The sequence below is a fragment of the Acanthopagrus latus genome, chromosome 21, assembly GCF_904848185.1.
Source record: "Acanthopagrus latus isolate v.2019 chromosome 21, fAcaLat1.1, whole genome shotgun sequence".
NCBI classification, from domain to species: domain Eukaryota; kingdom Metazoa; phylum Chordata; class Actinopteri; order Spariformes; family Sparidae; genus Acanthopagrus; species Acanthopagrus latus.
The window spans coordinates 2,076,897-2,342,131 of NC_051059.1; the positions used below are offsets into that span (position 1 = coordinate 2,076,897).

The window sequence follows — 265,235 nt, forward strand, 5'->3', positions numbered from 1 at the left end:
CAGGACACCAGCAGTTGTTATTTCAAGATAATAACTCGAGATCTCGGAAAACAAAATGATATTAGCTTGTTATCACAGATGTGTTCATAAATTTTATTTCCTCTGTTTCCCAAGATAACAATATAATTAATTTGAGATCTCGAGATAATGACTGTGATACGATAGGCCTGAGATTTCCATCACAGAAAAGATATGAGACACGGTAATTGATATGCTCCTCTGACATTGCTACACTGAATGATATTTCCTGTAATGATTTAACAACACTATCGTATTGTTTTCTCAAGATCTCAAATTAATTATATTGTTATTAAAACAAAGTTTCATTATCTCGAAATCTCTAATTAATTATACCATTATCTTGGGAAAACAAAGTTTCGTTGTCTCGACATCTCGAGAAAATGATCCTGTTATCTGGGGAAAACAAAATTTTGTTACCTTGAGATCTCAAATTAATTTTATCGTTATCTCAGGAAAACACAGTTTTGTTATCTCGAGATCTCTAATTATATCATCATCTTGGGAAAACAAAGTTTCATTATATCGAGATCACTAATTAAATATATCATTATCTTGGGAAAACAAAGTTTCATAATCTCGAGATCTCTAATTTATTATATCATTATCTTGGGAAAACAAAGTTTCGTTATCTCGAAATCTCTAATTAATGATATCATTATCTTGGGAAAACAAAGTTTTGTTGTCTTGAGATCTCGAGAAAATTATCCTGTTATCTGGGGAAAACAAAATTTTGTTATCTTGAGATCTCAAATTAATTTTATCGTTATCTCAAGAAAACACAGTTTCATTATCTCGAGATCTCGAGGAAATTATCCCATTATCTTGGTAAGTTTTGTTATCTTGATATCTCTAATTATATCGTCCATCAATCCATTTTCATCCGCTTATCTGGGGCTGGGTGGCGGAGCAGGGACATCCAGACTTCCCTCTCCCTAGACACTTCCTCCAGCTCTTCAGGGAGGATCCCAAGGCGTTCCTAGGCCAGCTGGGTGACATAGTCACTCCAGCGTGTCCTGGGTCTTCCCCGGGGTCTCCTCCCGGACATGCCAGGAACACCTACCGAGGGAGGCATCCTGGGGGCATCCGAAACAGATGCCCGAGCCACCTCAGCTGGCTCCTCTCGATGTGGAGGAGAAGCGGCTCTACTCCGAGCTCCTCCCGGATGACAGAGCTCCTCACCCTATCTCTAAGGGAGCACCCCGCCACCCTGCGGAGGAAACTCATTTCAGCCGCTTGTATCTGGGATCTTATTCTTTCGGTCATGACCCAAAGTTCATGACCATAGGTGAGGGTAGGAACGTAGATTGACGGGTAAATGGAGAGCTTCGCATTTTGACTCAGCTCTCTCTTCACCACGACAGACCGATACAACGACCGCATTACTGCAGCCGCTGCACCGATCCACCTGTCAATCTCACGCTCCATCCTTCCCTCACTCGTGAACAAGACCCTAAGATACTTAAACTCCTCAACCTGAGGCAGTAGCTCTCCCCCAACCCGGAGGCGACAAGCCACCTTTTTCCGGTCAAGAACCATGGCCTTGGACTTGGAGGTGCTGATTCTCATCCCAGCCGCTTCACACTCAGCTGCAAACCACCCCAGGACATGCTGGAGGTCCTGGCTTGAAGGAGCCAACAAGACCACATCTTCCGCGAAAAGCAGAGATGAAATCCTGTGGCTCCCGAACCAGACCCCCTCCAGCCCGTGGCTGCGCCTAGAAATTCTGTCCATAAAAATAATGAACAGAACCGGTGACAAAGGGCAGCCCTGCCAGAGTCCAACATGCACCGGGAACAGGTCTGACTTACTGCTGGCAATGCGAACCAGGCTCCTGCTCCGGTCGTACAGGGACCGTACAGTCAACCTCTGAGTCCCCAGCCTCTGCTTCCTCTATGGAAGGCATGTTAGTGGGATTGAGGAGATCCTCGAAGTATTCCTTCCACCAATGTCTCCAGTCAAGGTCAACAGCTCCCCACCTCCACTGTAAACAGTGTTGGTGGAGGACTGCTTCCCCCTCCTGAGTCACCGGATGGTTTGCCAGAATTTCTTCGAGGCCGAGTCCCGAGTTTGACAGCATCCCTTACTTCCGGAGTCTACCACTGGGTTCAGGGATTGCCGCCACGACAGGCACCGGAGACCTTACGGCCACAGCTCCGGACAGCCGAATCAACAATAGAAGTGGAGAACATGGTCCATTCGGACTCAATGTCCCCAGCCTCCCTCGGGATCTGGTCCAAGCTCTCCCGGAGGTGGGAGTTAAAGACCTCCCTGACAGAGGGTTCCGCCAGATGCTCCCAGCAGACCCTCACAATACGTTTGGGTCTGCCAGGTCTGTCCAGCTTCCTCCCCTGCCAGTAGATCTGACTCACCACCAGGTGGTGATCAGTTGACAGCTCAGCCCCTCTCTTCACTCGAGTGTTCAAGACGACCAGATGACATGACCACAAAGTCGATCATTGATCGTCCTGGTCCCACATGCACATATGGACACCCTTATGCTTGAACATGGTGTTCGTTATGGACAAACTGTGACTAGCACAGAAGTCCAGTAACAAAACACCACTCTGGTTCAGAACGGGGAGGCCGTTCCTCCCAATCACACCCCTCAAGGTAACACTGTTGCTGCCCACGTGAGCGTTGGAGTGCCCCAGTAGAACGACAGAGTCCCCAGTTGGAGCACTCTCCAGTACCCCTCCAAGGGACTCCAAAAAGGCCGGGTACTCTGCACTGCTGAGCTGAGGAGCTGTAAGCAAGCCCACACCAGCTCGCCACCTCTCACCTCAACTCCAGAATAGAAGAGAGTCCAGCCTCTCTCAAGGAGTTCGGTTCCAGAGCCCAGACTGTGCGAGGAGGTGAGCCCGACTATCTCTAGCCGGTACCGCTCAACCTCCCGCACCAGCTCAGGCTCTTTCCCCCCCAGCAAGGTGACATTCCATGTCCCCATGGCTAGAGTCACCGTCTGGGGATTGGGTCGCCAGGGCCCCCATCCACGACCGCCAACCAAATCACACAGCATCTGCCCCTTCAGGTGCTCAAACCCCTCCGCCACGATAAGGTGCCGGTTCAAGGAGGATATCGTTATCTTGGGAAAACAAAGTTTCGTCATCTTGAGATCTCTAATCAATTATATCATTATCTTGGGAAAACAAAGTTTTGTTATCTCGAGAAAATTATCTCGTTATTTCGGGGACAACAAATGAAATTAACTCGTTAGGGAGCAAGATGTATGAACGCATGGCCCTTTAGGGCTTCAGTAATTAAGAGTTAACCTCTTGAACAAAGTCACAATGTTTGTATTTGTTTACAATTTATAAAACACATGACTTGCATACAGATATTACATGTTGTTGGTCATTGTTGCTTTTTTAAATACTGTATATATTTGCCTAAATATTTCAATTTCTTTTTTTTTAATTGTGTGTACACAATATTTCTGCATGTATTGTTCTGTTTTTAGCTGTATGTCTGCATGAGTATCTTCTTGTAAACTTTTCTTTTGCAAGCACACTGAAAGCAACTAGTTCAATTCTTTGTAGGTAGCCACATAATCGACCAATAGTTGATTATGTTAATTGTAATTACACTGTTAAATAAAGCTGGCCAAAATCACATTTAATCAAATTTCTTAAAATGTCAACACATTTCACTGTACATTAGATTGACTTCACTGCACTGCTTTATTTTCTCCTGTAGTCTGTTCACCCATCTACCTCTGTAAATATGCAAAAGTGTAAGCAGAAACTAAAGGAAGATGAAAGTAGACAATGAGGACATTCAAGAACCATAACTTATCCCAAATTCTAAGCTGCTCTTAGTGCTGTGTGCTGGTTATTACAGAGGATATAGAAGAGGATTAGGGCTGCTGTGTGTGCTGACGTTTTTCTGAGAAATAAAGTCACAATTCTGAACTTAAAGTCAGATTTTTTTTTCTCAGACTTTTACGGATATAGAAGAATTCTGTGGTACTGTCATCTCTGCACACAATTCAAAGTACAGTCGAGGGGAAAAAGTAAAATGAAGAAGAGAAGAGGAGAACAAAAAGCAGAGGCTGAAATGCTGTGATGCTTCAACCCCTCAGTGGTAGTCATACAACAGCCTATTTTTACAACAATAATTTTATTATTATGTTGAAGTTGACATGTGGTCAGAATGACAATACAAACAGTTAATGATAAGGGCAGAGACAGTAAAACACAGCAAGCTGCACTGAACAATTAAAAATAAATTGAGGGTCTGAAAAGGTTCATTTCTGAAGGTGCTGAAGGTGGAAACAGTGTCATTGTGATTGGCTTTATTTGAGCAGCTTTGCAGTAGCCATGGAGGTCATGGTGGTCATGGTGGTCATGGTTATGGTGGGCACAGTGATATCTTTGAAGATGGGCTGTGTCACACCAGAGTAAGAGACTTTGTTCTCACTGAGAGTCCCAATGATCATCTGGCGCATTTCCCTGCTGGCATCACCACGCACCGCCAGCAATGCCTGGATGTGCTCCTCTCTATGGACAGCAAAAAGGATAACAAACCTCAGCAAAACTTAGCCAATGTGGCATCAACATGCCATGCAACTGCCTCCTGAACACCCACATTATAACATCCATGTAGAAACTCATGCAACATTCTTTCAGGATTTGTGTAATCAATTACATTTTTTAATGCATGCATTCCATTTAGGTGTACCAGTACAGGGGTCAGGTAATGTGCATACCCGACCACCCCAACGGCTTACTGGGACAAAGGAATGAAATAAATGCTTCAAAGAAACAATGTTAATGCCAAAGAGAGGCCAAGGCAGATTCTAGACCAAGAGTCCAATACTAGAGTCAGCACATGGTACAGTCTGCTGCACGATCTGATATCAGCAACATCCTATTCATTGTTGATCTAGGACCATCACTGATACTGATCAACCCCTGTTTTGTAATGGCATAGCTTTGCAACTTGGGGTAAGAGACCAGAACAATACACACATAGGAGCAGTTATCCTTTCAATTAGGTTTTTTCACAGTCATTTAAATAAAGTCTATACATCAAATCAACCGATAGTTTCTCTTAAAGCTCCAATATACTTTGTGATTGTTTTTCTTGAAAATACAACATAACATTGTTATTTCTCTAAATGGTCTAATTATTACCAAGGTTTTTTGTTTTTTTAATACGGTTTGGACAGAAAAAAGTACATTGCATGACAATTTAAATGGTGTTCTTACATTTTGTGCTGGTGCTCCTAAGATTTTCAGAAAGAAGCACTAGTGCTACTAATGGAACAAGTTCACATTCACTACTGCAGTGGGCCTAGAGTGAGTGAGCCTCAAGTCAATGTCTTTACTGCAGAACTGAAACAGATTGTATTTTGTGAGTGTGAACAGGTGTTGATATTGTAAAGGATGACAAATTGTGATTAATAAGAGCGAACACATGGAAGATATCAGTTACTGCTGCCAGGTGAAACGGCTGTCAATGTGTGTGTACCTGATGTCAGGATATTTGGACACCAGAGTGGTGACCTCCAGAAACAGCAGTGTGGGGTCAGTCAGCTTGAACACCTCAGCAATGGCAGCAATGGCACCACAGAGCCGGTCTGTGTCTTCACCCTATACACAACAACCAACCAAATTAGCTGTGCCCATACAGCCTCAAGAGGGTTTTTCTGTAGTATAGAGATGCCATCATATGTGAACTCACAGCAGCCAGTTTCCTGAAGAGGAACTTAAACTGTTCAGCCTCGTTGATCATCCTCTCTGCTCCCTCCCTCCTCTCATCAGCGTTTTTAAAGGTGATCCTCTTCTGCATCACTGCTTTAATGTACTCCACAACCACCCTACGTAAGGCCTCGCTGGTCATCTCCTGCACACACCACAACCAACATGTTATCAGGTCATATTAACAGTCTCTGGCACCCACAGGGCTCATAGCTCTCCCCCCTAGCTATAGAACTGACAGAATGTGAAACGTGTTCCACAACTCAAGTCATAACCAACACTTCCCTTAGATTTTATACAAACTAATTAATTTTTGGTGACACCCTGCTACCATTATCATGTTCTGCTTTCATCCTACCTGATTGAAGGGCTTCTTGATCTTGTTAAAGTCATTGAAATAGTCCTCAACTGTCACACAGATGGTGTCCACAGCATGAGAGCCGGTCAGCCACTTCCTGGTCAGCAGCTCATTCAGGTGATGCTGCTCAATAAAATATAAAAGTAAAAGCAGTCATATGCATTGGCACTTCAACATAAGGTTAATATACTTCAGTCCAATTAGGGCCCTTCTTACTTCAAGGTCTAGGAAGACTTCGTCCAATAGGAACTGACATCCCTCCTTGGCCACCTCATTGAGTGTCCTCTCTATGGCTGCGTCACTGTCAGTGGGCTCTGACGACTGAGAGTACTTCCTCTTCAGACTGTTGATGGACTCTCTGAGGAATGCATTGGATGAGTCATCAATTTGAATACAGAACTCTAAAGTGTTCAATAATTAACAACTTCTGCACTATTGTATGTCTTTAGTGCTTTTCACATTGCGTGTTCATATTGCATGTTATTGTGCAAGACCTATTGTGCCTCCATATTTATAAGCCTGTGATACGGTCGATAAATCATTGTTTTTAAAATAATTGCCTGGTTTTGTAGCTATTTATTAAACTTATATCAGTGTGTAAAGGTAGGAATGGTCAAATCCGAATTAACTAAGGGTGTATCTCAGGCATCTATTCAGGGCCCTGTCAGGATCAACATTTATATCAATGACATTTCCTCATTTGAGTATGAGTAAAATGTTCCACAGATGTCTTTGCTAATAAACTGCAACACTAGTTTGTCTTTGCTAGACAAAGACCTGTACAATGAGTGATGTTGAAGCAGTTTTCTGTTGAAGCTGCTGCACTCTGAGGCCGCTACAGTCCTTTACCATTCTGCTGTTAGAGTCATCATTTTCAGAAATGTTAACTTATTGTTAATTAGATGGGGGGGAATCAGATCTTACTTGAATGTCTGGCAGTTGTTAATGATGGCTATCATGTACTGTACATAACATTGAGGAAGCTGTCTGTCTCTCAGGTGCTCTTCTTTGTAGACCACTGCCTCCTCTCTGTACCTATACACAACAACACAGTAATTATTAGAAACCAGGAAAACAAACTACTACAATATTTAATGTATAATATATTTGCATATTACCCAAATATAAAGGGGAACTCTTCTAACACATGACACCATAACTCATGGTATGATTTTACCCAGGTTTTACTGTTATTTTTCTAAGATTATTTTCATTTGACTTAAATGGAATCCTTCTTCATTGATTTGTGGTATATGAGCTGAATGATCCCACAGAGCTAAAAGGATAGGATCAAGAGACTTTTATCATATCAAAAAGAAAGTCAGAAAGTATAAAAAAGTTACCTGATAAGGAATGTGTTCATCTGTTTGAGGCAGAGCTTCAGAACTTGTTCGCGAAAATCCCCATCAATTTGTGCAGCAACTTGCAGGTTCTGCTCAAACATCTGATGAAGACCCATTAAGATAAAGAACTGAGATGAGTACTGTGGCCTCCAATACACTGTTTTCGTTCTAAGCAATAGGAAGAAATCACACAGTGGCTTTGGGGAGTATCCACACTTATTTCAATATACCATTAGTCTAAATGTATGCAAAAGTATTCAAATTAAAATACACAAATACTGTACCTTATTTACATGAGCTCAGATCATATTCTGTACCATCAAAACCAAAACGTGATCAATTTATAATTGGCATCTAAGTGATGAATTGATTCACCGTTTCAGCTCTAAAACTGACATGGCTACATGTAAGGAACATGTCTATTTACACAACCAGCACACAGAGTAACATCAGTGTTTCCCACTTATTAACTTATTTGTAGCAGTGTGCCACAGAATCATGACCGACTGCCTTTTCTTTTTTTTTTTTAAGTGCTACTTAAAAACACAGCGTATCCTTTAGGCTACATTTCCTTTCCCTGCTCTCCCTCCATTTCTCTGTCACTCTCACGCGTCTCTGAATGTGGTCAGGTGTCCTTCCTGACACCTGCGCCTCCAGCCCTCTCTTTATTCTCTTAACCTGCTTACTCATATTCAGGGTCAGGCAGAATATATTTCGTCAAATCTGTATTTCGTCTGAAGTGGCTGTGCGTTTACGTATTACCTGAAAGACGATGGCAGGCAGTGTGGTCTGGTAGTATCCGTCTTGGTCAGCTTCAGGCTCTGTTTCTTTCTGCCAGTCCTTCTTGTCAGTTTCCAGGGCCTTCCGCAGCCAGCCTGTAATATTAGACTGAACACATGGAAAAGTCAAGCAGAGAGTCCGACTCCACACTTAACAAAAGCATTGCTTCTCTGCCACAGTAACTTGGTTAACTCCTAGTCATTAAAAGTTTTGCAAATTTTTTTCTGATGGCATGTTTCTTATACTTATTTGACTTGTAACAGCCCTTTGCAGGGGAAGCTGCAATGCTGAGAGCGGTGTGACACACAGGAAGTAGCACAGTGCAATGTGTTGGTTGACATTTTAAAATTATGCATTTTTTCATATATAGACCCATTTCACACTGACCAAAAAAAACAAAAAAAAACACTTACACTTGGTAAGATTTGGCTTTTGTGTGTGTGTTTCTGAACAACTTAAACTTCTTCTGGATATATTATAATGAAGTGTATGATTTGCTGCTTTCTACTGTTGCCTGTTTTTCTGGCACACTCATGATGACAAAAAAGACACACAATGGAAAAAACAGAGAGGCAAACTCATCCACTGGCGGTGTAAGAAGAGTAAATTGCAGATTATCAGCGGGTTTACCCACATTTAAGTAACCCACATACACACTAATTTGGGTGTAAAAGTGATATAAGTGAACCAAACTCAGTCTTCTTTAAGTGGGCAAAAAAGTGGACCAACAGAAAAGAGACAAAGTTCTCAATCTGGTACATTTCAGCACTGATGGGGCCTCGGTCCTCTTTCTGTTCTCACTATAGTTCCTCTCCAGCTCCTGGAGATCTTTACTGCCATGAGCTGTGTAGTTTGATGGCTGTTGCTAAACTTATTTCAATTTAGAAGACAACAAACAAATACGCAGAGAGGATTGTTTCATATAAAATATTAAACACCAGGTTATGTTGAAAATTGAGTATTTTCAAGGGATGTATTTGAATTCAAGTATATTCCAAACCTTGAAAACGATTAAAATTAAGCATTTTTCAAAATCTTAAGACTTAGTAAGCCTACATATCCCCAATAGATAACACTATCGGCTACAGATTACTTGGCTGTTTATTTATTGCATTTACCATAAATCTCTGCCACAGCCTCAACAATTATTTTCATGCCAGTAAAAGAAGTTAAATTAGCTTATTAGCTTGGAGGAGAGAGAGGGCAAAATTTACGTGCCTAAGGCAAACCAAAATCTCAAGGCACACCAGTATTCAACATGTGTTTTCTAATCACTCTGTACATGTTTGTATCTAGCCAGTAATGCCTAATAAATATTTATGAGTATTAATATGATGAGAGAAGCTGCAATTTGGGAGCACCAAGTCCTAATCTCACCCAGGGCACCAAAAACACTTCAGCCAGCTCTGCTCTGACAGCGCTGTCAGCTGCCAGCAGGAGAAATGCTGCATGGTGCATCACTGGGATTTTATAACTTAACTATGAGCAGGATCAGTTTAACTTCCTTTGACTGTGTGGATATCTGATGTTTTCAAATGACAGATGCGGGGTGTTGAAACTTGGGTCTGAGGCTGTGGGTAAAACACACTCATACAGACTGATCGAAGTTAAATGTAGCGCTGAACTAAAAAAAAAAACTACTAAACAGGATCATTCCATCCCAGCTCACCCAAAATCTAGAACTTTCCCCAGTTCATGTGATGAATTTTCTTGAATTTCTTTTTTTTTATAAAAAATCCTGTTCAAACATCTATCAAATTCATGCCAGCATGCAAAATTCTACAGCTGTACTTCAAATAATAACTTAAGATTTTTTTATGTTTGCTCTTCTGAGCTAAATTTCAGCATTTTTGTGATAATTTGTGCGTTTAATCTGATCCTCGTCGCTTATTTTTTACTACATTGGGTTGAAATTTGTCCTGAACATCCATGCCTTTGACTTCCTGTCATTATTTTATCATGTAACAACCATGTAAATTAATACATGTTGTTCCTTCTTCACTGTCTATCTGGAGAAATGTAGTTTCCTCCTCACAGAAGGCACAGTGTACCCAGACTGCACAATTTAAGGATAATCCTAACCTTGAAAACATAATGGTTCAAATGAAACACTTCCCTAAGTTACTGTGACTGGCTTGAGCAGGATGAGCAGGTCTATTGTCAGTACAGTGGCCATAATCTGATTATGTGGGGATTCCCAGCTAAATTAAGGCAGGTGTAATGTGTATCAAGACTACAGGCTAATTAAATTGAATGGGGCATCCATTAGTGTTTCTATTAGTGTGCTCACTGTAAAGGTCTTGACATATTTGCTGAGCAGGTCGTCCACCACATCCCGAGGCAGCAGTGGTTCCAGTTGGTTGATGTCACACTCTGAAAGGAGCTCTGGATGGCCCATCATCTCCGCACTGAAAGAGAAAATAATTGACAGGTTAATCAACACTGAAAAAAACCCAAAAATGCTAGTTGCAGCCCTAATTGCATCTAAACAAGTTTTACAACAACATAAACAGCAGACTGCAACTCTACATGCAGCAGGTAAATCAAGCAAAAAAAACCTGTACACGCTAATTTTGGTGTGAAAGCGGTTTAACACACAGTTACTTTAACACGTCAACCCAGATTGATTTGTACAAGATTTGTTCTCGACTTCACAGCTCCCTGCTGACACTGCAGAACCATGTATCATAGTTTTGTCTTTGTGTGAAAATAATAATAAAAACTCAATCTTTATTTGTATAGCACCTTTTATCAAAGGGATGCATTTCAAAATACTGCAGCTGCCTCAAAGCCCAACAATGTGATTAGCAATCAGCTGATGGTAATAACATATTACCGTCCAACCCTTGTAACAAATTAATTTGGAAATGAGAATTCTTTTCCTTTAATGTATACTATTATCAGGCAAAAGGGTTTCACTTATACCCTACCGAGGTCAACGTAGAGACAGCACAAAAGCAACGACTACACAGTCTCATCATAAATGATTGACGGGGAGGTGTCATGGAAAATAAGCTTGGAATTCACTTCATTTTGGCTGCTGTAGTTGCTCCAAAACGGGCTACATACTGTACACAAAACACCCATGGTCAGAGCAACCCAAATTACCACTAACAGCTTGTGTCCATCTTCCAAATGATAAATGTCCCACAGTTAACACAACAGACAGAGCTTGTTTCTGCGTGTACCTCTTATATGTGTTGAGGACCCAGGTTAGCAAGGAGACAATCTCATTAGCCTCCAAGTCCTCAGAGGCCAGTTCTTTGACACGAGTGGACACAGCAATGTGGTAGAGACCGAAAAACCTGAAACACACACACATAGATGGAGGCAAACACTCATCTGAAGTGTTCAATTACAATGGGAATAAACACTTGTTCTGGTGGCACACTTGGATACTTTGTCATGAGAGCATGAATATGTAGCTTTCATTTCCATTTAACATTTTTCCAAAATTCACAGTACACATGCACATTCCCTCAGGGGTGCCTGAATGGGGAAGGACAATAAGTGGACCAAAAACTCAATCTTGTGTTTGACAGCCAGATTGATGTTACCTGTTGAAAGTGTTGTAGTGTGGGGGGAAGCACTGCACCATGAGGTTCTTGACAACAATGAGGTCATCCAGAACATATTTTCTGGTTATTTCTAGAAGACGAACCAGCCACATTTTATCCGCCTCTCGCGTCACTGACTGGGTGCCTTCAATTCGGGTGCTCACTGTGGCCTCCAACACCTACAACAGAGGCAGATCCAAGACTTTGAGAAAACGCTGAAGAGTTCAGGGGTTGAGTCTGTGATGTTGGCCAGACCACCTCTTACTGAGATAAGGGCAACTAAAACTTTGTCTGTTCCACAGCACATCAAATTAAATCTCATGATTAACTCTTTAATGTTTTGCGTAATGTAATTTGAGATTTCAACATTTAAGTGTTAACTGTTCCATCAGGGATGTAATCATTACAGATCTTGATGGTCTGACTATAGTCTGAGGAGAAATCACAGCTTCACAACTATAAAATACCAGCTAGAGCAGTCAGATAAATGTATTAGCAAGAAGAAGCAACATCAGTTGCTGTTAGATTTTATATATTTATGCCAAGAATGTCATTAAAAATCCTTCACTTAATTAAGACATACAAGAGGTGTTCAGGGGGCAGAACTATACAGGCACAGCAGAGGTAAAATATGCAAAAAGGACATTCTGAATCACAGTGGTATATCATTAAAGTAAAACCAAAAAAGTCTATTTCTTCATTCAAATCCTGATATATCAAGGCATCAAATGTAAAGATCCAGTCTCCCTCTAATGAGATACCCTCCATTTTCAAAAGCCTATTATTGTCATTATGATATTATAGAAATGGTGAGCCATAGGGTTATCTAAGTTGTTGCTGTCTTTGTTGATGGAATATTTATGCACCCCCACTCTGTTCCTCTTAGTATGTCCTATGTAAAAACAGAATATGGACAGGTGAGGCTGCAATTAATAAACTGTTAACTTTTATATACCTCCCTTTACTTGTAATCTACTAAGTCTTTCAGTTGTAGGAGATTCAAACAATGATTACAGGTAGTCATGCACTTAGAAGTCCTGGTGGGCTCCATTCCTAGCAGGAATATAACTTTGAGAAAGTCTATCTTTAAGGGAGGGGTCTCGTTCATGGTAGACATTACCTTAATACATCCAAGTCTGAAGCAGACCTAAGACCTTTTCTGTATTATTGATTTCATTTTCTTATCATTTGATGTACTCATGAGTTTTGTTTACTTGATGATATAACTACCACTGTGATTATGACGCCCTGAGGAAGACCCAGTAAAGTCCAAAACCGGTCAGTGTTTTTTCTCCTATGTTATTTTTACTCTTATATACCATAATTAACTACAAACAGTATGCCCTTTTTAACAGCATCCTTGAGCTCAGTGCGAAGGTCCCCAAAGTAAGACTATGTGCTTTCTCTTTCTTTCTAAGTATTTCACAGTATTACTCTAGAACTTCATCACTCCTCTTACCTCGAACATTTTGTCTTTCCACCGTTTGGGTCGCCCAGGTGGGATGAACCCGGTCTGCTTCTTACGGTCAACCATACGCCGATCTATCTTCTCTTCCCGCTCAATGATTCGAACTACAGACACCAGCATGGTGGGGTCACGACGGACCGTTACCATGGACCGCTGCAGTACCATCCACAACTGTTTAGCCAGCTCATCAGACAACCCCTGAACCTGGAAGGGAAAAAGAAGACATTAAAAACTAACTGCCTTAAAGCTATGACTTTTGTGGTTACATAAAAACTAAAACTGTCTTTAACAGAATACAACTCTATTGTCTGCCAGAGAGGTAAAAAATAAATTGCAATGAGACATACCAACAAACGGATATTGTCAAAAGGAGGAGACTGGTTTAAACAGCTTTTATTAGTACATTATGTTAGTGTCACCAATTTAGTATCCGACCAAATGTGAAATATGGTCACAATCTCCCCTTCTGTTCCTGAGTTTATTATTTTCTAATATAAAATGTCATCATTTCATCATTTGTCCTGTTAGACATGTGTGTGGAATTTGTCTCATCACTTGAATTATGGCTAAAAAAGTGTTTTGTGAGGCACAAAAGAGAAATGGTATAAAACCACAAATAAGCTGCTCATAATGTACCACAGTCACACAAATAAGAAAAATCTTATCCAGGGTGAATTCTTCATAACTACGCAATTTCATAAACCTCCTGGAACAATATCACATGCTGTGCCAGTAGAAGTGATGAGGGAATCACCTGTAAGCATAAGGTATATGTCACATTCCCCACTCTGCTGAAATCACCAACACTATTTTCATTCACTTACTAACTAATTATGTCTACTTTGTTTGGTTATCATCAAAAACACTTCTGCACATCTCTGCATGATTCTTTTCACATAAGAGGTCAGATTATCCCACCGAGAGCCACCGAAAGACTGGTTATATGAAACAATTGTTGAATTTGGATGGTAGCTTAACGGTGATTCCAAATGTGCAGCAATGGAATTGATTTGGTACAGAGTGGTTACATATGATATAACTACCTTGTTTAACTGATAAGTGCTGTGGGAATATGCACTGATTATTTATTTATTGTTTATCAAAGTGAAAATACAGAGATACATTATTATTATTATTATTATTATTATTATTATTATTATTATTATTACTGTGATTATGATTATTATCATTATTATTATTATTGTTGTTGTTGTTATTATTATTATTATTATTATTGTTATTATTATTATTATTATTATTATTATTATTATTATTATTATTATTATTATTATTATTATTATTGGGAAGAAGAGAAATGAAGAATACGGCCTGTATCTTACATAACTTTGTTCCAAATAAAGGTTTGGTTCTCTTTGCTGTTGAGGAATAGATGACACTATAAGCCGAAGACATACTTGAAATGCAAGACATTAACAGCAGTGGTTTCAGACCATCAAACTCACTGGTTTGGGTGCATGTATCAGAATCTGTATCTGGGCTAAGATAAAGGTCAGTTTGGCTCATCTCTATAGATGTTGATGTCACAACTCTTCATCAATTGAACTCACATCTTCAAAATAGATAGAGATGAGGTTCATGTCACTTGTGTTCTTGCTGTCCATGCGGTACTGCTCATACATGAGATCATCACGGGAACACTCCAGCTCCATCAGCTTCCTGTGAGCCTGCAGCAGCTCTGCCTGCTCGATCAGCTGCTGCGTGTCTGCCACAATCTCTGGTACTATAAAACACACAGAGTACCAAGAGCACGAGTAAGCAGGAAGAAACCTCATCTGAAATACAGTCAAAACAGTCAAAACTTTTCCTTCCAATAAGATAAGATTGAGTTTAACTTAATGGACAGCTTGCTGTTGAAAACCGGTCCATTGCTTTAGTGACACTACATTGTCTGTGATCTTTGAACTGATCTTACCAGAGAAAATGTTTTTAAGGTTTTCCACAGCAGAGGCCAGCTGACTATGTTGGACTACTGCATCCTTTACATCTTTCAGGTTCTCGATGGTGTTGATACTCTGCCTCCAGTCCTTACTCACATCAGCCAGTGAGCTCTGGATGTCTTTGACGTCCAGCAGGGCACTGTGTAGCTGGGTGAGTCCAGTGCGAACACCATCTAGCTGGGACTGAATGGCTGCCTGGAGGAAATCAGGCCCCATCAAGGGAAAGATATTATAAGGCAGGGATCTCTACCTAAACAATAACAAATGTTTACAAATGAAGTTAATTTGCACCAAAGGCTGACATATTGGGAGTCCAGTGATTCTAAATTACTAAATTAATCAAACACATTCCTGTAGTCTCAAGTTGAAGCCAGATCAGAAGTCTAGTCCAAAACAAAAACAAATTGTTTTGACATTTAGAAGTGTTTCCCATCAGACTAAACATACACAGATTTATGCATAGAACCTGACTATCTGATAAATTTAAAGGGGAACATGATGACAAATTGCTATTTACTAGAAACATTACTCTGCCAGAACCAGAGGAAAAGCTAATATATGAATAGTTAGACACAGGGTGTGATTTATAAAATAAAAGAATAAAGAAAGGGGGTGGGGTGGGGGCCTTTGGGGAACTGAACCACAGTGTGCCTTTAAAGACTATGACTTCCTGTTGCAGTTGTTAATGCAACATTTATAACTTAATTGTGGACTTATAATAATGATACTAATAATTAAAAGTAATTCAGAAATCAATGTAACCACTGCATTTGCAGAAGCTCTCCAATATATTTATATAAAGTGAATCATCAGATTAAATCAGTTAGTCATATCTTTTTTACTAAACCTACTTTCTTTAATGAATACAAATTTTGGTGCTTTTAGATTGTTATTAGACTGTGCTCTTAATGTGTGCAGCAAGCTGTAGAGTAAAACATGTTATGAATTTTGGAAATTGTTACATCTTTCTCTGTTTTCAATATATGCATTTATTTATATAAATGTAGTTATTGGAAATGTTTGGATGACACAGAAACCGTTAAGCCTTGATGTAACGAGGCGCTTCTGTAACCTCCATCAACCATGCTTATTACATGAATCAACCACCATTTTAATAATCATTACTGATAATTAATAAAAAAAATAAAAAAAGCTTCTGATGATTGGTGAAGAATAACTGCATTTATAAATGTTATTAAAATTATTATCTTTGGGGTTTGGACTGCTGACATTTATATGGATTTTTGTGAGACTTTACAATTTTTGCTGAATAGAACAATAAAAGAATGGTAGTGTAAACTGAAAGAGTTTCAACCCAGCTGTACTGTAATGTAATGTCACCTCACCTTCAGTCTAGCCTCTACAGAGGCCTTTTTGCGGGCCTCTCTTCTTCTGTACTGCTCCACTTTGTCCAGCTGGTCCGATCGCTGCAGCATCCCTGCCACGCGCTGCACTGCCGTGGCAACCGCCTCCCGACTCGTCTCCTCCATAATGTTGCTCTGTTGTATAAGCACCAGGTTTATCCAATGGCTTTATGCAAACACTCTTGAGCTGAAAGAAAAAATATATAGACCATCACAAGTCTCTCTCTGAGCTGAATGATTAAACACTTGTAATCCTCCTGCACATCCATCACATACTGAAATATTCTGGTGAACGTCGAGACATAACTTTTTGTCCAAATGTAACACTTTTACAGGATGACACACATGTAATTTTTGTTGCATTGATAACTGAAAGGGCATTGATTCAAAAGATGTCTTTCTCTCTCTTGAATTGGCGATGTGAAACCAATAAAGACAAAAAATAAACTGATCTGGTGCATATTTAGAGCAAATACGAAATATCAGCTTTACTTTAACAACAAGCAACGATGTGTGTTACAAGGTTACAGTTATTTCTGCTGTGACAGTTTGGCAAAAGAACCCACATCAAAAAGATGTTTAAAGGCCCATTCGATAAAAAGGGGCATCGGGGCAACTGCAACAAACGTGGAAATCTCAGTATTTAATTCATTCTGAAGATGAAGAGGATGTCTGACGTTCATTCCTGTCACACCAAATGCACATGACACTCATTTCTCCGGTTAATATGGAACCCTGTAAAACATGTGACCGGGGGCGCATAAAAGCACATCACTAAGACTCAAACTGTCTTAAATTTACATCGAGCGATTCAGCTGTCAATCATCGTTAGCTGACGCAAAATGGCCTAGCTAGTTAGCAACTGGGTTACAGTGTGATGAAGTAAAGACAGCTAACGAGCTAACGTTATGTTGGCGTAGTTGTTGGTAGTTGACAGGTAGTTAATAGCAGCCGGACAAGCTATAAACCACAACATATACGTTAACAGGTCAAATGAAACATTAGCACCCTACAACTCAAACCTCTCAGCTCATTAATTTGAGTAGCATGAGCTAAGCTATCAACGGAGGGCAAAGGGCTAACACTTAGTCAACGTTGTCGAAACAAGCTCCTATACGGACCCAGCAAACGTTCTCACCATAGGCACTTAAGGGATAAACGTGCAGAATAAATGCATTTATATAAATATAACATTTATATATCTGACGGATCTGTGTTGTTGTGGTTTTACCTTACTTCCTTCTTGGGCTCCGCCCAGCACCAGCTGCTGCTTCATCTGCCTGTGCTTCCGCTACTTGTTCTTCTTCTTCTTATTTTATGAAGTTTGGCGTCAAATGTATTGGTGCATTACCGCCATCTTGGGGAGGGCGATAAGATGGAGCCGGCGCGACTGGTCATTTCCCATCAAGTCACTTCATAGAGACTGTGTAAGTTCTGAACATCATCACATTAACGGAATAATACTGACGTGAATGATTTTGTTCCAGTTATTAGTCAGACCCCATGTGTTTCCCCCCATGTGGTCCTGACCGCATCACTGTCGTGCTCAAATTACCCTCTCGGGTAATATTGCTAAATGTTAGTGTTGCTGGAAAGTACGGAGCGAGCTAACACCTCTGATGCCAATGTTGACATTAGCATATTATGCAAATTGGTTCAACTTCGACCCAATTATTATCAAAACAGACAACAGATTAATTTCATGACTATCTAGAAAGGTGGCGCTACAAGGGAGAACCTGATTGTCCAACATAGACATAATATACATAGACGCCTCATAGACTGACGCTGCCTATTGGAGCTAACGTATCAGCACGGCCGCCATCTTGGATGGGTCTCCAATGCGACCCCCCTGCATTTATTTCTACTGAGGAAGGTGTATCCCCAACTACAATAATCATACCCAACCGATTTTTTACCGGATTTTCACACGGTTACAAAAGGCAGCGATTTAGTTATGAATCCGATGTGCTGTCACAAGGATTATTTAAAAAAAAAAACTTGCTTGTGAAAGGTAATCCCCCGCGATCTGGTAACAACACTCCGCCAACCATAAAATGCACAAAATATGGTCATAGTTGCTCGTTCTCGTTGATTCCGATTGGTGCTAGCCTACAGTGAGGTGACCCAACCAAGATGGCGGCGACGCGGGATTACGTTCCAGCAGCCATGAGGCGTCTACTTATGTCTATGATTATCCAAGGCCGAAGGCATCTCTAGATCTGTGTTTGCCATCTGAAACATCTCGATCAAAGCTGTTGAACTTTATCTGGAGGAATGAACCCCTAAGACAGACATCTTAACAGTCAAGACAGCACTGGTTTAGAATTTTAAGACTATGAGTCACTACGGCTTTAAAGTCAATTTGCGTGTTAAATTTTAGAAAAAATAAATCAGTGTATGACTGACATTCCATAAATTAAAATGTTTGGTGTATATATTGAGCAGTTGTTCTGAATATAATGTTTTTTTTTAAAATTACAAATGATAATATTCGCTTAATATTTTGAGCAAAAAGTTGGATCTTTGAAAACTGGCCATGACTTTCAGGATACTCAGTGTGTTCCCCTTTCGCTTTCATAGGAGCGGCGCTCAGCAGTTTCACTACGTTTTACACAATATGATTTTACATGATACATAAAGATTCTTCTTTTTCTCTTACAAGGACCTTAAAGGAATAGTTTGGGTGTTTTGATGTGGGGTTGTATGAGGTGCTTAGCCCTTGTCAGTGTGTAGCACCTGCAGCTGATGATGGTCAGCTCACCCACTGTAGAGAAGCAGCATGTAGCATGTAGTAAATAGTAGCAGCAGCAGGACGTATTTTAGCTGCGTCAAAGAAGGCCCACCTCAAAAAATATGCTGTTTTAAGTGTGCACTATATTTTTAACCTTTTTTTTTTTTTTTTTTTTTTTTTTTTATTTTACAGAACTAGAGCAACTAAGCTTTATCATCAAAGAAAATTTTTATATTCAGAAGTATTTTCTCCATATAATATGATCCAGTTTCACCCAATCAGTGTTTTAAGTTATTAACTTAATCTTAATGTTTAGTCTTACAGTAATCAGTATTTGTATGAGTCTGAATGGTACTATATAAAAAAAATAAAAAAAATGCCATACTAGTCACCAACGGCAGCTGGCTGCAGACCACACCTCCTTTTACCTGAGCCTTTTTAAATACTGCAGCCCGACACCACCCTGTCTGTGTGTCTCAGGTCAGATCACAGACCTATGATCTATCACATTTACAGGTTTATCTACACAGTTGTTCTAGCAGCTAGGATCCAGTAAAACATTTTTTTCTCGACATTGATTTTTATTGATATGGATTTCTTACAACTACCAGGTAAGTCACTGAGTAATTTGATGAGCCTCTTAACGACACATGAGAAAAGTTCAAATGTGATGTGATCAACATGGAATGATGCATCCTACTGCATAGTGCAGTCAAATAAGATTAGATTAGATAAACTAGATTAAGAAGCATTTAGAGTTAGTGTATAGTGCATAAGGGATCCACTGTTTGATGTATGTCCTCAACAACATACTGGAAGCTATTTACTTATCAACATGTAATTTGTAAGTTCAAATGGAATAATTCTACACTTCAGTGTGTACTTTAGTAAGTAGCATTAATGGTTGTTCATTAAAACATTATACCTCTATCCATTTGAATAATATCCAAAATACTGACGCAATCAGTTTCCTCACCACTAACACCCTTGATGTGCCCTTGAAAGAGCGACAGAGAGAGCGATGCTATAGATAGCTAGCCAACCTAATCGCCAGGTTAAATGTCTGTAATATATGTTTCTGTACATACCACAGATATATTGAACCTTTACATTTCAATAGGTTCAATTTTGAATTGTGTGTTGTGAAATTGCTTTAATTGCTTTAAATTGCTGTGCTGAGGGTCTGGCTACATTACCGCACAAACATTTGGTTAAGGATCAGGAAACATGTTATGACAACCGAGAATGGCTAAAAGTGATTTTCTAAACAACTGTCTTTTTATTTGCACAGCTGAGGAGCGGTTTAGTGCCGCTCATGTTTTTTTGCCTCTCTTGGCCAACTTATCCATTGTTGGGTTTGAATACAGCCATTATATCTGAGCAGAGTAGTCACAGACAGCTGATGCTGAGTCATGATGTCAGTCAGATAGATACAGAGCTGTATCTTTCCACAAAGTCAAATTAAAGCAAAGCTGAAGGAGCATCTAGTGTGGCATATGCAAAATTCGTTGTTTGTCTACTGTAAAATAGCGAAAGATCAGACAGCAGGCACTTTGGTTAGATCAGACATGAACGTTCCCACAGACTTAGACAAGTCATTTGGAGCTATTGGGTTTTGTACTTTCAGACAGAATCATTGAAAAATCCTCTGTGAAGGACAAACAACAGGTGGATTCAGCTGCTGTCAGAGATGGAAGACAAACACCTGGTGACTTCAGCAGCCTCTACAGCAAAGGTGAGAGCTCCGGTTGTCCAGACTCAATGCTATGTGTGCTCCTCCTCATAGTCTGGACTGGAGGCTTCTGTCATTGATGGGCAGCAACAAAGCATGATAATGTTTGGTGTGTGACAGGTATGTAATGTTCATCTTAACCGCCAGAGTTAAGTTGTAAACTGAACATTTTAAAGCCAAGTCGTGTAACTTTTTTTGACCCCTTCGCACCCACCTTTGTTGGTAATATTCGCCTATTTAGCATACCCAAATGGAAAAGCTTATAACACAACAACTACAAGTCCCAGATGGATGTGTGATACTTCACTTGAAAGCTGAGAACCTCTAGTTTGAAAATGTGCTTACCTAGCATGTACCATACACACAACCTAAATGACATCAGTTCAAACATGGCTCTAAAACATTTTCTTTTTCTTTGAAAAAAATAGGTCATCTTTGAATAACAATAACTCAGATGTGCTTTATGTAAGCCATATGGCAATATACCACATACCTTCTACATCTTGTCAACTACACCTGGATGAAACTTTAGACTTCTAGGCCTAACCTTATGGGAGTTATGGAGTTTTTAGTTTGGCCAAATTGTGCCAAATGCTTTTACTCACTTCTGTGACACTGGAAACATTACTGAAGCATTTTGGTGACTATAAAGCCTTCCTCCATGATTCAAAACATAATTTTTTCACACATTCATTTGATGGGTGGTCGGAGGGGTTTCCACACGCTTCTAGGTGGCCATACTGAGATACCGTCATGCGACAAGACACTACAGAATAGTAACCATTATACAAAAATGACATACTGAAGTGAATTTCAAACAAGGATTTTATTATCTTCCAATATACTAATACTGTATGTGCGCAGCGGGGGAGGTAGCACTGGTGGATGCAGAGGAGGATCGTTGGCACTTCTGATGACCGCCTTCAGCAGGAGAGGGGGTTGGGCGTCTGACTGCCTCACTTTCAGGCTCCCAATCCACGTCACTGTCTTCAGACTGTGACCTACAAAACACAATGCAATGCACAAATGTTACCAAATATAATGAAAAAAATATATAAATGCAATTCAATAGGGTGCTATTTACATAGGAAATAAATAAACACAGATATATGATATTACATATTACACAAAACATCAGGAAAATAACTGCACATAAACAGAATAATTGAATTGGGGGAATATTCCCAGTGTCTGGTCAGTGAAAAAGATCTAGTTCAATTTGTTTACAAGCTTGATAAAAAAAAAAAAATAATAATAATAATAATAATCTAAATAAAAGGGAATTAGAGGCTCAAAGAGAATTACATCATAGAACAGAAATACAAGGATTACATAGCTTTGGTTGAGTAGCTGAGGCTAGCTAGGCTAATTAGCCCCTGGGGCCCTAACCATTTAGCGTCACTTATGAAATGCTAATGTATACTGTACTGTTCACTGTAAGCATAAGAACCCCTTCCCACTAACTTTCATTCAAATTTCTCAGAGCCCTACTCACTGTCTTCAGTTTCATCAGATGATGCCATGATCCATTCCAGGTCTTCTTCTCGGACATATTTAGTTTGTTTTGTGGATTTCGCCATTGTAAACTGTGAAAACTGCCGTAAAAAAAATTTAAATGTCCGGTGCGAGTGCGTCTGCTGCGTAAAGTTAGCCCGCATACGTAACGGACCTGGGCACGCCTACCATCGTTGGAAAGGTAAAATAATTGGCTAGAAGCCTGAGTGATTGACATGTTGATAGCCAAAACGCTATCCCTGTACTAAGGCGGCAAAAAAACAGTAAACAAAGCCGATTGGCCCTTTAAACAAGGAGCGCTCCATGTATTTCACGGGCTGTGCTGGGGTGAAAACTGAACAGAGAAAGATGGGGACACTTTTATTTTGTAGCCAGCAAAGTGATGAAAACAAGCACACCCTGTACGCGCGGGCGGGTGGGTGCGTACAGGTTTTAAATCCTAAAATAATAGCTTAAAAATCATTTGATAGTAAATTATCTCATAATAGGGTAAATGGTGTCATTCCCCATTACTTATTTCTACACAATGTAACTTCAGTTAGAAGGTAGGACCACAGCATGAAAAACATGATTACGCAAACATACAAAATGCCATTTTCTACATGATGTTACCTTAAGCATGTGAAAGGAGCAATTTGTACTATATGGTTAGAATTGAAGAATCTGGTCAGAAGAAACTTTTCTTTTTCTTTTTTTCAAATAACGAACTAATATCAACAGAATGTCAACAAACAAATCTGTTGATCTTATGTCAAAGCAACTGTGTAACAAAGATGTCTTCTTAAGTCAGCATGCAAACCAACTAGCTCCGGCCAATTGTGTCGCATAATACCACTTCGCACCTCAAGAGCTAATATACTGATTAAGGCTGTTGTGATATCAGGATATTTACAATTTTCATCAGAGCCATGATATAAAAAAAAAGATGAAATATCGATGCTGTGTTAATAATAAACATATAATAACATGAATAATATGAATAAATGTGTGAATAATCCAGAAAAGATGTTTCACCTGTTGCTAGCATTTTTTGTGTAATTTCTATTTATATGGTGTTGCAATTTGCTAGCATGGATAACTGATAACTGTTGAAATAAAAAATCTGATATAGTCAAGGCCCCTCTCACTGATAACACAGTGATTTCAGTAGGGAAATGTAAAAGCAGCGAGTTCGCTACTTCCCCTCACTAAATGTTGAGAAAGGAAATACTTTTACTCATATTGTGATATCTAAATAACGCTCTGTGTCACAAAACTGACTAAATGCATTGGCAACAGTGTGTCAAAAGTGTGTCTAAATACACTGTCAGCTTTGTATATGTTGTGCAACAGTGTGACATTTCTGCCTGGTTGGATAACTGTCATTTTAATAAGATAGACTTCACTTGTGTGAACAGACCTTCTCCCAGCATCAAGCGGTGAGGAGATTACCAGAGGGTTCCTGCAAGAGCTGGTTAACATCCTGTTCACTTATATCTGCAAGTCAAGTCAGAGGAGCTCCAAGGTACTCAACTGTTTCCATCAACAGTACTGACAGTATACTATGGGACTGCTGAGCTTGTATCAGTACATTAGTGTTATAGTTTCTAATAATAATGTCCTTGTTCTAAGCACAATTAAAAGTGATCTATACATATTTACTGTATACTTTGGGTCAACCATTTATTGACCTTATTGATTATCAGATCAGATACTCAGCATTTCTCTGATCATTGGAATCAGTGTTTTTTCTTTTTTATCGGATTGGGATAAAACAGTTGGTTTCAGCAGCTGTCAGAGACAGTACATAATGTAATGGAGTGGAAGAATAAAGTAGCAGAAAATGGAAATATCAAGTAAAATACCTCAAAATTGTATTCAAACACAGTCCTTAAGTAGATGTACATTGTTACATTCCATTACTGTTATGTCATGATTAAATGTCCCTATGTAAATGCTTTTTATATATTCAGCTTTTATTTCTAGTCCAGAAGACACAGTGGAGGAATACTGATGAAACATTTTTTTAAAACAGACCCAATTAGTGGAAACTTTCAAGAAGTTTTATAGGGAAATGTAATTTTGAATGTTTATGAATATGCGTAAACATGAGACACTGAAAATAACATGTAAAAAAATAAATAAATAAATAAAAATACTGTGTGTTTTAGGTCCTAGACTTCCACCATCCTCACCAGCTAAAGGAAGGACTGGATGGATTCAATCTGAACCTGCCGGACCAACCGGAAACTCTGGAACAGATACTAGTGGATTGTAGAGACACACTCAAGTATGGTGTCAGTACAGGTGTGTATGTGTGTGTGTGTGGTCATGTATTACTACAGTGTGGGAACATCTGCTTAACACAGGTTCTGAGGACCTGTACTCTTTATGGGGACAAATTGCAAGAAAAATATAACTCTTAATTGATTCTGTGCTCTCCATCATTCTTGGAATTGTTTGTCCAAAGAAACCACAAGTCCTTTAGTTGTTTCCTTTGGAATGATATGTTCTGTGCATTTCTGTCCTGAGATCCAGACATGTTCAGTGCCTAAAATTTGCAGTAACTTTGCAGATCTATCATCTCACAGTTTAGTCAGATTAAATCCAAATATATTATATATGTCAAACTTTCATATATGTGTAAAACAGGTGCAGAGTTCAGTGAGAGCCTGATCTGCTGTTACATGAAAATAATCTGCTATATTGGCTTGCAATGGATTCAGGAAATACACATCTAGGACACTGGGACTTTAACCCATGGACACATTTTTTTTTCATGTGATCTTTATTGTCAATGGAGAGTCAGGACAGACAGCAAACAAACACACAAAGAAACAAACACACAAAGAAACTGGCTCAAAGAAAATTAGAGCTCTGACCACTGTTAAGTGGTACGGACAAGTTGCACAGTGTATTTAGTTTATTTTAGTATTGTGTATTTTTTTTATATTGCTATTTCTAATGTTACTATTTTCCTTTTCTACCTCTAAATCTAGGGATTTAAATCTAACATGTTTACATCATGTAATTTTATACTGCTGTCCATTATTGTGCTCTGTCTTGATGAATAAAATATCCTGCTTTGCAATGCCAGTAAAAGACATGAAGCCCTGTGCAGTTGCACCACTTGCATATCCGTTGTGATGGCAATGGCTCATTTCTCATTTCATGTCACACATTTTCTTCGAAAAATGAATGCAAGTTCTGAATTTTTGAAGGCTCAATAGGTATCACACAAAGCCAGAAAATCAACACAGTGCAATGAAATGAAAACACTGAGGTGGCCAGAGAAAAGTATAGAAATGAAAACTACTACAATGATCGTTAATGATATACTGAATAATAAAATACTAAATGATGGAGTAATATAACATCTTTACATTATTATGAACAACTAGTGCATTGCCCGAAGGAAGCATGTATTCCTATAGAAAAGTGGGAGGTTAAGTAGCTTTTTCATGGATGGCAAAATGAGGCTGTGTTTGAAGATGGGACATCAGGGATATAATTGGCTGTTTTTGACTACTGTTGCTTTTATAGAGAGATTAACAACAGTCAAAGGAAACCAAAATCATGCTGCTGTAATGTTTCTGGTGTGTGTGGTTCAATAAAGAGATGGTGGAGTTTGTTCCACATGCTTACAAGTGGAAACTTGCCGGTGACACACATACACTTCGTGTATGTAGTATATACTAAAATAAAGTGGCAACACAGGGGCAGGAGGTTAAAACAAGAGTCCATGTGTCTCTGCTGGCATCCACCTTCTGATAGTCTGGCTGTAGACTGTAGAGGAAACCTAGGGCCAGTCAAACGTCCTTTTAGTGTTACCTTCTCCCACTTGCAGCCGTGCACACGTGCACATCAGTAGCCTGCTGGAAGTCATTTTGAAGGGATCTAGCAGTGCTCCTCCTGTCGCTCCTCACACAAAGGAGCAGGTAGTGATCCTGCTGCGGGGTTGATGCCCTTCTACGGCCCTGTCTATCTCTCCTTGTGTAACGGCTGGTCTTTTGGTAGCTCCTTCATGCTCTTGAGGCTGGGAGACACAGCAAACCTTTGTGCCACTGCACATATAGATGTGCCATCCTGGAGGAGCTGGACTACCTGTGCAACCTGATTGGGCTGCAGGTACCAACTCATGACACCAGTAGTGACAAGGACACTAGAATAACACAAAACTAAAGAAGAATCAGTCAGGAAGGATAAGGAGAGAGCAACTGTCTGTGGCCAGCACATGCAAAACCTTTCCCTTTATAGAGGTTGTTGTGCTTTTGCCTCTCCATTGCACTTGTTGCCACTTTTATTTGCACCAGAGCAGGTGTGATTGATTCACAATGGCTTGGATAAATGGAGATTGATGTCCCTGAAATTTAACTGACCTGGTGTTACACTGTGATGATTTAGTGTTCCCTTGCTACAATGCAAAAAGTAGTGGAGACATTCAAAAAGTATTAGGGGCTCAACTACAGGATTTTGCAAGGTCCCATGAATTTGAAGTTTTTACACTGTTTTTTTTAGAGAATATTCATGACCTGCGTGATCTTGACCTATGCTTTTACAGGCCATCCACGTTTCTTCAACCAGCTGTCTTCAGGTCTGGATGTGATTGGTACAGCTGCCGAGTGGCTGATCTCTACAGCCAACACTAATATGTAAGCACAATTTTAATTGCTTTTGATTTGAATAAAGCATTTCAGTTTTTAGGCATACATTATACTTTAACTCCACTATATTTCAGAAGAAAATGTTGTAATTATTATTATTTGACGGCTAATTATTTAGATTTTATACGAAAAACAAAAGTTTATGAATTACAATGTATTGTAAAGATGAAACCAGAGGTTTCCAGCCTTTCAGGGCCCCCCAGCTCATGTCATGGATTTTCTTGAAAAAATTAATACAAATTCTTGTATTGAATTTAGGAGACCATACAAACTTCCAGACCTCTATTTCATATACTTTTGAGCTCTGAATTTTTGAGGGCTCAATAGGTATCACACAAGGATAGAAAACCAAATCTATTAGTGACAATACAGACACAGATATGAGAGCCATCTTTTTGTTTAATTTCATGCTAATTTTGGACTCCACACCTGACCTTTTTGGTTTGGATATACGTGTATATAATATTCATATTTCCTTTCCTTACAAATGTAACCAACTCTAGTTTTAAGCAGACAGCATTAGGTGCATTATGTTCAGCTTGATGCACAAGACCCATGAAGTGGTGACTTTCCATTATTTAGTCCACTCATTTACCCACTCCTTATCGAACCCAGTTCTAATCTTGTCACAGAGGTCATATACATCCATCCATCCATTGTTTGTAACCACTTTATCCCTTTTATGGGGTCTTGGAAGGGTTTGTGCTGAAGCCGATCCCAGCTGTCTCTAGGCAAGGGCAGGGTACACCCAGCATGAGTCACCAGCTCATTGCAGGGCCCTCACTGATGGCAGAGGCCACCATGCAAGGTGCTAACTGCACATCAGGAGCAATTTGGGGTTCAGTACCTTACTGAACCTTCCAAAGGAAAAAGAAAATATTCACAAATGTTCTTCCTGCTGCTGTTGCACATGCTTGGTTCACTCTATCATGTGTAAATGTACATGCAACTCCTTACAGTATCTTAGTATGTGCAATAGTTATTTGTTGACAAAGTAATCATATCAGTTATTGAAATAGTAATCCTCGGCTGTTGATCTCTATAGTTCAAGAAGCCAGCAAAGTGATAACATAAAGTCTTTGTTGTTACAACATAACAACACAATATATTTCTCTGTCAGGTTTACATATGAAGTGTCTCCTGTCTTTATCCTCATGGAGGAGGTTCTGCTGAGAAAGATGCAAAGCATCGTGGGATGGTCCACTGGCGAGGGAGACGGAATCTTCTGTCCAGGTAATACAATGAAGGTGCTGAAGAAATGGGTTGAGTTACATGGACTGCCTTTATCTTGCTAATAACCTGTTGACGTTGAAAAGCACATGTAATGTTAAAGTTCAGTTACGGGACATTGTTGTGCATTGTCGACCCAGAGACAATGGCTAGAGGCATTTGCACTTGTCCGTGACTGTCTATTCTGTTTGCTGAAGGAGGCACAATATCAAACCTGTACAGCATCCTTGTGGCCAGATACCATTTCTACCCAGAGGTGAAGACCAGAGGGATGGGAGTTCTGCCTCAGCTGGGCATCTTCACTTCAGAGCATGTAATCACAATTCACACACTACTCTCTGGGCAACTAGCGTTAGCCTAGTCAGCCCTGACCTGTCGCTAAAGAATTTTCCATTTTTTGTTGGGTTGGGAAGTCATTCCGAAAGCATTTTTTGATATATATTTGTGCCGTCAGTTAAACGTGTTATTAACAGCGTTAATGCAAACCCATTTTAATGGCGTCAATTTTTTTATCGCAAGATTAACATTCGTTTTGGTCTAGCAAACTGTAGTTTTTTTTACATGCTGTTGCAACCACTAGTGACAAAAAATACAACACCACACCAGATCTAGCCTGTTGCCACAAAATGAAAGGCTCGCTGTTTGGGCTTGCGAGCCAGTCAAAGAATAGTAGGCATGTTTCGCTTTGAGTGGATGGTGAGTGCGAGACGCTGTAGCGTAACGTCATGGTTTATTCTGCTGCGCCTTGCCTTGGTAACTATTATTCATAGTTACCAAGGTAACTATGATTCATAGTTGCGCCTTGCCTTGGTAACTACCAAGGTAACTATGATTCATTCTTGCAAGGTAACTATGATTCATAGTTACCAAGGCAAGGCGCAGCAGGAAAAAAAAAAAAAAATAATGGAGAGGAGAGAGTTCTGGGAGAGTCATCATAGTCTATGATAACTCTCCCGGCCCAGGGAGTGAGACATGCATCGGCTTGGCCCACAGTGCTCAGCTGCAGACACAGCAGAGAGGTGATGACTGGCCCAGTGGCTTGTCTGTCTAAAGAATATCTGGCCCATTGGCCCTATGAGAGGCTACAGAGGCCCAGGAGTCCCACCCACATGTTACCTTACTGACCCGCACCCAGCTATTTTTCTCACAAAAACATGGGCCTGTGGCAATTCTGGACAGCTGTTTGAGTAACTGGCTCAAAGCAAATAAGTAGTAGGGTCACTTTTTATTGGTAACCTGACCGTTACTGTTCATTCTTTCTGAAATAAGAGGCTGGGTTGCTGAGCCTCTGGTGAATTAACTGCTATGTTCAAAGCAAACTTGAGACCAATAAAGTATTAAGCCCTGGTTTAACTGCACTATAGGCTGAGTCCTAGTTTACCTGACATGTGCACTTTAGAATTTTATTTTGTATCATCCTGTTTGCCAATGGCTGTTTTCAAAAAAAAAAAAACCAAAACATTTGCATAAAGCAAGCCAATCCACTTTTCCATGTTGAAAAGAGCATTAAAATGTGAAAAAATAATGGGACAAAAATAAATCAAGGGGCATTTAGAATAGGTCAAAATGTGCGATTAATTGCAATTAATCGTGATTTAACTATGACATTAATGCGATTAATTGCGATTAAATATTTTAATCGTTCGACAGCACTAATATATGCGTGTGTGTCGCTCTCATGACTTTTGTTTTGTGTATTTCACATGAAACATGCTGGCACGTTGAATGCTTTTTGGTGTCTTATGACAATTCTCCCTAGTTATGCTCATTGTACATGTTATCCTCCAAAGTTGTGACAATGATCAAACAAGTCTGATCATTGTCAAAGTGAGCGTTCCCTATCCTCAGCCTCCAGCTATCACCCCGTGCCTGTTAACTGTGCATGTGCGCCCGATCAAGCATGCAGCCTGGGAACAGATGGAACAGACAGCATGATTAGCTGGTTAATAACTTTTACATAATTCTGGGGCTTAACCAGAGCTTATACACCCCCAGCCCTGGTGTAGCGCTGTCCCTGCCTTTCAGTACTTTAATTTGGCCTGTGTGCATGTGACGGCTAATGTGCTTGTACTTCTATGAAGCAGCATTTAACAGAGTTGTTTATTTATGTATTTATCGAAAAATAAAAAAGCTAAGAGGCCTTGTTGAATGTACTAGATCTATAGATCTCCCTGCCAGCCAGCGAGACCTATGTGGCTGTTTTGCAGTGCACGTTCACAAGTTTTAGGAGTGGCTGTGCAGGGAGGCCGAGGAGAGGTAGGTTGTTTTTCAGTAGGGTAGACATAACTGTACAATTTCAACATGCCCAGCTGTGGAAGGACCAGCGACCTTATTTCATGATCCATTTGGTTGTAATGCCACACATAAATTGTTACCTATATTTTATAGTGTGTGGTCTGATTTAGTTCAGTTAGCTCCTGCATGTGCCACGATGAGCAGACTTTTCAGTATCTCATATGTAATGACCTTATCCAGAGCTCTTTCAAGGTCCCCTTATTGTTCTTTTCAAAGTAGAACTCCAATCTGAGTCTGGTGTGGTATGCATAGATGCTGTCTGTATTCAGTTTCACTTGACATGCGCACCTGGAAACTTCTACCTCTTAGAACCAAACAATGCAGCTGCTTCTTTCAACTGAATTGAATGTGTGCCTGTTGTTATTGAAGTGAGACAAATGGAGATGAATGGCTGTCCTTTCATCCATTCAGAGTCACTATTCAGTGAAGAAATCTGCAGCAGTGCTGGGGCTTGGCACTGAGAATGTGGTCGTAGTGAAATGTGATGAAAGGTGGGTAAGTTAGTCACTCACTAAGTAAACATGTGATGCCTTAGCAAATTAAATGTTTGCTCACCTGTTCGTGGGTGCTTTGGGAAATGTATCCATGCATGTATGCTTGCAAAATTTATTACATGTTTTTTAGGGTTTAATGTTTCACACAAGTCACAGTTTGGTGCATACTTTGGTACAGGGGTCACAGTTCGGTACATGTTGGGTATATAGTGGGGAACAGTGGGGAGAAGTTGTAGGACTCACCTTGCTCCGGTACCTCACTTTGTTATCAGGGGAAGAAAACAAACAGGACATTTTCTCAAGAGAAATTCCTGAGGTGGACACCAAAGCTGCCATCAAAAGTACTGTGGCAACACACCACGCTGTTCTGATCCACCACTCACTCACTCAAACTTTCTCTCATCGCTGATTTGAATGAATTGCTGGGTCCTCTAGCTGTGGTGCATTAGAGTGTCTTCGTCTTTGTCTGGTTGTTTTGGTTTCTGTTCTTCTTCTGCTTTGTTGTTTAACAGTGGTTAAAGTGGTGGTTAAATGGTTAAATTAGCCTTTTGGTGCATAACTGGCAATTACTGGATTGGAGTTGAAGTCAAACTTCTTCATAAAACTAAATGCACCGAACCATGACGGTTTTGGAGGAATACACGTACTGCTGCACCCCTAATGTTACTGTTAATGATGATAATTTTGAGTAAATTCTTCCAGAGTAAAGGGACACATTTTGCAGTTAAAACAGTTATTCAGAGAATTATTAATATATATTGTGTATATACAGCAGTATGTTGATTGAAGACTTCAGGGTTGCAGATGTCGGGGTATGACAGTCAGTTACTGTTTACTGAACCTTTTTCCACATGTTCACTTCTTTAAGAGGGAAAATGATTCCTGCTGAACTCGAGTCCTCCATTGTTACAGCTCAAGAAAAGGTATGAATGAAAATGCTTCAAGGATGTACAGTTTTTTAGAAGAAACTAAAAGTGTTAATTTTTATGAGAATGCATTAGTTTTTTTTTTTGAGAAATATTTGAGGAACAGTTCACCCAATAATAAAAACTTAGTCAAGTGGTGAAGTTTGATAGTCATCAAAACAGCATTGCAGCATTCTCCTAAACAACTGAAGTAGATGGGGATGGAACAACCAAATACAAACAAAAACATAAAATGTCTTCATACACCATGACTGGTTTGATCCAAGCCTCCGGAAGTCCCAAGATACCACATTGATTAGATAACACCTCCTACACCATTGCTATAAAAATAACAGCAAACGTGGGAACCCACCTTGGTGAATTTCAGTGTCGGACGAATGTCTGGATGACTACAGCTTCAAGTGCTACCTGAGGCTGCCAGGTTCTCAGCTGACCTCTCACCTGTCCATCTGTGTTCGGTGAGAGACAGTTTCTTAATTGGTGTTTCAAAATCAATAAATAGTAACTGTGACCAGCAAGTAGACTCCTTGTTTGTCCTGTCTCTGTGTGCAGCTGAGTTTCTGCAAACAACCATGAATACTTATAATTATCCTCTCCTCCATTGTTGTTCATGTTCAATGGACATCAGTGGCATGAATACATGATGTCAGTGTGAACACCCGAGTTCAATATTTTCAACTCATGCGATTGCGCGCTTTGCCTCACTTGCCACCTGGTGTTAATGCATTTAATTGCATTTTATCAGTAAGATGATGACGTTATCTAGTCGCGTGGGTAATTCTGAACACATCCTTAAGTGTTTGGGTAGGAAGTTACAGTGAAGATTTGGTCTGGTTTTTTTTCTGCATTTTTAAAACAATTCCCCATCTGCTTTAGCTGTTTGGTAGTATGCTACAACAAGCTCCAGAATCCAGAAATGTTTTGTAGACTTCATTTTTGGGTGAACTGTTCCTTTAACTCTCTGCTTTGTCAACCATTGCTGAATTTCATTGCAATGTTTTGTCCTTGAAACAGTCATAACTCAATAGAGACATGACAAGGCTGACATCAGTTCTCTCTCCCAGGGTGTGGTTCCATTCTACGTGAATGCGACAGCAGGCACCACGGTGTACGGCGCCTTCGATCCTCTTGATGCCATCGCAGACATTTGCCATAGACACTCGCTGTGGATGCATGTTGATGTTAGGCACACACACACACACACACACACACACACACCTGTTCAAAAATGGATGATTTTTGTGTCTGACTCCCCACTTTGCTGCGGTGGCTGATCCAGCCTACGCTCCCAAATCATCAGCATAACTATCTTACCAACAGAGCTTCAATATTCATATTTTGCTGAAAAATGTAGTACTTTTTTATCATAAAGGTACAGGTTCTGAAAACAGCTATTGATGCACACATATTGAGGTGTTAAAATTGTATTATGCCTTCTTTAAGTTTAAAATCGATTGATCTTTTCAGATATATAATACAAAATAATAATAATATTTATATAGCTGGTTCTTTACATACATGCAACACCTTTAGTCACCTGTAGTTTAGCATGACTTTGGAATTCTGGAGGAGAGTTCTGTGGAATGATCTTAGGCAACAAGTTTAGATTCTAACCACTGCCATTCTTTGTTGGTAACAGGCAGCGTGGGGTGGAGGCCTGCTGATGTCAGACAGACACAGGATGAAACTACAGGGCATTGAACGGTAACCGCATCAACATAACCTGATGACTTCACACATAGTCTTTGTGTTTTCTGTGGGACACCATTACAAAGACTCTGCGAGCCTCTATGTGCATTTTTGCAAGTTCCACTTCTGATGGTTGTGGTTTGGCGTCTTTTAATAGATGAGAGACAAATGACAAACCCTCTAGTTAAAGGCTGTTGCTAGATGCTGTTTTTGCAGGGTTATCAGCAGGTCTAAGGTTGCCAGTGTCATTTAGTCAGAGTGGAATCGATACATTTGCAGTGATTGTTTTGCAGAGCCTGGTCTGTAACTTGGAATCCTCATAAGATGATGGGAGTCCCTCTTCAGTGTTCTGCCATACTGGTCAAGAAGAGAGTAAGAAATGATCCTCTGCACTTCACAAGTACATTACAAAACACACAATGACAACCTTTAAAGGTCCCATATTATGAAAAACACATTTTCTCTAGTCTCTACATATATAAGCTGGTCCTCCTTGAGCCTGTCAGCACCCAGAATAAGGAAAGCAAGTGATTCCTGCAGGGTCTCTGCAGCCCACCCACTGGTAACACGGCGCTCCTACAGGCTGTTCAGATTCAGCTCCTTTCGTAACGTTACGAAAGGAGTCATTTACGTAGGCCGACCTCCTCTGTGCGGTGATGGGAGATATCCAAGAGGGGGACGTTTATCCCTGAGGTGAAGTTCGGTGTGTCCAGCAGTAAGACAGCAGTGTTTCACAATGTCGTCCCTCAGAGTTAGACACGCAAATTGCTCTGTTGTTGGTTGTATAAATCAACATCAGTGCCTATATTCTGTCCCAGCTACAGAACAACAGAAGACACAGTGGTTGTGTTTCATTTTTAATGACAGCGTGCCGGCTGCGGTTTGTGTTAGCTTGTATGTGTGTGCTAACCACTTCACATCGGACTGCTTCAATAACTCATAGCGGACCCAGCAACTGCTCCCGAGCCACAGGTAAGCATCACTGCGGTTTGATAGTATTAACAGTTGCCTATGAGTATGGTGAAGTCAGGTGGAAATTGGCTAACTAGTTAGCTCCGCTTCGGTCCGCTATGCAATGGTGTTTGAAGTGAGTTTAATGTTAATAATATTACGATGGAACTTGGTTGTCACAGTAAAAAGTCTGGAAACATGCAGACTGGATGTGAACAGTGTCCAAGAGTTTGGAGACTGAGTTGGAGACAAACACAGCTTTCGATAGCTGTTAGCCATTAGCTACATGGTAGTAAATATAACAACACATACGAACAAATTAACATTGTAATGAAGGGGAGTTTATGGTGTATGTGTTGTTTGTATAAAAGATGTATTGAAACTGATATTTAGTAGTTTAAAATCAGACGAGAGAGCAGTTGCTAAAACCAAGAAGCAACATACTTTAACAGGAACACTGATATTTATTCACAGAATAAAATCAGGTTAAAACTACAGGTAAAAGTGCATAAAAAGTGATAAGACCTGGGGGCTGGTAAAAGGGCACTAAAAAGCTAAATTAGAGAAGCTAAAACTATGGGACGAAGAAGTCCGATAAAACAGTTCAGAGTCTTACCTGTGGGAGGAAGGCGGCAGCACACAAACAGGGAAAGGGTGCCAACTCATCCCCCGTTCGGTCTGTGGTCTCCTGGCTCCGCACCATCGTCCCCGGCCAGCACTAGCCCCAAGGTAGGAGGGCAACGTGTCGCTCCGCCCGCCTTTCCACAGGACCCCCATCAACCAGCCACCTGGCCTCTCCGTCCCGCACCATCGTCCTCGGCTAGCACTGGCCTCGAGCCATCGGAGGGCAAGACGGCAGCCACTGCATTGGATTCTCTGTCCACTGGCGGCTCTGGCGTGGGTCCCTTGGTCGGTGCTCTCCCTGTATTAAATTGCATTTAAAGGTGCAGGCACAGCAACAGTCTGCTCTCAGTAGAGCTCACCTGAGTGACTTTTAGACAGCTGAAATTCAGGACCATGGATGGGTTTGGGGCTCTGCATTTCGAATACAGTGTTGTTGGACCTCTGACAGCTGTGTGAAATTGATGAAAAACAGTATAATATGGGACCTTTAAAGGCTTTTTGATGACAGTTAGTCCTCCTGTAAACCACAAGTATAATAAATAGTTAACAGCAGCAGGTCAGGTAGCAAAAGAGAGGGTTTTTCCATCTCAGAATCTAACTGTCTTATCATTGTAGTTTGATTCATCACTCCATATACTGTATAATGTTCTAATGTTGTCTCTAAAGTTTGTACATGCAATCTCTTCCTGGATCTTGAATGACTCGGCCATGCCTCTTCCTTCTGCAGGGTCTCCTGAGGCAGTGTAATGAGTTGGGAGCGGAGTACCTCTTCCAGACGGACAAGCCCTACGATGTGAGCTATGACACGGGGGATAAGAGCATCCAGTGTGGCCGACATGTGGATGCCTTTAAACTTTGGCTCATGTGGAAGGCAAAGGTATTCATGCACAGTATCAGTGTTTCGTAGAGTTAATATTTTTGGATTATTTGGTGCTGCTTTGTTTTTCTTCATCTTTCACTAATTAGTCTCAACTCTCCACCTTAGAAATACTGTGCTGTTACATCCGTTCGCCTTTATCGCCGTCTGTCTTTGTGTCTGTTACTCTCTCAGGGCTCGCAGGGTTTTGGGGCTCAGGTTGACAAATGCCTAGAGAATGCAGAGTATCTGTATGATCAACTGCAGAGGAGGACAGGCTTTGAACTGGTCTACAAAAACAAAGTGAGAATGGTATTCACAGGAAAAAGGACATGTTTCTTAAAGTGCTTAAAGATATTTAGTCTATAAACAAGGATACATTTCATGTCAAGTACGTATAACTGTTACTTCTTCAGCATTTTATCAAAACTCACTATTAATCTTATTTTTGCCTGGTTTTATACTGCCATCTGGTAACCAAGACTGACGCAACTTGGCATTAAGCCTGTTACCATGTACAGAATATAACCCAGCACTATCGTTTGATGATTTGGTTGTTTTTATTATTCCATTTTCATTATTCACCTCTTTGTCGTTCCTCATCTATCGATATCACCAATCAATTCCTTCTGGGTATATCTGTCATCCACCTCTCACACAGCCGGAGCACAGTAATGTGTGTTTCTGGTACACCCCCCCCAGTCTGAGAGGCCTGCCACTGGGACCGGATAGAGACACAAGACTTCATCAGGTCAGTGCAGAGTTCACAGTGGCTCCTTTGGATTCAGTAATGGGGAGGCACCATTGTATTTGACCACCTCTCTGTCTTTGCAGGTGGCGCCACAGATCAAAGGCAGGATGATGGAGAAGGGCTCTGTTCTGATTGGCTATCAGCCTCTGGGAGCCAAAGTCAATTTCTTCAGGTGTGTGTTCTCCAATCCTGCCACACAACAAGAGGACATCGACTTCCTGCTGGATGAGATCATCAGGCTAGGCCATGACCTGTGACCTGTAATATGATTGTTTTACTGTGCTACAGCTATTGCCTCTGCTTTAAAGCACAGTGTGCAAGATGAGAATTTGTTAGAAATTTAAAAAAAATGAAATATCAGCTGAGTGTGAACGCACTGTGTTGACAGACGTCTGTACTGTTTTTTTTGTAAGTTTAATTGCCACTTTAACTCATCGTTAATGCACTTACACAAAAAGGCGTCAAAAAAAAGCTTTGACTTTCCACAATCATCTCCGGTTTGGTTGGATAAATCCTGAAGACTCCCATCAGCCAACAGGTCCACAGCTAACTGAGCTACTTGCTAACAGCTGCTAGTCACTAGAGCGGTGAGAATAAGTTGCAGTTAGTGAATGTTTCCCCCTAAAAGTACCTTTGAAGTCTACAAATTAAAACCTTTAACATAATACATTTACCAGTTAATTGAACAGCATTTTTTTTTTTTGGAGGTTGAACTTTTACAATCATTGTTAAAGGTCATCTCATTCAAGTAAATCTATCTGAAAATGTTTTACTGCATGTCTAGCCTTCCCTTTTGAGATGTGGACTTGGGTTGTTTGAAAAAGGTCTTCACTGCTTTACATCCTCTCCTTTCTGATCAGAAAATCAGCAGACATCAATATGTAATGCTGCTGCATTAAAATGTTCTGTGTATATACTGAAGGGCAAATGACAAACGGGGAACCACAACAAGAAAAAAAAAAGAAAAAAAAAGCCACATTAACTTCTGCCAGAAAAGATGAGTACCTGCAATGACATATTGACACGTATTGCTGACTGGACGAAAGCACGTCACTTTAAACAGATCTTTCTTCTATACAACCCTGCTTTTCTTAAATGTGTCTTTAAAAGTGCGAAAACTCATTGTTACACTATGAAAAAGGTGGGCAGCATATCAGCCATCAGCTCATATGTCCCTCATCAAAATGATCCCTGATACCTTCTTTGGTGGTAGCCATGTTTCCATCCGAGCCATGAACTACCTGGTGTTGAGTAAAGCATAAATACAGTTATATACTTCAATGAGTTCAACTTGAGTTCTCAGGAAAAATGGGCACAAAGAGAACCTTAAAAGTGTCTGCATTGAATGAAAACATTACAAAGCAGGTTTGGTTTAAGGTTAAAAAAACCCACTGAGTATTGATCATTTGTACACATTTATTGAGAAATAGGATTACATTTTTAATTTATATTAATTTTAATATTACATTGATTCTTTAAAACCAAGGTTGTCTTGTAGCATTTAGTCAGCGCTCATGCCACTGGTTCCTTCCATTTCCACCTGGAACAAGAGACAACTGGTTTGTTAAATCATTAACACATGATGCATGATATCAGGTAGAATAGTAGGAACCTTTGTACAATGAAATTAAATCTGGTAACAACTTCCTCAAGTCAGTTTGAAAAAGTGTATGAAGCCATTTGGTTACAGATTAGATCAAAGACACTTTTGCAGCAATGACAGTCAAGGTGCAGTAGACTGCTCATGAAAACTTAAATTTGTGCTTTCAAAGTTCTGATAGTTTGAACTGTGCTGTTTGCGCTGGACAAAATCTAAACTCAGCTAACCTCTACAAAAATAACTAAACGTCTGACTTGGAATGGAAAGCTATAGGCTGGATTCACACCAAATCTGGTGATGCAGTGAAAACAGGTTTTTCCCGTTCATTTTAAACAGTATTCCATTTTGGCTGCAGAGCAGCTGCACAAAGGCAGAGTGCTCAGAAAGAGGAGGCTGGGTGACGCGCCTTTTCTAGGGGCCGCCAACTACTGCCTGCTCCTCATCGGGAAGAGTTGGCACTCAGAAAATTGTGGGCTGATTAAAATTACACACACAAGGTCCGAATGTACCCTTACTTAAACAAAAAAACAACAATGTGCACCATTTGTTCACCATCACTCAACCTGAGGAAAAAAAAAAAAAAAAAAGCTTAGATTCTCACCTTTTGATTTCCCAGGTTTGCCGTGGTAACCATGGCAAGATTCTCTCTGGCCACTTGGATTATCTGTAGACAGATGATGCTGTTAAAAGTTCTTTAAAATGTTGTTTCTTAAACAGTGATGGGCAGATCAGTTATGTAATTTCACTTTTTTTTAAAAAATATGTATGCCGACTGCTTTGAAGAAGTCAGGGTTGAAATCAAACAATTTGAGAAATCAGTTGATAGATTTCCTGGCTTTGAGTTGTTATTGTTATTTGAGGAGATGTCACAAAGCAGATTACCCAGAGCCCCTTGTCGATTTTAGAAACATTGCTCTTTTTATTTCAAATGTATTGAAATTTATCAAATAAATGGTATGAAAATGTATTGACACTACAAAAGTCAAGAATTACAGATAGTTAAAAATGTCAATCTGAAATACTGTTGAGACTTCATGGTCCAATGCAAAAAAAGTCACAATAAATTATTGAAATCTAAAATTTCTGCCACTGGCAATGATGCATTACCAATTCTGATATATTGAAAAATTACAAATAAATTTGACAGCCATTCATTGTTTTACTTTGGAGTATTCTGTCCCAAAGCTGACATTTCGTTTAGATGCATTGTCAGACAAAACCTAAACATTTGCCAAAAGATTTAACATGATCATTTGGAAGCTGAATGTAAAGGTTGCAGATTTCTATATGTAGCACAAACATCTGCAATATTAAAATTCAAACTGTTTGTCATACAGGATAACATGTTTTTCTTCTGTTTCTTTGTCTGTACCCCATTAATGACATCCTTTATAAAAAACACTATTTGAATATTCAAGACACAATTAAGATTGCTTTTAATTGATCTTTTCTGCAGTGATTTCAGTACCGACTTAGAGTCCCATTTTCAGTGTAGTTCACTTTATACAATACTTTATATTTGGAAACTCAAGGTGTCATACAGACCAACAATTTTTGGGTGGGATAATGCAGATTTTTCTCCTTTAACAAATAAGCATATATTATATGGAGCTAAGAAAATAGGATAAGCCAAGTACTGCAATTAATTTTCAGACATTTTGGAGCTTAATCACATTGAACTATTTGAAAAGAAGTTGAGCTTTGTGTGTTTGTTTCATGTCAAAAACAAATGCATGAAAATGTCTTCATTTTTTTTTCCTAAATGTTCAATTTGTAAGAAATGCTGACATTCTGGGATAGTAGCTGACATCCCCAAGCATCAGTATTTGACAAAGTGGGAGTGCGACTCAACTTTCTTACAAAGTGGACCTTTAAAGTACTCTTTGATTTCAAGAGTTAATTTAAAAATAATGACTTTGAATGTCATGCAGTTTATGTCAGTTTATTGTCAATGCATGGACGTTCAGGTAATTTGGTCATAAACCAAGTTGAAAGTCTGACCTGATGATGCTGTGCTGTATCATCCACAGGCCTTACCTTGACCTCTGTTCCTATATGGCCCCTGCCTCCTTTGGTTTTTATGCCCATGTCCATTCATCCCAAATCCTTCAGCCTTACCACCATTTGCCCTCTTCGTATCTATGAGAGACGTAACAGTTACAGCACAACACAATGTTTCTCAAGAGACAAAGACGACAGCACGCATTCATCAATGTAAATTATAAATCAGATTACCTGGATTTTTAAAAGGAGGTCTCGTGTCTGGTTCCTTGTGGCACTCAGGCTGCTTACATGTCTTACAGTCCTGTAAGTTGGTGCACTGGACGCCAGATTCCACCAAATGTCCCTTTGACAGAGACACTTGGGCCATCCTTTGGTCAGTCATCGGGACACATAGTTGCTCATTTCTCAGCTGGCCGACTTCTTCATTCCCACATGTTCCATTCTCCACCTCCATGTCCACTCCATGTTGGAGCTTCAGCTGATCTGAAGGTGAAATTCTCTCTGCCACTGGGTTCAAGAGGAGTGCATGTTCCTGCTCAGGAGAGCAAGGGCTTTTCTCCTGCTGCTCAATTACAGATTCCTGGTTTGGGCTTCGATTAGCCTCAGGTTCAGAAGACCTATTTTCATCCACGACCTCTTCAGTGGGGATGGATACAATTATTTTACTCCGCAGGGCAGTTGGAGAAACTAAGGGATCCTTTTCTGAAGGAACTGCACTCAGGCATTGCTGTGGTCCCCCATCTTCTGAGACAGCAATTTGACACTGCATTTCTGGCTTCTTTGGTGAACTCAGTTTCTCAGCTGGGGTACTGTAAATGAGCCAACTGTCTGACATTGGACCAGCATCAGAAAAGGAAAACCTGTGAGACAGCCTCCTTTTACTAGAATTGACAATAAGGTTGTCACTTGGGGTCGACAGTCCACCTTTTTCAGCTTCCTCTGTCATCTCAATGATTATTTCAGGCTCAAACGTGCCTTTCTGCAGCATCCACTCCTTAGTGGGGATAAAGGGCACGAGAGACTCCACAGACCAAACGGACTCATTCAGTCTTCTCTTCATCGGATTGCTGTTTGAAGACATTTGAAAAAGATTGATCTCTGTAGTGTCTTCATCTGGATTTGCCCCCTTGTCATTTTCTTGCTCATTGTCAGGGAGCATATGGGATGTGTTTGGGGAACGCAGCATTTCATCTTTATAAGTTAGGCACTGCCTTACAGAGCCAAAAGTTCCCACAAGCTCACTTTCTCTTCTGGTTGAGGGAAGATCATGTAGAGCAAAAGGCAGTTTAACAATCCTGAAAAGTGTTTCTCTGTCCTTACAACTTAAGACATTGCAAGCATCATCACCAACTTCAGTGCCATCAGCCACAACGGGACCTTTCTTGGACTCAGTTGGACTGTGGTAAAGTGACTTTTCAGTCTCAACTTCGGTTTCATACGAAGGCAGCTGCTGGTCATCATGATGCAGTCCCTTGTCAGCAATTTTCAGCACCACTCCCTGTGGCGTGCTGCCTCCCCAACTCATCAGAATGTCAGGAACAGAGGCACGCCTCTCTTTGACAATCTCATCCTCTTGCTGTGAAGAGCTGCATACAGGGACTATACTATCTTGAGAGCTCACCGACCACATGTTGCAGTGACCCTTTCTGAAAAGGGGAACATTCTCCTGACCAACACTGTCTGTACGGCACTTCTGTGGTTCTCCCGGTGCTCTGATACATGACTGAACAGCCTTTGTTCCTTTAGGATGAGGGTTGTTCGAGTCATGTCTGACTGTGCCATTTGTGCTGGTCCCATACACCTGTTCACCTTTTGCATTACAGGTGGGTAGGCTATAGTTCTCAACCTCGACAGAGCCTTGTTTTTGGGAGCTGCAGCTTGAGGATGGAGAAAGCGAGGCGGTTGCATGACCAGAATCTGATCTGATATGTGGGTTTCCATCACTATAAACACCCACACCTCTATGTGTGGGTTCCGTTTGGACCGCAGAGTTTACGGTTTCTCGGGGGACAGCACAGGGCTGGCGAATTCGGCGTGGCTGGTTTGGGTTCTGGTAGGGTGCGCTGGGAACTTGGACCTGGGAGTGAAGCAAGCGTCTGTAGTCGACTGGTTGGATGTGTGGGTGGGGCAAAATGTAAGCTGGAGCCTCCATGTAAGGGGGAGGAGGGAGTGGGGGCATGACCATACCATAGCCTAAAAGGCAGAAATGAAGATGTTAATATTTTCACCCCCCCCCCATGCACACACACACACATAGTAAAACTACTTTTAACTTTGAGTATCCAATTACATTTCTCCAAATAAAAACAAATTGGGGGTAAAAAAAAAAAAAAAAAAAAAATCCAACACTCACCCATGCCTGGGAAGCCAGCAAAGGGATTATAGGGAAAGGGCATGGGCCATTGGTACTGGAGAAAGGGTGCTGGAGGTGGAGCAGGGACGTAAAAGATAGGCTGGGCAGGGACGTGGTGTTGGGGATGGAGGGGAGGTCCGGGGTCCTGGCCGGTGCCATTCAGTCCTGGATGTTGCTGTCCAGGATTTGGCAAGGCACTGTAAGAAGGGAGGTTTCCAACATTTGGTCCTGGATGAGCTGGTGGAGGTCTGTTAACAGAGGCGGTTGCTGCCATATTCAACCTATACGGAGTTAGAAGAACAAGGAGTGTCATTTGAGCAACCACACTGTAGTGACTGGAACAGCATGTCTTATAAAAAGGGTAACTCCTCCAATTTTACACATTCAGGTGTGTTTAGAGGTCTTGGGGTATACTATTGCCTGAAAAAAAAAAAAAAAAGTACCTTAAAGCCTTTTCCACCTCCAGAGGCTGCATGTAATATGATACATTGTCTATAGTGACATCACTAAGTGTCTTACATTGTGGGTAATGTAGCCACCACGTTTTTGGAAACAGTCCACTGATTTGATATTGCACTCATTATGGACGGATGAGATTGATTCTGAGATGAGATTGATAATTTGTTTTTAAATGTAAAATTGGTGCAGTTATCCTATAATGAAATATAGCAGTTAGAATTTTTGCATCACTAAAGTTCTTGATGTGTTGGACTTTTGATAGGAAGCTTCATCCTCCAAGGGCGTTCACAGGTTCAGCCCAGGTTCAGCAAGCTGCATGACTATAGTTGGCCCTATGTCATGGGCACCCACCACTGGACAGCAAATCACTGCTGTATGTAGGCTGACTTCATGTATCCATCACTGGGTCAGACTATGCGGGATGGGATTCAAGTCTTCCAAATATACTGACAAAAAGGTTAAATCATTTCCCAAAACGGTCGTAGAGGTTAACAGGAGAGAATATTTTTTGGTGATCTTCAGCGTCAACTAAAACCACACTTGCTTTGACTGGCTCTACTTCATGTTTTTGGCAGAAGGCTGGTGTATGTGGGATTGAGCCACTGCTACCTCCTATAACAAACCTATGCAACTTCTAAGCGCAGACATGCAGGAAATCTACAGGGGGACTAGAAACAATAGCTGCAGATGACCAGTAGAAAATGAAACTGAGTTAGATTGTCAAGTGTGACTCATTACTCAGCCATGAAAAAAAAAAAATTTTTAATTTAATTTTAATTTTTAATCTTTGCTTCCAGAAGCAGTTGGGATGCTTACACGCCAAGCATGAGTTTAGTCTTGTTGATGTACTTAGTGGTGATTAATGGTTCATCAGCATTTCTTTGTTTCCTTTACATGCCAGTGTCAAGTGCTTTGCTGTATGGAAAATTAAATAGTGATATAATTGCCGATATAAATGTGAGGAGCAGTTAATGACATTAAATCAACTTCAATACGATGAATACAATTAAAGCGAGAAACAAACTACAATACAAGCCCTGAGCTGAAACACTAAATGGAGGAATTATTTTAAACAATACACTTCATCTCAAAAATCACACATCCAAATCTTCTGTCTGCATTCATATCGTATTAAGAACAAAGTAGCGTCGTCTTACCTTGTTAAGAACTGCAATAAGTAGAAACCAGAGCAACACTCAAGGATATTCAAACTGAGGCGCAGGCACACCTGGGTTTAAGTAGCTGCTGATCAGACAAGTGTGTGCACCATCAGCTCATATGGAGTTTAGGGGCCCCCTGCAGGACTGAATGTGAGTGTGCCATCAGAACTCTAGATGGAGACAGACTCCAGAGGGACAGTGAAGCTTTCAGCTGGTTGTTCTGAAACTCCAGTCCTCTATTGGATGTTTGTTTGGATTGTCTGCACAGTTTCCTTTCTGGGCTTTGTGTTTCCATCTATTCAACAGTGTTCAGGGCCAACATCACAATACAATACTGGGATCAAGTCTAACATATTTTGCATGGAGTCACGGTGCCACTGAAGTGATTTAACACTTTTGCGTAACGTAATTGCATCAAAACTAAAACTAAACAAAAAGTTATTTAAAAACATCATATTTAAGAATTCTGGATGAAAATGTCTTAAAATAAAATGACCTTTTGTTATATATGGTTGTATATTAACATTATCCCAGATGTTTCTAACAATGTACAGACCCAGAGAAATCCACAAGTTTACTCTGGCAAACAGAAAGTTTCATTTAGTTTCCGTCGTTACTTTTTGGATGGGGAAGCTGACAGTCTAGACTAAATTTGAGGTGAATACAACTTTACATTACATGACCTCATCTGTGAGCATTTGTGCCTGAATCACATTAGATAGATTTTCATTAGCAGAGGTGGTTGATGGTGTAAACATCAACAGTGTGGCAAGTTTGGCAGCAGGATCATTTATTTATTTGCATTCAATCAGAGTTTATCTGCCCAACAGCCAATTACTTTACTGTACCCTAGCTGTAAAATAAAGTTAGTGAGCAATGGCAAACAGACAGTGGTCTCTCTGACGCTGGTACTTTTGCTTCTTTTCCCCTCTCCCCATCTCTGGTCAGCACACCAAATAAAGACCCCAAAACTGATAAATCTGCTTTTTAATCTTAAGAATTTAAAATAATCTCTGAGCTGTTCAACTGTTGGTATACAAAGTGACTCCAGCACTTTAATAAAGACCCCCTGACTGAAGAAGTTACATATTGTACATTTTACTATAATTACATTTGCATTCTATTTACCCATTCTGTAAATTCAGAATTTAATATTACAATGTAAAATAGTTCATTTCAAAAAGCCTTTAAAAAGCCATGGACTGAATCTGTAGCCCTGCAGCCTTGTGTTTTTGTGCAAATTTGGTCTGAAAGCAAGTAAAACATTTTTTTAATACTATTTTTATTTTCAAACTCTACAAAATTGCTGTTTGCAGAATGCATGGTGTTGAGGTAATGTATCTACTTGCAGCTAAGATTAGTAATTGCGCTGTGGCAATGGGAAGTACGACACTGTATCGCCAGACTAAAGCAACAGAGCAACTTTTCGTGAGACATGAAAAAATGAATTGATGTAATGTTTTTCCAGATCCCGATAAATCGGAATATACCTTACTTAGAAAACAGTATAATAATTATGCAAAAATAGCCAATATTCTATAGGTCAGATAGAGACATAAATATAATTGTGACTTTTTCATAACCTGTTCAAAACTCCTTGTAGTTCGTTGAAGATTTCACAGAGGAAAGAAAAATGTATAGTTAGTTGGTTAGTTTGTTTGTTAGTTTGTTAATTCTTTGTAGATACGTTTTTCCCCTGGTCTTTGAGAGCCTGCATATCTACTGGGTAAATCTTTTAAGAGATTTACAGTACAGTCTAGGAGTCTTGTGATGTCTGGTATGTTTGTGTTGTTATATTATCTAAGTGTCAATATTGGCACTGTAAACATATTCTGAAGGACGAGGATTGTGCCTTTAGTTTAAACTTTTGGAATGTGCCTGAGCCAAGACAGAAACCACATCCAAGAGTTCTAGCCCATGGAAGAGTGTAACACAGTAGTTTTCAGCACTTTAAACTGAGTTAATGTATTTAGACCACATCGGAATAGTTTCCACAAGTAATCAGGATAAATTCAATCCTAATGAGTGAAACAAGAATAGATTGAGGTTGGAAACAATATTTTAAAACAATTGTTTTCACCTGGTCTATTTGTGATGTTCTAAAAAACTGTGGCTTGGTGAAATAACAGTATTGTGGCTGTAGCAGGGCCTTTATTACATGTGTGGTGAGTAACACATTAGTATTTCAAGGCTAGAATCGCTTCTAGTATCATGTTATACTGCATTTCTGTGCATGGTTTGTCCAGGTAGTGTTGCTGTCCCCCATCAGAATTGCTTAACTGCTGTTGGTATAAGTCAAACCCCCTGGACGAGTGCCAGGCTTTGAAGTAAATTTTCAAAGTGGCCAAAAACAAGTCACTGGTCAAGTAATACAATTATGCAAAAAAAGATCATACATAGTGTTTTATTACACCTGACATGGTTGTGATGGGATTGCTATTGTCCTACATTTACTGTGGTCCTGTCCAATGGTGGAACAATTCTGGACTAAAATAATTTGTGTTATTGAATGTTAATATTCCTTAACGTCCCGATGTTTGTATACTTAATATGATGGAAAATATACAGGAAAAGTATATGAAAGTATAGTGACATAAAGTATATTTGCATTAATCTTTTTGTCCGTAAAGGGGACAATACTTATGAACTGGAAAATGTGTAAACCCGATTGTTATACATAACTGGCTGATGGACTTCTTGGACATATTATAGATGGATTGTGTGGTCTCAACCCTCATAAACTAGATGGGCTAGTGGGCTAGGCTGTGATTTGAGAAACTGAATAATAGGTCTCAGTTCATTCAGTCATCCATTTTCTGCTACTTATCTGGTGCCCAGTCACAGTGGCAGCACGCTAAGCGAGGTTGTACAGATGTCAGATTAGATACCTAATCTGTCCAGCCTGTTCTGGGTCTACCCCAGGGTGGAGGATCCTGATCAGATACCCAAACCACTTCAACTTTATTCAGTGCAAGGGCACAGCAGTTCTACTCTAAGCTCCATTCAGATGTATGCATTCCTTATTCTATCAATAATGGTGAACCCAGCCATCCAAAGGACGAAACTCAATGTTTCCTTTAAAGTACAGGTTTTGTTTTCAAGTTTTCTAATCTTCAGGGGAAACTTTTTTTCATTATCAAAGGTTCAAGGTTATTATAATCTTGTATTATCGTTATTATCATGATTATTATTATTATTATTATTATTGTTGTTGTTGTTGTTGTTGTTGTTGTTGTTATCATTATTATCATTATTATTAGACAGGTTGTTTTTTTTCCAAAATTCCATTGTTCTCATCTGATGCACCTTCCTCAGAACAGGTCATCCACAGTGCCAAACTGATTAAAGTTCAGCATCCTACATAGACACAACATCTTACGAAGGCCAACAGCTGCATAATAGATCAACCCATTTTACCCATTTACTGGTAGGGGTGTGACTTTCTGTTGCCAAGTAGTTGCTCTTAGGGGAAATGTTTGGTCTCTATAAAATAATTAATCAAGGAGTATGGTTTAGACCTGCTCAAACAGGAAAGTGTCATTAGATGACTTTTGTTGTGAATTTGCGCTACACACTAAGATTGATTGAAAGCAGTTATATGGTTTAAAATATATTGAATATATACAGTATATCTTCAATTCACCATTGTTGTGTTCATTAATCCCATGTGGTTTTACATCATCAAAATATGTATCTAGCTTGACAATCAACAGTAATTAGCTATTTTAATTGTGCACAGCCATTTTGGACTCACCACTGAATTCACCGAGTGGTTGGCAAACACCACCCTGGCTGCAAGCAAAGCTCCTCAACGAGTCGACAAGATGGCGGAGAGAATCATCGGCTCTGACCTCCCCTCCATGGAAACGCTGTAGACACAGTGCTGCTCAGGGAAAGCACAGAGCATCCTCAGGGACAAACACCACCCAGCCCACTCTCTGCTCAGGTGAAAGAGCTCAGGATACAGTCTGAGACACCACAGTCCAGAGAGCATCTTCAAAACACTCACAACAGCCTCTCTCCAGCCACTTTCATACGAGTAGCAAATGACATTAAGGCTGGAAGAAGATGCTACATCCCCCACCTCATTCACACTACGGCCACTTCACAACACTGACAGACCTTAAAAACTATTCTTTGTATTTACTACCTCAGCCCCCATCTACATGAACGCCTTCATCCCTGTCATACAGAATCTCTTGTGCAATATTTGATTATTGAAATAATTCTTTCCAGTGTGCAATATTTTAGGGTGTATTTAGTATTACTTGTTAGTGTGTACTTCGAAAGTGAATATTTTTGAGTGTTTTGTGTGTGTTAGGTGTGGGTAAAAAAGGTGAATTACACACTAAAAGTAATTCAGGGGACATCTCACCACCACTTAATTAAATGCATGGTTGCACAGTGCAAGTATTAATCTTTTGATGTTGACAAATCTTTTAATAGCAAACATAATGTTGATGAGTTTTGAGGACTTAATAATGTTGGTAATAACAATGACCTAATACTGTATGTGATTTAAACTTAAATTTCTGTGTTAATTGGTTTCAAACAAAATTCAAGTTGTGGTAACTCTTTCAAATTGGCACAGTAATTTAATTCTTCTCCACCTCCAGGACCAAATTTCAAGTCCCCTCCCCTAGCTATTATCCTGCCTGGGCAAATTCAGACAGTTAACATCTAACCATGCATTAGATGATTGTTCTCAGTCATCCAGGTCCTGGTAATTCTAAGGCATGAGGGCCAATGGTGAGTCGTTGACCCAACCAGCCTTCATAATGACTCTAATACTCATGGTTCACGTGTCAGAATCAGAATCAGAAATCCTTCGATGTCTCGCAAACAGGGACATTTGTTTTTACCCAGAAGCCAAAGGACAGAATATTACAAAAGTCAAAACCAATAGCAAAAATACATAATATAATTAAAAAGGTAACATACAGAATAGACATATAAACATGATATCGTACAAAATTAACAGCAGTACTTAACGACCCCGTAAGGACATACCAACATAAGGTTTAAAGCCTTCAAACTCCCCTCCAGTTAGTTAGAACACAAGAAGCTTATTTAAAGAGAAGTGAACTGATATTCCCCCTCTGGCTTTTTGTACAATTTTTTCAACTTCTTTTGGTTTTCAATGCTTTTTTAAAATAAATCTCTTAAACAGCTTCAAACTTGCCCAAAACTACCAAACAATCAACAATTTTCAGGATTCGTTAAAACCACAATTTTTTAATCTCACTGCAATTTCAGTATAAAAACATGCATTCTGTAATGCCAGAATTTCATTCTGAAGAAAATTAGTGATATTTGACATTTTTACTGTATTCCACCAGATTCAACCATTTTCCCATTGTAGGCCGATTCATGAAATTCTTCTTAAATTATGGAGCCTTGTGACCACCAGGGGGGCTCCAAGAATGATTTCTGTTCAAATGAAAACATTTGAAGTGCCTAAGAATCATAATCCAAAATTATTTAATCTCTTAAAAACTGACTTAGCCGTGAGATGCCCAGATGGCCTTTGCTTACCCAGAATTCATACATGTCTACAATTTACCACATAGACGATGCTTGTCTGGATTGTGCGTTTGTGTGAGTGTGGACTGGGCCTTGCTGCCTATTTCGGAGATACTGGGAATTACTAGCAGATGAAGATGGGAGGGTTGTCTGCTTATACCTGCCATCCAGGCTGGGCCTGCAGGAAAGCCTGCAGGCCTGACCGTCATGCAGGTTCCTTGGTCCAGTTCCAGTACCCCCCTTACCCCTTCAACTAAGTCCTGTTTGTGTGTTCACATGTGACCCCCAGATTCCACCAACGCACCCGATCTTGCCATTTCTTAACAATAATTTCACTGATGCCTTATTTTCGGTGCTACCACGTGAGAGCACTAAAAGTCTTCAAATGATTCAGAATGCTTTGAGTCTCAACACGTACAGGAGAATTTGATCATATGAAACCAATCCTAGTCTCACTGCATTGGCTTCCAGTTCCTGTCAGATCAGACTTTAAGGTGCTGCTGATAACATGCAAAACTGTTAACAGCCTCACTCTGTCATACATGTTTGATCTCATTATACCATGTATTTGAAGCAGACATGAAGATGGCACATTAGATTCATTGCGTTGCCCCCTTTTGCTGAGATTTTCTTGCTGCATTCTCTGCAGACATCTTCTATCAAGATTCCCTCAGCGCATTTATAAAACCCAAATTAGACCCACACTTCTGACTTAGTCCTCTTAGAAGGTTGAAAAATCTCCTGAGTCCTGAGTGCCGTCATTACTTTCGTTAGTGTAGCGTGTTGTCATGGTCGCCTAGCAACTGGGTCATGGGGGATCCCTTCCTGTGATTTAATGTTAGTGCATGAAGATGGCATGAAGATACTGAAGACAGTGGCAAATAAGTTCCACAATAGTGTCTCCTGGATTCATTGCACATCTACAGCTAGTACTGACAGGAGGCTTTTTGACACTCAAGCCAAGAGGAGTGGGGCCAAGCCGTGCTAGGGCATGGTGACGACTTGTGACTGCAGCCAACCCATAACAAGCCCCCGTTTCTCCCGCAAATCCATATTTAACTCATATCTGTGCAGGAAGCCTGAGAGAAAGACATTTTAAAAAGTCAGTGTGTCAGGCTCTCACTGTTTTTGTAGTTTTTAACCAAATCGCTTCAGTTTCTCCTGTCCTGTTCATACTTTCAAACCTCTTCTGTGTTTAACAATTTTGTTAAGTTCAGTTAATGTTGGTGAAAACACAAGAGTTCCTGTTGTGCTGCTTCATAATAAAAGCTTTTAAATGACTAATTAACAGGGAGCTTTTTATGTGAAAAAATTATAGTAAATGAACAGGTGTTTGTAAATGGATTACCGGAACCACTTTGTTATTGGAGATTCTTTGATAGAACTGAGGGGAAAAATGCTAAAATCAAGTAGGCTATATGTTCTACAGTTTAAGCTTGTTTTTAAATGGCTAGGTTAAGCAAAGTACTTTGAAACGGGTATTGTCTATAGCTTTGGTGTTAAAGAGACGGGGGAGGCTGTATTGGATTGATATCAGTATTGGTAGATACTCAACATTGTCTTATTGGTATCTGTGTCGGACATGAAAATGGTGACATCAACCCATACCAACTAACATCAGTACTAGAGTTATCCATATATGCAGGACTATGGCTGTCCACTTCAGATGGGTTAAAAGCAGAGGATACAATGCTTGTATATATACTCACCGGCCACTTTATTAGGTACATCTTGCTAGTACCGGGTTGGACCCCCTTTTGCCTTCAGACTTAATCCTTTGTGGCATAGATTTAACAAGGTACTAGAAACATTCCTCAGAGAGTTTGGTCCATATTGACATGATAGCATCACGCAGTTGCTGCAGATTTATCAGCTGCACATCCATGATGCGAATCTCCCGTTCCACCACATCCCAAAGGTGCTCTATTGGATTGAGATCTGGTGACTGTGGAGGCCATTTGAGTACAGTGAACTCATTGTCATGTTCAAGAAACCAGCCTGAGATGATTCGAGCTTTATGACATGGCGCATTATCCTGCTGGAAGTAGCCATGAGAAGATGGGTACACTGTGGTCATAAAGGGATGGACATGGTCAGCAACAATATTCAGGTAGGCTGTGGCGTTGCAACGATGCTCAATTGGTACTAAGGGGCCCAAAGAGTGCCAAGAAAATATCCCCCACACCATTACACCACCACCACCAGCCTGAACCGTTGATACAAGGCAGGATGGATCCATGCTTTCATGATGTTGACGCCAAATTCTGACACTACCATCCGAATGTTGCAGCTGAAATCGAGACTCAGCAGACCAGGCAATGTTTTTCCAGTCTTCTATTGTCCAATTTCGGTGAGCCTGTGCAAATTGTAGCCTCAGTTTCCTGTTCTTAGCTGACAGGAGTGGCACCCGGTGTGGTCTTCTGCTGCTGTAGCCCATCTGCCTCAAGGTCCGACGTGTTGTGCGTTCAGAGATGCTCTTCTGTATACCTTGGTTGTAACGAGTGGTTATTTGAGTTACTGTTGCCTTTCTATCAGCTTGAACCAGTCTGGCCATTCTCCTCTGACCTCTGGCATTTTCGCCCACAGAACTGCCGCTCACTGGATATTTTCTCTTTTTTGGACCATTCTCTGTAAACCCTAGAGATGGTTGTGCGTGAAAATCCCAGGAGATCAGCAGTTCCTGAAATACTCAGACCAGCCCGTCTGGCACCAACAACCATGCCACGTTCAAAGATCACCTTTCTTCCCCATTCTGATGCTCGGTTTGAACTGCAGCAGATCGTCTTGACCATGTCTACGTGCCAAAATGCATTGAGTTGCTGCCATGTGATTGGCTGATTAGGAATTTGCGTTTAACGAGCAGTTGGACAGGTGTGCCTAATAAAGTGGCCGGTGAGTGTATAAACATACTCAGCCAATAAAGATGCTACTCCTACGATAGGAGAGAAGGGTGATCTGCAATGCACTGCCACAAAATGTGATGTGAATACAAGGGACAGCCTCTTATACCTGCTCATCAAGTCTGGAGTTCTTACTCTTATTTGTCATCTTTTTTGCTGCATACAGATGAAATCCCCTTTCCTGGCTAGTACAGAAAAGGAGTAAGCATACTCACGTGTTAAATGCAAGAATTAACAGTGTCTGATGTAATTTTGCAGTATGATAATTTGATCTAAATGTAACTTGTAAATGATAATAGATGGTAGATATTACCTTAACTAAAATGAGTCTTGAGTTATACAAAGTATGATGACAGTGTTTGTGAATAAAAACATACAAACATTTCATGCTTGGCCCTCTTATGGATCCCTTCCACAAATGCTGTAACCTCATCATCTTTGTAGGGAAGCACACCCCCTGCCTTAACCTTACATCCATGGCAATTTAAATTGCAAGGACTTTTGCAATTTCACAGTTGTCACAAATGAGGGTTGATACATGGACGTGCTTAGACAATGAAACATTGAACCTCACACATTCATATGTTCACCTTGTAGGAGACATGCAAGCTGGCACAGCAACCTCCACAACGCAGCTCTGGGAAGAATATATCGATATGGGCCAAATTTCATGTTATACGTCAGACATTGTAGGATTTAATTTATGCTTTGGAATCACCTTTCATTTGAGGTGTTGAGGAACACCGCAAGCCTCCCAGGAACACCGGTTACATTGTCTTGAGAGCAGTCCCAGATGTGGCGTGGCACCTCAATCTAGCTATGCATTTTTTCTAGAAAGCCACTGGTTCCCATCTCATGTCTCCCATCTTGTCAACTTTGTTCTTTTTTCTGTGCACACCTAAAAATATCTTATAGCTTTGTTTTGCATCGATTCACACAGAATTATTTCTAAGGCCCCTGCAGAATCATCGATGTGGCCCGCGGGTCACCACAGTTCATTTACAGATCAACACACTGCTCAAGTCAGCCTGCAAACTGTTCCATTGAAAAACTGTTTCTATAAATCCTGTTCTATATTTTATGATATGAACGTGCAGCTGCCATGGTTACTGTTGTCACTCAGCCGAGAGAGAGTATGTTCCTGTGGGGCGGGGGAGGGGTGGTTGTAGTGCCAGGAAGTTGGTGGCTGAACCCTTTCATTATGTAATATTTGGAGTTAAAACAGGATTAGTCATGCATCTCTCCATCAAAGCAGAACAGAATCTGTAGGGCAGCAGATTAACAAAAATAATGTTTGCAATCACAACACAGCCTTTATATTCATAAATCCCGAACCATCTTCAGTGATGATTCCATTTCTCTCCCCTCTCTCTATGTTTTTGGCTCTCTCTACAAAACAGTGACCTAGTCTACGGAGCAGAGAGCCCATTCAGATTCATCAAAGCCCCTTTCATAACCTGACAGCCACGATGCACATGCATAAACGCTAACACACACACACACACACGCACACACACGCAAACAAACACACGCACACCTCCAGTTTGCCCTTGAGGGGGACATGGCTTTGTAAGCTCGCAGCTCTGTGGTGCTTTTGCCAAGTCTGGGTCATCTGCCCTCTCGTTAATATCCCTTCCAGATTTCATAGGAAGCAGTGGACAAAGACATGAAAGACTGGAGAGATGATGGACCATTAACGGGACCAGAACAACACTATTGCAAGTCTAAGTATAATTTGTGTTTAAATAATTGTTGTAGTTTTGCCCAACAGTTTTATCATGGAGCCGAGTCGAGGCCGGGAAAAAATCTGAAAAATCAAAGTGAAGACATAACAACACCCTTGTAATAATACTGTATATACAAATCAGAAAAATGCAATAATTTGCACTTAAACAGTTTGTTGACAACAACTTTATGAAGTTTCCCTGAGCCATGTAGTGTTCTCCTGTGTACAATTATGTATTTGACAAGGTGATAAACCTCGTCCCACCCTTGCTTGAGAACAACTGAGCCTTTTGCGGATGCCTCTCCATACCCAGCGTCACAGGACGCTGTAGCCAGTCAACTCCATATATCCATGCCAAGGAAACGAGCTGAATTAAGGAGGTGGACAGATGCATGCTAACCGTCTACTGCATAGACAGCCCAGTTATTGCAAGGGCCATCCCTCCAGCAGGGAAATACTTCTTTAACTGTAGTTCACTTTGTTTAGCCTTGATACTCCTGCCTTGCTGTAGTGCCAAAACTATGCTGCTTTGTTTGGGCTCAGATGCAGCGATTCCTCGAATCAATGCCTCATCAACAAAGACTTCTGTGTACCAATGATCTTCACTTCTGCCGCTATTTTTTCAGTTTGTCTTCATCTTAAATAACTTCAGAACTTGAGTGTACTTGTACAGTTTTCAATGTATTGTCTCATTACTGTAAACGCTGTAAATCTTGTGCTTTTTTTATCGCTGTAATTCAGTTTTATTCTAAAGCTCCGATATCATCTCCCCCTCCTGTCCATCACTTCAGCTGAGATACTGAAAGAGACAGACACAAAGTGACTGTTTAATGGCCAACTGTCCAACAAAGAGCATCAAGCTAATGGTTTGTGATGATGACAAGGCTAACAAAGAGGGCATGGAGAAATGAGCCAAACAGTGTTACATAAGGCCATCACTCACCCCACTCATTCTCTGCCAGATCCTGGGGATGACTTTATGGTTTGATCATATAGTTATAATATTGTGTTGTATGTATTTTAAAGTCTGCATTATGTGAAGACTTACTTTGAACTGTGTTAATCATTACCCCAAATCACATCACAGCATTCAAACTCTCTCACTCAATATTTGTAATACAAAGGCAAAACTCTGCTTTTAGGTGTAAACACTGTTAAAAGGGGGTGACAGTAAGCCCTAAACTGCATCTTCAGAAGTTAAACTATGTATACTGCATGTGAAATTACAAGACCCGGCAGTGCTTTGAGCAAATGACTAACATCGGTGTGCTAAGCAAGTTCACAGTGACAGTGTTGCTGTTTTGTTGTTAAGCACATGTTTAATGTGTTAACGTACAATATGGTATTTCTGTTGCTAGAAGACTCCATCAAAACAAACCAAAACGTTTCTAAGTAATGTATGAGAAGAGAGTGGGGCAGAGTCATTGCACAGAGCTGGGAGCTAACTTTTCGAATTACAAAGTGGATTCATCTTCCCTCCTGTTTATTAACCTGACTGCAGCAGTGATCAGTGTCAGGTGCTAAATGTTCTGTAATGTTGAATGCAAACTGGAGCCGGCAGGGTAGATAGTTACAGACAATAGAAGGGAAATAGAAAAGAGAGAACCACAGTCTTTGGTGAGAGCTGAGTTCAATAAGAGGTTGACCTGAATGTTTACAATGTGGCGATTTCAGGTGAATGAACATAAATGCAATTCAACACAAATGATCCCCCTCAAACTAGCCTCACTGGTGGTGAATATATCATTAAACACCACTGTGGATAAAAATCTATCTGAGGTTATGCTTTAGCTGTATTCATGTTTTGTTTAGTCTCATTTGCCGACATCCTTCCACACTGTCTGACTCTCCCCCGGAAGTAATAACAACAGTTCAACTAAATGCATTGGCAGCATGATGGTGCAGTGGTAGCAGTGGTCCTGGCTTTGAATGCCTCGGAGGCAGGGCTTTTCTGTGTGGAGTTTGCATGTTCTCCCCCCCGTGCTTGTATAAGTTTCCTCTAAATACTCCAGTTTGCCCGACCATTAAAACATGAACATTAGGTTGATTCTCCTGTCAGTTCCCTTAACCAAGGCACTGGCTAAAATCTGGAGTTGGTCCCCAGACAAGTATGTTGTCAACAGCTCCCCTCAGATGGGTTAAATGTAGAGTATCAGTTTTACTGTGTTGTACATTGTATAATATGTGATCAGATAAAGATTAATCTTCTCCTGATACCTTGTGTAAACTTGTGGATATCTATGGTTTAAATCAGTGTTGGAAAAATTAGGGATAATCAAAGAAAACAGCTCAACAAAATAATTAACACAATTCTAGTTGTTTACTGACATTTCAATGCTGAAGAAAAAAAAAAAAATCATCAGTTAAAACATTTCACTCAAAGCTGTAAATGTCAGCCTCGTGGTGGCACTAGAGCAGCAGTAAGGAAATTGCCTTACATCAAGTATTTGTACCAATATTTATGATTTCTAAAAGATAAATCCTTAAGTTGAATGGCAACATCTTCAGTAGTTGTTGAAATGTTTCATTATGGGCCAAAGTGGTGGAACAGGAGAGCCACTAAAATCACAGTTGACCACATCACTAGCATGCAAAATTTGCAACCAAAGAAACACTCTTTGTTGAGTAATTCTGAAGTCTGACAATCAAATCAATGCTAAATGGTGAGAAAAGAGGGATGTTGGAGACATCTGTGAGTTACTAGTTTTTTTATTGATACAAATCTTCAATGACATGACAGCAATAGCATATTTTAGATGAAACACATTAAAGGCTTTCATTTGTTTCACAATAACCACACAGGATTTTTTTTAAATAACGTTAAATTTTTTATTACATTGATATAAAAGCTAAAAAGTCACATCGCGCTGGTCTCTTCTGAATACCTGCCATTGATTTCGGTTAACGACTGTAGACATTGCAGACAAAGTATATTGATTAAACGAAAACTTCAGTGACCTATGTTGATACATTAGCTTGTGTTAATGTTTAGTCATAAGTAACAGCTCTTTATAAAAATAGTCTTGTGGACAATGTATAATGCACTGTGGTGATAGGTAGTTCAGTTGTTATACTTTTATTATGAATGGATTGACACTTGCACTGTAGAGCCACTGGTAGTATGGGTTGCTAGATCCATCACCTCGACAATGCAGATGTGTCAGCTGGCTGATTTTTGAGGAGGCTTAATTTAACCAGAATGGATTGAAACCCAGCAAAGAGAAAAATACTACACATGAACATGGACATGTGAACATCATGCTGCACTACAGCCAAAACTGGGTGAGACTGTCCTTCACAATATACTGGATCCATAACATTACTTTCATGAGTCCATCATATGTCTAAAAATCTACTTGCATAGAAGTGCTCGTCAATGAGCTGTGGCCACAGTGTACCCTGAAAGATGTCAAGTTCAAACTCAGTATGAGCACTTTGTCTAAAACTGAAAAGAAAATCAGGCATCCATCAAAACATTGGTTTTCACAATCTGATCAGTTGTCTACGGCACAATTCACAAGTCAATGAAATGCACTGAAAGGAGCATTATTTTTTAATATACTAGGATAAGAATAAAACAGCAGGTGTGCTTGTCAAGTGCGGTTTATGACAGAAGGATAACTTTTACTTTTACAATATTTAAAGTTCTATTTTCAGTTAATTTTGTCTCTGACAAACATGGAATATGTAACATGTTATGGCCAAAATGAAAGATGAGGGACCAGATAGCAGGAGTAACAACTTTGCTCCACGTTTTGTCTCTTTTTACCTGTGTTAGCTAGCATGGATCACATTTTTTAGGCAACCTTTGTCTATGATTGGAAAATGTATATGCCACATAGGCATTTTATGTTTGCACACACTATGGACACTTGAAATGACAAGAATAAACAGGGCCTATGTCAAAGCGTAAAAAGTTATTTTATTCAAGATACATCCAGTTAGTCTATGTGGTAAAACGTGTAAGCTGATGGGCTTTTATCCAACTTTTCAAGTTAATGTCAACAGGGCTAATAAATGCTGAATAAGAACTGCATTTGGAGAACAATGGGGGTTAGTAGAGAAGTGGGAAAGCAGAGAAGAATAAGCAAAGGGGAGAGAAAGCTATGAAAATGAAGGGGGGTTTATCTGAAGGAGGCGCGGACCTGGCGGCCCTTCAGAGGCTGAGGAGGCCGGTAGTTGTCCACCATGCAGCACGGAGATTCTCCCTCTCCAGTGAACAGGAGGCTGCGGAACATGGCCATCTAATGAGGAAGGAGAGACAGGGAGGAAAAACGGTGTAAGATAATCAAGGTCTGACTTCTGTCGATGGAGTCACTAAAAATACCATGTGTTGTTTCCAACATATACTGTATAAGTCCATTATGACCTCCACGAGCACAGCAGGATTACCAAATGAGACAATGCTATTTAAATGATCTATTTAATGATGGTTACAGACTTAGTTAGGGAAGATGGTTTGTGTAATTGGCTCTAGCCAGCCAAGCGGCCCATATAAAATGTTGGCAGTTAAGATTCCTGCAAACCTCTGATACATTAACATGTCGTGATCCCTCGTAAAAATGTCCAGTGGTTTCACACTTAAAATGTTGAAATAGTCTTGAACTTTGGTCGGCAGCATTGCAGCCTTCTCGTCTGCAACTCCACCACCATCCTTTCTACCTCCAAATATAAATGTGTTATGTGAACAAGATATGACATATGTCACATTCATATGTCAGTTTGCAGAAATGTTTAACTGACATTATTTAATCCTGGCAACTGGGCTGATTTAAAGGCAGCTCACATCCAAATCTAAACAATGGGCTAATCCTCTCTGAACCGACTGTGTTCAGTTTGAGCTTTTTAAGAGTGAGGGTATTTCTACAAACTATGTTGCACCAGGGGATAATCGATTTATTGGTGGGAGTATGACTGATTCCATGAGTGATATGCACTGTTTCAGTGAGTTGCTACTGAACCATCATCCAGTTGACCTATTATGTCACACACCTAATGAAGAAAGCAGCAGCAAAGGTTGGGTCAGCTGCTCTCTGACAGAAGAGAGAATCTCCCAGTGAGAGTGCGTCTTTGAGGAAAGGCCAGTGCACCGTTATCGCCCTGCTGTTTATCATGGCGAACATTCAGAATACAGCATAGCTATCAGAGGGGCCATGTGTAGGGAGGGGCCGGAAAATTCACAAGAACTGACTTTTCAAATCTATGATTATGTGCTATCAACATATACATCTTTCCATTTATCCAACTTGCCTTCAAATCAAAATAAAATATTTTCACTGGTTATAAATCCATTTCTCAAATGCAAATGGAACACAGAGTGTGTGTTGCTTGGGAACCACAATGATGAACCCTACCTTTGAGCTCTTGTATCCTCAGCTGGCAAAATCAAAATGCCCTTTGATTTGTGTAAGACAAAACAGGCCAGCAACAGAGCAGAGTTCCCTCTACTACTGCTCAGGTCCTGAGACTAGAGTACACGGTAACTACCTGGGTCATGTTAAAGAATTAGCCACCAGCAGAAATGTGATATTTAATGCAATCAGCTGCTTCACTTGCTTCTGCCACATCACATCCTCCTGCTGTGTCGCTTATCTTGCCTGTGCACAGGGTGATACAATACACAGCCCTCCCAACAGTAGTATTAAGCTGGATGGAGAGTTCTACAATTGTGACAGCCTTCAATTACCTCTGCAGAACAGGCCACATCTGAGCTACTGGAACCTAGAGCACATGTTAGGGGCAAAGATCTGTCTCTCTCTGTGTGCATGTGTTTATGTGTGTGCGTGTGTGTGTGTGTGTGTGTGTGCACACACGCGAAACGACTAAAGCAGCAGTGTGGCATAAACAACAGCTCCTCTGGGAGCCATTTAGCCTTTAGCTAACTGATGAGCTTGGATTTAATTTTCCTCAGCAGGCTCACTCAGCAGTGCCAGAGAACAAAGCTGTCCTTGAGTGCATTAGTGTATTTATTTCTACATCAAGCTCAAGCGTACATCTCAGCTTTACTCAAGGAGGAGAGGTGAAGTCTGTTACCTACTGTACTATGTGGGTCATATGTCACATGAAGATACAGTGAGGCAGCATGAATTATGTAAAGAGATAGTGTGCAAACTGCACAGTGGAGATACCAGTAGCCGGTGCAATCTTGGTGAAACACAAGGCACTCGTGGCGCAGACCCACCCTGCTCTAAATTATGGTATGACTGCCTACACTCATGCCCTTGACAATGTTTGGTCCAACAACCTTTTTACCTCCTTGGACCATGCATGAGACCTCTGCCAAGGGTTAAGGTTAGTGCCTATGAGGTGATCTGAAAATCCTGTAAACAGCCAGTCCACAAAACATTTCTGTAGCTTCACAGCAAAAAAGTGTTGCATTCTCCAAAAATCGAAGTAGCTGGAGAAAACCAAAAATCAAAAATCAGCATAAAAGCTCAATACAGCTCATCAGGTGTAATCCGAGATCCCAAATTGATATAAAAGGCGTTTTTTTTACACCGATATTAAAGCTGAAACCTTAAATGTGGCTGCTAAAAGCTAAACACATGGGTGCCATTGTCATATAATGAGAACAGGAAACTGTCAGAGGCAGAGCACTGTTCATTCCTGGGAAAGCTGCACAGTGGCATATGAAACCATAAAAGTTCGACTTTGTGTGTATAAAATGACCTGGCCAGGATTTATCCCCTGGCTTGAATGGGGATAAAACAGGTTAATTGAATCACGTGGGTCTTCAAGACTTTCCAAATTGATCGAATTATGAAACGAGTCATTTCACAGGGGGTATGATGCTCAAAAAATGTCTCCATCATTTTACAGCTGCTTCCTTCACAATTTAAGCTTATGAAAAGAATTGTGCGTGGGAACCATGGCAACATGGGACAATAACACACTATGCCAAATTGGATTCAAAGTCTGGCCCTTGTAATGGCGACTTGGTAAGAGCAACCCCGTCTGAACTGGGCGCATGAGCCGAACCGCGTGTTGATGGTTAGCAAGAGCCGCTGAACATGGAGCCATTTATAAAACAGATCCCCATCTACATCAGTTGTTTAGGAGAATGCTGCAAATGTTTTACTGTACCTGACTTTACATCTGCATGAGGGTGAGTAGATGATGACTGAATTCTTTAATTTTTGGGTGAACTGTTTCTTCACTTCAGCAGTAATTGACAGGCTGTTTCTTTTTTTCTCTCTCTGATTCCCTGATGTCTTTTATCTTACTTTAAGCTGAATACTTGAACTGAACCGGCTTCAACTGGAGAATCCAGAAGCAGTCACACCAGACTACATGATTGGAACCACAAACCACTAGTTGGGCTGCCAAGAGAAATGTCTGTATTTAGGACTGCCACAACTACACATAGGCTCTTTGAGCATGTTAATGCACATAGACACACTTGCACTGAAACACCCGTACCCATATGATGTTCCAGCTATACTTGAATCATATCTAGTGTGTAATCGAGCTGTGGCTTCACTTCAGTTGATTGGCTCTTGAGCTTAAGTACTTTCAGTATTACATTTATTTGTACATGTATTTTGTTGTACAGATCAGACCAACCTTCCTATCTAAATACAGCGATAGCTAAAACAAATGTCACTGTGGCCTCAAGTAGTTCAAGGGCTTTTGTCCTTATCCTTCTACAGGTAAAATGTACTGTTCCAGCCACAGGGCTTTCATGTTTGCTTGCTCTATTTTGTTGTCATCAGTCTTCACGATATCACCAATAAACAGAGATGACAGTATTTTTGACAGTGAGCAAATCCTTCAAATACGTACCTGACACATTTACATCTCACACAATGAAGCTCCACAGCCATGCTTTCACTTCAGCTGCTTGTGCTTTACCAAATGTTGGTGTGTTTTTTCTTACTCAGTTTGATTTTATTTAGGTAAAGCAAGTTGTTATATGTGAAGCAAGCTGAGTACCTGTGCGGGGCTGACACTGATTGGCTCCTTAAGGACGATCCAGGTGACACTCTCCAACAGGGGAGGTGTGGTCAGAGAGCCATCATAGGTCCAATAATCCAGAGAAGCAGGAAGGAGAGTCTTTGGGTCAAAGTTATCAAAGGTCGACTGTTTTCCCTGGAACAACCGAATAGAGGAAAGATGGAAAGAAAGCAGTTGTTTCTCATTGTAAACCATGATGATGGAGTTGTTAGTTTCCTAAGCTTCCTAAGCAGAGAAAAAAAGCTCCACTTCTAAAGAACACTTATGAAGGCTGAATTCATGTGTCAAGTTCTCACTAACATTTACAGAGGGGCAATGGAGAGTATGTTGACTGGAAACATGACAAACTGGCATGAACATCAATGGTGCCCATCGACAGAGCATCAGTGATGGCAGTGAAGTGACATGTTCACCCTGCTATCACCTGACTTTTGATACAGAAGTTGTTGAAGTTGTTACCTTAGTCTTGATGGCATCCAAGGAATCCAAAACTTTCTGAATCCTGGGGTTGGCAGCACCAATCTAAAGCACAATACAGATGCACATGTTATTTAATTTGTAACACATTTTTTTTTCCAAATACAGTTTTCATTATTTGGCATTTCTTTTAACCTCACATAGTTCTGTGCAGGGCATGAAAACTTAAAGCACCTTCCCACATCTAGTGCAGTCACAGACAGATGGATTGTTAGTGATCTGTCACTAATGACTCACCTTGAGAAAGACTCCAACCACAGCGAGTCCATCAGGCTGACTGGCCGCCTCTTCAAAGCTCGGGTACTTAGTGTTCCAGTGCACCAGGTGAAGCTAACAAGGAAGAGAGGCCAAATTTTACATCTTAACCAAAACCTAACATGAGAAACAGTGTGGATATTTTACATACAATGACACTGGATCTGAAGAGGCAGTCAGTTGCAATTGTTTAAGTAGGGCTTTATCTTTCCTGCTGATTTAATCACTTCATGACAAGGCGAGAAATCCACTTGTCGTGCAGGGGTGGGGATCCTCCTTGACCGAAGATCCCCTCCACTAAAGAAAATCTCGAATTTTGTCTTACGCTTAATAGTTATTTGGCTATGGTGCTTTAAAAATCATATATTTAGCAATTCTATGGGTTTATCAGATTTAACTATAATGACTATCCAAATAATGTTAATAGATCAACTACACAGTATTTATTATCCATTTAGTATTATAAGCATCAGTTGACACTTTATATTTGTTTAATAAATGGTTTATTAAGCATTTCATTGTCTGCTAACAGTTACATAACTATTAACTGATGTTTAATTCATTATAAAGTTATTAATGATTGTTATTATAAAGTGCCATTAAGAACAAATTTGTTACGTTCTAGAATTGTTTTTTTTAAATCAAAAGTCTATTGTCAAAGACAGGGCAAAGCCAAACATTAACACCATAACATGTATTGAGGATCTGTATGTGGTAGTTGTAAACATCTTTAAATCCACGTTCAGGTAACTATAGCAGCTTCAGTACCTCACAGGGGAACTTGATGCCATTGACAGTGTGCTCAGAGCCTCGGTCGTCACTGGCTCCCCAGTGGAAATGGAACTGCCTCAAACGGTATGTTCCAGAAATAGGACCTCCGGTCAGGGCTGGTTGGGTCACAACAACAGAATCCTTACAGATATACTCAGGAATTAATGCTGTTCAGCAAGCCTTACAATATCTAACATCTTTCATACATGATTGGTATGATTCAACTTTCAAAATCAGCAATGCAGTTTAGATTCCACTTCGCAACAGCTAGCAATGACACCAGAATTTCTTCAGATTTTGCCTACTTTAGTTGTTATTAAGTAAATCTGTAGTAGTCAATTACATGCACATTATCACAGACAATTTTTCATTGTAATGCCTTTACTATTTACATTTAATTCAAAATGTTATCCTTTTGTTGCTGCAGACTGATTCCCTCTAATAAATCAGAATGCCTTCATAAGTTTTCTTAGTTGCAGAATACAGAGAACCATGTTCTGTCCTCTGTTAGCGAAACACTAGACTTTAAGGTTGAAAGGATGGCTACAGCCTTCAAAGAAAAAACAAAACATTGTGTATGTGTCATATCACACATTACACATACTGCATATAATTGTTTTGATAAATAAATCCAAAGTTCAACATATTCGTGCTACATTGCCTTACTGGGATTTGTGTTAATATAATAATATACTACATGTGTGATTTATTACAGGAGACTTAATAACCTATTTGAAATCCATTACTTTTATAAGCACATCATGAATAATAAGCGCTTAAATAACACATAGTGTTTATGTAGAAGTTGTCTAACTTTATATGTAATAATTGACTTAACACATAAAGTTTAGGTCGACATCTGCATTCTTCTCAACATTACAGACAAACGTGCATTAAATAGGACACTTTGATAACACTGAATTTATGTAAATAAAATGAGATTGATATTTTTTAAATCACTCACTTAACTAATTAACTTAGAAAGTGTACATTTTATAAATTGTTTCTTCATAAATAAAGGCTACTTTCAGATGTATTTATTTAATCCAGACTGCTTTTGATGCTTTGCATTGCTGGAGTAATGTTGAATAAACAGTGTCAGCGCAGCGTAGTGAGACGGTGCAGATGTCCTGTTGACCTTCAGATAACGATGAGGCTTATCAGGGTGGACTGACATCATCAGAGGCTCTTATCTGCTACAGTCAGTGAATACAGCAGGGTGGAGGCATAAACAAGACAGCCAGATAAACTTTACCAAAAGTAATTCTGAAACATAAATTCTATTCTATTCTATGAATATTTGCCTTTTAATCAAAAATACATGCTTACTGGAACTATCTGTGTCATCCACAAAGTCCACCTGGAAGGAGTGTCCGTTGTTGAGAATGCCCTTAGAGTTGGAGGGGTCATATATCAGCTTGAGAGCCTTCAGAGAGGAGTCATATTGGATCTCATTTGGGACAATATTGATAGGAGACTGCCGGGGCCCGTTGGCTACAGGATACTCATCTCCCCATTTGTCAGGTCCTACAAATACATATTCAAATGATAAAAAGTATATGTTAATACCACTCTGGGTGTTCCGTTACATTCTATTATTTTCTATGCATTGAGCACTAAAGGTTTTATGACTAAAAATTCTAATTTCCCTTTTTCATCCCCTCACTTATGTTGTGTTGCTCGCTGTCATATCAAGTGTAAAGAAGTATTCAGATACTTCACATGATACCATAACAGAAAAATAGTAAGGTAACACTTTTTTAACCATAATTAATAAATGAACATTTATAGTTTATTAAACCATACTTAATATTTGACTGTTAAACCATAAAAAAATGTATTAAACAACTGCTTATTGTAAAGTTGCAAGAGGCTTTAGCAACCTTTACAACTGCTTAAAAACTGGATTACATACACTATCTACTCAGTTTTACTTAGCAGCAGTGTGATATTCAAATTAGATACTTTGAATAAAAAGAAAAAAACAGTAACAACAACAACAAAAACTTGCTGGAAGGAAGTAAAAGTACAGAAATATTTTCAGAAACATATACTGAAAGTAGGAAAAGTTCATGCAATCACTATGCAGATTGTCCTTTGTAGTATTACTGCCTCCTATTAAATTATTTAAAAAAAAAACAAAACAAAACAAAAAAACCCAACCTAACGATATGAAGTAAAATATAAGTATAGAAGTGCAAGTAAAGTGCAAGTATCTCACATTTTAACACGGAATATAATCTGTTCTGTTGACTTCTCAGAAGCTATTTTCAGATCATTCACATGATGCTTCAATTAAATATTTATAATGCATATAATCCATTAATACTGAAGGGAAACATTAACAAATGCCTACACCGATGCATTAATGCTGCATCTTAATGCTGGAGCCAGTCCAGAAGTTTGCCATGTGTTTTATGTGTAGCTTCGGACCGGGCTGCAGACAACAGAACACTCTGCTGTAATTTAAAAGATGCAATGTTTCCTGTTTAATGCAGTGGAGTCCACCAGAAACTGAGTGGATCTGTTAAGTGATCCTAAAGTTAAGTAGCAGCCTGCTGTGGTGAAGATTATTTAATGACAGTGTTACTGAGAAGTGATCAATCAGTGACTACAGCAGCCCATACTGACTGCACAGTGTGGCAGCTTGTTCTGGACCTGTTACATAGAAACCGGGCTGGATGCTGTGAGCTCCTCACCGTTTGTCGGTCCGTATCCCCATCCGTGAGACATAGCTGCTGCTTCTGTATGCTATCCTGAAAACACAAAGGAAGGGTTAATCCAAGTCAGTTTGCAGATCGAAAAGCTGCAGGAGAGGCAGATGACGATGATGTGTTGACAGACAGCCGCTGGTCGGCGTTATATAGGCTGTGTCGGTCCTCACAGCGGTGGGTTTGGCTTGCCGGTCCTTCAGCGGGCCGGTCAGTCAGGAGGACAGTGCAGACTGCCATCCAGAGATGCGATAGTGGTGTCCACCTCTCCTCCCCTCCGCTGCCTCCCTGCCCTCCAGTTCCCCTTTTTATTCTGAGATTTTTGAAGAGATGCGGGGGTGACTTCGAGCCCGCAGTCTATCCTCTCCCTCTCCTAGCAGAGATGGATTAGTCCCTGATGCGTGCACATTACCTTCACACATCCATCCTATCCATCCTCACACCCCGCGCTGCTCTCACGTCTGTTCCGGGATCAGTGCGGTTTCAGAGTCTTGAGCTTCATCGCTGTGAGGATTTCTAGCGCAATATCCTGAAATCCACATTTTCTTTTCACCTCTTGCCAGCCTTCATTCATCGCGGCTCTGCATAAGGCACGGGATGTGCATGCCTGTGGCTCACTGCAGGGCCGTGCCAAGCCTTTCTGGGGTCTGAAGCAGAGCCGTCAAACCCACCAATCATGACGTTCAGTGTACTAACATTTGGCTGAATATTATTTATGTTTTTCCCTGTCAAAAATCGGTTTAAGTACACACACACACACACACACGCACGCACACACGCACACTACTACATCATTAGTAGGACCAGTGTAAAAAATCAGGACCCTTCTTTTCAGTGAGCTAGCATCTGTCATAACTTAAGCCGTGAAATCAGAAAGCACAGATAATAACACAAAATACTGGTGGAGTCAGAAGAACGCACAGGTTCAAATGATGTTCCTGCTGATGTCTGTCTTGGGTAATTTCACTATAAAATGTACTCTGTTCTCTCAGAGTAATGTTAAACAAAATGAGACACTTTCTCCACTATTCCGTATCCAGTTGATTGTATCCATGGTGACAGAACAGTAACCGTTAGCAGCTCATACTCTCCTTGACCCATTCAAGTACAAATGTTTATCACTTGAAAAACAATTTAATACAGTGTTGTTGGGACCGTCAACATGGTTCTGACATCAGAGCGGCAGGCATAGGACAGTGCGTTGAACCTAACGTCCAGTAGGTTGCGCCTGCTTAACACAGTGCCCGACTGATTTGACAAGTACCATCTCCCATTGTCTGAGAGCACCTGAATGCATCGTCAGTTCCGCAAAGATCGGATGAACGGAGAAAATCAAGAGCAACTGCTCGCGCGTTCAACGTCTGTCCCAGAGCTACGTGTTGCTGGAAGCTTCAGCCGTTACTCAAAGGAGGCAACCAGACGTTTGGATTTCAACCGTCAACGGCTGCAGTGTTTCACCTCGCTGGACGAGTCAAACTTGACCATGTTAGCAAAAACACCCCGGATCCAGAATAGTAACGTTAGCTGTCCAACCAACCTCTTTCATCGCCTGCAGAAGGAGGATTTTCCCTCAGAAATCGCCCCCTTTGCCCGTTTTCTTAATGCCCATGTCGACCAGGCTGTTTTAACAGCCAAAGCAGGATGCTTTAATCCACCTCTCTCTCTCTCTCAACCCACATTTCATGAGTGACTCCTTGGAGACTTATAATAATAATAATAATAATAATAATAATAATAATAATAATAATAATAATAAACGTGTGGATAATAACCTAACTATAAAATGTCATATATATATATATATATATATATATATATATATATATATATATATATATATATATATATATACATATGTATGTATGTCTCGTTTAGTACTCCTCTGCAAATGACAGTTGGGGATCAAAAGAAGAATTAAAGGCATGGCAACTGTTAGCACTCCCAAATTACAAGATTTGCGCCCAACAGTTGAGGCCTTGAAACTCCACACTGTGCACAGGTGGTTTTCAGTAAACCAACTGACATTTACCGGCAGTTAATTTTGTTCATTTATTCCACTGAAAGTATATTTTTTTCAAAAACAGCTTTTCAAATGCAATGAATTCACTGCTGTAATACAAGGCTGTTTCCCAGCTGAAACTATGGGCGTTCTACTATTGGACTATACAATTTACAAAGTGGTACTGCAGGACACAACAGGCAGGGCTAGCTGGTTAGCATGCTAACCTCGTTAGATGTCTCTGCAACAGTTTTTTTTTTTTTCACTTTCCTCACTAACTGCAGGTTAAATTCAATGTTTTACACTTAATGATTCCCATTTCATTCAAAAAGCGCTTTTGAAGATGCTGTTGATGACTTGTTATATTGTGTATTTGAGTAAGAATTAACTGCTAATAATTACATTTCCAAGGCAAGGAATCATCAGCTTCATGTTCTCTTTTCACTAAACATTACATTTGTTCAAAGCCACTCTCAACAAACTCATGCCATCAGAATATTCAGACAGAAACCATGATGTGTGATCTCTTGTTCATTAGTAGGGCCAGTGTAAAAAATCAGGACCCTTCTTTTCAGTGAGCTAGCATCTGTCATAACTTAAGCCGTGAAACCAGAAAGCACAGATAATAACACAAAATACTGGTGGATTCAGTAGGACTCACTCTTTCAAATGAAGTTTCCGCTGATGTCCGTCGTGAGTAATTTCACTGTATGTAATCTGTTCTCTCAGAGTAACGTTAAACAAAATGAGACACTTTCTCCACTATTCCGTATCCAGTTGATTGTATCCATGGTAACAGAACAGTAACCGTTAGCAGCTCATACTCTCCTTGACCCATTCAAGTACAAATGTTTATCACTTGAAAAACAATTTAATACAGTGTTGTTGGGACCGTCAACACGGTTCTGACATCAGAGCGACCTGCGTGTAGCCCACAGCTCTCAATGCGGGCTCATTTGCACTAACAAAGCCTGATAGGCATAGGACAGTGCGTCGACGCTAACGTCCAGTAAGTTGCGCCTGCTTGACAAAGTCCGTCCTGTTTTGACAGGTCCAATCTCCCATTGTCTGTGAGCACCTGAATGCATCGTCAGTTCCGCGAAGATCGGATGAACGGAGAAAATCAAGAGCAACTGCTCGCGCGTTCAACGTCTGTCCCAGAACTACGTGTTGCTGGAAGCTTCAGCCGTTACTCAAAGGAGGCAACCAGACGTTTGGATTTCAACCGCCAACGGCTGCAGTGTTTCACCTCGCTGGACGAGTCAAACTTGACCATGTTAGCAAACACACTCCGGATCCAGAATAGTAACGTTAGCTGTCCAACCAGCCTCTTTCATCGCCTGCAGAGGGAGGATTTTCCCTCAGAAATCGCCCGCTTTGCCCGTTTTCTTAATGCCCATGTCGACCAGGCTGTTTTAACAGCCAAAGCAGGATGCTTTAATCCACCTCTCTCTCTCTCTCAACCTACAAATCACAAGGGACTCCTTGGAGACTTAATACTACTGCTACTACTACTACTACTACTACTACTACTACTACTACTACTACTACTAATAATAATAATAATAATAAACATGTGGATAATAACCTAGCTATAACGTTTCATATATGTATGCCTCCTTTAGTACTCCTCTGCAAATGACAGTTGGGGATTGAAAGAAGAATTAAAGGCATGGCAACTGTTAGCACTCCCAGATTACAAGATTTGCGCCCAAATTTTGAGGCCTTGAAACTCCACACTGTGCACAGGTGGTTTTCAACTGACATTTAGTTAATTTTTTTCATTTATTCCACTGAAAGTATATATCTTTTTCAAAAACAGCTTTTCAAATACAATGAATTCACTGCTGTAATACAAGGCTGTTTCCCAGCTGAAACTATGGGCGTTCTACTATTTGGCTATACAATTTACAAAGTGGTACTGCAGGACACAACAGGCAGGGCTAGCTGGTTAGCATGCTAACCTCGTTTGACTCTACAACAGTTTTTTTTTTTTCACTTTCCTCACTGACTGTAGGATAATTTCAATGTTTTAAACTTAATTATTCCCATTTCATTCAAAAAGCGCTTTTGAAGATGCTATTGATGACTTGTTATATTGTGTATTTGAGTAAGAATTAACTTCTAATCATTAAATTTTCAAGTCAAGGAATCATCAGCTTCATGTTCTCTTTTCACTAAACATTACATTTGTTCAAAGCCACTCTCAACAAACTCATGCCATCAGAATATTCAGACAGAAACCATGATGCGTGATCTCTTGTTCATTAGTAGGGCCAGTGTAAAAAATCAGGACCCTTCTTTTCAGTGAGCTAGCATCTGTCATAACTTAAGCCGTGAAACCAGAAAGCACAGATAATAACACAAAATACTGGTGGATTCAGTAGGACTCACTCTTTCAAATGAAGTTTCCGCTGATGTCCGTCGTGAGTAATTTCACTGTATGTAATCTGTTCTCTCAGAGTAACGTTAAACAAAATGAGACACTTTCTCCACTATTCCGGTATCCAGTTGATTGTATCCATGGTAACAGAACAGTAACCGTTAGCAGCTCATACTCTCCTTGACCCATTCAAGTACAAATGTTTATCACTTGAAAAACAATTTAATACAGTGTTGTTGGGACCGTCAACATGGTTCTGACATCAGAGCGACCTGCGTGTAGCCCACAGCTCTCAATGCGGGCTCATTTGCACTAACAAAGCCTGATAGGCATAGGACAGTGCGTCGACGCTAACGTCCAGTAAGTTGCGCCTGCTTGACAAAGTCCGTCCTGTTTTGACAGGTCCAATCTCCCATTGTCTGTGAGCACCTGAATGCATCGTCAGTTCCGCGAAGATCGGATGAACGGAGAAAATCAAGAGCAACTGCTCGCGCGTTCAACGTCTGTCCCAGAACTACGTGTTGCTGGAAGCTTCAGCCGTTACTCAAAGGAGGCAACCAGACGTTTGGATTTCAACCGCCAACGGCTGCAGTGTTTCACCTCGCTGGACGAGTCAAACTTGACCATGTTAGCAAACACACTCCGGATCCAGAATAGTAACGTTAGCTGTCCAACCAGCCTCTTTCATCGCCTGCAGAAGGAGGATTTTCCCTCAGAAATCGCCCGCTTTGCCCGTTTTCTTAATGCCCATGTCGACCAGGCTGTTTTAACAGCCAAAGCAGGATGCTTTAATCCACCTCTCTCTCTCTCTCAACCTACAAATCACAAGGGACTCCTTGGAGACTTAATACTACTGCTACTACTACTACTACTACTACTACTACTAATAATAATAATAATAATAATAATAATAATAATAATAATAAACATGTGGATAATAACCTAGCTATAACGTTTCATATATGTATGCCTCCTTTAGTACTCCTCTGCAAATGACAGTTGGGGATTGAAAGAAGAATTAAAGGCATGGCAACTGTTAGCACTCCCAGATTACAAGATTTGCGCCCAAATTTTGAGGCCTTGAAACTCCACACTGTGCACAGGTGGTTTTCAACTGACATTTAGTTAATTTTTTTCATTTATTCCACTGAAAGTATATATCTTTTTCAAAAACAGCTTTTCAAATACAATGAATTCACTGCTGTAATACAAGGCTGTTTCCCAGCTGAAACTATGGGCGTTCTACTATTTGGCTATACAATTTACAAAGTGGTACTGCAGGACACAACAGGCAGGGCTAGCTGGTTAGCATGCTAACCTCGTTTGACTCTACAACAGTTTTTTTTTTTTCACTTTCCTCACTGACTGTAGGATAATTTCAATGTTTTAAACTTAATTATTCCCATTTCATTCAAAAAGCGCTTTTGAAGATGCTATTGATGACTTGTTATATTGTGTATTTGAGTAAGAATTAACTTCTAATCATTAAATTTTCAAGTCAAGGAATCATCAGCTTCATGTTCTCTTTTCACTAAACATTACATTTGTTCAAAGCCACTCTCAACAAACTCATGCCATCAGAATATTCAGACAGAAACCATGATGCGTGATCTCTTGTTCATTAGTAGGGCCAGTGTAAAAAATCAGGACCCTTCTTTTCAGTGAGCTAGCATCTGTCATAACTTAAGCCGTGAAACCAGAAAGCACAGATAATAACACAAAATACTGGTGGATTCAGTAGGACTCACTCTTTCAAATGAAGTTTCCGCTGATGTCCGTCGTGAGTAATTTCACTGTATGTAATCTGTTCTCTCAGAGTAACGTTAAACAAAATGAGACACTTTCTCCACTATTCCGGTATCCAGTTGATTGTATCCATGGTAACAGAACATTAACCGTTAGCAGCTCATACTCTCCTTGACCCATTCAAGTACAAATGTTTATCACTTGAAAAACAATTTAATACAGTGTTGTTGTGACCGTCAACATGGTTCTGACATCAGAGCGACCTGCGTGTAGCCTACAGCTCTCAATGCGGGCTCATTTGCACTAACAAAGCCTGATCGGCATAGGACAGTGCGTCGACGCTAACGTCCAGTAAGTTGCGCCTGCTTGACAAAGTCCGTCCTGTTTTGACAGGTCCCATCTCCCACTGTCTGAGAGCACCTGAATGCATCGTCAGTTCCGCAAAGATCGGATGAACGGAGAAAATCAAGAGCAACTGCTCGCGCGTTCAACGTCTGTCCCAGAACTACGTGTTGCTGGAAGCTTCAGCCGTTACTCAAAGGAGGCAACCAGACGTTTGGATTTCAACCGCCAACGGCTGCAGTGTTTCACCTCGCTGGACGAGTCAAACTTGACCATGTTAGCAAACACACTCCGGATCCAGAATAGTAACGTTAGCTGTCCAACCAGCCTCTTTCATCGCCTGCAGAGGGAGCATTTTCCCTCAGAAATCGCCCCCTTTGCCCGTTTTCTTAATGCCCATGTCGACCAGCCTGTTTTAACAGCCAAAGCAGGATGCTTTAATCCACCTCTCTCTCTCTCTCAACCCACATGAACACATACACACACATTAAGGGTTATGCAGACACATATACATCCTATGAGTGAATCCTTGGAGAATTATGGTTAATAACCTAGCTATAACAGTTGACATGTGTGCCTTGTGGGAACCCCCTGTCAGATGTATACCTTGTGGCGCACATGAAGCCAACGGTGTTGTAACCATCGCTGCTGTTCAAATCCCGCGCGTTTGTTCCATAGGCGACGTATTCATGTCAACCATTTTTTCATGATTCAGGAAACCAGTGCTGTGTTCCAACATCCATCCTTCCCGTATTTACTATACTTAATTTGAGTACTTACTTTTTAAATGACTACTGAGACGACAGTGTCTGCAGCGGAGCCATATTGCAGGATTGTAGGATTGTAATTGGTAAAAATTAAAGTCGCAGATGTCTTTTGTTCACTGTTCAAAGTGGGATGTTTCTGGCGGGTGACGAGCCGCGGCAGTTGTCGCGAACATAATTTCCGGTAAGGGCACCACAGAGTATTACATTTGGAACAACACTCACCAGCTGAAATCTGTGTACTTAGCAAGTGCGGATAGTGTACATGGAAGCACGAATATCGGAACACAGCACTGAATCATAACCTCCAAATTCGCGTGTTCGCGCGTGACTTCTCCAAATCACATCCAGCCAGTGTTATAGTCTTGAGAACATGACTTGCCCAAGTCGTATGTTTTTTTGTTTTTGTAGTCCACAGAACACTTTGTGACGTTGCCAGCCAAGAGATCATGACCGCCACTTTGGCTCTCCGCCATCATTCTGTGACTCCGTCCGCCATTTTGGCTTTTTCCTTGTCCCGCTGAGACACACACACACACAGACACTGATGTTTTTAGATGCACCTTTCTTTAGGTGCTGTATGGTTTAGCAGACGCTCTGCTTCCCTGTTGGTGCTATGTGCTGCTTCTCTATGCAGGGGAGAGCTGACCAGATGAGAACCTCATATAACCCTTTAATCCTAACCGTTCAATAGACAGTACAGTGAATGCTATGGTGGCTGAAGCGCTTGGCAAGCAATCTTTATCATCATCGACACCAGCCCCTCATGGCAGACAGCCCATCAAAGAAAAGACGTGACAGAGACAGGCAGAGCAAGAGCTAACATTGGAGCTGATTTCCAAAACTGGAGACGAGGCTTTCCATGTAAAGGGTTGCAGTGTGATGCTGAACCTTCAGCTTTTTCTTCAGTAAACAGCTGCTAGTGTTAACTTTATCTGTTAAGTAACATATATAACCTGTGCATTTAATGGATCCTTATGATAGGGCCAGACACTGCAACCTTATGGTAATATGCTATTTATTATCATTAGTTATTTTAGAGGGTGGGGTAAGATTTTGATAGGTGGTAAGTCTTGCATATTAACCACTGACTTGCTTGTTTTGTATCCCACTGTGGCCATAAGCAGCATCATGTTCTGTGCCTTAAACTAGTTATAGTGCTTCTCTGCAAATGACAGTTTGGGATTAAAAGAAGAATTAAAGGCATGGCAACTGTTAGCACTCCTAGATTACAAGATTTGCACCCAACTTTTGAGGCCTTGAAACTCCACACTGTGCACAGGTGGTTTTCAGTAAACCAACTGTTAGAATATTTTCACATTTTACCAAGTGAATTGAGGAATTCCTTTCTCGACATTTAGTTTATTATGTTCATTCATTACCCTGAAAGTAGAAAAAGAAAAAAAAAACCTTGTCAAATGCAATGAATTTGGTTGTTTGGCTGTTTCCCAGATGAAATTATGGGCGTTCTACTATTGGACTATACAATTTACAAAGTGGTACTGCAGGACAGAACAGGCGGGGCTAACTGGTTAGCATGCTAACCTCGTTAGACATCTCTGCAGAAACCATTATGTGGGATCTCTTGTTTGATTCTCCCCCAGCAACTCCTTAATGCAGCACAGCAGGAGCCCTTTTGATAGGCTCCAACAGCAATGTCAGCTGCATTACAACACAAAAGTAATTCAGCTAAGGTAACAAAAATCAAAGAGGATATCACTGCAAACCAGTGAAGTGGGGTTGGGTTGAATCAACAAGCTTTTAGCTTATAGGGCTTGATGTTTTTACTTGCACATACAGAACAGCTCTAGAAATGAAATATTTAGCCTACTCTTTTTTTACTTGAATTAATTTTGATATTCCTACTCTTTTAAAATCATATTTAAAAGTGTAAATTTATATTGCTTTGTGTTTCTTTTATACCTGGTTTTAACGCTTTCAGTAAAGCATGTTGAATTGAATCATTGCTTAAGGTGCTATACCAACAGCTCAAAGTAAATGTTTTACTGTGTAATAATAACAGAGATGTATTCTGAGTCAACACCTGGTGATTAATTGGTGATATCAGGCATTCAAAATTAAACTGACTTGAATATGTGTATGTGGACCGATGCATTTTTTCAACACATCAGTTATTTGCTGCCATCTTGTGGCTCAATAGGAGATAACATTCATCAGATCATAGTTCTACACATCTGCTTTTCCAGATATTAAGTTATTTTCCCCATCAAATCCATTGGTTGACAGGCATTTATTGACATACATTTTCATTAATCCTTGCTCTGGGGGCTGGTTGTTCTCGATGTTGCCATGTTGAGCAGAGGATTGAATCCATTTAACAGTATCTGACTATGTTTCAGTTCAACACCATCTACAATTGAGCATATTAAGGAGGACAGATAATTTACCTTTCAAACATCACTTTCAAAGTATGAGTTTTAAAATATATAGGACAGCAGCTCTGCTATTATACAAGAGACCCTGCTGAAATATTTTCATCCAAAACAACGACAACAACATCAACAAAACTTAAGCTACAATCCACTTACTGTCATTTACAGAATTTTCACCCACAACTTGTCAGGTTGGTCGATGACCTCTGACCTCTCAAGAAGTATACTCCCGGTGGTCCCTGTCTGTGTACTGTGTAATCGCCCTGGGTGCCCTTCACACCCGCTGCCCCTTCCTCTTTCTGTCTTCCTCCTCACTGACAAGATGTTGCGCTCTGCGAAGGAAACTCGTCACTACTGAACTGAAAACGTGGTGGTAAGAGGTCAGGTTCAGATATTGGACTCTGTGTGAGTGTTCTTAACACACTGGTTGTCTTGCTCCTGTGTGCCTTGACATAACACAAGTGTGTTGGCTTGGCAGTTTACCCTTTTCTATCTGCTCACAAAAGAACTTGATGTGTGGGTTGATGTTCTGAGAAAGGACAAAAAAATATGGTTAAAAGTCAGAAATGAAAATTCAGTCATTATCTACTTGCCCTCATGCTGGCTGAGAGTCAGGGGAAGTTTAGTAGTCTACAAAACAGTCTTTGGAGTTTTGCAGCAAAACAGTTTCACAGCCTTCTCCTGAACAACTGAAGTAGCTGACTTTTAAAACATGAATAAAAACAACCTTGATTGTGCCAGGTGAGCTGTACGGAACCCTTTTTTTGTCTCATAAAATGTCACATTTGCAGCCACAAACTAGTTTAAATGTCAGAAACCTTCCTGCACTCACACATCTTTGTGATTTAGTCTAAAAGGTTTCCAATGATGATCATCTCTCTTCATTTACTTTCTGTTGACCTTCTGACCATCTGAACAATAAACATTTCAAATGAAAGATATCACATAGCTTTTGATTTGTACGCCATGCACATGGTTTATTTACCTTTTTGATAGTATGTCAGGATCTATGTCTCACAAATGTAGTTTGTGTGCAATCTGTGTGATTTGGCGCCCCCCACAGTTTCTGAGTGAAGTACCACTTTTGTAAATACAAATCCCAGGTGTGTAATAACTTGTCAGACCTGATGCATGTGCTAAATACCAACAAAACTCATCACATCATAACATTGTGATAAGATGTCTTTAAAACTTGTATCTTGAAGTGAACATGCGTACGTGAAATCCTGCCCTCTCACTGAAACAAGTGACATAGACACCATTCAGCCTGTAGCAAGACACTGTTCCATCAGAATGATGGTGAACCTGTTATTTTAAGGTTAAAATGTTTTACATAATGTTACTTTGACTTCTATACAACTCACGCTTTATTCTGAGTTAAGCTTATCTTAAGGTGTTCTACTTTCTATTTCTCGAGGGACCGATGCTGAGAGTGTCTCTGTCCCTTAAGTATCTCAGTCTGCAATTCAATAATGGACGCCAGACATTTTGGATTGGCATCGGAGCCTCCCAGGGCTGTGTGCTCCACCCTATCCTGATCACACTGTACACCCATGACTGTACTCCCAGACATCAAGACAGCCCTACTGTGAAGAATGCAGAGGACACCTCCATCAGTGGTCGCATTGTAAACCATGGTAAGGGGCGCCGTTTAGGTCATTGGGTAGAGCGGGCGTCCCATGTACAGAGGCTCTGTCCTCGCGGCAGCGGCCCCGGGTTTCAGTCCTGGCCAGGGGCTCTTTGCTGCGTGTCACTCCCCCTCTCTCTCATCCTGTTTCCTGTCATGTCTTCAGCTGTTCTGTCATAGAAGGTCAAAAAATATATACTTAAAGAAAAAAAAATATGATAAGAGTTTATATTTGGAGGAAATCCACAATCATGCAGAGTGGTGGGCAGAAAACAACACGCACACACACACACACACACACACACACACACACACACACACACACACACACGCGCACACACACACACACACACACACACACACACACACACACACACACACACAGTGGAGCTGAGCTGGAGCCTAATTTTCTTGGCCAAGTTCTTGTTACCTTTTTGTACTGAAGCAATCGAAGGCATCCAGACTGGAAATTGGCAGAATGGCCCAGGACAAGGCTCTATTGTGGTTGATTAAATCTCCCAGAACATCATTAGTATTCATCTACCTTCCATCATTGACACCACCTGACCATGGAGCAGTTTCTTTCCTCAGGCTGTGAGACTCCTGAGCTGATGCTCAGCACCCCACTTAGTTTATATTTTTTCTTTTTCTGAATTTATTCACCTGTTTATGAAATGTTATTGTAGCATAAAGGGCCTACTACTACTTCTACTATTACTACTACTGCTACTATTATTATGTTGGACAAATCTGGTTGTACAATGATATTTGAATACAACATGATTCAACTCTGGACATAACTGTGTGTTTCTGTATTTTTATGTCTGATCAACCATTATATGTATGTCCCTGTTCATTCTGTAAGTTCTGCTGCATTGATCTTTTTCATGGGTGAGAACTTGTGTTGCTTATTTTGTACATTTTTTTTGTTTTTCATTTTGTGGTGTAAAAAACAACGTTTTGACCTTGTGTTTTTGAAAAACCACCTGCGAGTCCTCGTGCCTGCCAGCTTGGTACCCTGTGTGCTGGAAAAAAGAAAAGAAAGAGATTTCACCCACCAGCCTTACTCAGATGGTACACGGCTTGTGCAGCAAACACTGCAAAGATCTCAGTAAAACCCCTCTGAGCCCCTACTAGATGAGCAGAGTTTGGAACATGATGGAGAAAAGCCTTTGACAAGCATTTAACAAACTTCATCTGCACACACTGCATTGACTTGCTGTCAACTGAAGAAGCTTATGCAACAGATGGATGGACTCATTTCATGAGGAGTTGAGGATGAAGATATCTGACTCCTGACTGGCTATGCCATGCAATGTACAATATGATGTGTAGGAATTTAGTGTGCTTTGGAAAAATATCTTGATTAGCATGATCCAGCTGCTTGGAATCTAAATGTACACTACAGGTACATCTGTAATAGAGCTTAAAATATAGGCTTTTTGAGGGGCTCCCTTTTAGTGACAAAAAAAGGTTTTGTTGTCCTTCAAACACATATCACACTCCATTTGCTGTACAAGTGAACAAAATTGGCTGAAAGCTCTGAAAACGCAGGTAGGTGGACCTTGATTTGAGATTATTTTGCCACATACTGATTCCAAGGTCAAGAATGACTGTTATGCCCACAAGTGGAAATGTGTTATATTCATCAACACACAAATTTAGAGAAAGATGCCTTCAGAACCTGTGTGATATATTCAATACAAAATTCAATAAAGTCAGACCATATTGAGATCTGAAGAGACTAAATCCTGAATTCCAATGAAGATTTCTATTCTATTGCTATACAACATAAAGGAAAATCAAAGTGAGGTTTATGAATGTTTGCTCTCCCTTGGGAGAGCAAAAAGGATGATAAGAAAGCCAATCTGCCCCTTGATGCAAAGTGCGGATATTTGCGATGTAATTACTGTGCCTTCGATACTTATTATTGGGATTTTCTCCCTTTGCAATAGACACGCACATGAATACAACATATTACAAGAATAACTAAGTTATTCCATTTCTGGTCTTACAAGCAACATGTCAAAGAAACGTCCTTCTCTCTCTCCATCTCTCTCTTAGTTCAAAGAATTGCAAGAGTGAAGTCTGCTGCAGTAACAATATTTCTAGTTCCGTGGTTTCTTCAAAATAAAGTACTTATTTGCAGCTGAAACATTATGCATCCGAGTTGTTGAAATGAGTGATACTTTTTTGGAACTATGCTGCATGACCAAGTGTGCTAGTGCCCTAGAGTCTAGGGCACTAGCACACTTGGTGCTATCACTTGGTGCTATCAGGAGGCCTGATAGTCTAGGGCCTAGACTATCAGGCCTCCTAGAGGCCAGAGGATATTGACTTATTTTGAAATGTGTTCTGTGATATTCAATACTATAGGAGTATATAGTGTGGGGCCACCTACATGGTCCTGTGTCAAATGTTGTTGATGTACACCTGTAGTATTTTACTTAATGTTGCGTTCACATTGACCCTTTAATTAGCCTACACGTCACAGTTAACCTGCAACCCGCAATGTGTTGCTCTATCATCCCCTGCCGAGGCACACAGAGAAATTAAGTTGGGTGACAGCTTTTTTTATTTGTTACTTTCCACACTCCACTTGTGTCATGCAAGAAACGTTTCAGTGCTTTTATTTTTTAGAGCAAAAATATTTTTTCTTCCGGTGGCATTCCGTCTTATTTTGGTGAACTTGCCGCAATTCACGGACCGCAGGCTTGCGCCACTTGATGCCCCCGCATTCACACTCACGCGCACGCACGCACACACACACACACACACACACACACACACACACACACACACACACACACACACAGATACACACACATTCCACCAGTGACTCTCTGTTGTGATCGCCTTGCTTCCAGAAAGGAAGGACGTGCTTTTGGATTTAGCAGCCGGTGCCTCCGTTCAGCGATGGTGTGAGGAGCTGCTACAGGTAAGCTGAGGTTTAAACCGTGTATTGAGAGATTTTAGGTTCGAGCGGGCTCAGCATTCAACAGCTTATCAGAACCACCGCTGCATCTTCGCGAATGACTCACACCGGTAAGACGGGCCACCGGTGCGGTCCAGTGTCTGCGTGCCGGTGCGCCGCTGTGCCGCTCCAGCCGTCGTGCTGCCGTCCCTCCGCTGAGCCCGGGCTGCGCTGGCGTTCATGGCAGCAGCCTGGTAACGTGTGCTTCTCGCGCGTGGGGAGATTGACGCTGCTGTCGCTTGGCTAATTTAACCATTCAGCTGTAACGTCACGTATTTTTTTAATTTATTTTTTCATAAAATATGGCGGAAAATCTGCGTGTTAATCCTGACACATCTGTCAGAGATGAAGCTAATATACAACGCGCCGTCCATTTCGTGTCAGGTGAAAGTTTGTGGATTGATTGACGCGGTGGCACTTCACTGTCGCGCTGTTTGTGGGAGAAAACAGCGTTGACAGGAAGCCAAAGCGTCACCTGCTCCTTGTATTGAGGTAAGAGGGTTTCTTGACGGAGGTCTTTAACAGCCCCTTCTAACACAGGGTTTCGGGTCGGGCGCTGTAAAAGCCTCTCCGTAAATGTTCGGAAATGTGAGGAGACATTCGGTCCATGTCACAGAGACAGCATAACAGGGGGGGGGGGGTTCCCGACACAAGGCTGATCTGACGAAGGGGCTGTGGATGTGAAGACGGCGCTTGCACAGCTGGATGGATGTATGGTTGCTATGGGAGAAAGACATAGACGCTCACACGGTTGCTAAACTGCCTTGCACTAAGCCCCAGCCCGAGATGAAACATAAAAGACTCGTGATTTGAGGAGAGCTGTGTGGTGCAGTGATGTTCGGCGGGGATGTGCGCCTTGTATCTTCCGCCTCACTGAGAGGCTGTGAGCGCAGAGGAGCTAGCTGTCGCCTGCGGTTGCTGAGGATGAGAGGATGAGAGGACGAGCAGATCCCAGTGTTTCTAATTCAAGAAGACCAACTGGTAGTGATAACAGTGTGGGCAGAGTGTCAGCTCGGAAATGAGACAATTTTTTTTTTTAGTACATTCCCACTCAACTTGGAAAGGTGAATCAGTGATACTGTATCACGTTTGTTTGAGTTTTTCACACAGGGTGGTCAAGTGGGTGCCACATATTCTTCTTTATCTTCTGTGTTTATGTTTTCAATGTTAGAAGATACTGTTGCTTTCTTTTTTTCTTTTTTTTCTATAAAAAGAAAACGATAATAAAATGAATGTATGTGGCCACACTGAACAGGAAAAAAGGACATGTTACCTAAAAGGAGGCAAGACAAACCCACACAGTTAGGTTCAATGAAACCTGTCACAGTGAGGTCCATCGATTATTCAAAGTAAGTGGAACATTTCCAGTGAAAGGCAAGCAGCTTTACAGTGTGAAGGTGCCTTTTTAGTGCTGCTGAGACAATGGCTGGATTGTCAGCAATGTAATCACTTTTAATTTTATAATTTATACTGAGCAAATAGCCTTCTGTGGTTCAAATCCAAGGATTGATGCTTCTCTCTGTTGTACTGATGTAAATTGAATACCTTTGGGTTTATGAATGTACAGAAGAAATGTGTAATTTGGAGGATTATCCAGTAGGGCTGTCAGCGAATTTTCTAAATATATATAATACAATTGTTAAAATTAGTATTCGACTGTGGAATAAACACATCACATCGCTTTGCGAGTGGCCGCACGGCATGACGGGTCAGGGACAGGTCACAGGAGTCGGACTTGCACAGCGTCACTCACTGCTGAAAGTGAGACGCAACAAAAACTGTAGATGCAGATGGCAGAGAGAAAAAACGTAATGGCAGAAAGTTCAGAGCCCAACTCAGCAGCAGAGAGAGTGGTTTGGACTCCAAGCAACCCAAAAAGCCCCGTTTGGAAATACTTAGGATTTTGGTCAGTAGATGGCAAAAATGCGGAACCTGGAGATAAAGTTGTATGCAAACTGTGTAAGCTACAGTTAGCTTACCATTCCACCACTAGCAACATCATGACCACCTGCCTGATATTGTGTCGGTCCCCCTTTTGCGGCCAAAACAGTCCTGACCTGTCGAGGCATGGACTCCACTAGACCCCTGAAGTTGTGCTGTGGTATGTGGGACCAAGATGTTAGCAGCATGTCCTTTAAGTCCTGTAAATCAGTGGTCCCCAACCACCGGGCCGGGGACCGGTACCAGAAAAAATACGTTATTTTATTTCCGCTATGTTGACGATCATAATCGGAAAGTTGTTTTATTTTGAAAAATGGATTCTCTTTTAATGACATCCGTCTGTTCCTCTTGGCGCGCTTGACAAGTTCCTGTTTCAGTACCCTAAAAAATAAGCCCTCGAGCTAGCTGAAATAAGTGGAAAACAAATGTCTTCGGAGAGCTACTTTGCAAAGAAAAAAGGAAAAGGCCCAATGATGAGATGGAAGAAGAGGGAGATGGAAAACTGTATTCAAGTTGGCTGATAAAGTGGCTGAATTGCGGCTGGGGGGACGGCAAGTGGACAACTGCTGGAGACTGGAAATGGTCTTAAAGTATGTTACCTAGTAATTTATGGAGTAGACTGGAGAAAGGAACACACTTCAGGTGTTTATGCACTTTGTTGTATAGTTTTATTTCCACGTAATTGAACGCCAAGACCAATCAAAGGTTGGGGACCACTGCTGTAAATTGGGAGGTGGGGCTGGATTCAGTCCATGGATTGGACTTTGTCAAGCACATCCCACAGATGTTTGATTGGACTGAGATCTGGGGAATTTGGAGGACAAGTCAACACCTCAAAGTCGTTGTTGTGCTACTCAAACCATTACTGAGCCATATTTGCTTCGTGGCACAGCGCAGTATCCTGCTGACAGATCATCAGGGAACCATTTCCATGAAGGGCTGTACATGGTCTGCAACAATGCTTAGGTGGGTGGTACGTGTCAGAGTAACATCCACATGGATGGCAGGACCCAAGGTTTCCCAGCAGAACATTGCCCAAAGCATCACACTGCCTCCACCGGCTTGTCTTCTTCCCATAGTGCATCCTGGTACAATGTGTTCCCCAGGTAAGCGACGCACCCGGCCATCTACGTGATGTAAAAGAAAACGTGATTCATCAGACCAGACTACACTCTTCCATTGCTCCATGGTCCAGTTCTGATGCTCATGCTTCCATTGTTGGTGCTTTCTGCAGTGGACAGGTGTCAGCATGGGCACCCTGACTGCTCTGCTGCTCTGCTGTCCCATACACAGCAAACTGTGATGCACTGTGTATTCTGACACCTTTCAATCAGAAATGACATGAGCTCGTCTGTTGGATTTGACCACTTGGGCCAGCCTTCGCTCCCCATGTACATCAGTGAGCCTTAGCAACAATTGACCTGGTTGCCAGTTTACCACTGTTCCTTCTTTGGACGACTTTTGATAGACACTGACTACTGCAGACCGGGAACACCCCACAAGAGCCACAGTTCTGGAGATGCTCTGACCCATTCGTCTAGCCATTACAATTTGGCCCCCAGTCAAAATCGCTCGAATCCATACGCTTGCCCATTTTTCCTGCTTTTAACACAGCATGTTCATTTGCTGCCTAATATATCCTACCCACTAACAGATGCCATGATGAAGAGATAATCAGTGTTATTCACTTCACCTGTCAGTGGGCATAATGTTATTCCTGATGGTGTATGTATATGAAGTCTAGAGCTAAAAATGATTAACTGATTAGTCCATCAACTAGGGATGTCTCGATTAGGGTTTTTTTTTTTTTTTTTAACCCCGATCCCGATCTGAGTCCTTTTAATATTTATTATCTGCTGATACTGAGTCCCGATCTGATACTCAGCCTTAACTAATATCTTCCTGGATAATACAGCTGCACCAAGAAAAAAAGTACCTGCATTCCTCAATAGTTTTTTTTTATTTTGTTGAAACAAAGTAAATACTTTCAGATGGCTCTGTCTTATTTTGCATATGCTTTTCCAACATTGGCCTCCACCTTCCTTGTGTTAGCAGGTGAGTCTGTGATGCTGCGCTGTGACAGCAGAAACTCGTGTACAGCAGCTGAAGTGTGTGAGACGCAGCCTATGCTTGGTACCTCCATATCATCCACTGCTTTTTTCAAATTCCTGACGTTGTCATGTAAAATGACATGGATGCGTTGTTTCTTTGTTTCACACGCGTTCAGCTTCTCCTCAGTTGCCTGTTTTACATGCTCTGCTGTATGAGACCCACGAAACTAGTGCGCATACCGGCACGTTGTAACTCGAAACTGGAGTCAATGTAATGTCATGCAGAGATGGTAGGGCATACGGAGGATTAAAAAAATCCAGGTGACCAAGAAAACCCCGATCCTCAACCACAGAGATGAGCTGGTTATTCATTAATTTATTAATTTGATTAATTTAATCACCCTCTCTGTAATATTTGTGGCCATGTCGCTGTCTCCAGGATATTTCTCTGTCCTTTTCAAAGTATCTGCGAGTGTTTGTTGCTTCGGTGACTTTACCTTTATTGCTTGAGTGAACTTGTTGTATTCTTTGAGTGTTTGTTATTTATTTGCTGTATCAAATGTGTAGTATTAAATGCAGCCCTACTCTGCGAAACGGTCGTTGGATGGATGGACGGATGTTACATGATGCCATTGGACTACTTCCGCTTCCTAATTTAAGTTATTTCCCCACTGCAAGCATTTTATTCACAGGTTTGCCAGAGTAACGTTACGCACGCGTCTGCGTTCTGCCAAAAATTGTGCTCTGACTTAAAAAACGAAAATAAAATCGGGTGTGGGTCCACGTTCAAAATTCAACCAAGGATAGACAAATAGGACCAGGACAAGCTTCTCTTCCATTTTCTTGGTTATCCTGTCGCTGACTACAGAGACAACTTGATCAAGTTACACGCCCCCACCAATGCAGCTCCTTGCATTGTTTTAATGCAGAGTCTGAATACAGTCTGAATCCTGCTTTCTAAGCTTTGTATTCCTTTATACAAACCATTATTTCCCCCCTACAAACATTCCTCTCAGTTGCTGTCGCTCTGGTTACTCCACTTTTTGGTTTCCCATGTCAAAAATCCTCTCCTGTTCTCCTGTTAGTCAGCATGTCTCTAGTACTCATCTTTGCGGTCACTGCTTTGCAGTGATGATGCAATAGTTATTCCACAAAATGCCCCGAAGGCAGCAAATGTTTGCAGAGAGCTGTCTGAGCCTTTTTAAGCTTTTTCAGGTAGTGATAACACTTCCTGTCACCACTGTGATCCATTTCTTCTTACTGGAAAGAATGAAGGGCAGAGATGCTGGGTTTTATGGTTTTATCAAAGTTGATGTGATTGAAATGTTCAAAGTAGAAAAAAAAAATAGTCATACAAGTCAAAGAGTGTCTATAACAGAAACAATAACTTGTAAACATGATAAAATTAAAGAGATTCATGATAATTATCACAGGTTGGTTTGCTATCTGCCACTAGCACAGAGTAGATGAAGAAGAGAGAGGGGAAGGGGAGTAGAATGGTTGATGCTAGAATGGATGGTCCTGCTGCAACTGGTTGTTTCCTCATCAGTAGCTTACAGTGAAACAACCAATCACAGCAGCGTTAAAGAGTTTGTGACAGAAATTTCAGCGTGAAGGATTACTATTGTATCTGACTGCACTCGCACTAATGAGATATCCTCTGGTTGCGTCTGTGCTTTGTGGCAGCTGGTGTGTATTACAGACAGCAAGTGATGGTGGTGATACAGTGGACTGCCAGCCGTACTTTCCCCAGAAAACACAGTGTCCTCTTTGGCTAGCCGAGCAAGCTCACGGCTGTGTCTCTGGGCTAGGCAGAGCGGACAGGCTGGGTATATGCATGGCAGACTGCCCCTTGCATGCACCAAGCTTGGGTGCTAGGATGGGTTTGGCCACTGGGCTGCTCGTGGTGGGGCAGCATAACGTCCAGACAACCAAACGGAGAGTGGATGCTCTGTATAGTAGCTGCAGCAGAATCGCAGCACAGAGTAGCAGGAGTCATTTTTAACTAATAAAGAGATGAGTAAGGAGAATTGACTGAAATTTGTTGTCAAAGTGAAAAGCAAATGCACATATTTAGCAATCTGGGATGCTAACAATGGCTAACTGGGAGTTAGTTACTTCACTAAGACGTTGTAAGTGTGCAGCCTGCAGCTCTTCGTCAAACAGCTCCATTTTGTTTCATTACTGTCACAAAGTGTATAAACTGAAAATGACTGTTGTCCTATCTTGAATGATAGTGGTAAGTGCTACACTCACTGATAAACAGTTGCATCTCCAGTGACTACGTCATAATAAAAGGCAACACGTTTAACACCAGTTAAATTATTTAACTAAATCATTGCTTATATCTTACATACCGTGAAAATACGTGTGCGCTTAACCTAAATTGTAGTTCATGGAGTTAAGCATGCAAAACTAAACATCAAAAACATCATGGTTCCAGAGGCCATAACCTCAGAAACTGTTTCTCACGCTTATATTCTCTCACATTATATTAAAACAGAAATTAAACACGTGTCTGGTCACCAAAAAGGATCCATCAGTTTTTGAATGCTAGATTTAATGTGCAGTCCGGTCATGTTTCTTATGTGTTATCCATATAACTCTCCTAGTCTCCTAGTTCACCTTGGGGGCTACCTGTTTTTAGATTTATCAGTAGAGAAAGATTCTACTGCCACTGTGAAGGAGAAAGTTCAGAGGAAATAGCCGTGCTGATTAATGTGCTCTATGTGTAAGCTCTTCCGTTGCTTTTCTTGAGTGCAGTTTGAGAGAACAATTCGTCTCTAACCTTCACCAAACTATTTCAGTACATTAGCTCGTTGATGAGTCACCCATGGAGTGAATTCCTGTGGTACTTTCACAGTTCTTGGTTTTGATGTGCTGCCTAGACAACACATCTCGTGGGAACACAATGAGTGGCTCGACACTTCGAATATGACGTGACAAGTTCTTTTCTGAACGGCCTGTTACTCCTCCTTTAGTTCTACTAAATGTGTGATCTGCGCTGCTCTCGTGGCATTATCATGTGATGGAGTTTTTAGTTTCAGGCTTGGAGTTTCCTTCAACCTGACATTTTAACTTATTTAACTTCAAACAAAGTCTTTTCACTACACCTGTAACTTAAATCTCCTTCAGCCATCTGGGGATGCAGTGCAGGGCAGTGCAGTGTTGTCATGTGCAATAGGACATTTTGAAAAATAACAGGCAAAAGAGAAAGGGTTAAATGTTTGGGGAAAGGTATTTAACTTGGAAATTTCCTATTTAATTGATTGTAACAGAATCCAGGTATTTTTATTATTTTCAACACATTTGCTAAAAAGACCAAAATCTAAAATGTGTGAGTTCATCTCTCAATACTTGCATCAAAATGAAAAAAATAAAATAAAATAAAAACAAGGTTGTCAGGTTTGGTATTTCTGATAAAATTACTGTAAGGAAACAGGCTGATAAGTTGAGCCTGCAGAGCAGTTACCATGGTTGCCCTTCTTCAAATAGCGTGCTGTTGTTCCAAGTCTTTGGAGATGATGGTTCCATAACTCCTCACAGAAACTTCTCAGGGAATTACAGATGGACTCATGATTACTCATTACATACTTATGAGTACTCATGACTTCATCTGTGTAGTCTATAATAAGTACAGCAGTGGGCCCTCGCCGTGACTTCAGAGGAGCTTCAGGCTTCCTTGTTCTGATGTCACACTGCATTAGCTGTTCACAGTGAATATCAGGGCTGTCTTCTTGAAGTGCAGGCTATGCAGAGGAAATGTCTCCCAGTAGGTGAAACTATGTCTTCATCCACCAGCGTGTGAAGCACTTAGTGACTGCCTCTGTAAGTTTTTCTTTGGATTTTTATGATGTGGTAACATCAGAATCAGAGTCACGAGACAGACAATTTGTGATTGTATTGGGTTACAAATAGAATGGGGATGCCCCACTCAAACATGATTCTCCTGCTTTTCTCTTTACCGACTATGTACAGGATCATATCATAACAGAGATTAAGGTTGAAGACATGTTTTTATTGACTTCAATTTGGAGGAAAAGATGAGGCCTTCACGTGTTTTGGGAGCCTGATAGTGTAGGTTAACCTTTAATGTAATATGATTGATTCTCACAGTTATAGAAGCATTGCAAAATCAATGTCCTGGCAGAATGAGACACCGTATGTCAATATTGGTTCTGGTATAAGAGACCATTGTCCATTGAACCATTGTTGCAGACATGGTAGAATGTAGTTCCTGTTGGTCTTTGATTGTTCCTAAGCCTTTGCCATCATACAGTGGACTGCTGCCTCTCTGTTCCTCTGCAGCCACCTCCCTCACCTCCCCCAGTGCCACCCATGTCTTTGCTTAAGTGGGAATATTTTAGTGTACTTTATTAAATTATACATAACCTCTCGCTGTGTGGTCCTGCATTTTATATTCCTGTCGTACTAAAGATGGACTGTTCTGCCCTCTCTGCCCAGAGCCTTTCTGCCAGCCTGCTCTCTGTTACACTGGAGCTTTCACCCACCATTTTCCCCTCCTGTCTGTCATAAGGACAATTAAATCCCTGAAGCTTCAACAATACAATTCACATAATTTCTAGCAATTTCAGCTGCTAGCGATGATCTGCTGTATAGAGAACTATATTTATATATACATTTTGCCATTTGACTTCAACAACCTCGTATTTGCCTCGTTTCTGACTTTGTCTTCACACATGGACCTTCACAATGTTTTTGTTCCTGTTTTTCTGAGATGGAAATAAATAGCGAGGGATGGTTACACCTCCGGTCTGTCTCCTGATCACTGTAATCATCTGGTTTGAATGCTACTGAATTCACCCTATAGAATATATGTTCCAAGGTACATATTTTTCTGTTTCTGTGTTTTCCACCTGATATGATGAAAGTTTCCCCTGAACGTTTATAGCAGAGACACTGTTCATCTCAAGTGAACCATAAGTTCAAGACTGTTATACACTCAAGTCATCACAGCTGATTCCCCTTGTGGAAACACGGACGATAGGGCTGTCACTTTTTATGCAAATATGAGACATTCGTTTAAATGTGGGATGAGAAGTTCATATTCGAGCTGTAATAATCAATTTAAAATATAAAGTCTTTCAGTGCATTAGGCAGTTTGTTGTAGTCATTCAGATCCATTAGAACAAATTGCATGTTCACCTGCAGAAATTGGGGAAAGCGAATTATGTAAGTGATGTAAATGGATTTAGTTACATACACAAAGTGTAATCTTTTCCTAAATATAACCAAGTAGTTTGGTGCCTAAACATAACTAAAATGTCACCATTTCAGAATATTAATAACATTACAGAAGTCATTTTATATCATGATATGTGTAAGTCATTGTACCAGACAATGCATATGTACAATTGCTAACTTGACTATGGAGCCCTTCTCTTGCAAACAGGGGGTAGGTAGAACTAAAATCCTCATGGACAGGTCTTGCCACTTTGCAGTTATCTTGGCAAGCCCCTGGGTGGTCACAACTTCACTTTTAATGGTCACCTGAACATAAAAACTGCATGTATAAAATTGTCAGTCAGATCTTCAAGCATGATTTCAAGATACCAACTTCTTTTAGGCTCAGTGTGGAGTGCCACAGTGTGACATCATCAGCTCAACCCATCAACGCAACGCAACGCAACACAATGCAACGCAACGCAACGCAACGCAACGCAACGCAACGCAACAAGCTTTTGGGGGAAAGGGTGACATGTGTGTCATACAATCACCATCTCTGCAGTTCCAGACTTTTCAGAATGCTTTCATTGTGTTGTCTCCTCTATTAAGTCACGTACCACACTGCCATATTTGGGAAGTTGGGAATGGGAATGGGTTGGAAATATGGCAGAAGTAGTCTTAAAGGACATGATGTACACTACACTGAGTTTCTGTGTTGTAGTCTGCAGTTCCAGTGATTTATCTCGTCCTCTACAATACTTGGATGAACGCAACTGCTAAATTTCCTAATGCATTTTCTCAAATGCTTTGGTGTGATTGTGTGTGTGTGTGTGTGTGTGTGTGTGTGTGTGTGTGTGTGTGTGTGTGTGTATGAGACAGTGTGTGCATATGGCAAACAATGAACTAATCCTGCTTTGACTGTGTTATTGGAAAAGAGCCTACTACAGAAAGTGGGGCGAGTGAATCGTGGGGATAGCCCAGCCAGATGGAATCACTTTGATGGATGATAGTGCATTCTGTGTGTGTGTGTGTGTGTGTGTGTGTGTGTGTGTGTGTGTGTGTGTGTGTGTGTGAGTGTGAGTGAGTGAGGGAGAGAGGGAGAGAGGGAGAGGAATCCCCATTTGTCAGCTGGTGCTTGTGTTTCCCACTGACCTTGGGGATAAGAGGAGTATCCCATCTGAAGAGCAGTCTGTCACATTGAGAAACAGTAACCATGCGCTGATGGTAACATATAAAGACGTCCTCTAATACAATAAGCTGAGTTCATATGTACAAGAATGCTAAAGCCAGAACATGAAGCCATGAACAGGAAATAGGTTGATTTTTCTGTATGGAAATAGCATTCATACATGCATGGGATAAGACGAGTGGGATATTTTTAGGTAAGTGAGAGTAGTGCGGATGTGTCATGCTGTTGTGTTTAAATGAGCTCCACTGCACCTGAGTGAAGAGACTAAGGGGCTGCTGGTCCCACAGGGAGGACTGAGCCAGCAGCAGACAGGAGATGCAGGGAGGCGCGTGTGTGTATGTGTGGGACAAATGTTAGAATGAAGACCAATTATTTGGGGATGTCTTGTCCAATTGTGGACAGTTGGTAAAAAGCTGATCTGTGGATCAGTGGTTAAACGTGTTAAAAGTGGTTGAGTGTTCAATGATAGTGGGAGTTGATATTGTTTGGGTGAGGGTAAGTGTCACGGAAATATATGCAAGTCTGTGTGCACATAGAGCAGGCCTCCGACCAAATTCCCCAGATCCCAATCTTATCGAACGTAACTTGCTGGAGGAGGTCTGATCCATGGAGGCCCCAGAGCTGTGCGATATTATGATATATATCGTAGTGTGATATAAAAATGACTACCGTAGGATATAACCCTCTATTGTTTATATCATAATTTTAATGTATAGGCTACTTGTTTAGCACTGTTGCTACACTAACTTTAACATACACTACGGTTGTGATTTAATACGCCATGTAAAGCATAAATGAACATCAGAATGACCGTTGGATATCCAAATTTTGAGTTGAAAACGAGTTCATTGTATGAAGGCGGATGTTTTATGGTAGCATTTTTACATATATATACACACACACGCACACTAATATACAAAATGAGACATGAGCTAACATACAACTCTTATCTTCAGGCTAACTATGATTTTGCTGTATGAAAAGCAGGTGTTATTAAAAATGTATTGTCATGATGGAAAAAGAGAACCTGGCTCCAGCAGGGGAATATCTGTATGTTGAGGTTGCTGATCTTACTGACTACACAGCCAGCAGAATAGGACACGGAGAAAATGCTAATCTCCTAAGGAGCAGTCGGTTGAAAGATTTTGCCCTCTCAGCACACAGCATACTAACACTTCTCAGAGGACATGTTGGATTGACAGCGAGCTCTCTGGATGATTACAGGAACACTCAGAACCTCACAAGTTTCTCTCAATAAACAACTATACAAAAACTCCTCACAACACTGGCTGTTGCATACAAATTCTTTTTAGTATCTGTTTGTGAAGGGGAAGTCAAGAAGACTTGCTTATTTTGTCAGTCAGCAGAATGCAGCTTTAAACAACCTGGCATGGTGAGCTGCCATATGAGTGAGTAGGGAGCTTCGGGAAGAATGCTGAGCCTGAGCTTCAGATGGAGCGAAATGCAAGTTTGTGGGGTTTTTTTTCATTTTTTATTTTTTTAGAATGAAAATGTCATCAGTGACTCCTATAAGCGGAATTCACACAGGTAGCCTGTAATGAAAAGAGAATGGCTGGCAGCAGTGTGCAACTCTGTCTCTGCAGCATTGGGTTTTATGCTCCCTCTCAATGTTTAGCCCAAGTTGGTACCAGGCTTGCAGCTACACATAGACGTTTTCCCATAGTCTGGCTGGTGCTTAGTAGTTGTCCTTTGGTTGGTGTTATTCCACTGCTGTGTTGAGGGTTTTCTGCATTGCCGTCGCCACTTTTTTTTGCAATAAATGGTTAAACCTGTGAAGAGAGAGTTCATCCTCAACACTCTTTTTTTCTAAACTTGCATTACCACAGTGTTGTGTTTTCAAACAGTGCACTCACATTATACTTAGAATCCAAATATTTTTTTATTTCACAAATCTGTGTTTCCCCACATATTATTATCAAGTGACTGCATTTGCTATTTGCAGGACAGTCGTTACCCCTTCAGTTATAAGACAGAGTCCTCTCTTCAGCTAAGCTTACTACTGACGTGAAAAAGCAAAATAAGCTATAAGGCGTCCTCTCTGTTGACACGCTGTATTCACAGTTGTGTTAATTGACCTAGATATAAAGTGTAAATTCATGTAGGCCTACCATTGGAGATAAAACACAGCCATAGCCCTTCTTCTCTTCTCTTCTCTTCTCTTCTCTTCTCCTTTAGTGAGAAAAAAAGAAGTAAAATACAAATCCAGCAGCAGCGGTCATGTTTCAGCAGCGGAGGTCTGCCGCTGTTGAAACATATATAATAGAAATACTGCAGCATTTACATTGTCCCCTTTAACCCTGTGCTGTTAGCATTAGCAGTTATAAGCAGTAATACAGCTTCGACATGGTAGTGATCATGAACTGTAAACAGTAAGGCTGTTATCAATGAAAGAAGTTTACAGATGTATGAATTACATACTGGGTCATCTCCTGTGAACCCCTCGGGCATGTGAAGGCAACTTAGATCCAGTATGGGAATGTACGACTGTTCCACTGCCAATAAAAACTACTCTATATAAAGAAAGTTACTGCATTAAAATCCATTGAATGACTTTACAGAATACTGTATGTAATGTCAGAATTGGATGTTAATTTCTTTGAAGTCTTAAGAAATAAAACTACTTAAAAGTCACAGTTTTTTCCTGACCTTGAGGTCGATGGAAAAATGTCTTTCAATCTCAAACATGTACTGTATGTAATACAGTATAGTAAAGCAGTCCCACCCATTGTTTGCACCAATACCTACAATAGTGAAAGGGATCCAAAGCTGTTAAGTGATGGCTGTTGATGTAGAAGAATGGAATAGAATACATTACATTGAAGCACAATTAGCAGATTTCTGTGGTCGTATATTGTACAGTGTTCTGTCATACTGCCCACTCCTTTGTCTGACTGCAGAAAATCCCTGCTCTTTCCGAACCCATGTTTCCCATGAATTCTTTTAATGGCTGAAGCAAAACAGCAAGTCATTTTCAAACTCATCTGCAAGTCTGCATCCATGTTTAGCTTCTGAACTACCTGGGTAATGTATTTCTTGAATGAATGGGATTACTTTGGATGCATGTTGTCAGATAAACATGCATTTTGGTATCTTGCAGCATAAAGTGAAGGTGATGAAGTTCTCATTTCTTGCACAAATTACTGGTTGAGCGCAGCACTAGAACATGTTTTGTGTGTAATATAATGCATCAATTAATGCAATAATAACGACAATGAAGTAGAAAGGAAGTGTTGCTTAGATTAGTCCTGGTACCCGAGAGATTTTTTCGCCCCCATATGAAGAGCATTGAGATCTCCCTGGAAACAAACCTTATGTGTCTGAAACAGGAGGTCAGTCAGCAAATCAGTATTTCCTTGGAAGTGACATTTCCCTTATCAAAGGCTGCACAGTATTGGAAAGAAATGACATTTTCACTGATACTGAATTCTGTAAATAATAAATAGCTCTATATAAATAATGATCAATACAATATTTAATTTTAAAATGATAATCAATCTTTCCAGATTGATGTGGGGGATTTTGAAAGAGGAATGCATTTTATCAAAAAACCCAAGCTGGGCCTTGCATTGTATGGTAAAATGATCACGGATGATTGTGATTGGTGGTTTTTCTGTGTATGCACAGCCAGCATGTCACTCATAAGGTAACGGTTGGAGGCACGATGAAGGGTGATGACATCCCCAGCAGAATTACCAAACTTCATCATGTACAATGGTCCTTTTCTCATAATGTTTTTTGTATTTGTATTGTATTATGACAATAATCATTTTAGACTTGTCTTCTATCATTATGGGCATTCTGGAATTGAGGATTACTTAAAATGGTGATTTGGCTTGTCTCCCTTTGTTAGCACCACGACCAAAATGCATCCCATTTGTTACCTGCCATTCCCATTCTACATCCACTAGCAGAGAGAGTGCAGGGACAGAGTGGTTTTTAAGTTGAATATGTCAGTCAAGCCTGCCTGACTCATTCTTTATCTGAATAAGGATAAGCTTGATTTAAGATTGAAATGTTTTTTTCTCTCTCTTAAAAACCAACTACAAATGACAGAGAAATTATTCAAAGTATTGCTTTTATGCTAATGCTTTTAACAAAATGGCCCTGCCACTGAATCTAGTGCACCTTCATATTCACTTGAAAAAATAAATAAAAGTGCATCCCCTTGAAAAAATAAATATAACCCTAACCCCATGTCAGTTGAGGCCACATCGGGCAGTGTGTCCCAGGCTAACTCGGTGGACAACGTCAGGAATTGCTCCCTCTTTTAAATTTGAGCGAGCGTGGAGTGATTTCACCAGAGCTGAATGAAACTGTAGGTGAGTGGAGAGCGGTCTTTGAGCGGAGCTGGCTGGTATAACTTTGAGCGATGGAGCGATGGAGCGAACACCCACGTAAGCAGGGAGCGGAAATTCTCGCCGCTATGCTCCGCTCACATGCTCTGGTCTGATGCTAATTAAGTTACTTGAGTACCTGCCACACTGGACACCGTGCAACCAAGTGATGTCATGTTTGAGGTGACTCATACCTCTGCATCCCCCAAACAGCTGGAAAAGCTCTTGGGTGAACTAATCTCCTCTGCCAATGTTTGTGTGTGTGTGTGTGTGCGTGCGTTTATGCATGTCTGTGTATCTGTGTGTATACTCATGAAGAATGTAGCTTTAACTATGCAAGGTCCTCTCTAACAGTGTTGGCTTGTGATGAATTTCATACATAATATGACCATTAGAGACTAAAGAGACTGGTAACACAGCGCTCTTAAGCTATATTATTGTCAGCATGAATCTTTGTCCAAATTGCTTTAAGACCAATAAGATTGTGTTAAATAACATTTAAGGAATTTTTATGTGTGCCATTAATTTGGCAATTTAATCCATTTTATTTATAAGGTCAGCAGCTGGTCTCATTCTGTGTGTATTTACTGAAAAAGATGTGCAGGTCAGGTGGTCAGTTGCCAGTAAATGTAAGTGTGAATGTTTGTGACTCACTTCTAACCTATTGTGGGCTAGCATAGGCTGTTGGGTTAGGGTTAGGGCTTTACAGGAGTGTTTTTTTTTAAGAGCTTCATTTAAATGTGAGGAATGCTCTTTTTTGTTAGGTATTTGTTAGGTATTGCCAATATTTTTATTGTATTTGCTCACCTGCCTTGACTCGCATATGAACGTAAGTAACATCCCATTCTTAATCCATAGGGTTTAACATGACCTCGGTCCACCTTTTGCAGCTATAACAGCTTCAGCTCTTCTGGGAAGAGCTTTCCACAATGTTTACGAGTGTTTATGGGAATTTTTTTTTTCCAAGTATTTTTTTGGCCTTTTCTGGCTTTATTGACAGTACAGCTTGAAGAGTGTGACAGGAAACAGGGTAAGAGAGGGGGAGTGACACGCAGCAAAGGGACCCAGGCCAGGAGTTGAACCCGGGTCCGCTGCAGAGCCTCGGCACATGGGTCGCACACGCTACCAAACGAGCTTAGCGGCACCCACCATTTATGGGAATTTTTGACCATTCTTCCAGATGCTGGCTCTCAGTCTCCACTCTAATTCATCCCAAAGGCGTTCTATCGGGTTGAGATCAGGAGTCTGTGCAGGCCAGTCAAGTTCATCCACACCAAACTCTCTCCTCCATGTCTTTATGGATGTTGCTTTGTGCATTGATGCACAGTCATGTTGAAACAGGAAGTGGCCATCCCCAAACTGTTCTTACAAAGTTGGGAGCATGGAATTGTCCAACATCTGTTGGTTAGCTGAAGCAGAGTTCAGAGTTCTTTTCACTGGAACTAAGGGGCCAAGCCCAGCTCCTGAAAAACAACCCCACACCATAATCCCCCTCCACCAAACTTTACACTTGGCACAATGCAGTCAGACAAGTACCGTTCTCCAGGCAACCACCAAACCCAGACTTGTCCATCAGATTGTCAGATGGAGAAGCAAAATTCGTCACTCCAGAGAACGTATCTCCACTGCTCTAGAGTCCAGTGGCGACGTGCTTTACACCACTGCATCCAACGCTTTGCATTGCACTTGCTGATGTATGGCTTGGATGCAGCTGTTTGGCCATAGAAACCCATTCCATGAAGCTCTGTTCTTGAGCTAATCTGAAGACCACATGAAGTTTGGAGGTCTGTAGTGACTGACTCAGCAGAAAGTTGGCAGCCTCTGCACAATATGCGCCTCAGCATCCGCTGACCTCGCTCTGTCATTTTACGTGGTCTGCCACTTTGTGGCTGAGTTGCTGCCGTTGCCAATTGCTTCCACTTTGTTATAATACCACTGACAGTTGACTGTGGGATATTTAGGAAAATTTCAATTCAGTTTCAATTTTAGGAAATTTCATGACTTGTTGCACAGGTGGCATCCTATCACAGTACCACACTGGAATTCACTGAGCTCCTGAGAGCGACCCATTCTTTCACAAATGTTTGTAGAAACAATCTAGCCATGGAAGTGATTGGAACACATTGGAATTCAATTATTTGGATGAGTGAGTGAATACTTTTGGCAATATAGTTATTGTGATTGATTTAATTATGAACCAAAAACAGGCATTCAAAGCTGGTTGTTTTATCCAGGAACACTTTCTGAACTGAGTTTGACAAAATTCACGATATTGTGATACATGTATATATCAGCGTGTCCCACAGTATTATGACCAGGGCCTCGGGGAAACTCTGGTGCAACATGTAAATGAGACTCCCCTCTTCCTGTCTTCCAAGCACCACCAGCAGCAAGGCAAAGTTTCATTCAAAAACACAATCGAACATGCTGGCAGTCTGGCTGACAGAGGAGAACCCACAGGAACTGGGAGGAGACAGCCCCTAAACTCCTGGCCTCAAGGCAGGAACCAATCAGCTCTCTGGACAAGCTGCAATCACTCAAACACACCTGCAACCAATCACACACACTCACACTCAGGTGACAGAGGGTTATTCAAGGAGACAAGCATATACAGAAATGTTTATACGACCTCAGGGGTTGTAACACACAGGATCTCGTGACACTGTAGTAAGTGGACCTTTGTCCCTCTGCAGGGGTCCAGGGGGTGTGTTCCCCTGGAGGAAAAGTTTGCACATTTTAAATGAATCAATCTGGTGCACTTGAGAGAATAAATAAGTCATAGATAACATGACCATGAATGAGAAAGTGGAAAATATACGTTGTAGAAAATAATATAACTCTAGCCTTTGAATGTAATGCCTAGAAATAAGCCCAGTCCTCACAATTTAGTCTGTTATACAGCTCTGTTAACATAAGCCTATAAGCATGTAAGCTTCTAACCTATAGTCAATAGTCAAAATCAGTCTGTTGCTTTTAATGTTGTAGCCTATTAGTATTGATTTGTTACTAAACCTTAATTGAGAAACCAGATAATCATTATCTTCTTACAAAATTATGAGTGACTGTGAGTGACATTTCAACCTTACATTGTCTAGTCTGTGTGGTTGAGGTTGTTAATGCATTCACATATGTTTTCCAGCAGCAGAGTGATAGAACAGCACTGGAAGTGGCTGTAAATAAAACACAGATAGAGAGAGATGTAGGCTATGTGCTGCCGAGCTAGGTTAACAAGACAGACAAACAGACTGAAGAGAGATGGATTGCAAGCCAGCACAGCAGTAAGTCTATATTATGTTTGACTGATTGGGAGTGAAAAATGCTTTGCTGAAGCAACACCGTGAAATCTTCAAGATCTTCAGCTATTATGAGAGTATTGTGGTGGGATGCCAGAGTCTTGTTAATTAATGGGAAACACTGTATCAACATTGTAATATAAAATTGCAACAGCTGAAATGATAAGTCAGTCATCAGAAAATGAATGGACAATTGGTAATCCAGTAGTTGTTTTGTCAGAACAAACAATGTATATGAAGATATGCATTTTGGCCAAAGACAGTGAGCGAGCCTTTCTTCTTGTGCGTTTGTCTTTTTGTTTTGTTCCACTCAGTTGCATGATTTCTTTATATCTTTATATCTCTTGACTACAGGAGTTTCACAAACAGAATAACTTACTTATTTTGTTTTGGTTTTAAAGGTCCCATATTATACTGTTTTTCATCAATTTCACACAGCGGTCAGAGGTCCAACAACACTGTATTCGAAATACATTGCCCCAAACCCATCTGTGGTCCTGAAATTCAGCTGTCTAAAAGTCGCTCTACTGAGCTCTACTGAGAGCAGGCTGTTTCTGTGCTTGCACCTTTAGATGCTAATGAGCTCCGTCTGTCAACACCTACCTTGCCTGCTAGATGCCTCTGTCAGGGAGAGGATGCCGCTTACACTAGCGGTAGCATGCGCTAATGTTTACGGTGGATGTATCATTATGGCTCACTGAGATGCTGTTCAACCACACCAGTTTAACCCAGAATCAGACCCAGAAGGAGAGGGTCAGACTCTGTACAGACTCTGCGGCTGCAGCAGGATGTTTCAGAATGGTTAGTGTGTCTGAATAATGTTAGTTTGTTCTATGTGTTGTTACAGTTACTGCCATGTAGCTAATGGCTAACAGCTATCGAAAGCTGTGTTTGTCTCCAACACAGTCTCCAAACTCTTGGACACTGTTCACATCGTCTCTGTCTCCAGTCTGCACATGTTTCTAGACTTTTTCACTGTGACAACCAAGCTCCATCGTGATATTACTAACATTAAACTCACTTCAAACGCCATTGCATAGTGGACCGAAGCGGAGCTAACTAGTTAGCCAATTTCCAGCTGACTTCACCATAGTCATAGGCAACAAACCGCGGCAACACTTACCTGTGGCTCGGGTGCAGTTGCTGGGTCCTGTATGGGTGGGACTGATCCTTTACCGAGGGTCAGTGTCGAGGCAAAGCCAGCTTTGTACTGACCCTCGTTACTGAAGCAGTCCGATGTGAAGTGGTTAGCACACACATACAAGCTAACACAAACCGCAGCCGGCACGTTGTCATTAAAAATGAAACGCAACCACTGTCTCTTCTCTTGTTCTGTAGCTGGGACAGAATATAGGCGCTGATGTTGATTTTTACAACCAACAACAGAGTAATTTGTGTGTGTCTAGCTCTGAGTGACGACATTGTGAAACACTGCTATCTTACTGCAGGACACACTGAACTTCACCTCGGAGATGAGCACCCCCCTCTCAGATATCTCCTGTCACCGCGCAGAGGAGGTCGGCCTATGATAATAACTCCTTTCATTACGTAACGACAGGAGCAGAATCTGAACAGCCTGTAGGAGCGCCGTGTTACCAGTGGGTGGGCTGCAGAGACCCTGCAGGAATCACTTGCTTTCCTCAGTCTGGGAGTTGGTAGACTCAGGGAGGACCAGCTTATATACGTAGAGACCAGAGAAAATGTGTTTTTCATAATATGGGACATTTAAATGCTGGTGAAATATTATCAGATTATATTTGCTGTTTTTCAGTGTTATTGACTTTGAATCTAGCTCTGGAATGTTAGTTTTTTGGCTAATAGGTGAGCCAAAGGGTTCTATAAGCTGATCTGACTAGTTTATCCTCTGTTGCTAAGTCGTAAATAAGGTTCATCCTATTTACTGGAGTAGTGTTTTCCATTGCACTAGAACTGTATGGTAATGATTGTTCTAGCTATTAGTCAAACTCTGGGGTGTTGCCAGGGAAACAGAGAGAGTGGGCTGTGAAAATGTTTAGATTTTAGTCACAAGTGCAGGCCTGTTCTGGCCATGTTGGTCTGTTCTGGCCTCTGCATCATCCATTAATTCCTGATAATGGACAACGTGTCAGGCATAATCCCTCACTTGATGTGTGTTATCATGACACAGGTAGTACTAGTAACAATACATAGTTTGGTCTTGGCCACTATTCACAAACTGTGAAATATGCGCCACTGGAGGTACGTAAGCTTCCTCAATTGGTACCTGGAAGAATCCCAGAAATGTAATTTAGAATAAGTTTTGTTTTTAATTACAATGTTTTCTTTCAGCCTTCTATGTAGTTGTAGCACAAAACAGCTGAATTGAGTGTACCTATGCTACTGTATTTTAATCTCAGTCATAATTTAAAAAGTTGAACATTTTGAGAAACACTGATTGTGGTGATTTAATTACCACTGAGCCTTAATTAGCTGTACTATCTACTAACATGCCACAACATACCTGAATGCCAGGGTTGTCGGTCAGTAAGAAACAGCTTGACCAACTCTTCGTTGTCCTTCCACTCTCTTATCATCCACTCGATTGCCCGTTGGGAACAGCCCTTCTCACGTCAGCTCCACCCAAACTCTTATTGTGTTGACAGCTGTGTGCTGAGCTAGGCGACATCTTCAGTTCATTTAGATTAACAAATCAATGCAGACACAAACTAAACCAAAATTATTGAAGGGATGAAGGGATTTATTGTTCAAGGATTCAGGGATTTAATGCTGATTATTTGTTACATGCAAGGAGATTCAAAGTAAAATGTGCAGTAAAATGAAGTTGATGGTCAGTTACTGTGCGAGATCATCCAAGTAATTAACATAAAGAAAACAGTAGAAAAAAAATGAAGCCTGTAGAATAAAATAATGTTAAAGTAGATGTAGTGGTAGAGTGCAAAAAGATAAAGAATGTATTAAACAATAAACAGAATGCTTAAACAATAGATCGATTGGAAATTATTTAGAGACTTCTTCAAAAACATAAAGTTTGTGACATACTAGCAAAATGCTTTTTCTTTTATTTATTCGTTTTGGTATCTCTATTATGAATTTTCTCATTACTAATTATTCTTATAATGTAGATGACCATGCACTGTGCACTATCAGTAAATGTCTGTCGCAATTTCCTTGAAGCCCATATTTAGTTTCTGTCTCTGTGTAAAACAAAGATAATTAGTTTACAATTTAATAAAAACATAGAGAACATTCCTCAACTGGTTCCCTGTCATCCAGGTCATGATAATTGCAAGGTGCTGTATCGTAGGCAACTGGACTTGTTTTAGTTTGATGAAGATGTTTCAGCTCTCATCCAAGAGGCTTCAGTTCTAACTAACTGGAGGGGAGTTGCAGGCTTTTAAACTCTGTGTGGGAGAGTCCTTGCAAGGACACGTGAGCTCTGAGTTTCACAGTTGTTAGGGCCATTTGTGGGTCGTTGGTCAAACCAGCCTTCATGTGGGTTGCCAGGCCTACGTGAGCCCAGGTGTGTATAGTTGTTAAGCTGTCTGGGGAGAAAGCTCAGTACTGCATTGTAGGTGGGTGATAAGTAATGTCATAGGCCACCTCCTCTGTTCAAAGATGGTTATTCCAGTTTGACATGGATGGATTCTTTTACTCCTCTTTCAAACCATCTGTCTTCTCCAGCAAATCCACTCCTTGTAGAAACCTCACCCAAAGAGTGGTTAGAGTTTCTGCCTTCCACCCCACCCCCTCTCCAAGTGAGTCAGTGTCTTGCTTGTCTAATTGCTGGGGAGAAGCTCTGTTTTAAACTGTCATAAACAAATTTGTATCCATTTTAAGGCCATCCTTTATGTATCCTTTATGCTTCACTTTTAGATACTTGCTATTTTATATGTTTTACCTGGGTGAGTTTTTTCATATTCAGACCTTAGGATCTTTCGGTTTATGTTATCACTTACACTTGGGTGAGTGATACATCTGTCATACCCTAACCCTAAACCGCAACTGTTATGGCTGTGAGTGGTTCGGAGTGTGAATCCCACCACCTTACAGTTTTAAAGTTGAAGGATACATGACAGAGTTCAGAGAGAAAGACATGCTCATCCTGGAGTTTTCCATTGTTGCCTCGATCAAAGATAGACACACTGATGATATGTTTTTATATTTAACAAAATTAGCAAATCTCTCAAATGTCTTAAACTGGCCAAAAAAATTCAAAGAATAAGTGGAGTATGAATCTGTCAAATCATTTAATGCCAGCTTTGACGACTCAACAGTTTTTTGGAGTCTGTGAGTCTGACACTTCAAGTGGTATGAGGGAAATACTGAGATACATTACCCAGCCCTGACTCAATGGATGTAGACTTACTCTTCTCCCTGCTGCTATATATTTGTATGTATAACTGTATTGCTTAGCACATGACAATCTTGCGCTGGTACTACTGTCACTGTCTAGCTACTCAATGCAAGACATACGTGAAATATTATGCCTTAAAATCGGAAAGTCACAGTAGACTCACTATTGTTTTTTCCCTGACACTACATTTCTGTTAGCTATTGTGATAATACAAAGATAAAATAGCCCCAAAAAGCATTTTTATGCCTAGACTGTCATTATAAAAGACACTTCTGTAAAACTGATGACACCAAGAACTACGAACACTCGCAATTTTGACTCTCTCTATCATGAATTGTCATTCCATGGAGGTTTAATATTTGCAAAACTGCAAGATGAGAAGAGCTATTTAAAAATCAATGACATCATCCCTATGTTAGGTCTATGGGCCTTGCAGAGATTCAGACATGTTAATGCTAGGCTCACCCCCTCATGTGCAAAGCAATTTCCCCCGTTTGAATCCTGGGTTCAGTGCCGCCCAAGAACATTGTGATTAGTTTAGAAATACAAACAAGGCAGAGCATTTTTATTCATTTAGTCTCTACAAGTGTGAGAGCTGCTGTGGCACTATGGACACTGCAGGCTGGGGACTACATGCTACGGCAGCTGACCACCAGAATCTGCTGTTATATGATTTCTGTCATATATTTGTTCTAGCGTGCATCCCTCAGCCAAGATTTTATCAAAGCCTCAAATAAGAAGCATGACAGAAAAGAAATGTGGGATCTTGCATATCCTGCAGGATAATAAAGTTCTTCATATGCTGTTTTGTAGTTTTCAGACGACCTTGTTTAAGTCAAGTTGACAGTGTTTTGCCGGTTTTGTGTTTCAGGCAATTGAGCTCAATCTTTTTTGTGGCATATTTTGTGTTGAGATGTTTTGGCTGAGGGCAGGGATTTAAATGGTTTAATGGATTATCATATTAAACCACTGAGATGATTAGCTCCCAAAAGCGCAGCAGTCCCCTTCCTACTCATAAATAACACAAAACCCCCTGTTCACTGTCTGAAGCATATTCCTCTCTGCTACACCATGAACAAGCCTCTGACACCAAACACAAAAAACAACTTCATCTGGAGCCAAGGTCAGAATTACTGAAAAACTGAGTGTCTGTGTATAATGGTGTGTGTGTCATGTGGACTGCATTTAAGGCTAAACATTACTATTACAGTGCACTGATTTGGGGCCACCACACCATTATAAATATGGCCTAGTTTTCTTTCATTTCTTTTCTCCCAGTTTGTCTCAGCCATGCAATACAAGGATATAAAGAGTTGATGTGAAATTGTCAGCCATCAGAGACTTTACCTTTCTTTTTATGTCATGGTATCTCTCTGGTATCTGCTATTATTACCCTGTCTGCTGTGTTAGAAGTCACTGAGCGGGACAGTTGGATTTTTGTATTTGCATTAATTTGAAGAAGTTTGTTGATGTATCACAGAGCAGACCAATTACTTGTTGATAAGATAAAATTGTGATACGGACAGGGACAATTTTGAAATCATCAGTCCCACAGTTTATTCTGATGACCTGAGAATAAGACTCAAAAGTCACCATCTTACTTTAACATTTTATAGTATTTTATAGTATTGTCCACAAAATAAAAATAAAACATTTTAAAATTCAAACTCACTCAAAAGACTTGGGTATAAAAGAATATGGGTACCATTAGGGTCGGATGCCATTTGCATTTGAACTGATGGAAGTTCTGATACTGTTACCTTGAATTCAGTGGTACGTTTTTTGGTACTTTAATCTGTTTGTAATTAAAACTAAATTAAACCTCTTGAATTTCCTCCGGGATCAATAAAGTATCTATCTATCTATCTATCTATCTATCTATCTATCTATCTATCTATCTATCTATCTATCTATCTATCTATCTATCTATCTATCTATCTATCTAAAGTCATTTAAGTTCTAAACAGTTAAATCATTCACTTCCAGAGACAATAATGAGTCATATTTCCAGTCACAATACACATCACATGACAGTCTCCCTACATTTTATTCTGCTAGCATCTCTTGCTATTTCTGTAAAATGAAATACTTTAAGAAGTAAACTGCTACATTGCATCAATCTAGTGCTATAGGAATAAATATAATAGAAAACATGAAGATGTATATAGTTGCCCTCTCCTGGCAGGCAACGTCTCCACTATGGGGTGCTTCATTTGAAACCTATTGGGAATTTTGAGTTTGTGTTTTGACCCCTTGAGCTTGCTGTAGTGGCTCAGTGTTACAGTGTTACAGCAGCAGATTGAGCTACTAGTGTGAAGAAAGCAGTCATAAGTTCATTTAAAGATCATATTAAAAATAGTGTATGCCTGTAAACATGAGCACACATATTATTGTATGTGAAGAATGTGAACTGAAGTAGATCACTTGTAAATATAATTTTGCTAACCACTGTTAACCACTGTTTCAGGAATCAGAGAAATCGTGCTGTAATATTTTCTTTTAGACAGTATGTGGTTCATACACTGTTGGTGGTCAGACATAATATTAAACATAGTGTCTCAGCAAACTAAACAGCATGTTGGTAAGGTAGTCAGTGGCTGAGCACTGGTGAGACGTCTCATTCTGTCTTTTTTTAATGTGAACTGGTACTCTGTAATATTGATGTTATTCTGTCTGTAGCCCTAAAAGTACCAAGTTTGATACCCAAACCTATGTACCTATAGTAGGTCTTTGTAAGTCTTGTCTGTGTTCTTGTTGGCTTGTAAGATGTCATCAGTCATGGCCAAAATATCCTCCAAATTTAATGCCCACATTTAATCAAGATCAGTATGAAAACTCTGCAGAGAATCCAAACTAGACCTTTGCGTACATACAAATGGAGAATACCTAACGGTGTGCAATTTACTTTGATAAATCTCTAATCAACTTTGACACGTGTGCATGTGGATGAACCCCTTGTGCTGCCCTCTCCACACACACATATAACCATGGATGGTCAATGCGTGTTATGAATGGTAATGCATGGAAAATGAGTCGATGATCGCGAAAACATGGCCACAACCAAGAGGAAGACAAGGAAAATGACTTTTTTGACACAGAAAATGAGGGGTTTGTTGGTGAGGTGGAGGTTATAAAACCCATGTTATTCATCCTTTTATTCACTCGTCCTCTCGCAGTGCAAAGAAAGTACAAGACTTAACACACAACTGGCACTGCAGTATTTAATCCTTGATTACACTTTTTTTCTTGATGGCTTCATTTCCAGGCTTCGCAGATATATATATACATGTATGTATGTATGTATATAAATGTGTATATATATATATATATATATATCCATATGTGCACCTGTATGCGCCCGAGAGCACAGCTGTGCTCACTGCAGTGATTTTACTCAAAGCAAACAATATGGAAAGTATAAATAGTATAAAATCATACTTGGTGATATATGTATAGTATTCATTCTTTAAACCTCATTTGTCATAACCTGAGATTTCTACAACTGCGATTATGTGTGTGCAAGTGAAAGATGCATTTATGTGTAGAACAATGCCTTTCACATTTCATTTCTACAATCTGGCTTTTATTGAACACTTTGCCATCGTTGTTGCCAATTCCACCCATGCCTCCAAAATTGTATGTACATTTGGGTCAAAGTTTCTGTAAATGCACACACATTTCCAAGCCCAGTAGTTTTTTTTTTTTTTTTTTTAAATCCCTGTGTATGCTTAGAAAGTGGCACACACAAATTCCAAGCCCTTTTTTTCGTGTGCAAGCTTCATAAATGAGGCTCCAGAAGAGTTCTTATTCTGCCCATTTCATCTGGGATGCTTTAGAAGCTGAGTTGGTTCTGAACATGTGGTAGGCAAGTATCCCAGCATGCATTGTCCTTCGACCAACAGTGAGGCAGAGGATATGTGTCATACTTTTTTTTTTTTCAATTACTGTTTTTGTAGTTCTCCAGAGCCAATCTGAATGAACAGTATCAGTATCAGGGTAGATTCAGATTGATAATAGATGATACAAATGTACCTAAATCAGATCTTTTCTCTTCTTTACTGCCTGTATGTACTGAGCTGTACTGTCAGTTTTGCTGCTCTGTTCTCCTTAAGACAGTTTTTAAGCATTTGCTGCATATCCATTAGAAAATTAGTGTATGTTAATGTGAGAAATGATTTGGCTGCACTGGTCCTTGATTCTAGGCTCAGACACTAACGTTGGCAGTATACATGGATTTTTCCATGAGCTTCAATATTAACAAATTCAATATCACACCCCTGTGTTTGTCATTAGAACAGGGCAGCGTGCTAAATATTCAGTTAGCGGCTTCTACTTTTCAGATTTTTCAGATTTTGATATCCCTGGTTAAAATCAGATACAACTGTCTCTTTTGCCAAGTGTCTGCAATCTAAGATCACTTGTGATGAAAGAAGCTCCATTCTGTTACTCCACTGGTCAGCCACAAGTTTTTCTGTAGACTAATAAGTCCAATGGAGGGATCCGTCTTCTAAATTTCAGGAGTCACATTCTCCCAGTTCATCTGTCACTCATATCATATTCAATTTGAACTTACAGACTTAATATTTTTGGACCAGGACCATCACAATTTGGATGAAGTGTCAGATTTATTTTCTACAGCTGTTATTTTAATCCTTCAGATTCTGCACACATTACGTTACAGATAGATTTAGGTCTCAGATCACATCTGTGCTCAATAAATTTGAACATCAAATTCCAAATCTCATGAAACTATTTGTGTCTGGCCGCAACTCTTCTTGGTCTGCTTCATGTGAGAAAGTTGTGAAAATGTAGATCAGATGATGCTGTCAGCAGTGTTTTGCTGTCTGCTACCTGAAGACTTTCAGTTTACTGTTAGGGAGAAAGGAAGTAACCGGAAAATATTCACATCATAAGAAGCTGGTTTTAGAGAATTTGCACTTTTCTTCTCCAAAAATCATACTTCATAAATAATTTAACAGACAACATCTAATCATGTTACTGTTAAAGTTTTAAAATGTAGTTTCAAACGTTTAAGCAGAGAAATTAATGTGTTTATACTGTGTATCACATTAATATTTACTGGAAGATATAGCCCCACATTTATAGAGATGTATACATCTCTGTAAATGATGGGTTATATCTGCTAGCAGAGCGCTTGGTAAATAACTGGTAACACTGCGTGAGGGAATTAACAGTTTTTAGCAAAGTATTTAAATAGAGCTTAGGTTGATACAAGAGCTTCAGTTCCTTCTTGGTAAAGAAGCCACAGCCATTGTCAAGGTTGTGATGAGACGTCCATTTCACACAACATAATGGGTTGATGCCTTAAGCCATGTTGTGAATGCCCAGAAAAATCTAACTAGTTCTTCTGTGTGAAAGTACTTCATGACCAAACCAACAAATGGAAAAAAAATATATATTGATGTGCAACTGTATCAATTAATTAATGAGTAAAGGCCTTCAGAGTAGAAATGTGTTATAGCCAACTTGTCTGAAAGTAGTGTTTTAATTACACTGCTGTGTTGTATAACAGCACTGTGGACTTTTAGGTCCTTACAGATCTTTACAGATTACAGTAAACATTAATAAACGTATAAATGAAACTGCGAGACAACCAAACAGTGACAGTGTGGTCTGTGATATTAGATGTTGTTTTATTGTAAATAATTATTACAGCGAGTTCATCATGTGTATCTATTCCTGCATCTCAACAATGTGGTCCCCATTGTATATAAAACAGACTGCATGTTCTCAACTTGTCAGCTCTAAATATACTAGTATAACACTGGTTCAAATTCTAACTGAGGAGGGCCTCATGTTTCACATTGTAATGTTCTAACACCAGACCACAGGTCATACTTAAAACCTACTTGCAATAGATAAAAGCTCAAGAAAACCATAATGTATTTTTAAAATAGCAAAGCATGGCTTTAATATGTAAAATAAGCTGTTTATGATGGAGCTTGCTTACAGTCGGCTGTTTGAAGTGCAGCAGCTCTGATCCTTTTTATCACACAGGAAATGTGCCTATATACGTCTCCTAAACACACGTCTGCCATTCACACAGCAAAAGCTGCCATTTTTAATGAGCCTGTTTCCAGGCAACAACTTCATCAGGTTTCCACCAGAGGAAAAAAACTTTATAGGACCCCTGGGTGTCATTTCACATCATCAGCTGTGGGACAAATCTTAGACAGTTAACAAATTAATCTATGAAACACAGGAGCTAGGAATTGCTAATTTATAGACAATTAAGCACCTGCTGTTTTCTTGTGTGTCTGTGTGCGCATCTGTATGTTTACACTAAGGGGCTATGACTATGGCGCATGGCGAATGGAGGAGATCCTTAGCTAGCACAGCCTCCTTTAAATTCAAATCAAAAAGTTCTGACTGCTGACTGGTTCCCACTGCATTCCCAACTTTGCAGGTGCTGCTTAAATTGATTTAAATTGAAGGCAGAAAAGGAAAGAAGAGAGACTAAAATCCAAATGGAAAGATAATTTTTCAAACATGAATTAAAAGGCTTTAGTACTGAATGCATAGTGTTATAAAGGTAGACAGGAAATGTATTATTATTTTTTAAAATGGCATGGGTAAAGAAGCTGCTCTGTAGTCTGGTGGTATGGCAGCAGATACTTCTACATGTTTTTGCAGATGGCAGCAGGGTGAACATACGGGTGGGTGTTGTCATTTGCTGAGACATCTCACTTCACTGATGTCAGTATTGTAGGTCTGTGTTTTTTCAGACTTGTGTCACCCTTTTCTGCTGGATTTCCAGCTTTAGCTTCTTTAGCTAAATCCTGTGAAGTTTCTAGAGAGCTTGGTGATAAATAGAGCAGAGGACAGTATTACAGCAATGAACCTTATGCAGGGCTCCAGCTACCAATCACTGTCATTTATGTCGAACCTTTCTTTTAGAGGACCAGTCAAAGAATTGTCACATCGTTGTGTACCTGAAATGATTTATATTTATATGAATGCTAACTTTATCTAATATTTCTTTTGGCCCTTTGGCTTTATTGACAGAATAGTTGAAGATATGACAGGAAACAGGTTGAGAGAGAGGGCTGCAAAGGGCCCCAGGCCGGGACAGAGCCTCTGTGTATGGGAAGCCTGCTCTACCAACTGAGCTAAATGCCTCATGCATACAAGTTCACAGGCAGCACTACAAACGTGTTTTGTTATTTTCAGTAAATGGCTGAATCAATAAGATGTAACAAATACTCATCATAATGTCCCAAAATGTAAGGTAATGTCCAAATAGGAAATCCAAAATCCACTGACATCAATTGTATGTCATTTGTAGTATAGAACACTGAAAAAACTAATTCCTAACATTCTGGGTTTTTTGCTAAGAGTCTGCAACTTTTTTGATAGCCGCTTAGATTCTATATAACTGGGTAAGGAGGAAGTATTATCCACAGAGTGTCATTAAGGATGCCGGTGGCAGGATGAGGTCAGTCAATGATTTTAATCTTCATTCAGATAAAATACAGTATGACTGAACGCTCCCACTTCATTCACCTTGAAGGGGCACTACGTAGTTTTGAAGAATAAATTAAAACTCAGATTTTTATTTTAACATAATTAATGAGGTAATAATACAAACTCATGAATCTTTTTTTTTTTTTTTTTTTTCCCCCGCGAATGATAAACAAGCTGTTCTTGGGGGAAATTAAGGTCCCAGGACGCCGTTTGAACAGATGGCAGGGTCCGCCAAATATCAACAAAGTGAAACAGTGTGAATCGTGTTGTCCTTTTGAGGTCAGTTTGTTTATTCTATCATGAAAACAAAGAGTGTTTGATTATTAAGTTCATTTAAGGGTTAGGAAGAAAAGTCAGTCAGTGAAGATCTTTTTCTTCTCATTAACATTTCTGACCCAATATTGCAGAGAGACTCCTTGAGTGAATGAGTGACTGTGGGTGTGGGGTATACTTACGAATACTCTCCACTATACCTTATCATATAGTAATTCTTTATAAACTTGAATGTAGGCAGTCGACAGGCTAGCTTAACACATTACCATTACATTGATGCTAATTATCGAGAATGTTCTTAAGCTAGGTGATATGCATTCAATTTGTTTTGAATGAAACATAAAAACGCACCACGGGATCTGGAAGCTCATGAACTGACTGAGTCTGTTCACCTTGACTGCCTGCCTGCCTGCCTGCTCTCAAGCAAACTGGCTAATTCATTATGGTAATTAGGGGTGCTGTGAACTGTCACATTTCGTAAGCACCGCAGCCGCTTCTTGGTCCTGTCACTTTAGCACACAGCTGTTTTTGACAGTGTTTGACAAGGTGTCATTTCGGCCAACTGGTTTCTGCTCTTATCCTCTGTAGCCCAGTGGTAATCTTTAAAGTGAATCAGACTTTGGTGATCCACCACGAGGTTGACATTTGTGGTTTTCAGTGAAGTCTGTTGCCATTCCATTTAGTTCACATATAAATGTTCCCCTCAAAACGAATTGTAAAAGCTTTTATGATCCTCTTACTTTTCCTCTAGCTAAGGGCTAAAGTATTAGTATTAGGTCATATTGTGATAAACATTGACTACTGGTACTTTCACTAAATAGTAATAAAGATTTTTGATAAAAATCATCAGTGGATATGGATATACAGCTATTGAGTGGGACAGTTCACAATTATAAAAAAAGTAGAACAATCTGACTATGAAATCACTTTACCGCAATAAGCCTTTAAGACAGGAAAAGACAAGATTTTTGACATATCATCACAAACTAAAACCAAAATCCGATACCAATAGTGTAATATCATTATGATTATATAGCATTGATATTCACTGATCAGGCATAAATTTATGACCACTGACAGGTGAAGTGAATAACACTGATTATCTCTTCATCATGGCACCTGTTAGTGGGTGGTATATTTGGCAGCAAGTGAACATGCTGTCATCCCTAGAAGCAGAACAAATGGGCAAGTGTAAGTATTTGAGCGAGTTTGACAAGGGCTAAATTGTGATGGCGAGACGACCGGGTAAGAGCATCTCCAAACGTGCAGCTGTGGGGTGTTCCTGGTCTGCAATGGTCGGTAGTGGCCAGTGTTTTTCTCTACTTGGACAATATCCTTATCGCCAGCACACCCAGAGTGGAACACATGTCCCACCTCTGGACTTTTTTCGAACGGCTCAGCCAGCACTTTGCCAGTTTGGAATGTCCAGCATCGACTTCCTTGGACACCATGTCACTAATGACGGGGCTGTCCCCCTACTGTTGAAGGTTCACACCATCATGACCTCTCCACAAAGTTCCTCTCCCGGTCTATTGCAGGGGCCATCCACTTAGGGATTGACTACACTCACATGGCAGCAGACCAAGCCGCCGAATAGGACGTGTGGGCCTTCAGGACGTGCAGGCCTGGCAGTCACCGAGCTGCAATTGGAGGACGTGGCCTCGATTGAGCCAACACCACACCGCTGTGTGATGTTTCCACAGGTCAGCCATGGCCTGTTGTCCCTGTCAGAAATTTTCGAAGCTGTGTATGGCCTCTCTCACCCAGGCAAGCAACCTTCTCAAAAACTGGTTAGTTTGTCTGGCACGACCTCAAGAAAGGCACAAGGGCTTTGGCTTACCCCTGCATGGACTGCCAATGCGCTGAATTGAACCACCATACCAAGGCCCCCCCTGGCACAGTTCTCCATGCCTGAGAGGAGGTTCAACCACATTAACATAGACCGGGTGGGACCCCTGCCACCCTTCTACTGTTTCACATATTTCCTCATCATAGTAGACTGGGCCACATGGTGGCTGGAAGCTGTCCCGCTGTCCTCAATGATGTCCTTTGAGGTAGCGTAGGCTTTCATTGCCACCCTGGTTGCCGGTTTGGCACCCCATCTGACCTCTTCTTTGACAGGGGCCCACAGTTCAAATCAGAGCTCTGGAATGCAGTCACAGGGAGCCTAGCAGTCAAACTCCACTGCACCACCGCCAACCACCCACAGGTTAATGGGCTGTGTGGGCTGTTGTACATCTCCAGGTCACAGGGGATTTCGTCCCCAACACCACGCCTCCTTGGTTGGCAACACATTAATAGACATTGCAGTGACTTACAACATATGCATCGGAAGAAATTTGGCAAAATTTAATAGATTTTCTTAATTATAGACCTGTAGCCCATATTCTTGCCTCCTCAGTCAAACACATGCCGATGTCAAACTCTTGCTACTAAAGGAAGCATGCAGCAGAGTGCCTTGTGTTAGCTGCCTTGAGCAACAGACAGCTGACAGGAAGCAGGTCGAATTTGTCTTCAAAATAAGAGCTTTACATTGCAGTTTAGAACTGGGTTCCTAACGTGGGGCTTTTAATTCCTAGCGTGGGGCTTTTAATTTTTGAACGTAGTGACCGTTACTAGCTTGCCACTACAACAACGAGCTGACAGCTAGAGACAGAGGAGACGCGAGTCTCTCCCAGATCGCAGCGGCTTTCCAGTTGCCCATCTTGACATACGCGGAGGAAGTCATGAACTGCTATCCTATCCATCTTCACCATAATGTAACACCAGAGCACTACTGGTTACGCTCACCATGCCTCGCAGTCACATTATGCCTGTTTAGAAGCACATTGAAAAGGGTCCGCAGCATAGCGTTCCGTACGTTGTGTAATCAAATTCACCGGTATGGCGGTGTATTAAAAATTCATATCATAACGAAAATATACACTGGTATTCGGTGTGAACTGGTATACCGCCCAGCACTACTACCTCACACAGCTGTAAGACCCCCACAGTTTCCCCAACACCTGTTCTGCAGAGCTGTTATGGAGCTGCCCTCAACATGTTGATATTATCATTTTATTCCTGTTTGGTGAATTCTGGGGGGACGTTTGTAAAGGACTTGACAGACATACTTCACCACAATCTGGGTAGTTTCAAGAGTCAATGTGTAACCATGACAACGTAGGGTTGGGAGGGGCGAGGTGTGTCAGCAGTTTTTCCACAGTTATAGTTCTTGTGTGTAGATAAACGGCTGAGAGGTGCCGTCAAAAAGAGAAGTTATTCTGTAACCTCCTGTTATCCACAACTTCTACATATAACCTTTAATAAAACCTCTGTGAACATTATTTTCATTGGTTAAACTCCTTTGGTTTACGGTGAACAACTCATACTCTATTGAATCAATATTTTGCTTCTCAGACACAACATTAGGATGGCTGAAGTGTAAAAGTATATACAATTCAAGTTACAGGAAAGGACACCTTTTCCTGCCCTTAAAACCTTGTCTGTGGTAATATTGTTGGCACTGCTGTTGCAATGAGTGTTAGCAACATTGTTATTGTTAGCAGTGTGGCTACTGTCAAATGCAAAATCTAATCATAAGAATCCAAATTTGACCTAGAAACACTGATCTCAGTGCTATGACAAGGCAGAGTAAAACACCCTGTTGTATGAATAAGTAGGAAGGTTTTCTTACTTGCTGATTTAGCGCCCTTCATCGTGTGAATGCCTGTCTATACCTCAATTTTTTTCATTCTCCTTCTTTACCTTCTTTGCCCCCTCCTTCAGCGGGATTCTTTTATTTTTACAGTGTAGAGATTCCACGGTTATTCCAGTTGTACCACCCAAACCTGGGGATAGTGACTGGGTAAAACAATGCCAGACTGGCTTCCTCTGTTTTTCATTTTTTTTTTTTTTTAAATTCTGCTCTGTGGCATACTGAATAATATAAGTCCAGGTTAATAGGGAGCCAGTCTGTCTGGGGTCTTTTATGTACAGTATCTATCAGTATTTACTTCACACTGATAACTTAAACCAAAAAAGTTGCCTGTTGCCAGTTTAAGTATTCAACACCTATGGCAATCAAAGTACCCCAGTTTTTTCCCCAGAGACTGCAGTGTTTCTGCAGTGTATCACCACAACAATGACCCAATTGGTCAGTCATTCAAAGAACATGCTGACCTTGAGTGACAATCTTCAAATGGAGGACTTTGTTGTTACCCTCAAATAAATCTTCGCAAAATCTTAACCATTACCATAATCGTTCCCAACCCTAGTAAAGTAGTTAAGTCACATAAACTTAACTTCACCTTAATCAAATGGAGAAATGAATAAGGACATGTCTACTATTTTTTGAATAACAGTAACACAGGCCAATAGACAACTGACTTTGTCTATAAAGGACACTTTAAAGGACACTGTATGTGTATGGGTGGATGACAAGTCCTTACTAATTAAATTGCTGTAGGAGAAAACTTGTAGGATTTGATGTCCTTTTATTTCCTTTACACCTTACCTGTGCCTGATCAGACAGAGATCCTAGATAGCAAAATTGTAGACAGAAAAAACACGTCCAAGTCAGGGCCACAGCTTATTCTACCCTAGTGGACTGGATCTGGACCGGACTTAGTCTAGTTCTGGTTTATTTGGTTTGCTCTTGGCTGACCTCTGGCCATGCTTTGGCAGCTTGGGGGTGGCCATAGCATGGCCTGGAGCGGACCGCCCGAGTGTTGTCATTCTATTAGGTAAATGTTGCTATCTGGGATGTGAGAATGTAAGAGGACAGCTCTGATCTGAAAAGAGTAATTCATATATGTAACTGTTGTAACTGTGTGTCTGTGTCTTTCTGTGTTTGTGTGTATGTGTGCACATTTTGTCTTTTCCTAGACAACTGGAGTTAATGTGAGACCAGTTTTACAGAGATGTCAATCCCTTCCAGTTAGCGACAACTCTGCAATGATGGGGATTTAAAGGAGGTGAGTGAGCATGGACTGTAACTCACTATCTGACTCTCTAATTACTAAACTTGATTTCATTTTCACTACTTTCATGACATTTTTCCAATTTAATTCATAGACAATGCACTCCACTCCTGTTTTTCTTAATTTCCAATCCCTCTACATCATGTTTGATAGGAAGGGAAACAGCAGTATATGTCAAACAGCACATTGTACCAAAACCAACAATATATTATATGTATTATGCTGTCCTATGGTGATACAGAAATAAATTTGCTATCTTTTTGCTGGGTGAAGTTTTGGCTTCTCCTGGTTCAAGCAAACGAAACACTCTCATTTTCAATCCACACCAGGTCCTGCAGTCTTCTGTCCAAGCTCCATTTCAATTTTGCAAACAAGGTGGCGCACCGTGTGCTACTGTTTGTAATACCACAGCCTCTCCCTTCACTTTTGACCTGCAGCTTGGACACAAGACATTGGAACTTTTTACCTCCAAATTCCACCTGATCTGTGTTCTGTCCGTCTGTCTCAGATGTGGAGCTGAATATGTGTGTACTGCTGCATTTCATGTCTACTGCAGCTCTGGCACTCCAGACCCTTCTGCAGCAGATGCACAATACTTTTATTTTTGCCGGATACCAGAGCATGACGCATCAATTGAGCCAGATTCAGCACAAAGCAGACAGGAAGTAATACACCTAAACAACATCAAAACACCACCCTTCCTCTACTCCTTTGGTTGGGAACACTAATCCTTTGTCTGTTTGTTTTTGTGTTTATAACACGTACATGCATAATTGGGATCGTGCGTGATTCTGTAATTATCACAGGAACTCCTCGGTCTCGCCACTCCAGCTGTCTGGCGGTGCTGCGCCGTGCTGCACTCAAAACGGAGCCGGTGGATGTTGACGGACGAGGCAGCACTGAGCCGCTCCGCAACGCACAGCGTTTATCAGTGGTCAAACTATAACCTATATTGTACAAATACTGCCACTAGCCAACTGCTAAACATTCCTTCTGCTCAGATCCTGTCTGCTCTGAGCGCAGCCTATGTCTCTCTCTCTCTCTTGCTTAACCACACACTAACACAATCATATGTGTAAGTGTTAACACAGAAGTTAACACATGTCTAAATGAAAACTGCACACTGCACAGATAGATTGGCTGCTGCTTGATGCTTTAAAAATCACAAAAAAGAAGGAAAGGCTTCGGTGTCTTCCTTTCTTGCCCACAGGCTGTATCCACTTTCTCATGTGGAACAAACTGTCACTTACACTGCTACCAGTTAAATAAAAAGCGAGCCATATACATTTCTCATTTTTATTTTTTATTTCCCACTGTGTCAGACTTTGACTTCTGTATATCGTTACACCCCTAATCAGGAGTCTGTCCGAATAGAGCCACTGACTGACCAAGTGACAGTGAAGGTTGGTTGACAGACTCATGGTGATTAACACAATGTGTACTGGTATACTTTAGTGTGCCAGCACTGGGCAAGAGCTGAAGCTTCTAACCGAGTCTGTTAAGCAGCCCCATCCAAATCCAAGTATACTAGTCATGAAAGTAACAGCCAGCATGCAGTGTTTTAGGAAGGTGTTGTTCCTCCACAATCCTCCAGAACAGCCTCAGTGCTGCTTGTTGGTGATGCTGCGTTCTTTTTGTTTCTACACTCAGTTATTTGGCTTTTTTTCCGTAAAATGTTTCTGTAAATGAGTCTTTGTGGCCAGTGCTGGCTTACATTTAAACAGTGGATGTATTGTTAAGTCTTTGATTAACCCCTTAATCCATCTGAGATACACAAATGGCTCTAATATGAATGATTAGTTGCTGCAGAAATACTGTAAAAATAACCCGGAAACATGCATTCCAAAGTAATCAGTCTGTCATGTATTTTGAGGAATATGACAGGGGAAGATAGGCGTTAAAGATATGATTCACGCTTCTTTCACAGTCAGCTGGTCGTTTTGGTCCCCACCTCCTTCACACATCCCACCACTGAGCTGTTCCTTTCTATCTGTCTCTTTATTGCAGGCTTCACAGGCATGCACAAACCCAGGATTTAATTTCTGAGTAAGACTGAGCAGCTCTGCGAGCTCTGCAGAAACGAAGCAGGTACCGAGATACAGAGAGAGAGAGACACAGGGAGAAGCAGGTTAAGCCCACGCTCTTCTCTTCTCAAGCCTGCTCGAAAGGCTGAGTTGAATCATAACAGTCAGTGGGCGAAAAGAAAGAGAAAAAAAATCCTCTCCACGCAGATTCTGACGTACATCTCTAGTCGATTGGGGGTCGTATGGATGGGATGATTGGAGAAAAGGGAAGGAGTGAAAGATGGAGAGGGAGTTGTTGTTCGCCTCCAGCAGTGCTTAGTCTGTCCCTCTCCCTCTCTCTATGGGATTTTAATGGCTGTTTTGTTTCCTCATAAAATCTATCCAGCTGGATGAAATCCTCACGCCTTTCTTCAGTACACAAGTACACACACAAGCTCAGATAGAAAGACTTACGTCAACGAATTGACGGTTTATAGCAAATTGCTCTCTAGTTAGATTTGTCGGTAAAGAGAGAGCTTTCAAATAATCCAAGCAGCAAGATGGACAAAGTAATCCCTCCATCATTGCCTGGATATCTGAAAACATACAGGACAGTACATGGACATTAATTCAAAGTTGTCATTTAATAACACCATGGAATTCTGCAAAGCATCCTTGACTTTTCCTCCACCACTTTGTCTGATGATCTTTTTACATGTGGCAAGAGCAGTTCACTTAAGTAACATTAATATCTGTTGCATTTAATTCCATTTAAATCTTCCTCAGTTTAGTGTTTGTATAAGGAACTGTTAAAGGGAGCCTTTCCTGTGATGTGGTATTGTGGTTGTTCGCATATCACGTACTTCACTAAAGATGTGAAGATTGTTAGTCATCCAGGTCATGATATATCTAAGTGCTATATGGAAGCAACTGGACCAGCCTTAGTTCCTTGGAACGGCACCAGGCTTTTTATCTCTTTCTAAAGTGGTGCTTGACCAATATGTGTGTGTGCAGGGGTTACTTTGTTAGGAGTTACTTTATTAAGAAGTATTCATCTTTTCAATTAGCGCAAATATGGCAAAACGATACAGTTGTGATGTTGGTGTTAATCAAACAGCAATTTTTTAATGTCGCTGGAATGACACCGCTACTTTGAACTTTTCCAATTTTTTTCCAATTTTCCATTTTTGACTAGATGCTGGTTTGAGCCTACTTGATTTTGTCTTTTTACCAGAGTTGATATTAAAAACCTGATCAGAACCAGTATGTAGTTTGGTCACAGTGTTAATTTCCTGGTTAGCAAATGTTAATAAAAAAAAGATCCACGTTGGATTTAAGTTGAAATTAGCTTGGGGCCACTGCTGGTATTGTCATCATATAGGAGGGCCACTGCAGTGCTCAAGTACTACAAGAAAGTGCAATATTTTTGAAAATGTAGATTTTTCCCTCCCATTATTAACACAATTATATAAAAATGCAAACAGCAGTTTGAATACATCTTTATATGATCAGTTTTTAAGTAAGTGCAGATTTTTTCACAACTCTTAAATTACTTATTGAAACTGTGCACTGAACTAATAAACTAGACACCTGGGTGCACTTTGCTCATAGTCTTCTTCATATTTAAAAGACAAAAAATGTTGCCGTGGAAATTTAGGTTCCATTTGTTACACGATGGTTGAGTTTACACCCATTACATTACTTGCCCACCTCTTCCACCATCATTTTACTTAAATGATGTAATAAACATAATACATTTACTTAAAAACATCCATTATCTGACAACAGATGTTACAATTACAAACTGCAGTGCAGAGTAACAGGAGTCACATTTAACTTTTAGCGTGGAGAGTTGGCAATATTTAAGCTCAGTCATAATAGAGAAACCAAGTGTAGTATAAATTAGTGTGAAACAACAGAAACATTATTCCGTAATAAAAAATTATGGAGTTCTGGGCCACTGCTTAATTTCCAGCTTGTCAGATCTTAGGTAAAGATTTCCTACCAACTGACTCACAATAAAATTTATTTCTGGGTGACCAGGGAAAATCCACATGTTCCCAGTCAGGGTTGGTTTTGTCTACGTTGCTCAAATTTGTAATTCCATCCTTGTTTAATATTCCTGGAGGTCAATTAACTGCAGTGAAGATGAAGTAGTTCCTCAGCTGACTAGATTGACCAGTATGGCACTGGGACCTGAAGACTCGCATTGAAAGTTACGGAATGAGGCTTAGTGTATTTTAATAGATATGTTGCATAATGCAGCTGTAAGCCATTTCCTCTTCTTCACGTAAGCTGAATCTGACAAGTGAAGTACTAAGCAACCATGGCTTCTCCGTGGATCCACCTCACCTTGGCTTTCCTTCTCCGTGTAAAGCGTCAGCATTCATAATGTTGTGCACAAGTTCAGACCTTGTGAGAGATGTAGTGTTATAAATATCTGAGAGCAGATGTAGAGGATTCAGACAGCACCAACCGTCCTCCAATACAGCTGGTTACAGTAGCAATAGAGGCATTGATTTTGTCCTCCATTCAAACACAAGTCATATTCTAAAGACCAAAATTTGATGTAGTATTGTAAAGTCAAGCTTTGTTAGCTCTAGTTAACACACTTGATCTTCTTCAGAAGCCCACTTAAAGGGCATATACAGAAAAAAGGAAAGGAACAAAGGCTTAGATCAAGTAACTTTCACACACACGGTCCATCTCAGTGAAGTATTAGGTGGGTTTGTCAAAAGTTATACAGCAAAATAACTATTTGTTAAGCAAAGATATAGCATCCTAACCAGACAATGACAACCGGATCACCAGATTAAGTGTTGGCAATGCAAGCAAACCACATATAAGTTGAAACACTTAGCTTATAGTCTGGTTAGTTTTTAGTGTCATAAACCACGTGGTTAGAGAAGATCATGTTGTGGCTTAATTTACCAGTCTTTGTTCCCACAAACCTGGCTGAAAATTGTTTTCCGAGATATCCTTAAAAAATATCCTGTGGTTTCTGGCTTATAGATGATAATAATGCTGTTTGCGATCACTGGTGTGAAAGTCTGCTCACATGTCGCCATGTTTGCGCTTCCTGATTTTCTTTCGTATGTCAGCGCCTCCATGGACACAAAAAGAATACAAGTGGATCTAGAGAGAGCGCCCCTCATATTTTAGTCTACCATTCACCGGTAATATGAATAATATGTTACCAGCCAGCTACCATATAGTTTCCTGTTTCAAAAATGGATGGGCCCAATCCAATCACTGCCTAATGTGCATTATGTCAGCAGTCAGCAGGAGTGTGTATTGGTGCATGTCTTGTAGGGAAAAGGGAAAGAGAATACTATAGTCCTTCATCTCGTTTTTCTCTGGTCATTAAGCACTGATTTCAAAATAAGTTTTATGTAAGGGTCATCTTCCCAGTGATGAAACAGTTATTTGAGCAGGATGTGAAGTTGGATCAACTCTTTTCTTGTGCATCAGTATCATGGCACATATTCAGACATCAAGTGTTTGTTAGGAAAAGCCACCTGCCTGTTCTGTTTAAAGACAGAGATTTCTGTGGTGCTGACTGAAAATACATTTTTAGCTTCCAAAGGACAATTCGTTCAGTATGTGCATGTGTGAGTGTGTTTGTGTGTGTGTGTCTACGTAGGTGTAACTGGAAGGACAGCGCTAAATGATGCAGGAGGTATAATGAGTGTTCTCCATTTAAAATTTCTGTTCTGTCATGTCTGTTTCACATACTGCTGTGGTTACCATGGTGATACATCCCTCTTCTTTTTGGTAATGTGTACGGCAAAGAGAGACAGAGAGAGAGACAAGTGAAGTGAGGAGAAAATGCACGGATCCAAGAAACATGTACACGCACATGTGTACGCACGCACTCACGCACACACACACACACATACAGTATGTGGTGTGTTTTAATGTTTTTCATTCCCAGTCAGTAGTCACATGATGGCTTGTTTGCCTTATGATGCAATTGAGTGGGAAATCCTGAAGATTTAAAAAAAAACAAAAAAAAACAACCAATTGAATTAGACTAAATATTTAGATTATTGAGACAAGTTCACGTCAGCAAGATTGTACTGGTAGCATCATTTACTGCAGGTTTTACTATTGTGTTTACATGCAATCGGCAGACCTGAAGAATGCTGGTCAGTCCTTCTGTCCAGCCATCAAACACCAGATTAATGGATCTCCAAATGACTTCAGATGTTTTTGCTGCCCCCTGACCTTTCTGTGGTGCTGCCCTGAGCTACTACATTCTGATCTGCGAACATTGTGCAGCTCCACAGGAGCAGTTAAGGTTAAGGGCCTTGCTCAAGGGCACATCATGGGTGGTATTGAGGAAGGGGCGAAAGCGCTGCCTTTCATTTCATTTTCCCCACCCAGTCTCAGGATTGAACCTTCAACCCTCTAGTCACAAGTTCACTTCTCTAACCTTTATCCCACTACTGCTGCCCAAGATTGACTGAATGACTATAGTAAACATTAAACATCACACTCTCTCTGCAGATCAGGCCTTCAATCATAAAAAGCAGTGTTTCCACCTGAAATGTTGTTAGTGAGCGAGTTGGAGCAGCAACTTGTCACTTAGATGAGAACAGCTGGTCCACCTTACAGGTCATTCCACCTTAAATGAGCCAGGGTCAAAGTTGTGCCTTACCCACTTCACTTGAGTCATTTGCAAACAAGACAAGGGGACTTGGCTTGATGACTTTGAGTAGCATTTATTCAATGACAAACAGCCTACCACATTACTGCAAACTTCTTTCATTCTCTCAAGTGAATGTGTCAACTCCACTTTTGGGGGTGATGTGTTATAAAGTAATTCATTACTGTAATCATGTTACATTAGTTTGTAATACAGTAATGTAACGCCTAAGTGTCACAAAATTCAGTAACATCAAAGTTTTTCTGCAATTTCATGTAAGCTTGGCAACTACTGATCCTTTTCTGAAATCCATGAAATCCATCACAATGTTACTGACTAGTGCACCTGTGGTGAGGCTCTTTAGCATGGGCTCACAGATCATCAAACAGTCTGTTTGGAGATGCCTCCTCATTACGTATTAGCACTGCATTAGTGAGAAACATGTCAAACAAGCTGAATTAGTGTACCATTGTCACCATACTGCTGTAGTGACTATTGTCTGGTGAGTCACTTGGTCGATTTTGTTTGAGTGTGTTTGCCCCTTTCCAAGCACTTCATATGCCATTCAAACATGTTTGTCCTGTCATCATCATTTTCCTCTCATCATTATCTATATATAGATATATTACACTGAGGAAAGTAAAATTTGTAAGTAATTTGTGTCATGCATTATTTCACAGGTTGTAAATAGATAAAGTGTAATGCATAAGATGGTAAGATGTTACTGATTCTGCAAGTCTCAGACTGTCAGGCAGGGAGTTCCAGAGCTGAGGGGCCTTGACTGGCCCAGCCTCCTTTAGTCCTGAGCAGGGACTCAGGAACAACCAGCAGAGCCCTGCCAGATGATCTGAGGCTGCACCCTGGCTCATAGGGGAGTGGCATGTCAGCAATGTAGCTGGGGGCTGAACCATGAAGTGCTTTAAAATTGATCAGTAAAATATTAAAATCAATTCTAAAACTGATTTGCAGCCAGTGAAGAAAGGCTAAAACAGGGCTGATATGCTCTTGTCTTCTAGTATTTGTTAAAAGCCGGGCAGCTGCGTTTTGTACCAGCTGAAGGCCTGAGATGGCTTTTTTGCTCAACCCTGAATACAATGCATTACAATAATGTAGCCAAGAAGAAGCACAAGCATGGATGACCTTCTCGAGATCAGGCTGCGAGAGAAAAGACCTGATCTTTGAGATGCTCCTTAAATGATAGATACATGACTGAACAACATTTGTTATTTGTTTTTCAAAAGAAAGTTTGCTGTCAAATATCACACCCAGGTGGCTGTAGGTTTGACATTTCAAGACAGGAATCTAAGATGATTCTGTAAAATGGGGATGGACTTTGGGGGACCGAAGATAATTATTTCCGATTTGTTTTTGTTTAGCTGGAGAAGGTTTGGGACATCCAGCAATTTATATCTGACAGACGGCATAAAAGATGATTAAGATTGCCACCCTCACCAGTTTTTAATGGGACATAAATTTGTGTGTCATCTGCATAACAATGTTACTGGATGTTGTGTTTGTTTATGAAATATCCCAGTGGTGGCATGTACATACAGAATAACAATGGGCCAAGGATGGAGCCTTGGGGAACACCACAGGTCTAAGGGGCCACTGATGAGGAGGCATTGCCCATAGCTACTGAGAAAGACCTGGCTGATAAGTAAGATTTGAACCATTTTAGGGTAGTATCCCTGATGCCAACCCACTTCTCAAGGCAATGCAGTAGGATGGAATGATCCACAGTGTCAAATGCAGAGCTCAAATCCAGAAGAATTAAAATTGAACAATCACCAGCATCAGCTGTAAGTAAAAAGTCATTTGTTACTTTGATTAGAGCAGATTCAGTACTATGGTGTCCATGGAGACCTGATTTTTCAAAGACATCATAAGTACTCATAAAAGAATTAAACTCTAAGTAAAGAGTCTTCTCTACAACTTTTGATAAAAATGGTAATTTAGAAATAGGTTAACTTTTTTTAAAAAAATCAATAGGGTCAAGGCTCGTTTTTTTAAGAAGTGGGTGCACTACTGCATGCTTAAGGCAGGAGGGAACACAGCCAGTGGACAGAGAGCTATTTACAATCAATAAAAAAGTGGGACCAACACTGTTAAAAACCTCTTTGAGAAATCTTGCAGGCATAAAATCTAAAGGACTTGATGATGGCTTTAATTTGGCTATTATGTCCTTTAAAGTGCACAGTGAAAGGTGCTGAAAGTTACTGAGCAAGGCAGATTTGGTGATGGTACTCATTGATTTGATTGCCTTGCATCCGAGGACATAAACCTTTTCAAATATGTAACAAAACAAACTATTTAACAAAACAACAAAACAGATATAGTGAACAGATATTACATCGGACAGTATGTTCAGCTGCAGTATGTAACGGCAGAAACAGCAGCAGCAGTTTGTGCAAAGCCAGTGCTAATGAGACCATAGTGCTGCAGCTAATTAAAAATACTGATCTGTGTGGGTTGTCACTCTTATCAGTCACCTCAGCTACTGATATCATGTAACTCATCATAGTTTAACAAAAAATAATTTGTAACATTTCGGTTCATCGTCAGCCTCCACTCAAACAAATTACCTGAGGTCAACTCAGGAGACTATGACTAAAAACTTTTTGTCCCACCAATGTCCCTCGTTGTCAACCAACTCCATTTCTTTGTGTGTAGTTGTGTATAAAAAACATAGCATCCATGTGGAATTCTTAATTGATCATTAAATATCTTCTATATCTGTTAATACAGCAGTGGGAGCTGTGTTATCATACAGTGGGACCACATTCTACTACTTAATTTAGTCTATCAATACGAGCACTATTTTGTAATCTTATAATATCGCTACAGTGACACAGCACCTATTTAGTGGTTTCAGTGACTTTACACACTTGATATTGTTTAAACCCTAGAATTTCACCAGTTTTATGTGTGTTGTGGAATATCTCTGTTGTGTATTTGCACTGTGCTGCCTCGTCCTCAACACTCACTGGCTCCGTCTTGAGTCCAACACGGTTCAGCACTTTCAGACTGGCAGATCAGAGATGAACTGAATATGCATCTGGTGGAAATTGGGGGCAACATCACTGTAGTAATTTAAATAGTCCCACCGAGAAATTGCTGTCTCAATATTGTATTTATATCTCATAACTTAATTCAAATTAATCTTAAGTTTCTGTCTATAGCTACTGACAAGGGAGTTTATGATGTTTTTGATAAAAAAAAGTCATTAAATTATCTGTGGGAGCAGTAAACAGATTTGTTTGTAGTGAGCTGTTACATTTGGCCATGCACTAAAACTGACACTGTAGGCAGATCATTCATAACAACCCCACTCCTAGACCCCTTTACCACACATGGCTGTGTGTAGCTGGGGTGTGTTTTAGTATTAACAGCCACAAGTGTCTACACACATTTGCACTGGTCCAGTCTGACCCCCCTGCTGCCATCTGGTAAAATATACAAGTATTGCCTGCTGCACCACCAGACCACAGAGCAGCATCATTCCTCAGGCTGTGAAACTCCTGAACTCATCCTTTACATTACACCATAAAAGGTTTTGTTTGTAGCACAAAGGGACTACAACTTGTATTTGGATGTACAGCCCTGTGTTGTAGATGGACAAATTAATGAACCTTGAACCTTGATCTGGTTTACTGAAGTGAAGTTAGAGCCCTCTGTCTTGTTAGGTTGTGTTTGCATTCCGCTTTGTATTTTTGCTGATGGCTTGAATAATCAAATATGGATGTAACACAGGTAAAACATAACTTCCCAGAGGCTAAACTGTTACCCACCTTGGCTATCCCAGGCTAATGCAAGGACAGCTACAGAAGACAAAGCCATTGCAGGAGGGTTTACGGGAAAATAGATCAAACCAGCAAAGAGAGATCAGAGGGAGAAAGAGAGTCCTCTAAGTGTTGTCCATGACTAGAGACTATTACACCACACATTAAGTCCCATCCTGCTCAATTATAGCCTGAATCACACTGAGATGTGTTCTAATCTGGACTCTCTGTGTGTGTGTGTGTGTGTGTGTGTGTGTGTGTGTGTGTGTGTGTGTGTATGTGTCTGTAGCCCCCATAGACTTTTTATACCTCCAAAAAAGTGGCAAGCTCTGGTACAAGCAAAACGAAGAGAAGTGTAATATTGTTCATTTGCATATACAGTACAACCACTATTATAGTGTACAAAATTAGTTGAAAATTGGCAAGTGTATGACACTTTTATTTATTGACTAACTAGAACCATCAGCCTCACCATTTAAAGAGATGGCTACATCTTTAAAAATGAAACGGCAACATTTCTGATGTTAAACGAATACAGTGTGTTATGATATGTGTCTTCGTATCACCTGACCCTACATACAACCCCTTTTTTCTCTGCATGTAGTCATTTGATATTTTTTTGCCTAGGACATGCTGAATTAGTTATTTACTGGATTCGTTATTGAGGTATCTCCCTTGTGTGTGTGTGCCCTGCTATGGAAGAAAATGCCCGTCGGGCTACATTAAATGAGTATCCTGTCTGCCTCCGGTGCTGGTATCCACCCTCAGAGGGTGACTCAAAGGCTTTTTGTTCGCCTGCTTCCATTTAGCCCAAAATAACTTGATCTCAGCCCTATTTTCATTTCTCCTTCCGCCTACACACACAGCATCAACCCAGCCTGCCTGGCACATATGGCTCTTTGAAAAATGCAGCAGGAGGTGGTGGTAAAAGACTGGTGGGGGGGTTCAGCTGTCAGTCTCTCATCGTTTTTTTTTATTTCTTCTATATAACTTGTAGAGTTTGTTTCCTCTGTTCCTCTCCTCTCTTTCTCACATAACTTCTCTTCTACTCGCCTCTCCTTCTAGAGATTAACATCCAGTTGTGTCAGTTGTATAAATAGCTAATCTCCAGTGCAGAGAATGATGTGTTCTTGCACGTCCTGATTTACTTTGATTGTAGGTAAGCTTATTGAGAGCCTGCCGTGGAGATGATAAGTAAATATTAGCCTAGGAAAAAACTATCATCACAATAACAATCCTGTTTTTATGACAGCAATTGAGAATCTGGCCTGGTTCTGATTAGAAGCTTCTTCCTGTTTGATCTCTTCAAATACTATGATCTCTCACCAGGTTTTCCACTTGAGAATGCTGCCAATTATGCTGAGAACTTAACATGAGTTCAGTGGTCAACACTATGATAAGGCCTGTCTTTTATTTCTATCACAGAAGTCTGTGCATGAGACTGGATCAAGTCATTTGCATGGTAGATGGTTGGTGTTGACAGTCTGTAATGGAGTTATAAAGTGTGTAGTTTCTAAAGATTCCAATCATTTGGCCACTGAACCAGTTCCAGTTTTGGGGAAAAATGCTTTTTTATTTTGCCCGTCTAATGAGAGGTTCAGTATCAGATAACATTTCAAAATCAAGATTTCTAAAGATAAGTCTCAGTCCGGACACTCATATTAGATTTTAAACTGCCTATTGTGCCGCTTGCAATACAACACACGACGACAACATCTACACCTTAGCCAACAAAATGCATCAGAACAGCTGAGCAGAATCATGCCGCTCATAGCCGAGTGGCTAAAATAAACGTCTCCATGAGCTGACAGTGCGCTTGTTTGAAGGGCGAGATAATGTGTCTGTGCTGGAAAGCTACGTCACCAGTATACATAGTCACTTCATTATCAGAGTAACTGATGCAGATAAATTGGTGATGTCCGGACACAAAAATCTGATCTGATCACTTGGAAATAATAGTGTCAATAGTTTGTGTTAAAGATCTGCATTGAGAAACAAATCAGGCAGTGTGAGCTTTCAGACAAATAAACCTTGAAGACAAATATTTAATGGCAGCATGCTCCACAACAACATCACCAACATATTTTAGTAAAACAAAATACAAGCCACAACTCATATCACAAGCCATTCATTTAGTAGAGTTACACTGGAAGACATAAAGGATCTCCACAAAGATGGTAGCTTGCACTGTACCTCCATCATAATCGTAACAACTCAGCCACTGTAGAGAGGTGATTAGTCACTCAGGATTCCCTGCCTTTTCCCTTCCATTTTATTTATTTATTTATTTAAGAAACGTTGTTCATTGTCTTAAGGAAAGATGGACCTGCATGACTTCCTGAGTTATATGCCTTAGTAGTGGCTAGTGCCATCAAAAGTAGGGAAAACATGTGGCCAAAGATTACGTTTCATTCAGTCCCTCTTAAGTAGAGGGAATACTTCCATTCAGAATCCTCCAGTTATCTCAGATGATTTTATGAAATTGTATTTGATGTATGCTGCTAGTAGAGAAAAAAGAAATTCTGCTTATTCAAGCCCCTGTTATCTGAGTCCTTGAACAGTAATGTCTGACTTTCACTGCATATCATTTGAATGAATCACTTCCTCCTTTGATTCACTTCAGTTTATTTTTAGACGCAGTGCTGTGAGTACAATGCCTTTCCAGTGAGACATACTAATTTAGGACTTCCTCCTCTTAATTGTCCATAGACACCAAGTGTCCAATCCAAGAGGAATTAGACATTTCCAAAGCCTGTGGCCTCTATTTCCACAGTCTCTTTTTAAGAAGAGCTTATGGAGAAACAACAGCATTTTAAGAACTATAGACTGCAAATTGCGTGTTATCAATAATGATAAGGTTGAGGTATAGACTAAAAAAAGCGGTGATTTACACACACACACACACACACACACACACACACACACACACACACACACACACACACACACACACACACACACACATATAAAATACAATATATTTATGTAATGTTTGATGTTATGTCACACACTTTTTCACTTTTTTTCACTTTTTCATTTTTGATCTCACACTGCTTTCATGGTTTTGATTTACATGTATACATTTATATATGTTGTATACACAACAGCTCATTGCAATAGATGATTTATTAGTAGTTTAGCTAATTAATGTTACATTTTCATGTCTATCAAAAAAAAAAATCATGGTTGTGGTTTATTACCTCTGCCAAAGGGGTTACGCTTTCAGCCGTGTCAATTTGTCTGTTTGTTTGTTGGCCCAGAATAGACCTCATTAGCTTTTGGTTTTGATCCGGGATGCATCCAGTAATTTTTCACACTTTCTTTAGCATTGCTAGTTAGGGTGTTTTTCTCCATTTTTGTTAATTTCTAAAGGACTATTTCACATATCTTTGTTTTTTTTAAATGTTTTAAATTAGATTGCTGGTATCTATGAATGAGTACACTTTCATGTGGGTGCTGATGGAAATCTGAATGGAGAGGATTTATAAATGTTTTCAGCGAGGGTAGTCTTTTTCAGCAGCTTTACGCTAACAAGTAGTGGTGGAAACCTGCAACTACCACAGATGTGCATCAGAGATTTGTAGTGAACATTTGTTTCACTTTTTATCAACCCACTATACAGTCACAACACAACTGTTTTGCTGTCTGAGTGTTGGCTGTCACAGATCTGGTGAGCTAAATTTAGAGTGCTACAGGGTTCTAAAGTCTGATATTGGATTAGGCTTGATTGAATTAAAGGGGACTGTTGGGCCTCACCAGAGATACGTCCTCTTCTGAGTACCATTTCCATTTTTCCTATTTTCGGTACAATATCACATTGCAACCATGTCATGTTTGAAGACAGGGACAAATCATGGTCCAAAAATGTTTCTTTAATACTAAATGTTGTAAATGGTCTGTGTCGATATTGAAAGAAGAAAAAGAGCAGGAGGACTGTCAAAGTACGCTCACTAATTAACATGGAGTGGTGGTTCTACTGACCTCTCAGTGTGTGTGTGTGTGTGTGCGTGTGTGTGTATGTGTGCCTTATCCCAGTTCATTGCTTGTTAGCCGCCTCTCTACCAGTGGAGCTGTCAGGTTGTGTTAAGCAGTTGTGTGGCAGACCAAGAAAGACAGAGGAAACTCAAACGCACACGCATGCACACACACACACCTATCCCACAACTGCAAGAGCATTTGCAAGAACACACACAAACCTGCATGGAGTATACACATCAACACTGTGGCCCTGCATGGCTGTTCATCAGTAATAAAACTGTCTTGTAAGGGGTCTGATCCTGCAGCCTTTTCCCATAGTCACCAGGGATGTGAACTCACTGTTATATAAGGTCAGAGAGAAGGGACTTCTTACAGAACTTTTACCTGCACTAAAAAGTTCAGGCTAAAAGTATGTGTTTGAAAAAATGAAAAAGACTGGCCTTGGACTGGAGAAAATAAACATCCACTTTTAATCCTTATCATCCCTCTGCTGCCTGTGTTTGTGGTTTTATTTACTGGACTGAAACCAAAACAGTTTTGATAAAATTGCTCCACAAATTTTTTGAATTTGGTCCAATCATTTAGAGGTTTGGTGTTACCCAACGCAACTTTTTAGCCTTTTTTGGACTGCCTGTGAGAGAATAAAGTTCATGATAATCAGACTTGTGTTAAGGCATATTAAACTTTGTCCAATAGATAAACTGATGGAACTGATGAAAAAATGGAGAAGTTCTTCTGCCATCACCAAAATTAAACGTTAACATGGTAGACTACATTCTGCAGTATTGATGAAAGAGTAATTTATAGTATCCTTAAGCCTCTCAGCAGCCTCTCTTAACAGTTGAGCTAATTTTAACATTTAAGGGTAGGAGTAAGCTGTTGAGCAACAGTTTTTAGTTGGGTTAGGGTCCGAGGGTCCCATCAGAGAGAATAAGCCAATAGGACCATTAACTCCACCGCTAACTGAGCTAGTTAACAGCAGCTATTTGTAAATCAGCAAAGGTTCAGGCAGAGCAGAGAGTCCTTGTCAGAGCTGCTGTAAATTACGTCTTTACAAATAGAGAGGTGGAGAGTGTAGGTGGACTTGTTGCAGTACATCTCAGGGTCTTGTGTCTGGAGCGGATGACCAATAAAAGTGCTGACGACAAAATGCTGTGGTAGTATTTAGTGTAGTCTGAAACCTAAACTTTTTCAACCCAGGGTTTACCTTTACATATGTTGTCCTCAAAACACAGATACCACATGATACCAAGGAAGTTATACTAGCAGCTAAATTACAGTATTAGCATACTAGCATACTAATAACACCTTGCTATTCTAGCATTTTTTTTCTTAATAATGAACATCAAACTCTGTAGAAGGACGTTACAATATGTTTGTCCCATTAAAACATGACTGTTGGGAACACAGAGAAGCTCTAATTTAAGGTCAAAAGATTAAAAGCTGAGAATTCTTGATACCTACAACACAACACTACAACTTACATAATTCAGTTGTACCTAGAGGAGTGTTGTTGACACTGTTATTGTTTATTTGGGCCATATCATTCCCATGATATAACTTGTTGTTAGTGGACTTGGTTGCCTTTTATTAACTGCTTGTCTTCTTGCCCCTTTCTCTTCCTTGTTTTCCTGCAGGGTCTGCAGCTCTCCTCTCAGGGACAGTCTTCTGCAGCCGTTCTCTGGTCACGGGCCTGCCTGGCATCTCTCATCCATATCATTACTCTTTCCATCCACCCATCCTTACCCCTGTCATGAAAGGCCTGTCCAGTAGTCGGAGTCACCATCATGTGGTCTCCTATGAGCCATCATATGATCCACTGGGTCACCATGTTGACCGCAAGCCATATTTGATCAGTCAGAATGACATACCTGTACCCATTCCCATGCCGCATCCAGCTGAGCTGTCCTACTACAATGCTCAGCGTACCTCGTACCCCTCTGACAGCAACAGCATCGTCCCATATGGAACCTTCCCAAGGAGGTGCCACTCCACCTCCTCATCTCACCATCCTGAGGTAAAGGATGAGTGTATGGCCATGGTACCATATGTAGGAGGAGGAGGGGGAGGAGGAGGTGGAGGAGGCTATGGAGGTAAAACGCCCACCCGGGTACCAGCAAACTTTGCGGACCCGTTTGAGCGTCAGCCATCATTTTCCAGAGATGGCTACCATACACTGCAATACAAACGAGGAGTGTTGGCCCACAGTGGGGGGATGGGGGCCAACAACAACAACAATGACAGCCCAGGGAGAATTCGCCACCTGGTCCACTCAGTCCAGAAACTCTTTACCAAGTCACATTCATTGGAGGGCCCACACCACACACAGTCCTCCAAGGGGGCCAATGGGAGCGTTAATGGTGGTGGTGGTGGTGGTGGTGGAGGAGGTGGTGGTGGTGGTTCAAGGGCCAGCCCAGAAGGTGAAACTCCACCAGTGGGAGTGCGCCACAGGAAGCGCAGCAAGAGCCGTGAGCGTTGTCGATCAGCAGAGCCCAAGCATCGAAGCCACCACCACCACCACCACCAGCTCCACGGCTCAGCATCTGCTCCGGGCTCCGGATATTGGAGCTCAGATGACAACCTGGAACGGGAGCTGTGTCTCTACCACCCTCACCACCACCAACCTCCACCCTCACCCTCACCCTCCATTTCCCCCTCACCCATCGCCATGACAATGGGCCGGTACCCCGGCAATAACCCTGACAAGTTCCCCCAGACTCCCCTCCCCAGTCTCTCCTCCTCGCAGTCCCAGCAGTACTTCATGATGGACCCTTACTCCACACTCAACGAACACACACACACCCACGCACACCATGGCCACACACACCACCATCCTGCACTCAAAGCCTCCCGGAGCAACAACGATGTGAAGTATGCGGCGTCGTCGGCATGTGTGCCAGTTAGTGGTAGCAGCAATAACAGCGGTGGCGGTATCGGTGGAGGAAGTGGCCCCTTGCTGCCACTGGGTCTTGTGGACGGGCCTCTTGTGAAGAAAGGGGCATGGTCGTCGAGCCTAACGGTGAGCAGGGCCCGAGAGGTCTACACCAACAACAGCAGCCACAACCAGCTTCGAGCCAGCGCAGGATCCGGTAACCTAAACCTAGATAGAGCTCTAGTCAAATCTAAGGGCAGTCAGCAACAGGAGCGCTCTTGCCATTTCTTACAGGTAAATAATTCCTCCCCCGACTCCCATCCAAAACCAGTCGATTCACCCCTCTCCCCTCTGTTGCCTCCCTTTTCTCCACGACTTACTTTTCTCACCAATGTTTCCTCTAAGTCAGTGGTGTCCAGTCCTGTCAGACTTCTGGTTTTCATTCATACCAAACACTACACTCTGGTTTCTCAGTGAATGATGAGAATGGAAAGGTCAAAAAGTTAGAGATATGTGAGAAATCTGTTTAGGATGACCAGGGAGATGTAGGCAATATGCACTACAATTAGTATCCACCTATGACCGAAGGTTGTATTGAAGGCCATAGTTGATAGGGTGGGCGAAATAGTATTCATTTGGATTACCGGACACTCTAGGGAAAATGAATACCTCCCAATCTAGGGGTACACCTATCAAGTTATATTGAGAGCTTGAGGGGGCCCTTATTATAAGTTTGCTGAAAAAGTCAGTATGGAGTAGGGCAGAAAACAATTAAGTCATATTATGAGTGAAATATATTATCTACATTCGCCAAAACTTAGCAGTATTGTCTTTTGCATGACAGTTGAAAAGAAGACTGACATAGTTAAAAAAAAAAAAATGGTTTGCAGAGGTCGGGGCTGCATGCAGTGCTGCTTAGAGGAAGCCATGCTTTTATACATCAGCAGTCTTAGTTGATGCAGCTTTACATGACAGCTCTGCCAGGGGTCAGTGGATCTACATCCCCGTTTTGTGAGCTCTGGGTCAAAGTCCAGGGTCCTGCATTGCTTAAGTGTTTGGTTGGAATGACAACTGCAGATTTATGCGGCTACAAAAACTGACTGGATGTAACTGTCTAAGGCTGTGGAAACACTAGAGCTGATAGTACCAGAGCTTTAGGGTTAAGCCATTCTGATTATATTACATCACAGTATTTGTATACATATGTAGGGTCCTGTTACTCTCAGTGGTGTTGCATGCCAAGGGTCATAGACTGCCAGTGTACCATTGTATTGTGGAAATTTTTCATTAATATGATTTGATAATTTTATGTATATAAATAATATAATTTATTATTTATTCTAAAGTTGTGCGGATAGTGTATCAAATGTGTCAGCATCAGGGATGCATCCGACAATTATTTTGATTAAAGTTTAATTATTATGTTCATAAAATGTCAAACAATTGCCCTTTACAATTTCTTAGTGGCCAAGTGATGTCATCAAATTGTGTCCTTAAATTTACAATCGAGTAATACCAGGAAAGCAAGACATTTGGACAAACGTTGCACAGGCTTGAAAAAGATGAGTGATGTACCCTATGTGGTATTCACAATTTATGTTGGTCTCTTTCCAATTTTGTCTTTTTTCTGGTTACTATTGCTGGCTCTCTAGAAAATACAGTCAAGAAGTCCAAGTTAACTTTGGCATTAACTAACTTACAACTAGCTCAAGTATCTTATTTTGTGTTGCCGATTCTATGAGCACTGAAGCCAGTTTATCAGTATTATGATGCAGGTTAAACATTTTTTTTATTAATTTATTTGTTTTACATTTTTCATAAACACTGACTTTCCCAGACTTTTTTTTGTTTTTCATCTGGTTGCCCTGGTCTGACGTGCCAATAGAAATTACATCACCTTTGTCTCCCAAAGTATATATGTAATATATATATTTTATCCATGTAATAATTTGGAATATAAATACCATGTAATAATAAGCCAGTGTTATGGAGAACTGGACTGTAATGCAACTAATTAGATGATTGTTTTGGATGAAGAAATATTTTAGTAACACCAGTAGTGGACAGGGAACACAACTCCATTACTCGAGTCAGTATAGATACTCCTGGTCAGTGGTGGAATTCAACCAAAGACATATACTCAAGTACTGTACTTAAGCACAGTTTTGAGGTACTTTTGTACTTTTTACTCCACTACATTTATTTGATTACCTTAGTTACTACTAACTTTTCAGATGCCACATCAAAACCAAAGTGGTGTATTTTTTAATTAATGCATTTTTTAAAAAAAGAAAATACTGAATATTTGAGCCAATGATCACAGAGCAATGCTATGGCTTCAAAAAAAAAAAAAAAAAAGAAAGAAAGAAGAAAAATAAGATCGTTACTTTATATTTACATGGTTTGCAATCAAAACCTTTTTTATGAGGAAAGAAGAGTGTGACTAATAGCTGGAACAATCATAAGGTTGTTATCCAATGGAAAAGTTGTCCACCTCCATACAAAAGCAGACGATAGTTCAGTGTCTGGTTATAGCAGCAATCATGACATTTCATACAGACTTGGGTTTACTTACTTTTGAACATAATAGTCAATCTGAATATAATAGCAGTAGTGTAAGATGGTGCGATAATACAACAGGCAAACTCTCCAAACATCCCAGAATTCCCCTCTAACAAGAGTTAAATTACACTCTACCATAGTCTAATGTTATAGATGAACTGTTAAATGTGTATTCAGTGTCAGCTCATATCAGTCGTTGTAGTGCATCCACAGTCTTAGAGGGAACATTGCTCCCTACCACCAGTCTATTGCTCTGACCTCCCAAGAACCCCACTGCCACCTCCCCCCTCCTCCCACCACTACTCCCCTCCTGCTGTTCCTCCACTCACCCAACTCACCCCCACAATTCTTCTCCACCCTACCCCCCTGCCACCCACCACCACCTCCTTTACTTCCTCTTGGTTTGGAGAGCCTTCCTCTTCCTTCTCCTCTTCCTCCTCTTTCCTCCTTTTGAGTTGAAGAGAGAAGTAAGTGCAGAGCCAGTAGCAGCCTTACTCTCTGAATGCTAGGTAATGACATGAACTCATGAGGAACTACATCCTTTCCTGTTTGTAGAAATCATTTTTAATTTAGTAGTGCTTCCCTTTTTGCCTCTCTACCAGTTATCTCGCCTTTCCTCACTGTTGTTGTCTTGGTGTCTTGTTGTTGTGTCGTACTTTTCTTTGAAATACTGTGTTAAACTGTGTTGGGGAGGCATCTAACTTTACAAAGGAAGTGGAAAAGTTTGAATATCCTTGGTTGGTACAGAGTAATCAAGTTTAAATCAATAAAACCTTTGAATGTCGTTTAAGTTATCGACTTTCCCTTTTTGGCAAGCCAAAATATGAAATTTGAGAAAAAACTTCAAGACTGAGTCAACTTAGATGACTTTCAACAAAATTTGTGAAGGATCCTAGCAGTTGTTTTGTATAAAGGTCCCCTGTGGGGTTGTTGAACTCCAGTAGTGCAATAGATGTTTGTGTGGGTGGGTCCATGTGTTGTTTATCTTATGCACATGCACAAGGGTGCACATGCAAATGGGTAATGCAATACATGTTCCTACCAATAGAGTGCCTCAGAAATTAGTCCTAAAATTTGGATATAAGTTGGCTTTGTTGCACTTCTGTTTCTCTCATCTCAAAGTCAGTGGGTTTTGGGTTAAATGCCTGAGATAAGCTCTGTGGTTACCACAGGCTGCAGAGATTTTCAAGTTTTGTTTAATGACATAAAATATGTCCGTATGTACCCCACTTGTGAATTTGGTTTGCTAAAAAGTGGAATGCCAAGACTTAGACAAGATCTACTCATTCATCTGTCTTTACAGTAACTCAGTGGTGGCATAGAAGTCATGGTTTATAGTCTAATGTTAGCTTTTTACTTCCGGTGATTGCATTTCCACTAAAGAAAACAGATGAGCGAAATTCATCTGTGAAGATTATATCACTGAACAGTTACTTTGCTAACAGTTGCACTCTGTTTTTATTTAACTTTTACACAGCCCAATCTTTTTTAGGATCAGGGTGCCTGAGGAAGGAAATACATTCAATATGTTTGTTAGACCTCAATCATACACTCAATCCATTTTGGCAAGAAACACTGAATGTAGACATACGTTTTGTTTGTTGAAAAGAAAAACTCCATGGGGGACCTTTAAGCTAAATAGCTGCCTTGTAATTAATTGAATAACTCACCTAACAGCCAAAAGATAGTAATGTCTAGTTGTGTGTGAAATATGGTGTCTGTAATCGGACAAATTATAATTATTGGCAATATTTGGATTATGTAATAAGGTGTATAAAAGTAAAAAGGGTGCAACTTTTGCCTCCCTGCATTCTATACATGCTGAATGGACATTTAATATTTTATGTCTCATCTAATTTCCAGGTTGTGAACAATAACTAGGCTGCTAATGTTAACTAAAATGTTAATATGCTCAGCTGAACTTTAAGTTATTTTAAACTGAATTTGAAAATGAACCATGAACCAAAATGGATTCCACTTGGAATTTTAAAGGGTTTGGATTGAACAAATGGATTAAATTTTTGGTTCAGATCTGATAAATTGCCATTAAATCCCAAACAACAATTTGAATGAAGAGGAAAAACACTCAAATCTACAGGACTATACTGTAGCTATCTGAAAGTCTATAAGTCATTATTTAGCCAAATTTCTTTACAGACAATTGACAATACAAACAAAGTGTGTTTTGGTATTCACCTTAAATAATTTCTATATGTCTGAAATACTGAGAAACCAAAAGATGGAGGTAAGTCTCAATGTGTAATAACATGTAGCTGGGAAAGTTAAATGGCCTCCCCAGCAGCTGCTGGTATTGGTTATTTGTGACCTGTACTGTGGTGTATTGGATAATGTTGTGTTTGAATGTGAGTGAATGGTTAATAATTAATGTGCACAAGGGAGGTTGCATTGCAAAATACATATTAATATCGTGCATAAAAATTATAAACACAATACTGAACATTCAAATCAACAAAAATTAAATAGTACTTTATTTGCAGCATGTTTACTAGAGACACGCCAACAGTTTCCTCTAATGTCCTCCTGATCTGCTCGAAATTCATTTAATTTTTGATGCTGTTTTCAGTCAATGCACATTCAATGCTGTCCACCACGTATACCTGTCGTATTGATAAATGTAACGTATAATCAGTAAAAGTCATGTAATACCCATGTTCCAGCAACGTCTTCAGCCAACAGCATGGTGAGAAATCAGATTTCAACAGCAGCACATTATAAATGTACTATGCATTCCCCCATCACAGAAAGAAATTAGTAGAAAGTTAAAATTTATAGCACGTTATATAGTCTTACTGTTTTCGTCACACAAACCAAAGCAGAGAAAGGAGGGGTGAATGACATAAATTTCCAAAATAATTTGATCTACTTCTCTCACAGAACAGTCTGTGCTGAGGCAATTAGAGAAAAATGCATGATATCAAAGTTGCCACAAGACACAGCAACCCTGTCCTTGGATGGGAATGCAGCATGGTTCATTTGAGGACAAAAACACCTTCTATCACAGTAGTTGATACTACTAGTACACTGTAAGGTGTGAGTCACAATTGTAAAAAAGAAATCTGATTTATTCACTGTAAACTAATTTTGTTCCAAAATGCCCATTACTTTGCAGTTCATACTTTCTTCAGCTTACTTTACCACCTTTTCGGCATTAAGTTCCTGTCAATAAATGTTAACACGCATTGCACAGATATTCCACATTAATAACCTTCCAGCACCTCAATGGACATGGATAAACTCTTAGGGACACATTGCATGTACCGACACTGGTGTGCTGTAGCTTAATATTCCTGTCCTCAGAAATCATTGATGGCCATGAAGAACTGACTGTCCACAGCCTTTCTAATACAACTGTTAAAGACTTGATTTCACTCTCACCAGAAGATGCACAATGAACAACATATCAGTGATGATAATAATATGGGATCTTCATATAAAAAGTTCGACATCAAGCACACACTGTACTTTGTGATTAAGCACCAAGCAGTTTCCCTCTTCTCATCTCGCTGCTGTCGGTTCAGAACACGACAGTTTGATCTGAGATGCTATGGTGGAGACAGGCCTCTGAAAAGATGTGGTTCATACACAGCAGTCTCTGATTTCCTGTTGTTTTGCCATTTCTTCTTCCTGTGATGAGATATTAGCCAGGAGCAGCCTTAAACCAAGCTGGAATAGCGTGGTTCTTTTCCAACCTCTGTTCCATCTCCTCCCTGGGGCTGGTCAGGTCGAATGTTCAAAAGCTGCTATGGGCAGCAGTCGTCTCAAAGCCTGTACATTCTTTTCCAAAGCTGATGAAGGGGTCCCTATTTATGAACTATTTAATAACAGTTAAAAGGCAAAAATGTTGGGTAATTTGAAGGAGCGACTATCTGGTGCATCTGAATGTGCCACTGTTACCATTGCAAAAAAAAAAGAATACATATTTGTAAGTATATTGTACATACAATACAGATGCTTGCTGCTGTTCTGACTGTACAATAAACAATGCTTTTGAGGCTTTTCAAACATGGCTGGCAGATTATCTTTTAGAGAAACCCATGGCTACTTCTGTTACCCAGATGTATGCTGATACATGAGAGGCACAGACTGATGGAGTGGATCAACAGAAGTGCTGTATATTTCAGGATCCAGTGGACCTGAGTGGGCAGGAGACAAAGAGATCATTTAGTGGCTCAGACTGTTGTTTCACATCCACTCTGCAATCTCTCTCTATTTGCCTTCTATCAGTCTCAACAAGCAGCAGTGTGACTCATTTATGAACTGTGATACAGACGTTTATTCAAAAATACTGACAGAAAGTGAAAACACAATTTCTGTTTAGTTTCTTCAGTTATTCTGCAAAGAGTCATTGTGTAGTAAAAGTGACCATATTCCACCTTTGTGAGGGCAGTGATTGGGCAGTTTGACTCCTACCATTTGCCTCATGCAGTGTAACACACAAATGTATATTCTCACACAGCATAAAATGTGAACTTAAACTATCTATCAGTTTGATTAATGGAAGTGCACGCTTTACATGCACATTATTTTATGAGAGAGACTGCATTAATAAAATAAATCAATACCTCCAAGTCAAAATGCCTCAAGTAAAAAAGGGGTCAGAATAAGTCAAATTTCAGTCAGTTACAAAGCACCCCATATGAGCATTTTCTTGTGTTACCTCTGTTGTTAAAGCAAGCCCATAACTTTTTAATGATGAAACATATTTCTTCTTACAAATGAAATGTTAAGTAATTAAAGACATAATACTCAATTCAATACACTCAATTCAATATACAACACACTCGTTGTTAGAGTCTTATTTGGTCCAAATGCCCTTCAGATAGAAACTTTAGATAGATATTGCTGTATGATTGTTATTACTGCTGTTATAGCTGTTCAAAAACTGTTCATTTATCTTTGATTGTAACATTTTGTCATAGTTTTTATCGGTTGCCGCAGTGACTGCAACAGTACTACATGGGTAAGAAAAGGGAAAGTTGGTGATCATGGTTTTAAGAAAGCAACACACCACTGTGTGGATTACATAGACACCTGCAGTCATTTACTGGTGGACTAGAAAGTGCGGAAATCCACCTTGAACTCAGATACAAACAAATCAAGATTCTGTAGTGATTGTCGACTGAACTGCAGATTAGACAGCTGGTAAATTTGATTTAGTAAACAGGAGAACAGCAATACAATACAAACTCAAAGCTGAGCATGAAGAGAAAAAAAAACAAACCAAAACATATTTTCTCAAATAACAAAGTCTTCTTTGATTGTTGCAAATATGAGCTGCATGGAGCACATCAGAGCTGCTGTGTGAGTCATGTTAAGAGAAGCTGTCCCCGTTCCCCTGGGCTGTATATGTTCAATTGGCAAATTATTATCTTCAGCATCTCAACAGCACGGCTGCTGGCTGGACTGTTACAGTACCTGTTATTTCTAAAGCTGCTGCCTCCAGCCATTTAAAGCCAAGTGTTGCCAAGGAAACCATCTATGGGCTCTGATATAAAATACACAGTAAATTCTCAAGACATATACTAACTGAGTCACTGTGCATGTAACATGGACAGACAGATCAAGTATTGATGGTATTGTTGAAACTAAAAATGCATCGCATCTCCCTCAAACAGCATCTGCACTAATGACAGTGTAGTCCATAGAAAGCAGTGTTCCTCAGTAGAATGAGTGTTGAGCTGCAGTGGAAGTGAGGCCTGTGCGTGGGTGAGAGGCGCTGCTGATGCAACTGCAGCTGGTCCTTTCCCCGCATTCTCTTTTTATAGCCAAACTGCTCATTTGTGTCTCTTTGACGTCACACACACACACACACACACACACACACACACACACACACATATATATATATACAGAGAGGGTGAGAGAGAGGGAGACATCGAGCCCAGCAGATCTATTCAGCCTCTTTTCCTCTGTGATTCATATGTAATTAGTCAGAGTAGCGGTGCAATTCTCCTGCTGTCTGTCTCAGTTGTTGTCTGTCAAATTCTCACATCCTGGCCTCCAGTCTGAAGGCAACAAACGTTCACAGGTTGGACACATGATGCTGGAATCATGGTTGGCTCAAACACGAAAAGATTTGTCTCATTAAAAGTAATGATCTGTTGTGAGTTGTGTGTGTATATATATACACCAACTATAGACTATGAGATGGACTTGCATCAACATTTAACATACTATTATTATTAGTAAAGTTTATCTTCAGCAACCCTGTGTTGATTCAGCAGTCTCCAGACAAAAACACATGTATTAAAGCCAGGTTCCCCTGAGAGTGGGGGCACACTACGTCTGGGGTCCCGTGCTCTGGGTCATTGGGCACAGAAGGTCCTTAAAATGATCTCTAACTATTATAATCTGATGGAGGGGCTTTTGGGAATCATCCTGTCTTGGCTATCAGTGGCCCTGACTGTTAAAAGTAGTGGATAATAGGGGTAGATGTGAAGCTTAATGTGGGTGGTACCAGGAGTTGCCATCTTGGAAGTACATCACTCCATCTAATGGGTTAATCCAGAAACAGGCAAAGAGGTGGAATGGGGATGGAGCTGAGGTGAGCCATATGAAGCCGCCCACGCTAACTAAGGCTAACAAGCTAGCTGTTTTTTCACAGAAAGAGAAGGTCATGTGGTCTTACTTTGTTCCTTTTAGATGGTTATTGGGTCATTTTATTTTACCGCAGGTTTATGCACCTCAAACAGTGAGAACAAGTTACTGTACATTAGCTGTAAATTAATGAGCAACAGCAGGCACCGATGGTGCATGTGTCTATAGCCATTTTTATACAGGGCAGCAAGCCACCAATTTGCCCGTCCTTTTGGCGGCTTGGTCCGTGGGTTTAGACAGAGGGCGGCAAATAGGGTTTTTTTTTTTTGGTCCACCGATTTGCCACCTTGGAGGGTACACTTGTTTCCGCCTCACCTGCTATCTAAATCCAAGGCATGTGCCGGCCATTATGTGAGATGGGCGGAGGTGTCGATGACACACACTGTTGTGTGACCCACAGCCGGGGAGTTTTAAAACCAAGAAACAGCTGATCACAGCAGTCAGTCCATCTCTTCATCTGTGGACATTAAGATGAGCAACTGGACAGCTGCAGAGATCCAGAAGATGCAGCATCTCCTCGGTCTCTGTAGTTAGGAACGGTTGCTACTTTCAAATTAAAAGCCCCCTGCTAAGAACCCAGTTCTAGATTCCAATGGGGTGCAATGTAAAGCTCTTATTTTGAAGACAAATTCGTTGTCACTGTTCACTGCCCAACTTCTAGCTTCACGTCACGTCACATGTTCACACCACAGTGGCGGCTTTTGGAAAGGGGAGGAATATTAAGCCTCCATTTTAGAAAGACAGGCCGGCACATTGCCACCCTTACCTTGGAGCACATGTCCCACCTTTTCTATCTAAAAAGGGTTTATGTCAGCCCTACAATTAACCACACACAAACCATATTATATATCCTCAGAAAGGCTTCTACACCGCAGACACAGCCAAAAAATCAAGTTCAGTGACTGGAATAAGCTGAGGTGTAGCCTGACAGACAGCTCATGGCTACCTGTAACTGAAACGGTCTCGCTCCTAATTATGCATAACCTTAAGCCATAATACTGTATAAATTAATAAGTGTTTTTTTTTTTTTTTTTTAGAAATGATCATCCATACTACAACTACTACTACTACTCTATAACTACAGAAAACAAAAACATGTTTAATTCTGCTGTAAAGCCATTCTAGCATTTTTTTTTGTTTGTTTTTTTAACGCTGCAGTGGCTCTCCGACCAGCAGTGCTACCAAGCTAATATGAGTTTGAGACCCCTGACTTAATTTGATGGCCTTACAGTTTCCCTTATATAATGGCAGCGCAAAGGAGTTCAGTCAGAAATAACCAAAAAAATAAAATCTAAATTTTTGGAAGAGGAAATTGATGCCATGCAATGTATATCATTCAGGAGACTAAATGGCAAACAAATACAAACAATCACCTAGGGACTGTGTTTGCTCTGTACATTAAAGTGAGTATGACTTGTCATTAAAGTGACAAGTGTTTATGAAAGTCTTGTGAGTCCTCTGATGATTATAAATGACCTTTAACAGCAAACTAGACCATCAGCAAAAGGACTGCTATTTTTATATAGTTATTATGAATGCCTGTGCTCAGGTTCGACATATAAAAATATATATGTATATACACATATGTTAAATATCACATATAGATTCATTACGTCATCACGATCCATCCTGCTGTCTCTGTTTCATTCACTTCCAAGACGAATGCACGCTGCCAGCACCTGTTAAAGGAGAACTTCGGTCAATTTCAATATGCAGCTTTATCGCTCAAGCTATCCTTGACTTGCCAGTACTGAAGACGCGAACACATTTGGTCCAGCCATTACAGGGCTCCTTGAATGGAGAGTTAGCATTGACAGCTAACAGCATGGGGTCAGAACTTTACACTGTGTTTTAAGTGTCTTAACATGCTCCAAATCTCACCCCAAAAGTCATGCAGCATCAGCAGACACCTTACAACACAGCACTGTAGCGTGTATGACTCAAAATGAATAAAAAAGTGGTTAAAACAGTGTGTGTGTGCAAGGAGCTACATACCGGTTTGTTTACAGCCCTGTCCTCCGGTAGTCCTAACTAGTCGATCCGTCAAGCGTGCACTTACTCCCTCACTGGCAGAGACAGAAACTTAAATTTTGCAGACAGAAACATATTCCAGCATTTTCGTTTTTCTGTTAACGTACATGTCCATGTTACAGCCTGTCATGAGCCATGAGCCTTACAGTAGCCTGTTATGAGTCTATTCACTTTGCACTGAGAGCTAGCTTGTCTGCGCATGATTGTAGCTTGTACAGAGAGGAGAGCAGATTAGAGCGTCAGTGATGATCGAAGCAGCGCTATTTCCTGAAAATGGTTCAAATCTGTACAAGCCCAATTTTGACACACTGTGCACTATCCTGGGACACATTAGGCTGTATGTTGTCCCCCTCCCTACAGCATAGGCTTTCTTCTTCTGTATCCATTTGGACACAACATCCACAAGAGCACCACCAGGTTGCAGATGTCGAACAAATATGGCCTACCATCGAATTCAAAAGGTTCGATGTCGATGTCTTCCACTTCAACATCATACAAGCTACAGTGCTGTGTTGTATGGTGTCTGCTGATGTGGAGCATGTTAAGACGCTTAAAACACAGTGTAACATTCTGCCCCCATGCTGTTAGCTGTCAATGCTAACTCTCTGTTCAAGGAGCCCTGTAAGGGTTGTACCAAATGTGTTTGCGTCTTTGGTACTGGCAAGTCAACGGTGGCTCGAGCAATGAAGCTGCATGTTGAAATCGACCGAAGTTCTCCTTTAACAACAATCTTTACAACAGAACGTGCTGGTGTCATATCACTTTTGTCAAAAGGGGTTGCTAGAATCAACAGAAAGTGAAAGTTCGTCATAGTCACTTTAAAGCTCAAGTGAAATGTACAACAGGCTATGTGTCCCAAACTGCAATACTCCTACATGACCAGCAGGAAAATCACTGATGACAAGTTGGGACTGCTTAGGGATAAGGACATTTTCATGCCAAAACAAGGTTTATATATGCCTGTGTGGTTTTCTGCTCAAGTCATACTTAAGATCAAAATGGATCCATAGTCTGTTAAATAATGAATATAATATATATATATGTATGTATGTATATATAATAAATAAGGCCCCGAGATTAGCACAGCTAAGAGGAGTGGAGCATCATTACTGTTATTAGATCCACCTGTGCTTTGCTTCTATGAGTCAGCATGTCCTCTGTGAGGGAGGGCTATGTAACCACAATAAATTATTCATTATGGTCCTTTTGAGTATCAGGAAGATTGTAGGGGGTGGGTGGTGATATTCTTTCTTATTGTAATCATATTTTTTTTTACTCATATATATGTATTATATATCTTGTATGGACTGTAACATTTGCAAAGCCATATCCTTATGTTTCATTGTGTAAACTATAGTTAAATCATATATGGTGCTACATCTTTGATCAGTTAATTCAAAGGGACGATTTATAAGATTTGGCCAGAATTGTTTTAAGATAAAACATTCAACAAAAGAATAACTGTTTTCAACAGTGTGAAGAAACATCAGTGTTGACAATATGTCTATGATGTCTGTGTACTGAGTTGCAGAGAAGTCAGCATGCTAACCACAGAGCATGCTCACCTCTGCCACTTCATGCCTGTCCCTGCCTGCTGTGTCTTCTTGTCTCAAAAGTCACAGTCGTGATCAGAGCCATACCGTATGCCCTGTCTTCAAACAGAGCCACATCTCTCTCTGCGACTGTGTTCAGTCTGGTGTCCAGCTGTGTTCACTTAAGACTGCTAAACCCAGCTGATCTGAACCCCGTTGCCTCTGGTGACTCCCCCCTGTGATCCAGTGTCCAAGCTGTGAACTGTAGGGCCACTGGCTCCACGGCTATGAGCTATGAGCTAATTAGGTAACAGTAGTTAGCTACAACTAAGGATAGCCAGAAAAGAGCAGCAGTGTTGCTTACTCTGCTGATATGCTGGCCCTCTTGTTTGTTTTTGGTTTGTTTTTTCTTTTTTTTCTTTTTTTTTTTTTTGAACTACCTTTAAATTCTGGCTACATTTTACAATAACACCTTCAGTTTTCTTATTCATGGTGTTATTACCGGTAAACAGGTCTTGCTCTAGTAACAAACAGACCCTTGGGTTAGATGAGTGCAGATGCATACCGTATACAGACAAACACACACTTCTTCTGTATTGACACAGTTTGTGAACCAAGCTGACTTCTGGAAACAGATGTATGAATTAGCCAGAGAGAAACTTCAGACCCTTGCACATATTGTTCATGCTAATTAGCCGACACAATGCACCACCATAGTGTAGGAGCTGTGTATGGATGCATGTGCTTGAGAGAGTGATGGATCAAGAAAAATGCCAGCCATCAGTTTAGTCCAGTCTGTGCATTTGGATGCTAGGTCTCTCTCTGTATTGTAATTATTGCTGTACTGCATGTTAGCTCTTTGTTTATATCTTCCATGTACCATCAGGACAGTTTAGTTAGCCAGTTTGGTGGCTGGGACTCAGACAGCAGCAGAGTGGATCCTCCTGACAGTGTTTCTCTATCCTCCCCACTGGATGCTCAGGTACCTCAGGACGAGTGGAGCGGCTTCTCTCCTTTGGGGAAGGAGGACGACATCCCATGTCGAAGGATGAGGAGCGGCAGCTACGTCAAAGCCATGGCTGAGGACGACAGTGGAGACTCAGACGGGAGTCCAAAACCCTCACCGAAGATCCAGGCACGCCGGGCCAGTTACCTGAAAGCCACACAGCCATCGCTCACTGAGATGACCACTCTACAGTAAGATTTCATTCCTTGTCTCTGTCCTTTTTCTAACATTATTTATGGCCATGAACTTGGATTTATTTTTCTTTATCAGTTTGTTCTTACCCTTCATTAAAGAAATCTGATAGTAGACATTTTTAGAAGACCTTTTGGTACAGTGACTTAGGAAACAGAGGCTTTACACAATGTAACCTGCTTTTAATGAATTCAGTAGAATCAGTTGATTTCATTCTGTGATCCTCCACATTTGGTGTCTGAATCTGTGTTACGACCATACAAAGCCTGCAGCAGGATGTGGTGTTCGCTTTAACAGTACGTTGATTAGCTAATTAAGGAACAGATGGGGGTCGTCGGGATGAACTTAGATCAGTAAAAACCAGAGGTGGAACAGACAGTTGCTGCTCATTATGATCATTAATCAGTTTTTTATTTCTTTTAATTTTCATTACCTTGGCAGTGTATTGTACGGGAGGAGGGTTCACCAGGTCGCATGCTCATACATGGCATTGTTCATCAGTTAACAGTGTGTGTGTTTCTGTGTTTAAATCATTGTAATATCAGTTCTTTGTGTTGCTTTTATCACTGGAATAAATGTTCGCAATGTACATTTCTGCCAAGCACGGATACGATGAACTTCACAAATCCTCAGCTTACATTATCAACTATGTTGTGGCAAAGCTATGCATATGATCTGGTAGGTTTAGGCACAAAAACACTTGGTGAGGGTAAGATAAAGTTCATCTTTTGGCATGAAATACCTGTTTTGGTCGCTTTAAACACAGCTGGAAATGATCTAGAGGTCTTGTTAAAAATACACACAGATACACATATTTCCCACTTACTAATGTTGAAACAGTCTGGCGCTGCAGTCAGTGTCTTGACAGCCTCTGTGCTCCTTATAACTCCTGTTCCCGATATGAAAGTCAGGTCATCAACACAGGCGATAAGATAAGATAGAACTTTAATAAGCCCACAGGAAATTAGTTTTCTTCAATCACTGATATAGAAAGTGCTACAGATGAAGCATGAATAAAAGCTTTTATCTATAAACACAGATTGGTACCACCTTGGAGAAAGTAAGTTGTAAAAGTGAATCACAAACAGTTTATTTATTAAGTAATCATGATTTCTTTCTCCTTGATGACATATTTGCTTTAGTGCTGGTAAATCTTATCTTACATACTTAAAATTAGATTGATGAGTTTTTGGAACAGGTCTAGGGATGCAGCAATGAACTGAATACACTATTAACTGTGGTTTAAAATTTCACATTTTTGTAACTGTAAAAGCTCAGCTAGACTGGGTGTTTCTCACTCTCAACAAAGGGGTAACACTCACAGCAACAGCATGTAATCCCCTCATAACCCTTCATAAGAGATGTTTTCAATTTCTTTCTTTCCATTTGACAAAATCTGCACTTTGACCTGACTTTTTTATGCACTGTATTATGTGGTTATTTTTATTTGGAAAAGGAACATCTGGCAAAAACAAAAGCCAAAAAACAAATGTGTGGGGAAAGAAAATATTGCTCAAACTACGTCTGTAGATGGAAACAGGCGGCTTGAGTAACTGGCTGTGATAACACACCATTGTTAGTGATAAAAGCTAAATAATGACACCCTGTAAACCTAACAGTAAGTGATAGGAAAGGTGTGGCATAATCCAAAGCAAGATGAAGACAAATCTGACAGTGACCTGTTGACCACCTGTCTTAACGATAGTGATATGTGTCCCAGCAACCCACAGTCAAACAGACCTGAAGAGTGAAGTAGTTCTGTTCCACTCAGGTCAGATGTCCAGACAGCATACAGACAGTGACAGTTTTAATAGAGCAGCCCTGCCATTCCAAGAGGGAGGAGCTAAGCTTGCAGTGTGGGTCAGAGAGTGCTGCCACTAGAAACCGGGAGAGCATCTGTTGTGGCCAGTTACCCCAAGTGGTTCAGGTTATAGCAGCTTTGATTTAAGCTCCGAAGTCCATACTGGGTGTACCAGACACTTCCAGTAGAAACTGCAAAACGTAAAATGAATGCTGCCATTTTGTCTAAGATGCACAAGGCCATGGCTTCCCAACTGGCAAACACAGGGACCATTCTCACTGTATCAACGTAGGCTGATGAAGGAGCAGGCAGAGGAAGGATGTGTGAAGAAGGATATGGCTGCAGTTTCTGATTGTTCCAATCCAGGCTGCAGCAGAAGGACGGAGCATGTTTGGGGAAGCTGCCTGTAGAGCTATCAGCCATGTTAGGCCAGGAGGCTATGGCATCACTCCAGCGAGCTAAAAAGGCCCACCATTGTGCATAAGAGGTGTCTGGTACTTTTGGCTGCCACCGGGGTGGACGCATATCAGCATCCCTCAGGCTGGAAGCCCTCAGTCAGAGAGAGGCAGCCTGCCTTCCTCCTGGTGCCAGAGAGACCAGAAAGGACAGCCTCTGCATCTGCTTAACCTGTCACATGGCCTGGGCAGCCTTGGGCGCAGACCCCTAGTTGGTTTCAGGTGTTCCTGAGGTTTACCTGTGACAAAGTTTACAAATTTTATGTCCTCTCCTTTGGGATCTTGATGGCTCACAAAAAAGACAGGAGCATGGATGCAATCCTTGGGCCTCTGCTTGAAGTGTTGGAATTCTAAACTGCCAGGACGATTGGCTGGTATGTACCTGAAGTTCACCATATGCAGCTGAGGTCAGACACCATGGCTGCAACATCTTACATCCACAGACAGGGAGGCCTTGGCTCCCCTCGCCTTTCCAGTTTGACACATGAACTGGTGGTAGGAGTGTCTACACAACTTATATCACTGTAGTTATAAAAGAAAACCATTGCTCCCTATCTCAGGAGTAGGCACAGCCTATGGTCCCCCAGTCCTGCTTTGGTAGCCTGTTTTGGGAGGCCACTTGAATCAGTCAGCATTGCATTTGGCAGACTAGCCTGAGTGGACCATTCAAACATGTAGTCACTGACCATGGTGTCTTGCAGGGCCAGTAAGGTGTTATGTTGTGTCTGACACCTAAGCATACAGTGGCAACATCAGGCTGTCCTACCAGCATAGGGGTTTGCACATCTTGGACATAGTTTGACTGTAGCATGGATCCAAGCCCATTGGGGTGTGTGAGGCGAAAGCACCCTTGATGGGTTTGGGATTCTGAGACGGCCTCTGTTCTTTGCAAGAGATAGTCTCTTCACGCAAAACCAGCTTAACAATGTAACCTACAGTTATCGATGGTAACCTGTAGGGATCTGTGATGATTTATGTTTATCGCTGATGATCCATGGAGATCTGTGGCGGTCTGTATTGATCTGTGGAAATCTGTAGAGATTTGTAGTGATCCATCAGGTTTAGCCAGTATGCCTCCACTAGCCACAGTTAACTAATCTGCAGTGATCTGTGGTCAGGTGCGGTTTCTCATATGGTCAGTATGGGCAGCCACCCAAGTAATAAGATTGTAGTAAAATAAAGTCAATCATGTCACAAATTCCTTCCACATATAGCACATATCAGTCATAATAACATTGTGAATGAAAGCCCATAGTTACACATACGTTATTTTTCGGGGTTTGGTTAAATAGTGAAATATATTACAAAACGAGGTGGTTTAGTCTTAACTCTTGGTTGACGGTGTTGAGAGGGGTCACGTGTTGATTCCCGAGTGTCAGGTAAACAAATGGATAGGAAGAGGACACAGCCATCAGGTGCCCAGTTCTGGAAAAAGGGAAACGGAGAAGAGGAGAAACAAGCAAAAGATAAAGGTGTGGAGCATGTGTACATGAGTATGATCATGCATGTAATGAAATGAAATGATGTTAATTAGTATAAGCTAACTTGTATGTTTGTTAGCTTGTTGCTAAATTGCTGGCTATAATAGTAGATGATGACAGCATCCGTTTTCAATGCAGCTGACTAGCAAACATTATATCTAATTAATTTCACCTTAATTACGTGAATGTAACACAACATGACTAGCTCACATAGTGTTTGGTAAACGTTGCGTCTGTCTGTACGCTAATTCAGAAGACGTGTATTGCACTGATATTTTGTGATATAGATTTCTGAGTCATTTGAAGCGTGTCATGTATATAAGTAGCCATTAACCAAGGCGCTTGTGTTATTTATTTTTTTCCTGTTCTAAAAGTTGGATAAATTATGCTTAATAATATGTTTATTTAATCGTGCTTTTCATGCACTGATCATATATTTTGTATTTTAGCGCAAATGCAGGGGCACCTTTTAAATATCTTGTAGCACCCTCAACCAGCCAGGATGAGGAACCATCTGCCTCTGCAGAAACACACGACTCCACAAATTCTGTCTGATCCTGAGGATGAAGACCCATTTACCTCTACTTCTCCCCAGCAAAACTCAGGTGAGTTTGTGTGCACATATGTCTGTGAGTGTGTTTGTGTGTATGTGTGTGTGTGTGTGTGCATCCCTGCAAAGCATTTTGCAGACAGTTATAATGTTATTATCAGTGGGTATGTGTGATGTTCCACCACTATAATCGCTGTGAATAATGTGTGTATACTAATGCCCTTGTGCTCTCCATTAGAAATGCCTGGAGCAGGATCATCTACTGAGGATGAGCCTCTGTGCACTGACCTGCTAACTGGCCTTCAGTTCTGACTGTGAGAATTCAGACACAACTGGTTTCCAGGGGACCAAGTCACTTTGTATTCCCTAGAAACGACAGTGATGGAAGAAGTTGCCACCATCAATACTTCAGGAAGTCATTGGTTAGTGGGGAAAATATATCCAGAAGTTGGTTGGTATTTATTATTCATAGTGTAGTAAAATTATTACATTCTTAAGTGTGTTATTATATTGGTGTGATGAAGGATTTGTACAATTTAGCAATTTGATTCTTTATTTTATTTATATTTCATTCTAATATACTAGTTCTTATGATTGTTGGTAGTTATTTGTATTTATGATTGTATATATATTTTTTTTATTATAGCTGTTACTGTGTGTGTGGTTCTGAATTTCCAACAATTAATTTAATAAATAAGTCATTTGAGTTTTCTTTTATGTCTATTTTTTTTTGGGGGGGGGGGGGGCTGGAGGTGAGGTTCGCCCAGGCCGTTATGAAAGCTTTACAGCAGAGCCGTTTCTTTCTGTAAGCGGACTAGGCGGATGCATTGGGCCCCCGCACCACTAGGGGGCCCCCTTAAGTTGTAAGTCCGGCCTCAATATCTGAGGAGTGACCCAAAGGAAAAGGTGTGGAAGTACCTGGCACTTTTATTTGTAGCATCTCTGCTGAGGTTCCAAGCAAGCCAAGGCGATACGTACGCCAGCTGATTGGTCAGATCTGGTATCTACTGCCGCGTTGCTATGACGACCCGTAATAAAAAACGAGGAGAGGTGAGGCGAGTTGCGCTGAGCAGCGGGTACCGGCCATTAATGGCCTGAAAATAGAAAAAAAAGAAACTAGATGGAGGAAAACACTCACAGGATAAAGGTAAGGTCTGTTTTTTATTGCAGTTTTTTATTGACAAGGTTTCTACTGCAAGGGCTCTCATCCCTACTCCTGCATCTGACCCCTCTGACCTTGTCCCTTGCTTGGCTGTATTTGATTTGTTTGAGCCTGTGTCTCTGAAGGCCTTAGAACATGTGGTTGACCGGATTAAACCATCAGGTTCTCCCCGTGACTCTATCCCGCCCCACTTTTTTAAAGATGTTTTCCCCAGTATAGGGCAGACGGTTCTGGCCATTATCAACAGCAGTCTGTCTTCTGGTGTTGTCCCCCAAAGTTTTAAACATGCTGTGGTGCAACCCCTTCTCAAGAAACACAGTCTTGACCCTGGTGTGCTAGCCAATTTTAGACCCATTTCCAAACTGCCTTTCATTTCAAAAATCCTGGAAAAAGTTATGTATACTCAATTGAAATCGTTTCTGGATGAGCACGAGGTCCTGGAGGTATTCCAGTCCGGATTTAAAACACTACATAGCACAGAGTCAGCTCTATTAAGAGTTTTTAATGATATCCTTTTGGCAAATGACTCTGGAGACTATGTAACCCTTCTACTCCTTGACTTAAGTTCAGCTTTTGATACCGTGGACCACAGCATTTTAGTGCATCGGTTGCAGCTAGTAGGCATCTCTGGTACCGCCTTGGACTGCTTCAGGTCCTACCTGGCAAACAGGACTATGTGCGTAAGCCTTGGTGGTTCTGAGTCCCGCTCTGCTCCGCTGTCATATGGGGTTCCACAGGGTTCAATTTTAGGGCCCCTGCTTTTCTCACTGTACTTGCTGCCCCTGGGTTCCATCCTGAGAAAACATGGTATCTCTTTTCATTGTTACGCTGATGATACCCAGATTTATATGCCACTGAAGAAGAAGGACGGGTTTTCCTTGAAACCACTTCTGTTATGTCTTGAAGACATTAAAGCCTGGATGTCTTTGAACTTTTTAAAATTTAATGAAAATAAAACAGAAGTGATGGTGTTCAGTCCCAGTGGCTCTTGTGAACCACTTCCTGTTGACTTGGGCCCCTTGCTGCCTTACAGGAAGCAAACAGTTACAAACCTGGGTTTTAAGATGGACAGTGATTTTAAACTTGACCGGCAAATCGGTGCAATAGTTAAGTCCAGCTTCTTTCACCTTAGGCAGCTGGCAAAGGTGAAGCCCTTCCTTGCACAAAAGCACTTTGAAACAGTAATCCACGCCTTCATTACATCGCGGCTGGATTATTGTAACGCACTTTATCTTGGAGTCAGCCAGTCCTCCCTGGCGCGTCTCCAGTTAGTTCAAAATGCTGCTGCTCGCCTCCTGACTGGAACGCGTAAGAGGGAGCACATTACTCCCATTTTAGCCTCTCTCCACTGGCTGCCTGTGCACTTTAGAGTCCATTTTAAGATTCTTTTATTTGTTTTTAAATCCTTAAATGGTCTCGCCCCGCCTTACCTCTCTGAGCTGCTCCGCCCATACACTCCTGCCCGGTGCCTCAGGTCAGCTGATCAGCTGCTCCTGGAGTTACCAAGGGCCAAACGGAAGCTCAGAGGGGATAGAGCCTTCTCTGTTGCTGGTCCTAAATTGTGGAATGACCTCCCGTTATGTATTAGACAAGCCCCTTCACTGTCCGTTTTTAAAAAACGTCTTAAGACCCATTTTTATTCCTTGGCTTTTAATCCAGCATGAGACTCTGTTTCTGTTTTTGCTTTAATATTATTTTAACATTGTTTTATCGTTTATTATTGTTTTTATATTGTTCTTTGTTTTATATGTCTTATTTCATGTCCTATTTTATGTACAGCACTTTGTGTCAGCTGCAGCTGTTTTTAAAGGGCTTTATAAATAAAATTGAGTTGAGTTGAGTTGAGTTGTTTTCATGATGTGGGTGGAAGGGAGCTTTATTGACGAATTTTTAGCTAGCTTAAATGTTTGCCTTAGGAAATGGCTAAAATAAAATGTATATGTCACATGTGAATGCCATCAGACTGACTGACTGTGAGGCAGGGTGTGTTGTTAGGCAGATGTCTGTCATGTCTGCTGTATCCTCGTCCAGTGGGAGCTGCTGGTCCATCATAGACCTCCTCTGCTGTTCAATATTTGACAGGTAACTTTACTTTAGGATTATTTTAGTGTGTCCTCAGTTTCTAGGTCTCTAATGTGAAGTGTGCTAAACAACACTAATACATATGAGTCATTTGTATCGTGGATTATTATGGACTATCGTGGCAGTGGATTATTGCTCTGAGTGGATTATTGTTAACTCTACTGAGTTAGTTGCGTCTGTCTTTACCACATGTATTAGAATATTTATTGTGACAATTATTGTGACATTCCTACAGTTTAGTTATGTCTTTGATGTATTACTGTTTTATTTAAAAAGAATCATAATAACACAAATTCAAGCAATTTATTATTAAGTAAACTATTCTATATATGACCGTTAGTTCTGCCCACAGAATATAGCTTAAGACCATATCATCAGTTAGGCACAAGTAGTCCACTTTGTAATACCCTGTGAAATATACATAGGGTACTGGACTACTTTTATTACTCTAACAGGTACAATGTGTCGAAAACTTTGAAAATGGGTGCATGCTTTAAAGGGACACTTTACTGTATATTGCAATGTTTAATATAAAAACAGACTATTTTCTGCATTAGTGTAACATAACTCAACTATATGGTATGAATATCTGCTTAGGACCTATTTTGCTAGCTAACCTGAGGAGTTTTGTCTTTGCAGGAGTAATTCTGAAATATTTTGGAGCTGCGGACCAGGAGGCAGCAGGGCCGCTTTCAGCACCACCAGACCAGGATGTTTAAGTTTAAAAATGCTTTAAAATAAACATGTTTGAAAAACACTGCATCAGTTTCAATTACTGACCTATAGAGGATCCCCATTGTTTACCTTGTATTATCATTCTCTATCAGTTCAGCTTATTTGGGTGGGTCAACTGATTTTAATTTGAGAGATGTTTTCAGGACTCTGGCCTGTTTTCCTCTTGAAATGTAATAGGTTGTCATCTAGTTTGACAAAATAGTGGCTCCAGACAGCATCTTGCATAGGGCCCCCAAAAAGACTGAAACGGCCCTGAGTATTACAGTAGCATTTATATTAACTTATCTGATATTAGCCTGAATCTGGGTCAGATGTGTTCACAGCTATTAAAAGCATCAGTTAAGAAATGTTTAGTGCCCTATACATTAAAATAACCATCATTTCAAAGTTTAATTGTCTTATTATTTTTATTATTTTTTTCATTTTTGACACTGCCACAAGGAAACCATATGTTAGACTGACACTTTTTTATTTTACAGAAAGATGCTTTTTAATTGGTGCACAGATTGCTTGATCCGATACCTGGACATGGATATTGATAAAACCATATACTAGAAACACACTGACTGAACCATCATACTACAGCTGAAGACAAGGATTTACAAACCACTCTCTGAGAAAGGGCTTCACAGTCAATTGAAACTTTATTGAAATTGCAATATGGCAAAGTGCAATATTCAAATCACTGAAGCTGCAGTGTTCTGATTAAGGTATAATGCCTGACAAAACAGCTTTATAATGAAGTACTGTTGTGGTGCAGCGATGTCCTGGCCTACCGATCTTGTTTTTCTTACAGATGTAAGAAAACACGTTTATGTAGTACAGATACCAGCAAATGTCACATCATCATAATATAGTTTTATTTTGCTTGTTTCAGTTAATTATGTGATGTAAAAATGATCATTCTCAATATTTTTGAGTCATACTGCAATTGCAATATCCGTCAAAATAATTGCCATATGAGTTTTTGACCATAAATTAATTAATCCCATACCATGTATGATTTTTGCCCTAGTCTGAGTTGATTGTATGTCATAGATTTACCACAGCAGAGATTGTGGCTGGCTCAGAAGCTGCTGTGGTTGATAGACCATTATCTTCATGTTTAAAGAAATTCAGTAGCTGCATTCCTGAACCACCATGTGCATGTGGTTGAATTTTGTGGTTTCCCATGTAACATGGATGGTAAACACAATGTACACTGTGTGTATAACACAGTATCTCTGTTGTCTCTGTGTCAGGATTTCAACGGAGCATTCCCCCAAACTGCAGATCAGGAGCCACAGTTACCTGCGTGCGGTGAGTGAGGTTTCAATCAATAGAAGCCTGGATACCCTGGACCCCAAAACCCTCCTCGACCCCAAATCGCTGCTGTCCTCACCCCAATACCGCTCACGAAATGAAAGCTACATGAGAGCCATGAGCACCATCAGTCAGGTTGGTTGCCAACACTGCTGCCTTTGTCTTCACAGTATGTCACACCTGATCATTTCAGCATAGATACAGAAAGACTTGGATTGATGTAATAGTGTTTGAACTGTTAAAATGAAATATGTGGGGAATCAGACTGAAGAAATCCTCCCCTTTTCAACACAATGACATTACTCTTTGGTATGATTTGTGCATCTGGGAGATCTGAGAGACAAAACACAGTATGACAAGTTGTACTGCTCTCACGATCTTGAGAGGACAGGTTCTCAATTTTCCAACACAGACCTTGAACACAGACCTTGTGAAATATGTAACATCATTCATAATTAGACACCACTCAATTTCACCATACTATCAGTTTTAAGAAACTTCTACTGCATTTTAACACAGCTTTGCTGTGGGACTAAACACAATCAAATTGAGGAATTTCCTACGATACTTGCAAGGTCCACTTATACCATTTGCTCTGGAGCTTTTGACTGCATCACATGGCTATGTTAGAAGGTCTTAAAGATTAAACTGCTTCAGAAAGCTATGTTTTAGAACCTGAATATATCAGTGAGGCTCTGTTATGTCCAGAGGAGCTGTGGTGTCTGTGCTGCAAGATGTAAAAATGTCCATCATCATTAGGAGTCGAGAAATTTGAAAGTATGGAGACAAGTACATTTTTTGAATATTTATCTAACTTAATGTTGGAAATAATTCACGAATGACAGCATTTTCCTGGCCACTTGACCATTAACAAAATGTAAGTATTTCTCAGTTATATTTGGAGGTAACATGCACTTAAAATGACAACATAATTGGTTAGTAAAGAATCTCACTGCAGCAGCTGTGAATGGCTCCTCCCTACTGCACATAGGATGAATGTATGTTACACCCTCTCCTGATAGACTACTGTTTGAGCTTTACTTTAGTGATACATCACACAAAATGATGCTGTTCCCACGAAGCCTTCATTTGTCCCACCTTACCTTACCTGAACCTCCACTTGTATTACTCACCCAATTCCCCACCGAGTTGCCTTTATTAACAATTTTAATTTTACCCTCTGCATGCATCTGCATGTGACTAATGTCAGCCCCACCCTGCACAATATGCTTTTGTCTTGCAGTCGAGATCCAGTCAGTTACAATTTATCTGCAATTTAAGCTTAGTGATTGGAGACAAGAAAGACTAGGGGAATAAAAATGACAAATAGAATCCCAGTAATGGGATGTTTCAGTAGGTATGCTATTATTTCTTTTTCTTTGTTGCAGTTTTTTTTTAAAAATATATGCCTCCACTTATTTAAAGGAGCAATTTGTAAGTTATGGCCATTCACTTTAATACGTTATTGTCACACCCACATGCCCCTGCAGCAGGGGTTTAGGAAAAAATGGGGATTGAGTTGAAGGTATTGTCTCAGTGCAGTGTGAAATCAGCCAGTGTGCTGGTTATGTTAGGTTGAACTCTTACCCTGGCACAAAGCTTTTCCAAAAAGCTCACATTAGGAAAGATGTGGCTGTAAAATGGAGTATACATTTTTTTGAGCATCACAGCCCCTGTGAAACGACCCTTTTCACTATCAGAATTTGATCCATTCAGTCCAATAACAACTGAAAAGTCTGTATGAAGTTATTTCATTCCGATTCAAGTTAGTGGCGCACTAATAAGGAAATTATCCACTCGTCCAGTGTAAAGCTCTAGTGGCATGCTGTATGGGCCACACCATCCACAACTTGTTTGGAAGATCCCAGGTATTTTACACTCAGGAAGCTGGTCTATTTTGGCCCCATCCGCCACTGAGCAGTATTCATTGGATGCTGTATCCATGTTTACCTTGAAGTGATTGTTCGGGTCATCTACTGCATGAAATGACTTAGATAGATAAGACCGTGTGGTTAACGAGCTGCAGCTCCGGCCACAGTAATGGTCACAGCCCTGTCCCCTGCAACAGCCCCAGCCCTGATCCATTAAAGCAGCAGCAAACCTAGTGTGCTGTGATGAGCCCATCACCAAACTCCACCTTTATTTTATGGTGTTTTGTAACACTGTCCTAGTGAAAACTGGTGCACTGATCCCACCCACTGTGACAAGAGCAACTTTTGCCTTTTGTAGCAGATAAAGGCCAGACTCAAATGGAACAGCAGGATCTAGCCCTATAGCAATGGAAGGCCCTGCCCACTGTGACAGCATCAAGCCTTCCAGGTGCATTTGATCTGCTCCATGTTGTGGTAGCAGGCTCCACCCCCCTACTGCAACCTTGTGTACTGCTATATAGATTCAGAGAGCTGAGAGCTAAGTTCCATCATACACGCTAATGACAGTGCCAAAAAAGAATAATGCAGTTGCCAGCCCTCAATATCTTTTTGACCTGCACATCTAAAGTGTACCCTGTCAAGGTTTTCCTCACTCGAATCGAGGACTTAAGGACAGAGAATGTTGTTCACGTTACAGTTTGTTGAGCCCGCTGAGGCATGTGATTGTGATTTTGGGCTATATAAATAAACTTGATTTGATCTGATTTTAAGAATCTATGATATTTTGAATAGCAATGGTCTAGGAATTTCCCCAATGCGTCATCCTTCTCCCTCTTTCTCTCCTCACCTCTCCTCTCCTCTCCTCTCCTCTCCTCTCCTCTCCTCTCCTCTCCTCTCCTCCTCCAGCTGAGTGAGGTGGAGGTGAATGGTCAGATTGAGCAAGTGTGTGAGCAGGTCTACAGTGAGATGCAGGCCCAGGCCATGGAGGCTGCCATGGACAGCATGGACACCATGGACACTCTGCCTATGCCAGGGTGCTTCAGGATGCGAAGCCACAGCTACGTTAGGGCGATCGACCAGGGCTGTGCTGGGGAAGAGGAAGGAGAAGGGGGGAGGCCTCTGCTTCTGCTGCCATCCTCCCCACCACGCACATCTGCTACCACCGTCAGAACCATCCAGAGCAGCACAGGTAAGGCACTCTTAGGCAGGAATCGATGATAAGATGTTCCTTTATTGATACCCCTTGGGAGATTTTCACAGAGGCTCTAATTGGTTGCATCTACCTTCTTTAACATTTAACACAGGTGTGGGCCTCATGGAGGCAAAAAGTATAGTTCTGAACAGCTGTTTTTTTTAATTTAACAGACTGATCGAGTCTGAGCACTTTTTACTTGTATTTTGTCATTACCAACCTTGAGTCATCAAGCAGTGATTTTGAGGAGCATGGAGAGTTTCATCTGCTGGTAAAGGAGGTGTGGAATTATCCTCATCACTTACAGCTGGTATTTTTAAATGTCAGTTATCCAGTTTGATATGCTGTTAGGCACAGTGCTGTGAAAAAGTGTTTGCCCCCTTACAGATTTCTTTTGTTTTTGCTTTTTCTTGCTCACACTTAAATCTTATCAGATCATCAAACTAATTTCAGTATCAGACAAAGATATCCTGCGTTAATTTAAAAAGCAGTTTGTAATTAATGATTTAATTTATTAAGGGAAAACAGCTATCCAAACCAAAGCAATGCAGGCTGCACTTGCCTCAGTTAAAGCTGTAGTCTGTAACCATTTTTTTGTTGTATATGCTAAAATTGTCATTATGATCTGACAGTAGAATAAGATACAGGTCAGCTGAGTAAAAATGTCTGTGGTTCCACCCAGTGGCTGTAAATTGATTTGCAAAAGTACGCTGCTCACTACAACCAATCAGAGCCAAGGGGAGTGTCTGAGAAGTGCCAATCACTCTCCTGCATAAGCTGCTGGCAGCCCCCCTCCCTCAAGCGGGGTGTACTGGCAGTGCCCCCCAGGCGCAGTGCCTACTTTTACCTGGTCAGATACTTTCAAGCCCAAACTGTAAACAATGGCAGAGAACAGACAACAACAACAGAGCCGAAAAATGCCCCACCATTGCCCACATCAAAGAGAAGAAATAAGAAGACTCACGAAGAAAAGCAGTGTAAAAACAAAGAATTGAACCGAGCCTGAGAGAAAGCAATGATAAATATCAGAGCGTCATTTCAGAGGTGGAGGGAGCTTTGGGATTTGTAAGGATTCAAGAGCGACGGAGAGTTAGCGGCTTTTCTGCTGGACAAGTAAGGACCCCAGTTTGATATATGTTTCATTCTACAGTATGTTTTAACCACAAGGCTATGGTAGAAGTGGTCACAGAAGTACTTGCAATAGTGCATATGGCCATACGATGTTGCAGTCGAGCTACATGGCTCGTAGCTTGTATGCTAACTCCGGTGTTTAGCTCTGTCTTTATGGCGACTGGTTAGCAAAACAGTCTTTAGAGTGATCGGGCAGTTATAACATTAGTTTGTCTTCAGTACGCTCTTAAGTGGTTGAATTGGTTTAGAGAAATAACATTACTCATGCTTCAGAAAGACTGTGTAATGATTAGCTGATAACTCTGTCTACCGCGATGTGAGGAATATTCTTTGTTACTCTACAGTGACTTGGCATGAGGCACTCGTCATTGTAATTTAGTTGTAATGGTCAGAAAGAGAACAACTGAGGTTCAAATAATAGTTACAGACTACAACTTTAAGGTCAGTGTTCATGATTCAACAATAAAAAAGAGACTGGGCAAAAATGGCATTCATGGGAGAGTTACAAGGCGAAAATCACTGCTGACCTAAAAGACCACAAAGGCCTGTATCACATTTGCCACAAAACATCTTGATGATCCCTAAGACACTTGGGAAAATATTCTGTGGATTAATGGGACAAAAGTGAAACTTTTTGGAAGGTGTGCATCCTGTTACATCTGGTGTAAAACTAACACAGCATTTCAGAAAAAGGACATCATACCGACAGTCAGACATGGTGGTGATAGTGTCATGGTCTGGGGCTGCTTTGCTGCTTCAGGATTTGGACGACTTGCTGTAATTGATGGAACCATGAATTCTGCTCTCTACCAGAAAATCCTTAACTTGAATATCCGACCATCAGCACATGACCTTAAGGCCAAGCACACTTAGGTTATGCAGCGGGACAATGATCCGAAGCATACCAGAACCAAAATGAAGGTTTTGGAGTGACGTAGTCAAAGTCCAGACTTAAATCTGATTGAGATGCTGTGGCATTACCTCACACAGGCCCCTCATGCTTGAAAACCCCCCAGTGTGGCTGAATTAAAACAATTCTGCAAAAGAAAAGTGGGCAAAAATTCCTCTTCAGTGATGTGAAAGACTCATTGCCAGTTATCAGAAACGCTGGATCGGAGATTTTGCCACCAAGGGTCGAGATTTGATTTAGAAAACTTTTTTCCCTTGATAAATGACATCATCATTTAAAAACTGCTTTTGGTATTTTCTCAGGTTATCTTTGCTTATATTAAAGTTTGTTTGATAGGGGCACTGTTTAGCTCAGTGGGTAGAGTGGGCGTCTCATGTACAGAGGCTCCGTCCTCGCTGCAGTGGACTTGGGTTCCCTGGGTCCCTTTGCTGTGTGTCACTCCCTCTCTCTCTCATCCTGTTGCCTATCAATAAGGCCAAAAAAATTTTTTTGGATGATCTGAAACTTGTAAGTGTGGCAAACAAGCAAAAACAAAGGAAATATGCAAGGGGGCAAATACTTTTTCACAGCACTGTATATTGGAACCACACATCACATTAAAAGGAAGACTACTTATTTCTGTGAACTAGTTCATCCTGAACAGCGGCTGGTAGTATGTCTAAGCGACACATGCACACTACACACCATCACATTAGAAAAGGATGTGAATACAAGCAGCATTTCAATCCTGTTCTGAATGAATACATGACAGACAAAATTTTCAAAGTCAGCATGTGAATATGATCGACAGAACATAAGGTCATAATTATTTTTGTGTGGGAATTTAAGACAAAAGTTTTCAGAATTTTCATTTGACATGGCTGTCATCTTTGGCCTCCTTCTGAAAGTTATAAATCTCCCCCTTTACACGGGAATGTTGGCATTTGGGAAAATGGGGATTATTTCTCACAGAGCTGTGAGGTCACAGCATGTATGCCTGCTGTTGCGGCTCAGCATGCCCAGTGAGATCAGCTTCAGGTCTAAGAGGTCTACCAACCACTCAGGCTTGCTCAGTTCAACAAGACTGTGACCTCTTTTCAACAAATGCCTTACAACAGTCACACTGCTAAGCCAGAGCACATCAGAGTGGTGTGTCCCCATAGTGTGTATCAATTTCTGTGTGACTCAAAAAGATGAAAGAACATATGCAGTCACCTACTGGTTTTGCCGAAGTGTGGAAGAGGTCAGCCAAAACACTTAATATAATGTAAGTAAAACTGAGTGAGTAAAATTTTTTACATCAGCCCAACCACATGATTTCAGTGGTACAAAAGCATTAGGCACAACTCCACCATTTTGAAAACAGTGATAATGTCAAAAGACTAATCATTCATTATATTCTAAATAAGCAAAAGCCTGGCATTGGTGGGCTCTGGTAGCGCTGTCAAACTTTTGGGAACATTCCTGTCCTTATGGGAGTGCTCTCTTTCAGGATGACAGGACCTCCCTCCACAGGTCACAGGGCTCACTAAAGTATTTTATGAAGAGTGCTGTGAACCTAAAAAATCTATCTCAAGGAGCAGTGAAGCTGTTCAAGACGCTTGAGTTGCAACCACACCTTATTTACTGACTGTATGGGTCTTACATTCATTTATCATTCATTTGTGTTTTTATTACTTTGAGCATCATTGTGATTGATGTGTGGCAGCAATGTTGGATCAAACACCAGTGCAGTCTAACATATTTTCAACAGAATGGACATGTTTTTAAGCAATATATCCACTAAGACTCCACTGTGTTTTTTTTTAACCCTGCGATATATGTTGCGATATGAATACTATACGTGAATTTTCATCAGATACACTGCTGCACTGCTGCTATCTTGTGGGCAATTAACCTGCACTGATCTTACCTGTTTTTGTCATACTGAGCTGTGTTTTACCGACATAAATGTTCAAACGAATCTGCTGTGTTGCCTCTAGTTGTGGCAACAGATGCAAGGCACTGTCGACACAGAACACTTGTTTGGTTAGTATCATCCGTCTTGTAGCCGAAATAATTCCAGATAACTGACACTGCTTTTATTTTTGGCACTAAGTCCTCATTTTTGTGATTTTCTCTTGTTTGTTGCTCATTTTTCAATGTTGTTAGCAGCGACTCACTCCATGTGCAGGGGCAGGTCTGCTTCTGCACACTGAATAAGACCTAATGTGACTGGTGGAATGCTGTGCATGCAGAGTCTGCATGCACAGCATGTGTCAGGTTCCCTTGAAATTAGATGAGTTCATTTGCCTCCTACATCGCAGGCTCTGTGATGTGACTATTGCGCACATGTACATCGCAATGATGATGCCCAAAAGATATATTGTGCAGCTCTACTATAGGTCATGTTTTTTCTTGGATTCCATATGCTTGACATCACTGTGAAACTATCAGAGCTGATGCTGAGAAGGTCACTACTGGAGGACGTCTGCGTTCCCAAGATTCAGAGACGAACTTGCTGTTTATTAAATTCCAAAAATCATTTGATTGGTTTGACAGGAGTCAAGTAGAATAACAGTCAAGCAAAACAGACACCTTCAATCAGTATATGAAACAAATACATTTTTTAAATGTTTTATGTTTTTAATTTTACTTCAACCTTCAAGTCTGACTCTGACTAATTTTTTTTCACTACCCATTTTCTCTGTCCTTTCTCACTGACTAATCATTGTAGCACGCACACTTGCTGCTTTAGTCCTGGAATAGTATTTATATCTGTGATAATATGCAGAGCCAAATTAATCAGCTCCACATTTCTCTCAAGAGAGCTGACAATTATCTGGCCTCCATTTTCTAAGTGACTTCTTTTGGTAGAGTCTCATGAGATAGACTGTTAGTTACATTTGTCACCTGCATAATTACAAACATGGTAGTTCTAATATATATTTTTTCTTTTTCTGAAAGATCTTTTCATTTGCCTTTGGATGTCATTCAGTAGTGGGTATTGTACAAGCAGTTCAGGACAAAACAGCCTCCCAATCCCCACTCTGCTCAGATTACAACACATGATAAAAAGAAAGGGGAAAAAAAGAAAGAAAAAAGGGCAGTAGCAGTAGGGACAAAAGAGGACTTTAGAGCAAGACAAAATTGGGGTTAGGTTTAATCTTGAACCCTCTTCTGTGTCTAGTGAGATGTAGGTTGTTGTACTCCAAGAATGAGTTTTAAGGTCTCTTGGAAATATATTTTTGAATCCATCAATGAAGTTTCTCCAATTTAACATAATAGGGATGTCCTTAATCCACTGGTCATGTGAAGGGGGCAAATATAATTAAGTAAGATCAAACATCTGGCCAGGTTGAGAAGGTCAGGGCCTGCTGTATAAAAACAGGGAGGCCGGTGTCTGGTGAAGCGCCTAAAAACAAATATCCCATGGTGGGCACATATGGAAGCGAGCACATGGTTTTACAAATAACTGAGATTCCCTTCTTTTGTTTACAGTCCATACTCAGGAGAGTCGAAGGTTTCATGGGTTTCAACTGTTTCTTGACAAATTCTATAATTTGATTTAAATAAAACACAAGGGTTTACATAAGGGATTGTTCAGTGAAAGTTGCAGTAAAAGATAAAAAAGATAATAGGCACAATGCTATTGTTGAGCCAAGGTTTCCCAGCAGAACATTGCCCAAAACATCACACTGCCTTCACCGGCTTGCCTACTTCCCATAGTGCATCCTGGTACCATGTGTACCAGGTAAGCGACACACACACACACACCCGGCTATCCACGTGATGTAAAAGAAAACATGACTCATCAGACCAGGCCACCTTCTTCCATTGCTTCATGGTCCAGTTTTGACGGTCACGTGCCCATTGCTGGCACTTTAGGCAGTGGACAGGGGTCAGCATGGGCACCCTGACACTCTGACCCGATCACAATTTGGTCCTAGTCAAATTTGCTCAAATCCTGCTTGCCCATTCTTAATATATATATATATATATATATATATATATATATACGGGGTTACAGTCAGGAGGCAATTTATCTGACCGCTAAGACGAGAACCCATGGCAGGCAGGGACAGAAGAGACATGATACGTAAGAGCAGGGAGAGAGAGCAAGAGAGGGAATTGGGCATCAGCAGCTGTTCCCTCATATTACCCATCTGCAAAACAAAGCATTATTTTATACAAAACATGTCTCTGAAAAGAACAACTAGGGTTCAACTTGAAACAATTTAGGCCACTAGTTTAACAGGGATCAAACCTCATTTTGGTCGTGTCTGCAGTTTTTTAGATTACATAAGTAGAAAACTCTGTTTACTGCAGAGATCCCTTTGGGGGAAAGGCCACTCAATTTTCTCTTTTTTTTTTTTTTTTTTGCTTGTTTGTGTCTAATGGCTGTTGCAAATGGGCAGATGGAACTGAAAGATTATTGAAATGTGAAAATATTGCGCAGCTTTGTGCTCTTTAAATGTCTAAACTGTATCATTCCAGGACATCACAGTGTAAACATGCACATGTTTAAATATCTTAAAATAGTTTTGTTCAGTGATAAACTACATGTATACACTGGATCAGCCACAGTGCTGCTATGTGTTAAGAGGCAATTTGATGTAACTCACACTCTAATACAACACCGTGTGATTACACACCTAACAGGAGAAAGGATTACACTGTAATCTGGCCTCAGGTTGCAGTTACATGCATAACTGCACTCTGCTGGACAGTCTTACAAAAAAAAGCAGAAATCTCACAGAGATAATCTTGTAAAAGCAAAAAAAGGCTGTCTTCATGCGTGATATTCAGATGGGAATATGCCAGAGTGGATGCCACAGGGGACTTAGCATAGTGTCGGCTGTTTGGTATTAAGATAGTCTTTATTTTCAAAGTGCTCAACTGGAGATGACCTACATTTGCAGCTCCTCTGGGAATTCTTATATAGTTACCCAAGAGGATACATGGACACACATGCAGATAAGCACAAATGTGTATGTATATATTATTCACTCATGCACTCTCTCACACAGTGTCACACAACAGTACAGTAGATGGTTGGCTCCACTTCCACATGACTGCACATTGTGCTGATAAATACTGGTCCAATGCCCACTGAACTGAATTATCCACCCAGGCTCATTGTACAACTGAATTGTCAACACAGGACTTGAACAGCTTCACTGGCATGGCATTTTAATCTGTTGACTCATACACAGTGTGGTAGATTTGATGAACATGAGTTCTACACCCCAACACAACAGGAAACATCTAGTCTGTGTGAACGGACAACCCACCAGATGACAGAACGTCCGGTGCTGTTTTTTTTTTTTTTTTTAAATTTCTTTATTAGTTCTTCTTCTTGTTGCTAAGAGAACATGTCATCAGCCAAGCAGCATTTAGTCTGCTGCAACAGCGTATACTGTTCCTGTCATTATACACTAATGTAGTTTTTTTTGGTGAGAGTCTCAAGTTTGATTCTATTGGGTGTACTTTTAACAGTGAGTTAGATAAGTTAGTTTTTTCACAACATTTAAAGGGAGTCTGGTACAGTGGCTTAGGAAACTCAATTAAAGCTAGGGTTGGTAAAACTGGAGAAACAAGCAAGATCAAGTTACATTTTGAAAGAACCTTACCAAAAAAATTCCTCCAGACCAACTCCTCCAAAATACATGAATGTGCACTGCCTAAAGACACCAACACTAATTGTCCAATAGCTCTCACTGGCCAGCTGGGAGATGTGTGTTAGCTGGTAGTTTGCTACTTTCTTCAATCTCTTAGCTTCTTCAGTCAAATTAATACGTAAATAAATCACTATGTTAAATTTCAAAATCATATAAACACAAGCAAAGAAGAATGTACAACAATCCAAACAGTTGTGGGTGCATGCCCTACGCCATAGCCTACGGGCTAACCTGACGTACACCTCTCAAGAAATCTAACTATGCATTGTGACGTGGGTTGGTGAAAGGGAAAGGTTATGGTCTGCTTTAGTGGCAGTGACTCGGGTTAGAGATGGCAGGCAACGTGGGGTGTTCTGCATGGTGTATTTATTACAATATACAGACCATACCATGCCAGGTCTCTACAGCATCATATATCTTATGCATACATGCATGGATGAACACAGGCCGAGGATGCTACACCAAACACGCTACAAAATGAAATAAAGCTCAAAACACAGCTGGCGGGGGTTCCCGGACGATGGAGCGAAACCAATAGACGGAACAAAGCAGACGGGTATCTGGGGGAATTAGAATTAGTAGACTCTTTTTTCCGGCATCTCTGTTACTTAACAGCAATGCCCATACTGAAGATTGTGACCTGTAGTTTACCCCTGTAAACACACCACCCTTTTCTATTGATCACTCACAGCAGATAAACAAGGTCTCTACTTTTGCTGGTTTTCAGACCTGGTGCATCAATTCAGCCAAATTTAGCACATAGCAGGCAGTAAGACAGACACTGAAACAATATCAAAACATCCAGTTAATTTTCAGAATAAAACACTCTGTGTCGATGCCAGCACCAACATTTCCAAAAAATCCTTGCAAGCCCACCCTGGTTCTAATCCATCAGTTGGGATACATATGTAATTGCGATCACACGTGATTCTGTAATTACTGCGGGAACTCGGCTGTCTAGAAGTGCTGTTCTATGCTGCACTCAAAACAGAGCCATGCAATGTTGACAGAATAGGAAGCACAGAGCAAAAGTGTAGCTAAGCCGTTCCGCAATGCACATGCAACCAGTATAGTTCCTGAGTTCCATTATACTTCTCCTCCGGAACTGCTTTTCCCTGAGTGTCTCTGGGATATAGAGTGCACAGGCTGGATGTCCAAAGAGCAGGCAGCCCTCCCTGCAGACACTCCACCTGTCCACTCTACAGAATGGTGAGATGAAGGGGAAAGTATAGTTTGCAATCCCCTCATCGTCACCAGCGATGCACACATGTGCACATGAATAAATGCTCACTATAAATCGACCTTAAGGTGTCAGAACTTTATCTTATCATCCAGGTTATATCTGAAGGCATTTTAACAGTTACAATAAATAAAAGGTATGTTTACTTCTCAAATATTTACCATATCATGATCTTTGCCTATTTGTAACAAAAGTGTCTTTGTTGACTAAATTAAGAATGCAGGATGTGAACCTGAAGTTTGGGAGTTCTGTGTTTTGCACCCAGTTCTGCATCACACTGTCTCTTTTAAATACCACTACACTCATTTGTAAATATCATTAAAACCAAAGGAATTTGGAAAATGTGCTTTCTTGCTCAAAGCTAATGCTCAGATTTATACTACACTCTTGTCTGTACTCTGACACTATAGCCAGTAGCTGGTTATCTTAGTTCTCTAAAGCTCAATAATGTGTTAAAATAAATTGCCATTTATGCACTGAACTGTTTATTTGCTGGCAGCAACTTAAAAAAACAACATTTTAATAATACATATTCGTGTGGGCAAAGAAGCCTCATCTTTTTGTATAGACAGACAAACAGACGGATTAGAATCAGAATGCCTTTATTTTCATTGTAAGCTCAGCATACAACGACATGAAAAATACAGGCTAAAATGCATAAACAACAAAGATTAGAGTAGTGAATGCCAACATTACAAAAAAACTGAGAAAGCAGAGTCAGAGGGTTCAATAGTAAAATGCAACTTAAATGAGGTCAGTGTGAGTTAAGAAGCAGAGCAGGCTGATGAGCCATGTAAGCCCAGCTAATCACCTCCTCTCATTTTGCTTCCTCACAGATCCAACTCTCCCACCAGCCCTCTCTCTGATCTTCATTCAGTTGCTGAGGGCACACTTGACATTAGCCATATAACTGTCTCCATATCCACACAAAGAAAAGAGACTGGGAGATTAGCATTCATGTAATACACTCTGAAAAGCCTTGGAATGCCTGCTCAGTGTGATCTCTGATCTGTGTTGCTGTCTGTCCGGTTGCTCTGAATTGTGTGTGCTGTCAGATGAAGCCCAAAAAGTCAGAGTCAGAAACAAACACAACAACACAAAATGCAGGCAGGTTTAAGGGTGTGTCTATAATGACACAGACTGTAGATATTAAAAAGGCTCATTTTTAACAGTAATAGACCATATTCACATGTTGGCAATTTTCCTGTGCACACGCAGGGTGAAATTCTCCAGTGTGTACTGCTGTGTTCCAGACAGTCCTATAAACCTATGGAATCTGACAAATTGTTATAGATATCTTCAGAAACTGAGAAGACAGTAGTGGAATGTGGAAATTGGGAGACACTCCAAGACATATTTTCAGTTAAAAAAACATATTTAATTACCTGTAAGCTTCCATAGACAACAGCTAACATCAGCATTCAACCACATCCTGGCTAATATTCCCATTTGATGGCGTTACAGGATAGGACAGGCGTAAATTAATCCTGACATATCAACACACATCTCTGACACATACGTTTCAACCTTGAAGTGAACTGTGCTGCATGTAATCAAATTGTAGCCTAATTTTAACCAGGAAGTTTAGCTAATATTATACCAAATATGTTGCTCTTCTCTATACTCTACTACTATATGTTGCACGTCGTCCCTCCAGGTTTTTTGCTATCCATCACCCTTTCAGCTGCTGTTCAATCAGGAAGCAGTGAAATGATAACAATATGTCAGATTCTCCAAGTTAATAAAATGTTCAACCTGGAACCCAGCAGCATAACTTTATCCCAGAATCTGAGCTTCCCATCCTGAGATCTCCAGTCACCATTTTTCTGTGATGCTAGCTAATGAGGTCATGAAAGATTGGACATTATGCATCTCCACTGTTTTCTCTTTGAGCTTGGTGAAAAAAAGTCAGCTTGATTGATTGATTTTCAGATGTGTTGGAGGTGATTTCAGTTTTTCTGACACGAGAAACATGAATATGTAACAGTATTATGATATTGTTGACAAAGCTATCACTTAAAAACATCCTTGTTTTTAAGAGATATCAGCTACAAGTAATGGAGCCTCAAATCCCTTACCAGGATCTACACAAAGCTGCATTTCAAGTGTTAATAGTATGCATCAAATGAAACATCTGGCTCGTGATGGGTACTTACCCGCAGATGGAAGTGGCAAAGAGGCTGACTTTGTCCTGACATTGATGCTGGTGGTCCTGCAGACCAGTTGAGCTGATGGCTTTTAGCCAAGCCTGAGATAAATGTATCTGATCAGTGAAGAGGCCAGGAAGTGGAGCTTTTACAGATGGCATTGTACAAGGTCATGACCCATACTGGGAGACTGGTGCGAATTAAAGAAGGAAAAGAGTTTTGCATAATTTAATGCAAATTTGCTAATTTAAGTAGATGGCCCATAAAGGTATAGCCTGTATGTATATGATATGTGAAGACAACAAGCTCACTCTCTTGTGTGAGAGCTGGGCAGAAGTTTTCACAGACTGCTGAAGGCATATGAGAAAAGACACAATGTGAAGTGATACTTCAGGTATCCAGGCTCAAGGACATTAGGAGGCGGGGAGAAGCACTGCTGCGACTGAGAGCTGAGAATACTTCATGTAGTTCAGAGAACTGAGGCCTGTGCCACTGAGCAAGTTCAACATCACTGCCACAATAAGCACACTGAGCAGTAACACAAAGGTGGTCCAATGCTAGCCATGAATGTGATCATCTAATTGACAACAAATCATTAACTGTGTGAATGCTTAAATGAATAGACTTAGAATATCACTGTGCCATCTTAAGGGTACACTTAGATCTGACTATAATTATATTTGTGGGTAGCATTTATAATTACTGCACTGTAATAACATACTAATAGTGTGGTAATAGTTTGGTAATAATGAAGTAACAGTTAGATAACACCATCTAATTACCTAATGTAGAATAGAATAGAATAGAATAGAATTACTTTATTGATCCCAGACTGTGAAATTATTTTGTCACAGCAGCAGTGGGTCCACAAAAAAGAAAGAAAAAGGAAAAACACACTGTACATAACAGAAATAGAAAGCAAGATATATACAATGTATATACACAGTGCAAACTATACTATAAACAATAGAGGTCAGAGATTTCTCTGTCTGGCAGAGGTGGGAGAGTTGCTGTATGAAGTGATGGCTTGTGGCAGGAAAGATTTCCTGTATCTGTATCAGCGAAGCTGAAGCAGCCTTTTGGAGAAGGTGCTCCACTGTCTGACCAGTGTGAGGTGGAGAGGGTGGAGAGGATTATCCATGATGGATAACAGTTTTTTTTAGCGTCCTCCTCTCCATCACAGCCTCCAGAGTGTCCTGTTTGCAGCCAATCACAGAGCCAGCCTTCTTAATGAGTTTATTGAGTCTCTTGGTGTTGCTGGTTCCGATGCTGCTCCCTCAACAAACCACAGCAAATGTAAGTTATAACCAGATAACAGTGCATATTCCAAACAGACATACCCATTGTTAATACCAAGGTATCATCTGGTTATTACTTTGGTAATTACATGGTGTTACCTAACTATTACCACACTGCTAGTGTGTTATTAATGTGCTGTAATGTAAAGTGTTCTTTTAATGACAAGTGTATGGCAGTATTAGCTTTTTCTCCTTCCAGACATTCTCCCCATTCGTGCTGCTTCACCTGACTTTCTAATTTTGCATATTACAACTTACAGTAGAGGTCTCTGCCTAACAAGTAATGTAAATATGGGTTCTAAGAAGTTGCTTTTGCAGTTGACCTATATGGTTGTTTTTTTCTGATGAGGACAGGCTTCCTTTGACATACAAGCAGCCAAGCAGTTTCTCAACGCTTAACATGTCAGTCAAAGGCGCTGACTTCTGAGAGGAAGAGCTAAAGATCCCCCTCTCAAAAGAAGCCCCAGTGAATGTTTAGCATTTTGCTGATGCATCAGAATCCAAGTGATGAGCTGCCCTGACCCTGTCCAAAAGCAACCCGCATATTTTGCTGAAACACTTGAATTACGACAAGCCAGCTCTGTCTGGAGACAAGCAAAGAGAGAAGCAATGGGTTCACCACTGAGGAAGACTGATTTAACAGACGGGAGGGACTCCACTCTCTCCTCCCTGTAACTCTAAAGGTTAAAAACCACCTTCTGTGAGGATAATCCTCATATTTCGTGTTTAGCCCTTAGGCACCCTCACAGCTAACACTCAAAACTGTTTTCAAGTTTCAGAGTTACAGAAAGATGGAGGAGGCTGACAGATGTGAAGTTTGATGTATCCACAGAGAAGGGATCTTGGTGATTACAGCACTCTAATCCTGTCAACTACAAATTATGATATATTGACAACTTGAAGAACAGTTCACATTAAGACTAGATCATACAATGGATTTGAGGAAACAGTTTAGTACTGTGTGAATATAATTGTGCGAAGGCATGGTCCAGGCATGGCTCACAGACAGTTCAGTCAGTAAAGACTCGTAGATTTTTGAGTGAGGATTTATCGCCATGTGTGCAAAAGTGAGGGAGAAAGTCTTTGGCGGTTAGACTCCATTGTGATGAGGTAACGGGAGGTGATGAAGCTGTGCGTAGAATAGGAAACCCCCCGATAAAGTCTAGACACTGGTGGTGGGGGTGATGGAGGAGGAAGGATCCTGGAGATCTGATGATGGGGGAATCTGTTGAGTTGAACCTAGCTACTGGATGAAGAGCTAGAGGAGGAAGAGGTGGAGGACGCTACATGAATGCCTGCAACGACAGCTGACAACAGAGAGGAGCGTGGTTTTAAGTTTGACAGTAGAGACATGATTGGCTGGTTGAACTAAGCTGAGCATCATTTGTTACAGTTGGCTGTCTTGATTTCACTCCAATTTTTCCCGAGTATCAGGATCAGTACAGGTATCTCAATCTGAGAGACTGTAACAGCCATGCTCCTGATGCTGCTGCAAGCCTTTTACTGCTTTTACTGCTCAGTTTTTGAAGTCATCCGTTGAAAGCACCAAATAACAACAAACAGCACAATACAGCTGGATATTATACCTTGAAAATGTTCCAAAACCAAATGTTTCCCATGTGCAAAGTACATCACTTGTGTGAGGCATGTGTTCCATTGATTTCACCCATGTTGAATCTTAAATGTGAACATTTCATACCGGAGTGAAGACAGATAGCAGATTAAACTCAGATGTATCACCACAAGTTTTATATTTGCATGTTTGTTTTGTCATTCACCAGCAAGTTAAAATGTGTCAGTTAGACTGTAGGAGAACAAACATCTTTCTTCACTTATTAGAAACTTTTTGCTCTTCATGGTCTGTTTAAGACACATGACGCAGATCATTTCCTGAGAGTCAGGTTTCATATGTTACATCATTTCAGTTTCCCTGAAACATTTAGCCTAATAATAGCTTCTGGTGTCCAAAAAACACCATTAACACATTCTGGGTTGTTAAATGGTGATTCATATATAAAGACATTCTGCTAGGTGAGATGGATCCTGCGCCTCTGAGCAGGACACATTACACACTTTTGATACAGACTGTTATTTATGCTCAGGTGTTCAACAGGAAACATAACTTTAAGGTTGTGGGTTCACAAATAAATCCAGAAGAAGTTTGACGTATACGGAAGCTTCGTTTGAATGAAGGATATCAGCAGTTTAATGTATTGACCTCCAGAGGATCCCCATTTTTTTTAACCTTGTATTGTCATTTCCTATGAGTTCAGTTTGCTACGATGGGTCAACGTAGTTTGACAAAACAGGGGCTCCAAACAACATCTAGCATAGGGCCCCCAAAAAGACAGAAATGGCCCTGGATGGACCATCATGACTAATACCTAAAATACAAGCCTTTGGGCGCAATGTTATGATCTGGGGTTGATTCAGTTGGTCAGGTCTAGGTTCAGCAACATTATGTACCCAAAAATTATCATTAATGAAAATAAGCGCATTACTGAAGAAATCATTACACAACCTGCACTGTAAGAAACAATAAAAGTGTGTCTTTTAAGTGTCCATTAATAGAACTGTGTGCAGTTCCACATGTGGCACATCAGTTTATGTGATTATTTAAATCTCTCAGTGACTCTGTGTTGTAACTGATAGAATATATAGATCATAGCATTTTGTGGGGCTCTGTGCAGACACAAATTCATCCGACGTCTCTACAGCTGTTAAAGTGGGCTGACAGCTGATCCAGCTGTGATCAGCTGCAGCCGTCATCAGAAATGAACATCGCTTCACTTGAAACTGCAGAGAAAATGATGTCTCATTTCTCTTAAAACACATTTCCTCGTCTCCTCTCTCCTCCTGCTGTTTCCTCGTGCCTCTCCATGAATCCTCAGTGGGAGGGACTGAGACACAAGGAGAGGTGCAAGTGAGGGAAATGTGGATGCAATTTAGGTTCAATTGGATGCGCCCCCTGAGATGGCAGCTTTATGACAGCTCATCTGAGCACACAGGAGCATCATACTCTACCACAGCCAATGAGTGATCATGTAGACAAATGATCTTTCTCCTCTCTCCTGAGCCTCTATATTTTGCCAGCCTCCAGATGATTGATACATTCTGTAGCCAGTGACATTTCCAGTCCAGAAAAATATGGTTTATATCTGCTTTTAAAGCCCTCAATTTGAAAATATAGAAGTTTGTGTAGTTTTATGCGTTTTGATGACTGCAGAATGAATTACAACCAACCACTGAACTGAGCTCAGTCTTATTATTCTATGCTGGATGTTGTTATTGAAGTTGTTATTTTCAGGATATTGCTCATGCTCAAAATCCCAGCTGAGACTGTCTTATTATTGTTGATATTTTGAGACCTGAGGTTGAGTGCTGTACAAACTCTTTCAACTCTTCAGTTAAAGGGGTAGCACAGGTGTACGGACACACAGCTACAGTTTGAATATTTATATTGACTCTTTAGTTTTTTATGGTTGAGGTCAATGTATTCCTACTTTACCAAAGATAGGGGCCAGGGACATCATCACCAGTACATTAAATTGCAGACTGTTATGTATTTATCAGCAAAAACAATTGTCTGGCTAGCTGCTTTGTTACTGAGACATCAGCAAACTAGTAGCCTAAAGTTGCGAAAAGGACTGTAATACATTGAAATGAAGTGTTCCTCTGAAAATCCTCTGTTTGATGTTGTTGTTGTCATGTATGCTTCAACACTCCACCAGAAACAATACTTTTTGTTTCAATGTAGCTTAACGGGACCACAGTTCACATTTTTCTATGACCATGTGTTGTTGAATGGTAAATGAATTAATAACAACAAATAAACCTTAAACCTTGAGCTCTTTTAGTGTACCGTGCACAGTGCTGTAGAGAACTGGCTTACCACATATGAAACTGGGTTTCAGAGTCAGAGAGCTTTTACATTTGTTCTTTTCAGTGGTGACAATTCAAATGTGTTAATATGTGTGTGTGGTAGTGAGAGCCAGAGACAGTGTCTTGCAGCTGTATGTGGCTGTGTATGTTTTTCTTGCTGTTTTCTTCCTAGCTGGGCATTGATATTCAGATATAGATCAGCAGCTAGATGCAAAGCTAACAAGCTGGTTTATTCCCCCCTCAGGGTGCATGTTATTTCTGAACACACAAGCGCAAATAAATGTCATTTCATGTATATTTTTGAATTTTCTGCTGCCACCGGCTAAATAAGAATGCAGATATGGATAAAATGAAATTTCTGGTTTACACCACAGTATGGAATAAGAAAGAAATGAGTGTTAGTCTTAGTGAAAGCTCCTCCAATGGACCTGCAAAGGACAGATTCAAAGCAGTTTGAAAGTAACAAAGGCTTTCAGAATCAGAATCAGAAATCCTTTAATGTCCCGCAGATGGGGAAATTTGTTTGTTGCAGCAGCCTTTGGGATGTTTCACACTACAGAATATAGCCAACTACATTTCAATTGAACCAGAGTAAAAATTGTGAATCAGCCTTTTAAAACACTACTGTGTTTAATAAAGTTTTCTCATTACACTTTTGAATTAGACCAGGTCTAGATCATACTGAGGTTTTAAAATGTAAAGTATCGGTTCTCCCAAAATGTATTTCATTGAAACAGCAATGGCAAATTAAATTGAATTAAACACCGACCTTGTGATTTGGAATGGCAGTGATTTTGGAAGTCAGCTGCAATAAGCAGGTAATTCAATCCATACAGTTTAAAATTCTTTATTAAAAACTTTGTTTTTCCTCCTTCTTATTTTTTCTGTCTTTATAGTTTCATCTTGCATCACCACCTATAAGAAAACTCCTCCACCAGTGCCACCCCGGACCTCCACCTGCTCAACAGCCTCCAAGCCCTACATCTCGATCACAGCACAGAGCAGCACAGAGTCAGCACAGGTACTGCACAAAGACTAATCTGCCCATCATGTAGTTGTAGATCATCAGAACATCTGTTGGTTAAATTATGTCCCCAGTGGGTAAAACTACCCTTAGAACTTATAACTCAGGGCTGGAGGTTCAGACATCAGCTCCAAGAGATGCGTGTCCTTTTCCAAAAATACAAAGACGAGAAAATTCTAAGTGCTGTATCATGGACAAATGGACGTGTTTCTTTGTTTTGTTTTGTTTTTTTTTCTTAATTTATATTTTTGCGATGTTTCACCACTCATCCAAGGGGTTTCTTCAGTTCCAACTAACTGGAGGGGAGTTGCAGGCTTTTAAACTCTGTGTGGGAGTGTTCTTATAGTTCAAAGATGGTTGTTCCAGTTTGACATAGATGGATTACAAGATGTTCACATTGTTGTCCTCAAAGGAATGACTTTTCTCATCAGATGGAAGTGGACAGCAGAGTCGTGACCTGAGGAGTTGACCCTCCTGTGTTGTATCGTTCATTTATGGCAAGCTAGCTCTTAAAAACAAACAAGCTAGCTCTTAAAAAATCCTCTCTCTTATGAATGTAAAGTTTCCAGTTTTCAAAGTACAGTTCATTCTCACAGAGTTTATTACACTGCTATGTTGCGAATAATGCGATTTTGTCTTGAAAGCAATGTTCCATTTCTGAAATTGACCAGGATGCATACATGGAAGAGGAGGGACCGAGAGGTGACATGACCATCCAATCAGGGCTCAGTAACTCAACAGAAAGCATTGACAGCATGAAGGCATTGACAGCTGCCATAGAAGCTGCTAATGCACAGGTTAATGCTTTTTTCATTCCTTTTTTTAATTGTGAAGTGTATTGTCAATGGACAGATCAACATTTGCTTTGTGCCACCCAAAAATATTTCTATTTATATGAATATGTTTTATTGTTTTTATGAATATTGTAATCATAATGGACTTAATGTTTGGACCTGTGTAGGTCCATGGGCCTGCCAGCCAACATGTCAGTAACAGCACCATGACAGTCAGCACCCCTACCCCAATTTTGACAAGGAGGCCCGTTGTTGAGGACCACCGGGATGATTACAGGAAAGAAGCACTCAGGAAGGGCAAATGTCTCTCCATAGGCATCCAGGTAATTATAAGACAGCTGTGGAGATCAAGAGAAACAAAAGAAGCAATGAGTTTCTTTTACAGTTTAATTTACATTTAACCCCAATTTGCTCCTGCCAACCGTCAGAGAAGAAATCTGGGCAGAGAACTTGGTCGGTCCCGAAGGTCCGACCAGATTATCTGGTAATGTGAGCAGGGTACAGATCTCGTGTTAAACCTCTGAAGTGCTCCAGATATTAGGGCCTAATGTTGCTTACCAATAAATATCAAACATGTTTGATATCGAGGATTCAAAATCTGAGTGGCTGCGATGGTCATCACGTCAGTAGTTTCACAATAACCAGTGAGAGAGATATCCTTCATATTCAGACTAATGTTAGCTAGCATACTACTGTTGACAGATAATAAAATCAACAACACCTCCTGTTCTCACTGAACAGTAGACAACCCATATTGCCAGTGTTTGACCGACCATTTTATCATCCAGACTCGTTTCTTTGCTTTTCCTTTTTTTCTCTCTGAAAACTTTTAACGTTACTAGAGCAAGTTGTCCATTTGTTCACATTTGAGATCACATTAGAGAAATGGCATAACAATCTTAATAATATCCCCATTTGCATAACCCAATTTCACTGTCCTATAGTATGAGCCCAGCTTTAGACATTAAGTATATATGTTCCTGCTTATGAACTTCTACTTACAAGTCACTATTCCCTCCCCAAATCAAGAATACTTTGAAAAAGCAACACCTGGTGTTCACATGCACTCATCATTGAAAAAGTCAATCCTCAAAAAATTATAACCCCTGACCGTGAAATTAACAACATTGATCATTGATGAGTCCAAATGGACCAGGAAACAGGCCAGATGGATGCTGGTACTTTGTCCAACACTTTATCAAATAGTAGCCTTCAGTGTAAACCTGAAGCGAGAAATGGGCTCAAAGAAGACCAGAGGAAGAGAAGTGCAGAGTCTAGTTCCTAAAAAGTATAAAAAGGTGTGGTGAGAATATGATTAAACTCTTGCCCCTCCAAAGCAGCGCACGTGTGGCTAGTATGATCCTTCAACTATATGACTGATGCAGATCAGTCAGTGCTGCCCTTCATATGATGTATTTGTTAGATTTAATCATGTACTTGCAATTGCCGCTCGCATCTCCACTTTAGACATACAGAAGCCAAACACAGTTTTTGATATTCCATACTTTGATTTTATTATTTGTCATGATTATGACAGATTTATACTGTCTCTTGCAGGTGGATGGACCAGAGGAGATTCCGGATCCAGAGGACCCATCCAAGTTCACCTCTGTAGGGGTGCAAGTGGAGGATGACAGAGGGTGAGGCATACTTGTGTCTTTATTCGTCATCTTTTCTTTTTCTTTTGTGACCTCTAACACTATATATACTTTAGCATTTGATATATAGAACACACAAACAAGGCTGGACATTTGGTTTTTGAGGACGCAAAAAAAACCACATATCTGTGAATGTAGCTACTGTAGCACATCTAAAGAATTACCATTCTTGCAGTGAATGGGCGTTCAGTTTGAATGTTGACCCTCGTGTTCTGCTGTAGGACTGTATTGAAGCGTGTTTCATCCATGCAAGACTTTGCCCAGTAGTAACTGGATGCAGTGAAAGACATCAATGTGTCTGCGCGTCACTGTTAACCTGTTCTTCGGTAGCTTGTTGCAGCATGCTAAACAAAACATCCTCCAGCTCCTCCTGGGAGATATGAAGAAATCCACAAGTAACTTGAAATATATAGTGTATAGCTTCGTCTTTACGCTCAGCTCTCCTTTCACCACAGTGGTCCAATGTAAGATCAGTATAAACACCTGTTGATGTTGCACCAATCTGCCTTTCAAACTCATGCTCTGTTGTACCCTCACTTGTGAGCAAGACCTTGAAATATTTGCCCTAACTGGGTAACAACTCACTCCCAACCTAGTAGGAGCAGTACCCATGGTGCACCTTGAGACCCTATCCATGCAGATTTCAGAAACAAAAGATAACTAGATGATCCAGCAGCAACAGAAATGGACACAGCTCTCACTCAATTTATGTGCGGACTGAATGGTTCAAAGTGGCAGCCATGAGAAACCATACTCCTGCAGCGGCCTGGACAGGGGTATAGACTGAAAGATGGACAAATAACTTTATGAATCCCCAAGGGGAAAATAGGTTATCACAGCAGTGGGTACATTAAGTACAAATGCAATCAAAATACAAGGGCAAATATAGAAACAATGAAGTGCTATATGCAATAAACTGCTTAAGTAGTTTAAAAAAAATGCTGAGGTATGGTTGAGTAGAGATAAGATGGTTTAGGCGTTAACTCTGCATCCTCCACAGAGTACATGCTGATTGGATTCAGTACTTCAGAGTGTTCTTTCCACTTCCTGATAGTATCACCAGTCAGGGTCCACAGTTGTCTGCTAGGATGTTCAGAGGACCCCAGCCAGACTTTGAGAGGGCCAACATCACTGAAATATGAGTTTGCTACTAATAAATCCTTCGATTCTCATCTTGAAATTGTTGTGTGGAAGCAAAGAAAACAAATCTTGGTGTGAAATATTTACTGTTCGTCTTCCCCTTCAGGTATCGTCGGTTCCAGCGCTCCAACAGTGTGACAGCAGCTGTACAGGTAAGCTCCCACCGCTGCTGTTTGATATCAAGTGACTCAGCTCAAATTATTGCCTCTTCCATGGCACTTAAGTCTTTTCCGTGTCTGTTTACTGTTTATTAATGGCCGAAAGATTCGAAAGGAGATTTTTATAGGTCCAGTGTGGAGCATTTAGTGACAGAATTGGAATATCATATTCATTCATTCAAATTCCCATTAATGTATAATCACCTAAAACTAAGAATTACATTTTTTTGCTTAGAATGAACCTTTATTTACAGATTGAGTGAGTCCTCTTTCACATTGTCTGCCATGTTGTACCACCATGTTTCCACAATAGCCCGGAACGGACAAACAGCAAACCAACAGTCACCTATTCTACAGAGCGTCTTAAAGGGATAGTTTGTGTTTTTTGAAGTAGGGTCATATAAAGTACATATCTATAGTTAGTCTATTCCCTACCGTAATCACCGATCAGTGCAGCTTCAGTTTGGAGAAGTAGAGATTTTTGGGCCAAAAGAACAAGAACAACATCACAGTGAAATGCAAGTTGTGCCTAGAGGAGAAGTGCTTGTTGTCTTGTTTCCACTGAAACCTCCACCTCTGCCCAGATCACTGGCAGATTGTTAGCAGAATAAAAATGTAAATGTTATATTGCATCTGTCATTCCTATTATTAGGTTGCAGACTTACCAATTGTGGGCTGTAAAGAGGGCTACAAAATGACAGTAGAGTTAATACATTCAAAGGTACATCTACAATAACCGTCTGGAAAATATAACCCACACGCACAACAAGTTGCAAAGAGGTTTTGCTTTAATCTTTGGTGACTCCAAACTACTCTAACATGATACTCTTCTAAGCAGTAACGTAACAAATTACTTTTTCAAGGCAGTTATCTTGTAATGAGTTATTTTTAAAAGTAATGTTAACTAACACTAGCCATCAGAGCGGCAGTTATAATGCACTACCTGATCAGAATAGATAGTCTGCTTGGATCAATTTGACTATTGAACACAGTGACCCACAGCAGTGCAATGGAATTCTACCCAATCTAATTAAACGGAATATAATTCGGAAGCGATGTAAACTTTCCAAAAAAAAATCTGCTCATTTAATCAGTTACTGAGAATTATTTATTAATCCTTTCAGGCAGATCTGGACATGCCGGACATGCTGGACACCCCTCTAGACTCCCCGGACACTGACATGGAAGTCCTGTCATCTGGTGCCCTCTCTCGGCAATATTCTCGCGATGCCACCACCTCCACCGTCAGCATCCAGGGCTCAGGGAACCACTACCACGCCTGTGCCTCTGATGAATATGAGGATGTAGGCTTTGACCCGTCCATCCTCCCCCCTCCAGATCCCTGGATAGACAGTGTATCAGATGACCCACTTGATGTCAACTTCAACAGCTCTTCTATTTTGGAGGTAAGTGGGAGCTGATTCATTGACAGGTCTGAAGACTGTCAACAGCGTTCATTTCTTACAATTACAGTCATCATGCCAGAAATACTCACTTATTAACACCACTCAGTTTTTACTTTTTCATACAGCTAAGTTCTTGTTGAAGCTGCATTAATTAATATTCTGAATTTATAATGGTCAGTTCATCTCTATAGAGCGTTTTAAGCCTCTTTGAACACAATCAACCCAATTCTTACAATATATGGATCATTTACAATCAAAGCTTTAGCAATTTCTTTTCAATATCACAATTAATCATCATTAAATGATGATATGAGGCTTAACAAATTTCAATACTTAAAACAAATTGTGAAAAGTATACTGAGTGGTACAAGCGCAAACAAAAAGCTGAAGTTACAAAGAAGTTACGCTGCATGTGCAGCTATTTTAAAGGACTGTGGTACAAGGTAAAGCACTGAGGTGGAAAAGTAAAGGCAGAGCTTCCTTAGTTGGGATTGGGTCTATCAGACGTGTTGATGGTTTAGATAAAGAAATTATTGAAGGAAGTTGGTGAAGGTCAGTGGTAGAAAAGAATTATATATCTATATATACTGATATAGAACTGATATCGAACTGATATAACATCAATCACTACAAGTAACGTAGCATTAACTTTTAAGGCATATGTGATGTTTATCATATGTTTTTGTCATTGTAATGAACAGACAAACTACCTCTGCAGGTGTGTCTCTACATGTTGTGAACATCCGATTGTTTGAATGGCAGGTGGTGCAGCGGTCAGTGTGTCAGAGAGATGGACGCTGGTTTCTGAAGCTGCTGCAGGCAGAGACTGACCGACTGGAGGGATGGTGTCGACAGATGGAGCTCGACCAGCGGGAGAATGCCCTGCCTGAAGATAGTATGTATTTGTGTGTGTGTGTGTGTGTGTGTGTATCATGTGTAGGTTCTACGGATGTGTGTTGCGATGTAGGAAAGGTACCATTTAATTACCTCTACACATCTAAAATTATAAGTCCTATTAAAATGTGTTGTGTCTTTAGCTGCTTCATCAAGTCACCTTCTGCAGAATAGGATAAGGGCCAATATACATACTACACACTATACATATATAGGATACGGGGCACTAAACCTTTTGTCAGTTATGTTGTCATGTGTTAAAGACAAATCATGCGCCAAGACCAACCACAGATCATGGATTATATATCAGCACAATATTTAGATGCTGTGTCCTTGGTAAGCAAGAAAACAACATGTGCTGTAACAGTTGTGTGCACTTTCTCAAGAACAGATTGTCTGTGTCTGTGCTTATAGTCCTCGGAAAGATGAGGAGTGCTATAGGAAGTGCTCAGCTCCTGATATCCCAGAAGTTCCAACAGTTCAGGGAGCTGTGTGAGGAGAATCTGGTGAGTCTGGAACACCCTCACTCATTTCTTTTTCCAGATGCCTACTTTGATAATCAGTTTTTTGACCCTCTAGATATCAAACACAAATGCCCAGTCCCACTACACCCTCGCCCCTACCACTGGCAGCTTCAATCAAATTGTGGGTGACAGTGGTTGTTCAGTATGGCTGCTTACACAGACCTGTGTTTGTTACACTAATAGAATGAACTGTTCACAGAAATTTATATGAAAGTATAAGAAGTTTTATTTCACGCGTATTTGTAGTAAAAGAATGTGATAATGCAACTGGGGGATAGTGAATATATGGATAAATAAACACAAACAGTAGAAATGATTTCTGTCTCTGCCATTTTAACAACTTGAATGAATGAATGAATTTGCATAGAACCAAATGAAACAGGTGGCTGGAAATTACAAATAGCTCCTCTATTATCAGTGCAGAATGGCAGGTAAGTAGCACGGGTTGCTAATTTTAGCCTATAAAGCACCACTAGTTGTCATGTAATGAAGTAGTGCTCTTTTTTATTTGATGACTTGATATGTACAAGGATTGGCATGGTAAAACAAGGGAAATCACCACAGCAGAAGTTGGCATATTAGAAATGTCTTGTCGCATCATAAGCACAATCAACAGCTGATGACGTACGAGGGTCTTGAACAATAGTCCCATTTCATTGGGACATAAAAGATTTTATTGACTCTGTACTGAGGGACAAGGGGGCACTAAATCTTTATAAATATCTCAGCCATGCTAGCTGATGGCTTTGTTAGACTGTCGGTAGGTCAGCCCAGACTGTCATATCTCCATAACTGCTGGATGGTTGGATGGAATTTGTTACAGATATTCATGATCCCTAGAGGGTACTGGTGTAGCAGATCTTCATTCACTGAAGTTAATTAAAACAGTTTCCCCAGTTGCATATTGGGTGAATAGCTCTTTAGCTATCTGAGGACATTAAAACATACTGAGCAGCAATATGAAATATACCCTTCAGGGGGCTAAGATAAAGTTGACAAAACTTCTCACTTTTAATACACCAGTAATTAGATACACATATCATGTTTTGTATTTTATATTATTTTGCTAACATGTTTTTGCTGCTCTCCAAACAAAGCTGAAGGTGACCGAATATATAAAGCTAATTTCATTCATTTTTCTGCTACCTGGATTTTTTTCTCTCTCCACCTGTCTCTACTGTAATAGAACCCCAACGCCCACCCTCGACCTGTTTCCTCAGACCTGGCTGGATTTTGGGATATGCTTCAGCTTTCAATCGAGAACATAAGCCTCAAATTTGATGAGCTTCACCAGCTCAGAGCCAACAACTGGAGACCCTTGGATCCACCTGAGAGAAAGGTACAAACACAAGCATCCAGTATGACGCATGGCTGACTGCTTGACCATGATCTGAAAGGAACTTAGGCCAGAGGATACTCAATTTTGGGGGACGATGCCAGCTCAACAAGAATGTATCTTTCCTGACCCAACATTTTCTAGCAACAAAGTGTCACAAAATTAGGATTAAGTTTTGTACCTTGATTGCTGCTACATCCAGAAAGCATATCAGAGAGTTGCAAAATCTGTGTGCCTTTCTGTTTTTAATCTGATGGTATTTCTGGTCCTCAGGCTTTCTTTCAGATCAACAACCATACTCATGGACAGGTACTGATGTTTTATATAGGTCCCACCCTAATGACATGTGTGTTGGTGTTCAGACAATAATCTTCCACCACTAGGGTGGGAACAATCATGATGCCATTAGTGACTTAAAACTTAAGATAAGATACAGCAAATGAAATTACTTCAAAAGTAAAAAGAAACATTCTTACCACATGTTAAGATTCAAATGTAACGCATAATTTTGTAAATGCCCTCCCACATCTGATGCAATCAGAATACATCATAACATGACAGAATAACTATGCCTTATAATAATCAGCCAAAGACATATCCTGTGCAGTTCGTGTGGATACCACACTGGTTTCTATATGCCAGCTTGATGTCCATAGCTGTCTTTTTGCTGTATTTTCAAAGAGTAATTCAGCTGGATGAAGCAAGTGATTTTATTTTAATTGCTGATGACTGGTGACCAGTTTGACATACCTCTAATCATAGTCTGACACAAATTGACAAACTGACAAACAATTGTTTAACTTAACACATGTCCTTTGCACTCTAAAGCTCTTTATTAGCCAATAATTAGATTGCAGTTGCACCTGCTGTTACTGGAAGTTTACTGTTTGACATGCAATAGTGACAGCAGTCATTGTGACAGATCCAATCTGTGCACAGTTTCCTGACTCTGCCTTTAAACGGGGGTTTGGTGGTGAATTAATGTTGTAAGGAAACAAAAATAGACACACTCAATTTATACCTACATGACCACGAAGGAAGCAAAAAGTCTTTTTTTTAATCTTACATTATCACCTCCTGTCATGGTAGAGTTCATGCATGCTTGTCTGGCTTGGTCTCTATGGTGTTACAGATACTCTTGCTTCTGCATATCTATAAGTGTATCTGTGAGTCTCTTTCAGATGTCTTCTGCCTGCTCTCTTTTGGCAGTATCTGTTGTGGCTTTGCATCATTGTGAATACTGACTCTGCTGGCCTCCTCATTTGCTCTCATTGTTGTCTTTGTTCTTTCTTGTGCTTTTTTTGTGTTAACAGTGAAGGCGCTTGCAAAAAGCCACGCATCAATCAGCATAACTGCAATGCCAACAACACCACAGGGCCTTGACACCTCTGGGCCTCCATGGATCCATCATGTCTGTCTTTCCATCCATCACTCCATGCTTCCTTCTGGCCTTCCTTCCTTCCTTCCTTTCTGCTTTCCTTCTTTCTGACGCCTGCAGCCGCCTTAATATGTGTGGCTTTTTGTTGTGTGTGTCGTAGCCATCAGTGTAAAGATAGAGAATGTTTCTTCTCCACAGATACATTTTTCAGCATTGGCACAGTTCACACAGAGCAGGGGAGATACAATCAGAGAGATTTACATTAACACTGAAACAAACAAATTGGAAGAAAAATAAAACCCAAATATGTCAAACTAGTGATTAAAAAAAGTTATTGATGCATTTGAAAGCTTCAGATTGTTTAAGGTCATGTCACACACAAACACGTTTGACAGTAATGTACAGTAGATTGCATATTAGCATACACTGATGTTGTTTAGCAGAGAAAATGGAAACAATCCTCTTGGAAAACAAATGTGTGAATCAACACTTGTTGTGAAAGTTTCCAAAATAAGAGCATGTGAAGTAGCTGCAGTGTCACTGAAACAGTGTGTGATTCGATATGTTATGTTGTAAGAAATCATGGAAGATGATCAAAAAATAATAATGCAGAATGTCAAATTCAGCTTACCACCTCTTTACTTAGAGTGTGCATGGTCATGTACAAGTGCACAGGCATACATTGAAACAAAGGCTAACTGGGTATCACTTTGTAATAACCATCAGTAATAAATGGTGAGATTGTAGTTTACTATGAAATACTTTATAAACTAATTGTCAGCTGTTGAAAATGTTTGTTAAAATATTGGTTGCAACTTCCCAATAAACAATGTATTTAGAAATGGTGCAACTTTAGATTTACTGTTTATTAATGATGGTTATTATATGTTACCATCTAGTGCATTAAAGGTGGCAGTACCAATGGGCCTCACAGATATATGCACACATGCACACACACGCACACACACACACACACACAGAAATATAGGTCTGTCTTTTTCCTGAAATGTTCTCCCCTCCCTCCCCTCACCGTCCTCTCCCACCAGGAGAGGCGTCTTCCACCTCCAGTGCCAAAAAAGCCACCCAAGGGCCCCCACCACCACCCGCCTCTGGCCAGAGATCGTTCACTGGAGAGCTCAGAGAAACAGCGGCAGGAGGCCAGGAAGCGCCTGATGGCTGCCAAAAGAGCTGCGTCCGTACGGCAAAACTCAGCCACGGAGAGCGCTGACAGCATTGAGATCTACATACCTGAGGCTCAGACACGGCTATGAGGACATTACCAGGGGCACACACAGGGCTGACAAGCAGTACTACACTAAACACAACACAACAAAAAAATGTATGGTTGTCCACACCAACGCACAGTAGGGGTGTATCTGAATTAGATGCATTGTTTGGATATGCACATCTTATGACTTGACTCATTGCACTTTTGTTTTAGATATAGCTGCACCACTGTTCACAAAGCAGCACAGAATGAAAGCATGTCAGGCTGTAAACTTCTACAAATGAAACTGAAAAATGAAAATGACTGAATGACTGAATCAATTGGCCATAACCTGGCAGAGCTGTCCAAACCTTTGATCCACCAAGATTTTATAGTGTAGGCCCAAAATTTATACACAGGCGGCGTATCGGTATTGTCGGAGTGCTGCATTGGAATACACTCTAATAGTTGAGGGCAATTATCACATTTTGTAAAGCCACACCCTCAGTGTTCTCCATAACATGTGGACCCATCATTAGACAAAATCACTCCCTAATTGGGTTGAAACAAAACCCAGATGATCTAGCTTCAGCCACATTAAATTCCATATTTTCTTAGATCTTGACTCTGAGCATTCTCATGATCATGATCAGAAGAGTTAAAGCAGCAACCTTGTTGTCTCCAACTTGGTTAAGGTCAGAGAAAGACTGCACTGGTTAGTGTTAAAGGGGCAATTTGTAAGATATGGACAGAGTTTTATATATTAAAAAAAATGTGAGTGTGAAACAGCAGTGTAGATGTTATGTCAAAAACATCTATGTACAGTGATGTCTACTGAGGAGATGTCTGCTGCAGTTAGCATGCTAACCAGCTAGCCCAATCCTCTCATGTCTCCTAATACCATTATGTACCACAACAGGTGCTGGCCTGATAGCCCCCTTAGTTTCAGCTGGGAGATGCAGGCGAGCGATGACTTTGCTACTTATTCTAATACATAAACAAAATAATCTGTAAGCTCTATGGCCTGAGCGGGAGAAGCACTGCAGCGCATATTCAGTGAGTGGCATAACCACAAAGTAAACCCAGAAGTTAAAAGTGTTTTTGGCATGCATTCTTATTGGACTGAATAGGCTATTTGTGGGTTCACTATCCAATCGTATTATGTCAGACTCCCATCAGCTAATAGGGCCACTTAGCTCCATGGCTATCTAAGCTACTCTCTAAGAGCAGCTAGTCACTGCAGCCAAAATAGAGCAATGGCAAAGAATATAGTGAGCATCAGTAAATGGTTATGCTCTCCCCTGTAGTTTTTTTAACTACCCTCAGTTTCTGGCTATATTTTACAAATTACCCCTTTACGGCATTGGTATGTTTAAAATAAGGTCCTTGTTGGATCATCTATGAGTTTCTGAATACAAGATCAGCGGGGCAATGGGATGCACCAAGGGGAAAACTATGATGAAGAGCGTAGAACAGTTAGAAGTTCTTAGACATGGTCACATAAGCTAGTTTGTTTGAAGCTTTGAATACTGGCAGTAGGGTGGATGTCATCCAGCACGCCTCTGGTGTCAAAGACGCTTTGTGCACCCAAGAGTCCACAAAAGATGAAACATGTTGATGCTGCACAGAGGTGGAGGATTGTTTTCAGGTTTGACTTTTTGTAGATGCTGAAGGTTTTGTCTTTGGGTCTTGTAATATTACACAAACATGTACATGTACAGGAGTGATGGACAACCTTACACACACACACACACACACACACACACACACACACACACACACACACGCACGCAGTAGTAGACACACAATCATTACCCTGTGTCATATGAAAACCCTCACATAAGTGTACTGCACACATCAGCACTCACAGGTAATTCTTTCAGGTCTTGTGGCTGTATGAACACTGCAGGCTTGTAATATAAAAACAGTGTTTCTCTCTTCCCTCTGGAGAAGAGAACGCCATGATCACTGTTTATCTTTCGTTCTCCTGTCTATCTCCACACCACATCAGCTCTTTATTGAACATATGAGCCCCCCCCGATCATTATTATTACGATCACTTTTATGTTTCACAGCTCTATTATTGGTTCACAAGGACTCTTAAGGGGCACAAATAGAAGCCATCAGACAGCTTTTAACAGTGTTTTCTAATCTTGTTCAAAATCAAAATGGAGATTTGTTTTAAAACTGTCAGATGGCTCATGCCCCTTTTTTATTTTAACACTTAAGTTTTCAATAACCAAAACTACAAAAATTACGGTTGTAAATAAACAGAATTTTAACCCTGCTTGTGTCACACAGAAAGCCATCAAGTGAATTATTAAGTGCTGATACTGTCAGAGACACTGTGTTATTGGGGGAACAGTACCTATCATGCTGGGAAATTGTCTGCTTTGGGCGTTTGGATGATCACCGACTGTGCATGGGTCACACACTGGCTGTCCTCTTTGTTTTGATCCTAACGTCCCTTCTCCCTCTTGGATACCAAGATGATTCGTCTTTTACAGGGTACATTTACACTTAAGCAATACTTAGTTGAGATAGTGACTTTTAAATTAATACTCAAAGATTTATTATATAACACAAGACCCAATGATTAATTGGATGGAATGAGACATCTCATGGCATCTCTGAAGTAGCTCCTCTAGTTGTATGATGAAGATTTTTTTATTTTAATGATGTTTAAATACAGTGTTTTTCATTGGATAAACACATAGATAATAAGACAAGCCTTGTCTATGAAGGACTGAAACTGCCTGAGACTTAAAATGAATAAATGGCCCAATAATTACATTTTATGCCAATAAATGCACCAAAGATTATATCAGAAATAAATGAAGGCATTACTTTATGAAATGTGACATTATAATTCTGTATTAATTTGTGTATTTATTTTTGCTTTATTATGATTATTTTGTTATTGTTTTTTTAAAACAAATAGGGAAATAAACAAATACAGAATTTAATAAATAGGTCAGCAAATATAGCAGCAAAAAGAAATATCAATTTATGGCTTCTGTAAATAAAGCAATCCCTACATTTATTGTTAGTAATATTTGTGGTGCGTTTAATATAATAATAATCTAACTTATTAATTGAGACATTTATTTCTTTTTTTTTTATTTGGGCAGTATCAGTCCTCCATGCTTTTAGATGTAAAAAGATTGTAATTTGAAACTGGTAATAAGACAGATATGATCTTCTGGCTGTTAAAAAAGAAATAAATATCAAAGCTGTATGTCTCTTGTTGTTATAAAGCCATCAGACAAAAAGGGCTGAAAATCTAGCCAGTAGTAGTAATCCAGTAGATGACAAACAAGAGCATAAAGGGACCTGGGATTAATTCAAAGGTTTCTGAACAAAATGGCAGATTGAATGATTTTCAGAAGTATTGTTTCAGTATTACCAATTACACAACAGATTACAGTGCATCTTTTGACCAGTTTTTAAAACAGCGTAACACTTTTATCTGCTGTATAATAATTTAAACTTTTTTACACTGATGCAATGGTTTTTGCAGCAGGAGGCAGGTTTGAGTAAAACATTCTGCTCCAAATGTTAATGAGAGGTAACTGTATTCTTCTTACTGAGAGCCTGGTCACAACAAACATTCCCTCACATTCCGATGTGATTGCAGGCAGTGGCACAGGTTCACCATCAGCAACAAGCTAGCTGTATCACACACATGCCAACCATGAAACATGAAGAATCTGCTGAGCTAAAAAGATGGCTTCCTTCATTTTGGAATCTGTATCTGAATACAGTATCCTCATCAGAGGTCAGGAGAGTCTTTGCCGCTCATTTACAGAGCCCTTTCACAAGAATTCCACAGCAATTTAAATGTGAAAACAGTCAACTACTCAGTATGATGAAACACAGAAAAGCAAGAGGGGTTGGTCCAGCCTAAAAACTCAAAAAACAAAACATGCTGATTTGCAAATGTTTGTACCTTGATCTTTTTTAGTAAGTGTGACCAGGCTCTCAGTTGCATAGAAATCCTGTGATGGGCGACTTAAGTCAACTGCTCAGAGTGTGCTGAAGGTTTGCCATAACTGGTCTCTTTGAACTCATTTTGACTATACCCTTAAGGAGCTGTTGTCAGGGGCAAATGTTTTTTATTTATTTATTTATTTATTTATTTTATCTTTGTTCCTGTGTATGAAAGAAGTGAAAGAATGGAAACCATTGCACCGTTCCATAAAGAAAAGGTTTACAGACTTCCAGAGATGAGAGGTTTATCATTGGAATTAAGTAGCAGTTGATAATAAGTTTTTGTCTGTGAGTGTGTCATTTTCATGAATCACAGTGTTTGTCTGGACTGGATGACAAAACTTTGCTTCGCCATCAATCTTGTGCATTAGTCACCTGAAAGACAGTGTGGCTGGATGACAGAAATACAATTTGAAATAGTCTTGTTTTGGTTAAAGTCACAAAACTAAAATGTATCTTTGCTTTATTTGTTTGTGTTTATTTTAAAGACATGCGTTCAGCAGTCCAAAGTCGATAAAAAGACATTCCGTTTTTTGATTCAGGGATCTGGTATGTGAATTTTTCCGCAACATTATTGACTTTTTTCTCTCCTCTGCATAAATCACCAAAAGGAAAAATAATTTCTTGGATACTATGCAAGCAACGATACCACTGCTCTATATATTTCTCTAGAATATGAAATTTAACTTACTAACCAGACAGACCTGTAATGTACAGCCTGTTCTCACCCCCAGTGCGTTAAGTTGGAGCAGCATGGTCAGTGGCCTCACACATTTAGGTCTGACAGTGTAGCTACTCCTCTAGTGCCACTTGTGACTCAGAGTCAAGAGTGATTAGTTTTTTTCTCGTAAATAAGTCATTTAACATTCGTAATTGATGTAACTTATGTTATGTAAGACATGTACTTACGTCACTCCATTACTGTTGATGGAACATTGTTATTTGAACCCTAAACCTAACCAAACTGTGACGGTGATAACAGCATAAAAGTCATAGTGAGGTCATAATAAGTAAACTGCTTGTTAGCAAGCAGCATTTTACTTGACGTCCAAGACTGACACTAGAATAGGGTAGCAAGAGCATCATAGTACAAGGCCAATGACCAAGCTGCCATATTTGATGAGTTGGGAATAAGAAAGTGTTGTAATATATGCCTCTACCGCTTCAAATGATCATGATCGCACACATTATGGTATATTTAAATATCATTCTTACAATTAATATTAGCATAGTTTAAAATCTGAGCATTATAAGTCCAACACAATTATAAATCGTATCCTGAAATCTTCATGACACTCACTCATCCTATGAAAAAACAAATGTCTTCTGTGTCTTTGAACGATGTCACAGTGATTTCATCAGGGTTATCTCAGTTTGTCATCAAAGACTGCAGGTTACAAAAAACGCCTTTGTAACTAACTGGTGATGTAGAGTTCGAAAGATTTGTGTCCCATTGTCCAAGCAGTGTGAGTCTCACAAGTTGCAAATTATGGGAAATGTAGGATCCTGTAGGATTTTTTTTGATTTGTCCCCCCACTTTAATGCAAATGAAAAACTAAATGGCTGGAGTGCCCCTTTAATCCAAAGAAGAAGAAAAAACTCACAGGTCAAGCAAAGAAACAAGCAAGAAGCAATTAAAAAGCACACCAAACATACCTGTATTTAGCTTGGAATTATCACTATCTGTATGTTCATACAGTGAACACACCAACCGAGGACTGACTTTGGTCACAGAGGTGAATCAAAGCGCAGTACAGATGAGAAACTGCTGTCAGTTACTGCTACACTTTAATAGACTCTCTGATCAGAGTAATAAAGTACCATAAGAAGACATTACAAATCCATCTGGAGTTCATATTCCATAGTTCAACTCCACACCTGGCTTCAACAATGTCAAAGAAAACATCTTTGCGGCCAAGATGATTTTCTTTGAGCCACTAAATGTTTATCTGTGATAATACCATTTATACTATACTACTACTACTACTACTACTACTACTACTACTTATGACAACATTTATTGTGATGACCTCTGATATAACTGCCATTCATTTCTCCAGATCAAGACTCTGGAAATCAAGGGTAGAATTTACAGGATTCTGTAGACTATTCTAATATGATGATGATGATGATGATGATGATAATGATGATGATGTGTTGTTGATGAAAGTATTCTGTATTTATTTTCTTCTTTTGTAAAAATTAGTTATGCGTGTGTGTGTATGGGGAGGGCATGTAATTTTGTACAGGAGCAGATTACCTCTGTGTTTAAATGATGATGACAGTGACAATGACAGTGAGCCATATTCAATGTGAAGTACCCTTCTTATCATGAGGAAAGGGCCATACAGATGCTGAAAGTTTTGTTTTTACATTTACCATTTATTAAATCATTTTTTTTAGTGTTACAGTAGCAAGCTTACTGTCTGTGTGTTTGGGAGGAACAGTAGAGCAGAAACAACATAACATGAATGAGAACCAGGGGAAACAGGAAGATAAGCACATAGGGAATCTTAAGTCTCTATATCAGGATCTTGAATCGTTTAAAATGAAAACATTCAGACACGATGACTCTCATTAGAGTAGAACACCTGGCTTCCTTGTCTCAGATACAAAATGGTTGCCAGTTAATGGCCAAACTTTACATCTGTGGTGTCAAAAAAGACAAATGTGACTAAATCTGTGGAGGATCAGGGTTGCCAATGCTGAAAAACTTTTTTTTTTTTTTTTTTTAATCAAACTGACATTTTTTTCATGTAAATGTTAATTTGTGAATGTGTCATTAATTAAATTAACATGTGAATATATGAAATGACTGCCAAAAAAAAGATTAACTCCTTTGACAAATGATTTCACATATCACTCGAAAAATTGCACAACTCTTAAATAAAATGTGATGGAAAATGGAGGTTATGTTTCCAAATTGGCCAAAATTGTGCCACCAAAATTAGAAAAGGAAATTGCAAACTTGAATTTACAATAAGAAAAGGTTTAAGAATGAGTTATTTAGAAATAGGCACGCTCTTTGGACTAATGTCAGACAAGCTGAATTTGAGTGCACTTACCTAAGTTTAGCTTATTCTGCAAATTGTAATGAGATACAACTTTATACAGAAGAAAAAAGTCATTTTGTTTAGAAAATGAAATTAAAAAAAAGTATTTTCTTAAGGTAATTAGTTAAAGGGCCAAATTGTATATGTTTGGTTTTGTTTTTCCAATTTGAAAATATTAAACATTAAACATCAATTTTTACAGTCGTTATCAGCTTCTCCTGGTATGCCTCACAATTCTTCAATAGAAATATCAAAACATTCTGGCACTGATTAGAGATTTTATAACATGAAAGTTGAACACATTTTTTTAATTGAGCTTTAAATTTAGTCATACATAATAAATGCACTAATGGAAAATACAACTGAACTTTTGTAATGATTTAACATTTTTTAAAGTTGGCAGTCCTGGACTTCCATAGCACCGCCTTGGATGTAATGCTGCTGTAATTTCAACCAATGGTACGCTTGAGCTAGCTTTGTGTGCTTTGTTTTCCTCAGGAAGAAAGGGGAAACGTCTATAAAATCAGGGTCTCCCAGACGTGGTTGTCTGTTACTCAAATGTGTGTGTGTGTGTGTGTGTGCGAGAGTCTATTTGTTATCAAGTTTGTATGCATTTCATATGTATATATGACCATAACTGAAAATGCACTGTGGGTGTGTGAGGTCTCTATAAAGTGCTTCCTGAGTCCCTTGTTTTCTATGTCAGGCCTTTCCTCAGTACGGTCTAGTAGCCTCATAGAATCATTCTGTATATGAACTCTCAGCTCATACATACGACAGATCTCCTGTGTTTGTACAGAAAATAGTTGAGGATGTTTCATGACGCATGCAGACACAATATTAGTACTTATGAATCTATATCTCAGTTGAAAACATGTATTTGGTTTATTTACGCCCTTATTTATTGATTTTTTTTAAAACTATGAGATTCTGTTGAAGTGGTCTGTCATGCTCTTCTGATCTTATGTTGTATTGTAAAGAGATGATTATATGTCCATAACTATTGATAAACCCATAATAAAATTAACTATCAACTCTTCTACCATGACAGATGTCTGTACCTATTTGTATCACTGGAAGTGGAGGAAGAGATTAAGGTCAGACGTCTAATATTTTTTTCCCCCTCAGAATTCAAATTCGTCGTTATCAGAATTCAGAGATGAAAGTCAGAATTCTAACTTTTAAATCAGACTGTTGATGGGAAAAAAACTCAATGTGTTTTCTGTGGATTTAATCCTCTTCCATATATTTACAACACATGGTTTGCATGGATTAGATTAGTTTCCAAGGTGGAGAAGATAATTCTTGGAGACATCAAGTGGATAGAAAAAACAAGGAGGGGCAGCTGTATTTGTATAGAACCGTCCAAACTGCTTTATGCCAAATAAATGAATAAATAGATAAATAAATAGTAAATCACCTTCAAACACATCAAACCCATCAAAAGGGTCAGATAAAGAATTTAAAGCAAAATGTTATTAGATATAATTGGACATTTAGATAATCTGCAGAATCGGTTTCGTCCAGTTCAAATCTGCCTCATATTTTTTACAGTGTACCACTGTATCTTGAAAAAAGACATGACACTCATTTTTATTCAAAACATTTATTTCATCAGTATATAAAACTAATGTTCACACACTGTATGTATGTTCATATATCACAAGCACAAGAGCGTATACACAGGGATCAACATAGTAGCTTTATGTACTGACTCCACAATAATTAAATATGAGAAAATGTGTACAAGATATTTATCGAAGATGTTATGGATGTTAAACAATTGTATCAAACATAAGGAAATGAACAATTCAATCGTTACTTTTTTAAATAAAGATATCACTGTCTATAGGTCAGTCAGTCCCACATGCCAAAATAAGATATCACAGCAGTTTGTCATCAGATTTGCTTTGGACATGTCCTTAAGGAATCTCCCCACTTTAAGAGTTGGTCCTCAACACCTAGGTGGAACAGCCAGAGATTGCATAACCACAAAAAACAGTGACACATCTATAATAAATGTGTAATTGACTCTCTTTTTACTGTATTTTAGATATTAAGGTCTGGCTGTTACAGAACCTTTGCAAGCTCAACCAGGACAAAAAAGAAGCATTAGTTATTGTTTCCAAGCCTCAGAGAGAGAAACTGGCCTCCAAACTACGTGAACGAGACGTAAACCAAGCCAAGAAGCTGGAAATCTTGGAGTGATCTTTGACCCAGACTTTTATCATTTAAAAAACATTTCCAACGTGAGGCTTTTTCCCCTCTCTGAGCAGCACAGAGACGTCACTCAGACAGTTTTATAAGCAGCAGGCTTGATTACTGTAATGCTCTTGACAATAAATCGGCCACGATTAATTCAAAATTCTGCTGCAAGATTATTATTAATATTTTTTTTAAATAAACTTTTTTAATACATTTTTTCGTGCAATATTTTATTTTGCCTGTTTTTTTTTTTATCTTTTATTATTTTTACTTTTCGTTCTTATTGCAGTTGGTGTGCATTAGTCTCTAAACCTGTTTTTATACCATGCTTTGGCTTCATTTGAAAAGTGCTATATACAGTTGAAACCAGAAGTGTACATGCACTGTATAAAAAGACATATAACCTTTTTTTCCACTATCTGACATCAAATCAGACTAAACTCTTCCTGTTTTAGACCAGTTAGAATTACCACAATTATGTATATTTGCTGAATTTGCTTTTTATGACATTTTATAATTAATGTTTCATTTTATTTTGCAGTTAAGAAATTCTAAATCCTCCCCACAGCAGCCCCCCAAAAGCTTTAACTATCATGACACCCTGACAGGCAGGAAGCAGGAAGCAACTATATTTTGATATTCCCACCACTAAAGTGGAAACTGCCTGCTGACATTGGTGGTTGGGGAAAGATCGACACTGGTCTTTCAGATGGATTATGGGGTAACTTTGCTCTTATTTAGATTATATGTTAGGGGTCAGTTGCTGGAATGAGAAAGTTCTCTTTACTGCACCACTAAAATGCCACTCTCTGAATGGCAGTATAGAGATGGTCGGTTAAGGTGCTGAAACGAGATGCAAACGTCAGCATGCGTCCTAAATCTGAACATGTTCTCCCCTGTAACCACATGATGGCGGTAATGCACTGAGGAGTAAATAACTCACTGCAGGATTAAACCGATTGTCCTCCAGAGGGACCCCAGCACCACAAAACAGACAGATGGATCCAGTATTTAGCTCTTCATTTTCTCCATGAGTTAGAAAAACCGTGCATTCACAAAATATATTCAGAACCGTATTTCTCTCTGATGTCAGTCTCTGATCTGTTTAACTTGTTTTGTTGTTGCGTTCTACATTAGATGGCATTGTCCTTTAGCAGCCTATTGTTTGAAATATTGAATCAGTTATCTTCACAACAGCAACATTTAACAGCTGATAAGGAGGAATCTTACCTTCAAACTAGAAGATGCTGTCGTTTCAACCACACACACCAGTGATGGCATTAAGTGCAGCATCCATGAAGTTATGTTAAACCTCATGAGGACGGGATTAATATTCCGGGAGGATGTGAGTGATCAGCACTGGTTAGAATTTATTTGCCTACTGCACAATATTCTGTGTGTGTGTGTGTGTGTGTGTGTGTGTGTGCATTGTTGCATGAATACAGCTTTTAATTATGTGTTGTACTGAGACGTCAGAGCAGCCGACTGGAAACACTTTTGTGATGTCCAGTTTGAAGTGTTTGCTGCTATAAAACCTTCAAACTCAAATATTAAAGGATAAGTTCACCCAAAAATTTTAATTTGGTCATCATCCACTCACCCCTGTGTGGATGAAAAATCAGGTGAAATCTTCCTGAAGCTTCACAGTAAAACAAGGCAAAACTAAAAAAAAAAAAAACATAATGAAATAAAAACAGCTTGTCTGGTGTAATCTTAGTCTTCGGAAGCCCAGATATGCCAAATTGATTCGGAAAGACGTCATTTACATCATCTGTGTGGGGTTGAGCTGGTACACTGGATGGGATGGGATGAACGCTAACACTCTAGTTTAACAGCTTAAAACCAAATTGTGAATTTATGCAAACTTAAACTTAAAATGGCCTCACAGTGGGTTTGGTTCAGAAGTGGTGCAACACACTGACTGTCAATGTCAATGAAAATCAAGTTAATTCTAGCATTTGTGGAGACTAAATGAGTTAAAACAAAAATAACAACATACAGATTAAATCATTTTTAATCTGACAAACAAAGGTAGCATGATAGGCAAATTCCAGGGCAAAATAAAGTCAAAGCAACTGCCCAGTTGCCTAATTCTGCTTTCTGTGCATTGTTGGTACGTTCTTTCATCTGTGCCTGTTGTTCTCTATGTTCATTTGCCATGTGGATAGAGATCTTTGTGTGGATGTATGCCTCTTATGTGATTAGGCACACACGATTTAGCTCTTTAAAAGTCGCAGTAGTACAGAAGCTTATGGAGAAGTGAGTCAGTGGGTAGGTATAATTTTTAATAACCATAACAGCACGAACAACGTGAAATATCTAAACTAATATACAGTGTTTATAAATGGGAGATCACTGAGCTGCAAAAGCTGATTTAGCGACGCTTTAAATAGTTCCCCCTTTTAAAAACACAAAAAAAAAAAAAAACATCATGTTAAGCTCCTTCAACAGCTGTTCTTTTGGAGTTGTCTGGTGGCAGGAAGCTCCACCCACATCTCATCTTCATCATCCAAGTGGATTTCAACAGATTTTTCTCAAGAATTTCCACGTTCTAACTCCCTTCATCTTCCTCTCAGTAATTTGCAATCTGGTGGATCCTGCATGGACGCTGTGGCAGTGGATTTCTCTGCCAGTTATATTCTCTGTGATGACACATGCTGCCTCCAAGTCCCTCTTGAGCTATTATTACAACTGACTGTTATGATAATTGTCCCAATGGCTCTTCTGGGAACATTCAGAAGTTGCAAGGTCAGTCAGTAAGTGCTTTAGCAATGCTATTCAACACTTTTGTAGTGAAGATCTAGACAAACATCAGTGCACACCTGTGATTAAAGGGCTGAAAGCAGCACATGGGACCATCTCAAATTAGCTTGGGGCCACTGCTGGTATTGTCATCGCATAGGAGGGCCACTAAAGCCTGAGTGAACAGTCCTCCACCTGTGCCCAGACAGGCGGCTTGGCCAGACCGGAATGAAACAACACATCCCTCAAGAAGATGGAGTTTAGGTTGACAACAAGGAATACAGTACCAGTGGGGTTTTCTCAGAGGATTCAAACCCTTAGCTGAGGTAGCAACTAGGCCAATGGCAGTTTCAATTAGCAGCATTTAGGAATCACTTTAGCAAAAAAGCTATCAGTAGCTGTCCATCGGGAAATGTCATAAATCGCCTTTGTGCTTTACAGACTCTTCCATTGTCCACTCATGAAAATTGACACACAGTCAAGGACCCTAGATCCCAGATGAGGACCATAGACCCCAGTCAATGACCTGTACAGTCCCATTACAGTACCCACTCCAAGACCTGTAGCACCTCTTAAAATTCAGCAAAAGACCCTTATGGAATCAAGTGAAGGACCCCAGGACCTCCTCACTGACACCTGGGAGCACTTCAAGGGCCTAAGAAGTTTCCTCGAAGTAACAGTGTTTCCCTAAAACCTGGCAACAACCTTCTCTTTAATGTAATTATATCCACATTTGCATGCAGGACTTTCCCCAGACTCTGACCCTGCCTTGTTGCTTCAAGAGAAAAGCAGACAAACAGTTGAGCTGAGTTGTTCCTGCAGGACGCTCAGAAATCTCTGTTAATCTTCTTCAATCCTCCCTGCAGCCGACAACAGCCCCCGGGCAGAGCTGGACTCTCTCCAGTCTCCTGACATATTAGCCTGGCTCTAAGTCTGGAGCCACCAGATTAACGCCCAAATCAATTAGAGCCAGTAGCAGATGAGTCAATTACCCCCACCCCACCCCTCCCTCTCCATACTGATCCCAGTCCACTCTCAAGGACTTTTAAGGATTATAATACAGATTTCAGTAATGTTTATGCTTGACATCTTGTAGGAGAAAGGAAATTGGAGGCGTGTTTTGGGCTCTTTGTGAGGGTGGTGTCTGAGAGTGTCTGGGTTGGGGAGGAAGGCGAAATAACCCTGTGTCCTCCAACAGCAACTGTCAAGGTGTCCTTGAACAAGCACTGAGTCTCCAACTGGACAAGAGAGGCTGTTTCCTGTTTAGCAATATGACATGAAGCAAAAAGCCTTATCAAAATATTTTTGATGTCTTAGCTCCGTTTTTTTGGAGTTGTTGTAAGTTGTGTTGTGTGCAATATGACAGGTTTTGTAGGCGTCTCTCAGTCACGTTATTTAGGCTATGTTTGGTCTTGTTCACTGACTGTCTTCCTCACCCACTGACTTTCTCCAAGAACTTATAGCACCAGGTGACTGAATGAAACACACTGTCACCTTGAATTAAGACTCGGGATTTCTCTGGTTTGAAATGTTTTGTGGACTATGAAACTTCGACTGACTTTGATCAGGGGGTGAATAGATGTTGACGAACTTGGGATACAATGAAAAATAATTATCTGTGAGACCTTAAAGCTTTAGTGTATAATGATCCTGCTAATGCTACTACTACTACTACTACTACTGCTACTACTGCTACTATGACAACGACGACCAATAATAATTATTTATTGATTGATTTAGTTGAGCCACTGAATTGTAAATGAGATGGCCTTTTATACAATCAAATAGAATTCCTGAGGACATTCACTGTGTTGACAGCTTCCTTTTAACTGGTTTCCAAATCATTACAGGTGAATCAACAAGACCCAAAGTGTTTGAATGGACAAATAAAAACAATTAGAAAAAAAAAAAAAAAACGCGAATAGGTAATAGTCATTTGACTATTAACAAACAATACATTATAGATATTTTATAAGCAGCTGTAAAAAATGTAAACATCAAACACAATATAATGTTTACTGATGAACTACAGTTTTTATGCACCATACACAAAGTATTACAAACATCAGTTGCCCCTTTACAATAAACAATTGCTTCATAAATTATTTATGAAATGTATTGAAAATCATAGTTAACAGTCACATCAGTATTAACTTAAGTTTAGTGAACTATAAACTAACCCTTTATTGATAATGGCTGATATTATGGTGTTACCAGTATGGGTTGCACACCATATATATCATTCTGGGTTACAATGTTTTTGATTAAGAATTTTGCATTAAAAATAAATCTTACTTGAGTCTACTATTATGGTATGCTCCGTACACAAGTGTCAGTATGTGCACACATCGTGATGTGTGCTATAGAAGTCTATCTCACAGACCTGATGTATTCAGTCAAGTTGACCAGCAGCACTGATATCAAGTCCTTAACGTGAACCAGCAGTGCACTGTCGTTATTCTTCACAGAGAGCACTTTAATTTGTCTGTCAGTCTGCAGAGTGGCAGCCCACCTGACGTCTGTCCATGCTCTGTCCGCGTCCAGCCTGCATGTGGTATGTTTCCCAGGCCTCTCCAGTGCTAACATGGCAGCTTGCATGCTGACACCCAGTGACCTGCTTTCAGCAGTGTTTGGATTTGTATGTTTGAGTGTAGGGCAGAAACACAGAGAGAGTGGAGCGCAGTGCCAGCGCACCAACATTCAGTTAACAGGTGTAAGAATGATGATGATGGTGGCTGTGTTGGACTGTGTTTGTGGCTGAGTGCAGTTTGCTTTTCTTGTCAAAGTCCAGCAGCTATCAGTTCAAGACTGCAGGCAGCCCCCTTTTATCTCTGTCATTAGGCTGCACAGCAACTCACAGAAGCCTGTCCTCTTTGGAACAATGACAGTCATTTTGTCAAACACCTAAACCTGTTGAGCCCGGGCAGAGGCCGATTGTGCTACTTTTTGAGCACCTATGGTAACATATCAGTGAAATATATAGTTTGTTACCTGAACATTTTTAAATGGCACACGTGCCAAAATGTGCAAAACATTTTCTGAAATTCTCCCGGAGTGTTCCGTACCAACACCTCTCTAATTTAGTTCTGGTCCCCTTCATTAGCATGAAGGAAGGCAGAGGTAAATTTCACATTTTGCTATGGTTTGCTAGAGACTTGGAGCTGCAGCTGCATCATTCCGCAGGGACATTCACTCCAATGTTGTGGGGTGTTTTTTTATTAAAATATTTTATTTATGCTGTGCGCCAACTTAATTTACTTGGACCCAGTGACATTTATGCTTACCCTTACACATCTGACCAAATAGTTCAAATGTTCCCTTTGTTACGATACCTTGATTATTCAAACAGACCTAGTTGCATAGATACATTTACAATTATCGGGCAGACACACAAAATAGAGACTAGTTCTTAAAAGGTTAAAACAACCAAAAAAAAATAAAAAAAAAGAATATGAAAAAAGGATTAGGAAAACGTAAAAAAAAAAAAAAAGGTATTTCGGTTGTTACTCTTTTTCCTCAGTAACATGACTTTAAACTAAGATAAAGGTTAGAATACTGATAATAATAAATTAGTAGACTAATACTTGAAACAAGGGCTTTTGTTGTGAAAGAGAACGGTATGTGGCTTCACTTTATCTAATGTAGCTTATTTTACCAGTAATGAATTACTCAGTTTCAAGATTTACAAGGTGAGGCAAAAAATATATAATCATGATCAATTTAAGAATAAATGATAAATTCAAAGATGAAAATGACTGACTTACTTTTGAAACAAGAAAACTGAGCTCCTTCTTGCACTAGAGTTTAAATCATGGCAAACCTAACCTAACAAAGCTATCACCAGAGTATCTGCTCATAACAGCTATGGTATGGTCAGGTTGGAGGTTTTAAAGCTACTATCTCTGCACTCTTGATCATTTGTCAGTTGTTTTTTTTCCCAGTACTTCCTTTACTGAAGCAGTACATCTACATGTTAGTGGGGAAATTCAGATTTGTCCAATATGAAATTAATTCCTGAATACTGGACTGGCCTAACAGGACCCTAAACATGACGACATCTGAACGGAACATGCTTAAAGGAACAGTTCAAACAAAGATGAAAAATCAGTCATTATCTACTCCTCCCCATGCTGATGGAAAGTGGAGTGAAGTTTGATAATCCACAAAACATCTCTGGAGCTTCACAACTAAACAGTGTTGCAGCATTCTTGTAAATATCTGAAGAGGCTGCAGATTTGTTTTAAAATTATCAAAATAAAAAAGTCTAAGTCTTCCAAAAGTGTTAGTTTACACCCCATATAGGTAGTCCAATTTTTATTTTAGTGTGAACTCTTTAATGGTAGCTACAACATTACTAAAAAGTGTTAAGTATCAGAAACATACATGTGATGTATTTGCATAAAAGGGTAGAATACAATCTCCAAAAGCTTGTTGACTCCACATTTACAACAAATGACCTCTTCTCAAGCATTTCATCCACGAATTAGCTCCCTTCAAGTGGCCAGCAATCAAAGGTTACGGAGAGGATCGAAGATGCATCAGTCAAGTTGTTAAATTACTGCTCATTAAATCCCTTTAATTTGTTTTAGTCATCCAGATGGATAATCCCCTGTAGCCAGAGATTACAGGGATTACCATTGAATCGGTGTGGGAGGATTAGCTCCAGCTCTAATTCCACACATTTGTCTCATGTAGTTCACTTTCTGGATTTCCTTGTCTAGTTCCTGTCCGAAAGGTTGCCCAAAGGCACTGCAGTAGTGCCATCAGGAGAAATTACAAACCCATACTACAGAGGGGAGAATTTATTTAAATATTACTTCTTGGTTAAAATTCATGACTACTTAACTAAACTGGGACAAAGGCCACCTCCTCCTCATGGTGCTGTGCATTGGGAGCAGAAATGCTTAATTTTTGGAGGCCATAACGTCACTGCCTGTCTAAATTTAAAATATCATTCTCATACAGAACATATTGGTCAAATAAATTATTTCTGCACAACCAGATGAAAATTCTGTGTTGACAAATAAAGCAACAAATACTGTATGTAACGTAAGAAGTCAAGTTTAACTTTGAAATACTGAGTGAATAATTATTGAATATTTAAATTAAGCTTTTCTTCAAAGATATTACTGTTTGCCTTGCTTACTACCAAATGAAATGCCTCTTTGATTTAAAGTTACCAGAAAATTACCAGAAAATGATTTGGAAATTAAAGACACTTAGAACAACATATTGGCTACAATAGCATAGAAAAAAGAAAAGTGGTGAATGATAAACACTTAGAAACCATCATTAATAAATGGTAAAGTTATAGTTAATCAAGCTTTAGTGAATAATTCTTTGACTGTAAACAAACAATGAAATGCATTTATGAATAATTGCTTATGTAAAGTGTCAAATGATGTTTAGAATACTGTAAATATCCATAAATACAGAGTACTTCATCTATGATTATTAATTGGATAGCCATTATAAATTACAAGTCACGTTTGTAAACCTTTAGAATCGCTTCATTAATGCTTTATTAAATATTTGTTTACTAACGTTTAACTGACTTTATATTCATCACTAATTAATAATGCTTCAGTAACATTATGAGGACCTTTTTTCCACTTTGTATAGTATTTGAAGCCTTGCCTATTTGTTCATATATTTATATTGAAAATAGTATTAGCAAGAAAAGTGCGTTTTATTTGTCTTTGTTTGAATGCAGGCTGTCTTAAAGGCAGCAGAACATGAGGACAGGTGTGCAGATGAGGACTTCACAATACAGGAAGTCAGAATGATACCTGTGTGCCTTCATATCTCTTTGATATCACAATCTCTTAACAAGACCTTCATGATCACTTTCAACCGATGGTATTATGGGGAAATGTACTATTTGCAAATAATTTCTTTCATTGTGTTTATTAGTAAAGTGTTATCATATCGATTAATAAATGATACAGCCATAGTATCTATTAAACGGTAGTTAATAATTATTTGGCTGTTAACAAACAATGAAATGCTTCATCAACAAACATCAGCCGCATCTTTACGATAAACAGTTGCTTCACTGATGCTTTATAAAGCATTTCATCGTTTGCTTACAGTCAAATAATTATCAGCTCAAGTTTAATTAACGCTAAACGTATTCCGTCTACACACCCGCCACCACCACCCTTTGCGTGCACCGTGACCGGTGCTGCGGGTTTAATGCAGCGTCCAGCCTGCTGCATGCTGCACACCGAGGGACGGCATGGGAACAGAAACACTTGCTCCGCTCGCGCAGGTCGGCCCGTTCAGAAAGACAGCACGTTCATCAATGAGGCGGCGTGGAGCGCGCGGTCACGGCGCGTTAAAAACCTGCACGGTTCGAATTATCATCTGGTTTTCAGCGAAAGGGAGGGGTGGCACACACACACACACACACACACACGTTTCTAACATGTCAACGCACACACACACACACACACACACACACACACACACACACACACACACACACACACACACACACACACACACACACACACTCACTCACAGTTGCCTTAGTGATAAAGTTCCATTCAAGTGGAGCGTTGAGGAGCGTTGAGATCAGTGCAACATTAAACTGATGATGTTTGTGTCAACACGAAGATGTCGTCACAGTCACGGTCTTTGGACCCTCTTATACTTAGACGCAATTTTTAATGTACGAAGCTTCGATAACGACAGAATTAAAGAGACGGTGGATCATGTTTGGTCGAGTTTCGGAGCTGCTATGAATGTGGAGAATTGTTGATGTAGTCTGAAATCCTGAAGACTGCTCTCCTCTGAAGGCTGCAAATCAACATCATGCTGCGTTTAATGGACTCGATGGAAATCTACAGTGGTGTACAATACTCACGAGGAAGACATGTTCTGAGAGAAAAATACCGAATAAGACGATATATCCCACCTATCAGCATGGCGGGTCTCCTCAGTCTTTTGTTTTATTCCTTATTTAAGGCCAGCTCCTTACATCTCAGTGGGAAAACGGTTACGAAATGAACACAAATGGTCAAAACAAACAGCCATTATTTTTATAGCCTGCGCCAAAATGGCTGCTGAATAATTTTCCACACTGACTCGTCAGTCGTACCAAACTAAATACGCTGCAGCGTGTGTGGAGCAGCTCCGCCTGTCACTCACCAGGATTTACCGCTACTGTCACAGGTGTATGTAAACACAAAGGAAAAGGCATTTCCAGCAAGCTGCTGGGAGATGTATGTTTAAAGGGGCACTACGTAGTTTTTGGAGAAGAAAGTCGGATTTTCAGTATTTACAACATTGATAGACGTTAATTCATAATACAAATATTTATTTGTTCCGTAAACACGCTGTTCCAGGAGGAAAATAAACAAAAAGTTGGCAGGGTCCGCCACATATAAACAAAGCAAAACAATATAAATTGTGGTGAACAGCTTTCTCGTCTCATTAACATCTCTGCCCCACAACCACAGAGTGCTCCTTTAAAGTGCGGTCCTGCCGGTCCTGTCAGTGTTTGGTGTTGTGTTCAGCACCTGGTTGGTGCGGGACGTGCGTGTATTGTGTGTGTTGTTTGAGACATGCGGGCTTCCAGCTACAGCTTCATTATGTGGACAGCAACACAAGCCTCATTTATTACACGACATGTTGCATTGACTGGCTATAGGGACGCAAATGGCCTTCTTCCCACGGCCGCGGCCCGTGTTGCAGCTTTCTGGTGCACCACCAATATCCACACACACACACACACACACACACACACACACACACACACACACACACACACACACACACACACACACACACACACACACACACACGCACACACGCTTGCGCGCGCATCCAGCCTGCCCCTGCGAAAGGTCCGTTTTGTGTGCAGAACAAAGTGAGCCCTTTCATTGAATTGATTTAATAGATGCGTACTTACAGACCTCAGACCGGTGGGCAGTCTCTTTTCGGTATACCGAGGAGTGTTAATATGCCGCGTGAGGTGTCAAAGAGGCGCGCGCTCCAGGGCCCACCACTGTGCTTTTATTTGTCGACCAGTTCTCCCAATCAAAACCTCTCAGGCTGGCACAAGTGGCGCATCGACCGCTCTACTGGTGCATGTATTTATGGCAGCAGCGCTGCCCACTTACTGCTTAATAAATGAGCGCGCTGCGAGCAGCAGGCGGACTGTTCTATATGTCCTTCAGGGTGGAGAGGAGAGCACTCACAGCAACACGTTGACTGCCCTCTCTACACGCTGCACTGCCGTCTGATGACATTTAAGAAAACTCTATTACAATACAACCTGTCCTTTCCTTTACGTCTCAGTCCACTCTATCTGATGGACAGCTGAGGATCACAGCGATCACAGGATCACAGTGAACAACTCTTCATTTCAAAATATTTTCACTCATGAGGTTTCCTTTCCGTTCGATAGTTTTCTGGAACATTTGATTCGACTTGACTATTAAAAATAAACATATAATATTATCTATTCATTTATACATATATATGTATTATTATTATTATTATTATTATTATTATTATTATTATTATTATTATTATTATTATTATTATTATTATTATTATTATTAAAAAAACAATAATAATCACATTATTGTCATTATTACATGTAGTAGTACAATAATCACCATAATAATAATAATTATTATTATGATGCTGATTAATACTACTACTACAATTACTATTACTAATAATAATAATAATAATCATAACAATCATAATTATCATAATAACAATCTAAACGGTTTTAACCACCTCGTCCTCGATGTCCTCGATGCACACATGAAAGCGTGTGTGTGTGTGTGTGTGTGTGTGTGTGTGTGTGTGTGTGTGTGTGTGTTTAGCGACACTTGTTGCTTTAATCAGCGGGAATACCATCTTTGTCATGTTCCAAACATTTTACAGACTGACCTCAGGGCCGCAGGGTAATATCAAAATATCGTTATATTATTCTTGATGAAGATGTAGTATCTCTGATAAGTCTTAGACTATATTCAAATAACCAGGGAAACACTCACTCGATTGCTGAAACCTGTTGCTACTAAACGCCTTCAGCATTTCATTAAACAGGCCCTGCAACGTTTTATTCTACCTAGAAACTGTGCAGCCTTCAGGTTTGAACTGGAGAAAAGAACCTGTAATACGCATACAACTGCGGATTCAAAGTGGTTCAAGATTTGTGAGTGTGTGTCACTACAGTGAAAAGGAGGCAGAGTCAGGGCGATCTGACAGACAGAATCTGATCCGTATCTTCACTTCATCTTCACACATGGAGTGAGTGAGTCATCCCTTCAGACCAGAGAATACATTTTAGTCCCTGCTCAACAAAGAAATCTTATCTGACAGATTTGTGATCGCGGTCTGGTGCAGAGAGCAGCCGGTGTCAGTGAGGAGTTGAGATGTAAATTAAACCCGGACCCTGGAGGACAGGAGGCGTGGCGTTCTGGGGATTATCTCGAGGTGCGCCTCGCGGACCGAGCTGTGATTGGTTGGCGCTCCCGGCAAACGGCACGCGACTATGGATGTCGCTATAAAGAAGTCTCGCGTGCCGGTTCTTCAACTAAAACTAACTGTGTTGACCGTGAGCGCGAGCACAGAGCAACGAGTTGATCAAAGAAGAAAAAAAAGTGTCATTGTCTCCGCAACAACAGGACACAAAGATGGACACCGTGCTGGACCCTTTCTCCGGACTCGACTCTTTCTCTTCCCCTCCTTATTTCGACGATGATGAGTTTTTCACCGACAACTCCTCAAGAGACGGACACTTGGACACTGATGACTTTCTGGATGACGACGTGGACTTCCTCACCAGTCATTTCCAAGACTATTACGGCAAAGACTGCGGCGGCAGAGCAGCGCCTCACGATGGAGACTACGACATCGGCAACCTGTCCTTCTCCTCCTCGTCCTCCACCTTCTCCTACGGCTGCGCCGACAGCACCGCGGACATGTCTCCTCCAATGGGGCATCACGGCGGGCCGCTACTGAAGCGAAGGAGGCGGATGAGGTCTGAGATGGAGATGCAGCAGCTGAGGCAGGCGGCCAACGTCCGGGAGCGGCGGAGGATGCAGTCCATCAATGACGCGTTCGAGGGGCTCCGCTCCCACATCCCGACCCTGCCGTACGAGAAGCGGCTGTCGAAGGTGGACACGCTGCGGCTCGCCATTGGCTACATTAACTTTCTCGCCGAGCTCGTGCAGTCTGATCTGCCCATCAGAAACTCCAACAGCGAGACGCACGCGCAGCCAAAGAAGGTCATCATCTGCCACAGAGGAACAAGTAGGTCCATTTACAGCTTCCGTTGTATACACAAGGGACGCAAAGGATCCACATATTTTTACACCAGCAGCCACCTGAGCGGTGCAGATGTGCGGGTGAGAGCCTGATATTAACCTTGTCTCCTCTTGTCTCCTCTCCCCAGGGTCTCCCTCTCCCAGCGACCCGGACTACGGCCTGCCTCCTCTTGCCGGTCACTCTCTCTCCTGGTCGGATGAAAAGCAGCTCCGAGAGCAGAACATTATCCGCACCGCCAAGGTCTGGACGCCGGAAGACCCCCGAAAACTGCACAACAGATCGGGCCTCACAGACATTGAAAACGAGCCTCCTTTCGGCCTTGTGGCCTGAACAAAGACACCTCCGACTCGACCTGTGACACGCACATTGTAAATGTGAAGACTTCAGTGGATTATGTTAATGTCTGTTAATGTGCACTTGAAAGCGCGTTGTGAAACTGTGAACACCATGTGAGCTCACTGTATAGTTTGTATTTAATGCTGTAAATAGTTTTATCACGTTGATAATTTTATTTTTGTAATTCAGGCAACTGGCAATCATGTATTTATTTTTCCCCCCCACAGGTGATAATATATGTTTTAATTTAATTGCAATGGATGAGAGACAAACAATATATTGTTGTACGATGATTTATATTTATATTCACTCAGCGAATAAAAGCACTTATTGATTAAAATAACATGCCTATTTCTTTGTCATGATATATATATATAGGTGTTATTGTATCTGATCCAAAATGAAATAATATATCCATCATCACCATGTGACATGAGCAGACCTTCATATCATGATTCTAAAGTAACTGTTGAGCATGAAGCCTTATCATCAGCCGCCTGACTGACCGACAACGTGTTTAACATTTACATTTAACATTTCGTAGCCAGTGACCGCAGTTCGAGTCCGTGTTTCAACATTGTGGATAACTGAGGGAGACCAGGGGGGCAAAATGATCTTTTCTGAACCTAACTGAGTGTTGAACCTCACCAGACAATAAGCACAACTTTGTGACATGAGAAAAATAGAAAACTGAATCTAAACGTTGCACATAAAGGACAGTTTTAACCAATCTGTTTTGCAGAAATGTGCGTTTATCTTGATGATTGGGTTTTTCATTTCTGACTTTGGGAATAAAGGTTTGACAGAAATTCACAGAACGAGGCTCACTAATGATTTCACTGAGAAGGTTAAGGATAAACCTGGACTCCGTGGAGCGGCTCTTTTGATAGCCTACATGTACAATCTGCTTTTGGAGAATGGAAACGCAAGAAAAACGTTGTAATGTAAAACGAATTGAGAATGACAGACCGTTGGTGAAACCAGGGTTGAGGAGACAGAAGCAAAAGTGTTTTATTCCGAAGCTAAACATGATATTAACTTGTACAAATTGCATGTCCATGTGTAGCTATATTATCATCGGCCTCTTTAACCACTAGTTGTTGGATATTATCAAGAGATCACATTTAAACTTGAAATAAATGTTGGTCCTTCAAACAAAAAAAATGTTCATTAAACACATCTAGATGCTGGAGCAGATGAAGGGTCTGTCACATCACACTCACGTGGTGCTGTGAGACGTCAGCCAGTAAAGAGGTCACTTTGAACTACACGTCTAGAGGGGAAGCTAACAGTTAACCCAAACTAATACGGCCCAATATTGCGACATAAATATGCTAATGAGATGCTAATGAGAGGACACAGTATACCCACAACAGCTGAAGGTGTTTGAGGCGCAGGCGGGCGTGCAGCAGGGTGGGAGGCTGGGCTGCTGAATGCTGCTCTGTGCTGCCAGGTGCTGCCGGGCCAGATTTTCCCGTGGTAGCGGCATCCCTCCAACATGTGCCCCCGCGGCCTCCTGTGCGCTGCGGCCGCCCCCACACCGTCCACACTCCGCGTTTATAGCAACCATGTTGGCCCAAAGGCTGCAAACACACGGCTGAGGCGACATGCGCAGCACTGCTGCAGGGCCGCTGAGAGCAGAGAGAGAGCTCGGGATTTAAAACCCTTCAGCGTCCAACAGGTGGGTCTGCTCATAATCCTTCTGATCAGAATTATCATTTGATGATTCTCATGGGATTTGACTTTATTTTTTCTCTACAGCCGAAGCGTCTTGTCAGGTCTCTCCTTTTTTTTTTTTTTTAGAATGCCCTATACGTTTTAACCTCATTCATTTGCAGGTTGGGGGAGCTCCTGTTTGTCTCTCTCTCTCTCCTCAGCAGACTCCGGCTCCTGTGAGTCAACCGCTCCTCATTACCAGCGCGACAGGAGCATGTAATCCCATTACAGCCATTAGAAAGTCAAATGTTAGCGAGTCAATGCTGGGCGGCCCCGTCTCTTTGGCGCAGGGGCCGGTTCTGCTCTGATATGCGGCGGCAGGAACGAGGGTTAAAACAGTGGTAGCATTGTAGCCCCTCGCACCTTAACGCCTTTGTGCCGGTGATGGTTGTTAGTGAGCGGAGCGCAGAGCGCCTCTCCACACCCTTTGGTGCGCTCGCAGCCAAGCGGAAGGGACAGACTGAAATACTCTCGGCTATCTTGTCACTCCGGCTGCGGGCTTGGCAAGGCTTAAAAAGGACACGAGCATTTCACTGTGTGACAGGTTTTATTTCCTTTAGTTCTCGGCGGGCCTGAACATTAGAGCGCCTCGCCAAGCTGTAATTTGTAGGAGAAAAGCTCGGCGCTGAACTCAAAGGCCGCTAGTTCACCATGCAGACACGCAGCGCTTTACATGAGAGAGCCGAGCACCGAGCGCAGCGCTGTGGCAGGGACACACACACTCTTAGCTTATGGCAGATTATTGCTGACATTAATCTCTGAATTCTGAAAACTAATTCTGATTTTTTTGAAAAAGGAATCAGATTATATTATATATAGACTTCTGAACATCAACAGAACGCTTCGGTAATTCAAAGTCGTATGTTTTATATTCAGAAATTCAAACTCACAGTTCTGAGGAAAGAAAACAAAAAACAAACAAAAAACAAACAAAAAAACAAACAAACAAACAAAAATCCAGGTACGTTACTGATCCGTCAGATTAACTTCTAAGTGTCTAAATGTTCTTAACCACAGCCAGTCACCGCTCAACACAGAGCGATTTCACTTTCTACTTGACTAAATATGACAGAGAAATATCCTCAACATGTATCTGATGGCTGCTGTTACTCTGCCAGTCACCATCTCAAAATCAATTATCAGAGATTAAAAACCCCTAAAAACAGTTTATGATAACACGTGCACTTTAACGCCGCACAGTAGTCTTTAAAGTTGGGTCCTTGACTTTTAATAGTTCTATACATTTAATGACCAATACAAGTGATCACCTCCTTTGTGCCACATAATAAACAATGCTAACTCAAAGCATCTGAGGGCTTTACGGAAGGCCACTTTGAAAAATGTTTTAAAGTTCTGGCTTTTTTTCTCTCTCTCTCACACACAATTCTGAGAAAAATTTAGACCTCGGGGAAAAAAAAGTCAGAATTTTGACTTTGTTCTTAGAAAGTGCGAAGAAAGAAAGTCCTTCATCAGATCAAGCTTTCAGTGTGGCCCTAATGCTCTTCCGTACTTAAACCCAGCAGTTGTTGCTGTAACTCCTGCCTCCGTCCCCTTCGGCTGATCAACACACCATTAAGATTAAGATTAAGTTGTACAATATAAAACTGCAGGATCAAACCAGGCTTTTACCATCACACAATATTACAAGTGAATTTTAATGAGCTTCGTACTCAATAATTCAATTAAGTTTCATGTTTGTAATAACTATATCGCATATACGATACACAGGATGCATTTGAATAGCGAAGCCCAAACTTTGATCCCCAACTCACAATCAAATGTGGGTTATCAATGGGCACAAAGCCAGGAAATATATCGATGGGTTACTTTCCTTCTTTCATGTAAAGACACGTGTCGCTTGTTGCCTTTAAATGACAGAGTTGTGCAGCGGGCCAGTTATTCTCTCGAGGGTCTTTTGAGCAGGAAATTGCCGGAGATTTGCACTTTTACGCACCGGTCCGGCAGTGTGAGTATTATAGTTAGCGCCCATGGTTAAGTAGCGAATAGGACCACCGACAAAGATACGAGGCAGTCTGGTGTAATACTTCTGCGGTGATTAAGCGGCACCAGCGAAGGTGTGAAGCTTTAGTTAAACAGCTTTGCTTGATACGAGAATCAGCTGGAGGAGAGAGTGTGTATCGCCTCTAATGCTTTCAAATCCTCTTTAAGCCCGTGTGTCAGCGCGCTGCGAGAGCCGCCGAACAACAGCCACAAATCTGCTTGATTTGCAGATTATCTCGCCGCTTCGGTCACCTCTGATAGCTCGGAACTCCTGTTTCTTTCCTGATCAACTTGGCAACATTGTGCCAGCTGTGAGGCTGACGTGCTCAGACTCTCGGGGCTCAGTTTTTGCTTTGCGGGGAGTGTGATGCGTGTTGTGGTGATCAACAGGTGTCTGCTGGGTTCACTCTGACGGAGCAGGAACCAGAGGGAGGTGTGTGTCGGGGAGGGGAGGTAGCCGGGACCACTCTCCCCTCCCGTGCGCTCTTTTCTTTCAGACGTGACCTTCCGATCTAAATTACATCTTTATGAGCGCTTCCTTGTCCCGCTGGAACAGATCGGTCTCCGCCGTGTTCTCCGGGGATGCACCTGGTAGTTCAAACTTTGTCTCTTTTCATGTCCTTGCGCCTGAGTCCCTGGACAGCAGCTGCCTAAAAGCAAGCAAAGAGAGAGGCCCTTGCAGTGTCTTCGAGATGGGTTGGCACCGTTTTCCACGTCTTTAATGTTCCATCAGCCTTTGTGCAGGACACAATATGGCAACTGTAAAGCATGACGTTTTGCAATAATAAAACACATTTTCAATGATGTGACACCAGACTGAAAGCGCAGCGCGGGCCAGCCAGGCTGAACATCTCCCTGCGTTTGTTTTGTGCGCCCGCAGCTAATTAACAGCAAGGGCTTTTCGCCGCGCCTTGATAAGCCAATTAAATTTATGTCTCCTGTTTTTTTTTTCTTCAGGAGAGAAAGGAGGTGGATCTGGTGTGTTCTCCTCCTCGGAACGGCCATTTTATCTTGCCATCACCTGGCGCTTTCTCCACAAGAGAGCAAACTGTCCCCGGTGCCCCCGGAGCCATACGGCTCTCACCACCCTGCACCATTGTTTCCCGTGTTGATCAGTCATTACCGGGATTTAACAAATCCTCTATTTGCTATGTTTTGTGTCATATTTTCATCAGCAAGATTAAGCAGATGCTGCGATTGTACAATCCAAACTGTAGGGCTACTCAAGGCTGAAAGAGAGACGGCCACTCCGTTGCGAGCGAGGGAGAGAAAAAAAGCTTTGGGCACATCTTCAGAGGAATAAAACATTTAGGAGCCATAAACAGACTTCAACCTGCTCTATTTCAGCCTTTGTGTTGTTTGTGAATAATTAATGTTAATAGGGACAGGTTTGTATACTTTGAATGCGGGACCACAGGTGCGGAGTGACAGGATGAATAACCGGCCCTGATTTTTGCCAAAAGCTCGAGGGCTCTTGTCCAGGGTCTCCAAGCTGATGGAAAATATTGTCATCTCTTTGATTCGCAGCATTACTTTCACCGAGAACAAAGCCGGGTGATGAAAAGCTTATGTTGGAGTGAAACAGGCGATGACGGTGGCCGCTTCAGTCTCGTGAAAGAAAGAGAAAGGGGGCGAGTCAATGGCAATGCGCGCTTTTGGTTTTGTGCGCAAGTGCTCCATCTAACTCAAATAAAGGAGCCTTTCCAACTTTTAAAGGACCACTTTTTGCCTTTAATAAAGGCTGGACGGCTGTAGCCATTAAGCATATGGTGCTAAGGCGCTGGTCTTTTGTTCCCGTGAAGCCCTTGAGATACTAACTTGTGTTCTTTCCGGGATATTTAACTTCTCAAAAGCTCCAACTTTATGCGCCGGCAACAAGTGGCTCCGGGGCGCACGAGCAGCTTTGCCCATTGAGAGAAGCAGGGTGGCTAAGACAGAAGAGTTAGTGAGTAAATAATTAGAGGAGGGTTTCATTTCTTTATCACACACACGCTGTCCTACATTTTAGGGACATTTGTATTTCTGAGCACGGAGAGAGATGCGTTAGCTTGGATCTGTTCCAAAGGACTGTTGTTGTTGCGCATGGATATCCATGGCAACTCATAGACAGACCGCGGCTGAAGTGAGTGCGCATGGAGTCAGTTTGAACTCTTTTAGAATGAGAAAATTAAAAAAAAAAAAAAAAGAAAGAAAAGACTCAGCTACTCATAAAGTTCACTGTTGGAGCCCCCCTCAGGGTACGCTGTGAGTGGCGATAAAATATCAGCTGGTGCTGTAGCGAACAAATTAAATGTGAATCCACGTGAGAGAGGATGACTGCGAGTGTGTCATTAGTACATTTTTGCCTGTGAACCTCCTATAAAAATGACGTCCTCCGCATAAACTCTGATTTCGGCTGCAGTGCATTCATGCGTAAAAGCTGTCTGCCTGTTCCCACTGTCGCCTTGTTGCGTAATGATGCGTCTGCTGTGCGCGGGGATAATTCACCGTCAGTTGGCTGTATCTTACTCCCCCATGAAAGCACCACAGATAGGACACACTCTGTGGTGTGTGTGTGTGTGTGATGGCCCCTCCGGTGTCACCCATCCACTGACACGTTTAACGTATAAATCCAACACGTTAAACCATCGATTCCACGAGTATCGTATGTATGGAAACGTCCTGGCGTGGAGGCTTTAAATATACAAATGTGCCGAAATGACACATAACACAGCATAGTAATATAAACCGGGTCTCGATCTGCTACACTGACGTACTGAAACACATTTTTTAAGGCAAAAATATCGCTGCCTGCTGCTTAAAAATAGCAGATATATCACAGCCTACCAACACATCACTAATAGACTACCCTTGCTATGTTATTTTGCAAAAAGAGCGATTAATGTAGTCCTTGGTCTAATACGGTCTATATATATATATATATATATATATATATATATATATATATATATATATATATATATATATATATATATATATATACATTTCGTATTAGACCAAGGACTACATTAATCGCTCTTTTTGCAAAATAATATAAAGGGTAGTCTATTAGTGATGTGTTTTCTATATATAGATCTTCAACCTCCTTTCGATAAAGTCGGAGCCTGAAGCCGTCCTGTTTAGAAAACTAACGGAGTGGACATACCGGTAACAGGGTGTGTGTGTTTGTGTGTGTGTGTGTGTGTGTGTGTGTGTGTGTGTGTGTTGTGCAGTGTGACGGAGCCAGTTGGCCGCCTCTGGCCTCTGAAAACCCCCCTGGTGGACGGAACACGGCGGGCTGACCTCCGCGCCAGAGGACGGGGGATGCGCCTTTGACTGAATTAGCCATAAAGACGTCTTGCTATGATCTTTGTTGCGGCTGAAAGCAGGGTGGATATGAGAGGCATTGTGCACAGCTTTTGCGTGCCCCATCATGAAATATTACAGTCCATTCACGAGGAAACCGCTTTGAAAAGATATGGAAATGAAGCAGACGGGGCTGATACCAGAGCAGATTTTTAGAGTAATAAATAATGTAATAAATAAATGCGTAGGTAAACACTTCTTACACATTCCAGGGAGCAGAAATGATCTCAGGCTCTGAGCAGCCATTCATGACTGCTGAGGAGAAAAGCTCCACCTCAGAGAGCAACCTGCGCGCCTTGACAAATGATCCATTTTCTCTTTTAACGCTTTTTTTAAAAAAAAAAAAAAATCCCTGAATAACTCAACAAAAAAGTGATAAATTACAAATATGCAAATTTCAGTCACGGCCGTTTGTACGTGTGCGTCTCCATCCATCTCCGACATTCTGCGCTGCTGATCCCCGTCGTGCGCTTGAGGACACTCAGCTCTTTTGTTCCGTCCAACACTGACTTCAGCCTCCAGGGACGGGAAAGTTTCTTTTTTCTTTTTCTTTTTTTTTTTTTTTTTAGTTTAGTTTTTAGTTTTTATACCCCCACCCCCCACGCCCATCCCTTGCCCTGTCAGTTGCCAGGCTTCAGAGGTGTAAAAGCATGCATCATTTTTCACCAGCTTTCCGTTTTGATATCGACAAAGGCGGCTGCTATGGAACAGCCTCTCCGCTTGTTCGCTGGCTTGAACTTCACTGATGTCCGACTGCTCTCTTTTCCTCGTCTGAACGCGGCGCAGCGGGGATGGATTTGCAAGACAAATGCCGCTGTGTGTGTGTGAGGGAGTCGAGTGGCACAAAAAGGCCGTTTCAGTCAGCCGATGGGATGGAGAAAGTCAGCATTATGCAGACGTCAAATCAATCAAAAACAAAGGCCCGCATGCAGAACATCCTGACTTTATGGAGCTGAAATTGTGGCTGATTTTTCTGTCCCACTGGGAACACTGCGGACAGAACCGGGCCGGTGCTGAGGATCAGACGGTTTAACATAATGCTGCAAATATGTTCCACATTCTGACTTTCAGAGAGGAGAATATTTCTCAGCCTTAACAAGTGGCAGCTCCTCAGTGACACTTCCCTCCATGAAGCTGAGCAGGACTTTATCTCCTGTTTGTGTGTGTTTTCAACAGCATGAGGAATATTAGGACAAGACAACGTATCGAGGATGAAACCAGAATCTGTCTAAATGTATTTAAAATTGCTACATAAAAATGGATTTCCTAAAAGCAGAAATAAATACCCTGCATTCACATTGCTGACTGGAAAAAGCAGTCTATGTTTAAAGCATGAAAAATCAAAGTACTTGTGTGTGTGACGTCGTGTCATTTGTCTTGAAACGACTCTCAGATCGGTCAGTAACAGAGAAACGATCCGGTCCTGAGAAAACATTCGATTCAAAGGATGATGGTGCTGACATTCAGCATAGTGAGTGAAGCAGAACAAACCGTGTGTGCCAAGGATGAGTACATATAAATAAATAAATAAATAAATAAATAAATAAATAAATAAATAAACGAATAAATAAATAAATAAGAAAAAAAAATCTTAAAGGAACAGTTCACCCAAAAATGAAAACTCAGCCATTATCTGTTTTTGAAAAGTGTGGAGACATTTCCTGTGTTTTTTTCTTTTTCTCTTGTTGCTTTACGTTTTAGCTCCTTCAGTAGCTCCAGAAATATTTTGTAGCTACGAAACTTCACCCGACTCTCTTCACACAAACTTCTAATAGCTAGATTCCAATGAGATTTCTAAATATATTTCCTTCACTGCCAACATAATTCAGTCCAAATAAACATCAGCACCAGACTTCATGAATAAATACATCATTTTAGACTGCCAAATGTGCACTGTGTGAACATTTCTGGATGAACTATTGCAGCGCTTTAGAGGTAAAATATCCAAATAGTCAAGTAAGACATTTATTTTAACGCAGTTTACCTGTCAGATCATAATACGTTTTGTCATTAGCACCACGTTAAATAACTCTGTCTAACTGTTCGTCCTCGTCTCTCTGCAGCTGAGCTCCAGCCGGCTGTGCTGTAAGTCAGAGCTCTCAGTGGCTGGTGGCCAGTGCTGACTGGGAAGACTTCCAGCCTCAGAGGGACTGTGATTAACCCAGGAGCGGTCAAACTCGGCAGGACGCCCTCCACAACCAGCCGCTGCCATTTATCCACTTTCCAATGAAACCAATTACTTTTACAGCAAGCCTCGGTGCCGACACTATATGTGTTGTTCTAGCAGACCAATAGAGTATAGCTGTGAAAGGAGAGGCAGACGTGAAGTAGGAAACCCTCCTGAGCTGCTTCAACAGGCTGTAAAATATACCTAAAGTCAGTTCCCATGGTGACTAACTGATGTGTGGGAGAAGCCGGCAGGACACACAAAACCTTTTCTAAAACTTACCTTTGTTATTGTTTGTATTTCTACTGCTCATCTTCTGAAATTAGAACAGTTGTAATTGTAGGAATTGTAGCTTGGGATGATGACACATTTAAACTTTTATTTTGCATTGTGATTACTGCTTAAAAAACTGCAGGGGATTAAAGTGAATCCGCTATTAAAGCATTAAGCGATTAAAGCATCACCCTAGGTTCCGCAACCCAGGGTCCCAGGGTCCCAGGGTCCCAGGGTTCCAGGGTCCCAGGGTCCCAGGGTTCCAGGGTCCCAGGGTCCCAGGGTCCCAGGGTCCCAGGGTTCTAGCCCTGGGTTTCTGTGTTTGTGGCAAACACAAGTTTATGATGCTTACATATATTGTTCATCCAGACAATCTCGACAGATGAAAACCACTTTGTGATGTTTGGAGCGTAAATTTAATGCGTAGCAGTAAGAAGCTAATGAACGGACGACATCACGGTCACATGACTTAAACGTCACCACCACTAAGAGTCTTGCAGAAATGTTAAACTTATTTTGAAGTAAATTATTACTTTGGCCACTGTGCCTGCATCAAGTGGTCATGCAGCTTAAGATACAGAAGCATGTCGAGGTGTCTGACCACAGATCAGGTTCCTTGGATCAAATAAAATGATGATGGTGAACACTGATTAGCATATCTTCATTACATCCTCCCCGCCTTGTAAACCCATCTGAATTCCATGATCTCTAAAACCAAATTTAGACCAATCTGATGGAGTCATCATAATAAATATTCCCTGATTTCCTGATGAACAGCACTCCAGAGGTCAGAATTTTGAGATTAATGTCAGAATTGCAGATGTATTTTGAAAATTGAGAAAGAGAAACAACCCAGGTCACCAAAACCTGAAGCATGTATATTGTATTGAAGTATTGAAGCATATATAGATTATCATGCACCCCACATGACACCCCACAGAAAGTAGGTGGATCTCAATAGACAGACAGACAGACAGACAGACAGACAGACAGACAGACAGACAGACAGACAGACAGACAGACAGACAGACAGACAGACAGAAATTCCATTTCTCTTCTATACTGCAGCAAAACACAAGAAAGAAATGACAGGATAGTTGAGAGTGCTATAATCATCTGTTTAAAGTGAATATTATGAGTGATTAATAAATAATCCTCTGTGATTTTTATGCATTTTGTGACATTATTTCTTCCTCTGATCACTGGAGCAGAGTCTGTCTGTGTTCTGTTCTCACAATAATATCTGGTGCTCACAAGTAACTGGGTAAGTTTTTTTTTTTTTTTTTTTTTTTTTTTTTTTTGCCGTTAGGGCCTCTGTAGAATTCTTACTTTATTAATCAGAATTATGATCTTAAAGTCACAATTTCAGAATTTCTACCTTAAAGGAACAATCTGTAGGTGTGAGCTAGAAATGTTAATGAAAAGAGAAACTTTTTCAGTGACTTTTTTGAACTTAATAATCAAACTCTCTAGGACAACACAATTTATACTGTTTCACTTGGTTATATGTGGCGGACCCTGCCACCTTCCTAGTTTCAAGCAGTGTTCTGGGATTATTCATTTTGCTCTGAGAACAGCTTGTCTCTTCCCTCATGGAGGAAATACACATTTCTGAGTTTGTATTTTTACCTTAAAAATATTGTAAATATTAAAATTCTGAGTTTACATTTCTTCTCCAAACCTACATAGTGCTCCATTAATCATGGTCTCAGAATTTTCAGATTATAATCAAAAGTCTGTACTTGTACTTGTCATTTACTATGACAACTTACAGACTGACATTGCCACCTCAAATAAGCTCAAGGAAAATGCAGATTTGAGTGCTGACCAAACAAGTGAGAGGTGGAAGGTGTTTCTCTGCATCAGAATCCATGTCAGGAGTCAGCTGAGTGCTGGTTTTATTGTGGCGGCATCATGTTGTGCTGAGGGTTCGACGGGAGGCGTCTGTCTAATAAATGTCATGTAAAAGTGTTATTAGGTTAGTAGTTGTTAGTAATGTAGTAAGCAGAGGAGAAGGGCAGCTGGCACAGCTAATAAAGCAGTCATATCCCCAATCACTGGCCAGCCTAATTGACAGCCACATGAAGTGAGAACAGCTAATTGATTATAGGCTTGTCCTATTGACTGATGGGAAATGAACTGTGTGTGTGAGTGAGTGTGTGCACAAGGATTTCTCTTTCAAGGAAACACTTTAGTCTATATTTCTTTCCTTATTGAAAGCCTTAGTCCTCGCGACATAGTGGGGCCCCCAGACCTGCAAGTACAGCTCCTCCATGGTGGCATTCAATTCAAGTATTGGGGGGTTTCTTAGTTATTGCTTCTCGTGCTCTGAACTGGGTTCACTGTAAAGAAAGGTCTGCATCATGCCCTCATCCCTGCCCCACTTTGTTAGTCTGTGAGCTGCTACTATCAGAGGAAATTCCTTTAAAGAGCCTTGTTGGCATTCCTCTGTGTGTTGTGAATCACAAAGGCATGGAAGCTGCAGATTACTCCTCATTGTACCGGTCAGACACTGGCTGAAGTAGCACAGGAGGACTGTAGAAAGTTCACCATTCAGTACAGTGATTGTCTGTCACAGCTTTGGGGTAATGCATTGTAATTAACTAAATACAGTTGATGAACAGTACTTGGCAAGCTTTTGACATAGCAATGCAGATGTGTTGCTGCAGCAGACTAGCATTCTGGCTCAGTATGGCTAGAGGCTAAAGCAACGGTGTGTGAACAGACAAAGCTGGACAGTAGTTTCTAGTTTTATCCATACAGGGCTACCATGTCGTCATCTTCAGGAATGAAGGACATGCAGAATAATTTAGGTGATTATATTTATATATCATAATTGAAACAAGACTAGTTCAAAGCCCTGTTAATAGCAGCATTGTTTTTATATAGCACACAACCAAATATTGCTAGATAATAATAATAATCATAACATTTATATAACACTCTTCAAAAGCAAGAGTTGCACGGACATGAAAACAGAAAATTGGCATTGCACTCAGGAGGAAATAAAAACAAGCAAAAAAAACAATAAACAGAATCCTAAAAATAAATATATCAGTAAAAGTATATATATATAAAAAAAAACAAACTGTAATTAAAAGCCACTTCATAAAAAATGTGTTTTTGGAGATATCTAAAGGAGGTTACAGAGGTGGCTTCCTGAATGGAATATTATTCCACATGGTGCATGCCCTCCCACCCTCTGTCTCAGGCCTTGGCCTGGGAACCAGGAGCAGCAGCTGGTCTGCAGAACTAAAAGTTCGAGTGTAAGGGGTTGAAGGGTCAATATTGTAAAAAGGAGCAAGGCCGATCAATGATTCAAAAAGGACCGATGGGATTTTAAGATCAATTCCAAAAACCATGGGTAACCAGTGCAACAAGGTAGGAATTGGGAAAATGTGATCATATTTGGCAATAAAAAGCCAAGTGTGTGATTTGTGAGAGTATGTTTAGAAAGAATTAGGTGGGTCCATTACAACCATTATATTTTGTTGCATAAACTGCATTGGCATGGAGTGTTTGTGTACAGGGTTCAAATTGTATACCTGACAAACTTCTAATGGACTAATTCACAGTTAAGTCTCAAAGGATCATGAATGCACTCAGTTCATTTATTCATTTATACTTTTGCAATAGCCAAAGGGTTACCAAAACAGGGCTGATCCTCCAAGTTCACATATTTGACTAACTTCTTGTGCAAAGTATCAGTCTTCCCACAATGGTCAGATTATGAGAAATGATTAATACTTCAGAATTCTTCTCCTTACATTTTTTTTCCACTAGAAACATCAAGCCTTACGGTTGGCCAATGTTAGTGCATGGGCCTCACATCGGGCTGCCCTGATTTAATCTATTAAGATATTTTCATATTGGTATGTCAAGGAGTTCTTATGAATGATGGAAAAAGCATACTTTATCAAAGTACTTTATCAAAAGTATGATTTTTGTTCAAACACTTTATAATAACAATTACCACCAATAAATGTCAAATTAATAGTTATTTAAACTGTAATAAATAGTTATTTGACTGTTAACGAACAATAAAATGCTTTATAAACCATTTATTAAGCAAAAGTTTATTGTGAAGTTACAACTGATATTCATAATAATTTGTGATAATAATGATTAACAAATACTGTGTAGTTCATTCATAAAAATTACTTGGATGACCATTGTAACATTTATAAACCTTTGGAAATGCTTAATATGTGAATTGAAAAGCACAACTTTTATTTAGCTACTGATAGTTTGCTACAAAATGGTCTGTGACCAGGTGTAACATACACCTGGTCACAGACCATTTTGAAATAGCTTGGAACTCTGTGGTAAACTCCAGATTTTACAGAGTTTTGCAAATTCTTATTGGAGATCAGAAGATAGAAATTCATCCCACAAGTTGTATGTTAATTGCCAGGAGTGCAGCAGAATGTGGTTTCACACATTCATTGCATTAGATGTTTTCAGCTCAACTGAAGCAGAACAACAATGTTAATCAACCAGGAAGTCTATTAAAGTCAGGGAAAAGTGAACTCAGGCCCTGGGAGAGATGGTTCATTTAGACCGTATGAAGATCACGGTGGGAAAAACTTGTGTGAACTGATTTTGCTGTACTCTGTCGTCTCCATGCTGTGTATAGGTTGAGTTGTTACTTAAAATGTAGAAGTCAAATGTCTTTTCTCACTACACAGGGACGATTTGTTTCGAATATGTATTGTCTTGACCATGATGAATTAAATCTTTTTATTCTTAAAAAAAGTTTTGAAAATGTCCTCCTTGTGCTTTAAAGCTTTTCTTTATAAAGGGAATGTTTAACTTTCTGCCCATGCCCCATCAATGTTTATACCCTCGTCTGTGAATCACCGCATCCTCCACTTCAAAGACTTCCATCACCGTTATGTTCCACCATAGATTGGCAATTCATTGTGGGTGAAAAAAGAGCCACTGGTTTGATCCCATCCCAAGTCATTTTTTTGTTACCTATCAAAATGAATGTCAGGTCCGGCCCATGGGAGGGGCGACATGACATTTCCACGGCAGCTTCTAAACAGGTCAGCCAAGGAAACCATGGAGTCCAAAGCGGTGGGAGGGGGACACTTTCAACCAAAACCGTGTAACTGAATCTAAACCAGTGGTTAAACCCATTCAGCAGTGCAGGAATGGGGAGAGCCCTAACAATACAATACCATTCATAGGCTAACACAGCCCCAGTGGAATGACCAGGGAGGGGTTTTAATCAGGCAGAAAGGCACTCAGCCAGCCAGTCAGTCAGTCAGTCAGACTACAGAAGCCATTGCTTCACATAAAGCCCACATCCCCACACCTACATCTATCCCTCTGTGTTTGTTTTGCAGTGTGTGCTGCTTGACTCTCTCATTCTTTCAGAGAGCTCGACGAATAAGAAAAATGTAAAGGCGCTTCAGTTGGCAGCGGCTGAGAGATGTGATAAAGTGAAGGGGGAGTGAGAGGATGGAAAATGGGGAACTGAGAGTCAGTCTGCCCTCAGCCTGACCTGCAGCTTTCAGGGGGCTTGAGCACATCAGAAATCCCATTGTGGGAGGTGATTAATTGAGAGTGATAACTTACCATGAACAGAGATTGTTATAGGCTTTAATGTGGTAGGCCTGGCTTTTTAAACGCTGCTTTCACGTAGCTTTGTAGTCCAGCATATGGGCCCAGACGTATTCACTGACAAAAGACGAACGGAAATTTATCACGCTTGTATGTCCTGCTAACAACGTGTTCTCTCTCTCTATTTAAATACTGATTCTCTTTTGGCTTTACTGCCTTTTGAACCTCAAACACTGATGGGGAAAACACGTTCATACAGTGGCACTAACATGTTTTGGTTAAAAGTATAAAATCCAACTAATGATTATTTTCATAACTGATTAGTCTGTTGATTAATGTTTCAGTTAATTGTTCAGTTCACAAAATGTCAGTCTTTTCTCAAGAGGCTTTCAAGAGCCTTCAAAACCCAGACACAATTCAGCTTAGACTTTACATTATCTTAAACGGAAATAAACATTTCCCGACACTAGAGAAACTTGAAGCACCAAATATTTTGTTCAATTTTTTTTTCTATTTTGTGTTCGTGACTTGAGTCATTTTCTGTCAATTGAACAGAAATGCCAGTAATGTCAGCTCATGTTTGTCCTTGTGAGAAAATAGTGATACATGAACAACCCAACATGTAAAATGAATGTGGGCAATGGGAGTTCCTTCAGACCACGGATATGTTGATACTTTACATTTCTTCATGTTACATTTTTTTATTCTTCAGTGTTCATTTTTGGATATTGTGCTTGTGAACTGCAGGTTCAGGCACAAAGAAAAGATAACGTATGACTTAAAATTCTTGCTTTGTTTTAATGGAGGCTGTTTCAACAAACAACAAGTATTTCCCTTATTGTGAAGATTAGCTCACTTCTTCGTAATTGTGAAGATGTTACTTGTTTCTTTCTTTTGTCAGAGTTTTTTTTTTTTTTAATGAACTATTTAATGTTTTAGCTTTTGCTCAAGGTAAACACAGACTGCCAAGTTTCATAATGTTGTGTGTCATACTGTACTTCATGAATGTGCAAAGCACAAAGGAAAAGGAGACGGAGATGCAGAGGCCCTGATGAGTGTTGAGTTTAGTCAGAGCTCAGACTGAATTAAAACACACAGATACACAACCGTGGTGCCTGCTGTTGCTTGCTATCTCACAGCTAATGTGCAGTGTGGTGTTGTTTGTGTGGAAGTACGGGAGTAAACACATTCAGGTAAAACAAAAAAAAACACAAATTATCCTGAGGTCAAACCTTAAAGAGTGACATGAGGTGAAACTTCACCTCGCCTCCTGTGTGAACACACATTAACGATGGTGACCAATGTTGCTTCAATTAAAGAACATACACATTAAAAATGCATGAGAGTTGAGTATATCTGACAGAAACTAGACTTATGTCTTAACCTTCTTTTTTTACTTAAGCAAACAATGCATCAATCAAAAGACAAGAGTGTGACTTAAAAGAACTGATTGAGACTGAAACAAAATCAAGCATCACATGTAAAAATGAACCCACGATTTATTGATTCTAAATGATTAGTGAATAATTAGACTGGAAGTATTTTGAGCTCTACTCTTATCTGCCTCACTGCAGATATGATGTCTCACTGGAATACCACCACTGAAGAAATGTGTTGATCTCGACAGCAGCTCAGACCAAAGTGCTGTCATGGTTTAAACAGATGGGACGAGACAGAGAAAAATAGGGAAACGGGAGGCCACGGAGCCGAACAGGTCTTATGTGGTCACACAAAGTGTTTGCTCTCAGCTTTTCAGCAGTGTCAAGACCTCGGGGCCCTGTCCACAGACCCTTATCTATCCCAGCTCAATTACTGATGTGTCAGCAGTGATGTATGAGCTGAGAGGGGCGGGGGTGGGCTAGAAAAGGTTGGGACCTGGCTGGAGGTGGCCTGAGACCACATGGTCATGTCATGGTGGGTGTGATTGTGTGTATAGACTGGGGTAATATGAGGATACCCAAAACTGGTGGTGGTGGTGGTGGTGGTGGTATGTATAGAAGGGTGGGGGAGGGTAAAGCTGTGGGCGGCCGGCTCATTGGGTCACATCTTTCAGGGTGTTAGCAGTTGAAGTCCAGTTGCTTTTGTCAAGGGCGATTGCCCTCCAGCACGCTCCTTGTCAACCTTATTGACCACTTGACTGGACAGAGCAGACAGTAGTGGAGGAAAAGTCAGAGTCTAAACCACTTTTCAGGATGGAAACAAAGCTAAACACTTTTCAAAGACTCACTTGAGGTTGCCTAAAAATTGGAAGGAAGGAAATAAGATCAAGAAGTCCTCACTGTCATGGACTTCCCTCCATAGTCACAGGACCTCGGTCCCATTGAACATTTATGAACTGAGAACTTGCAGTAAAAGATGTTTGAGATGTTAGAGTATGCTGACTGACTGATAGTTATTTCAATGTCTGTGGACAGAGTTGCTCTTTATGTCCTTCAGAGGACCCAAGAGTCACATCATCAAACACATTTAGATACATCATATCCGATGAGAGAATAAAACACGTCTATTCAATCACAAGATTCATTTAAGGAAAAAAGTAACAATGCTGATTGCTTAAGACTGGACTGGGATCAAGACGACTCAAACTGACTGTAAAGTAATAAGGATTAACTATCACAGAGGAAATTTGTCTCAGCTGAGTCAGAGTAAAAAATCCTCCACAGTCTGTTTATTAGATTATCAAAACATATTCCTTCAAAAAGATTTTTATTGTTGATTGCAGTCCTGCGCTGCCACATAAACTGTGTAATGCATACTTATCAGCGTTCATGAGGTGGGCTGATTGAGTTTTATAAATGTCATTAGTTGCTGTATAATCCCCTGTGTAGCCACTCCGATGATTCACAACAGTGTGCACACTACGTCTGACACAAACAGCTTTCCCCCTCAGCTTCCCTCGAGGTCTAATCATCACATGGGATGTTGACATATTTGAGAGCCTATTTTTAACAACAATGGTATAATCTGCTAAAGAGAACAGGCTGGCTTCTGTGCATCTGATAGCACAGTCTGTAGTGTAAGCTTCCATATTGACAGGGGGTGGGGGGTACTTGAACACCCCGCGCAGACTTATCTATGCTAGTCATGGAGGCTAAGCTCATTAAGCCCACAGACCAATTATCACTAAGTCAATATGAGGCCTGCAGATTATTGCAGTTAACTCAGCTGTGTAGGTCAGTGTGAGTCTCAGCATCCTCATCAGGAGCTTGAGGAGGAAACACAGCCGTGACCTTTGCTCTTTTCTCACTTAATCACGACCCCAAGGAAAACACTGCCAGGAGTCAATAGAGACAGTCTTATATGAGGTATATTTTAGGTATATTTAAACTTTAAGAATAGGAGTGGATTTTAAAAAAAAGGATTTTGTCTATGATGTCCCTATTGATTTATCAAAGGCTGCCATGGAAGTATTAGGATCCTCAACACACATTTTAAAGCTTAATTAAAGACGATGAGAGCATCTGCTTGGAGTTTGGATTGAAGTGGCGCTGAAAGATACCCAGTTTTTACAATAAAGCCTTTTTTGACATGTAATTGAAAGGAAAGCATAGATCGAGCTAGTGACACAGATGATGTTGGATTACATTTAAGAGTCCTGGATAGCCTACTTGATGGTTTGATTACCAAAACATGGTATTCAATGAGTACCATTTGAATTCAATCATTACAATCATGGAAGTGAAGCTGAAACGCACCCTGCTAGATATCTTGCCTGATATGTTGTAGGTAGAGGTTTGATTCCAGCCTGTAACTATGACAGCATGAAGTAAATTTGGTGTGCAGTGGGTTGACATCTGAAGTGAGTCCAAAGAAGACATCATGAAAACATTCATATTGAACCACAAGAAGCTGCCCTTTGGACATCTGTATTCAAAGAAACATTTCTAAAAAGAGCGATGTTTGCTTCAACATCGCATTCTGACACATTCCCTGCAATTTTACCTCTGATTTGAGAATTCCACTGCCTAGTTTGTAATGTTCTAGTAAGGATATAATCTCACATTTATTCATATGTTACAAAAAAAAATATTTGCGATACTAGATATTCATATTGTCAGTGACGCATGTGGCATGGATTGTCTGACATGAGACAAATGTCCAATGAGGAGTTGATGAGATCAAATCTGATACAGTTCTTAAAATTTGATTAATGTTTCATCCATTTTCCATGATAAATGATCCGTCCTTTGTGAAGACCAGGAAATCCCAAGTATTTTTGTTTATGGCATTACAAACAAATGTATTATGTTAGAATAACATGTCATTGTGCTTGTGGATGAAAAAGTGGTATATACTGAGATGTGTCATATACTTGGTGAACTTTAAGGCTATTCTACAGACTTTACAGATGGCCAGACTTTTTCTAATTTCCCTTCTTTCTCATAAAATGCAAATGCCTTTACATCATTTATGTCACATTTATGTCTTTACATCCTTATTAAGCCTGAAAAAAATCAAATCTCTCTGTACAGGTGGGAGCCAGAAAGACTAAAGGATTTGAGGGCATTTTCCATGTTTTTTTTTTCGTTCTATTTCTCCACTCTGTCTTACTGTGAAAGACTTGAAGCAAATCCTGCTAATGGTAAAAGACGAAACTCCAGTGCATGTGTGTTCACGTGGCTGCATGTGTGTGTGTGTGTGTGTGTGTGTGTGTGTGTGTGTGTGTAGTGAATGCATTTTTGTTTTCCCCATGGCCGAGAAGACAAATTAAAGTCTCAGTAGTATGAATATTCATCGACTGAGTGAAAAGCACGATGAGATGAGTAGGGCTTAACAGAACCTGCACCTGGTGAACCTTGATCTGTTTGTATCAAAATGTCCTGCAGTGAAAAACAAGTGGAAGAAACCAATTTAGAGTAATGTGTGTGTGTATGTGTGTGGGACCACAGATCTGTGATGAAGAAGAATGAACACACGTTCAGTGAAGAGATTAATGAATATTTATGCTTTAGTTTGATGTGTGTTCACATACGGCACTGTTCAATGTAAATATGATAATGGTGACTTCCAGTGTGTGTGTGTGTGTGTGTGATTTTATCCGATTAGTTTATTAAATATTCAAAATTAACCTGTCATTGAACAGCATAACATTGTATACTGCAATTTTTCTTTGTAATTCTGTTAGCACACAATAAAACACATAATAATTTAACAAAAAACTATACAGACTAATTCATGAATAATTATCAAGGCAGAAAAATCAACTATTAATGACGGAGTGTTGATGAGTTCAGGAGTCTCGCAGTCTGAGGAGTGAAGCTGCTGTGTAGTGTGGTGGTACAGCAGCAGGTACTTCTGTATCTGTTGTCAGACGGCAGCAGGGTGAACAGACTGTGGCTGGGTGGGTGTTGCCTTTCATCATCTTTGGGCTCTGTGCAGACATCTCACTTCTCTGATGTCACTGATGCTCTCTAGACAAGAATTTGGCGGTGGAATTTAACCTTCTTAATTTGATCAGGTTAGGGTACAGGTCATGTATGGGGTTTTACAGGGTACTTAAAGTACCTGAAATTAGCACAATAGTTCCTATCCTTTTTTGAATCAAGCCTTCAAATTAAGCCGTGTCTTCTTGCTGGCATTTAGTCAAATATTTCATACATTACACTAAAAATATTTGTTTTAAAGTATGTTTTACTTAATCTCTGTCCCTATGTCCCTTTAATTATACTGTGGCCCTGAAGCTCCTTTAGAACCAGTGGGTTATGCATAAAATTCAACGTGTTTTCTTGCATGTAGGTTTTCTGTTGATATTGTCTGACATTTAATCAGCCGACGTCGCTGCAGTCTGATGTTTGATTTTTCATTTCATTGTCATGTTTGTGTCCAGTTACCCGGAACACAAGAGAAAGTTCAGAGTTGATGATGTGGCAAACCTAATGATCCCTGTGTACCTGACAAGTCAATATATTGTATGTGACTGAGTAAAGATGTCATTCAAAACATGTTAAGTCCACATCCTGATTAAGGAGGCGTTGCTTTCTATGTTTCTTATAATCCATTGTGTGTTTTTCTGCCATTCTCAGGCTCCACCCAGTGAATGGCAGCATTTGTGCCTTTAGTGTTTGCTGTGCCAATAGCTCAAGCTCCTACAAAGAGCCTGGGTTGACCTGGCCAGCGCTGTCCTTTCTCATGGCCCATAGTTCGGCATTGTGAATGGGTACGCTGGCCTTTTCTTCAAGACCTTCGGCCACTGTTGTGAATGGGGTGCAGTGGCTGATTTAAAGCTTGTGGTCAGAGAAGTAGGTGAAGGTCAGGGCAGCAGAGGTCAGCCCCAGAACATCTGATTTTCTTCAATATGCCTGCAGTCACATAGATGGAGCTGTAATGACCGTTAGGACTGAAGCAGCCTGCCAGGGCAGCCAGGCCACTGTCACACAGACATGATGTAGAGCTTTCACAGCCAGTCATGCTATTTTGTACACTCAAAATAGTCAGGTCAGTTAAAGGGTCAATTCACCCATTATAAGACACATATTTTCTCCCTTCCTTCCTTCTGGGATTAATCCAAGCTAATCATTTTCATTGTATTCTTGCACGGTTTTAGATATTTGGCTATCCAGAGATGAAGTGTTGTTATTCTGACAGTAGTGGACATCAAGCTCTGACCACTACTCAACATGATCTGCCTTAATTGAAACAACAATTGCATTGTGGTGTCTAAAATTCCTACTTTCTACATCAATATGACCACTGAGGTCATACCCATTCTAGCAGATGGAGTGAAAGCCTTTTTGTCTTAATATTTTCATCAAACTTTTGTTCTTGTCATGAGTCGCAACACAATAATGGCAGGCATGTTGGTTTCTGTTTGTTATCACATGTATGACATCATCGTGTATTATATGCAAAAGGACACATCATCAGAGAAACAGTGTGACAATGGTGACATGGGATAAAAAAGAGTCATTTTACCTTGCGCAAAATTGGGGTTGCTGGTCTACCGTTACCTCAATCGGTTAGTTTGCTCATAACTTTTAACGTTTTAACCTATCAATACACCTTTACTGGAGTGGACTACTGCCAGCTGAGATCAACTCAGTGAATACTACCTCTCTCCACCTGTCAGCAAGCTAGTCAGTGTTGCAGTGTGACTCGGAGACCCCACAGCTCTGGTGGAGCTGTGCCAGTCCCTGCCCTGCTCGGTCTGTCCTAACTATAATGTTAATGTGATAATATGCCTGTGTTGCAAACTTGCTAATTGGAGAATACTATTACAATCTAATCACTGCTGATACGAATAGATTTGATGCAAAATATTCACATGCAAGTGTTTTGCATTTTCCTGCAGAAAAGTAGTATGCTGTATTGAGTAAGTTGTTATGACAGTAAAGAAGCTACTTCTTCCTCTGAACTAGGATTCTTTGGAATGATGCTTGGGATCTTATTTTAAGACTTCTGGTATTGCTGACCATCTTGACTTTCAAGTGAAAATCACTGCACTGGCAGCTAAATGGGCACCGGCAGCTTTGTTCAGAGAAAAACAATGTTCATCTAAAATGTTCAGTTTTATGAGACATTTTTGCAGTGTTTGTTTCACAATGTTTACCCTTACACTAGATATAACTGTAGCATATACCACATGCAACAGTTACATGCAAAAAAGCTTTGTGAAGAAACAGCTTAAACCAGCTAGCATATTCAGGCAGTGGGCTAACTTCTTCCAGATTTCCAGTCAACAATGAGGCTGTAATGTGGGAGGGACTCCCTTCACCTCTTGTCACATTATCAACTGGAGTGAAAGCATGTGTTAAAAAGGCTTTGGGTGTTGACTGACTGTGTGAGGGTGATTGTGACTCCATTTGTGTATGCTCATGTGTGCATGGAAGTGTGCTTGAGTGTGTGTGTGTGTGTGTGTGTGTGTGTGTTTGTGTTAGTGAGTGAATGAATAGCAGCCTGGGCTGTCACATTAGCCATGGTTGGGAGTGTAAGTGGGCGTTTTTCTGTCACTCTGTGTTTTGGTCTGGCTGAGACGAGCCTGTCAGAGTGAAACCCTTAGTTCTCTTTCTCAGTCTGGGAGGACAGAGAAGAAAGGGGAGAGGAGTTCAAATGGAGGAAGAAAGAAGAGACAGACCTCCTGCTCGTCCAGTTCCTGATGCGCTTTGTGCATTGAGACAAGACAGTAAATGTGTAGGAGTTTGTCACTGACAATAGACAGCAAATAACATCATCTGCCTCCTTAGTCACAAACCTTCAGCTTCTACAAAGTCAAATCATTGGCTGAATAACGTTAACTGGTCCTTCAATTAACAAAATGTGTAGATGTGTAGTGTAAAGTGTAAAGCTGGGTTGGTAAAGTATTCTCAAAGTCTAAAGTACACAACCCCTGAGCCAAAGAACACCTGAATCACTGTGGCAGCATCTGATTTGTTCAGCAGCTAACCCAGTTAGCACAATGCAGAGGGAATGCTGAGGGAAGTTTGTTCCAGCTATTTTACTTTCAGGTTTGGAACAAGCATTACTTCTCCACCTGACACAACACAGAAGTTAGTCAGTTCACCAGTGACAGCATTACAACATTATGGTGCAGAGTTTTCAGTTGCCACTGTGTGTGTGGACTGATGGTTTGTTTGTCCTGACTTGTGGGGTGGTCACTGGCTTTTCATCTCATGTGCTTGCTGTAACGTTCATCATGTTCTAATGATGACCTGAAGACTGGTTTATTATGAAATTGTTTCACTTAAATATTAAGGGGGAAAATGAAACCAATTATTCAACTATTTATTTAATCTATATGTCTTTAGTTCTTTTGGCTGGGTTAAAAATGTATGTTTAGATGTTAGATGTTTCATGTTTTTGTCTGGGTTTTTTATTTTATTTATTTATTTTTTCTTATTGTACGACAAGTTTTTTTCCCTGTTTTTGGATGAAGTTTTTGTTCTCTCATTTTTCTCCATTCTGTACTCACAGGCAAAAGAGAGACTGTTAGGGTTGAGATGGTTGACTTCTGGCTTTTTTATGTGATTCATTTAATTATTCTAAACTCTCACTTTCTAAATCACTGCCTTAGACTCCTATTCCTTTGACTATAATCACATGCATGAAGTAATGATATAATAATAGTGATTATATTAAGCAATAATAAAGTAATATACAGTTTCCCGAAAATAGGGTTCAGGGTTTAAGGCATTTGGGGAACATTGGGATTGGGCCACAGCTTTACCTTCAACATGGTGAGATGACGCTTCGTATGAACCAGTTTGTCATGCTGTGACACATGCACCATATTAAACAAGATGACATATTTGCACTATCGTCAGCACTTTCTCATACTGTAAATTTGTCAGAGCGCTAAACTGAAAGCTGACTGTGACAGCGACTGTTGCATTGCTGATGTTTTAAAGCTTTGCACTGAGGCCTTAAGTCCCTCCAGAGGTAATCCACATTCCTGCTGTTGGTAAAAAGTGTTGGGTTGGACACCTTGATGAATGCACTTCACTGTTGACTCTGTGGTGAACCAGGAGTTGTACATTAGCTAAAAATCAATAGCGACAGGAGCCATATGTGTGAGCAGCCCGTGTCTGTTTACTCGTTGTCTGATAGCACTAATGCTGTGATCAGAAGCTGTGAGGTGTTGTTGATTAAGCATTTAAGAGATGGACAGACTTTAACCTTCCTACCACTTGGTGCCAAAGGTGACATGTTAACACTGGACTGTGGCATGTTTCACTGCCTCTAAATGAAATCACTTGTCCAATGTCAGATGACCAGTCATGTGCATGCATGCATTTTTGTGTCCGAACCAAACCAAGCAAGTTTGATCGTGGAGTTATGATAGATATATTTAAGTCTAAATCTAATGATATTGCCGACTTGTAAATATATATTATATATATATATATATATATATATATATATATATATATATATATATATATATATATATATATATATATATATATATATATATATATATATATATATATATATATAAATAGCCTGAATTTATGCTCCACAAGGTCAGACAACAAGCAAGACGGATCAGAGCTTTGCTGTGCCGAGACGTATTTCCTAAAATTAACAGGTAGTCTGACTTTCTCACTCACTTCTTCCACAGCAGCTCCTTGTTTGTCCTGTCTTGGTACAAGTAGATTTGTTATCATACTGCTCTGGGTGTCCAAAAACAGCCACAATAAGTAATTATCATCCTCTATCTTGTTCATGAATATTAAGACATCAGAGACATGAACACCATGATGTCAGTATGAACACCACAGCGATAAAATTTCATGTTCAGATTTCTGGCATCTTCTCTCCAATCGCATTGTGTCATTTGCGTCAAATTGAGTCTTATCACTGACTTTGTATGTAATCTTATTCCACGAAAAACTTGCATACTAGGCAATCCGTACAGTGCCCAAGCACCACTGACCCCGAAAAGTCCAGTTCGTCTGACTAGCATGTGCACTCCGCACCATTTTCAAGTACACTTCCTTGGCCCCGGGATGGTTGGAAAAGGTGTGTTTTGGCACGGTACGCCTTCTCATGCATGAGCACAAGCATGAGTGCACAGTGCGGACATGAAGTATAATCATGCATAATACGCTACCTTGCATAATCAAGAAATCCAAGAATGTGAGAGGGCCGTCGAGGACCGCACAACTTCCTGAGTGCTTTTAAATGGTTTCCTATCTGACTGTTTTGTAAATCTAAATGAATAAATTCAGAGTGCAAACTTTTTTGTGGCTTCAAGCTTCTAGAACCAGTGTCAGAGCACACTGAGAGGGTTCAAAGCAAGAATTATTTGTAGATCGTGTCATTTTCCCACAGCCATTACACTGCAATTATCATTCACTTCAGAAAGATCAGATACAACTAAAAAGTTGTCAATTGACAGTCAAGTTTTTATTTGTTAATTCTATTTATAACTTGATTTTTTGTGAAGTGAGTTGTTGTGTTATGGTTTAAAAGAAGCATCTACATCCAGTTATGGGCTCTAGTTGCCACTAAGCCTTGTGTTGGGGGACTGTGGAGACTGACCACTTCTTTCAATATAGCACCTAATACGAAAGCTTATATTGTCTTCCAGGGGATGATTAGTGACCACAGAAATCTTGAAAGATGTGCAGGTTTACTCTTAACACTTAAAGACGAGCCACTTGAGCCACCTCAAAAAGCAGGTTTCTATGTAAACACAAGCGAGGGAAGGCAGTGATTACTGAATATGCCTTTAAGTGCTGTTGTTGTAATAGTAATATAATGGTTACCTTGAAGACGTATGTATCTGTTTGTGCACAGGAACTGGGAGGCCCATCATTAGGAGTGGACACAAAGGTCTGGCACAATACTGTGTGGAAACAACCAGAGTTAAAAAGACTGCACCTGCTTGCCTTTTTTCACCTTGCCGAGCAAAAACCTATCTAAAAAAAGAAAACACCCCAACAGACCCTCTGAAAAATGTTGCATCAGGAGTAATCCCCACTACATTTGTTAGGCCTGGCGTTCATTCCTGTATCACAAAACACGCATTTTCAATGACAGCATAGATCACCCTCTAACCTTAGACCCTGAATTCAAATAGGGAAAAAAAACACAAAACCCTTCAATGGGGACAAAATGGAAGAACCTCGGGAAGAACAACAAAGAAGACATTCCTTTTTTCAGGATAGACGGACAGACATGCAATAGATGTTGTGTATACAGAATAGACCAACCTTATAAATGCTATCAGGATCTACAATCAGAATGGTAACATTTTTGAAAAGGTAAAAACTAAAGAACACCATTGACATTGGTAAGAGAAATAAACAAGCACACAAGGAAGAGAGCAAAGAGAGGGCCTGACTTCAGATGGAAAACATCTGGAAAGAGGCACCAGGCAAAGGCCTCAGAACCTGCGGTGATCAAGTCAAGAGCTGACAAGGTGAAAAGAGAGGACAAGGAGGAGGAAACTCAAGAGAGGCACAAAGCTATACTTGTGGGACACAAAAGCAGTGGTTTTCAGAAAATGTATGGCATGGTTGTCTGAAGGACAAACAAGAATGGTTTGTAAGAACTAGGTTTTTATATCCATTGAGACTGAGACTAATCGAGAGCCGATGGTAACAGGCAATGTCTGATTACCTTGAAGTAAAGTGAAATAAGCAGCTACATGAAAGTTGAAGGTGCAATTTAACAGAAAGGCTGCTCCTATAGGGGCAGTATAACCACTCACTGCGCATTATAATATTTGCTATTAACAAGTAGCTGAGTTAGTCGTGGAGATGGCAGCCCTATTAGCTTCGTTCAAATTGCTCTTTTACAGGTACAATTGTTGTTGTTGCATATCATTTGCAGGATGTCACATACTGACGACCTACGACATTCATGTCTGTGGATGAATCCAACCGACCTACTGTGATTCCACCTTTTTATTAACCTCCACCAGTGCCTTATCCACTGAAAAATCTCCACATCTACAAAAGGGAATGGTGCTAATTTCTGTATTTTCTTAGATAAAAGATTACAAGCATGAGTGTGTATTTTTAGTTGAGATGTTTCAGAATGACATAAACATTGCCAAATGTTGTACGGACATTTATATTTCTCCCAAGATGAACTGCAATAACTATGGTGACCCTTTGAATTTTCACCAGCCATTTTGGTCCAACTGAGCTGAGTTACTTTGGTATGTAAGTGTGAGTGAAGCTTGGGCTGCATTTTTCTGTCCAAACCTGATCAAATCTGAGAGGAATCCCTATCTGAGCCTGACACAGTAGCTGGAGCCAGTTTTTTTGTGTCCAAAGTTACCATAGTAGCAGTTTGCCTGGTTACAATTCTTAGAGGTATGAAAAATGTAAAATGTGATGCGACCAAACCTGAACTGGGGCATTATTTCCAAACACAGCCCGTTTTCCTGACGCATGCAACAGATACGGTTTTATTTTCAATTTTTAACCCATTTGGCCACAGTCTGGAAGCTGGACACTGCACTTTGCCACTCCAGTAATGGACTAAACGCACAAACAAAAATTTACAAACACTCACACACACAAAACAAACCCATGAGAAAAGCAGAAGCACTATACTTGAAATAGTGTGTTGACTGGGGGGTCATGCAACATAACATGGCAGGCGATTGAAGTGTCCTGAAGGGGAGGGTCTTTATTAACAAGATGTCAGCAGCAAGGGGGTCACCACCAGCACAGGCTGCAGCCTGCATCTGCTTCTATACCATTACCTCCACTAACATTTATCCTACCATTAGCCCATTTGTCTGATGGTCCATCCATCTCTCATTCCATCTGACCCCAGTGCATGCATCACTTTGGAATAAGGGGAGACTTTCTATCAGTGAGAAAGCACTATTGATCTAGGATCAGTCTATCTTTTATCATATTCACTGCTTGCCTATTTGAATGCTTATTAGTATTGTGTTGGTTGCTGTTGTATGACAACTCCTGAATTCCACTTCTGACCATGAGCATTAAAGGTAAAGTGCTCCCTTTCATTCTTGATATTTTCTCTTTATTCAACTGCCCAATACCTCTCTTTTCTCGTTAGAGAGACTATTATTGTCTCCTTAAAGGCTTGTCAAATGGTTAGGGTTTTCTGACAGGTGCCTCTGAAGAGGTGTTCTAAAACAGCGTTTCTACAAGTGGGGTTAAGGAACACCCAAGGAAGGCCCAGGAGGACCTCTGATTTCCACTGTAAGACCATCTTCTCCTCACATGACCTTTTGAATTTAAAAGTCCAAAATAAGTTAAGCAACATTTCTCCATCATCTTGGTATATGGCACTAAATCTGCACTGTGGTTTTATTCTAATGTCTCTGGACTAAACAACTGGACTAATAAGTGTTTATTGGACTATTGAAAATCCTTATAGTATTAGTTCTATGCATGTTCTGAATATGCTTATTTGAATTATGATTGAAATTAAATAATCAGAAAGATCACATTTGTTAATTGAATATAAAGCTATAGCCAGCAGGTGGTCAGCTTCCCTTTGTAGTTTTACAAATGGTTGTCTGGTAATTTCTTGCAGTCCGAGCTGGTTGCCAGGCAGCCAAATCAAAGAAATCGTTTGCACACAAGCCCCTGTAAAACTGCAAAATGTCATCGTCACACTTCGGTTTTTGTATAAATTGAAGAAAATAGATATGATGTATCATATTTGTCAGCTTTAAAGGTGCTGGTAGACTGGTTTTATTCTAACAATCTTCATGCTAAGGTAAGCAAACCAGCTGCTGGTTGTAGCCTTATAATTAACCAACATAGAGTATGTGGCTTTGGTCAGCACATATGTATTTATTTCTTTTTGTTTTGGCCTTCAATGCTAAACTGTTCAAAACTGAAAATTCAACTTATTATTATTCTTTTTTTACTCCAAGCTAAGTATGTGTATAGGCTACTGTTGGGATGAGGACCATCCTAGATATAGAATTAGGACTTATCGATCGAACCAATATGTCGCTATTATATTGTTATCGTGGTATGAGACTGTATATTATCTTAGATTTTGGTTGTCTTTGTAATCATCTGGCCTATGTGTTGTTGTTTTTTTCTGGTTTTAAAGGCTGCATCACAGTAAAGTAACATAATTCTAACATTTGGGAAACTTTGGCATTCATCATGTTTTACAGAGCTATGTCCAGGATATGTTTAGCCTAGCTTAGTGCAAACACTGGAGGCTAGGAGAGGCATTAACACAATTAAAACTGAAAAAAATGGTCAGACACATTGTATCTTCTGTATACACTGTAAATCTCCGAAATACACATCACACACATCACACAAATTACAACACTATGTTATTAATGTGTCTCGTTTACTAATCAGTATATCCAGCAGATTTAACTGGTGCTGGAAATGTCATGGCCATGTCATCCATATAGTCTCCTGGCAAGAGATGGGGGTCAGGTCAGGACACTTATGTGGTGAAGTGGCCTCTTTTAGTCTTTCAACAGCGTCTTTGTGTGTTTGCAAATGGGGGAAGTGTCGACAAGTGACAACTCTGCTCAAACACTGGACATATAGCTGAAAGCATTATAAATGATGTAGTAATATAAGCAATCCCAATAATTTTTTGGTAGATTATGTTTTAGACATACATCACTATGCTTCCATTAACACTGACTGCAACACACCTATGCTCCCTAACTGTATAATTTTCAAATTTATCTTGGTATTTAAATTTTATACCAAGATGGAACAAAAAGATGACAAATAAAGTTTGTTACAAATGTTTAGCCTTTTGGCTAACACTGGCACATTTACAGTAATAAAAATCTCTATAATGTGCAAAGTCTCAGAAGATAAAAAAAAACAAACAAAAACAACCTCTTTTTGTCTTTTTGTGCACATTTCGCTCTCCTGGCTCTATTTTCCTGATAAAAATGTCGAACAAGATACTTCCAGTCTTGTGTGTCTTGGGGTGGTCCAGCTACAGCAAACCTGCAACACACATCTAGGTGTACATGTTTCAGTTCGTTTGCTCTCTCAGGGCCTAAGACCTTACGTCTTCTTGAGAAGCTGCAGCATTTATTAACTGACTCACTATAACCTATAGATGCCCTGCAGTCACAAGACTCCTGACAGTGTCTGTTGTTGTAGCTGCCATGTTGGGTACCATACAGTAGCTGCATAATTCTAGAACTCTTCACTAGTACCTGAGTAACTGACAGCTTTTTGGAGCTGTATTGCTGATTTCAGTTATTTATCTATCTGGACAACTTCAGTATATCTATACCTGAGTCTATGTTTACACATTTTGGTTAGAGAATGATTAATGCAAACAGTTTTGGAATTGGTCAGCCTGCAGCCGCAGAAAGGATTCAGTGGTCACAATGTCCTTTTGGGCAACCAGCCCATCAAAGTAACTTATGTTCACTCAAAGTGCTTTTTTTTGGCCACGGACAGGTTCAGATTGTTATTCTAAGTGTCTGACAGCATTATGGAGGAATCCCTATAGAGATAGACTTTTGTAAACCACTATTCTAGCTGACTATGCACCCTGTTGCTGATTCAGCCCATTTCACAGCTGCCAACTTTTGAAAACCTGGTCTTTTAAAGACCACAATATGTTTTATATATATATATATATATATATATATATATATATATATATATATATATATATATATATATATATATATATATATATATATATATATATATATATATATATATGTAATTGCCACAGCCCTTATAGAACCACAGACAGCAATTATTTGATCCGTTTTAACACTCAAACTGCAGCTCTCCGACAATAAACTGCAAAACCAGGTTCTCCTCCTGTGGCTGGGAGATGAAGACGACAGAGCCGCTACTGTACATCATTAATGTGATTTGTGTGGTAGAGGAGCTGTTTTGGCTCGCCGTTGCCATGGTTTTTGATTTTTGATTTACTCGCGCATATCTTGAAAGGCTCGCCAGGTGCTTTAGTTCAATGTGCCGTTTCACGTTTGCTGTTGGCGTTGATGATGTACAGAGTTGCTTCTTGAAACCCAGCGGGTGAGGTTTACACAAAAAGCTCAGAATTGTCCCACCTGGATCATCACTGACCTTTTCATAACATTGTTTTAGGTAATCATACGAAGATGCTGTATTAATGGTGGAGGCAGGTGATGCTGCTGCCTTGAGTAACATAAGCAGGGACAAGTTCTCTTTTCTTGAATTATTAAGATGGTATTTGCCTCTTATTAGTTCCTCAAATCTCTGGCAGTTGGTGAGATATGTATCAATAATTGATGTTTCGGGTCAGATCAGTAACAGTAGTTTTTTCTATAGAATATAAATTTGGGGTTTATCGAACATCATTGAAATAAAAGAACGAATAAGATCAGCACACTTTTAAGCAGATCACAATTTTGCAGCTCTTCTCACACACACACACACACACACACACACACACACACACACACACACACACACACACACACACACACACACACACACACACACAGCCACAGATAATGTTACTTCATCACAATCTAAGCACAGAGAAGCTGTTTGCTGTCACTTTTCAGCACTCTTTATCCTCCGTCCTCTGGGGTGGGACAAAAGAGATAACTACCTCTACATCAAAGTACAGAATCATCCACCCTCAGTATGACCAACAGATTCAGCTGTCAGAGGGCTTTAGAGCTCATATTTGCAGAGAGTCAGGCACACAGCGGTGTGGAAGAGGAAGATGTCTCCGATTACAAGGAGAATTTAGTTATCAATTCAGAGTATTCTGATTCTGAAAGTGAATTTGAAGATGGTCTTAACGTATCTCCATTACCGACATATGCACCACAAGGAGCACCTAATGCAGCTGCTGCAGCAGCCCAAGTGCCAGTGCTGGCAGAACCGTATTTGTGCATCTGGGATGCCTGTGATGCCGTTTCATCTTATGCATGGAACATGCACATTTGTACAGGGAAGCGAGAAAAAGGAGCTGCTGAAGCAAACCAGGGGACACGAGTGGTGCTAGACATGTCACAAGGCCTCAGCGGTCACAACATTACCTGCGAAAAAATGTTCACGTCGTACAACCTGGGACAGTGGTTGGAACAATCCGGAAAACGGGGTGGAGCTCACACCTGAGGTTCTAACTGTGAAGAAAAGGTCCTTCCATTCCTCCAACTTTATGTAAAGGGGCAACACTGTCCCAGTATGTTACATACTAAAATAAGAAAAACATGTGGTGCCCATGAGCACTCTCACTTCAACTTCAAGAGACAAATTGTGAGATTTTCAACAACAACAACAACAACAAAAAAAAATCATTAAAACAATGCATCAGCAGTACATCAGGACTGTGGCACAATGCCAGTATACTTTTAAGTCCTTATCAGTATTTGCTGTTGGTTTGCCGGGAACCTACAACACCTCATCATAAAGGTTCAAAGCTACAGCTCAACTTCACCCATTCACCATGTGTTTCAGCCAGCTCGGTCTGCAAGCATGTTAATCATTAACTGGCTCCATGTTACCTTGGACAGAGCTGATAACACCCAATAAAGCCATTTAGTGTGTCTCCATCAATGTCCTGTTGGTTTACAGCAACACACAGCGTCAAATCTATTGGCATCTATTGTATTTGATGGACAGTTGAACAAATACACAGAGAGATACGAGGCGCGGTTAAACTTTCACTGATCTTAAGTATTGTAGTTGTTTTAAAACCCTGCCATTTGCTCTAGAATGTTTTCACCCACTTAAGTAGGTGAGGCATGCAAACCAACGTAATATATCTATGATGGAGGCACTTTTTTTAATATAGGCCTGTGGTTTATAATAAGTATATAGAATCTGTGGTAGAGCTCATCAGTAATGGAGATCACTCTGACTGCTTCTTGAAGAGAAAAATAAAGGGAGAGCCCCTTGAGGCTGTCACTGCAGTGTCAATGATTTTACCCATTTAGTGCTGTTTGTTCCTTATTTTTTACCTCCTCCTCTTTGCTAGTAGAACTTTTCATCAGCCACAATTTCAATAGAAATGGCTACCGGTATATTAGCAAGAGTGTCCTGATTCTTCCAGTTTCCCATTTTGAACAACATGTTTAAAGCTACCTGCACCCACACCTTACACCCTAGCTTGCCACTGGCTGTAGTCTTTGTTGTGTGCTCAAGTGCAGCTTTTTGGTCAAGACAAAGGCAACATGAGGCCAACAGTCACTGCTTGTTCTGTATTGGCTAGTTCTAGAACGGTTTGGCTTGTCTTGGCCCTCTGATCCTCCGGCAGTTTGTTCCAACAGTAGACACCATAGTAAGTATATGTCATTTCACCATGTTTTCTTTGTTATACTACCAGTTCCAGATGAACTCAGAGGCCTGGCGCATTGATGTCAAAGAAGTTAGTCAAAAATGTATTTAGGCCCTGACCCATGAAATAATTTATGGACAAACAGCAGTAGCTTTATACATATCAATTGTATTCCTGACTGGGAGCCAGATCGGAGAATTGGTGTTGGTGTAATGCAATGTATGCTTTCTTACTCCTCTTAAGAACCCTTGCAGTGGCATTCTGAGTGAGCCTTCAAGGTTCAAGGTTCCCTGAATTGTAATTGTGATTCCACCACACATAGTGTTGAATAACAGTTTTTATGGTGAAGAGTTGAGGATGAGTTCAGGAGTCTGACAGCCTGTGGAATAAAAAAAAAACAAAAAAACATAGGTGTGTTGCAGTCTGGTGTTATATCAGTGGATACTGATGCTCCATAGATGGGCACCAGTGATGTTTTGTATAGTTTTAATCATCTGCTTAATTAGGCTATTCATTTGCATTATACTAATAGCTGGATAATTTCATTATGCATTGATACTAAGTTTCATTTAACTGTCATTATTCAAAACAAGGCTGTATCATGAAATGTCTGCCTTAATTACCTACACAATAAAACAAAATCTATACAGACACACTTTTAAGTAACCATGGTGGTATGATGAGAGTTCAGGAGTCTCCCAACCTGAGGAAATAGACTGCTGTGTAGTCTGGTGGTACAGCAGCAGGTACTTCTGTATCTGTTATCAGATGACAGGAGGGTGAACAGGATGTGTCTGGGTGGGTGTTGCCTTTCAGTATCATTGGGCTCAATGCAGACAGTTCACTGATGTCACTGATGCTGTGTAGATGGTTCCAGTGATGTTCTGGTGGTTTCTATTGCTCCTCTGGAAAGGCTGACAAGAACTTGGCCCAGGAACTTGACCCCCAGGAAAGAAGAGCTTTTACTGTGATTTAAAATTAATCAATTAATTAGTCAAAAAAATAAAAAAAATCAACCAGGGTGGTGATGTGCAATGACCATGACAGGTCTTCTGTGAATTTTACCTGTTAACCTCACCTGCTCCACCTCACCTCCATCTCAGTTCCACCAAATCGCAGACTTTGTTTTCGGAGTTTGACCCATACGAGAAACTACAGGTTAGGAAGTTTGTCTTTTGTCAGTGACAGTTGAACAGTGAATTGTTACATTTTAGAAATGCACAGATGGAACAATGTACTGCAAAAGCATACATTTTCCTCAAGTGCTTCAAGTACATAGTGTAGATTGGAAGTGCACTTTGTGTAAATGCTGAAATTCAGGCCTGAACAAATGCACAGTGTTGCTGTCATTTCCAGTTTCAAAAAAGGCAATAGTTCAAAAATAAATGATGGACTTCATAATGGAAAGAAAAATTTTTTATTGCTTAAGATGCTGACAAATCAACAGATATGTCTGAATATGAATATATTCTGTTTCTAAAACTAAATGATATATAATGTACTTAGTTATTTGTTCGGTGTAACGACTGTAAACAATTACTTTTTGGCTGAAGTCACATTCAGGTGGTTACAGTCTCACCCTAACGGAGTATAAAGCTCCTTTCTTAGATTAAATTTGCCTTTAAAGTGTGGACAAACAATAGAGGTTGTAATGACTGTCCCTGGTGTGAGCAACTCATCAATCACTGACAGATATGGTGTATATTAGTCTTGTTAGCATTTCCTACTGGAGCCTTTGAGTTGGCTCGCCAAGTTACATAAGCATGCTGAATGGCAGTCAAACATTTGTGCTAGATAAAGAAGCCCTTGAAAGCTGTGAATCCACCTGTATGCTGTTTGTCTTCTCTCAGAGAGCTCCCACACATTGTCCGACAGTAGTCAAATATACAAGTGTTGTCAAACACTGCAGGGTGTTGGCAATCTGCAATGAGTGCCCAGTCTCTCTTTATTATACATACATGAACAAGCAGACAAGTGCTCAGTGGCTCCCTGCGAGTGTGATCTGACTGTAGTATGAAGGGGCATGTAAGTTTCGTTAGAACTGCATGTCTGATGGTCAGATAGCTTTTGAAACCCCCTCTCTACATCGCTCCCAGTTTGATTATAGGGGCAGGCAAGCAAAACACTATGACTCAAACCTTTCTCCAATTGTGACCCCTACTTCTTGTTTTTGAGTGCTCTTTTGCCACTAAGAGCAGACTGACAAGGGCTAGTGGTTGAAACCTTTCCCTTTGAAATGGGTCAACCTCCCAAGACCCTTACATGTCAACAGCAGTTGTACACGTGTTAATGTAAACAGACTTTTTCAATGTGCAGTCCTCAGCAGTGGCGATATCTCTTGCATTACCATGGCAATTCTGATAATATTGACAGGCTGACCAATATATTTTTTCAGGACCACTCCTGATACCAATTAAACCTATATGCCTTTACGGTAAAATCAAAAATCTTGGTATCAAAATGATCCCAAGATTGATAAACAAACTCCAACACAAAGCTTGGATGAAATGCACTTGAGCATATGTTGAATTAAAATAGAATTTATAGTTTCTTTTCTAGTTTTCCAAAACATAGCACACAACACACACTTCAGAACAGCATGCTTCTGGAATACTAATGCATTAATGTGTTCATCAGTTTAACTGGTTAGCGCTCACATTCATTGCTTTTGCTGCTGGATGGTTTAATCTTGAACAGCAAATCAACTTATTCATTGATTTTAATAAATAATGTGAAATGGTATTGTAACTAGAAACTAAAGTCATCAAATCAATTTAGATGAGTAAAAAGTATGATTTTGGTGAAGAGAAGAAGGATAAAGTATCAGGAATTGCAAATACTCAGCTAAAGTAACAGTCAAGTACCTCAAAATCGTATTTGATTATCTCAACACTGGGATTAACAGAGACCACTGATGCAGGTCCATTATGCCTGAAGTGTCTAAAACAAAATCCTGCAGAACTGCACCTCTCAGACTTTACAAGGCAGAGTCCGACAGCTTCAGGACACATGTCAGTGATGTTGCTACAGTTAATTAGAGTATGACCAGGCCTGGTAAGCGCAAGAAATAATACGTAACTTATATCCTGTAAATGTTAGACAACACAATAAATAATGGATCATCACATGCACTTGATGATGCATTCAGTTAGCTCTAAGAAACGTTTCATTAGCATATGTTATTAGCTGTCCTTTTCTGCTAGTTTGGTTAGGATTTATCATAGGAAACAATGGAAAGTGACAGAACAGGTTTTGACAGAGGTTTGAACGTTGTAAATTTAGGGTTCAATGGGGCTAAATGTGATGTTTTCTTGCATTGTACCAATTCACAGTCTGCCTTTTTTTCTGTTATATTTATGCCTATATATGCCTATATGCCTATAATTATTATATCATTTATACTTGAATAATTTCAGATTTTATATAAATATAGGACTACCTGAAGATAAATATAGTCCCAATAGACAGAGTATGAAGTAGACAGATGTACTGAACTCTCGCCAAAATGCAACCTTGGCTTTTTTTGTGAATGTACCTGAGTCAAACCTTTGTGTAAAAGCAAAATTATGATGAAAGAGGAACTTTTTACCTTATTTTCATTTTCAGGTGAAGCTCATTTTCAATGCGAGTGCAAAGGGCACTTTTACAATAGCATCAATATCACTATTTTTAGAACACTAAGAAGGCTCGACACAACATGAAACTAAAAAGAAGGTTTTTGAACAACTCACGTTAGCAGTAGCTTGTTCCACTCCCAGTCATCATGGCAGCTGAGAAGTATCAATCTCAGAATGTGACTTAACATGGCAGACAGTTAAGATGGAACGCTACTGTCTTCCAGCAACTATCCACGTGATATCTCATGTGATTTTAAGTTTTTTTTTTTATTTTAGTAATGTTTCTTATAGAGCTTATGAGGCTCCATTTTCAACTTCAAGCTCAATACTGTTTTTCGCTAATGACAAAATAATGAATTATCCATGCATTTACATGGAACGGTCCACCTTAACCGTTCTCCATGTTATGTCACATTCTGAGATCAATACTTCTCGGCTGCCATGACAAAAAATAGCGATTTTAATGCTATCATAAAAGTGCCCGTAGCTCTCCCATTGAAAATGGCCTAAGTTGCATTTTGGCAAGAGTTTCACTTTAAGTTGCAGAAAAAAACATGTGCAAGGAAATGTTTCATATAATCTGGATACAAGTATTTCTGATCTTTACTTGTCTGGTTTTCTGAAAAGAAAATGATTAAATGATTATCATAATAATATTAGATATCATTCAAGAATAAGAGTAAAATAATTAATCATTCATGCATGAAATGTTTAACTTTTCTTCAACTTATACTTCTGCAACCTGTTGCATTAAGACACATTTTTAGATCTAGTGCCATACACATGTTAACACTGCATACATACATAAGATTAAAGCTGTGAGCGGCATGCTGACATGCACTTCATACACACAAAGACACACGCTCTGTCTTTTCAACTTTTCTTTTAATATGCAACACAAAAGGCACAGCACTCCAGCTGTGAAGCAAATATAAGTTCCACTCTTGGACAAAGCAACAGAACAACTTTCTGCCTTTGACTCCATCCAATGAATAATAAAAAGCTCTTTCTCTCTTTATCTCTCTCTCTTTCCTTCTCTCTCTCTCTCTCTCTCTCTCTCTCTCTCTCTCTCTCTCTCTCTCTCTCTCTCTCTCTCTCTCTCTCTCTCTCTCTCTAGCTCTTCTTTTGAAATGAGCCCAGTACATTAGATACAAAGAGTATAATTCAGGGGGTCTGTTTGTTGAGGTGGATAATGTGCCTCATACTGGTGCTGCATGTCACTCAGGTCAGTGCTTTGTAGAGGGCCAACATTGGCAGCTGGGTCTGTCCTCCCACCCACCCACCCACAGACAGACACACACACACACACACACACACACACACACACACACACACACACACACACACACACACAAACACACACACACACACAGTCATACTGTGTGTGTTTGGGTGTGTGTGTGTGTGTTGTGTTATTTGTTGAGAGAGATAAGGGGGCTCCTGTAAAGTGAGGTTGCAATAGCAGAGTTTCCATTTGACAATTTACTTGGAAATATTGTTTGTACTGACTGTGTGCAGCTGAATGGAAAGTGTTTCACAATGTCACAACCATTCAATTAAGCATTCACCATTCATTTCAGTGTCACTTGCAGTTTGAAATGTTAACTTCACTTGAAACTGGGAAGAATTAGTGTTGTGGACACTTTTCTGCTGTTTGGAGCTTGAATTCATTAATGATTGGCTTTGAAGTTTAACTTTAGTTAGTTTCTCTATTTTTTTATTGGCCTGAAAGCTCAACAGTGATGCTGTGGAGGAAGAGATGCTTTCACAACAACAAAGGAGTCCCCAACCAAAAGACAAAGGGTTAATGCAAAACTGATGTATTATGATTTATCCACTCAGGAGACACTTTTTGGAAGAGCCGTCAAAAATGCCAGCTTGGACTGGTTGGGGGGCTATAACAAGGCAGGGAGAACAGGATACATTTTTAAATTTTATCAAAAAGGATTAATGGATATTCAAACAGTTTACCTGAAGGCTTTACCAACTGGTAAAGCTTTTAGGTAAGTTAATCTATGTAGCACCATTCAGACACTAAGCTATTCAAAGTGCTTTACAGTGGCATATACATATATTGAATACAAGACATTAACACATGTTTTAACTAATTGTCTAACTCAGACAATAAAGCAACAAAAAGGCAAATAAATAGTAAAATGTATTTTTTATAAGAATTGTGCATGAAAATTTCAAAAAAGGACGAACCTTTGTGATAACATTTGTTGAGGTGTGCACTTACATTATCCCAGTTGTTTCCACCAGTATTCAAAACCAGAGCAGTCTATGTTTACTCAAGCAAATGGTGTGTTTCATTAGGTTTGCTGCCACTACTGCCAGGATAGAGAAGTCGGCGAATGAGACAACATTTGAGGTGATTCGAGCAGTCGGCATTACACTGCATCAACACCCAAACACAGAGTGAATATAAAGTTAATCCACTTTCCATAACAAAATCTTTGAGCTTTCTTCCCTTTGGTTAACGGTTCCAGATCAGAGCAAAATCCAAAGTGACTCCAGGGGCCAAATGAACCATGTGTACACATGAAAAATGCATTCTCCACTTTCCACAGCAGTTTCCAAATGTACAAAAATCTACGAGCGGTGAGACTGTGCATACTGGTATGTATCTTAAACACCAGGTGTAGTCTTTTCAGTGCAATTATTGTGATGTTTCAAGTTGGCAAAAAAGAGAAAAGTGTAAATTGGGGTCACATTTTATTTAGACATTGGGTTTTCTTTTTACTTCCAGTTTTCAAGGACTGCACTGATGATCTAGTCCGTGGCAATGATGGCTCATCAGGTGAAGAGAGTGCAGGGATCCCCTCTCCTCTTACAGAAGCTCGCACTCTCTCACTGTGCGCAGACGTGCGTCTCTCGGCCTCTCGCTTGAAATCAGACCACTTTAACTCCTCCAAGTCTGTGGCTCTGAACTCACAGCTTTCACAGCTTCTGTCCCTTTCTGCTGTTTCTCCTGCTTCATTTTGTCACTAAAGTCAGAAATGAAGCCCACAAATAATATTCTTTTCATCTGTGAGCTTGATCAATCATTACTTCAAGTTCACAGTCCTCAAAATTACACTTCCTGTTCTTCAACTGCAACCTGGCTTTGTACATTTCTCCTCAGCGCTAAATTAAGTTCTAGCCCATTATATACGCCAGCTAACTCATTTCCAGTCAGTTAGAACTGAAGAAGCCTCTTGGATGAGACGTGAAACTTCTTCAAAAACTGAAACTGGTCCAGTTGTCTATGATGGCCCTTTATATGCAAACCAGGTAATTTGGGGCATGTTTAGAGACAGCTCATGCACGTGTGTGAAAATTCCGGATGACTGATGTGCATGAGGAAAAGACACGTTGGAACAGACGTAGGTTTTATAAATGTGATGAAAAAAATGTGTCTGTATGTTTGCTGTTTTGTGTGTACACAGATTTCTACACCTGAATATACAAAGAGTTTTATAGATTTGGCCCCAGGTGTTTATTCTCCAGAGGGTTTGGCTCTAGCAGCTGTAAATAGCTGGGCTCGTGCCCACTGCTCCTTCGGCCCAGAGACAGAACATGGGGGAGGTTCTGTGTCCCCCTCTTGCCTGATTGTCTGTACTTACCAACTGTCCCCCATCTCAACCCACCATCATCCCAGTCCCCCAAAAGCCCTCCACCACAGGATTAAATGACCACAGGCCTGTCGCCCTGACATCTGTGGTCATGAAATCCTTTGAGAGTTTGGTGTTGAGCCGCCCGAAGGACATCGCAGGCTTCCTGCTGTAACCCCTGCAGTTTGCCTACTGGGAAAACAGGTCGGTGGATGATGCAGTCAGCATGGGACTGTACTACATCCTGCATCACCTCGACTCCCCAGGGTCCCACGCAAGTATCCTATTTGTGGACTTCAGCTCGGCGTTCAACATGAGATCCTCCACCAGAAGCTTACCCAGCTCACTGTGCAAGCCTCCATCTGTGAGAAGAAAAAGGTGAGGCTGGGTAGCATCACATCCAGCACCCAGACTATCAGCACCGGTGACCCCCAGGGGTGTGTTCTCTCACTATACTGTTCTCCCTCCACACAAATGACTGCACCTCAGTGGACCCTTTTGTGAAACTCCTCAAGTTTGCAGACCACGTCACAATCATCCGTCTCATTCGGGACATTGATGAGGCTGCATGAAGACAGGAGGTAGAACCGCTGGCCCTCTAGTGTGGGGAGAATCATCTGGAGCTGATCCCCTCTTAAGACCATGGAGATGACAGTGGACTTGTGGAGACGATGAAGAAGCCCCCCCACACAGGTCTGCAGAAACAGTAATTGAAGCCAACTTTCCCTCCATAAGGAACCTGTCCAGGGTCAGGTAACATCTCTGCAGACCCCTCACACCTCGGGCACAAACTGTTCAAGCTCCTCCCGGCTGGAAGGCATTACAGAGCACTGTGCGCCAAAACAACCAGACACAGAGACAGGCAATCACACATATTCTTCGTATGACTTTATGCACTGAACCATGAAACCTATAACAGAAGATGCTGAATACACCCCAAGTTCAAATGAGTAAATATGTCCAGCCACTTGACAAGCTTAAGAATAAATTCTGCTACACAGCAAACAACCATATTGTCCTTACTGTTGGGGCCCCCTGCGCTGAGACAGATTACTATGTAATCCTGGAAACATCACTGTCTGACAAATTGTTTATTTCAAGCAGAACCAATTGAAAATGGAAATAAGTGTTTTTTGTGTGTGAGTGCATGTGTGCGTGCCCTCCTCTACCCTCTTTATCCTCTATCCTTCCACTCTCTCTGGGTCTCTCAGTTTGTTTTCATCCAGTGTGGAAGATTTCAGCACTGTTTAGTGCACAGAGATCATATCTGAGAAAAGGAAAACTTCACTTTATTCTAAACTGAAAGGGAGCTTTTCTGCCACTGGAGGGAGTCCAGAACTGTTTCAAAACAGCAGAGGCAACAAAGGCCTCCATAATAGCCACTTTCATTCAGGTTGGCAGAAAGACACAGTGAGTTAATGGAAATAAAAAGGTGGCAGGAAAAAAGTGTCAGAAGTCACGCTTCCTGAGGCTGAATGTGTGAATGCTAACTGCATGCAGTCAAGGGCATGACAGAGCGTCATAAACAGACTCAACAAAAGACATAACGCAACAACACTCAGGGATTAGAGTCTAGCATCTGGGCTTCAGTGAGTGAGTGAGTGTGTGTATGTGTGTGTGTGTGTGTGTGTGTGTACACATGCATGTGTGTTCATTGCTGTGCTTGGTTGGCCAGTTGTAGTTGTTGTTGTCCATTTGTTGCTGTCTTGCTGGCTGACTGGCCCTGGCTAATTGCTGGCCTGCTTAATCTGTGTGGGCACTGAGCCATTCACCTTGGCATCGACAGATGACCACTCAGGCCTGTTTGTGCCCCCAGCCGCAGTCTGGCCTACGAATCATTAGATATTAAATTCCCTAGATGTAAGAAACGGGTATGTTTCATACAGAGCCCAACAAATGTCAGCAGCATGATTTTAATAGTCTCCAGTAAATATGTAAATATTTTTCATCCATATCATGTCATATTCCTAGCTGTCCTTTACATTGCAAGTGGGGCCACACTGTTCTCTGGCCATCACTTGCTAAACCATAAAGGTCACCACTCACCATTAGTCACTACTAGATGAAGTGTATTCATTGCAAATATGGAATCTCTTTACTCAGGTCACTATTGATACATTGTCAAATCGCAGATTTCATTGACTTATAAATGAAGGTACATGATGTCATAGTAGTGGGTAATAGTGACTTTAGACCTTAACTTAAACTTCTCCTTGACCAGCAATAGCTAGCAATGGTAACCTAGCCATTGCTGGCTATGTGGAACACACAGCTGACCTCTCGGCCAAGTGAATTATTTTCAGAATTTCAGGTTGGTGTCTGTTAGTTTTGTCTCCTTGCTATTGTGGCTAAGTGTTGACTTGTTACATGTGCTGATACTCATGGGAAAACCACATGCATCACTCGTTGCTTTTTTTTGGTTTGGCTAGTCGAACTTAATTTTCTCTTAATTTTCATGGCTGACCCTGATTTTTGTTTGGCCTTTACTTTGGCTCTTTACTTCAGTATGGTCCTGACAGACTTTTCTTATTATGTTGTAAATTCGGCTTTACACAGTCTCATGCATCACTCATGGTATTTTACGATTTGTTTGAGCATCTTAATTTCGGGTTTGCCATTGCTGGCTTAAGCCCACACATCGAGAGCAGGGCATCCTCTAGCAATTGCTGGCTAAGCTAATCGGGACATTGCAAAACATTAACAATGCTGGCTAACTGGGGAAGAAAAAAGAAGAGTGAGAAGAAAAACGTTGCAGTTCAGTCAGTGCTTTTCATTCAAGATTTACTGTTATATTAATCTCTTTACCTCAACTTTTCATGTTATAGTCTGTTTCATTTCTTAACAGATTATGCCATCTTTGTTGTAATGTGGCCATTTCATTCCTGCATGGTAAGTAAGCTTTCTTTTGGGGGTAACTGTGGGCTGTGTTTTGGGGCATTGTCTTGCTGCTGCTCAGTGCAGACGCCTCCCGATCACAAAATATCCCCTGTAGAGAGTGAGTGCCAAGGACCTTCTGACAAGACTCAATTATCCTATCATCTGCTGTAATAAACATTGTCTTCACTTGATTCACTTGTTTGTCTCTCCTGATTGAAATAGGAGCGTTTACATTCTATCAATTACTTTTTGTGTTACAGACACAATCACTCAAGTTAGCGTGTTAACCAGCAAGCCCCGGCCTGTCCTTCTTCATACCACCCAAAACTCCCAGTCTGGACTGTCAGCTGTATGTCTAGCTAACAGAATTTGCCTCCTCTCCAATCAGCAGCATTTAGCGGTCACTCTGGAGATATGCTGCTCCTTTTTGTAGATATTTGAGAGTAAGCCAAGCAAGTAAGTCATTTTTTAAATATTAGACCCTTACAGGACTCCCCCACCCCCCAAAAAACTCTGTTATTTGTAGTGTATTTAACTTTACTTACTTTCTTTCCTTTTGCTTTTAATTTGAAATGCTGAACCATGCACTGAAGAAGCATAGTTAACACATCTGATGTCACATATTATAGGTTACCAGAAGCCATACGAGGGATGCTTCATACTATCATGGACATGTGAGTAATGAGAGCTTTAATCTTTGATCTTTCTTGACACTGCGACAGCATTTCCTGACAATAAATAATAATAATAAAAAAATGAGTAAAAAATACAAAAAAACAAGTAATAATATTTGAAAATTACACCTCCTGATTTCATCGCACACAACAATGTCACATCTGCTCCCAGCTACATGCTGGTGTACACAGTTACAGTTACAGTTAAGACTCAATTTTAGGATATGAAGGTGTAACAAAATGTGAAAGTGTATGTTTAAAGAATAAGATAGTTCCCTTTTATGAGCCCTCTGCCTCAGGCCAGGCTTTTCAGCTGGTTCACTGCAGAGCTTTCTGTGCTCTGAGCATTGATGAATAGGGTGCACAGTGTCTGGAACTGGCCGCCACTAGCCTGCCAATCAATTTGTTTAACTCCCCAGGCGAGGGCAGTGATTGGTGGACCCTGCACACACACTCCCTTCCTGCCAACAAAGCAGCCCATATGCCCTCCCAGCAGGGGCCGGCCCTGATATGGGGGCCCATGCATTTAGAGACCCGGTTATAGGAATTTGGAGCTAATAGGATGAAAGGACTACCATCAGTGAATTGAAGCACTGAGCAAATCAAGTGGAATGCACATTCAGGGTGTCACTCATCATCCAGCCTGTACCTCCATTCCACCCTCCCCACAGCCACACTGCACCACTGACAGGGACTAAATACTTTGAGTAGCATGGAGGTTAATTTAATTTCATCATAATAACTTGAATTAAAGAAGCCTAATGAGAAAATCATTGTTGTGCAACAACTTTTAAAGATGACATGAGTATGATTTACAACATATGCTATGGTGGAGTTCTGTGTGTTCATTTGTGATTTGTTACTGTTTGTAGGACAGGAATGTGTTTGGAAAATAATGTACTGGATGCATAAAACAAACTTATCTGAAAGTTAAAGACATAAATATTATATATAGAGTGAGAGGGTCTAACAGAAGGCACCACTGAGTTGCATAATGGGAGGTGGGAAGGTACAAAAAGTCAAGGTACCTCAGAGTCATACTTTTTGTGAATCTCACAGGGGCTTTATTATATCAGTCCAGTTTTCATTCTGATCGTTTTAATTCTATTGCCTTCATACTATGATATCTTTTTGTTTCTTTTTAAACTAACGCTTTAAAATACCAATGTTATTGGGGTCCTTTGACTCCAGTGAAAAGCTCTCAAGATTCAGATTTAAGATTAAAAAAATGATTTAATTGCATTATGCAATACAAGACTGCATACTGAAGTTCCTATTTTAAATCCCAGAGCTAAACAAAAACTATGCAAAGCAATTCAGAGAAAATGGGATGATGATGATGATGATGATGATGATGATGATGATGATGATGATGATGATGATGATGAGTTGAATGAATGAATCTCACAGCCTGGGGAGTGAAGCTGCTCTGCAGTCTGGTGGTATGGCAGCAGATACTTCCCTATATATTTTTCCAGACGGCAGCAGGGTGAGCAGCATGTGGGAATGTAACTAAAATGCTTTACAGAAACTGGAACAGTTGTATCCAAAGAAAGACCAGGCGGACCCAAAGTGACCAAATCATCAGAAGATCATCATATCAGTCTTAATTCCCTGAGATTAGAAAGACATCTTAATCTAAGATACAAGATTTATTTTTTTATTTTTTTTGGTGCACATAGAATGAAATGTGTCTCTAAAAGTGTATGCATGGATTTAAAGTATAATCCTGGTTAAACAAGATTATTGTCAGGATCCAGAGTTGTATCAACAATCAACTGAAAGAAGTCTAATTTCTAATCACGGACTTTTTACAGTGCCTGAGTCAGCTTTGGTCAGGTGCTTCAGACAGTCTAGGTTGACTGGCTGCATCCTTTTTGTCAGATTGTGTGTCTGCTCATGTGACTGTGCTTCTGGATCTCAACTATTTCCTGACAAATACAATATTATCATCACTGACACAGCAACTCAAATAAATCCAGTTTTAACACATGAATTTCAAATATTAATACCATTCACTGGAATTTGTTGGTCTTGGAGATCCTCTATGCTACAGTTCTGGGACACATGAAGAACAATGATGCAGTATCACAATAAACTCCAGCATAATTAGAAATCCAGCCAATTTATTTATTTATTCAATCAAATGTTTCATCAGTGTATTAATAATTAATCCATATGTTTTATCCATTTAACTTGGATTAGTGTTCATGACACTCTGAGGATTTCTAATTATACCCAACAGAGACATATTTACGATGCTTCTAATTGGGCTTCGGTAGCTCTCTGCTAATAGTTTTTGGATTAGTAAAATCAAGCCAATTACAGTCTAACCACCCAAACATATTGAACGCAGTGCATCTGAAAGGATTTGCCTGACAGATTTATCTTCCAAAACCATCGCTTTTGCATCTGTGGGCCATTTGATGCCTGAAGCTGATTGTTTTCACCCAACAAACTATTTGGAAATAGTTGTTAATCTCCTTCCCCAGTGGAGTCTGTTTTGGTCAGACATAATCTGCCAGAGTCTGATTGAGCTGCATAATCCCTGGATGAGGAAATGTTCGGCCCCCGCCCCTGGCCCCTCCAGCCTCTATTGGATATCTCTGTTGGTGGCTGGAGATGTGACCCCACCCCCGTCTCCTCTGGCGTAGCTTCTCTACTGTATGAGTCTGCCCTGGGGGCTAAACAATATGCTCCTATATTTTTAATTAATTCTAATCAAAACCTGAATCTGTGTCTCTAAGAGCAGTTCTGCACTGTCTGATTAATGCTGTTGATTGGAGATGATAAGATTTCGTCTCTATTATTATTCTTATTTTTTTCTCTCTCTCTCTAGCCGACCATACATCCTTCCCCTTTTTTATCCTTTTTACCCTTTCCTTCCTTCTTCTCCCCAGCTCCTCCAAAGTGTCACGTCAGGAACTGATTCAGGGTCAGTATTGTCTGTCCCATTATAACTTGTAGTAGTGAGAAGGCAAATTGCATAACTGAGCCCAGAACAACGTCTGGAGCTTCACTGAGACACTGTGCAGCCGTTGGAGATGCAGTGACGTGGAAGTGACTGACAGCTGGGCCGGTCGAGGAATGAATGGAGGATCAATGACACATATCAACAGACAACTCTGAGCTTTGTGAGGGGGAGGAGGGTGTGTGTGTGTGTGTGTGTGTGTGTGTGTGTGTGTTTGCGTATGTGTGCTAGCCCTACTCCAAGTTAATTCAGACTAAGAGGTTTGTGTTTGTTTTCTTTTTGCATGGCATATATGCATAAGTCACTTCCATGATTATAACTGAACAGTTTATCTTTTTAGTTTCATTGTGTGTTTGTTAATTGATTTAGCGCTGCAACAGACAATGGTAACATCATTAACCATCCTAAATAAATGGTTTATTTAGAGTTGGTTTGGTACCTTGCAAATAGTTAATAAATACTGTGTAGTTCAACCATAAAGATCATTTGGATGACCATTATAAAGTTATAACTAATATTAACATTTTATTGTTTACAGTCAAATAACTATCAACAGAAGTTTAATTAACTATAAATCTATCATTTATCAATGATGGTTATTATAAACAATGAGTTGTTGACTATTAAATTACTCAGCGAACTATGTGATAATCAATTAATTGCTTTAAGTATATCAAATTACTCTGACTTCAGCTTCTTAGATGTGAATATTTTCTGGTTTCATTACTTTTCCATTAGAGAACATTTTGGGTTTAAATTTGAGGATGTCATCTCAGGCTTTGTTAGGAAAATAGTGAAACACCTTTTTAGTATTTAACAAACAAACAAATAATCATATAACTGAGAAAATAATTTTCAAAGAAATCAAAAATGTAATAATTGTTAGTTGCAGCCCTACAGTGATTTGTCCTATTAGGTGAGAACTTCCAGTTGTATATACAAGCCATGCTAGCAGCAACTTCTACAACTGTCCCTGCACTGACTACACCTTTTCTGCATAAGCAGACAAGTAATCCCACAGTACTTGTGGTGGTCAGACATGAAGATTCTGTCAGTCTCCTGTTAGTTACAATGTATTGAGCATTCCCTGCACTCTGAGCGCCCTCTGCTGGCAACACTAGCACTGCGCTTCCTCCCCCTGTTAGACCCTTTGATATAAGACCTACACTACCAGCCCAGGGATCACTAACACTTAGATGCATGAGTGACTGGACGCTACACACAAAAATGACCCATATTAAAATAAATGTCAATGTTTTTTTATGGCATTTTTGTCTTTTTTGTTAAGAATAGCTATTTATGTTTTGTTTTGTATTGTACACACAAGAATGATTTCATGCTGGAGTTATTTTTATTTTTTACTTTTTAACATTTGGAACATGCTCAAGCATTTTGAGCAATAATGATTGAAAGCAAAGAAAACTAGAAAAATATCAGCAATCATGTTGTATGTGTGTGCGCACGCGTGTGTGAGTGTGTGCGTGCTTGTGTGTAACTGTCCAGTCATTGACAATTCATCTCTATTTGTAGAGCTTGAAGTTGAAGTTGAAACACATGCTCTCTCACATAATGACATGAATGACTCACAGACACAGACAGTACATACAGTAATGTTAGCCTGCTTAGTTAGGTAGCTACTGTTAGCTAACTATAAATTAGGCTACATGATAATAACACATACTCTTCCTCACATACACATGCACATGAATGGGCAAGTATGTTGAAAATTGAATCACTGTTGAAATATGAAGATAACACTCACGATGTAAAATGTGTGATCCAAAATAAATAGATTCCTCACAGCCACAGTTGATAAGAATCAAAGGTTCTCATGAGATGCATACAGGTCATTTTTGACCCATTTATGGAAGCTTGGGGTAGTAATACAAAAACTTAAATTCTTAAATATGTATAAGATTTCAATAAAAATTTTCAATGGCATCATATCATAAACATGTTTTTTGAGGAATACCTGGTATATGAAATTATATCAAATTTCCATTATGAAGACATTGCAAGAAAACAACGTCACTGGGTCATTTTTTGACCTACTTATGCATCTAAGGGTTAATCATGGAATTAAACTGTCTTTTTACTAAAAAGAGTTCATTTGACTGTTTCAGTGCTCAGATCTTGATTAATATAGCTTTGGATTGTTTTCATTTCCTTAAAACTTTTTTTTAATGTGACAGTATTAATATTCATTGCAGACAAATCAATATTCAAATATGTTATATTACTCCTCTTGTTGCACTACACGTTTCAACAGTTCATTCATTCAATATTTTCCAATTTATTTTTTGTTTTACTTATAAATATGTATTTTTAGCTCTATTTGTCTGAACTTAATCCTGACCAACACACTGAATTTTCCCTCTGCAGATCAATAAAGGATATCATGTACTGGTCTTCCTGTTTTATCTACATTGAGGCTTGTTCAGCATCTTAGTGTATCACTTGAAAATGTATTAATTTCCGCCTGGAGTTCAAGATTCCTCCTGGGAAGAAAACTGAGCAACTGGCCCACAGGTAATTTAGGTTTGAGACAGCTGCCCTAAAATTCATATGATGGTTTGTATTAGGATTATATTCCCATTTTTTAGATGAGTGCAAAATGTAGTCAGATGTCTGTTTTAGCCTTTCTGTGCATGTGTCTGCGTTTCGCTCTGTTCTGCGGGGGATATGGTCGTGTTTGTTGTTGTTTTTGTTGTTGAGGGGCCAAGTTGTTGGGGTACTGATACATTCAGACCACACTAGCTGAGAACAATAGACCATCTGTGATCAAGAACAATGGTAATGTCACCATAGATTAGACAGACAACGGGAGAGAGGCAGGGGTGAGGGGAAAGAGAAAGGGAGGGAGGAGGGTGAGGGGGGAGATAAAAACCTGATCGACATGAGAGAATAAAAGAGAGACTAAAGACTAAATAAATGCATTGATAGATAGATGGACAGACACATGTTTGGACGGACAGATACATAGATAGAAAGTGTTGTGTTGGAGTGTCACCTCTGCCTTGTAGTTCCCCTTTCGTAGGTTAGTGTTTCTGTTGGATTTTTAATGTCTCCCTCTTGTGGTCATGAGGGAGCACAACAAGTGTGCACCAAATCATAACAGATGTAATATCTTTTCAACCGTTTTTCATAAAGATCAGGTCAAGATTGTGTACTTAAGTGGTACAACTAACAGACCTTTTTCAGTGGACCCGAGGGGTATAGCAGAGTAAAATGATTTTAGTAACATTACTTATATACAGCGGATAAAATAGCAAGATTATTGAAAGCCTTATAAACAAGGAGGGCATAAAAATCAGTATGATGTGAGAGAGCTGAGAGGTCTTGCTGAGTAGTCTAGTTCAGCATTTTGGTCTAATTGTAATCATGTTATGTAATAGATACCATTACAGTAGTCCAAGCGGACACAAATTGCATTGATAAGCATTTCAGACTGCTGGAAAGATATCAGTGGCTGTATTATCCTGTATTTGTCAGGTTTTGTCCTGTTCGAGTCAGGTTTGAGAACTTTACATAGTTCAGAAACTGCTCTCTTCATGGTAACTGTGCAGCTTTCAGCACTGTTGATCATGCAGTTTTATAAGACCGCCTGAAAACCTGCATCAGCATCAAGGATCCTGCTTTTAGTTGGTTTTATTCTTACTTTTCAGACAGAACCTTCTCAGACACCACAGGTAATTATTCCTCAACTACAACTCCCATCACCTGTGGTGTACCGCAAGGTTCTATTTTAGGTCCAATTTTATTTTCTATTTATACGCTCCCACTTGGCCAGATTATTAAACACTATAATGTATCCTTCCATTGCTATGCAGACGACACACAAATATACCTCCCGCTGAGGCCCAGTGACCCAAGAAGCCTAGCTGCTGTCTTAGACTGTCTAAAAGATATTAGTCGTTGGATGGCCCAAACTTTCTTACATCTTAACAACACAAAAACGGAAATCATATTGTTCAGCCCCCCAAACCATATTAGTCATTATCAGCAAGCCCTCGGTCCCCTCTCCATCAACACAAAACCCACTGCAAGAAACCTAGGGGTACTCTTTGACTCAGAGCTGACTTTCATCCTTCATGTCAATAAACTGATCCAGTCCCGCTTCTATCAACTACGCTCCATTTCTAGAACAAAACATTCTCACACCCACCGATCTGGAAAAAGTCATACACACATTCATCTTTTCCAGACTAGATTACTGCAATTCCCTTCTCTCCGGCATAAAACAAAAATCACTGTCTCACCTTCAGCTGGTACACAATTCAGCAGCTCGGCTTCTAACTGGTTTTAACAGACGTCAACACATTACTCCAGTATTAGCTTCCCTCCATTGGCTCCCTGTCTGTTTTAGAATTGATTTTAAGATTTTCCTGATCACATTTAAAGCAGCGTCAGGTCTGGCTCCAAGCTATATTACATATATTTTAATTCCCTATGAGCCAGCTGGCAGCCTTAGATCCTCAGGCACGGCCCTCCTTACCATTTCAAAGTCGAGTCTAAAAACTAAAGGTACCTTCATCATGAGGGCCCCTCGACTTTGGAACGCCCTGCATGAGGAGATGAGGCTTGCAGGATCGGTAACTTCTTTTAAATCACTTCTTAAAACCCATTGTCAGAGACTTGCCTTCATGTGATGTGGTCCTTTTCTGTTTAATCTTATTCCAACCGTCTAGAGTTCTGTTCCACTATCTTATCTATTCTATTTATTCCATTTCTTTTATTTCAGCTACTTTACTAATTTGTGTTATTAACTCTGTTACTTCAGTTATTTCATTTCCGCTTGTGGCCCAAAGTGATAATAATTAGGTTACAAGTAATAATAATAATGATGATGATAATAATGATAGCAGCTACAATGTGTATAGGCATGGGAATACTGTTAATACATGACATTAGGCATCACAAGTCAGATATTAGCCTGTCTAGTCTTGTGAAACTGCTGATATTTACAGTAGTCTAGCGACAGACAGGGAGGGCAGGATAGATCCCCTGACACATGGTTCTTAATAAAAACTGCAACGCTTTCCCACACCAATTACAAAGATGTTCTGTCGGGGAAGACAAAGTCTCTCCCTCTCAGCACTGTCATTTAACTGTGTTTCTGTCATGCCGGCGAATTGACTGGAACAAACTCGAGACTAATGTGGATACATGTGAAGAAAATCTTCACTGACAGGATAAATGGGAACTCTTGTTGAACTCACAATTTGCTGATTTGAACAATTATTCCAGTTCAGTTGATAAGTGTAGGCTACACTCACTGATTCTGCAGTTTCTTCTTTCACATCACCATTCAGACACTCACTTGCAGTTACCAGCAACTTAACAGAGTTACCACATCATGATTGTTTTTGGCTTTTGAAGTCTTTCATTAAGATCTGTGTGTCAGATGTTGAATATTACTATTTAGCTAACAATGACACTCAATGATTCTAGTGACTGAACATACAGTTCAGCTGCAGTTTTTAAAACGGTCATATTTATTCATTAAACTCATAATCCCTTTACAAAATTGGCCCCTTCTGTGATAAATAGGGCACGAGTGTGTTTGATTTTTAACAGTACATGAAATATGTAACAGGATGCTACAAAGCTGTGTGACATTTTGTTGTTTTTCAGCTGAGAGAAGAAGGTGGTGATGTGGACGGAACCACGCGGTCCTGAGTGTGTGTCAGAGGGACCATTAGAAGACAGAGACGGAATCTCATCTCATCATTGCTGAACATCAGCAAATGGCTGCCGCTTTGCGACTGACCTTAAATGAAGTTAGGACTGAGACTTGATTAGTCACTCCAGCTCGCCTGTATCCCACCTCCATTCATGCATGGCAAATCTATCATCAAGGCGATAGATTTCCACTTTGCAGAGATCCAGGGCATGCTCTGGAAACAGGCGTAGTCCATTGTGCCAAGGGGACAACAGACAGAGGGGGTTGTACTCAGCGTACTTTCTTGTCCTCATAAAGATGGGAGATTACATTTTGTTCAGCTGGGCTCCTGGGTCATGGACCATCCCACTGAAGGATGCTTACTTCCATGTCAAGGTGGCACTAAAAACGAGGAAGTCCTTGTGTTTTGCAACAGCCTATAAGTATAAGTGGCTGTTGTCTAGCCACAACCTGCACTGCCTGCACTGTAAGCAGATGTGTGGATGCAGCACTACAGCCACTGCACAATTATGGAAAGAGGGTCTCCTTTTAGCTCAACAGCCTATTGTTATATGGTACTGCCAGGTCCAAAGTTGATTCTACACCTAAACAAGAATAAAAGCACCTGGTGTATCTGGGCATGGTGCTCAATTCAACCGGGCTTCTGGCTTTTCTGTCGGAACACAACCAGACAGCAGGACTTGTGCAGGTGTGGGAGTTACAGCAGGGGTTCTACTGCGAATGCTGCACATGGGCCAGTGCCAGACTCAACATCTACTGTGTCCGGTGTGTGTGGTGGCTTGTTATGTTGAATGCACGCCCCCCTCACTAGGTAACTCTAGTTTTAAAAGCACAGGTCCTGGTTTTCTGAAGGGTTGGTAGGCACAGGCAGACATTACTGGACTGCGAGCAGTGTTGAGGAGTGTGTTGATGACCTCTATAGCAACTTTGCAAATGTAAACTTAAAACAAAAGGTTTTAATCATCCAGTAAAGTTTGAACTTAGTCATCAACTTCTCCTCTATTTATTTTTCATGAAAAATAATAGAAACATAAAGAAGCAGCCCTAGTTTGGCTCTAATGTTTAGCAGGCAAAGAGACATTAGTCTCAGTTCTTACGCTGTCTCAAACAAAATAATAATGTGAGCATTTTAATTGGTCCAGTGTTGTTTTGTCACAGCAACACAGATCTATGGTGGACAAAAAATCCTCCAACAACATCTGACAGGAACTAAGGGGGACAGGCAGCAGTACACCACATGGCGTGCCATATTGATGTTTGTTTAGAATTCTGACCCTCATGCTAATATATGGCAGTAATTTAATTATCAGTGGAAGGGGATTTACTATCTGCCAAACTGAGGACTTTAAGGCCGACATATGGCCGCTCTGTTTCTCTGCTGGAACAAACAATGATGAGCATCAGGGAAAACTAAAGCTACGATCAAACAAACCGCCTTTGTAATGTAGCCCACTGTGTGTTCAAAAGACTGAACATGGTGACATTTTAGAAATTCAACCAAACTCATTGTCAGTGTGTTGCAGGCTAGTCATTAAATCAATCAACAGAGGTTTTGTGGTTTCTAGATATGTTCTGACAAACAAAACTAGATCTGTAGCCATCACTTAAGTTACTCTCCGAGCTGGTCTGTTTAAAAACTGACCTGGTAGACTACATGGCTGCACCCTG

General features: G+C 40.4%; 6 protein-coding genes and 1 long non-coding RNA gene across 16 annotated transcripts; 4 read left to right on the top strand and 3 right to left on the bottom strand.

Moving 5' to 3' along the window:
- Window positions 1-4,118: 4,118 nt before the first annotated feature.
- exoc3 (exocyst complex component 3) lies at window positions 4,119-17,933 on the bottom strand. 2 transcript variants are annotated; one of them, XM_037083467.1, is made up of 16 exons: window positions 17,780-17,933; window positions 16,531-16,735; window positions 15,160-15,379; window positions 14,795-14,967; window positions 13,218-13,430; window positions 11,759-11,937; window positions 11,390-11,506; window positions 10,492-10,609; window positions 8,184-8,309; window positions 7,422-7,522; window positions 7,003-7,113; window positions 6,295-6,436; window positions 6,079-6,201; window positions 5,704-5,865; window positions 5,491-5,612; window positions 4,119-4,517 (listed from the first exon to the last, which is right to left on the bottom strand). In XM_037083467.1, the coding sequence occupies exons 2-16, from the start codon at window positions 16,672-16,674 to the stop codon at window positions 4,313-4,315; spliced, it is 2,256 nt and encodes a 751-aa protein (XP_036939362.1). In that variant the 5' UTR covers window positions 16,675-16,735; window positions 17,780-17,933; the 3' UTR covers window positions 4,119-4,312. The 2 variants fall into 2 exon arrangements, with proteins under 2 accessions (XP_036939362.1, XP_036939365.1); XM_037083470.1 differs by having other exon boundaries at window positions 17,785-17,824.
- Window positions 17,276-37,757, top strand: gad3 (glutamate decarboxylase 3). Its single transcript, XM_037084095.1, has 17 exons — window positions 17,276-17,285; window positions 17,924-17,975; window positions 20,914-21,017; window positions 23,927-24,033; window positions 24,680-24,815; window positions 27,070-27,160; window positions 28,293-28,405; window positions 28,600-28,715; window positions 31,109-31,188; window positions 32,060-32,114; window positions 33,182-33,298; window positions 33,757-33,821; window positions 34,100-34,178; window positions 36,109-36,258; window positions 36,433-36,540; window positions 36,899-36,988; window positions 37,072-37,757. Exons 1-17 carry the CDS (start codon window positions 17,276-17,278, stop codon window positions 37,243-37,245), a joined length of 1,647 nt encoding a protein of 548 aa, XP_036939990.1. The 3' UTR covers window positions 37,246-37,757.
- Window positions 37,758-38,384: 627 nt separating this feature from the next.
- buc2l (bucky ball 2-like) lies at window positions 38,385-44,716 on the bottom strand. Its single transcript, XM_037083466.1, has 6 exons — window positions 44,562-44,716; window positions 42,946-43,226; window positions 40,824-42,785; window positions 40,626-40,727; window positions 39,190-39,252; window positions 38,385-38,528 (listed from the first exon to the last, which is right to left on the bottom strand). Exons 2-6 carry the CDS (start codon window positions 43,217-43,219, stop codon window positions 38,494-38,496), a joined length of 2,436 nt encoding a protein of 811 aa, XP_036939361.1. The 5' UTR covers window positions 43,220-43,226; window positions 44,562-44,716; the 3' UTR covers window positions 38,385-38,493.
- A 13,899-nt stretch (window positions 44,717-58,615) lies between these two features.
- On the bottom strand, window positions 58,616-73,065 carry cahz (carbonic anhydrase). 2 transcript variants are annotated; one of them, XM_037083737.1, is made up of 8 exons: window positions 73,011-73,065; window positions 66,869-66,925; window positions 65,499-65,696; window positions 64,167-64,285; window positions 63,381-63,473; window positions 63,126-63,188; window positions 62,646-62,801; window positions 58,616-58,957 (listed from the first exon to the last, which is right to left on the bottom strand). In XM_037083737.1, exons 2-8 carry the CDS (start codon window positions 66,900-66,902, stop codon window positions 58,838-58,840), a joined length of 783 nt encoding a protein of 260 aa, XP_036939632.1. In that variant the 5' UTR covers window positions 66,903-66,925; window positions 73,011-73,065; the 3' UTR covers window positions 58,616-58,837. The 2 variants fall into 2 exon arrangements, with proteins under 2 accessions (XP_036939632.1, XP_036939631.1); XM_037083736.1 differs by lacking the exon at window positions 73,011-73,065 and adding an exon at window positions 69,541-69,699.
- Window positions 73,066-80,556: 7,491 nt separating this feature from the next.
- On the top strand, window positions 80,557-195,876 carry LOC119011321 (disks large-associated protein 1-like). 8 transcript variants are annotated; one of them, XM_037084335.1, is made up of 17 exons: window positions 80,557-81,600; window positions 116,082-116,170; window positions 132,222-133,750; window positions 147,182-147,396; window positions 156,905-157,100; window positions 159,743-160,025; window positions 177,172-177,296; window positions 177,971-178,096; window positions 178,261-178,416; window positions 179,651-179,733; window positions 180,998-181,043; window positions 182,174-182,455; window positions 183,218-183,350; window positions 183,764-183,855; window positions 185,060-185,212; window positions 185,483-185,518; window positions 187,634-195,876. In XM_037084335.1, the coding sequence occupies exons 3-17, from the start codon at window positions 132,338-132,340 to the stop codon at window positions 187,856-187,858; spliced, it is 3,564 nt and encodes a 1,187-aa protein (XP_036940230.1). In that variant the 5' UTR covers window positions 80,557-81,600; window positions 116,082-116,170; window positions 132,222-132,337; the 3' UTR covers window positions 187,859-195,876. The 8 variants fall into 8 exon arrangements, with proteins under 8 accessions (XP_036940230.1, XP_036940229.1, XP_036940231.1 ...); XM_037084334.1 differs by having other exon boundaries at window positions 80,557-81,072; XM_037084338.1 differs by having other exon boundaries at window positions 80,559-81,072; window positions 132,222-133,603.
- Window positions 195,877-208,502: 12,626 nt separating this feature from the next.
- ptf1a (pancreas associated transcription factor 1a) lies at window positions 208,503-210,676 on the top strand. Its single transcript, XM_037084408.1, has 2 exons — window positions 208,503-210,062; window positions 210,205-210,676. Exons 1-2 carry the CDS (start codon window positions 209,444-209,446, stop codon window positions 210,405-210,407), a joined length of 822 nt encoding a protein of 273 aa, XP_036940303.1. The 5' UTR covers window positions 208,503-209,443; the 3' UTR covers window positions 210,408-210,676.
- A 1,156-nt stretch (window positions 210,677-211,832) lies between these two features.
- Window positions 211,833-220,563, top strand: LOC119011398. Its single transcript, XR_005072183.1, has 2 exons — window positions 211,833-212,094; window positions 219,539-220,563. It is a non-coding gene; the product is annotated as an uncharacterized LOC119011398 (long non-coding RNA).
- The last annotated feature ends 44,672 nt before the right edge of the window (window positions 220,564-265,235 follow it).

Bases quoted from the DNA above. Each gene is read 5' to 3' on its own strand.
- exoc3 (XM_037083467.1), bottom strand. From the start codon at position 16,674: ATGGAGGAGACGAGTCGGGAGGCGGTTGCCACGGCAGTGCAGCGCGTG. The intron at 7,114-7,421 runs GTAACTTTTTTA...TGTTGTGTATAG, and splicing joins ATGAACACATTCCTTATCAG to GTACAGAGAGGAGGCAGTGG. The intron at 4,518-5,490 runs GTACACACACAT...TGCTGTCCATAG, and splicing joins TCCAAATATCCTGACATCAG to AGAGGAGCACATCCAGGCAT.
- gad3 (XM_037084095.1), top strand. The intron at 27,161-28,292 runs GTAAGCACAATT...TTTCTCTGTCAG, and splicing joins TCTACAGCCAACACTAATAT to GTTTACATATGAAGTGTCTC. The intron at 33,822-34,099 runs GTAACCGCATCA...ATTGTTTTGCAG, and splicing joins AAACTACAGGGCATTGAACG to AGCCTGGTCTGTAACTTGGA.
- buc2l (XM_037083466.1), bottom strand. From the start codon at position 43,219: ATGGCAGCAACCGCCTCTGTTAACAGACCTCCACCAGCTCATCCAGGA. The intron at 40,728-40,823 runs GTAATCTGATTT...CGTCTCTCATAG, and splicing joins ACCTCCTTTTAAAAATCCAG to ATACGAAGAGGGCAAATGGT. The intron at 39,253-40,625 runs GTAAGGCCTGTG...ATCTGTCTACAG, and splicing joins ATATAGGAACAGAGGTCAAG to ATAATCCAAGTGGCCAGAGA.
- cahz (XM_037083737.1), bottom strand. From the start codon at position 66,902: ATGTCTCACGGATGGGGATACGGACCGACAAACG. The intron at 65,697-66,868 runs GTGAGGAGCTCA...ATGTATTTGTAG, and splicing joins GGGATACGGACCGACAAACG to GACCTGACAAATGGGGAGAT. The intron at 64,286-65,498 runs GTAAGCATGTAT...TGACCCAACCAG, and splicing joins GGATGACACAGATAGTTCCA to CCCTGACCGGAGGTCCTATT.
- LOC119011321 (XM_037084335.1), top strand. From the start codon at position 132,338: ATGAAAGGCCTGTCCAGTAGTCGGAGTCACCATCATGTGGTCTCCTAT. The intron at 157,101-159,742 runs GTTGGTTGCCAA...CTCCTCCTCCAG, and splicing joins CCATGAGCACCATCAGTCAG to CTGAGTGAGGTGGAGGTGAA. The intron at 182,456-183,217 runs GTAAGTGGGAGC...TTTGAATGGCAG, and splicing joins ACAGCTCTTCTATTTTGGAG to GTGGTGCAGCGGTCAGTGTG.
- ptf1a (XM_037084408.1), top strand. From the start codon at position 209,444: ATGGACACCGTGCTGGACCCTTTCTCCGGACTCGACTCTTTCTCTTCC. The intron at 210,063-210,204 runs GTAGGTCCATTT...TCCTCTCCCCAG, and splicing joins CATCTGCCACAGAGGAACAA to GGTCTCCCTCTCCCAGCGAC.